The sequence below is a fragment of the Myotis myotis genome, unplaced genomic scaffold, assembly GCF_014108235.1.
Source record: "Myotis myotis isolate mMyoMyo1 unplaced genomic scaffold, mMyoMyo1.p scaffold_m19_p_18, whole genome shotgun sequence".
NCBI classification, from domain to species: domain Eukaryota; kingdom Metazoa; phylum Chordata; class Mammalia; order Chiroptera; family Vespertilionidae; genus Myotis; species Myotis myotis.
The window spans coordinates 38,283,769-38,568,358 of record NW_023416322.1 but is presented as its reverse complement, the minus strand read 5'-3'; the positions used below and the strand labels follow the sequence as shown (position 1 = coordinate 38,568,358).

General features: G+C 43.6%; 10 protein-coding genes, 1 non-coding gene and 2 pseudogenes across 59 annotated transcripts; 8 read left to right on the top strand and 5 right to left on the bottom strand.

The window, feature by feature from the left end:
- The first annotated feature begins 12,409 nt into the window (after positions 1-12,409).
- FAM102B (family with sequence similarity 102 member B) lies at positions 12,410-47,503 on the top strand. The gene is made up of 11 exons (XM_036344355.1): positions 12,410-12,719; positions 29,355-29,475; positions 32,389-32,418; positions 35,251-35,367; positions 35,681-35,727; positions 40,011-40,114; positions 40,517-40,612; positions 41,133-41,322; positions 41,414-41,541; positions 42,429-42,498; positions 42,819-47,503. The coding sequence occupies exons 1-11, from the start codon at positions 12,583-12,585 to the stop codon at positions 42,859-42,861; spliced, it is 1,083 nt and encodes a 360-aa protein (XP_036200248.1). The 5' UTR covers positions 12,410-12,582; the 3' UTR covers positions 42,862-47,503.
- A 2,550-nt stretch (positions 47,504-50,053) lies between these two features.
- On the bottom strand, positions 50,054-56,952 carry HENMT1 (HEN methyltransferase 1). 4 transcript variants are annotated; one of them, XM_036344352.1, is made up of 8 exons: positions 56,884-56,952; positions 55,432-55,523; positions 54,287-54,412; positions 53,763-53,875; positions 52,996-53,130; positions 52,503-52,682; positions 51,733-51,910; positions 50,056-50,731 (listed from the first exon to the last, which is right to left on the bottom strand). In XM_036344352.1, exons 2-8 carry the CDS (start codon positions 55,453-55,455, stop codon positions 50,327-50,329), a joined length of 1,161 nt encoding a protein of 386 aa, XP_036200245.1. In that variant the 5' UTR covers positions 55,456-55,523; positions 56,884-56,952; the 3' UTR covers positions 50,056-50,326. The 4 variants fall into 4 exon arrangements, with proteins under 4 accessions (XP_036200244.1, XP_036200245.1, XP_036200247.1 ...); XM_036344354.1 differs by having other exon boundaries at positions 54,287-54,338; positions 56,884-56,909; XM_036344353.1 differs by lacking the exon at positions 56,884-56,952 and having other exon boundaries at positions 55,432-56,063.
- Positions 56,953-65,208: 8,256 nt separating this feature from the next.
- Positions 65,209-75,059, top strand: PRPF38B (pre-mRNA processing factor 38B). The gene is made up of 6 exons (XM_036344350.1): positions 65,209-65,772; positions 68,505-68,573; positions 68,882-69,033; positions 69,113-69,173; positions 71,694-71,917; positions 72,457-75,059. Exons 1-6 carry the CDS (start codon positions 65,497-65,499, stop codon positions 73,310-73,312), a joined length of 1,638 nt encoding a protein of 545 aa, XP_036200243.1. The 5' UTR covers positions 65,209-65,496; the 3' UTR covers positions 73,313-75,059.
- Positions 70,359-70,485, bottom strand: LOC118673834. The gene has a single exon (XR_004973500.1).
- Positions 75,060-78,696: 3,637 nt separating the features above from the next.
- Positions 78,697-104,730, top strand: FNDC7 (fibronectin type III domain containing 7). 14 transcript variants are annotated; one of them, XM_036342390.1, is made up of 13 exons: positions 78,698-81,057; positions 81,564-81,582; positions 87,047-87,391; positions 88,100-88,360; positions 89,531-89,788; positions 92,799-93,053; positions 94,495-94,752; positions 95,511-95,765; positions 97,173-97,427; positions 98,872-99,132; positions 101,273-101,302; positions 103,600-103,667; positions 103,755-104,730. In XM_036342390.1, the coding sequence occupies exons 1-12, from the start codon at positions 80,995-80,997 to the stop codon at positions 103,629-103,631; spliced, it is 2,292 nt and encodes a 763-aa protein (XP_036198283.1). In that variant the 5' UTR covers positions 78,698-80,994; the 3' UTR covers positions 103,632-103,667; positions 103,755-104,730. The 14 variants fall into 14 exon arrangements, 9 of the variants coding, with proteins under 9 accessions (XP_036198288.1, XP_036198290.1, XP_036198286.1 ...); XM_036342391.1 differs by having other exon boundaries at positions 78,699-81,057; positions 87,047-87,301; XR_004973193.1 differs by lacking the exon at positions 98,872-99,132 and having other exon boundaries at positions 78,697-81,057; positions 95,489-95,765.
- A 1,620-nt stretch (positions 104,731-106,350) lies between these two features.
- Positions 106,351-136,441, top strand: STXBP3 (syntaxin binding protein 3). Of its 4 annotated transcripts, none has more exons than XR_004973195.1 (19): positions 106,351-106,504; positions 110,154-110,203; positions 111,070-111,151; positions 113,145-113,221; positions 114,853-114,931; positions 116,264-116,364; positions 117,768-117,922; positions 121,221-121,311; positions 124,056-124,180; positions 127,110-127,205; positions 127,338-127,395; positions 127,493-127,558; positions 128,746-128,826; positions 129,687-129,825; positions 130,092-130,198; positions 130,985-131,077; positions 132,700-132,785; positions 132,903-134,470; positions 134,778-134,917. XR_004973195.1 is itself a non-coding variant. In XM_036342398.1 (19 exons), exons 1-19 carry the CDS (start codon positions 106,456-106,458, stop codon positions 135,810-135,812), a joined length of 1,779 nt encoding a protein of 592 aa, XP_036198291.1. In that variant the 5' UTR covers positions 106,351-106,455; the 3' UTR covers positions 135,813-136,441. The 4 variants fall into 4 exon arrangements, 3 of the variants coding, with proteins under 3 accessions (XP_036198291.1, XP_036198293.1, XP_036198292.1); XM_036342398.1 differs by lacking the exon at positions 132,903-134,470 and adding an exon at positions 135,718-136,441 and having other exon boundaries at positions 134,778-134,926; XM_036342399.1 differs by lacking the exons at positions 106,351-106,504; positions 132,903-134,470 and adding exons at positions 108,023-108,361; positions 135,718-136,441 and having other exon boundaries at positions 134,778-134,926.
- A 1,199-nt stretch (positions 136,442-137,640) lies between these two features.
- Positions 137,641-169,784, top strand: LOC118673282 (oligosaccharyltransferase complex subunit OSTC-like). Of its 9 annotated transcripts, none has more exons than XM_036343894.1 (7): positions 137,641-138,783; positions 140,010-140,264; positions 155,249-155,355; positions 158,398-158,484; positions 165,184-165,365; positions 165,463-165,671; positions 167,867-169,784. In XM_036343894.1, exon 7 carries the CDS (start codon positions 169,168-169,170, stop codon positions 169,615-169,617), a length of 450 nt encoding a protein of 149 aa, XP_036199787.1. In that variant the 5' UTR covers positions 137,641-138,783; positions 140,010-140,264; positions 155,249-155,355; positions 158,398-158,484; positions 165,184-165,365; positions 165,463-165,671; positions 167,867-169,167; the 3' UTR covers positions 169,618-169,784. The 9 variants fall into 9 exon arrangements, with proteins under 9 accessions (XP_036199787.1, XP_036199786.1, XP_036199780.1 ...); XM_036343893.1 differs by having other exon boundaries at positions 167,382-169,784; XM_036343887.1 differs by having other exon boundaries at positions 166,749-169,784.
- On the bottom strand, positions 141,684-164,860 carry AKNAD1 (AKNA domain containing 1). Its single transcript, XM_036343938.1, has 13 exons — positions 163,843-164,860; positions 162,832-162,876; positions 162,418-162,457; positions 162,113-162,258; positions 161,955-162,017; positions 157,158-157,285; positions 154,356-154,529; positions 153,782-153,784; positions 148,421-148,515; positions 144,687-145,007; positions 143,732-143,813; positions 142,785-142,914; positions 141,684-142,054 (listed from the first exon to the last, which is right to left on the bottom strand). The coding sequence occupies exons 1-13, from the start codon at positions 164,812-164,814 to the stop codon at positions 141,908-141,910; spliced, it is 2,346 nt and encodes a 781-aa protein (XP_036199831.1). The 5' UTR covers positions 164,815-164,860; the 3' UTR covers positions 141,684-141,907.
- A 1,084-nt stretch (positions 169,785-170,868) lies between the features above and the next one.
- Positions 170,869-170,963, top strand: LOC118673857 (annotated as a pseudogene).
- A 4,277-nt stretch (positions 170,964-175,240) lies between these two features.
- GPSM2 (G protein signaling modulator 2) lies at positions 175,241-211,815 on the top strand. Of its 8 annotated transcripts, none has more exons than XM_036343877.1 (16): positions 175,241-175,380; positions 185,476-185,774; positions 190,359-190,561; positions 191,506-191,727; positions 192,095-192,230; positions 192,536-192,678; positions 195,328-195,451; positions 195,556-195,671; positions 197,007-197,162; positions 197,991-198,099; positions 199,403-199,532; positions 202,407-202,477; positions 203,909-204,085; positions 204,669-204,846; positions 205,651-205,865; positions 211,042-211,815. In XM_036343877.1, exons 4-16 carry the CDS (start codon positions 191,507-191,509, stop codon positions 211,267-211,269), a joined length of 2,004 nt encoding a protein of 667 aa, XP_036199770.1. In that variant the 5' UTR covers positions 175,241-175,380; positions 185,476-185,774; positions 190,359-190,561; position 191,506; the 3' UTR covers positions 211,270-211,815. The 8 variants fall into 8 exon arrangements, with proteins under 8 accessions (XP_036199770.1, XP_036199769.1, XP_036199768.1 ...); XM_036343876.1 differs by having other exon boundaries at positions 189,765-190,561; XM_036343875.1 differs by lacking the exon at positions 190,359-190,561 and having other exon boundaries at positions 204,687-204,846.
- A 979-nt stretch (positions 211,816-212,794) lies between these two features.
- CLCC1 (chloride channel CLIC like 1) lies at positions 212,795-237,933 on the bottom strand. 5 transcript variants are annotated; one of them, XR_004973343.1, is made up of 12 exons: positions 237,781-237,933; positions 227,887-228,027; positions 227,425-227,508; positions 224,985-225,092; positions 223,918-224,139; positions 223,316-223,456; positions 222,192-222,285; positions 219,654-219,787; positions 219,066-219,212; positions 216,556-216,888; positions 214,189-215,174; positions 212,795-213,100 (listed from the first exon to the last, which is right to left on the bottom strand). XR_004973343.1 is itself a non-coding variant. In XM_036343883.1 (12 exons), the coding sequence occupies exons 3-12, from the start codon at positions 228,013-228,015 to the stop codon at positions 214,908-214,910; spliced, it is 1,659 nt and encodes a 552-aa protein (XP_036199776.1). In that variant the 5' UTR covers positions 228,016-228,027; positions 237,223-237,341; positions 237,781-237,922; the 3' UTR covers positions 212,795-214,907. The 5 variants fall into 5 exon arrangements, 4 of the variants coding, with proteins under 4 accessions (XP_036199776.1, XP_036199775.1, XP_036199778.1 ...); XM_036343883.1 differs by adding an exon at positions 237,223-237,341 and having other exon boundaries at positions 212,795-215,174; positions 237,781-237,922; XM_036343882.1 differs by having other exon boundaries at positions 212,795-215,174.
- Positions 237,934-240,951: 3,018 nt separating this feature from the next.
- WDR47 (WD repeat domain 47) lies at positions 240,952-276,843 on the bottom strand. 11 transcript variants are annotated; one of them, XM_036343209.1, is made up of 15 exons: positions 276,607-276,837; positions 265,779-265,945; positions 263,124-263,207; positions 262,475-262,559; positions 260,307-261,109; positions 258,714-258,840; positions 257,295-257,473; positions 253,992-254,252; positions 251,202-251,277; positions 249,325-249,482; positions 248,576-248,745; positions 247,637-247,813; positions 246,671-246,802; positions 243,852-244,070; positions 240,952-242,294 (listed from the first exon to the last, which is right to left on the bottom strand). In XM_036343209.1, exons 2-15 carry the CDS (start codon positions 265,934-265,936, stop codon positions 242,152-242,154), a joined length of 2,772 nt encoding a protein of 923 aa, XP_036199102.1. In that variant the 5' UTR covers positions 265,937-265,945; positions 276,607-276,837; the 3' UTR covers positions 240,952-242,151. The 11 variants fall into 11 exon arrangements, with proteins under 11 accessions (XP_036199102.1, XP_036199103.1, XP_036199104.1 ...); XM_036343210.1 differs by having other exon boundaries at positions 258,714-258,837; positions 276,607-276,836; XM_036343211.1 differs by having other exon boundaries at positions 247,637-247,807; positions 276,607-276,835.
- Positions 276,844-278,670: 1,827 nt separating this feature from the next.
- LOC118673853 lies at positions 278,671-278,775 on the top strand (annotated as a pseudogene).
- Positions 278,776-284,590: the final 5,815 nt, after the last annotated feature.

The window sequence follows — 284,590 nt, the reverse complement described above, 5'->3', positions numbered from 1 at the left end:
CTTTACTTTGCAGCATTTGTCACAAGTTATATAATTGTGTACTTACTGGTTTGTGGCCGTATGGCCAGAGACTGCTTAACTGTTTCCCAAAGCATTTCTATTTTCCTCTGAGCATGCATTTGGACTACATTTCCCAGCCTTCCTTGCAGTGAGGTGCTGCCATGTGACTCAATTCTAGCAAATGGAAGGTAGGCCAAAAAGACTACTTCCAGGCAGAAAACCTTCCAAGTCTGACTCTATTACAATCATGCACCTTGTTTGGGAAAGAAACCCTGATGTGTAGGGTTCTGCCACTTACTGATTGTGTAACCGTGAGAGCTTTGCTTAATCTCTGAGTGCCTCAGTTTCTTCATCTGTAAAGTGGAAAAATAATCTCTACCTCATCAAATAATGAGGTTTAAATAAGTGAATACATGAAAGTGCTTAGAATAGAACACTGCCTAGTACATAGTAAGTGTTCAATAAATGCTGACACTATTGCTGTTATTATGGAGTAACAGTAATAATATCAGCAAATATATGGAATAGCAGAAACACAGATTTACATATATATGGAATAAGAGAAATATAGATTTATAAGGTAGAGAAAACACATTTTTCACATTATAAAAGAATTTTAAAATGCATAATCAATAAACATGCACTAGGATTAACAAAGCAGGGCTAGACTACATGAGAAGTGAGAAGTAGCAGGGAAATTTAGTATTAAAAACATCTGCCAATTACAGATCAACCAGAAACATAAGTAAAGGAATTCTGAAAATATAACATAGCCATTCAGATTTAATCAACAATTAAAAATCAGTTTGTATACAACTTTTCAGGAACAGGTTACAGTGTCAGTTAAAGCATATCTGTGTTGTTTAATACAAATGCGCCTCTAATCAGCAAAGACAGGCAGGAACCCTTTCCTCCTGCCCTACCCCTTCTATACCACATGACCCTACATCCCCCTTTCTTAACAACTTCTCTGTGGAAAGCAGCAGTATCACTCTTGCTTTAGCCCAGGCTTATCATAAAGTACAAGGCCAATACACTTGCCTCCCCGCCCCCCAAGAAAGGTTTCCACAAATGTAGATGCTTAATTATCTAAGGCATATGTTAAGAAAAATAAGGCCAAAAATTAAAGCAAAACACTGGTTGAATTTGATAAAATTTGCTTTAAAATCAGTTGTTTGCAACAACCAAAAAAGCAGTTGTTTGTGCCTTCATCTCAGTTTCCTTTCCTACATGTCATTGAAAAAAAATTATTTTTATATCCCACATTAGCACGCTGGTTTTTTGCTTCATAGTAAAACAATCAGGGTGAGATTTCGCCTCAATCTCCTTTGGCCAAACTGATTGCCAAGCTTGTAGCAGTATTCTTGTTCCCACAAAAGAACCTCCCATCTTTTCTTAGCTAGTAGGTTGAAGCGAGCCAAAGAAAGGAAATGATACTGTGTGTCTTGGCATACCTTAAGTCTTGGTCCTCCTCTCCCTTAAAAAAAAAAAAAAAAAAAAGCTTTTTATAAAGATAGCTCTGAAGATTTAAAGTGAGTAAAGTTAAATATGGCACTCAGCATAGCAGACTAAATAGGCCTACTGCATATTCCAACTGCAATTCTTTTCAGATTGAAAATAAACACCACAGATGTGGAGGAAAGTACTGCTTCGAACACTTTGTGTTATAAATGGACTCACTTTTCATAACAGATCTCACCTATCATCAGTTTGGACTGAATTTTTAGAAGATTTTTTAAGCTTTCTTTGAGAGCATCAGTAATTTCTAACAATTGTTAAACCCTTATTTTTTATATTAACCAATTCTCCTGAAACTTGAATATTCCTTTTTAGAAAGGTTGTATAAATAAAAATTAGTCTTGCCAACTGGGAAATTATATTTGCATTAGTTGTGATAATGACAGAAAATGTCTAGGGCTTTTTATTTGAAATATATTAACCCCATCAGATTTCAGCTAGAAAGCCCCTTAGTTGAGTGTTCAAAGAACATATAAGCTAAATGCTTAAATCAAGTCCATCCATGGATGGGCACTTCTTCTTGTTATTGTTAAAGATAAATATCTTGTGTGCTATTTTAAGAATCTCCTGAGTTATAGATTTGAATGCAGAAAAAAAAATTAATCTATATACCTCAAACACTGGGCTGACCAAGAAGGTCAGGTGAAGGTGACAAGAAGCATTTCTCCATCTCATCAGCCTGAGAACGTATCGCTACTAAAATAATGAAGCAACACTGCAGACACGTAACCTGGGCACTCATTATCACAGCATAGGGTTCAATATGTCTTGCAGGGCACCGAACATTCTCACTGGCATCAGTCACAGTGAATCGAATGTATGTATTTCCAGAATATAGTGTGAATTTATTTCTTCCTTACAAGGGCATATTTTCTGAATCAGTCCTGATCTGTTTCTTCTCCTGCATCCCCTAAATTTTCTGGATGTACCTGCATCCTCTCTGTCATACAGATTTAGAAAATTTAAGTCGTTTTTTTACTTCTTCCCCTTATTCCATCACTGTGTGCAGTCCCTTGCCTGGGCCTGTTTCAGAGCCTCATCACCTATTGTCTGCACAGCTGGAATAACTGACCTTTGAACTGGCCCCTCGGTAGCCTCTTCCTAGCCCGATCTATCTTAAATACTCCCATCGGGCTATTGTTCCTAATGTAGAGCTCTGATTTTTCATTCCCTGGCTCAAATGCCCCACACCCTACAAAATAAAATCTCGACTGCCCAGTCTGGCACTGAAAACCAGGCTCTGGCCACATTCAGTTTCTAACCTGGTTTTCCTCTACTCTTTACAGCTATTGTTTCCTGTGTTTCAACCTAGACTTTTTGCTTCTCCTCCCTGACTTTATGCTTTCCTGCCTCTCCACTTTGGCTCAGTTCGGAAATGGTTTTTCCTTCCTTCTCTGCATTTGCAGATCCTGTGCTTCCTTGAGGCTCAAGGTCTAGCTCAATGCCACATCCTCCACAGCACCTTCTCTTAAGTTCTCATCTGGAATTAATTGTTCCTTCCTCTGAAGTACTCTGGTAGTTATGGAAATGTCACTTTCTCAACTCTCTTCTGTTTTACTTTCCCTACCCTCAGCTCCTTGAGAAGATCCAACTCTTATTTGCTTTTGTATCCTCTAATTATACACTTGCATACTGGCCAACTAAATAAATAATAGTTGAAGAAATACATATGTCGCCCTGGCCGGTGTGGCTCAGTTGGTTGAGCATCATCCCATGCACCAAAAGGTCACCAGTTCCATTCCTGGTCAGGGCACAGGCCCAGGTTTCGGGTTCGATCCCTGGTAGGGAGCGTGCAGGAGGATAACCGTTCAGTGTTTCTCTCTCACATCAATGTCTCCCTCTCTCACTCCCTCCCTACCTCTCCCTTCCTCTCTCTCTAAAATCAATAAGAACATATTTTTTAAATACATATGTTTATATCCAATAAATAAGAGGCATTTAAGACAAATAAGAGTTAAAGAAGCCATGATCTCATGCATAGAAAAATACTGACTTGATACCATAGTCAGACACCAGTAAGCAAGAAAAAAAGAGCATTGAAAGGGGAATATATATTTATATCTAGCTAACAATATAGAATAATCTTTTCTATGAAATAGCTCCTCAAAGCTATTTATTCTAATATATTCGAATGCAGAACTTACAGGTAGTTTTTTCATTTGGTCTTTTAATGGGTAGTTTTAAGTTGACAAACATGCCTAAACCCTTCATTTCCACTTTCTTTATTATTATTAGTCAATGCTGCTGACTTGGCTTCCATACACTTTTTTTCATCATATACTTTTGAAATCATCTTTAAACCATCATCAAATTCATTTTTTTCATACAGCAAAGTGCTTGGTACCTAAACACTCACTAAATATTGAATGGATGAACCTGCAAAATCAGAGTGCTGATAGTACTTGTCAGCTACTACCTCTGAGTGATAACACTGTGCTCAGCCATCAAGCCGACCATGAGCTGGACAGGAAACAGGTGCTTAGTAAACATTTGCCGAGTTCCATTCACATAGTTCTAGAGCTGGAGAGGACCTTAGAGATGGATGATTCACCTCCCGGTGATACTCTCTCCTCTATGCGCACGTGCTTTTTGCATTTATTGAAGTGCATGGATTATCAAATATCTATTTAGCTTTTCTCCTTGTTAACTCCTTGAAAGCAAAGATATTGTGATGACCCACCTTTCCCACACAGCCTGATGCTTGGCAGGTTACAGGCATTCAGGAGCCTCCTGAGAGGAGAGAGTGAGAGTGAGGAATGCTTGCTGCCCAATATGGTAGCCATTGGCCACATGCGACTATTTAAATTAATTAAAATTTAAAGTTCACTTCATCTGTTGCACCAACCACATCTCACTTGTGCAGTAACAACATGTGGCTACCATATTGAGCAGAACAGAGAACATTTCCGTTATTACAGAAAGTTCTATTGGGCGGTGCTGGTCGGGACTGTTTTTCTCAAGTTGTCACTTGCTCAAAATCAAACCATCAGAAGCAGAACTGGGACGCAAACCTGGAACCCCTAAATCAATGTCCATTGTTGTTAAGCCATAACTCTGATTCATTTCAGAATTCCAGCTGTTTGTAGCCCTTAGAGCTCGTGATGTTATGGGAGGCACCGTCTGTGTCTCATGACTGCCACAGAAGCTACCTTATTTTTGTATTGTAATCGGTCAACTTGCTTATTTTACAAAGGAAAAATATAACAGATTTTAAAATGTACCCAAAAGTTTTATACCTCTGGCGTAAAAGGAGAAAATGGTGCTCACTTTAAGAATGCTCTCCAGGTGCCTAGCTAAACAAAGCATCATAGTGTTCTGGTCTTGTGCCCATTTAGTGAGCACGTGCACCGGAGAGGGGCTGGTTTGGTGGTTGCTCTTTGGTTCGGTTTCTTTAAAACACTTCTCTGTGGTTTACTAACTTGTAAAAATTATTTGGATCTAAATCGACAGATCAGTTTTGGGATTCAGGGTTGGTTTGCTTTGAGTTTTTTTAAAATATATTTTTATTGATTTCAGAGAGGAAGGGAGAGGGAGAGAGATAGAAACAGCAATGATGAGAGAGAATCATTGATTGGCTGCTTCCTGCACTGTGGATTGAGACTACAACCTGGGCATGTGCCTGACTGGGAATCAAACCATGACCTCCTGGTTTATACTAGTAGGTTGATGCTCAACCACTGAGCATTGTCAACCGGGCTGGTTTGAGGTTTTTAAAAGATTTCCTCAGCTTTTTTTGAGAGCATCAGTAATTTCTAAGATGCTCAAAGAGAAAGAGCTTTCTTTCCTACAACTTCCACAATGCATTTGTTTATGAAAGTTGTATTTAGTGTTCTCTGGAGAGAGAAATCTAGTGCTGCCTGATGGGAATAGTTATGGAGAGGTGAGGAAGTGAGCATTCCCAGTGGTACCCTAACATTAGGTCCCAGGAGGCAAGGAGAGGAAGGACCAGATGGGCCTTGAAGTGTCCCCCAGATGCTTTCAGTCTCGGGTACTTGGCTATCACATTTGCTAAAGAAAGAGCCCTTTGTAACCCACTCTAGCTATGTCCCGACTGGAATGAAGTTGCTGAATAAACACTGTAATTTCTGATAGAAGAGCATACAGTTTAGTGTTTGTTTTTGAGAAGCACAAAGGCAATGTACTGTCTTTCCATATAAATTTGAAAAAAGGTAACCAGAACTAGTGATGAGGGAGATCACGTTTTAAAATTAAAGGAGGCACATTAGACAGTAATCTGGTTCCTTCCTTGAAAGCCTTTATTCTTCCATCAGGCAACTAAATGTCAGTCCTTAGGTATTAGAAACATCCTGATTTAACCGCAGGACCAAAGAAAGGGGGTGTGTCTTTACGGCCATATTTCCTTTATGTGAAATTCAAAAGCTTTTGCTTGGCTGGGAATGTTATGATTGAAACTCCTATGTCATTCTCCTATAATCATTCTGCAGTGGATCTAGTCTAGTTTGCTTTTAGGCAACAGAATATATGCTCTTCCCAACAAGCCAGTATAGCAGTGTTTCTCAAAAATGAATAATGTCTAGAAAAAAAAATGTCATGGACCTCCGATGTTAGCTTCTCTCAGGAACCCTCTCGTCCATTGTCCTCTGTGGCCACTGGCTCTGCCCTCTGCAGTTTGCCCTCTAAGCCCACAATGAAGTGGGTGTCGGGAAGCATGGCTGCTTTGTGGACAGTAAAGCTTTTAATACAGGCTGGTGATTTCTTTAGCATTCCACTCCCTCAAAAATGGAAAGACCTCTGATCTGTTTGCATCTAGTCAGTTTCATATGCCAGAAACATTAAAGTTTTTTCCTAGAGATAATTCTCAATCCTAATTTATTTCGTTGCTTTTTCACGCCTCTACTTCTCAATTTAAAGGGCCATCAGACTTAAGTGGGAAGGCTACACCCTAAATCTCATCTCTAATCTCTGAGTTTTAATGGGCCGTGTTGCTCAAAAGCTTTTCCAATCTCATTTTCAATACTTTGCCGTATAAAGCAGCCAGTTTTTCCAATCCCTTGAGGCTCCAAATTCCTGTACTCTCTATATTCCTTTTTATTTATGCATGCAAACCTGCTTATTATTGCATGAGCTCACCTCATTTTTCTAATATCTTGCTAAATGCAGCTAGTAAGCATAACCCACTAACGTTCCATTTTCCAAACTCTTCGAGAGCTGTGGGCTCTGTAGGCACTTACTGGCCTTCTGATTAGCACAGGCAACTCTTTTACCAAATGTCTTGCCACGAGTTTCCATTTTCCAGCTGCTAATAATGGTTCTTTGCTGTCTACTGCCTGCCTGAGTAGCTTTAGATTTTTACGACAGTGCCCTGCTTCTGTAACAGTTTCTGTATTGAGGTAATGCTAGCTGTTGTGACAAACGCACAAAGGTCACAGAGTTTGTTTCTTGCTCAGATGACAGTTCCGTGTAAGTGTCCCTGGTCAGGGGTGGAGGAGCGAGGGAGTCACTCTAGCCCTCAGTCTCCAAGAACCCAGGCTCAGAGCCTCTGTCATTTTCAACATGTAACTTCTAATACGTCCCTGGACATCAAATTCCAACCATGAGGTGCCAGAGTAGAGGGAGGCGATTGCTGTTAACTAAAGTGATGATGGCAGCCATTTCACAGTCCACACCTCTATCAAATCATTATGTTGTACACGTTGGACTAATACAATGTTATATGTCAAATATCTATAATAATAAAAGCATAATGTGCTAATTAGATCCTACATCCTTCCGGATGAAGCCGGGGCTGCGAGGGAAGCCCGGGTCCTGGGTGCCAGAGGGAAGCCGGTGCCGGCAGCCAGGGGAAGGAAGGCCTACTTTTGCACGAATTTTGTGCATTGGGCCTCTAGTATCTCAATAAAAGGGGGGCGGGGCCAGTTTACTGCTGGTGTTGGCAGCTCTCCGCGTGCTGACTCAGTGATCCGGGCTGCTTCCTTCTTGTGGCTCCTACATCTTAACCCAGGGTTTCCTCCGTGACTGTGTGGCATGGAAGAGGAAGTCCAGGGAACTGCTCAGAGGCTTTCACTGTCTCCTGGAAGTGACACATTCCTTCTCACGTGTCATTGGCCCCACCTAACCACAAGGGATGCAGAAATGTAAGCTCCCCTATGCCCTGGAAGTAGAGGAGGACCAGATATTAGTTAGCACCCGTCATGTTTGCCACGAGTGATGTGACCTTGAATTCAGCAGTCAGACTTCCACTCCTCCAGCCCTCCCAAGGCTTCCAGAAGTGATGAGTTGCCTGGCTGAAATCCCTTTGTGTTTTGAAATAGCTAGTGGTTTCGGGTTCCTCTGGTGAACGCTGCCCGTGTCAGGTGTGTGCTGGTAGTTCTCTAGCCCCTCAGCTCCATCCACCACCTCCATCCACTCTCCGCTCCTCTGAGCCCCAGGAGGTCATCCTCTACCAACTGCATCTTCCAGGTTCCATTGCCCTCTGGCTTCGGTTGGTTTTGGATAATGGGAGATACCACCAGTCTGTGGGTCCTTTACCTTGCCCTGTAAAGAGTCCTTTCATTCAGCTTTCTTATTTTAACACTTTGAGTACGATGTCTGTTTCTTGCCTAGACCTCTACTCATACAACAAGGTGTTTAATAATAAAAAAGAATGAGTCAAAAAGAGGACGAGACTCTTCCTACCTCCAGTTTTACTGCAGCTTGAGACCTTTATAAAATGCAAATCTGGCCCTGGCCCAGTGGCTCAGTGGAGTGGAGAGTCATCCCGTACACCAAAAGGTTGTGGCTTCAATTCCTGATCAGGGCACATACCCAGGTTGCAGGTTCGATCCCAGGTGGGGAGGCAACCATCTCACATCAGTGTTTCTCTTTCTTTCCCTTCCTCTCTGTCTAAAATCAATAAAAACATATCCTCCGGTGAGGATTAAAAAAAGAAAGCAAATCTGAATATATGATTCCTCTGTTCTAAGACTTCAGTGGCTCCCTATAAACCCCCCCCCCGCCCCCCCGCAAGCACCACACCCCATTCTAAGTTGCAGCCAGACTAAACTACTTTCAGTTCCTCCTGCAACATGGTCTCTCTTCCCCTGAGCCTTTGCACAGGCAGTAGCTTCTTCCTGGAAACCGCTCCCCACCCCCACTCTCATCACTCAGACAGCAGCTCAGATGTCACCCACCCAGAAAGTTCCACAACCTACTTTCCTAGCTAGATGTCAATATACGCTCCCACAGCAGCCCCCGTTTACCATCACTGAGACAGAATTCTGGGTTACATGGACCGCAACTGCCTGCCAGCTCCTCTCCAATCGGCTCCCGTATCCTACAGGCACCGTATCTCCTATCTCCAGGACGTGTAAGGTGCTTGGCCCTAGCAGGCTCTCGGTGAATCTGGGAGAGGTAGTTCCTGAATGTTACTGAAAAGGCTCCAGCCCACCGCCTCCAGCTACTGTCCTCTCTCTTTTCATTCAATAACAAAAATCGGAAAAAAATAATTTTTAGTCATGCACTCCTCATTACTACCCTCCATTTACTTCCCAGACCATTTTACTCTGACTTTGCCACCACCTCTTATGGAGACTTCTCCTGCCAAGTTTATCGGTGACCTATGAGATCTTCAATTTAACAGCTTCTTTCCCATTGTGAGATAGAAAACGATTTTCCCTCTACCCATCTAAATTCTTCTGGCTGATCTAATAATCAAATTAACGCAAGAGAGTAACAGGAGAAAATAACGAAATTTATTACGTATATACAGACAGGGATCCACAGAATACGGGACCTGAGAACATAAAGGGCAGTTAGGCACAGATGCTGTTCTGGACTAACGGGAGGGAGGCAGCGGTCTGGGGCTTCAGAGGGAAGGTAGGTGAGAAAGAGCAAACCTTTGGTAAAGAAATTCCTGCTGGGCCACCAGAGACCAGGAGACACAGAAGATGCTGGGTTCCTCCCTTTCTGTCACACTTAGTTTAAGAGAAGGTGATAAGCTTACTTCCTTTAAACTAGGCTTTTCTGTCTGAATGCCTTTAGGCCAGCAGTTCTCAACCTGTGGGTCGCGACCCCTTTGGAGGTCGAACGACCCTTTCACAGGGATCACCTAAGACCATTGGAAAATATATATAATTACATATTGTTTTTGTGATTAATCACTATGCTTTAATTATGTTCAATTTGTAACAATGAAAATACATCCTGCATATTAGATATTTACATTACGATTCATAACAATAGCAAAATTACAGTTATGAAGTAGCAACGAAAATAATTTTATGATTGGGGGTCACCACAACATGAGGAACTATATTAAAGGGTCGCGGCATTAGGAAGGTTGAGAACCACTACTTTAGGCAGTTAAGGGGGAGGGTCAAAGGTTCTTTCTGAGTCTTTTGTTTCTTAAAAAATAACCAGCTTAAAATAATCAATATCCCAAGTGACATAATTTGGGGTGGCAAACTCTGCTTCCACTCACAGTCCAAATCCTCCAGAATTTCTCTGCAGCACTTTCTGGAAACTTCTTCTTCTGTTCTCCACGGATCATGAAAAGTTCCCTCCCTCCCTCTTTTTTTTTTCTTTCTTTCTTTCTCTACATTTCTATCTGTCTATCTCTCTTTCCCTCCCTCTGATCTGTTTGCACATCTATGTTATCCTCCATTCATTTATAAACACCCCCACTCCTGTGTCTTGTTCATTTAGTGCCTGGCACATAGTAGGTCTTAGTAACTATGAACATTAAATGATTAAAACTCTTGGCTTCCAGGCCATCTTCCTTAATCTCTTTCTCACAAGCTCCTCTTCCTCCGTCTACCCCTTAAAGTTCTTCAGAGTACCTCATTTTCATCCACCTTTGGGGCTTCAGCCAACAGGAAATACTCTAATTCCCAAATGCATATTTTCAGTCTTAACCTTTCACCTGACCTAAGGCTGCCCTTCTCTCCCCATTGTCTCTCAGACAGTTCAAGTGCTCATTATCTCCTCCATTCCCAACCTGCCCTCCAGCTTCCAAAGCTCATTCAATGGAATTCACAACCATCTAGATGTCCAAGTTACAAACCTCAGTGTCCCCTTAACTCTTCCCACTGCCTTTCCCCTTGTCCTGCGGGGCAACCAGCTTTACCCACTACCAACCCCTACCCCCAAATCCTAACTCTGCCCCTGGGTTCTTCTATTTCTTCCACATGGAACACCCTTTCCCTTTGTGCCAAATCCCGGTGATTCTTTGAAATTCAGAAAATGGTTCACTTAAATTAATCATTTCATCCTCTGAGTTCTAGACAAATTGCTTCATTTTGAAGAAGCCCACCCTGATGGGAGGTTTTGTTTTCTAATGACTGATTTACATAAGGCTCCCTCACTAGATAGTACAGTTCTTGAGGGCTGGCTTTTGTTGTTTTGTTTCTTTATCTTTGGGTCTAGCCAGTGATTGACATTTTATATTATTTAAAAAATCTATATGATAAAAGCCTAAGCAACCATTAGGGTCCAAGGACCAGAAGGGCTGGTGGCTATGATGCACACTGACCACCAGGGGCAGACACTCAACACAGGAGCTGCCCCCTGGTGGTCAGTGCGCTCCCACAGGGAGAGAGGCAGCTCAGCCAGAAGCTGGGCTCAGGGCTGGCAAGTGCAGCTGCAGTGACAGGAGCCTCTCCCGCCTCCACACAGCCAGCCAAGCGGTAAGGAGCCAGCAGGTGGGTGGTAAGGAGCGAGGGGTCCCAAACTGCAAGAGGGCACAGGCCAGACTGAGGAACCTCCCACCCCCCAGTGCACAAATCTCATGCACTGGGCTTCTAGTATTTTTATATAGTCCACCTGGTGGCTCAGTTGGTTGCAGTGTCCTCCCCTACACCAAAAAGGGTGAGGGTTTGATTCCCAGTTGAGGCACATACCTAGGTTGTGGTTGATCCCTGATGGGGGTGGGCAGACAGAAGGTGGCCTATCAGAGTCTCTCTCTTCCCCCCTCTCTCTTTTCCTCTCTCTCTAAAAGTCAATAAATGCATCCTCAGGTGAGGACTAACAAATATATTTTTTATATGAACGAATGCATTAATAAATTATTGACCTGGGAAAGAGAACCTTTTCAATTAGACTCTTTCAGAGATTACTAACGGGAATCTTTGACTTAAAAGGACAGTCATAACTCCTTTTGAAAACGAACATGTAACCAAGCAGGCAACATACGCTGAAAAATACACGTACCTGCCTATAGACGGCAGGGAATTGCTGTGCATCTAGGGGGCCTTTTTGTTTTTAGGCTTTTTAGTTCTCGGTGTGCACAGCCACATCTGAAAAGAGAATCTATTATTTTTAACCCCTTCAGATTTCCAGTACAAACCAGAGAACGGCCTGGAGCAGGCCGGCGCCTGGGCGGGTAGGCCCCAGCACAGTTGCATGCTTTTGCCTGCCCCTCCCTTGTCCTCACTTTGTGTAGAAGGCTCCTGAATTGAGGACCTACGGCGAATTTTAGTTTTGGGGTTTCGATTGGGTGGAAACAACGTCCTGGAGATTCTGATGGGTCCTGCTCGCCCGAGACTCCATCCCGAGGGGAAATCCCCGCCAGAGGAGCGGGCGGGCGGGAGGCGGAGCAACGTTGCAAGAAAGGCCGGCAGGGAGGGGAGCGGGAGCTCCTTTCGGGTGGGGTTCGCCTGTTTTGACCCCCGGGGCGACGTGACGCCCTAACTGCCATCGCGGCTCGTTTCCCGGCGGAGCGCCGCCCGCCCCCCATTTCCTCGCTCGGCCCCCCGCTTCCGCCGGGAGCTGCGCCGCTCGCCGCCGCCGCTGGGGGCGCCCGGGGCCCGAGGAGCGGCGGTTCCCGGAGCGTCGCCTCCCGGGTCTCAGACGGGCGGCGGCGGCGGCGAGCAGCGCACCGACACGGCGCCCACCGCCCCGGCGACCCGCGGCGCGCCCCGGCCCGGACTGCGGCCCGAGGCGGCGGCCGCGGCCCCGGCCCCGCTCCCCGCCATCCCGCGGCGCCCGCTCGCCGCGCCCCCGCGCGCCGCTCGCCGCCTCGGTCATGGGGCCGCGCGGGCCTGGGGTCCGGCCGAGCTGACGCGCTGGCGGCCCGCGCGCCCCCTGGGGCCGCCCCCGCCCCCCGCCCGCCGGCGCCTGGCGCTCAGGATGATGAAGAAGAAGAAGTTCAAGTTTAAGGTGGACTTCGAGCTCGACGAGCTCTCCTCCGTGCCCTTCGTCAACGGCGTCCTCTTCTGCAAGATGCGGCTGCTGGACGGCGGCAGCTTCAGCGCCGAGTCCCCCAGGTAGGCGCCCGCGGAGCCCCGGAGGCCCGCACCCCGGCCCGGCCTCCCCCGAGCGCGGCGGCCTCGGGAGCGCCTCTCCGGGGACCGTCCTGCCCGCGGCTGCCGGGCATCGCTCTGCAGAGCCCGCCGGGCTCCCCCGGGCTCCCGAGCCCAGGTGCTCCCGGGGTCCGCTCCGTTCTCTAGGGAGGCGAGCGCTGGCCGAGGAAGAGGATGCTCTGGTCTCTCTCTCTCTCTCCTTTTTATTGATTTCAGAGAGGAAGGGAGAGGGAGAGAGAGAACCACTGATCGGCTGCCTCCTGCACGACCCCACCCGGGATCGATCCCACAGCCCGGGCTTGTGCCCTTGAACGGGATTGAACCTGGGACCCGGCGCTCTATCCACTGAGCCAAACCGGCTCGGGCTGGTTTCTGTTAAGACGTTCCCATGTTTGCGAAACGCAGCGTGGAACTTGGGCTGCTGTTGAAACTCACAGAAATGACCCCGAGTGCTTGGGCTCTGAGAGCGGCGGCGCCGACCGCAGCCTGTGCTGAGCCTGACTCCTCCCCGGGGCTTCCCGGCCCCGGAGCCCAGGGCCGGGCCGGGCCGGTCGCGCCGCGCTGGGGGCAGGTGCTCTCCCCGGGCGGCGGGCGCAGTCTGTGCTCCAGCTCTGCGCTGCCGGCCCCTGAAGGACCACCCCCTCCAAGTGGCCACCAGGGCCCCCGGGGTGAGGACCCAGAGCCCGGGGCCAGGGCCCAGACCCGCCCCCGCTGTGGAAGGAACCCCCGCGCCTCGGGGACAGGCGTTGGCAGCTGCAGAAGCAAGTCAGGAGTCGCTCTTGAGTAATTTCAGGGCTACTCGTACGTTAACAGGTTTACCCTAAGCTAGTGTTCCTGGAGGAAACAGAACATGTACAGCATTTAAAAAACCAACTTTTAAGTTCCTGCGATCAAGGAAGAAAGGTTAATAATTAATGCTTCTTTTGCCTAAATTTACTGTTCATAGACTTTATTTTTACCCTAAAAATACGCTGCTTCCCTCTTATTTGCCATCCTATTAATAACATAAAGGACATCATGTCAATAGGTTGTGGAATTGGGGCCAGAAAATTGTCTGCCGTGGCAATAGTGAAGCCTTCGGCAGCCAGAAATTGTAATGCGTCGCTGGCCGAAGCCAAAGATGAAGCACTGTTGATTCTCAGAATTAAATCATGGTCAGCCCTGGCTGGTTTGGCTCGGTGGATAGAGCAGGCGGCCTGTGGGCTGAAGGGCCCCGGGTTCGATTCCAGTCAAGGGCACATGCGTGGGTTGTGGGCTCCATCCCCAGGAGGGGGCATGCAGGAGACAGCCGACTCTCTCATCATTGATGTTTCTATCTCTCTCTACCTCTCCCTTCCTCTCTGAAATCAACTTAAAAACAAATAAAAACCATGGTCAGCTGAGGGTAGTTTTTAAAATTAAACTGTTCTGACAAATCTGTGGCTATTCAGCTCAATAATTATACTGCAGTCATCTTTAACACAGGTGAGAGAACAGTGTGACTTAGAATGGTGCGGCAAATGTTGTGTCAGCTGTGAAGGTGTTGAAAAGCCAAGTCAATTCTTGAATGTCCTGTAGGTGCAAGTGATAGTCTTCCCCGGCACCTTACCCTGTTTTGCTGCAGCCACCTGTGCTTCTGGCTTTTAGACAGGCCTTCTGGGCCAGTGGGGACACCTGGTGGTCAGGGTCCTTCCCTACCACCTCCTTCCTCCCGCAGGTTATTGATTTGGCTTGCTTCTCTCACATCAGTTATTCTGATGTAGGTAATCATATATAGTCTGGGCCCTTTAAATATGCTATCTTATTTCATTCTCACAGCAAGCCCATGATCTAGGGCAGTGATGGCGAACCTATGACACACGTGTCAGAGGTGACACGCGAACTCATTTTTTTGGTTGATTTTTCTTTGTTAAATGGCATTTAAATATATCAAATAAATATCAAAAATATAAGTCTTTGTTTTACTATGGTTGCAAATATCAAAAAATTTCTTTATGTGACACGGCACCAGAGTTAAGGTAGGGTTTTTCAAAATGCTGACACGCCGAGCTCAAAAGGTTCGCCATCACTGATCTAGGGGTTCCCATTTTGTGGATGAATAAACAGGCTCAGAAAGCATAAATAACTTTCCCAAGGTCCCCACACCTGGTAAGTGAAATGCCAAGATTCTGATACTAATCTCAAACAGATTTGTGCCGGGTAAAGGAGAAAACTGTGTGCTCTGCTGAGTTGGGAGGTTCCTAATGGTCTGAACAAGCCAGGGGTATAATTTGATTTGTAATTTGCATGTGTTGGAAAGGGAAAAGGTGAGGGAGGATCTGGGTTCAACTGAACCCCTTCCTCTTTCAACTGAAATTTTGACTTTAACCAAAGTCAGAAAGGTTAAGAATAGTGCTCTGTATAACCAACCAAACAAACAAAAAACCCCGTTTAGTTTGGAGGGAAATGATCCATGATAAGGAGCCTGTGCCTTCTGAGGTAGAGGTGGTTGGGGGAAAGCTAAGAGCGAAGGTTTGGAATTAGGTGGATGTTCGCCTAAAACCTAGCTCTGCCGTGGGAGACCTGGGTGGTTACTTAGTCTCCCGAAGCTCCCATTTGTAAACTAGAAACCACCACTGGCGGGAAGGGCTTATTGGGAGGGTTTTGTAAGATCACTTACCTAAAGCAGCCCCTGGTGCACTGGCACCCAGTTAACACTCACAGAGAACACCGGCAGCTTGGCCCAGAGGGTTTGTTTCCAGAATCTAGATGTTCCACTTACTTCCCTTATCCTGCCAACTATGAAAGTTTAGGTTTGAATAGTGTACCTCGTTTTACAAGGAAAAAAGAAAACCCAAAATACCGAAAGGATGTGCATGATTTAAGAATTGCATAATTTTCATCCCTAGGTGCCAGTCTAGGTAGTGCATCGGTAATTAAATGCTATATTTTAATTTTTTAAAATCACTTTCTTTGTCTCTTATAAATCAAATATAGTTCACAACTGTCATATTTCTCCCATATATAGAAGATGAACTACATTGCAGGCCCAAAACCACTTTCCTTAGAAAAGGCTGCTTGCACTGTTTTTGCAGGCACCTGAGAACATGAATGGACAGCAGTTCCTACACTGATTTAGTGTTAAACCTCAGAGTGGCTCGCTTTGCCTAGACTGCACAGTGATTTGCTCTGAATACTTCCTTGGGGTCCGGAATTTTGAGTTGTGCTAGGCAGAGGGTGCCTTTGTGAATAGCCCTAAAAAAAAAAAAAAAAAAAAAAGCGTTAGGCGCCATGTCTCTAACAAGCTTCCTTGGGAGAGCGCATGTGTCACAATTGGATGCTGGAGAGATTGTGTTCCGGTGACTCCGCTGGGAGAGGACTCTCAGAAGCTGGCACTTGGTTTCTCAGGACTTTACCCCATGTGCCGATTCTGCTTGATTCCTTTTATTGTAGCAAATCTTAGACATGAGTCTGACTGTATGCTGAATCCTAGGAGTCTTCCTGCTGGATCACTGAACCTGGGAGTGGTCTTGGAACCCTGAATGCATGAGCCTACATAAAAAAGTAATTTATTTTGTCAGAGAAAAACCTTAGAGGTTCCTAGGAAATTATAAATATACTAGAGGCCCAGTGCACCAATTCATGCACAGGTGGGGTCCCTCGACCTGGCCAGCGATCGGGGACCGATTGGGGCCAATCAGGGCTGGCAGGGGGGAGGAGGAGAGGGACTGCGGGAGGTTGGCTCGCTGTGGGATGTTGGCTGCGGGAGTGCACTCACCACCAGGGGGCAGCTCCTGCGTTGAGTGTCTGCTCCCCTGGTGGTCAGTGCGTGTCATAGCGACCAGTCATTTGGTCGCTTAGACTTTTATATATATAGATTTGTGCAAAAGCTCAAGATGCTGCTTACCCATTTTTCACCTAATATTGCTGATTTATCCAGTTTCTAGCATCTGTCAGGGGCTGTGAGAAGTACAGCAAATATAAAGGTCCGTAAGGAATTACCTCTATTTGATTAATTTGGATCATAGGTGACGGGTAATTGTTGACAACAGGAGACAGAAGGATTTAGTGCCAGATCAATGGATCGGACAATATGTGAGTGTTGAAATTCTGAAGCTAAAGAGTTTATTTACAACAGTAATGGTTACTGAAAACCTACCAGCCTTTCTGGGGAGCATGCTGGGAGGATGAATTTCCACTGACGGGGGCAGCTGGAGCTAGTCACCAATGGGAGTTGGTCAGCCTGCTTGCAGAGTTCCCATTGAATAGAGCAGAAGACAAAGACTTAGAATGTCATTGTACAGTTTACTTTCCCCTGCTCGTAGATAAGAGTTCATCTAAGATCCTTGTAGTAAACTGTAATGTGATTATGTTATCAGTGGAAAATGTGCCTCGTCTTTCCCTGTTGCTAGTGGGAGTGGGGTTCTTGGGGTGCCACTGGAATGAGCATTTCCGGAGTCCCCCATGGGAGGGTGAGTTATGGTAGAAAGTTTTATTTTTTGTGGAGTTAAATCCCTGGGTTTCTAAAGTCCCATTTCCCTTAGTCCAGTCATAGAATTATAGCTGGGGTTTCAGTATGGCTAGAAGCAAAGCCAGTGTCTAGAGCAGCGGTTCTCAACCTGTGGGTCGCGACCCCTTTGGGGGTCAAACGACCCTTTCATAGGGGTCGCCTAAGACCATCGGAAAACACATATATAATTACATGTTGTTTTTGTGATTAACCACTATGTTTTAATTATGTCCAATTTGTAACAATGACATTGGGGGTCACCACAACATGAGGAGCTGTATTAAAGGGTGGCGGCATTAGGAAGGTTGAGAACCGCTGGTCTAGAGTTTCCTTACCATGTTGGAGCCGGGCCCAGTGCAGCATCACTGTCCCGTAGTCCACTGCCTGTGGGTCCGCATGGCTGTGTGGGGCGAATGCAGGGAAGCAGGAGCAAAGAACCCACAAGCCCAGAGTCCCAGGAGTCCCAAAAGAGCCACGAGCACAAGAGTGAACCTTTGTTTGGGGGTTATGTGTCCCACAACGTCTGCCCTTGCCGCGGCCACGCCCATTCTGGCCAACATCTCTGTCCCAGGTGTGATTGACAGGCAGCACCTTCCAGGTTACCCCAACTTTACTTCTCTTCCCTTTGTCCAGTCCCCTTCCCACAATGTTTTACAGGGAACAGCCTACAATGTCTGGCTTTCCCTTTGCTCCTTTCCTGTTATTAATAGCTAGTTGATTACAGCAGTGTCCATCATAGCAGTACTTAAGCTGGCTGGTGTGCTGATGTTCTTTGGATTCGAATGGGGCTGGATTAAAATGGGGGGAAAAATTAGGAGTCTTTTAAAATAACCCAGGCAGGAGCTAATAAGAACCTGTACTGGAGGTCTCTCTGCAAGTGGCTGGTGAAATGATAATGCCGTGACCAATGGCTTGATGACATGACAGTCACAAAGTCCAGAAGCATCTTGGCTTTCTTTTGCTTCGTTGAGGGACTGTAATATATTGGGGAGGAGATGAGGCGGTGAGTTATGTATTTAACATGCTATGTGGAGGTGACAGCCTGGTGAGAATAGTTACTGTGTATTAAGATTGTGGTCTGTTGTAAGTAAGCCTGCTTCCTGAACTTTCCCTCTAGAATTCCCTTACACCGTCTTGCCCTTTTATTTACTTATTTATTTTTAATTTATTTTTCAATGACAGTTGGCATACAATATTATATCAGTGTCCTGTTTTGCCTTCTTAAACATATTAGTGAAAGTTAATTTTAGAAGGATCCAGTGTCTCCTGGGAAGGTATTCCAGGGAAGAGGTTAGAAAAAATATAAAGACTACAAGGGATTAATTATTATTATTATTATTATTATTATTATTATTTTTGCAGAGAGGAAGGGAGAAGGAGAGGAGTAGAGAGTTAGAAACATCAATGAGAGAGAAACATCGATTCAGCTGCTTCCTGCACACTCCCTACTGGGGATGTGCCCGCAACCAAGGTACATGCCCTTGACCGGAATCGAACCTGGGACCCTTCTGTCCTCAGGCCGACGCTCTATCCACTGAGCCAAACCGGTCAGGGCAAGGGATTAATTTTAATAAATGTTGCTAAAGTAATCAGATTTTACCATAGTTAATAAAACATTCAGAAAACTCCCTAGCTGGTTTGGTGCAGTGGATGGAGCGTTGGCTTGTAGACCAAAGGGTCCCAGGTTTGATTCTGGTCAAGGGCACATACCTTGCTTGCAGGCTTCTCCACAACCCAGGTCCTGGTTGGGCTCATGTGAGGGGCAACCAATTGATGTGTTTCTCTCACATCAGTGTTTCTGTCTTTCCCTCACTTTCCACTCTCCCTAAAAATCAGTGGAAAAATATCCTTGGGCGAGGCTTAACAACAAGAAAAACATTCAGAAAACACATTCTTCAATTGTAGTAAACTGAAGGCAAATTATTGCCTAATGAAAAGCTTTGGAGAACTTTCAAAGACAGAATGTTACATTATTAAATCTTTTCAAAGCGCTCTTTCTTTGTAAAAGTGTTCAATGCATTTTTAGGTTTATTAAGACTGTTAGAACAGGTTTAATTTCTGGTCTGCTGTCATAAAAGGAATAATAAGAAAAATTTCCTGAATTTTGGGGTCTTCCCAAGTTTGCCTTATGTTGTCCATCTTATTTGGTGCCCGAAATTGAATACTCTTCTAGACTCACGTGGACTTGTGCAAAAACCCATGGGAATCCAGGGAGTGTCCGGGAAACAGATGAGCACATCTGTGTATCGGCTCTTCTACTTTATAAACAAGCCGAAGGGATTTCTTTCTTGTCTTTGGCCAGAGAATGTGCTCATGTTCTCAAGATTTTAGTTCACTGCACATCGTGTACTTCCTTTTAATAACCTGTCTCCTTATTGCAAGAGCAATATAGATTCATGTAGGAAACTTAGAAAATATGAAAGCAAAACGAAAAGGACAAAAATTGCATAGAAATGAACCAACTAGAGATAATCACGATTATTAATATTTTGGTATATAACCTAGGAGTCTTTATTGATCCATATACAGTATATATATATATATATATATATATATATATATATGCACACACACACACACACACTTACACACACACACCACATACTTTTTTTTCAAAAACCAAAATGGGATCGTACTGTATTTGCATGTTTGTTTCACAAACACGCTACAGTGAGCATCCTTATAGCCAAGTTTTATGCACATCCGTTATTATTTTACACCACTAGACAAGTCACGAGACCTGGCCCCTTTAGATTTCCCCTGAGGTTATTGTATGTGAAAAATAAGAAAAACAGTACTCACAGGCATCGACTTTTTTTTCAAGGTGTGACTTTCCAATAATAAGTCCTCAAAACTCAGGCTCCATCCCTGGATAACTACTTTGTAAAAATTATAGTCATGCCATTTTACACCAGTAAGTTTTTATGCCACTAAACCTTGCACAGTAGGCAGTTTATAAATATTTCTTGAAAGCATGCAGATATTGGGAGAAAAGATCTATTGTAGCTTTGCTAAGGGTGATAAATACACAGAGATCCCAAAATTAAATATATGGGAATCATATGAGGAAGTATATACTGTTCTGTGTACACTTGTAATTCTTTATAAGATTATCAGTGAAAGTTAATTTTAGAAGAATCCAATTTACAATTCTTTATAAGCTGTGTACATAGAACTGTATACACTTCCCCGTGTTCAATTTGGGGTGTCGGCCTTTGAGGGGTATTATCAGATAGAGATCCAGGGCATTGCATTCAGATTCTGGGGAATCCTGAATTATGTCAATAATAGGGTCTAAGGTGAGTCTCAAGAGAGAAGATGGTGGTTTTTTAAATACTAAAAAATGAGCTTATATTATCTATATTTTACATTCCTAATTTCATTTAATTCTTACAAAATCTCTTTTATAGAGATGTTACCTCCTATTGGGTTAGGATATATGCCACATGCTATAACATATGTTATTAAAAATCAGTAAGTGGCTTAAATGAGATAGGAGTTTTTTTCTCTCTCGAAGTGCAAGCTGATGCGGGGCTGTGCTCCGTCAAGTAGTCAGGGGCCGACTCTTGTCCCGTGGCTCTGTCATGCCAGGGTGCTTATTGTTCTCATCTGCAGGAACTCACCCACATCTGAATTCCAGCCTCTGGCAAGGAGGAGAGGGGAAGGGGAAGTCCCTTTGCTCACAGTTCATTGACCTGAACGCAAGCACAAGGCCACATCCACCCCAAGAAAGGCTGAGAAGTGTAGTCTATGCTGGGTGTCCATGTGCTCAGAGAAAGATTCAGTGACAGTAAAGAGAAGGGGAGGACAGATTTCAGGGGACACTCAGCCTCTGCCACGCCTCTCTTTTATCTGTTTATTTTTTAAAATATATTTTTTTATTGATTTCAGAGGGGAAGGGGGAGAGAGAGAGAGAGAGAGAGAGAGAGAAACATCAATGATGAGAGAGAATCATTGATTGGCTGCCTCCTGCACGCCCCACACTGGGGATCGAACCCGCAACCCGGGCGTGTGCTCCGACTGGAATTGAACCATGATTTCCTGGTTCAGAGGCTGATGTTCAATCACTGAGCCACGCTAACTGGGCCACACCTCTTTTTTAGAGATGAGAAAGTCGATCCCCAGAAAAGCAACATAACTTGTTTAAGGTCACACATCCAGATGTGCCCCGTAAGGAGGGGATAGGCTGCTGGGGAAGATGTTAAAGAAGGCGTGCTCTGTTCAGCATAGCGTTAGATGTAACAGGCAGAGCACCCGGAGAGTGTGCAGGATCACACTGAGAGGCTCCCTCCGTGCCTTGTCCATTTGTCAGGAATGGTCTCCTGCATGAGAAGGAGGGGCAACTTAGATGACTCGTCAGGCCTTCACGTTTTATTTCCTAATACTGCTCTTCCTGACCCTCCGGTGTCAGCCAAGACCGGTCAGCTTCTACCAGCCGAATGTGTGTGCATGTCTGTCTGCTTGGCCCTCCCTCCTTTTCCTGCCTCTTGACCATTCTCTTAGTCGATTCCAACCCCAGCATGCTCATGCGTCTTCCTCAGGCAGTGCTCCTGGGTCTGAGATGGGAGAGAACGGGTGGTGGGGTCAATTCAGGCTTAGAATTTAGTTTGTAGGGGGAGAGGCCAAAGAGACAAGGGAATGAAGCGTTGATGAGAAAGGGATTTAAGGAGTCAGTCCGGGAGAAACCAGGCCAGGAAGATAAAGTGGGAAAATAGAGAATGGTTGGGAGAGGAAGGAATCTCCCACGTGAAAGGTGTGTGTGCCAGCCTTGATGGGGTAGGACATGTGCTCAGAGAGTGGATGTTAGGGCTTGAGAGTCTTCGGGAGCAGCCGAGAGCTGCCAAGCCCAGTGTGGGTGTTCCTGGAGGTGGGAAGAGAGCGGAGGACAAAGAACTCCGAGTCTAGGGCGTTAGGTTACGTGCAGTGTGATTGCAGGTGTTGGGGCGAAGGGAGAGGGAGATGGAAGAACAGGGACTTCCGGGTGACCTTAACTCGGAGAGGAAGAGTGTGCCGGAGCCAGAGATCCGGTGCTCAAGCCTTTGCTTTTGGTGTCAAAGAAAAACAGCGTGACCAAAACTGACATCAAGTTGCAGGGGAGGTGTATGGTTTCAGTGCTTACATTCAAGCCTTGAGTCCAAGTTGCGTTAGCCTTTGTGTGTGGCGTAAGCTGGAGGCCCAGGCCAGGTTTATGTCTTTGCATGTGGCTGTCCAGTGGTGACCTTGAGAGGGTTGTTTTCAGGAGGAAGAGCAGGTTTCAAATGGTTAGGGAGTGAGCAGCATTGAGTGATTGTCCTCAATTTGGGAAGTTTGTTCATGAAAAGAAGGAGCAAAGTAGCCCTGGCTGGTTTGGCTTCAGTGGCTAGAGCAGTGGACCAAGGGGTCCCGGGTTCGATTCTGGTCAAGGGTACATGCCTTGGTTACAGGATCCTCCCCAGCCCTGGCCCTGGTCGGGTCTCGTGGGGTGGCAGCCAATCGATGTGTTTCTCTCACATCGATGTTCTTCTCTGTCTTTCCCTCTCTCTTCCACTCTCCCTAACAATCAATAGAAAATATCCTCAGGAGAGGATTAACCAATAATAAAAATAAAAAGAAGGGGCAAAGTAGAACTAGGTAAAAGCGGGGAAGCAGGACAAACAACAGCAGTTTGACTTCATGTATTATTTTTCGGATAGAGACTTGGACATGACTGTAGGGTGGGGTGAAGGAATAGTGTCAGATAAAATAGGGATGTGAATATAAAACAGACACATGCCTGAAGGTCTACCTTTCTGTCGTCTTACGGAGAAAAAACATTCTGTTCCGTCTGGAACCTGCTTACGGTTTTAGAAGAAATTCCTCAGGCTTTTCCTAATCCAGTGGTGTTGCCAAGCATGTGGCTTAGAAACCAGCTCCCACCCACGGCGCATTTCATCCCCGCGAGACCAGGAACTGCCCATAGTATTGATTGTGGACTTGACGTGTTTGCTTCGTTTCGCTTTAGTGAGTCATCAGTCGCATAGCATTCAAATGAACTCACTTAGCGGCGTTTTCTTCCTCGTCAGAACTTTATCGTTTCCTGTTCCAGACGGCAGCCCCATTTCAGCAGCGATTTCTGGGAATTCTCTGGTGCCAATGGCTAAATACGAAGCTGTTCGCATTTTCTCCCCGGTGGCTCCCTTTGGAGGCCGGTTCAGGATCTGCCAAGGTAGTGTGTTTCTAAAGGTGTCACCTCTGGGTACCGTCCTGGACGTGAGGGTCTTCCCACTTCGGTCACTCCCGAGGGAATGGCTTCCTGAAAGCTCAGATGAGTATCTCACTGGGACCGCCCCGTAGTCATCACTGCTTCTTCCGTGTTCGTTTCCGAAATAACAGCCCCAGGAAGGGAGCAGGAAAAGACTGTTCGTAATCCTTGCAAAAGAAGGGAATTGGTTCCAAAATTTTGCTCGTAGACCACATTAGTAGAGAACCTGATAGAAGCAACCACAAATTACCTTTATAATTTCTTGTTTATTTTTTGTTAATCCTCACCTGAGGATATTTTCCCCATTGTTTTTCAGAGGGAATGGAAGGGAGGGAGGGGGAGAGAGAGAGAGACATTGATGTAAGAGAGACACATCAACTGGTTGAATCCCGCAGGCTCCCCGACCAGGGGCAGGGAAGGAACCCACAAGCCAGGTAAGTGCCCTTAACTGGGAATTGAACCCACAACCCTTTGGTGCGTGAGCCAACACTTAATGGTTTAGCCACATCAGCCAGGGCTACCTTTATAATTTCTATCAATGTATCTGTATTAAAGGAAAAATAAAGTCAATCGTTAAGTTAGTAATACAGATACTGTACATTTGCAGTTATATACAGTTGAGAACGGTAAACTCTCTCATCACAACAATGAAGTGTAAGACTTCCCGGAGCACCAGGAACTCAGTCATTAATAACTGCAGGGTTGCCATTTCCTAATTTCAGAAACTGGAAATTGGTGCCAGCTGGTCGTAAAAGGGAACCTGAGAGCTCCTTTGCCAAGGTAGCCCATAGAAAACCAGCACACAGAACTATCGCGAGGCTATTTTCAATATCTGCTGCCTTGTCTGACTGCCTCCTCTGCTCCCACCGGTTTCCTCCCCTGTGAGGGAGGGCATCAGACATGTCGAGCTGTGCATTGGTGATGCACACACCTGAAGGCCACACCGACTGCTCCAGGTCAGCACAGCGCCCCGCAGACCTGCGCCCCTCAGCACACGCCCCAGCGTGGCGGGTGCTCAGTGCGGCCCTGAAATCCAGCCCCGGTGAACTCACGCTTTCACCGCTGCGCACACCCCTTCCAGGCTGTTCCTGGACCTGCCTTCACAGCAGACTGTGGTGCTGAGCCTTTGGCTTTAATTCACTTCCTTTGCATGCTTTTTCCTCATGGTCCTGTCATTACAATTACTTTAAGGATAATAACCGAGACAGCCTGACTAGAGCCTTCACCAGGCAGCGAGTAATAAGTATTCTCGTGCTCTTTTGTTTTTTTGTGTTTTCTTTCTCTCGTACTATTTTGTCGGGTTCCACTCATTTCACTCCCCATCTCAGGAATGTGAGCATTCTGCAGTCCTCCCTCCTTATCTGTGTCTCCAAATAGGTCTTGGCAGCCTGGCCGTGTCCCCTGTACAGGACCCGTCCTCCGATCCCACAGAGTCAGCCCCCTTCCAGTGACTGCCCCGGGCAAATACCAGAGGAGGAGTGCCCCAGAGCACACAGCGAAACCGCGTGCCAGCCCCTTTCTCTTTCTCTCTGTGTCCTTCAGTTACAAGGCAACTCCAGGTATACGTAGGAAATGACCCAGGCCTGGGCCCGTGTAGCTCAGTGGTTAGAGGGTCGGTCCACGCACCAAAGGGCTGCGGGTCCCATTCCCAGTCAAGGGCAGCTACTGGGTTGCAGGTTCCATCCCTGGCCCCAGTTGGGGCTCATGTGGGGGGCAACCGAGCAATGTGCCTCTCTTACGTCGATGCTTCTCTCTCTCTCCCGCCCCCTCCCTCCCTTTCGCTCTCTAAAAATTAATGGAAAAAATACCCGTGGGTGCGGATTAACAAACAGATGAAAGAAAGAAAATGTCCCAGGATTTTATGGGAACAAGGGAATTATTATGCCCCATGACTCAGGAAATGTATCATAGAAAAAGCTTTGGGGAGAAGTGTTGATTCATAGCACCCTGTCGGTTTACACAGTGCTTTAAATATTTCATTTTCCAACGACCCTTTGAAGTAAGTTTTTCTACCATTTTATAGATTCAGCAACATATGTTTACCAATTCGTAGCCGACTACAAAACATTTCATAAAAGCCTAGCTGGTCTGGCTCAGTGGATAGAGCGTCATCCTGCAGACTGAAGAGTCCCGGGTTGCCCGCTTGATCCCCAGTGGGGGCCGTGTAAGAGGCAGCTGATCCATGATTCTCTCTCATCATGGATGTTTCTCTCTCCCTCCTTCTCTAAAAATCAATAAAAATATTTTTTTAAAACAACAAAAAAAGCGATGTAGGCAGTGAACAGTGGTCTGTTGACAAACTTGCCCATGTTCGAGCCTGTCTTTCCTCCAGAGGAGCCCCATCTCCGGTCCAGGCCAGGGCCCACCTGTCGTCTGCATGCCTTCCCCGCTGACATTCTCGGGGAGGGTCCCCTCGGGCGCCTGCATGCACACCCTGCCAGAGCTGGGGCTTTTTCTCTTCACGGTTCCTTCCTGGCAGCACTAAAGCATGTTAAAATGAGATCCTCCCTCCACCGCCATCCTCACTTTCTCCCTTTATTATTAAAATGTTTGAAAACAACGGTCTGTGTTCCCAGTCTCCACTTCCCATAGTTACCTGCCTGCCACCCCCACCTTTTCACGGAAATGGCACTTGCCACCGTTACCAGTGACCGCCTGGTCCCATCTTTTCTTCCTTTATCTTACCTGACCTCCCTGCCGCATTCCAGGTTGTTGAGCAATTCCTCTCTGCAGGCTTTTCCCTGGTTTGGTTTCCATGGTAACATGAACTCCTTGCTTCTCTCTCTGTTGCTGTGGGTCTCCTGTGCCTGCCTCTTTTCCACTCGTGCACCTCCAGGTGTTCGACTCGGCCCTCCTCCCTCCCTGCTCGCTCACATCTCCCTGAATGGCCCCGTCCATCCCCACGGCCTCCACGCACATGCTGAGGGCTTCCGCTTGTGTCTGCAGCCCCGCCCTTTGAGCTCTAGGTCTCTGTGTATCCTGATGAGCGCCTCTCAGGCTCCTCAGCCGGAAAGCGTCCAACACCGGGCTGTTTCCCCCACTGCCACCACCAGCAGAATGCATGCAGGAGAGAAACGCTGCCTGGGTCCAGATGTTCCCATTGACTGATACCCGCTCACCCGGTTCCTCCAGCCAAAAGCGCCTCTGGGGTGTGAGACCCATTTATCCTTAGTGCTGTCATTAAGAGCCTCGCTGTTTAGATCTGATTTATCCTTAGAGTCTTAGAATATTTGGTCTTGCCTCCTTTCCTGAAGGTTTGTTTTCTCAGGAATTTATATCTTCCATAAAATAAATGAATGAGGAAGCAAATTCTGTGCTTGTAAATGTAACCATTATTTCTCCCTGGAGGACAGATGTAAGTGGACTTAGAACTGCTTAGGTCCTTGATAATAACAACTGCTAACATTTACTGTGGAGACCCACTGTAAGCCAGGCGCTGTTCCAGACGCCAGGTATAATAATTCACTTGACTTTCCGAAATCCCCACGAGCGTAGGTGCTGTCACCTTCCCCGTCTCACAGAGGAGGAAGCGGAAGTTCAGAGAGGTTAGGGAACGTGTGCAGTGGACAGCTGCCGCGTAGCGGAGGCACGATTTGAACCCAAACGACTGGCTCCGGATACAAGCTCTTAACCTCCGGCAGTAATGTTGTCTGGCAGAACAGCTTGCATTCCTCATAGCAGTGTTTTTTATCATCATTTCTGAAAAGTTAAAAATAGGCAACAGACTGATGAATCTCAGAGAGAAGGCCAACCCTTCCCCCCAGAAGAGATTGACCAAAGAACTTATATGCATATATGCATAACCATGGACACAGACAATAGTGCGGTGAAGGTCTGGGGAGGGGTTAGGGGTGAGGTGGAGGGAGTCAATGGAGGGAAAAAGGGGGACATCTGGAATACTTTCAACAATAAAGATACATTTAAAAAATACTTCAAATTACCAAGACATGGCATAATTTTAGATATATGCCTCTCGTATACATATGCAAGTTATTCTTATTCTACCAAGTATTGCAGTTTGCTAATACAGTAACTAAGTCGTCACAAAAATAGATCCATAATTTTTATTTTATTTTATATTACTTTTATTTTCTAAAGACCTTTTAGATTTTCCTTTGCTCCTTTGAAGCATAAACAATAACCATAGCAACATTTTGCTTCTTTTAATTCCTCTGCTTATGTATTTCACAATCCACATCTTTGTCATTTTATCTTAGAAATACTTAGCTTTCCACAATATCAACACAAATCATATTCTGTTGCTTTGTTTCTTGAAAGTGGTTAAGCAACCGTATAAAGCTCATAGGAAATTGATGACTCATGTAACGGAAAGCATTTACTAATGTGACTTTTGTCTCAGTTGCCAAGAAGTCTGAGTTTGTTTCCATGGTAACCCATCAGTATGACAAATTGTCAAGAACTAACTGCCACTTTTTTTTGTTTGTGTGTGTATTTTGGACAGCTTTCTAATAGCTGTGTGTGTGTGTGTGTGTGTGTGTGTGTGTGTTAAAGATTTTTATCACAAAAAGGCACAGAAAAATTTATTTATTTAGAGATACTGTTTAATATTCCGAAGCTATTGTTTTGATTTTACAAAATCTAGAAGATTATTTAAGTTAACATGTCTATTTCTACTTAAGTTCCTGTTAATGAAGGCCATCATCAACAAAATTCACTTACAGTATTGGTTAATTTGAAATACATTGTGTGTAATTACAGGAGAATCTGCCACAAACAAGGCAGGGAAAAGGAAATTAGGACGTCCTAAGGAATGAGGACTTAGGGAATGATGGGGAAGCCAATTCAGCCGGGTCTTGCCAGCCCTCCCTGGGTGACCATGTTCTAGGATGGGGAGTGGCAGACACTGAGGAATTCAAGGAATCCAGGCCGCCCAGGTCATCGCTCACATGGGACACTAGGCCTTCACCTGCAGGCTGAGTTGGGAAAGATTCTTAGAGGAGGTAATGACTAAACTAAAGGAGTTAAAGCTAAACTGGTGGTCCTAGCCAGTTTGGCTCAGTGGATAGAGCATCGGCCTACAGACCGAAGGGTTCTGGGTTCAATTTCGGTCAAGGGCAGGTACCTAGGTTGGTCAGGGCGCGTGCAGGAGGCAACCAATCAATGAGTTTCTCTCACGTCAATGTTTTTCTCTGTCTTTTCCTCTCTCTTCCACTCTCTCTAAAAATCAATGGGAAAATATCCTCAGGTGAGGATTTAAAAAAAAAAAGCTAAACTGGTAAATAAGGGAAGTGGAACGGAAGAGAAAACATTATGAACAAAGGTATACAAATGAGAAATAGTGTGACAGAAATGATCTGTTGAGGGACTGAACCACCAGATGAGACAGGAAGGGTGGAGAGATGAGACTAAAGATGGGCAGGGGCTTGGACCAGATCCTCTCAGATATGGGGAAGCGGTGAAGGATTTTAGACGGGAAGGCATCCTCCGGTAGCAGCGAGGAAGGTAGATTTGAGCGAGGACCATTTAGGAGGCTGTTGCCGTGTGTCAGAGAGGATCTGTGAGGACTGGCTTCGGGTGGTGGTCAGACACAGGAAAGGGGTTCACTCAGGAAGAGTTGTGAAGTAGCGGAGGCAAGACGTGGTAGCTGGGCCTGGGCCTCAGTGGCCCGGGCATGACACTGATTCCTTGCATGTTGAATGAATGAATAGTGGAGCTCCAACTTAGAGATTGAATTGATAAGTGAACTCACCTTCAGTGTCTGTGGATAACTAAGACCTTCAAAGATTTTTCGGATCCCATTGTTAGGAATTTGTCTGCTTCATGGCTGTTTCCAAATACTGGCATTTAACATCGCGCTTTTGCATTGCAGACTTGGGTGGCAGAGTGTGTGTGCCTTTTTGTCATGCCATCGATAATAGTTCATTAACTGGTTCTTCTTTTTCCCCCTCAGGGAGGTGGTGCAAGCGAACTGTGTTCACTGGAGGAAGAAGTTCTCATTTATGTGCAAAATGAGCGCCAGCGCCGCCACGGGCATCCTGGATCCCTGCATCTACAGGGTGTCTGTGCGCAAGGTATAAAAATAGCCGTCTCGTCTCCCCTTTCAGGAACCATAATTAGCCCCCTACGTGCTGACGCACTTTATTTAGCTCTGCTTTGTCCGTAGAGCTGTTACATGCCATTTCCCTTCACACTTGCAGCAGAAATTCAAATCACTGTGAAAACCAGGGTGAAGAATCTGAAGTTATAAATTTACATATTATTCAAGAAACTTACCTCACTCTCGAAATACATCTAAGTATTAACCTTATTTGTATTATTCAGGGAGCTGTGTATGTCTACCTCCTGCTATGCATTTACTTCTTCTTTGTTAGGCATTGTTTTAGGGACTTGACATATGATGTCTAATAACAACCCCAACAGTGGGTGGTATTTTTTCCAGTTTCAGGAAAACGCAGGCTCAGAGAGGTGGTTACTTGCCCAAATTCACATAGCTCTGAGCATCCAAGTATTTCTTCAAGTCATCATGCGCAGAAGTTACCAAGCATACCAAGAGGCATGGCGGCATGACCAGAACTCAACAGGAAAAAATAGGGAGAGGGCTCGCAGGGCAGAGGCCATGCTCTGTCCCTCTCCTTCCCAGGAAAACAGGCAGAAAACACGGGTGCATAGGGCAGAGAATGAAAGGGCTCATTTTACAGCCAAAACCCTAAAGAACTGATTTGTTAACTCAGTTAAAGCTTGATGTTCAATTAATGAACATTCAACAATAAAAATCTACATAATAAAAGCCTAAGCGACCGTTAGCGCAGAAGGACCAGAACAACCAGTTGCAGTGATGCGCACTGACCACCAGGGGGCAGATGCTTAACGCAAGAGCTGCCCCCTGGTGGTCACTGCGCTCCCACAGGGGGAGTGCCTCTCAGCCAGAAGCCAGGCTCATGGCTGGTGAGTGCAACGGCCGTGGCGGGAGCCTCTCCTGCCTCTGCAGCAGCACTAAGGAGCCGCGAGCCAAGTGATAAGGAGCAAGTGGGCGGGCAGTAAGGAGCGAGGGATCCTGGATTACAAGAGGGGGATTGGGCCTAAGCCGGCAGTTGGACATCCTCTGAGGGGTCCCGGACTGTGAGAGGGTGCAGGCCGAGTGGAGACACACAGCCCCAATTGTACAAATTTCATGCACTGGACCTCTAGTAAATAAATAAAAGGAAAAAGATAGTAAAAAGAGACCCATGGAAGATATCGGTATGGGAAGATCAGAGATAAACTTTTACAATAAACATAATGAGTGAACAATATGGGGAATTCCACTAGAGGACTAGACACTATAAAAAATAAATCAAATTCTAGAACTAAAAAATACAATAATTAAAATGTAAAACTAAATAAATGAAGATAAACCTAAGCAGGTATATTTAACAGCAGGTTTACCTTAACAGAAGAGAGCTTTGGGAAACTGGAAAATGAGACGTGAGAAAATATCCAGGGTAAATCACAGAGAGAAAAAAGGTGGGATACACAGAAAAGAATGTGGGACTTGGACAGCAGTGGAGGGGCTAACATATGTGTAATTGGCACCCTGAAGGGAGAGGAGAGGGGTTGTGGCTGAGAATCCTCCCACCTGATGAAGAATATCAAGTCCCAGATTCAGAAGTCCTGTAAACCCCATTTAGGATAACAAGTCTGGCATGTTTAAATGACAGTGGTTGTCTCTGGGATGGGGGTTTTGACTCTTATTAACTACAGTCTTTGTACAATGGTTAATATGCTCAACTAAGTAAGTAAGAAATTTAACCTTTCTTTGGTGATTAATGTTCTTGCAATGTGTCTGGGACCTTTTTGGCAATTTCTTCAGCAAATAGATCAAATATTAGCTTGTTTTCTCACCATTTGTTGCTTTCAGATTTAAGTTCTAAATAAAAATTCTGGAGAGGAGCATCTAAATAGTTAGATTTAAGATCATCAGAATTATGCCCTAACTGGTTTGGCTCAATGGATAGAGCATCAGCCTGTGGACTGAAGGGTCCCAGGTTCGATTCCAGTCAAGGGCATGTACCTTGGTTGCAGGCACATCCCCACTGTGGAGTGTGCAGGAGGCAGCTGATTGATGTTTCTCTCTTATCAATGTTTCTAACTCTCTATCCCTCTCCCTTCCTCTCTGTAAAAAAATCAATAAAATATATATTTTAAAAAAAAAGATCATCAGAATTATACTATCTACTAGTGGCCGGGTGCACAGATTTGTGCACATTGAAAGGAAATTAGAAGAAAGATTTGTGCGATAATTATGTTACTGCAAAAAAATTACATGTCAAAATAGTATATATAATATAGTATTATAAAAGTAAAACATATATATAATATAGTATTATAAAAGTAAAACATGTGTGCGATTGATGCCAATGATAGCATTATATGTATCACGCATGCACAAGTCAACTTTATTTTTAAATTGCTAGTGTGTGTCATATGTACCAGTTGGTCAGATGGTCGATGAATAAATTGAGATGTGGTTCATGTTGAATGTCAACAAAAACAACCAAATTCATGATTGACAATGACCGATGGAAACACATGTGTGCAATTGGCGCCAGCGAGAGCTTTATATGTATTGTGCATGAGCGAGTCAACGTTTGTTTTTAAATTGCCAGTGCACATCATATGTACCGGCCAGTCAGCATGATCAGTCACTTAGCCTTTTACATATAGACTAGAGGCCCGATGCATGAAATTTGTGCAAGAGTAGGCCTTGCTTCCCCTGGCTACCGGCACTGGCTTCCCTCTGGCCACCAGCAGGCACCTGGGACCTGGGCTTTGTATGGAAGGTCGTCTGGAAGGACGTCCAGTCTAATTAGCATATGCTTTTATTATTATAGATTACATATAGATATTTGCCAGTATGTAAATGTCTACTGCAGAATTATTTGACATATATTTTATTTTAAATCTTTAATCATATGATACTTAATCGTGTTTTCTATGTTTGGCAGGAATTAAAAGGTGGAAAAGCTTATGCAAAGGTGAGTGAATGGTCTTTAACTCTTTTGGAGTGTGTAATTTATAAACTTAAAAATTAAATAGAGTGCTCTTCTAATTGCCGTTCAAATGGGCTGTTTTTAAATGAAGCAACTTGGAGATTGGACAGTTGGCTTCAACAATACATTATAGGCACATTCTTTCTAAATGCTGATTATGGGATGTTCTTCTTAAGTTTCAATGTCATTTCCAGACTAGAAGATGATCTCTGGTTTGCATTAAGTAATTACTTTCCCCAGGAAGTATTCCCAGGCCCCCCTCCCCCCAGCAGAGTAGGACCCCTCCTCTGTGTCCTCTTCCCCTCTGTATAGATATGATCTCTACTGTCCTTTATTCTTTTATTACCTGTATGGAATTACTGAAGAATGTGTTCGCCTTTTTGCTGAATAGAAGGAACTGGTGCCAGAAACCCTGGGTAGCGATACTCCTCTTTTACTTCCAGTCTCTGTGATGGTATCTCCATCAGTCAGTCGTCTGAGCCAAGAACCAGGCACTAGTCCCAGCCGTCACATCTGCCTAACTCCCTAAAACTAGTTGGTTGCAATGTCAGGTAGGATGCTCTTTGCTATAAATAACGGAAAAACTCCTCGCCTACAGATGGCCAAGGACTGAGGGGCCAAAGACAGTCAACATGGACAACGTTTTCAAGGAGCTTTGTAATAAAACGGGAGCAGAAAAACAGTTCAATAGACAGAGACTCAGGGTGAGGGTTGGGTTACTTTTGTTCATTAAGGCGGAGAAGATCCAGCATGTTTGTGTGCTGGTGGTAATGACCCCGTAGAAAAGGCAGAGTGCAAGACAGGGCCAAGTTCCTGGAGCCATGAACTTGAGTCTGCGCACAGCCAGCTCCCATCCCATAAGTGGGAAGGCAGACATGCAGGCACAGATGCAGGCAGGTGAGTGGATATGGCTAGAGATAAGAGCTGATGAAAGTCAAGTGCTCCTTTTTTTAATACATTTTTATTGATTTCAGAGAGGAAGGGAGAGAAAGAGAGAAACATCAATGATGAGAATCATTGATTGGCTGCCTCCTGCGCGCCCCCTACTGGGATTGAGCCCACAACCTGAGCATGTGCCCTTGACAGGAATGGAACCTGGGACCCTTCAGTCTGCAGGCCAATGCTCTTTCCCTGAGCAAAACTGGCTAGGGCAAGTCAAGTGCTCTTTTGATTGCTCTTCTCTTCTGAGTGAAGTAAGAAGAAAGGCATTAGCACTGAGTATAAATGTGAAGGAGGCGTTGGAGGTTTAAAGAGAAAAGATAAGGTCTGAAATAGGGCGTGTGGGTGATGTGTGATCAGATAGCCATAGGGGGCCCCAGGTGTTCCCTTGGATGTGGCTTCTCTCTCCTCAATGATGTTTCTGTCTCTCCCTCCCGCTCCCTTCCTTTCTGAAATCAATTAAAAAATTTTAAAAATAAAAAATGAATCAACCAATGAATGCATCAATAAGTAGAACAACAAATCAGTATTTTTCCTCTCTCAAAAATTAATTAAAATTTTTTAATTAAAAAACACACAGTATAATGGGGTTGACTTGTACCACTTGGAAACAAAAGATAGGGTTGAGCACATCAGAGGAAAGAGTAGAGGGCACTCTGGTAGCTGCAGAAAATGGGGAACAAGCCTGGGTAGCGATAAGGAGGAGGAACAGGTTTGAGCTGCACTTCTGGCAGCAGCCGCGAGCATTGGTGTGGGGCCAGGCTTTGGGGAAGGGAGGAAGGAGGGTTTTTAAAGAAAGATTCAGCTCAAGAGTGATCAGCAAGGCAAGGTTATGGAAGGGGCTGGAGGAGAGGGGCGTGTGACACACACATCATTCTAGTTCCTGCGTGGCAAGTGTGACTGTAATAACCTGCAACTGCCTGCAGCCCCCAGGCGTTAACTGGGAGCTGAGCCAGAATGGGAACAGGGAGGAGGAAGTCTGGTCAGTGTGTGAATGTATATGCAGATGATCTTGGGCCTGCTAGCATTTCCCTTAGTGCAAGTACTCCTGCTCCTCACAGTGATTCTAGTTGCTTAGTATGCATCCTTTATTTTTACTTCAACAGTTACATAGTTTATATTTAGCAGATCAGATATATTTAGCAGATCAAATCCGTGATTTCAGAGATTGCATTGCTTAAGATAAGAGGACAGCCCTGGCTGGTGTGGCTCAGTTGGTTAAGCATCAAAAGGTTGCTGGTTCCATTCCATGTCAGGGGTCAGGGCACATGCCTGGTTGCAGGCTCAGTCCCTGGTAGAGGGGCGTGCAAGAGGCAGCCAATCTATGTTTCACTTTCACATCGATATTTCTCCGCTTGCGCTCTCTCCCTCTCCCTCTCTCTCTGGAAATCAATAACAAGTCTTAAAAAAAAAAGATAAGAGAACAGTAGGTAATAAATTTTTTACCAAAAGTGAGCCAAATTTAAAGACAAATTAGGCTTTCAAACCGGTTTGGCTCAGTGGATAGAGCGTTGACCTGCAGACTGAAGGGTCCCGGGTTCGATTCCGGTCAAAGGCATGTACCTTGGTTGCGGGCACATCCCCAGTAGGGGGTGTGCAGGAGGCAGCTGGTCTATGTTTCTCTCTCATTGATGTTTCTGACCCTCTATCCCTCTCTCTTCCTCTCTGTAAAAAATCAAAATATATTAAAAAAATAAAAATAATAAAATAAAGACAAATTAGGCAAATAATAGAACAGTTATTGATAAGATGGCAAAAACTGCAAATGACTGAAGTTTGAAATTACTTGTCTAGAGCATGGGTTGGATGTTTATTTTAAGGAGAAGGTGATAGAAGCCTAGCAGATATTCTATTAATATACTTTTTTTCTTTTCATAGCTGGGCTTTGCAGATCTCAACCTGGCGGAGTTTGCTGGATCAGGAAATACCACTCGTCGCTGTTTACTGGAAGGCTACAATACCAAAAATACAAGACAGGATAACTCCATCCTTAAAGTAAGCCCGGGTCAGGATTTACATGTCAGCACAGGAGGTTCTCCGCCTTTAACTAAGAGGGGACATACTAGCAAGGGCAAGGAGGGGCTCAGTACTGAGATCGCAAGCTGAGCACACCCCCAAAATACTCAGCAGCCCTCCAGAGAAAGCGGCACTGTAATGGGGGATGTAATCCAACTCGGCCATTGTTCTGTTCAGTCCTCCTTGAGTGGCGAGCACGGGCGGCCGCTGTGGCCGGTGCGTGCCTTCGCAGAACGCGGCTCCTCGGAGGAGGAGTCCTGTTATAACCAGTCTCTCTCCTGCTTATGTGTAGGTTTTCATCAGTATGCAGCTGATGTCTGGTGACCCATGTTTTAAAACGTAAGTCGGTGCGCAGTAAATGCGTTATTTCTCTGAAAGTATCACAGTCATTTATTTGTTTCAAGTTTTCCATTCATGTTTCAGAGTGCTTACAGGCTAATCCCAGTGAAGGGCTAGTTTCTCTCCTGGTGGCTGACCTGACCCTCATAGAAGTTACTATTACCTATTACCCAACCAGCTCGCCACACCCTGAATTGTTTCAGCTCTTGTCATCTTCAGGTTTGGGGTGAAATTACATAAATGAGGCCTCTGGGGACTCATTCATGTCTTCAGCAAATACCTAGCAAGTGCCTTACCACGTAGTAGGCCCTGTTCTAGACATGACAAAGAGCAGGCAAAAATAGACCAGGTCCCTGACACCTCGGAGCTTGTCTTCTGACACAAACAGCAAACTAACAAGTGCATACATGATGTAAAGACGGCAGTGAGTGCTTGGAGAAACCAGAGCAGGTAGGAGGACCCCGGCAGGAGGGGTTTCCCTTTTACATGGAGTGGGCAGGGCTGTCCTCCCGGGTAAAGATGAAACGGGAGGCAGAGAACATGGTGCAGGTGCAGATATTGGAGAAGTGGAAGCATGTCGGAGTTATTTTCCAACTGCTCCTGGTTTCCCTGGTTCGATTCCCATCAGGGCACATGCCTGGGGTTGCGGGCTCGATCCCCACTGTGGGGTGTGCAGGAGGCAGCCAATCGGTGATTCTCTCATCATTGATGTTTCTCTCACTCCCTCTCCCTTCCTCTCTGAACTCAATATATATACATGTATACTTTTTTTAACTGCTCCTGGTTTCTTAGTGAGCTAGGAAGTCAGGAGATCACTGGAAAGCAAGGATATGAAACACAGAGCAGGGGGTTTGGGGAAAGAGGACAAGATGTATAAAAGGCTCTTCAGAGCGAGGGCGAGTGAACCAGCTGGGAGAAAGTGGGGATTGCCTGTCAGTGATGTGAAGACACTTAATAATTAAACCTGAAAGTTAATTAATCGTTATTTAAATATCTGAGAGAAATGTATTTAGAAAAGTAAACATTAATTACTACCCTATGCATCATTCTCGTTTTTAATAGCAGCATCTATATAGCTTTCTCCTTACAAACTGTTCTGTAAGGACGAAAACATACTTTCACACAAATCAAGTATTGATTAAAACTGCATTTTCTTCTCACTTAGCCTTCCTGTGCTGTCTTCTCTCAGACCATAATTTCCTGGCTTTTATCTTGATTTCCTGTTCTCTTGGGACTAAACCATTTTCACTGTACTATATTTGGTTTGTTGGGTCAAAAAAGTGGCAGCAGAACTTAGTAGTAAGAAAATGAATTAATCATTTCTTCTTATGAACTTTTTACGAATAGTCTTACTGGCCCTTTTTCTGCCATTTCCTCTCCCTGCTTGTGAAACTCATACTGAAAAGCTAAAAAATAGATCACCTTATGTCTTGTATTATCTCCACAAATATAATTCTGGCAATCTCGAGTTGATACTTATAGAGACTTATATAATTTATTAGAATAAACAGGCATTATCACAAGATATGTAAAAATATTTGTTTTCTCTTTTCTTCGAATATGTGAAATTGTCATTTTAGAGGTCATTTTTTACATGCTTTTAACATTACTATGAAACGAAAACAAAACAAGCCCTTGCTGTAGCCAGATTGGCTCAGTGGATAGAGTGTTGGCTTGTGGACTGAAGGGTCAGGTTCAATTCCGGGCAAGGGTATATACCTCAGTTGCAGGCTCAACCCCTGGCCCTGGGCTGGGTGCATGCAGAGGCAGCCAATTGATGTGTCTCTCTCACACCGATGTTTCTCTCTCTGCCTCTCCCTCTCCCTTCCACTCTCTCTAAAAACAAAAATCAATGGAAAAATATCCTCTGGTGAGAACTAACAACAACAACAACAAAAAAGCCAAACAAACAAAAAAAACAAGCCCATCTCTTTTGTTCTGTGATTGAGCCATATTAAAAGTTTCTGATAAGCCCTAACCGGTTTGGCTCAGTGGATAGAGCGTCAGCCTGTGGACTGAAGGGTCCTAGGTTCGATTCCGATCAAGGACAAGTACCTTGGTTGCGGGCACATCCCCAGTAGGGAGTGTGCAGGAGGCAGCTGATCAATGTTTCTCTCTCATCTATGTTTCTAATTCTCTATCCCTCTCCCCTCCTCTCTGTAAAAAATCAATAAAATATATTTTTTTAAAAGTTTCTGATAAGAGATACAAAACATTTCAGAACAGAGGGTAATAGAGTAGAAGCTGGAGGATGACAGGCATCGGGGATTAGTTATCCAACATGACTGAGTCGTCTAGAGTGCTGCGCCGCCAAGGCCCAGCTAAGATTTTAGATTCTTCGTTGCCTTAATACCAATCCCCGTGCGGATGAGTTCCCTCCCTAATGCTTCGTGGCCCCAGTATTAGAGCGGCTGGTGCAGTGGCTGAAATTACCAGGTCGGGTTCTTCTAGTTTGTTAAGACTGCAGATCGAGGGGTGCCAAACCGAAGGTATTGCTGAAAGCCTGTGGCTCTGAAGTCAGGCCTCACGCAGGGCAGGAAAGAGTGGAGCCCGAGGGAGGCTGGTAGAGAGGGAAGAGGAGGCCTCGGGCTTGGAGTGCCGCAGGGTTGGGGAGCAGGTCTGCGAGGTGGAAGACTGGAGACACTGTAATCAGGCCGTCTGAGAAAGGAAAACCAAAGGAACTGGCATGAGAAAGATAAGCATGTAGACGTAAGGCCTGAGTCACCATCAATGATTCATGACTGTAGACTCCATTCTTCGGAAGGGTAGTTCTTTTATTTATTGATTTCCGAGAAAGAGAGAGAGAGAGAGAAACATCAATGATGAGAGAGAATCATAGATTGGCTGTCTCCTGCACACCCGCTACTGAGGATGAGCCTGCAACCCGGGCATGTGTCCTTGACCGGGATCGAACCTTCAGTCCAAAGGCTGATGCTCTGAGCCAAGGCAGCCAGGGCAGAAGGGTATTTCTTTTACATCAGTTTTTCTTACAGAAAATTGAATGCAGATTTTTTTCACCAGCTATTTTACATTGCAGCAGGTCCTCAAATAACATTGTTTTGTTACAACATCAGTGAGATAATACTGTAGGAACTTAACTCTTGTTTATATCAATTGGCCTATGGTAAAATTGGTCTTGTTTCCCTTAAAGTCACAGAAACTATCAACAATGTTAAGTGAGGCCTTACTGTATTAAAAATACAGCTCTTGGCCCGGCCGGTGTTGCTCAGTGGTTGAGCATCGACCCATGCACCAAGAGGTCGCTGGTTCGATCCAGATCAGAGCACATGCCCAGGTTGCAGGCTTGATCCCCAGTGCGGGGTGTGCAGGAGGCAGCCGATCAATGTTTCTCTCACATTGATGTTTCTCTCTCTCTCTCCTTCTCCCTTCCTCTCTAAAAAATCAATAAAAAGCATATTAAAAAAAAAAAAAGAGTTAGTGGAGCCAGCAAGAGAGCGGAGGCAAAAGGCAGGAGGCAGAGGTATCCCCTCCAGTCATCTCCCAGATGCTTTCCTGCCTCACCCGCGATTCCATTTGACAGATGTAGCACCTTCCACTCAGTAGTGCTGGGGCCTGGCCGGCGTGGCTCAGCGGTTGAGCATCCACCTAGGAACCAGGAGGTCACGGTTAGATTCCGGTCAGGGCACTTGCCCGGGTTGTGGGCTTGATCCCCAGTGTGGGGCGTGCAGGAGGCAGCTGATCAATGGTTTTTTCTCTCTCATCATTGATGTTTCTATCCCTCTCTCCATCTCCCTTCCTCTCTGAAATCATTAAATATATTTTTTTAAAAAATAGTGCTGGGGATGCACAGACAGAGCCCTTCTCTTTTCTGGACTCCCTTTCTGGTCTCACTGTTGTTGATTTTTTAATATATTTTTACTGATTTCAGAGAGGAAGAGAGAGGGAGAGATAGAAACGTCAATGATGAGAGAAAATCATTGATCAGCTGCCTCCTACCCACCCCTTCCTGGGGAAGGAGCCTGCAACCCAGTCATGGGCCCTGTCCGGGAATCAAACTGTGACCTCCTGGTTCATAGGTTGACACTCAACCACTGAGCCACGTGGCCGGACTGGTCTCACGTTTTTGTTGTGCAGAAGAACCTCTCCCTCCCCCCATGAATTTTATTCAGGTCTTGAGGATGCTCAGACATTACTGGTGATTTTTATTATTTTTACCCTCAAAGAAGTAATATTACAGGCACCTGCCTGAGGCTGGTTACTGACCACACAACCAGTCTCTCACCGTAAACCAAGTTCTGATCCTTAACAATGCTTATTTTCAGGCCTCCTTCTACGTCCATGTCCATACCGATCGCCGGTGAATCTGAATCTCTGGAGGAAGATAGAAAAGGAGGAGAAACTCTCAAAGTCCACCTTGGAATCGCAGGTACGGCTGTGCCCTTCCCTGGGTTTCAATTGGTGAGATTTGCATAATCCCTCACACATTGACAAGTCTGTGGGTATGTGACTTGGCCCATTTTATGGGAAATACTAAACAATAAAAACTGAAAGTTGTATTTAAGGTAGAGTTCTGTTAAGTCTTATGAAAAATACCATAGTTTTTACCAAAAAAAAAAAAAATACCATAGTTCTTCAGTAAACTAAGGTATTACGTTTCATTTTCTTGCAATAGGGTTGTTTACATTGCACTGATTTCAAGGAATCTTTCACTCTGCAGTTTGCTTTTCTTGATCATGAACTTGGCAGTTTATAAAACCGGCAGATTAGAATGCAGTTGACCGTTGACTTGTGAGCAGTGACAGGAGCATGCTGTTATGACATATTGCAGATCTCTCAGCAAAGAGCGCCTCTGTTCCAGATGTGCTTGGAGCCTGTGGACATTCGAGAACGTCGAGCCATGCGAGCCAGCAGTCAAAAGTATCAGGTAGAGCTGGACGTGAAGTTCCTCAGGCCTTCATTGCTCTAAAGCAGGAGTGGGGAACCTTTCTCCTGCCAAGGGCCACTTGGATACTTAACTTTTTAAAATATATTATTACTGATTTCAGAGAGGAAGACAAAGGGAGAGAGAGATAGAGACAGCAATGGTGAGAGAGAATCGCTGATTGGCTGCCTCCTGCACGCTCCCCACTGGGGATCGAGCCCTGATCTTGGTTCGTAGGTTGATGCTCACCCACTGAGCCACATATTTATATCATTCTTGGACCATCCAGAATTATCAACTGAAAAATTAGCCTGCTGTATTTGGTCAGACATTTAATTAACTCACCCCTGATGCCTTGGCAGGGCCAGTCCAAATGCTTTCTTGAACCTTATATGGCCCACGGGCCAGATGTTCCCCACCCCGCTATAAAGGTACCAGAAGTGGCTGCGGTGCGGGAGGAGAGGGTTGGTCGCACAGTGTCTGGTGTGGGCGTCATATCCTGAGCAAGCTTCTCTGACCACAGGGTACAGCTCGTGCCACTCCCGGTCATCCAGTCTCTCTGAGCTCTGCCACAGGAGAAACACCTCTGTGGGAAGCACATCGACGGGCGTGGAAAGTATTCTAGAGCCATGTGATGAAATTGAGCAGAAAGTAGCTGAGCCAAATCTTGATGCAGCTGATAGAGAAGACTCGGCTTCAGAGACACTCAGCAGGTACCCTTCGGGCTCAGCTCCATGGAGCCGGGGGTTGGGGGGGTTTACAACACAATATAAAGCAGGGCATTTTTAAACATTATTTCCAAAGGTGCCCAGTGAAACAAGATTCTGTAGAATTTCAGCTGAAGCGAGTTGATGACACCAGAGTGGACGCCGACGACATTGTGGAGAAAATACTACAAAGCCAAGACTTCAGCCTGGACTCCAGTGCGGAAGGTGCGTGGTGGCCGTCAGGTGCCTGTGGCTGTGTGCCAGCCCGGCCGGCGTAGCCCAGTCAACCATCTGTGCACATTGGTGAAATATACTTTATGCCCATAGAAATCTGAAGATAACCTTGTAGCTCATTTGTTTCTAAGAATAGACATTAAATTTGGTAAACAAGCTTTTTAAAAATTTTTTTAAAATATTTTTATTGATTTCAGAGAGGAAGGGAGAGAGAAATAGAAACATCAGTGATGAGAGAGAATCATTGATCAGCTGCCTCCTGCACACCCACCACTGGGGATCAAGCCCGCAACACGGGCATGTGCCCTGACCAGTAATAGAACCATGACCTCCTGGTTCATAGGTCAAGGCTCAACCACAGAGCCACACTGGCCGGGCAAGAACGGACTTTTAAAAGCTCAATTTTAAAGAAAGCTTTTACTGTATTTTTTAATTATGCATCAATGTCTACCATGTTTATATACCTTGTGATGGATATTTACATCTGCTTTGTCATAACTGGACATAGTGCTTCAAGGCACTATTGCAATGTGGAAGGTTGGGTGGTAAACTGATAATGTACAAGCCACTAGGTTGAAAGCAGTTTAGCGCAGGCGTGGTTTCCTTGTATGACTGGTTGTGAAGAGAAATCATTAAGCCTCTCATGGGAATTCGTCGGACGAGCTGTCTTCTTTATTCAGCTTTAAGGAAAATAGCTTTAGGAAAGTTGAGGAGAAATAACTATTAGGATAGGTCTTCAAGGGTCTGTTTTAAAATATGTCTATAGCTTTTTAAAGTTTTTAATTTATTTAATAAAACGGAAATGTAAAGTTTGGGTTTATGGCAACGTGAATGTTACTGGACAATACTAACTGCCCACAACGCTGCTGTCCCTGCAGAGGAAGGACTGCGGCTGTTCGTGGGTCCTGGAGGGAGGACGACCTTCGGCAGCCACCATCCTCCCAGCAGGTAAGGAGCCACCCAGGGCTTTGCCAAGTAAAGAGAACACTGGCCTCGTCCTTCAAATGTCCCAGAGCAGCAGATGAAGGTTACGCAGGCTAAGGAACACTAATCTAAGCAGTTAGCATGAGGATCGGACTGGGCCCCTCCAGTGTCTTCATTACAGACAGTGAATGTTCAAGTATTTTCTATCGGTGGTGCCTTTAAACCCTGTGGCAATCAGATCAAGTGGAAAATGCCTAACACACCACTCTCTTCAGGGCCGAGGTTAACTGGAACGATTTCAAACACTGCCGCTCAGAGTTTTGACCTTTTTCCCTACTGTTTAGAGTGGTGTCCGGAGCCTACGAACAAGTCGTGATCAAACGCTAGACGCTCAGCTGGCGAGTGGCAGCTTCCCTGTGGGTGTGAGATGCGGGCAGCTGGGCTGTCAGGCGCTTTCTTGGGAGAAGGTGAAGCTGTTTGAAAAAGGAGGCGTGTCCATGTGCCCCAAGGAAAGCCAGCACACACACAGGGACCATCGGACGGTAGTGTCGGGGCCCGCGTGTCCGTGTGTGTGGAAGTCCACGCTCCCGTGGTCACTGCCCGAGATCATGCAAAGACTGCTTTTTCTTTCAAAACCCCCTGGTGGGGAAACAGCACTGTACACCTGGGTCTAGTTAGTGTTGAAGCATAAAACCTACGACCGAGGTGCACAACAGATTCTAATTACTTAACTTTATGTTTGAGAGACAATACATGAGATAAAGACCCTATAAATTCTGTCAAAATAGTTACAATTCCTGCTAAGGGAATCTTGCACATATTATACTACCTAGAGTATTGTACTAAGTTTAACTCATTTTGATACAATTGGTATAAAAAAGTGTGGGTGTTCATGCTTTGGGGAAAAGTTATACTACAATTGGAACCTTACAGTAAAATGCTTAATGTAAACGTATCAGTCATAAGTCGAGTAACAAGTGTATTTGAGTCTGAGCTACGTGAATGGGTGTAATGCCGTTACTAGGCAGTGTGTGTTGTTACTTGTTAGTATTAGATGCTGCAGAACCCCTAGCACTGTGCCAGACCCAAGGGAAGCTTCGTGTTCCATGTTAGGCTGCCGTGCCCGTGCGCACCCTGACAGACAAGCTGTTTTACGCACTGAACAATGGCTGTTGGTTTCAGGAGTCAGAGTTTAGAGCATCTGGAGGAAAGTTGTGATATGATGAGAAACAGAGCAGCCTTCCTCTGTAAGTTCCCACATCTCTGAAATTGAAAATTATTCCAAGGAGGGAGTGGGCAAGACAGGGGACAGCTGTTGACATGGACCTGTGGTCTTCTATCTCAGCCCTCCCCCACCAGATACTGTGCTTTCTTCTCACTGCCTCAGAAATTGGTTGTTTTGAGGCAAGATTAGACTAGAACATACATCAAACAGAGCATTTAAAGTAAGAATAGCTGGCCCAGCCGGCATGGCTCAGTGGTTGAGCGTCGACCTTTGAACCAGGAGGTCACGGTTCAATTGCCCCTTCGGGCACATGCCCAGGTTACAGGCTCGATCCCGGGAGGAGCTGATCGATGATTCTCATCATTGATGTTTCTCTCCCCCACTCCCTTCCTCTCTGAAATCAATAAAACTATATTTTTAAAAAATAAAGTAAGACTTTCTGGAGCTGGCTTAGCTCAGCAGTTCCTTTGAATCACTTGCCAACCACTCCTGCTTGCGAGGGTGGTTTGAGACCCGCGGGTCCCCTCCAGCCCTTTAAATTAAATAAAAGACAAATAAAATAAGAATATCTGATCTGGATCCAGGTTAACAGCATAGACCTGGAGAGTTTTTTCTGGTTTTATGTGACAGTTTCTGTGTGGAAAGACCTTAATTTTCTCATCTTCACCCTAGGATATTTTTCCATTGATTTTTAGAGAGAGTGGAAGGAAGGGGAGAGACAAAGAAACATTGATGTGAGAGAAACATCGATTGGTTGCCTCCTGCACACACCCAGACCAGGGGATTGAGCCTGCAACTGAGATATGCGCCCTTGACGGGAATCGAACCTGGGACCCTTCAGTCCAAGGGCTGATGCTCTATCCACTGGCCCAAACCAGCCAGGACTAGATCTTAATTTTCTTGGAATCATCCAGTTGAAAAAAACGTAGATTCTATACAACTAGAAATTCCCACTCTTTACTTTCAAAACCATGTCCAAGTAACATATGTTAGAATTCCTTTGGTCTGTGTATTTTCATGTTGGCAAAATAGAGGGGGGGGTATTTTTAAGAAAATATTATTTTAATATTCAAATTGAGAGGTTGGAGAACTTGAAATAGTTCATGTTAGGGCTTTTGTGTGGTTTTTAATATTTCAAGGACTGGGTATTCCAAACGAATCCAAAACTACTTTTACAAATAGATTCTGAGATTTTAAAGCAATGACACCCAGATAGGGTTTTTTTCTGAGTCATTAAACTTTCTAAGATTTGAAGAAAGAAAAAAAAATGACCTGAAGATTTAAGTGCAGCCAAGGAAAATGTTACCTCGAGTGGTAAAGACTTGTCTATGACTAAACAAATGAATCATCCCCTTGTTGTATATTACAGAGAAGAATCGAAAGTTTTCAATAGAGATATGAAGATATTGTTTAGAGAGATATTTATTGTGACATTTTAAAAACCTATTTTTCTATTTTCAAAATATTATTCCTAAGCTATATTTTTGGTTGGCGCTTCTGCAAATGGCTTTGCAGTTGTGAAATGCTAACAACTAGACCGTAGGCCAGGTCCCGTGAGGACATCCTCCCGCTGTGCCGAAGGTGCTGTGATTCGGACACCAGTCCTGTTACTCATCCTTGGCTGCCTTGTCCAAGACCTTTATGCGAGATGGGCTCTCGGTATTTGAAAATGACACAGAATTCTTTTCTAAAAACAAAATGTGAATTTTGAAGACCATAAAAATCATGCCTATATAAATTTAGCAGCCACCAGATAACATCTTGATTTCTGTATGAGTCAACATAACAAACATCTTAATACACAGAAACATAGGAAGAAGAGAGATGGCAGTGTCCTTCGTCGTCAGTGAAGTCTGCGTCCGTTTTATTCTGTTTTGTGCCCCATCAGCACACTTTGCAACAACCACATTTCATTACAGTCCCCAAAAATATGTTAGAGTTTGCCTACGTGTCTGCCCTACTTCCAAATTCTTCTTCCTTCAAGCCTGTAAATCTGCTTCTTCAATATTAAGTCTACTTTTGGTTTTGTTTTGAGTTTAGAAAATCGAATTTGAAAAAGTAGATCTTAATACATTGACTTCTAAATATTAGACTCAAATTTCAAGTCCTCTAGTCTTGGAGAATTTGTACAACTGTAACATTTCCTAACCCAGTGCTAGAGAAAAAAATGAATGGTATTTTAAAGTGACATATTTCTGATAAGAGTCTTAAATACCTTGTTTGGGGGAATTACAGAAGAAGCAGGTCAGGAGCCCACTTCCTGTGACTTGTGCTGGTGACGGAGACCAGAGAGGATGAAGGGCAGCCAAGGACAGAGAAGGCCCGGAGCCATCCGCTCACCCTGTGCGGTGGCGTTGAAGGCTCTGTATACAAGCACCGAACATGATTAGTTTTTATAATCTGACAAAGTCTTGACCAAGATTCTTTAAGTATCTACTGGCCTCCAGTCAAAACATATTCAGGTAGCAATGAGATTCAATACCTGGAAAACATCCAGACATAATTTTAGACTTTAAGAATTCCACGCTAACGACCACTTTGCAAGCTCAGGCTGACAGTATTGTTCAACGCTTCACTGAAGAACTACTCTGAAGAGTTAGGCTTCCAGGACACATAATAACGCTCCCAAGAGACTGGGCTCACGTGATGGGGTTGATTTTATTTTGGCAGGTCTTTAACTGGGGCAGTTCAGAAACTGTACTTGGTCAGTTCTCCTAGATGATACGCCGTGTGACTATAATCAGGTACTGTAGCTGGAACTGCGTCATGTCACTCGTTATATGTTGGCTTAGGTACTGTGCATAATTGTAAGAGTTGAGATGTTGAAGAACATGAAATCCAAAAACATAAAGGATGAAATATGCCTGTATGAACCCTGTTTTAAGACTGCTCTGGAAATAAGGCCTTATTATTCTTATGACTTTTCATAAGATAATATGCAGGGTGGGGCAAAAGTAGGTTTACAGTTCATATGGAAAATACAATAATTAACAAATAATAGGTATTCTAATTCCTCCCACTCTCCCATTCAATAAAAGGTTTTAAATTGTAAAAAATAATAATAATAATACAAGAAGAAACTGTGTTTAGAGTACTTACAATTGTAAGCCTACTTTTGCCCTACCCTGTCTACACTGTACAGTGGGGCCTTGACTTACGAGTTTAATTCGTTTTGAGACGAGCTCATTAAGGAGCTCATTAACTCAAATTACTCTATCAACTCAATGCAAAAAATGGTCCGAGAGACAGCTGGTATCTCAAAAAACTCGTGAGTCGGGACACTCGTAAGTCAAGGCCCCTCTGTATTTTAAACGGCTGTGTAGGTGGTTTCTAGCTCCTCCTCCGCACAGCTGGCAGGTTTCATAATTTACGCAGGCTGCGTGCTCTGCATCTACAAATGTGTATGTCCATCTCTTCATGATAGTCTTTGACCAAATCCCATCACAGGAAGACATTTTGGGTGCATTCAGTTTGATTTTTTTAAAAAAATACATCTTATGTTGGGGATTTACCTTCGTTTTGTGCATTTGTTTGTTCTTGTGCAAGCTGATACAGTGTAAGTAGTCATGTCAATGTTTATGCAAAAATGTTAATTGAAGTGATTCCATTAGTATTGTGTTCTAATACTTGGAGAATGACCTTCATTTTTATACATTTCTTTGTTTTAACTGCACAACTATAAATCCAGGAAATGTACCCCCCCTTTTTTTTTTACAAAAACTAATTTTTTATTGTAAAGTATTTGTAATACTGTAAAGGTGAATCCTATACAAGTTCAATAAAAATCATATCTTAAAGTTTAAATTTTCAGTTAAAGATTCTGTCACTTGCCAAGGTCAAAAAACAGTCGTGAAAGGACCAGTGTATAACTTTTCCCTGGGGGTTTCCCCTCAAAAGACACTTGGAATCCCGAGGCAGCTCCTGCAGCCCCAGCCATGAGCCTGCAACAAGAGACCTGCCTCTGAATCCAAACGCCCTTCAGAACCTATTGTCTTTCTTTTTCTTTTTAAAGTTTGTATTGATTTTAGAGACAAAGGAAGGGAGAGGGAGAGAGAGAGAAACATTGATGAGCTCCCAGGCCCAGCTTTCTTATTATGACTCAGCACTTAGTGCCTTTCTCTCTCTTCCTCCCCCATTCTCTCCCCTTTCCCCTTAATTTACCTCTTCCTCTCTGTGCATCATACACCTGGTAGCAGCACATACTAGTATATGGAAATGAAATCTTTCCATGTGATAGGAAATCTCTGGTGGAGTCAGTTCATCCGACATTACACAAGATGCAGAAGAGAAAAGGCCTTAATTTAGACATTCCCTGAGTTGGGATCTCTATTCCAGATGACCCAGGCTCTAAGGAAATGCCAGACCTTCCTGTTGGAGTTAGCTCAGACCCCATTCCTATGCAGTTACAACTCCGGCAGGTCGAGCTGTCTCCTGAACCATTTCTCGAAGAAAGTGACTTCACTACTAGACCTTCAAATCATTTCAGCAGCGCTTTCCTGTGTGGCGAAAGCTTCAAGCCTCCTTAGGAACTTGGCAGACTAAGTTTTGGGGTGTTTTTTTGTTTTGTTTTTGTTTTGTTGTTGTTTTGCATCTTGTATCAGGAGTCCTCAAAGCAAAAGAATGCATTTACTTTAAGTGGGAAAGTGTGCCACCTTCTGGTATTGAGCTTCAGTGACTCAGTTTAAGCATACCTCTCCCATGTGATCCTGTGCCTGCCCTTCTTTCCCCATATTCCATGTTATGATCAAAGGAAGTGGTTTTTTTTAATACATTTCCATCAACCTCAGAGAGAGAGAGAGAGAGGAAGGGAGAGAGAGACAGAAGCATCAATGATGAGAATCACTGATCTGATGCCTCCCCCACACCCCCGCTGAGGATCAAGCCTGCAACCCTGACCAGGAATCAAACTGTGACCTCCTGGTTTATGGGTTGATGCTCAACCACTGAGCCAGCACCAGCTGGGCCAAAGGAAAATCTTTCCAGCACTAATTTTAAGTAATTTTTAAAATATATATTTTATTGATTTTTTACAGAGAGGAAGGGAGAGGGATGGTTAGAAACATCGATGGGAGAGAAACATCGATCAGCTGCCTCCTGAACACCCCCTACTGGGGATGTGCCTGCAACCAAGGTACATGCCCTTGACCAGAATCGAACCTGGGACCCTCCAGTCTGCAGTCCGACGCTCTATCCACTGAGCCAAACCGGTCAGGGCTAGTTTTAAGTAATTTGAAATACTTTGAAGTCATTTTTCATACTTTGCTTAAATAGGGTAAAAGTGTCTCCCTTTAGTATGGGATTGATGAAAGATTCTGTCAATTCACTTTCATGAGGATTCCTACTGGAAAGGTCTGGGTGATCAGTATAAATGAAGAGACGGAGGGACAAGGCTGGACAGAGACACAGCAGTGGAAAGTCTGTCTATTCTGGGAAAGCAATGAAGCCGAGTCCAGGCTGAGGTGCGGGAGTCGGGAGCAATGCAGTGTTTCTGGGAAAGACGATGAACTGATCAGAGCCAGGCTCCCAGCGGACAGATGGGATGGAGAGGGGAGAGATGAATGTAGCCATGCAGGCAAAGAGTATGTACTATAAGGCAGGGCACTGAGCTCATTTTCAAGGTAAGTGTATAACTGGCGTGCCACTAGCTTTGAAGACGACTTGCCAAGTGAAATTCCCATTGTATACACTTACGGCTTCGCCATTCTACCAGCTTGGTGGATCTCAGCAATATGTGTCCCCTATTTGGGGATGTCCCCAAAGGCATGCACGTATCCGAGATAAACCATGTTAGCCGTAGCATTGAAACCACTCTTTCCCCCCATTACATGAAGCAGTGCTTCTCTCTCCTCCATGACTATCTCCACTCCAGTTCCAGCCAGCAAGCTGCCGAAGAGGGCGTTCGAAACCCACAGACAGTGTTCACGTCACAAAGCTCCCCTTTCCTCCTGTCACCTGCACTCCTGTGTTGTATGATGTTTTAGGCCAGCGGTTCTCAACCTGTGGGTCGCCAACCTGTGGGTCGAGACCCCTTTGGGGGTCGAACAACCCTTTCACAGGGGTTGCCTAAGACCATCGGAAAACACATATATAATTACATATTGTTTTTGTGATGAATCACTATGCTTTAAGTTCAACTAATAACAATGAAAATACATCCTGCGTATCAGATATTTACATGACGATTCATAACAGTAACAAAATTACAGTTATGAAGTAGCAACGAAAATAATTTTATGGTTGGGGGTCACCACAACATGAGGAACTGTATTAAAGGGTCGCGGCGTTAGGAAGGTTGAGAACCACTGTTTTAGGCTAAGTATGAGAGATCAGAATTTAGCCCCAAGGAAGTAGCGAATCCTAGAGAGACTTTAAAGCTACCCTTACCCCCTGGGAAAAAGTTGTAAACGCTCAATTTTCTTTAACATTCTTTAATGCCAACAGCAACAAAAACCAAGCATATCAGGAACTCTCTACAAACACTCCCAAACAAAACAAGCGTATTAAAAAACAACAACAACAACAACGTGTCAAGTAATCTCAAAACTAAGTTACTTGAATAATGGCTACAGGAGAGCGTCCTCGGCGAGCTCTCCCTTGGCTGAGACCCCGACTCTCAGGACGGGCGGCTCACGGACTCGCGTCGCGCAGGTCGACCTTCACGGCGGACCCGTCCCTGCTCAGCCTCACCGTGTCGGCGATGAGCGCTCGCATCGTGTCCACGCTGTCACACAGGCGGTTCACCTTGGGATAAGCGAGCAGCCTTTCCAGCGGGACGTACAGCTTATTCCCAAAGCGGAACGGTTCGGGAGACTTCTCGATTTTGCGTTTCTCAAGTTCTGTGAAGACTGGTCCAGAGAAGGTGACGAGCCCGGTGTCGCTGACCTGGTGGCCGTTCCCATCGCCGCGCTGTAGGATCCTCAGGCTGGAGACGTATCTATGCCTCATGCTTTGGACTTGCCGAGACACCTCATTTGCTAATGCGAGTTTGCGGACTTCCTTTTGCTGTAAACTCGGATATGAAACGGAATAAACCTGAAGCCGGGAGGAAAAAACCACTTAGGATATAGGAAAATGTTCCAGACCATGAGTAGTAACTTCCTACCACATGAGGAACTAACTCTATGGCCCTAGCCGGTTTGGCTCAGTGGATAGAACATCAGCCTGTGGACCGAAGGGTCCCGGGTTCGATTCCACTCAAGGACACATACCCCGGTTGTAGGCTCCTCCCTGGCCCGAGCCCTGGTCGGGGCTTGTGCAGGAGGCAACCAATCGATGTGTTTCTCTCGCATCGATGTTTCTCTCTGTCTTTCCCTCTCCCTAAAAAATCAATGGGAAAATATCCTTGGGCGAGAATGAAAAAAAAAAAAAAGAATAACTGTATAGTATGTGCAAATGTCAAACCCTACTAACTGTACATACTGACACATGGGGTCAAAAGGAAAAGTGTTGCTAATTAAAGAGGGAGATGTGTTTGTTCTTCCCCATACCTCCGAAACCAAAGGGTCTGAGGCACTTGGAGGCTCAGTTCCAAATCAGTTTCTGAGCCCCGCAGTGAAATGCCTGCTGGCTGTCCTCTTCCTGCCAAGAACCCTGACGCATTCCACAGGGAGGCCGCTGGCCCAACAGCTCAAAAGACCACTCATCTCAAAGCTCTGACCGCGGTGGGGATGTAGGCTTCTCCCAGGGTCACCCTCAGAATCAGGCCACCACTCCTCTCTGCTGCGGGCACTCTTGATAGGGAACTGTTCACCATCGAGGTACATGTGGTTCTTGTCCCGACAGCTGCCCCACAAAGAACACTCACAATCTACACGGCCGGTGTGGCTCAATGATTGAGCATTGACCTATGAACCAGGAGGTCATGGTTCAATTCCCGGTCAGGGCACATGCCTGGGTTGCAGGCTTGGTCCCCAGTGGGGAATGTGCAGGAGACAGCCAATCAGTGATTCTCTCTCATCATTGATGTTTCTATCTCTCTCCCTTCCCTTCCTCTCTGAAATCAATAACAAATAAATTTAAAAAAGAACACTCACAATCTTATAAACGTGCTGACCACACTGCTCTGCCACGCACGATTCCGTGGCCGGCGCTCCGACTTTCCGGAAGACCCCTATCTGGGTACAGTAGCCAACATGCCCAGCTCCTTCCGGTGGCTCCCCCACGCCAGTAAACTCCACGGAGTAATTGTAGAAGCCTGCCACCCCTAAGGCCCTGGAATCAAAACAAGGAGAGAGATCGTTTTTTTCTAAACTCGGAACTACTGTTACATAGACAGCAATTCCCGGTAGAACAGAACGCGAACAATGCAAGGAACCAAAAGACCACTGAGCTGCAGGTTCTTACACATCACACTATGCCACAGTGTGGGGTCTGCTTACGTCTCTGGGGGCCATTCAGGCAGTGACCGCGAGGGTAATGAACCACAGGAACACGGAGACAAGGAATGTTGTGGGACAGAGCAGAGGAATGGACCAGGACACCACAAAGGCTATAATCCCAACTCCTATTTGGGTGTGGAATTGTGCCAAGAACCCGTGGAGCCCCTGGGAGATGCCCCTGGGCCAGGGCATCACTCTCAGTGCCACACCTTCCCTCGATTCCGTTTCCTGACGCCTCACACCTGGAGGGCACACACCTTTCCCACACCCGCCTGAGACGTGAGAGAGAGAACGAACTTCCCACTGGCTGGGCTCATGTGCTCTGCGGAAGCAAACCACGTCAGTCAGGTGTCCGTCAAGGTTTGCTCCCCAGGATTTTTAACGCCCGTGGGGGTCCCAAGAAACCAAGACACCTTTGCACTCACCAGGTCTGAAACTGCTTCCTGTTCCACTCAAATTTGTGATCTGAATCTCTCAAGGTCACTGCCGGGAACAGGGGGTTGAAGTCCGAGTTGGGCGTGCTGATGACAACCATGGCTGGAGACAGGTACCCAAACACGACTTCGGGAAACCTGGCCAGGTCCTCAGAATCCAAATGTTCTATTCTGAAAGGGTCAGCGGGGACAGATCGAGTCAGATCGAGCTTCACTTGCACGATTTCCCTAACTGACTTCGCAAAACAAGGTCTGTCTCTACGTTGATGTGTCCCCCCTTGGAAGATGTAACAGTGACCCTGAAACGGCCTCGTCCTTCCCTTCGCCCACCCCGGATGAGACAGGGTGGTAACAGGCCAGTCCCAACCGACAAGCAATTTTCTTTACAAATAAAAATCCAGATTACATTTAGGGAACAAAGTTTACGAAGACTAACCCAGTGACATTTTTCTAATGATACAGAAGGAATGCGTTTAATACTTACAACTCGATACACGTGACTAAGTCAAATCCAAGCAAACGAGAATCTCTCTCCACAGCAGAGCCGTGGTACAAGATGATCGACAGATTCAGGTCCCGGGGGCTTAGGTACTCCCCCGAGAATGGAGACAGTCTACACCTGCAAAAGCGTGATTGTAGAAGTCAGCGCATTTGAGCACAACTGTTTAGAGTTATCCCAACTACAGACATGAGAGTAACTTCCTTTCGTGGAGGGAGTAACTGACCAATCAGAACAAGGTACTGAATATTTGACATTGCTCCCATTTTTAATATTTTTGGTCTCCCGGCTCACTGGATCAGTGATTTTCAGCTTCTTGACCTTTATAAGAAACACCCTTTTGAAACAATCCGTGGAAATCCAATATATACAGGATATTGGAGAGCTGCTCGGCTTCAAACTAGAGATGGCCGCCTGGGGCTCTGCCGTTACCATGGCGTCCAGCATCAACCTAATTAGATTCTTGCCCTTTGAAAACTGAGTCTGCAATGCGCTGACGATTATAATTACTTAATTGAGACTCTTCTTTCTACATTGGTAGGAAACAGGTATTCACAGCGTACACAGCTCATTAGCGTGAGGGCATAGTCATTATTCAGAGAGCCTGAGGCTCTCTCGGTGTATAATGTACAACGCATTTTAACATGTAACACAGTGTAAATTTTGCATAAAATCGGCCCTTCCTCTAAGCATATGTAATAGTGCCACTGGTTTTAGATCAATGCACAACTCCTCCAGAAACTAGGCATTACCTTTGCGATCCTATTTTATCTTTATTGATATCTACTCCAACAATCAGTTCCAGGCAACTGTGCGATTTAATCATCTGTATGAGGGAAGCATTGCCACACCCCAAGTCTGCCACCTGCAGATGAGACCAATGTTATTTCAAAGACGTTTATAGCCAGAGAAGTCAAGGATGACCAAAGACCTTCTTTACAGGGAGTGGGCATCGGAAGTGAAACCATAATAAAACATCGTGTGGAAGGATCTCTTTGGCAGAAAAGAAGTACATGAGAGGAAATTAATCTCGAGACATGATAAGCCTGGGGGGTGCGGGAAATAAGTCCTGTTTAACCTCACATGTTAACCAAGCGCTCGTTCATTCCACTTCGCTCCTCCAGCTCCTCCAAGCTTAGTTTTCCCTCTCTAACCCTTCCCCTCCTTGTGAGAGTATTTCCGAACAGTCTCTGGTTACTTACTAACCAAGGCTCCTGCATTTAACAAAACGTCTTATAAGAGAGTTTTAATGAAATGTTTGGAAACCAAGACCTACCTTCTTGGGTTTGTGCTGATTCACTAGGTCGTTAACGAAGCTGTAACGCTGTCTGTATAGCGGAGGGGAAAAATTAATCACCTTCTTGACGGGAAGATCAACATGACCACCCACCACACCGTGGCCCTGAAAGTTTACAAACAAAAAGTGTTTTAAGTCACACATGACTTCGGGGATTCGGTAAGAAAAAAACAGCTTTATTTCCCCCAATTAATTGGCAGAACCGAATGGCCCGTCAACCATCTCTGTTTTCACTACAGCCATTAGGTGGCCTTGCATTTCCTCCACAGTCCATCTAAGTCTCCTCCCTTATTAAGAACCTGGCTTTATATTTTCTATTGCTCAGAGTCAGCTGAATGGAAAATTGCTTATGAATGCATTTGATAAAACAGTTATAAGCCTCCTGGCCACAAGGGATCTTTCGTGAACTTCCAACGCCTGGAGTCCAGGCAGGCAGGAGGCTGGAAACTGTTCATGATTGACAGTCTCTCGCTGACCAACCTGAAGTCAGGCTCCTCTTTGACTAGACCCGGACCTAGACCCTGTCGAGCCCAGTGTTAGCAAGATTCCTAAGCATCCTCTACCCTTATGATGTGATCAAACTCAGCCTCTGATTAAGTTCTTCATTTTCCATCCTGGATCTCTGATCACCACGGCCTGCCCTCAGCCAGAATCTTAAATCTGTAAATCATTTAGCAAGAATCCCAAACCCTTGATGTCTCCTCTCTTTTCCATCCACTGACCCCTGCCTCTCACTCTGCTCAGAGGCTGTAAGTCCATTAGTCTTTGTTGTATATGGAGTTGAGCCCAGTCTCTCCCCGCACTGCAATGCGCTTGCTGCAATAGTCCTAATAATGGTGCCAGAACGGGTCTTTAACAGGACCCGTTAGGAAAAAGGAATTATGATTAAGCCTTAACAGCTATGCCTGCTCCTAAATACTACCAGCGTTATAAAGAAATGCAGTCCAAAAGGCACTTCTGTCCAAGAGAAATAAAATACAAGCCAAACATGCAACTTTCTTATAGCCTATTTTTTAAAAACGTTTTTAAAGCGGAATCGTAATATTTTATTAACGCAATATACCTAAAGTTGCCAGAATAACTCTTGAGAGTCATAAAAGCAGGTTAGGGAAGGCAGCAGTTACCTCTTTGTTGTTGCTCTGTTCCATTTTGTGTCTCTAAGTTTCCTTGAAACAAAAATGTAGATGTATCCTTCCAGGAATCAGCAACAACTGGGCTGTAAATTAAAAATTATCAGTTATAGGGGACGGGAAGTGATAAAAAAAATAAATAAATCAGTTATAAAAAGAAGTGGGGTGAAATAGCTCCCTAGATCAGTAGGAAAGGGAGAAAGTGGTCTTTCTCCGTTCTCTTTCCGTGTTACCATTTAATCCACACAATTTATTCAGTACGTTTTATTTCAGACAACAGCCAGCAGCTCAGAAACCTAAGTAATATGCCAAACGCAGCTAAATGCAGCCCAGGGTACCACTAAGGTGCCATTCTTTCCTTTGACTGTTCTTTTACTTGGATACAAACTAAACAATCCGAGCAGTCTGACATTTCATTAAAGCCCTCAGTCTCATTCAAATCGCTTGCAAGAACCCTTTCACACACAGTCCAAATGAAACTTCCAGGGGGAGAAAAGTGTCCCACGTAATAAGCTATGGATGCTCCAACATCTATCCAATAATTCACCATGAACTTGAAGTTAAATTCTGGTTCTGATTGCACGCCTGTCTCTCTCAGCTACAGCGTGGGCTAAATTGTAGGCAGGTGGCCGATGGGCTGACTCACAGGTGGAGGTGGTGTGCTATGGGGGTGGGAGGGGGGGAGGGCAGTTTTCTGCTAACACCACGAGGATGTCTGGCCCAATGAGCGGGATTTGACAGTCATCCTTGCTACAGGTGTGATTTCCATGGAGGAGAGTTTTAAGGAAATGAAAACATTTGAAAAATGGTCTGGGTTTTTTTTTTTTTCTTTCTGCTTTTTCCCCTATTTCTTGCTGTACTTGAGCCTCTCAGGCGGTCCTTGGCCTTTTGTGTTTTCAGGCTAACTTGGTGAATCCTGCTGATGGATCCTAAAAAGGTGGGTTGCATCTGGCTCACACTGGTCCAGTTTGTCACGGGTCTCAAAACCCTGATTACACATCCATTAAGAACCACCCAGATATTGAAATCACCATGACCAAGGTCCAGGCACTGATCTTGGGGAGTATTTCATTCTGTTGCCCAGGGCGGACGGAGGCTTGACCATAGCACTTTCTAAAATCTCAACCAGTCCAGGTGGAGAACACCTGATACAGTGGACAATCTTCCTTGTTATAAACTTTCATACGAAGGGACATGTCTGTTCTCTTGGTACCAAGGACCTAGAATCTAGGACCTTAGCTGATATCGGGGCAGGTTAGGTGAAATGGAGAGGTACTTGTTTGGGGTTCACCAGTGTCACTTTTTAGTATCCTGGCGGGAAAAAATAAAATAAAATGTAGGCAACATGTCAATGGCCTAACTTTCCGGGTTATTCTCTAACTCGAAGCCCGAAACCCTCCAGCTGCCCAGCCTCACAGTCCGGGGCAGGAGCCGGCGCCGTCTTACCTGCGACTCAGACGCGCAACCAGCCGGCAGAGCTCGGAGCTGCCGACCGGCCGAGAGCGCGGCGCCGCCCCTTCCCCCCGGCCCCGCCCCGCCCCGCCCGCCGCGCACGCGCAGTCTCGCCGCGTGACGTTCCCGCGCGGCCGCGCCGGCAGCGGCGGCTCTTGGGCGGTGCGCGCCCTCGTCCCCCGCGCGGCGCCCGCCCCCCGCCGCCCCCTCCGCGCTCCGAGGCGTCGGTTTTGTGTCCTAACGGCCGCACTGGCGCAGGGCCCGCAGCCATTTCCAGCCGCGACTGTTGGACGGGGCGGCGCGTCCGCGGGCCGCGAGCTGTGTGTTGGGTGCGCGGCGCTCCCCGCGCGCGGCCAAAGCTGCAAACGGCCCCGGAGCCCGAGGGGTCCGAGGCAGCCGCCACTCGGGTCCCCGGCACAGCCCACGGGGGCCTTCGGGGTACCCGGGCTGGATGAAGTTGCTGCAACACCGCTGAACTCAGAAAAGCGGGCAGCCCCCAAACTGCAGCGGGCACCTTCTGCGTGTTGGGGCGCAACTATCTGGTCTCCTCTCCCCCTGCAGAGATGCCGCTTGACACTTTACCCATCAGTTACTGCCGTCCTGTCTGTCGGTGATGGAAGAGTGTAAGGAGGGCAAGAGGAGAAGCCACGATGCCGCCTTTGGGGGTGGGGCATGTTTTTAGTCCTATTTTATTTTTTTAATCTGTTTATTGATAAGGGAGAGGGAGAGAGAGAAACATCAATGGTGACAGAGATGCCTCCTGCACGCCCCCCACTGGGGATGGAGCCTGCAACCCCGGCATGTGCCCTGACCAGGAATCAAAGGGTGACCTCCTGGTTCATAGGTGGATGCCCAACCACTGAGCCCCCCTGGGCCGGGCTGATTAGTCCTGTTTTAAAAGAAAAAGCGCCCTTGGCGGGGCTGCTCAGTTGGGTAGAGAACGTCGTATAGATACACCAAGGTTTCAGGTTCAATGCCGATCCCTGGTCAGGGCACATACAAGAAGCAACCAATGAATAAGTGGAACAGCAAATCGATGTTTTCCTTTCTACCTCCCTTCTCTTTCTCTCTCTCTCAATAAAAGGAATGACATTGACATCCTACAATATGGATGAACCTTGAAGACATTATGCTGAATGAAATAAGCCAGACACAAAAAGGCAAATATTGTGTGGGAGTGAGGTGGTAGGGAAAATAATTTTCAGTAGCTCACTTTTGTGGACATGAGATGCTAGTCCTGTTCATTGTCTTGGAGGTTTTGTTACCTACCTGAAAACTGGACTGGAGCCTGGCGGGGGGAGCTGGAAGAGGGTATAGGGGAGATAGCTGGTGAGGGAGGGAGACTTGACTTGGGTGATGAACACACTATACCAGGGGTCCTCAAACTTTTTAAATGGGGGGCCAGTTCACTGTCCCTCAGACCGTTGAAGGGCCGGACTATAGTTTAAAAAAAAACTATGAAAAAAAAAAAAAACTATGAACAAATTCCTATGCACACTGCACATATCTTATTTTGAAGTAAAAAAACGGGAACAAATACAATATTTGTATTTGCATGTGGCCCGCGGGCCGTAGTTTGAGGACCCCTGCCCTATACAGTGACCAGATGATGTGCTGTGGAATTGTGCACCTGAAACCTGTATAATTTCATCACCCCAAAAATCAATAATAAGGACAAAATTGGACTGGATCCTGAAGTCTAGTTCTCTCCAATATCTAACATTTTTTTAAAATGTATTTTTATTGATTTCGGAGAGGAAGGGGGAGGGGGAGAGAGATGGAAACATCAATGATGAGAGAGTCATTAACCCTTTGCAGTCGTATTAAATTTGGACATGGGTGTCATACTGGTCGGAATTAATTTCCATCGAAAGAGCAGTGATACATAACATGCAAGATTATGAAGGATAAACAAGATTTATTAATTCTTTTCTGGAACTACGTCACTACTAGTAGAATCACTACAAACGTTATCACTTTCTACGTCAGAGTCAGTATTCAAGGTGCCCAAATAAAACTCTTCATCGTTACTTTCAGATTCGCAGTACACTTCTTTCGGTAACTTTCTTTTTGCCATTTTGGAGTATTATTTTGAAATATCTTAACAAGCGAGAATGCCTAATTAGAGTTAAACGTAATTTGTAAAGCTTTATTTGAAATTCTGTAAAGTATCTCCGAAGCTTATCGATTTCTTCGCTCTCAACAGGTGACTGACTCGCCACGGTGTTTTGCATGGCGAGTGTGGAACGACCGCGTTTGTTTATATTGAGTTTCGATATCTCCGATTTGTCAGAGCAGTGTTTTGGTTCGTGACAAGGTCGCTTAGACACTTACGAGCTTTCAGAGAAATTATGAACTGATACATGAATGAATAGAGTTAAGATTCGTACGGTTCCTTGCTGTGGTGGCTGAGAGCAGACATACGACCGGAACGGTAAAAAAGCTTTGGTGGCTGAGAGTAGACAAAGGATCGCAAAGGGTTAATTGACTACCCTCCTGCACACCCCACACTGGGGCCTGAGCCCTCAATCTGGGCATGTGCCCTGACCTGGAATCCAACCAGTGACCTCCTGGTGCATGGGATGGCGCTCAACCAACTGAACTATACTGGCTGGGCCACAGTTGAAAATTGTTAAAGAAAAAGTTTTCAAGTTAACAGGTGATCTCCACAGGATTCCTGAATCTAGAGAGTTTTTGCCTTACCTGCTAGTTGGCTTGTCTATGAACTTGAATTCTCATATCCAGTTTTCTCTCCAAATGTGCCTATTTCATCATTCTCCCTGTCTCTCATCATTGATGTTTCTATCTCTCCCTCTCCCTTTCTCGCTGAAATCAATAAAAATGCATTTAAGAGGCTGAAAGTCATCCTTGGCTCTATCCTTGACCACACTTGGACATTAACACCTTGACCTCTTCAAGCTGTCAGTTGCATCTGTTCCTTCCTATAGCCAATGCCTTAGCTTACCCTTTGTCATCTCATTTCTTCATTATACCTATTCTTACCTCCCTCCACCAGATTCTAAGTCCCACCGAGATACAGACCATGTTATACATTCTCAGAATGAGTTTCAAGTCAAACTGACCTTACATCCTGATTTGACTATTCCTCTCTAAACTTTGGAAATTTACCCTAAGTGTTGATTCATTCCGTTGAAAATGAGAAATAAGGTAACGCACTCTCAGGAAGTATGTATCATGTACCTCTTGTGGATCGAGTACTGGTTTGAGTGAAAAAAGACAGATAAAGGCCCTTCTATGATTCTAGTCCAGCAAGCGTGTCAGCCAGGCAATAAGTGAACAAAGGTTATCCTATGTACTATCTTGAGCCTGATGCTCAAAGTAGGATGAAATATTCAGAGAGCTTGGGAGAAAGCAATTGTATTTTGCATATAAAAGGAATCACTATAACCCTGCCCACGTAGCTCAGTTGGTTAGAGCATCGTACTAATAATGTTCAACCCAAGGTTGCAAATTTGATCCCTGGTCAGGGCACATACAAGAATCAACCAAGGAGTTCATAAATAGGTGAAACAACAGTCCGAGCCGTTTTGGCTCAGGGGATAGAGCATCGGCCCTCACACTGAAGGGTCCCGGGGTTTGATTCTGGTCAAGGACAGAATCAATCCTGGCCCTGGTTGGGGGGCATGCAGGAGGCAGCCAATCACTGTGTCTCTCTCACTTCAATGTTTCTCTCTCTCTGTCTCTCCCTGTCCCATTCTCTCTCAAAATCAATGGAGAAATATCCTCGGGTGAGGATTAACAACAACAACAAAAAGTGGAACAACAAACTGACATTTCTCTCTCAGCTCTATATCTCAATCTGTATTTCTATCTCCCTTCTTCTCTAAAATCAATAAGAATTAAAAATAATAAGAGGAATGAATGTAAACAGTTTGTGGCCAGAGGAAAATTGTGCCTGATTAAGATACACAAATTCTTTGACACTCCTTTTGAGACACGGGGTCTGTGTTTCTTCATCTTTTGAATCTGGGTGGGTTCTGTGATTTCACCAATGAAGTGCCAGTTTCAGGCCCAAGTGTTAAGAGACTGGCCGTTTCTACTTCCTGTCTCTCGGAACACCTACTCCTGGAATCTGGAGGCTAGGCTGCCAGCCCCACGCATAGGCCCACGTGGAGAGAAGCCAAGTGCACCCCACCCCACCCCAGGCTGCCAGCACCAACTGGTCTTCCAGCCACGTGAGTGAGCCGTCTTGGAAATGAATCCTCCAGACTCAGTGGAGCACTTTAGCTAACAGCCCGAGGGCCACTGGAGCCACGGCCCCCACACCCAGAGCTGAGAGTGGCTGAGAAGTCCCTCCTCGGTAGCGTTCTTTTGCTGATGACTGACTGGTGTGGGTATATAAAAACCAGCTCCCTTGCCTTACATTTGGAACAGCAATGGGTATGGAGTTCCCCCATTGTATCAGGCTAAAGCCATTATCCACAGGACTTGATACGAAATTCTGACCCAAATTTTTTTATATATATTTTTATTGATTTCAGAGAGGTAGGGAGATAGATGGAAACATCAATGATGAGAATCACTAACAGGCTGCCTCCTGCACACCCCACACTAGGAGTAGAGCCTGCAACCCGGGCATGTGCCTTTGACCTGGAATCGAACTGTGACCTCCTGGTTCATAGGTTGATGCTCAACCATCAAGCCACACCAGCTGGGCCGTGACCTCATAATTTAATCTATCACGTCCCTCTAATACAGCGGTTCTCAACCTGTGGGTCGCGACCCCTTTGGGGGTCGAACGACTCTTTCACAGGGGTAGCTTAAGCCCATCGGAAAACACATATATAATTACATAGGTTTTGTGATTAATCACTATGCTTTAATTATGTTCAATTTGTAATAATGAGATTGGAGGTCACCACAACATGAGGAACTGTATGAAAGGGTCGTGGCGTTAGGAAGGTTGGGAACCACTGCTCTCATAGAACTTCTGTAAGAACCCTAAGCCTAAGCACTGAGGTTCACAGAGCTCCAGGTTTGTTGTTGTTTTTACATCTTCACCGAGGATATGCTTATTGATTTTAGGGAGACAGGAAGGGAAAGAAACATCAGTGGAGGGAGGAGCATTAACTGGCTGCCTCCCATATGCACATGGACTGGGGACTGGACCCGCAACCTTTTGATGTACAGGATGACGCTCCAACCAACCCAACCAACCGGTGGGGAATTTGCATCTTTTATAATAAAGGATATCCTTTATACTATTCCTTGTGCTAATAAGTGAAGTGTTGTCCTGAGTTCTGTGAGCTGTGATAGCAAATTATTTAGCCTGATGAGGGGGGTCACAGGAACCCCCGATTTGTATCCAAGTAGGACAGAAGTACGGGTAACCTGGGGACCCACCTCTTACGATTGAGTGTATTCTTATGGGTAGTCTGAGCCCTTAACATGTGCAGTCTACTAACTCCAAGTTGTTCATGTCGGTATGGAATTAAATGATAGGACACACCCAGGTGGTGTCCGAGGAGTTGGTATGGGGAAAGAAGCCCTCACACATTTGTTGTCAAGTGTTGTGAGTAGAGAAAGTTTTCTTTTAAATATTTAGTACCTGCCAAGTGTCAGTCATTGTGCCTAGTACTGGGAATGATTAGCTGAAAGGTAGCCAGCGGTTCTCAACCTGTGGGTCGCGAACAATGAAACTACATCCTGCATATCAGATATTTACGCTTCATAAAAGTAGCAAAATTACAGTTATGAAGTAGCAACAAAAATAATTTTATGGTTGGGGGTCACCACAACATGAGGAACTGTATTAAAGGGTCGCGGCATTCGGAAGGTTGAGAACCTAGAGCCTCCCTGTGGTGGCCCCAGATGTCAAATAAGCAGACAACTACAGTATATGCAAGCTAGTATGCAAATTGTATGGCTTACTGGATTTCCCTAGCATCCTTGAAACAAATTTAAGTACTGTAGTAGTAACAGTTACCCAAACACATTACCTGTTCTTTCATGCCTCAGAGCCTTTGCCCAAGCTACCTCTAACTAGACCAGTGGTTCTCAACCTTCTGGCCCTTTAAATACAGTTCCTCATGTTGTGAGCCAACCATAAAATTATTTTCGTTGCTACTTCATAACTGTCATGTTGCTACTGTTATGAATCGTCATGTAAATATCTGATATGCAGGATGGTCTTAGGCAACCCCTGTGAAAGGGTCGTTCGACCGCCAGAGGGGTCGCGACCCACTGGTTGAGAACTGCTGAACTAGACTATCCTTTCCCCTTTGCCTAGTAACTCCAAATAAATCTTAAATTTCAACTCATACCTTTGCAATCATAACCAAGGAAGCAGGAGTAGCTTTATCCAATACCCTTGATTATTCTGAACAACTTACCAATCGGGTCGGATTTTTAGTACTTGGTACTTTATACAATGGCTTCTTAAGTTACTCTAGATTCATGGTGGTTTTGAACAATAAAATGTTCAGAACACTAGAACACTTAATGTGTTATTTTAGTGACACATGGCAATTATTTTAATTATTTACTCATTTATTCAATCATGAACACCGACTACATCACTGTTGGCTAGGCTTTTGTTTTTAAGAAAATTGATGGAAAGTCAAAGCAATTTAAAAAAATATTTTATGGACTTTAAAGAGAGGGGAAGGGACAGGGGGAAAGAGAGAAACATCAATGTGAGAGCCCGAAACCGGAATCAAATCAGCAACCTTTTGGTGCCGGGGGCAATGCCCAACCAACTGAGCCACACTGGCCAGGGCTCAAAGCAATTTTTAAGAGAAACAATGAAGTTGGAAGATATAACCTACCTAATTTCAAAACTTGTTATAATGCTACAATAATCCAGATAGTTTGATATTGGTGAAAAGATAAATATAAAGATCAATGGGACAAAATGGAGTCCAGAAATAAACCCATACGTAGTGGGTCAAGTGATTTTAAAAAACCTTTTAAAAAATATTGATTTTAGAGAAAGGGAGAAACATTTGTCCCACTTATTTATGCATTCATTGCTCGATTCTTGTATGTGCCCTGACCAGGGATAGAACCCACAATCTCAGGGTATCTGGACAAAGTTCTAACTAACTGAGCTAAACGGCCAGGGCCTAAGTCTAGGTATTTAGCCAAGAGAAACAAAAACATGTCGGAATAAAGACTAATACACAAATGTTCATAGCAGCTATCACTTGTAATAGCCCACAATTAGAAACGAAAATGACCATCAATACATGATTGGATACACAACTTGTGGTAAAACCATACAATGTAATACTGCTCAGTAATACAAACAAATACCACATAACCAGCTTATACAATCAATAAGAATGAACTTCAAAATTATGCTGAGTCAAAGCAGCCAGGCAAAAGAGAACACAGTGTATGATTTCATTTAAAACTCCAGGCTGAAGCTTCAGTGGCCTGATTCCTATCCAGCCACGACTCCCCTCTAAGCACATTTTCCTGGCTCTTGCCAACTGGGATGTGGGCTCTCGTACAAGCCTCGATCTACCCAACTTGTTTCCATGTTCAGCCTCCTCTCTGCCTATCAGACTGCCCAGTCCATTACCACCTGCCTTCACTCCCAAACACATGCGCCTTCTCTAGGTTGACAAGTAGCTTTTGAGAGAAGACAGGTTCTGACTCATTTTCACACTTTCCCCCCACCTCCTCCCGCCCTCTCTGGCCCCTTTTCGGTGCCTCGCCCAACGTTTACCACTCATTCTGCCTCCAAAGAACGTTAAGAACTCGGGGAGAAAGGACCGAAAACGCACCTAACAGAATGCCTGGCGCATCTACTGGGCCCTCCAAATATGGTAGCTCTTTCCATGCTTAGCCCGGCCAGATGTTATCTCGATCTTACAGTTTCATAAATTTAGGTGCAAGCAAGACCTCTGCTCGGACGGTACCGCCCGAGGGAGGACAAAAAGGCCTTGCATCGTAATGGCATGGAGGCGTGAGGGCCACCATCCCTTCCAGGGAATCTTAAAACTGTGACCTCGGGAGGCTCCACATACTCCGCAGGATTTAGGGGCGACTTTGCAAGCACAGAGTCATGCGAGCGCTCTCGGTGCCGGTTCCGAGAGCGGAGGCCGGGACCCCCCCCGTCCCAACACTACAACATCCGAACCGGACCCGCAACGCCGCCCCCGGGCTGGCTGCCCAATTCCCAGAGGAAACGTGAGAGTCGGGAACAGGAGGCGCCCGCAGCGACTGGAGCGCGCAGCGAATGCGCGGCGGAAGCCGGAAGAGGCCTGGCCCGCCCACCCCACCCGGGCGCCTCTGATTGGCTGCCGGCGAAGCTTGGAACTCTGGGGCCTGTGGCGTCACATCCGCCGATCCGCCATCTTGTTCCCAGGGGCAGTTGGCGGAAGAGATCGTGCTCCCCGGCCGCCGGCTCGTCTTCCGCCGGGAGTTCTCGCGGCTCGCGGCTCGGCGTCTGCTCTCGACGACCCGGAGCCCATTTATCGGCGTCCTCGTCGCCGTCCCGTCACCCGGCCGGGGCACAGCGAGGCGGCCCCCTCTCCAGACGGCGTTCCATGGAGTAGGGTCCCGGACCGTTGTCCCGAAGAGCGAGCGAGCTTGGCCCCCCCCCCCCCCTTGTCCCTCCCTCCTTCCTTCCGCCGCAACATGGCTAACAACAGCCCCGCGCTGACGGGCAACTCGCAGCCGCAGCACCAGGCGGCCGCGGCCGCGGCCCAGCAGCAGCCGCCGTGCGGCGGCGGCGGGGCCACCAAGCCGGCGGTGTCGGGCAAGCAGGGCAACGTGCTGCCGCTGTGGGGCAACGAGAAGACGATGAACCTCAACCCCATGATCTTGACCAACATCCTGTCGTCGCCTTACTTCAAAGTGCAGCTCTACGAGCTCAAGACCTACCACGAGGTGGTGGACGAGATCTACTTCAAGGTACGCAGCGCCTAGGCCCGGGCCGGGGCTGAGTTCGGAGAAGGGCGGGCGGACGGACGGACGGACGGAGGAAACGGGCGGAGGCGGCCCCCGAGGTCTGAAGATGTGGGGGTCGGAGGAGGGCATGGAGGCGGGGGGAACCGGTGGTTAGGAGTCGGCCAGGGAGGGGTCAGACGGGGGCCGCCCTCATTTCCTTTTCGGATGTTTCGGGCCGGGAGAGGCCGCCGCTGTTGACCTCGCGCCCCCCTCCACTCCCCGCGCCTCCTGCCCACCCCTGGGGGGAGCTGGACGAGACGGGGGGGGGGGAGAGAGCAGGAAACAGTAACGGACGCCTCTCCGGTTCGCAGCTTTAAAACTATTCCTTTTGATGGTGGATCTGCTCGGCGCCAACTTGTTGGTGCTTCTCCCGCTCACCCCGAGCCAAGGGCGGGTATTGACTTCAGTGTTGGCCTCGTGTTGTTGGTATTGACTGTCCAGACAGGGAAATGGCCGGGGCGGGGGGAGGACGGAAGGCCTGGAAGTGTTGCCAGCAGGAAGGCAGGCGGGAGTGGTCCCGGCTCCCAGTGCGTTGGGCTCGTTAGCGGTCTCTGGGCCCTGGGCTTCTGCGGCAGGGTCGGTGCTGGCTTGGCTGTGCTGGGGAGCTCGCCTGGCGCCGCCTCACTGCACTCTTGTCTCAGTTCTTGTTTCGTTAGCAGGATTGACTCAGTCTTGCAGCGAGGCTCGGAGCAGCCCAGGGTCGCAGGTAGAGGTATGCACTATTAATCATGCTCAATCGCCATAAATGCATTTCCCTGGGTTAAATGGACGGCTAATTAGATTATTTTGGCCATTGGTTTTGGTCTTTTCTTTACCAACTTAGATAGGCTTTCTCCACGTACCTGAAAATGATGTAGCTTAAAAATAAAAAAAAATCTTCCGGGCCTCCTAAGGTTATATTTTAAAGAGTATTTGTAATAGCCTTGACAATCTTTCAGTATTTTCGCTAGAGCATCTAATATAATGCAATCTGTTTTGTCTGTTTTGACTCTTAAAACATTTGACAAACCACAGGAAGTATTTTCTGTGAGCTGAACGTATCTGTAGAGGTGTTAATAAAAGTTAAAATTTTAATTCGCTGTTCTGTCCACCTTTTTTCCATTTAAGTGATTAGGTTATTGAAGGCTTCTTTTTAATCATTTGCTTTCGATAGAAAAATCATCTTGAGAATACACTTCAACTGTGGGTATAAAAAGTGCCCTGGAATTTTGATATCCTTTTGCAAGAGTATTGTAATACTATCAACTAGGTTTTTTAGGGTTTTTTTTTAAAGGTAAGGTCTTTTTCAGCATGGATACAGTGTGGTGAATATTCAACCCTTAGCTTTATTTACTAGTAAACTTCAAACTGTTGAAAATTGGGTTCCTGCTCTTCTTGTGGCAGGTTCTGTTTAATGTCAGACAAGTGTAATGTGATAGAAAAAGAGCTTGTTTTCAAATACTGTGTTTTGAAACACGTCAAGATTCTACTAGTAGTTATTTAAATTCAGTTATAAAACTAAAGCCCCACACTTTCTTATCAAGACCTTAGATCAAATGATCATGGAAATGTGTAGGCTTACAATTTTGTAAGTCTGTTTTGTATTGCCTCCATACTTTGGCTAGCCTTTAAGGAATTGAAGCATCTTTTATGCCACAACCTGGGGGAAGGAAATGAAACAGTAAAGGGCGGGAGCCAGCTGAGCAAAATAGTGTAATCCTTCACATTTACATGCCTGCTCTTCTGTCAGAAGCCACTGAGAGGCTAAAATGTAATTAACGTTGGTGGAAATAGTTTTAGAAATACATTGTGAAAGAACAGGGTTTTCTTTTGCCTTTAAGAAACAGTAGGTCTTACCTTCCTAAAGGGCCTTCTTGAGTTCTATCTTTTGTAGAGCTACTAATCTTTCTTTGCTATCTTTTAGGTAAAATATGTGGTTTTTATAGGGTGCCCACCTTAGCAAAGATGATACTGAATCTTTGGGTGTACTTAGTGTAATGACTAATCACATTTATTCAATGGAATTGGTTCACATAATTAGGTTGAAAATAAATTATACACTGACCAGCAAGAATGTTTTCTGTAGGTGTGGCTGTAATTTTATCTTTAATTAGGAATGAATGTAATGTCTGATCATGTTTTAAAAACAAACAAAATTCCAAAATTTTGCATCAGAAATAATTTCTGTTACTGTTCTAGCATGCTTTCTTCAAGTCATTTTTCTTTATTTGAATATCACCATAAAGTTGAACTATTAAGGGTATTTTAAAGATTTTTTGAAACAAATACTTAATCATTAATACTTTTTGCTTTAAGTAGGTATTTATATCCATTTTAAAATGAGAATTTTCATTTTTTTAAGCAATTCATAAGAAAGCTATAAAGTTGGTGTGTCAAATATCTTCTACAAATATATGAGACTGGAAATGTTTGGCTCCACATGCACCAGCTCTCTACAGAGCTAATGGGATTTCTACTCTGTAAAGCTGTGGTTTTGTTAAACCCTGGTAGCTTATTGATGCTCTCTGTTATTATCAAAGCAGTTTTTTAAAGTTGGTTTATGTGCTTAACGTGTAAACAAAATAGGTACATCATGTCAAAATACCCAATTCCAGACTTTTGGAAGAGCTGCTCTTATCGAATTGGGTTTATTTTAATCATACATGTAAAAAATTTGAAGTATGAATGTTTGTTGTGTTCCTCTTTTCTATTTTCAGGTCACACATGTTGAACCATGGGAGAAAGGAAGTAGGAAGACAGCGGGCCAAACAGGGATGTGCGGAGGGGTAAGTAGAAGTACGTGCATTTTTCAGTTTTTCTGTGCCTTAGAACTAGGTTTATACTTATGTCAGTTACAAGCTCAAATGATAATTAGCAAATCTTAGAAGTTTGGGTTTTTTTGTTTTGTTTATTTTTTTAATCTAAATTCAAGTGTCCTATGAATGGAATTAGAAGTTATTTTTTTTAATCCTCCATTCTTAGTTCTGGATTATATCTTGTTAATAATACCTATCAGGATTAATCAATTGGTGTTAAGTAATTCCATTAATTATTTTACTCCTTTTTTTTTTTTTTTTAACTCTTTCCCTAAAAGGTTCGAGGTGTTGGAACAGGAGGAATTGTTTCTACAGCTTTTTGCCTGTTATACAAATTATTTACTCTGAAGTTAACTCGCAAGCAAGTGATGGGTCTCATAACCCACACAGACTCTCCGTATATTAGAGCCCTCGGATTTATGTACATAAGGTAATCATGTATTTATCTACATTTTCGTAAGTATCTCATTTTAATTCACATGAGCCTAATCTATCTTTTGTAATTCTAGGTACACACAGCCCCCTACAGATCTATGGGATTGGTTTGAGTCCTTCCTTGATGACGAAGAGGTATGTCAACAAGGGTAATAATTAGTTTCTTTTTCTGATTATACTATCATGTTTTTAATCTTTTATTTATTGGAGGTTTAATGCCTTCCGGAATTTTCTGTGGTTAAATTTATCTCACTCAAATACTTTAGGAATTAATGTCCTTTTACTAAGACTTGGCTTTTTATATATATTAGGTTAATTTTTCTTAACTTTTATTCATTTTTAAGTTTAAATGTTCTTTGATAATTATTAAGACTTTTCTCTTTCTAATTATGTTTCTGGTATTGATCTTGACTTGTATAGTCGATAGTGATTTTTTAAGGTGGACCATGCTCAAGATTAAAGTGATAAGACATGCTCGTAGAATACTAATCATAGCTTTTCTCCCCTGAAACTTTTTAGTTCTTACCTTCTAACTTCCAAATATTAATGTTCCCGCTTGCATAGAAGCACAGAAGTGAAAAGCTGGGTGAAACTTACGTAGGCCAAGAGTTAAGAATTAAGATGACTTGTTCAAGGTGACCAAAATATTTCAGTTCTAGCTTTCTCTCTCCTGTTATATATACTATACATACTTACAAAGCTAGTAACCTTTTTTTAAAATTATTTCAGGTTTTGTTTTCATTATAAATCTAGTTTACCATTCAAGCTTAACAAGACTGAGCTTCTTAAATATGAAAAGAGTTACTTTGGGAAACTTTGTCAGATTTAAATCATAAATGTTTTATTAATAGGCTTACATAGTGAAGCCTAAGAGCTCAAAGCAGACTTAACAGAGCTTTATTGTCCACATATCTACCCTTACCACTGGTTTATGTTTTAGTAGTCCTTTTTATTTTATTTGATTATTAGTGTATATATTTTTTTTAGATTATTTTTTTTATTGTTTTATTGCTTAAAGTATTACAAAGAGTATTACATATGTCTCCTTTTTCCCCCCGCCCTTGAAAATCCCCTGGCCTCCCCTACCCCCCAGTGTCTTATGTCCATTGGTTATGCTTATATGCATGCATACAAGTCCTTCGGTTGATCTCTTAACCCCCTGCCCCCCAACCCTCCCCAGCCTTCCCGCTGCAGTTTGACAATCTGTTTGAGGCAGCTCTGCCTCTGTATCTATTTTTGTTCATAAGTTTATAATGGTCTTTATTATCCATGAATGAGTGAAATCATGTGGTATTTTTCCTTCAAGTATATATTTTTTTAATTGTCCTCGTGCCTTTAAGATCCAGCCTATACTCAGGAAAGCCCTCCTAAACTGAGAGGGAGGTTGCTGTGTGTCCTGCCAGACTTTCCTGTTACAGCTGAGCAGAGAGCGCATAGGCCAAGACAAGTTAGTGGTCCTGTTATTACGGGTTAGCTAAAGAATTTGTTGAATTAAAGGATAGGTGTAATAGAAATCTTTCTAGTGTTGTTATACACACCTAAAAAATTCTCTCATATAAACATGGCAAAATTTTGTCTGCATTTTTTGGGGGCCTGTTTACGGGGTGGTTCAGTATCTCAGAAGAAGCAAAAGGTGTGTGTTAGGTGATAAACTACAATCTTTAAACTATTTTTCTTTTTAGATGAGATTTTTTTTAGGCTGAAACACTATATATTTAAAAAGCATGTGCCTTTTAATAATTGGTATTATATTAGGTATGTTTCTGAATTCTTCTTTGTAATCTGTTTTTTTATTATGTTTACAAATCTGAGGATCTCTATTTAAGCTAACTTATTGTTTTCTTCCTTAGATATCTGCAGCGATTATATTTGGAAATACTGTATATCTGAACACTTAAATGTGTGTGAGTGCAAGCAGTTTTACCTGTAGCTCTTGTTTTCCTGTTTAGATAACAAATCTCACTTTCCTTGTGTGCTTGCACTATAGGTTTGGGACTGACAATAGCTGACTAACATGTCCTGAGCTGTGAGAGGGCATAGCAAGAAGGCCTTCATGCGGTAATGACCCTTTTCAGAGACAATGGTCATCATGGATTATGCGTTTCCAATTATTTGTTCATTTATTTATTTTCTACATGACTAAATTAGAAACCTCACTGCTTCATGGCAGTTGGTTTGCTATTGCTTCCAGTTTTACTAGGGCTTCATTTTATATCAGGGCTGTCGAAAGATAGTCTTTCTTTAGACAGGAACTGTCTGAATAGTTCATATGTAGCTAGGTCACAGCACTAGGAATGATGTGTGCAAACATTTCCACAGAAGCAATGTATACTTAGAAGGTATGTGGAATGCAAATTTAAGTTGATTGTTCCACATAGCTAAGTAATGTAAGGGACTGTTTCATGTTCTTACTGAGCTCCGTTCTCTCTATGCCCAGGAGGCTGCAGGTTTTGTTCGTACCTGCATGCACACACTAATAAGCCCGAGTATTTCTCTATCATTCATTACCAGAATAGAAGGGTACACATTGAAATTGTCCTGTTAGAATTTTTTTTTTGTATTTGAGATTCCAAAGATGGAAATTTTTTAATAGTATTTATGAACATGTTGAAATAATTTTTTTTGACGGCTAGGGTATCTTTTGTGTTTCTGTAGGACCTAGATGTGAAGGCTGGCGGAGGCTGTGTAATGACCATTGGGGAAATGCTGCGGTCTTTTCTCACAAAACTGGAGTGGTTTTCTACCTTGTTTCCAAGAATTCCAGTTCCAGTTCAGAAGAATATCGATCAGCAGATTAAAACCCGGCCGAGGAAAATCAAGAAAGATGGGAAGGAGGGCGCTGAGGAAATAGACAGACATGTTGAACGAAGGCGTTCAAGGTAATTAACTCTTGAATTAAGCTTATTTTAAAAACATGGTTTATACAAGGTCCTTGAAACCAGTGGCAAGTTTTGTTTATAGTGTTCATTTTATGAGTTTGTCACTTTTCCTCCCGAAAGGTCATTTTCTGCCTTTAATGCCATCTGCAGCAAAATCATGTATCTGTAAATGTGAACAAGCAAGTTTTTTGCTTTAATCATTCTTTTTTAAAAAAAAATAATACTGATTTTTTACAGAGAGGAAGGGAGAAGGATAGAGAGAAACATCGATGAGAGAGAAACATCTGTCAGCTGCCTCCTGCACACCCCCTACTGGGGATGTGCCGACAACCAAGGTACATGCTCTTGACCGGAATCGAACCTGGGACCCTTGAGTCCGCAGCTGACGCTCTATCCACTGAGCCAGACTGGTTAGGGCTAATCATTCTTGGTATGTTCATGTAAGCTAGGGATTTAAATTAATAACACTGGTGTAAATTAAATTTTTTATAATGTTTAATTCAGATTTTTTTCTCTCCTCCCTCTTTCTTAAATATTAGGTCTCCAAGGAGATCACTAAGCCCACGGAGGTCCCCAAGAAGATCAAGAAGTCGAAGCCATCATCGGGAGGGCCATGGGTGTTCTAGTTTTGATCGAGAATTAGAAAGAGAGAAAGAACGCCAGCGTCTAGAGCGTGAAGCCAAAGAAAGAGAGAAAGAAAGGCGAAGATCCCGGAGTATTGATCGGGGCTTAGATCGCAGGCATAGCAGGAGTAGGGAAAGACATAGAAGTCGTAGTCGGAGTCGTGATAGGAAAGGAGACAGAAGGGACAGGGATCGGGAAAGAGAAAAAGAAAATGAGAGGGGTAGAAGGCGTGATCGTGACTATGACAAGGAAAGAGGTAATGACCGAGAAAAGGAGCGAGAGAGATCAAGAGAACGGTCCAAGGAGCGGAGAAGTAGGGGCGAGGTGGAAGAAAAAAAGCATAAAGACGACAAAGATGATAGGCGGCACAGGGATGACAAAAAAGATTCCAAAAAAGAGAAAAAACACAGTAGAAGCAGAAGCAGAGAAAGGAAGCATAGAAGTAGGAGTAGAAGTAGGAATGCAGGGAAACGGAGTAGAAGCAGGAGCAAGGAGAAATCCAGTAAGCACAAGAGCGAAAGCAAGGAGAAGTCAAATAAACGAAGTCGGAGTGGCAGTCAAGGAAGAACTGACAGTGCTGAAAAAAGAAAACGAGAGCGGAGCCCCAGCAAAGATAAATCTAGAAAGCGTAGCGGCAGCAAAGAACGTGCCCACAAACGCGATCACAGTGATAGCAAGGACCAGTCTGACCAACACGATCAGCGAAGGAGCCAAAGCGCAGAACCAGAGAGCCAAGAAAAACCACAAAAAAACAAAGACGAGACTGTGTGAACATGCTTTGTGAAAGTGGATCACATTGAATCCTATAAATCTTTGATTAAATCTGCTTTTTCCCCTCCCGAGTTGAGATTGTTGCGGTAGTGCGTACTCTTCAAGCTCCCGTAGGCTGCATTTTCATTTCCTCTTTTGTGTAGGGAAGTGCCTTTGTAATCCCATTTATTGCATTGATGTTTTCACCCAATTGTTGAGTTTGGTACATGATGCACAGATTGTTCTTGCATTTTTACTGTTTAGTTTTTGAAATGTACAGTCTGTACATATGTCCTGAAAATGTTTTACTTTCTTTGGCATGGTTGCCATGTTGGTTAAATTTGTATAAGGCAATAAACTGCCACTAATTCTATTTTTGTTTGTAGGTGTGGGATTATGGTTTGTGTACTGAAGTTTAGCATGGCTGTGCTTTTCGTAATAGAATGCTAAAGACTTTGACAATGGATCTTGGATGTTTGTTATAGGAAAATGCTTTCGATGTACATGAAGGCAGCAGTTGTAGGATTAACATTCTTGTCCACTGTATATTACCTTGGAAGACTCTTGTTAATATGTTATACTTAATATTCTCCACAGTAACTTTAGAGAGAATTTATGAGTAGTTTCTGATACAGAGGTTTAAATTAGGCTGTGATGTGATCAAAAGTCCTTTTAGCATTCTACCTCAAAGGGACACTGTTAGTATGCCTAAAATTTATTCACGTAGTTTTTTTAATTGAAAAAATACATGACATGTATCTTTTTTTAATTTCTCAGATTTTAAAGTACTATATTAAAGGGAAAAAAATGTCGAAAGCCCAGCATTCTTGCAGCAACCCTATACTAACATGAAATTGGGAGAGGGTGGGGCAGATGAGTAGAGAACTAGATTCAAGCCTCAAGCTTCCAAAGCATTTTTATAAATGGAAAATACTTAAATTATAAAACAGCTTGATATAGTGTCCTTTTTTTAAAATTCAAAACTTTTTTATTGATAATGAAGATTGCTGTTTGAGTTTTTAAACTTAATGTAGAGCAGAGAAGTATTAAAAGTAATGCTATGCTGCATTATTTAAGATTATTGGCAAATTATTTGATAGATTGTTCTTATGACTTGTATTCTGATTACAGAGAAGGATCATGAGTGTGGAATAAATACTGGATTAAATCCTTTTTCCTGGGTGTTGACTTTTCCCCAATGTGTTGATATCTTTTAAAAAGTATTTTTGTGGAAATGGGTGAAATGTTGGTAGAGTCACACTGTGGAGAGGTATATTTCAGTGAATTTGAAGCGTGTAGACTAGAATTGGACATAGGTCAGTACTCTGTAATCCTTACTAGAGTTCTTAATGGCAGTTCCCTTTGTTCAAGGGTGTTGTATTACTGGATTGTTCTTTGGATTGGGTGATTACTCAGTTTCATATCAAAGGTGCTTATCGAGGTACTTTGTACTTGGATTACATAATTGGACTTAAAAGAATTTTTATAAGTTGACTCATTTAATTTTTTTTTAGAGCAGAGAAACAAGCTCAAAGTGATTTGTTCAGTCAGTGCCAGGACTAACATGAGTGTTCCTGAAATCATATCATATTAACATTTATTTGATCTCACCTTTTATTGGCCAACTGATGGGCACTCAGAAGTCACCTGGCAAAATTGTTAAATGGAGCAAACAAGTATATTTGAAGAGCCAGCCCTTTATATGTGGGCTTAACATTTGTACCTACCTAACTCCAGAAAAATCTCATTAAATGAAGAAATTTCTCTATGAAAATGCTATGCCTTTTTTTTTTTTTTGAAGAGAAGATTATCATCTTAAATTGAGATCGAGTTGACACGACACAGAAATTAGAAGACTACTCTTGAGTAATGAAAAGCAGTAGATAATTCACATGGAAAATATTTTGGGTGTACCCAAATTAAAGGTGCTACTCCTTGGAATATAGTTCTACCTGAAATGTTAATTCAGTGGTGTATTTTAAGTAATATGTGAAAAGGATTTACTTCAAATGGAGGTGAAAATTTCTATCAAGCTGCATTTGATTTCCTGTGACATTTAAAGTTAAGTTTGCTTTTGAGGAACATTTTGATAGAACATGCCATAATACTAGTTAATGTCGAATATATTCAGGATTAATTCTTCCGACACAAGAAAACTTGGAAAGTTTTTGATAGAGTTTAATATAACTAGCAGCCTCCATCCAGTTTTCTCAACTTACTGAAATGGTTTCATACTTATCATACTTTTCATCTGTTTTCTAATGTTCAGTTTATAATTAAATAATATGCATGGGCTAGTTGAGTATCAATCTTGAGATTTTAATAGAAAATGTCCATATAAATGCTCAACTAATCTTAGTTAAATTTAGTTACTTAATTCTTAACCTTTGAGTTATGGGTCCCTTTTTAGGAATCTAATGAAAGCTACAGATCATGTCTAGAAAAATAAAAGGGCTCGCCCTGGCTGGACAGCTCAGTTGGTTAGGGTGTTGTCCTGATAGGCCACAGTTGGGGTTTGATCCCTGGTCAGGGACATACAAGCAGCAACCAATGAATGCATGAGATGAAGCAGCAAATCAAAACTATGTAAAATAAAAGGGCTCAAATTTGCACAGAATTTCAGAAGGACTAAACTTGGGCTTTTATGCTATTTACTTACTGATTTTTACCAACCTGTAATTAGGCGTCCATTAGTTAGGAATGAATAGCAAGTTACTGGGAGAACTGCAAGACAACAAAAGTTTGGGTTTGGGGGCGGGGGGTGGTGAGAGGAGTTAAAAAATGAAATTAGAACAAAAAGGTAATAGTATTCACTTATTTCCCTTCTGCAAAAGAGTTTCCTTGGTGAATATAAGTAGTTTATTTGAACATTGAGATGAGGCCCAGTTTGTAAGTTTTGTTGAACTGATTCCAATGTGTGATCTTGATTATACTCTGACCAGTTCCCTGGTTACATTGGCCAATTGATGAGCTTAAACTTGGTTTAGGTCCTAATCTGATTCGGTCGTAACTTCTGAATTCCTCCTTGAATGACTGACCCAATTACAGGACTTCTTTAGTGGAGCTGATTTTATGGGGAAGGAAACATTTCTCCCCGGCAGTTTTGGCCTCTGAAATCCCTCCATTCCATTCTAAGGGCCACCAGCTCTTTGACTTCTGAAGAGGTGTTTTTCATTTTAGGATCACTGTCAACATTTGTTACTGTGGGAACATGACAGCATGAATACAATCAACTGAAAAAAATACCAGCATCATAGCTGACTTCAAACCCATTGTTCTGTTCCTCCACTTTGATAGTCGAGATTACATATCTGTGACATAATCATGATCCGTAATGTAATGCACCGGCGAAGTGCTCAGGTTGGTGGGGGTGTGGGGCCCGATGTCTTAGCCTATTGCAAACATGAGTTCTACCTGTTCAAGGTAAACCGCTGGCCTCGGTTCCCAAGTCCACCTTCATTACTCTACATTGTGCTGCTGGAGCCAAGCCCTTACTATTTCTCTTGCCTGCTGGCACAGTACCACACTGGTCAGTAGAGGATGCAGAAGCAAACCGCTGCCCGGTTCTGGTGAGGCTTTCTAATTCTGAAGTGCATAGGACCTTGGCCCGTCCAGTGCCCCCTCACAGGAGGCTGTTTCCCAGCAAGTTTCTGGTGCTTCCTAGTAAGTTCAATGGCACCCCTGTGGGTGGCCTCCTAAGGAGTTTTGTTGACACCCCTTCCTCTCTAGCCCCACACTCCAGCACCTCAGTAAAGAGTGGGTCACCGCCACGCCCTCTCCAACAAAGTCTGCATGGGAGTCTCACAAGGGAATCTCTTCCAAAGTTGTTCCTCGTCGGGTCCTCGACCTAGAGGTGGTGGCTGCTCCTGTAGCCACTATTCCTGTATTCTAAGGTGCCGGAGGCCGGTCCATCCTTGTTGCTTGACACAGTCGCTGCAGGGAAGAAACATCTGCACAGCATATGTTTCAAGGGACCTGGCATATACAGCATACTGTTCTTAATATGTTTGCTCCCCCTTTTTTAACGCTATGTGTTATAACCAGAACCACCTCCCTTAGGTTGTTTCCCCACGTGGGGATTTTTCCCTGGAGTTAGGGATTAACAGGACTAAGGAAGAGAATAAATCAGTAAAACCTCCTAGTTTTACAGAAATACCATGTACTACTTATGAAGAACTTGGACTAAGACTGTTGGCAATAAATTTGGGACTTGTTGGGCCCACATCTCCAGGGGTCTGCCCACCAGGGAAAGCACCAAAGCCTATACCCCTGGAGACCCACTGACACAGGGCAGTCCCAGGGAAGGCAAGCAGGGGGCTGGGAGGACATGACCTTTACTGGGTAGGATAATCTCCTTCAGTCACTTCCTTGTAGCCTATCAGTAGAGCAGTAGAATAGTGACCTTGGAATAGCCCTTATAATGGAACACAGAGATTAACCTAGACAAGGTTAAAATCAACAGAACTAGATAGAGACAGGATTTTTGGCAAAGGTCAGATAAGAAACTATGGAAATGAAACAAGAACTGTAGAAGGTTACCCAAAGCATACCATGATGTAATTATAGAGGCATGCTTATAGGATCAAATAGTATAAATACAGATGTAACAGGACAATAAAAAGAGAACCTGGCTATGCTGATCAACTGAACACTGTCTCCATGTCATTCCTTCTTCACCAACTCCGTCCACACCTTTGGGAAACCCTGGACCTGCTGGGGCAGGACCCCAACACTTAGGCATTCTCTTTACCCTTAGTAATTAATCCCCTGTTACTGATTAGTAATTCTTTACATCAAAGTTTCCCTGTTCCAATTACTGTTTTCTGTCTCCTGACTGGCCCCTGGCTGTTACAGTGGATTAAGATGCCAGTCACAAGGGTGCCCCTCCATAGGCTGGTTGATAACCCCTTCTGTAGTTTAGTATAAAGGGCTCAACCAGACAGGTTGAGAATGATGTAAGCGAATCAGACTGGCTCCTAGAATTTTGCCTGACAACTAAGTACAAATTGTCCAGTCCTCAAAAGAATGGGCAAGACTTGGATAGTTGACATTTGAGGATGCCCATTCTCTCTTCATTTTGTTTTTTCTTTTTATCATGGTCTGTGTTTCTCTTTGGAATCCACAAGTCTAACTGGATTCTTTTATTGTAGTCGTCAGGGATTCCTGATCAGGGAAGGTCTTCCTGACATTTTCTTGACAATTCACTCTTATCTATCTGTGCTCAGCACCGGTAAGGAAATGTCATCTACTTGGCTGGACTTGGAAAAGAAGTGGAAAAACACATTTTATTTATTTATTTATTTATTTATTTTTTACAGAGAGGAAGGGAGAGAGAGAGAGAGTTAGAAACATCGATGAGAGAGAAACATCGATCAGCTGCCTCCTGCACATCTCCCACTGGGGATATGCCCGCAACCCAGGTACACGCCCTTGACCGGAATCGAACCTGGGACCTTTCAGTCTGCAGGCCGACGCTCTATCCACTGAGCCAAACCAGTTTCGGCGAAAAACAAATTTTAGATACAATTGTTTTTCCTTGCTGGGATGGTCTGTCCAAGGGCAGAGGTCCCGTCTGGGTGTGGTGGGAGAACGGAGTGTGAATTAGGGCCACCATCTATCTCCTAGTGTCCAGTCTTCCTGTACAGTCAGCCTTACCCCATGTTCCTTCTACATCGCTAAACAACTCTATTCCCCCTACAGTGGCTACTTTAAATCTTTGCTAGTTTCTTAGCTCATTCTCACTTCACATACTGAGACTATCAGGGAAAAAGTCCCTCAACTTGCTGCCTTCTCTCTGCTATGATAGCTGGAGCTTTATCTTGGACAAATAAGAAAGGGCAGATGCCTGGCCATTGTGGCTCAGTGGTTGAGCATTGACCTATGACCTGGGGGTCATGGTTCAATTCCCAGTCAAGCGCACATGCCTTGTTGCAGGCTTGATCCCTAGTAGGCGGTATGCAGGAGGCAGCCAGCAGATCAATGATTCTCTCATCTTTAATGTTTCTATCTCTCCCTCTCCCTTCCTCTCTGAAATAAAACAATAATTTTTTTTAAAAAAAAGGCAGACTAGGAGATTGGAAAGGAGCCTGGGTCTTTGAGGACTCCTTGGAAAAGAGTGGCCTCCACTATTTTATATCAGAAAGAAACTATCCTTTATCCACGGGTTATCTTTGCACCTTTGCTGAAAATCAATTGTCCTTCTATGCGTGGGTCTATTTTTGGACTTTGCTCCATTGATTTATTTATCTTATCTTGATGCCAATTCTTGTCTTTAATCTTGCCTCAATTACTGTAGCTTTAGAAGTCTTCACGCCTGGGAAGGTCAGTCCAGCCCTCTTTACCCCATCTTGGTTGGAAGCAGAGATCAGACTGATGCGCTTAATCCCAGCTCCACCATTTAGTACTTGTGTGATTTCATATAAGTCAGTTAATAATGCTTATTAGTCATGCATGCACTTGTCTATTGTTAGAATTAAATATTATAGTGCTTGGATTAAACGTTAATTATTATTAAGACCGAACTAGGGCCCTATTATGGTGTGGCTCAGTGGGTTGGGTGTCGTCCTGTTCACTGAAAGGTTAGCAGTTTGGTTCAGTCGTACAAGCCCGGGTTACGGACTCAATCCCCTGTAGGGGACACGCAGGAGGCAGCCCATCAATGTTCCGTTCTCACATCGATGTTCCTCTTTCCCCTTCTCTCTTCCTCTCTCTTTCAAAACAAAAATCAATAAAAATATATTTTTTTAAAAAGAGCCTGAACTACGTACGGAAGATGGCTCTGGGAATAAACGGTATTGGAACTGCGGGGTGGAACTGGGGATGGGTAAACTTGCTTCGCTCATAAAGGACCTCCCGCCGTCTTTCCCAGCTCAGGGACATGCTCCCGCCTTTTCATCTTTGTTTATTTTTTGAGATATAAGTGACATGCAACACGGCGTAAGTCTGAGGTGCACACCGTGTTGGTTTGACACATTTACATATTACAATGTGATGACTACAGTAGCATTAGCTAAACACCTCCACATCACCGCATTTCCATTTCTGTGTGGAGACTGGTTAAGATCTGGCCTCTTCCCTTTGAGGTGTGTAAAGCAGTATCATGGATGAACTCACTGCGTTGGATCTCAGGACTTAGTCATCTGCCCCTTGTAAGTTCGTACCCCTCAGCAATACCTCCCTGTGCCCCGGCCCAGCCCCCTGCCCTGTCGTCTTCCATAGTGAAGTTTGGCAGCAAATTGCCCTGGACAGCAGGCTGATCCCTTCCTACAGGGACAAGAACAATAACCCAGGTGAAAAGGGATAAATAAAACCAGCCAGGAGCCCCACATTGAAAAGGATCATCCCGCTATCTCAACAATTTTCTGCGCAGCTTTGTAACATTTTTATGTAGAAACAAATGTTTTTTTAAAAAGAAAAGGAGAGCATTCTCCGTGTTCCCTTCAAACCCAGGTCACAGCAGCTTTTCGGCTGGCTTGGCCTGGCTTTCTTCAACTCTCTCTTTTTTTCAGGCTTTGCAGTACCTGTCCCTGCCGGTCTCCAGGCCCCCAGTTACAGGTCAGCTCCACACCGAAGGGGAGGAGCTACTGGCCAGGTTCTGTTCCCAGCATCAGGGCCCCACATCCCAGGGACCTACAGTGCCTCCTGGGGACCAAAGAGGACCCCATCTCTCCGTCGTGTGCCCTGTGAGTGCCGTGTCCAACACCATGGATGGCGGGCCCAAGAAAGGTTTGGCTTTGATTGGATTCAGTCTTCTCTGCCTTAAAATGGTGAGTTGATCATTCTGACCTTCTTGCAACTATTTTGGGGGAGGCAGGGGGAAGACATTCATTACCTGTCTCTTTTAGGGCCCAGGGGGTGAGGAGGAAGAAATCGAAATACCCTTGAACCATACTAAAATTGTGTATGTTTGTATATTTGAAATGTGATGCCATTTACTAGGGAAAGGAAACAAAATTATCATTGTATTTTAAGAACAAAGATTTCTGAAAAATCTGTCAGTAGCGACTGACTTAGTTCAATAGGCAGATTCAGGGAGAAAAATGAAATAGTAATGTGACCCTTCTCCAGCCTCTAAGCGCTATTTAGGATTGCTTTGTGGTGGATTTGAGTGTGCGGAAATGACTTGTGCAAATGAACACTCCGTCTGGAGCGAAAGATTGCTCACGTCATGTGTAAAATGTGATGAATTTATTACCCCTTTGATTGATGTTTTTACATTTCCCCAAATGGCGTTTTTCTTTATGGTTCTAATTTTCCAAACTTTCCTTTTCAGGTTGCTTCAGCAAAAACAGGTACAGTTTCCTAAATTGCAAGCTCCCCCTCCCCATGTTTGATTTGAATTTTCATTGTGCATTCTTGGCTACCCTGAACTGTAAAGGCTCTCCCAGAAAAAAGTATTCAACGTTTTCTGAACATTCACACTGTGAGCGGAGCTGGTAAGACAAATATACGGATCAAACTTAAAAAGTAAGTCCTCCCCCTAGCCAGTTTGGCTCCGTGGATGGAGCATTGGCCTTCAGACTGAAGGGTCCTGGGTTCGATTCCTGTCAAGGGCACATGCCCAGGTTGTGGGCTCGATCCCCAGTAGGGGGTGTGCAGGAAGCAGCTGATCAATGATTATCTCTCATCAATGATGTTTCTATTTCTCTCTCCCTCTTCTTTCCTCTCTGAAATCAATAAAAATATTTTTTAAAAAAAGATAAGTCCTCAAAAAAAATACAAAAGAACAAAGATAAGTCCTCTTAAGATGTTCTTATTGAGTACTAAGTGTTATAGAGCAGTGGTTCTCAACCTTCCTAATGCCGCGGTCCTTTAATACAGTTCCTCATGTTGTGGTGACCGCCAATTTCATTGTTACAAATTGAACATAATTAAAGCATAGTGATTAATCACAAAAACAATATGTAATTATATATGTGTTTTCCGATGGTCTTAGGCGACCCCTGTGAAAGGGTTGTTCGACCCCCAAAGGGGTCGCAACCCACAGGTTGAGAACCGCTGTTATAGTGTCATGTAGTTTGGGTTTTCTCAAACAGAGGTAGCCATCAGTGAAATATTACAAAACCATCATTTCAGTCCAAGAAACAAAATTTCAGTCATAGTGAGGAGTCTAATTTATATAACTTCTTATTTGTCTTCTGAGGAATTAGAGCAGAAACCTAGAAATGTTTTTTAATTAAAATCTTAAGATTCTCCACTTCCCCCCCCCCACTTTAATAAAAAATATTTTATACTTCTAATATTGCATCCTTAAAATATAGACAATGGTACCTTGGAGCTGGAAAAAGGCTTTTAAAGAAAACCCCACTATTTTATTACTTTTTTAAAAAAAATAAATGACTGAAGGCACGGATAAGTTCCCTAAAGGCCTCTTCTAGCTCATACATTCTAGAAACCTAAGTCCCCAGACTGGAAATGTATATTCAGTGGGATTTAGATGATCTGGAGGGATCTTATAACATCGATTATATCACCAGTAAATTCTCACACCAATTCAACATAAGAATAATTTTATCTTATTATTTTAAAAAATACGTTTTTATTGATTTTTAGAGAACAAGGAAAGGAGAGAGATAGAAAGATAGAAACACAGATGAGAGAGAACCATCGATCAGCCGCCAGACTACAACCCAGGCATATGCCATGATCAGGAATTGATCCGGTGACCCCCCTGGTTCATGGGTCAACACTCAACCACTGAGCCACACCAGCCGGGCAAGAACAATTTTATTATTTTATCTATACCCCACTAAAGGAAGTATAAATAAGGCAGTTTCAAATTTGATATTAGACATATGGCTGAGCCATAAAATGCATGCATCTACCATAGGTTTTTAAAAATCATTTTATGCTTGATTCTTATTCACTCATTCTTGAATCGATCAGAAAGTTATGAGAAGGACTGAGTAGCCACATACAGAGTGATTGTGTTATAATTGCTTTGAGTGGACAAAATGTAGCGCTGCTGTCTCTTGGAGGCCCCAGGACGCACTCACGGAGCCCCGGAAGGAGGCACTTTTTAGAGTCCCTCACTATTAGGGGGGCCGGCTGAGATCCGATGGTGGCTGGCGTCCATTGACTCGCCCTGGCTGTTTCACAGATGGGCGTGTGTTCGGGATTGTGCAGGAGGTTTCCTTCGGATGTATGTCTTTTGATGCTCCTCGGGCTCTGGCGTCAGCTGTTTGTGATCTGTGTCTTGGCGCCGGGGCCATGCGGGCTCATGTAGACCCTGAGCTGGGAGAATGCAGATGCTGTGCATCCGGGGCCTCGCTCCTGACTCATGGGAATGGCTGACAAACGCTTTCTCTCCCATCAACGCGCCAGTGGGCCAAGCACAGAACCGAGACAGAGGGAAGGGCTGCTGATGTGTGGAACCTGCCCCCCACGCAGGCTGCTCTTCTCCTTAGGGGACAGGACAGAGGTGTTGATCTTTTGTTGCTGTGCCTGTTCAGATCCTGCCCTACCACCAAGTGAAAAATGGGCACAACAGGCAACCTGTCTCTCCAAGAGCCTGTGTCGGCCCCAGACTCCCCAGAATCTCGCTTTCCCTGACACCCCTCCCCGGCACTGCCATGCCGACTGGCTTTTCCAAACCAGAACTCGCTCACCCTGTTACACACACACACACACACACACACACACACACACACACGCACACACATGCACACACATGCACACACACACACACATGCACACACACAAGCCCTTCCTACCTTGCAAAGTCCCCTTACATACACCCTTTCCCTTCATCTTTATAGCAGTCATGAGATGTGGGTATTTAAATATGTAGATATTATTAACATTCCACATTCTCCAGAGAGAATACGGAGACTAGAAAAGGTGAAATGACTCGTACATGTTCACAAGCAAAAGTAAATGGCTCAGCCCTGGACGGCGTTCCCAGTGGTTAGAGCATCGGCCCGAGCACCGAAGGGTCTCACATTCGAGTCCCTGTCAAAGGCATGGACCTGGGCTGTGGTTCACTCCCCATCCCTGATCAGGATGCGTGCAGGAGGCAAGCAGTCAATGGGTCTCTCTCACATCAACGTTTCTGTCTCCCACCCCCTCCCCTTCCTCCCTTCCACTCTCTCTCTCTGAAAACCAATGGATGAAATATCCTCATGTGCGGATTTAAAGAAAAAGAAAGTAAAAAGCTCCAGCCCAGAGTTCCCAAATCCAAACCTCTGCTGTTCCCCACCACCCGGCCCTGAGCTCCGCGGCTGAAACCCGCTTCCCGTAGGACTCCTGGGTAGTACGCCAACCCCAGCTCAGTTCAGCAAGTTTTGTGTAGGCTTCAGGCCCCTTGACAGGCCTGCAGGGAGTTCGTCTGTGACCTACTAGTTGTTTATATTCCTCTCCACCCTCTCCCCATGACTCTCAGGCCTCCTGTGTCTGAGTGGCTAACTTGGTTGCCATTTTCCCAGGAAGTTATTCCATCCCAGTGAGCAAGTCTGGCTGACGTAGAAGATAAACTATGGGGACAAAGGAAACAGAAGGAGCTGAGAGACACCACAAATGCAGAGGAAAGATAGCAGATAACACAGGACCAATAGCAGGAAAGGGATGCGGGTGTGGGAGCGATGAAAGGATGAGACCCTCTTTGAAATCTCAGAGCGCAGGTGGGAGAGGGGGAGCGGGTGGGAAGAGATCAACCAAAGACCTTGTATGCATATATGCATAACCCATGGGCACAGACTCTAGGATGGTGAGGGCCTGGGCAGGGGGTGGAGGTGGGCTAGAAGAGGTCAATGGGGAAAAAAGGGGGCATATGTAATACTTTCAACAATAAAGATTTAAAAACCCCTGGCTGGTTTGGCTCGGTGGATAGAGCATCAGCCGGTGGACTGAAGGGTCCCAGGTTTGATTCCAGCCAAGGGCACATGCCTGGGTTGTGCACTTGATCCCCAGTAGACAACGTGCAGGAGGCAGCCAATCCATGGTTCTCTCTCATCATTGATGTTTCTATCTCTCTCTCCCTTTCCCTTCCTCTCTGAAATCAATAAAAATATATTTAAAAGAAAAAAGAAGAAAGAAAGAAAGAAAGAAAGAAAGAAAGAAAGAAAGAAAGAAAGAAAGAAAGAAAGAGGAAGTCCCTGCTGGGACTTTCTATGCTGCAGGAGAGGCAGGGGTGGGGTGGGGTAGGGGAGTGGGGGGTGGGGGGAAGGAACGGGGACATGGCGCTTCCTGCAGAGGCAGCTTCTGCTGGCAAATGGCTGGGATGGGCAGGCAACTCCCCCTCTCCCCCCTCCCCCCCACCCCAGGGCATAAAGAACCATCATCATTTCCCCGCGATGGCAGAGGGGACAGTCCTGGGTGACGTTCAAGGAATGCCTGGCCCGCGCACAGTGCGGACTTTGTTCATCCTTGCAGCATGGCTGTTTCTGAGACGCTGCCAAGGCCAGCTCTCTGGGCTATTGGTGCAGAAGGAGAGGGTGTCTGTGCCATGCACACGGGGGCTTGGCAGGTGGGGGCTGCCGGGGGAGGGGGTGACACTGGCAAGTCACCCATTGGGTCTGTGTCTACTCTTCCTCCTCTTTGCCCTATAGTTTCGTTCTGCCTTTTCATTTGGAGTTTGGCATGTTGTGATTTTACCCAGCAAATATTTGCTCCACGTTACACGGAAAAGGCCAGGTGCCTGTTTCAAGCTAGCTATTTTTATTTGACCTTTCCTTCCACTTGGATCAACATCCGGGGCATTTTTGTGCCTGTGGGATTTTTGCAAAAGTAGCAAATCTGATGACCATGCTGTGCCTCCCACCCCGTGTTGAAAGTCTAGGAATGCCTTGTATGAGCTTGTGGCATGAACAGTCATAGCTCCCTGGCAACCCATGGCCAGGCCTAGGGGAGGAGGGACCAGAGCAGCCTGAGGCAGATATTTTGATAGAGAAAGGGTGAACAAAGTTGATTTTTATTTTATATAAAACAATCTGAAAATGGTCCCATTCTAATAATATGAAAGAAATACGATGGCGTGGTTATACAACAAAACTCAATTCTCCCTGCTTCCTCTATTAGATTACATGCATGAATGGAGACTCAGCCACGGCAAGGTGGAGAGGGAGGTGGACTCTCGCTGCCCTCAGTGGAGAGTAGTCATGGGGCTGGGGGTGGAGATAGTGGCAAAGCAGGCTGGGAAATTACCAGGATGCCAAACTAGAGTAGAATCTTCTGGAATAAAGCCCCTCAAAGCCCCTCTCCCTCCTCTCAAGATCTTTCATCATTCCCTACTCTTATTTCACTCTTAAAAATACAGAAGGTGCAAATTATCCCAGAGGCAAGTGGGGGAAAACCTCTTTGAAATCTCATTCCTGAATGGAAGGTTTGAGCTTTCTGGCTCTCTTTTGGAAAGTAGATTTCCCTTTCTTTTTCTCTGTTTCTTCTTTTTTTAAAAAATATTTTTATTGCTTTCAGAGAGGCAGGGAGAGGAAGAGAGAGAGAGAGATAGAAATATTAATGATGAGAGATAATCATTGATCCGTTGCCTCTTGCATACCTCACACTGAGGATCGAGCCCGAAACCAGGACATGTGCCCTGACCAGGAATTGAACCGTGACCTCCTGGTTCGTAGGTTGATGCTCAACCACTGAGCCACGCGGGCCCGACTGTTTCTTCTTCTTCTTTTCAATCTGGAAAGTCAGGCCAGAGTCTGTGTCTGAAGGATGATGCAAAAATGGTGTAGTTTGCCAAGTAAAATGATGAAGGAAGTCGTTCTTATAGGTGTCCTAGCTAATGGTCAACTTCAAAATCTCTTTCAGCTCCTGAAATACCCACTATTGACCAGGCATACTCAAAAATCAGCAACAGTATCACCGTGGAATGGGCTACCGTGCCAGGCGCCACCAGTTACCTCCTCACGGCCAAAGATGGGGACACCGTCATTGAAACCACAGTGGCCAATTCCCCGGGCACTGTGTCGGGCCTGAAGGCTGCCACCTTGTACCAAATCACCGTCAGCTCCATCAGTGCTGCTGGGCGGAGCCAGGCGTCACCTCCCACGCAGGCAAAGACAGGTAGCTGGACGCCCAGCCTCCTCCGAGCCACCGCTGGTGACCTGGACAGTTACACTGACGCTGCAATGGCACCATGCGGTTCTGTGTTGCGTGAGTCCCTATGATTCAGGGCCCAGAAGTCAAAGCCACCAATGACGTCCTTTGGGAATGTGGTTATCTGTGGAGAAGGTGGCATTTAAACTCCAGATGCTTTGGGAAATAAGCTTTCCTGGGCATCTTGAAAAGCATCCCTGCTTGTAAATCTCTGAAAAAGGGATTTCTATTTTTAACCCGTTATCCATCAAGACCGGGCAGAACAAAGGGCCCAGAAGGGCGGCTGCTGCACTTTGCCTTACTCAGAATAAAAGCGTCTGTGGAGTTTGTCATCAGCACAACTTAAATAGATTTGATAAATTTGTGCCCAGGCGTATTTCTGACAGGTTGTCGGGGTAGTAAAATGGAATGAACCACTATTTACCCCACGGACTTATGTGATGATTACAGGGATGTCTTATTTAATTTCTCACCATCCTCCAGCTTAAAGTAATGCCTAATATTAGAATTTCTCTGTTCCCCATTCCTGGGATGAACTATTTGTAATGAACACACATTTAAATAGCAATTCTTGTGTTTTTATTTAAATGGCAAGTCTTTTTTTTAATAGCAATTCTTCATGAAACTCTGCCTTGAATCTTTTTTTGCAAAGCAAGTCATTATTTCCTAACATGGCTAACCCACCTCAGACTACTTCCTCCTAAATCAGAATTGTTCCTCCACCAAACCTCTGTAATGCAAACACACGCGTTTTTGCCTTTGTAGTGCTGGCCGCACCGGTTCTAGAAGTGAGCTCTCCAAGTTCAGACTCTATCCTCGTGCAGTGGGAAGCCGTATATATGGCCACCGGGTTCTCTGTGTCCATCATGCAAGCCAATGGTTTGGGTAGAATATGGAAGGAGAATACCACAAACACCACCTTGACATTCACCAGTTTAGACGCTGGGACGCTGTACACCATCAAGGCCTATGCGTGGAATGCCAACGGGACCCCTGGGGATGACTCCACCTGCAACCAGAGAACGAGTAAGACTTCCCCGCTCACTTGCCTCAAGCTCCTTTGTGGTTAAGGAGAGGGGCTGTGCCTGTGTTGAGTGATGAGCACAGAGCAGCTGGCAGCAGCTATTCGAATGTATGATGTTTATTTATAGTTTCCTGCCTGTCCCCCTGGGCATTTTAAATGCTTACTACATGAACAAAGAAATGCTCATTTCAGAGCAGATGTAACTAGTTAAGATGACGTCATGGGGTAGGCCCTAATCCAGTATGACTCATGTCCTTATAAAAAGAGGGAAATTTGGACCCAGACATACACATGCAGGGAGAATGCCATATGAACCCCAGGGCCAGTGTCTACAAGCCAAGGAGAAAGGCCTGGAAGGCAGCCTTTTTCGCAGCCCCTGCCAACACCTTCATTTCAGACTTCTAGTGGCCAGGACTGGGAGACAATACATCTCTGTTGTTTAAGCCACTTTTTATTTATTTTTTTAAAATATATATATTTTATTGATTTATTTTTTAGAAAGGGAGAGAGAGATAGAAACATCAATGATGAGAAAGAATCATTGATTGGCTGCCTCTTGCACCCCCCTACTGGGGATCGAGCCCGCAACCCAGGCAGTGCCCTTGGCTGGAATCGAACCTGGGACCCTTCAGTGTGCAGGCGATGCTCTATCCATTGAGCCAAACCAGCTAGGGCTTTAAGCCACTTTTTAAAAAAATATATATTTTTATTGATTTCCTGTAGGAAGGAGGGGGAGAGAGATAGAAATATCAATGATGAGAAAGAATCTTTGATCAGCTACCTCCTGCACGCCCCACACTGGGGATCGAGCCTGAAACCTGGGCCTGTGCCCTGACTGGGAATCGAACTGGGACTTCCTGGTTCATAGATCGATGCTCAACCACTGAGCCACACCGGCTGGCTGTTCAAGCCACTTGGTTACAGCAGCCCCAGCAAAGTCAGGCTAAATCCAAAGTCTCTAAAACTGAAAGCACGGGGACATGAACCAAGAGAAAGGCTTTGGGAAACCAGTCCCCCCTAGCACATGGCTCTCCCTGCTCCCCAGCCTGGTGTAGACGCCCCTCCTGCCACTCTCTGGCCCCCCGCCCTCCTATCTGAGCACTTGTTAGGCCAAACCTTACTCAGGTTCTTGCGGCTACTGCCGAAATCTGAACTGTTTCTCCAAAATGCAGGTCCCCGGGCTCCCGCCGACATTCAAGTCTCTTTTGACAGCGGGGCTCTGGCCGCGTCGGTTTCCTGGGCCCCCACGGAAGGAGCCTCCAACTACACTGCGCTGGCTCGGAGCGACTCCTCCCAGCTGAGCTGCAGCACGGCCTCCAGCGGCTGCACCATCTCCTCCCTCCGCTGCGGGACCGAGTACCTGATCTCCGTGTCGGCCAGCAACGATGCCGGGTCCAGCAGGTTGGCTTCGGCGGGGACCCTGAAAACCAGTACGTAACCGCCCTGGCCGGTTTGGCTCAATAGTTAGAGCGTCAGCCCACAGACCAAAGGGTCTCAGGTTCGATTCCGGTCAAGGGCATGACCTGGGTTGCAGGCCCCATCCCGGTCCAGGTTGGGGCATGTGCAGGAGGCAACCAATCAATGTGTCTTTTTCACATCAATGTTTTTTTCTCTCTCTTTCTCTCTCTCTCTCCCTCTCCTCCCTCCCTGTCTTCCACTCTCTCTAAAAATCAATGGAAAAATATCCTTGGGTGAGGATTAACCAAAAAAAACCCAAAAAAACCGATAGGTAACCAAGAGCGAGGTCACCGTGGGGCTGGCGAGCTAACGTGACGGCCATGCCGACACAGGTGCGTGAACAGGAGAGCCTGGTCCAAAGGAAAGCCTTGAGTTGGACGTGCCGATGCGGTTGAGTAACGTGGACAGCGAAACCAGACACTGGGCATTAGGAGAAGCGCGTCTTTGAAAAGCGGAGGCCGGGCTCCGAGCCCAGATCTTCCCTTGCTTGGTTCCTCTCCCACCTGTCAGGCCGCACGGTTCCTAAGACCCAGGGTGAGTCGAGCTCAGTTCGGACCTTGCAGCACAGATGGTGGCCTCTTCCTGGCATCGCCTTTCACAGACCCAGGCCTGGGGGTGCTCGTTTTTAAGATAAAGAAGGGCTGTCCGTCGTTCTGGATAGGTGTCTAGCTATCTTACCATTTCCATTCTTATCAAAGGCGTCAGGCATGCAGATGCGGAGGTTTGCTCCTCTGTTGAGAAATGCTACGTGTTTGGTGAAGACCTACGATGTCCCAGGCATTCTAAGTGCATCGTTTTATTTAATTCTCAACGAGGCAGGTTCTGTTATCTCCTTTTTAGATAAGAAAATGGAAGCTCAGAGACGTTAAATAATTTTTCCAAGGTCTCAGTGATGGAACATCAGTTTGCGTGATTTGACTTCTCTAAGCCAAAGAAACTGTAGCTAACTGCAAGGATGTCCACTTTACCCCAAATTCAGAATTATGTCTTTCTAAATGTAAAAGGGTTTTTTTGGAGGGGGGAGAGGGTAAGAGATCAACCAAAGGACTTGTATGCATGCATATAAGCATAACCAATGGATACAGACAAGGTGGGGGGAGAACATGTGCTGGGGGGTGGGAGTGGCCAGGGAGAGGTCAATAGGGGAAAAAGGAGACATATGTGCTACTATATGTAATACTTTAAACAATAAAATAATTAAAAGAAAAAAAGGTTTTTGAGCAGGGAGGAAGAGAGCCGCCACCAAGCCGGCACACCCTTCAGATCATAAATAAAATAATAATTAAATTATGTTAAATAAAATCATAACTATGTTAAAGTCGCTGATCATAAGTTGGTGACTTGGCTTCTCTTTGAACAACTCCAATTCAATGTGGATGGCACATTGGAAATGATTAGCAGAAGCTGGGAGAGGGAGAGACCGGAAATACACTTTCACTTTCTTTTGCCCAAAATGACTAAGGCCAAGGGAAAGGGAGAGGCTCCCGCTGTATGTCCTCTAGGCCTTGGAGAAAACACAGAGTTGTTCCTTTGGCCACATACATGTGAATCTACAGGAAAGGTGATTGGCAGACGTATCAAGGGGATGGGCACTGTTCAGGAAGGAACGCCCACAAATGCCACCAGGATCCACTGGCAGAGTCTGCAGTATCAGCCGGCACGCAGGAGGCATTGTTGTAAACAAACAAGTTAAGGGCAAGATTCTCGCCAAGAGAATAAAGGTATGCATTGAGCATATTGAACACGCGAAGAGCCGAGATAGCTTCCTGAAAGGTGTACAGGAAAATGATCAGAAAAAGAAGGAAGCCAAAGGGAAAGGCTCCTCCTGCCAGAGAAACTGTGGGAACCAATGGAAAGGGGCCTGAGCTGCTGGAACCCCTCCCTGTGAATTCATGGCATGATGAGTGGAAAATAATAATCATCATAAGAGACCTCTGTCCTGATAAAAATGTTTCTCTTAATTAAGTAGAAGTGTGGTGTCCCCTCCCCCCAAAATATTTAAATAAAATTTTGTGTCCTAAAAAAGAAAAAAGAAAGAAATACACTTTACAAAGCCCTGCAGTTCTGAGTTAGTCATTTAATGCCCGTGAGAACCAGCCAGTGTTTTCCATCCTGGCTGCACGGTAACAGCATCCGGAGAGCTTTTATAAAGTCCAGAACCCAGGCCCCACTGAAGACCAGTGAAGTCGAGTTGCTGGGAATGGAGACTGGATATGAGTAGTTTGTAAAAGCTCCCCAGTCGGCTCTAACATGCTCCAGGGTAAGTGCCATTGACACAGCCCCCCACAGTCATCAGTCCAGGAGGCACTACTGTAGTTTGTATGCAACAGTACATGATCATGGAACGGCCTTGACTTACTAATAAGAGAACTATATTTAGAAAGTTCTACGTGTTTCCTGAGGCTGAGAATTGTGTAGTATATTTTGGGAAGATTTCTATTAGAGATGACTAAAGTTTTAAAAGCTTAGCCCAGCCAGCCAATGCCGCTCAATGGTTGAGCATCGACCCCTAAACCAAGAAGTCACGGTTTGATTCCTGGTCAGGGCACATGCCCAGGGTTTCGGGCTCAATCCCCAGTAGAGGGCATGCAGCAGGCAGCTGATCAATGATTCTCTCTCATCATTGATGTTTCTCTCTCTCTCTCCCTCTCTCATCCTCTCTCTGAAATCAAAAGTATTTTTAAAAAACAAAATTTTGAAAGCTTAGAGCTTGAAAGAATGAACTTCAGTTGAATTCATTCCTTCAGAGGACTTCATTCTGTGCTGATCCTGGCATTGCCTTAACGCAGAAACAGCATTGAACAATCCGTGACTGTTTCCAACACAGTACGGGGCGAGAGAAATTTCAGGGCATGTGAGAATGTCTGGTTGGCTTGCACATGCTGTTTGATGTATTCCTTGTTCACAGCATCCGGTATCTGGGACAATTGCAAAGACACAAAGTAAACCTCTCACAACTGTTTATTGTTCATCATTTCCTAGTTGCTTGTGCACCTGGAAGAGTGACGATCCAAGAAGACCCCCCTGGCCACCTGTCTGTGTCTTGGTCCAACGTGGACCTGGGTGATTACTACGTGGCCTTTGTGAAGAGTGATGACGGCTTGGAAGTTCACTGCAACACATCCCTCCCCCAGTGCGACTTCCCCTCTGAATGTGGCTTCACTTACTTCATTAGCGTCTTTGCCTATAACAAGGCGGGGCAGAGCCCTTTGGGCGATGTGTTCAATTACACCACAGGTAAGTCGCACCTGAGGCTGGTAAAGGGGGATCCGAGTCCACTACACGGGGTAGTAAAATGGATCACCGGTTACATAGCCCCCCTGGGGGCTACTCTAGGGCCAAGAAGGCAAAGTGGATTTCTCCTTTCACATTCTTTCCAGGCTAGGAAGTTTTGGCTCCCTGGACCAAAGCTTCACCAGAATGCAAGGGTTTGGTGTGAAAAGAGGGGAAAGAATATAGTTGTCCAACCCCGCTCTGAAAAATGGACCCCTCCGCCCAGGTGTTCAGCTCTTGTGCTAGGTGTCCAAGGGGATGCAACCCTAATGTCTCAGGAATTCCTTCCTTCCCCCGAAACCAGGAAACAGATGCAAAGATGGTACCTGGTGTGGAGGGCTTTGCAGAGGGACGCCTGGGTTCAGGCCCTAAGTTGAGTACCAACTTATTTGTAAACTGGGGACAATGATGTCTACCTTGCTGGTTCCTCTGTATCCCCCACTTCCAAATGGGAAGATGAATATGAAAAGGTCTTTGCATGTGACAAGGCACAATGCAAGCATTTTTATTAGCATCGTTATTACTGTCACTAATGAACCTCCTCCACTAGGCTTGGATCTCCTATGGAACAGGGATGATGTTCTATTTATCTCTTCATCCTCAATGCTTGTCATAGTGTGATTGGCTCGATATGGGAGATGCTCAATTTTTGAAGGATGAATGGAGTGACTTAAAACCAGTCAACTATATTTGCAGATAAGAATACTACAATATCATTATGTAGAAAGCAATGCTAGCTGGATTGTAGTACATGTTACCAGGGTGAGGGGATCAAGTCATCGCTGCCTTGGAATTTAGAGAAAGAGGCCTCCAGAGTGTGGGAGCGTCTTCCAGAGGGAGTGACCTTGAACTGGATCTTTAAGGACAGGTGGCAGGCGGGAGGGGCAAGAGCATTCCAGAGACACTCCAAGCTGAGTTAGACACGGGTCAGAATTTGTCCGTGAGTTAGTGTAGGGTCTCTTGTAAAACCTGCTCATCGGCTGCTGCCGCCTGCCCTCCTCCGCCCCCAGCTTATCTGTTTCAGAGCCTGGAGAGGCCGATAGGATGGACCAGCTGGACAGAGTCTGGTTTGTCGGACAGAAGAGGGGAATGGCATTCCAGCAGAGGGTCGGCGGTCTTGGAGGCACAGGGAAATGAGAGCCCGTGTGTGGTGGGGCGTCGAGGAGCCTGGGAGGCAGGGGGCCCAGGGAGGTGCAGCTGAACAGCAGACTGGGTACAGCTCCTAATGAACTTGAATGTCAGGCTTAGAGGGTTCATCCTCCATGTAGCAGGTCTTAGGCCCCGTTCGGAGCTGGAAGGTCTAGGAGAGTCTTGCAATAATTGAGGGCAGTGACAGGGTCCTGCACGGGGAGGTCAGGGTCTGCTCCTGTGCTGACCTCCACCCCCTCTCCGTGTCTGCTCCCAGCTCCCTGTTGTCCTAGCGACATTAACCCCGTGTTGGTGTCCAGCGACCGAGTGGAGATGGTCTGGTCGCCCGTCCGGGGTGCCGAACTTTATGAAACCAGGGCTGCTGATGGGTTCAACGTGGTGGAGTGCAACGACACGGCCCCCGCGTGTACCCTCTCTGCCCTGGAGTGCGACACCAAGTACAACATCACAGTGTATTCCTTCAGCGAAGCCCGGGGCAGCAATACCTCCTGTAATTCCCGATTTATCACCACGGGTAAGATCCACTAAGCTTCCACTCCCTGACCCCACCCGCCCCAGCTGTGTGCCCCAGGGTGGGCCTGCAGCAAGAACCACAGGCAGGCAAACTCCCACTCCCGCCCCTGCTCCTGTGGGGCCATTGGGGCTCCTCTTACTCAGGGGAGGCTGAGAGAGGGTGGAAGAGGGGAATTGGGGGAAAAGAAAACGAAAGAGGAGACCCTGGGGATGGTGGAAGGTTTTGCCTGTCAGCCATTCACTTCCCCTACCTTTGGGGGTCCTGCCTGTATTCCCACCATGAAGGTTCAGACCACACATTTTTGTCTCAATTACTTTTTTTAAACTAGGCTTTTATCGATTACAGAGAGGAAGTGAGAGGGAGAGAGAGAGAGAAACATCATCGATCAGCTGCCTCCTGCATGCCCTCTGCTGGGGATCAAGCCCACAACCTGGGCATGACTGGGAATCGAACCCTGACCTCCTGGCTCATGTGTCAACGCTCAACCACTGAGCCACACCAGCCAAGCTCAATTACTTTTGCTTTTGGAGTCCAAAATGTAGCATTTCCCAGTTAGTCGGATGCTCTAGGAACCCCAAAACATCTGTCCATGGCGCCAGGGTTTCCACACAAAGACTATGAATGTGGCCTGCACGCGGGGGGTGGCTGGAAGGGACACTGATCTCACTGGGGGGAGAAAGTCAGTTTTAGAGCAAATGGCACAGGGAGGGGATGTTTTTGACTCTCACTGTTTCAGTGAATAACCTGAACTGTCTCAGCTCCTTGCAGTCCCGAAATACAAAGCATTTCGAAGGATGCCTTCTCCGCGATCCAAGTGTACTGGAGATCCCGGAACCAGGGCGCCACCTACACCGTGACGGCGCGGGGAGAAGAGGGGCTGTATCGGTGCAGCAGCTCGGGCCAGGCCTGTGCCCTGGGCGGCCTGCCCTGCGGCTCCCTGTTCTCCGTCACCGCAGTGGCCGAGACGCAGGCGGGACGGAGCCTGCCCAGCTACAGTGTCCCCCTGGAGACAGGTACGTGGCCGCCACCAGCCTGCACCCGGCATCCGGTGGGGTCCTGAGGAACTGTTTGAAGACAGGAACTATTTCACTTGACCTACTCGATGTGGGATAGAGACACATGAAACTCAGAGGCCTTTCCAAGAGCCCCAGTCTTGCCCTGGCGGGGTAGCTCAGTTGGTTGGAGCGTCGTCCCAATATGCCAAGGTTGTGGGTTCAATCCCCCGTCAGGGCCCAGACAGGAATCAATCAGTGAATGCATAGATAAGTGGGTTAACAAGCTCATGTCTCTCTCTCTCTCTCTCTCTCTCTCTCTCTCTCTCTCTCTCTCTCTCTGTCTTTCTTCCTTTCTCTCTCTCGCTCTCTAATTAATTAAAAAAGCCCCAGTCTTATAAAGCTTTCACCATTTGAACACAGGCTCTATAAAAGCATCAGAGTCTCTAATACACTCATGCATTGACATCAAAGGGGGATACGCTGACTACAAGAACATTTATTTGAAGTCCTATTCCCCCGTGACACAGTCTACCAAAACAACTAACACGTGACCAAGTGAGCTGGGTTATTTACCTCTTTGGCTCAGCCCTTTTGAGTCTTTGTCTAAAGAATGCTTTCTGAGATTGCGTTTTCTAACATGGTAAAGGTGGGGAATGGCTTCCTTGAGTGGTTGTGAATATTAATTAATTCTGCAAAGCTCTCCACATGGTACCTGCTGCACAGTACTAGTAAGAGCTGGAGGAGAGGAAGCTGTTATTGCTTGTTAGTGTTGTGTGTGAGCAAAATTTAGCAAGTTACTTAAAGCCTTGGACATTATTTTCTCTTACATACAACGACCGATGGCACTTTGGATTATAAAAAGTTGAAACGTAAAAAGCTGTGGAATAGAGACAATGCCAAGTACACAGGGACGATTCCAGACATTTCTATATTCTATATAATGGGTCCCTAAAAAATTGAGACTTGGCTGTGGTATTCTTAGGTTGTTAGGAATATTTCAAGCTTTTATATCCGTTATAGCCTATGAAATGCATGATAAATGAAAAATACATTTAATTACAAATGCTCTGAAATGTTATATTGGGAGGAGGTGTGTAGGCAGCTGCTGCTGTGAAATTTGCAACTGGAATTGTTAAAGCTGGGAGACAACGAAGCGTTTTCTTATTCTGAAAAAAAAATGGGGGGCACCTCGTCTTACCCACAGCCAGTTAATGCATCGTGTTCTTGGGGAAAGCACCCACTATATATATTCAGTTGATGTTAAATGATGAGTCAGAGGACATGAGATTTTGCTTGACAAAAGGAAATCTTCATGACATTGAAGGTTTGAGGAATGTAGGCTATTGAACAAAACACAGGCTGAACACCATTCTTGGTCATTTTTCACAAATAATGACCGTTCTATTCTCTTTTTCCTCATGTAAGTGCCCTGCTGTCCAGCCGGCCTGATGGTGACTCAGGTCACCCAATCAGTGGTCAACGTGAGCTGGACTGTTGGAACTGGGGCCCTCACCTACGTGACTGTCCTGGCGTCCCACACTGGACAGTCTCAGTGTCACACCCATCAAAACCACTGCCTCCTGGGATGCGTCACATGTGGCGTCAATTACACGGTGGCCTTAAAAGCAATCAGCGCCACCGGGCTGACTGCAGACTGCGCCTACCAACGCTACGCCTCTAGTAAGTGGATCCTCAACCCAGCTCTACTGCACCCATAAGGGCCTTGGCTATCCATCTTAAGTCCAGGCGTAAGGCCTTCCTTCTCACATAGAAAGATGCCGTTTCTCCTGGGAAAGAGCTCCATGACCAGCTAATGGTATCTGCCGCAGGGCCTGGGACAGGAGAGTTGAAATATAATTTTGCCAGCCCAGGGGTTGGAGAACAAGTCTGCAGCTAGGGGTCTAATGACATGGCTTCGTATAAGCTGTGCTGCCTTATCTTCCCTGGTTCTGTTTCCGCATTGGGAAGAGGAATGGGAATAATCAGAACAAGAAAGCATATGTAACGGGCTACAAATACGTAAGGTGGTTTATACCGTCTTCTGGCCCGTTACTTTTCCTTAGATTTGCTGCCTAAGTTCTCACCCTGATATCTACTTCTGGGAATATGGCCCTTTGCTTAGCGTCACACTCCTACCCCCAAAAATATTTTTTAAAGAATAAATCCAGCCCAGCCAGTGTGGCTCGGTGGTTAAGTATCAGCCTATGAACCAAGAAGTCACCGTTTGATTCCCCGTCAGGGCATATGCCTGGGTTGCGGACTCGATCCCCAGTGGGGGGCATGCAGGAGGCAGCTGATCAATGATTCTCTCACATCATTAATGTTTCTATCTCTCTCTCCCTCTCCCATCCTCTGAAATCAATAAAAATATTTTTTTAAAAAGAAGAAGAAATCCAATGAGCCTGATTATCTATAACTGAATTTTTCTTATTATTATACAACAACATCTTTATTTCAGTTACCGAGGAATCCACCCTTTGGTGCCCTGCTTGACACCCGATGTGTGATCCGCTCAAGGCATTTGGAAAAGAGAAAAAAAAGTGCCTCATTGGCTAGCCCGGGTGAAGTGTGACCCGCAGAGCTGGTCACAGAGCTGGTGACCTGCCTGTGGTGTGAGCGGCTGCTCCCCTGGCATCGCTGCGTTCAGCACAATAGGTCTTTTCAGTTAGAGTGGACGGCAGCCAGTGATATTGAAATCCAACCCCACGAAAAGCATCTGAAACTGGGGCAGTAGGAAGGCTCTTGACGAGGAGTCTGTGCCTTTGCCTCATAACTTTTGACTCATCTACACCATGTATCGGCCAGAGGTGACTTTTGGACTCACCATCGCTCCCTCTTAAAAATCCACGCCCCTGGTGATGGAAAAAAGAAAAGAAAAAAAATACACACACATGGATTTCTCCCCTTTTCTTTTTTACAGTTTAGTGCATTTACTTAACTTGTTTTTACACATGGGTTTCTAACCACGTGGCCCACCGTGGGGAGAACTGAGCACCTCTTCAAACCTTGCGCTCAGCACATACCCCTTAGCATAAGTTACTGGTGTTGTTTCCCCAGAGCAGTGAAGGCCATGTCTGTGCGACGGGGGAATAAGCGGTCTGTGTGTGTCTTTGTTGTCCTTCAGGTGCCTGCTGCCCGCTGGGCGTGAAGCTGTACAGGCTGGGCCCTCACGGCATCCGGGTGGACTGGCGAGCCGCCAGGGGCTCCGCCACCTACAGCGCCGACCTCTATGGCTCCAAAGGCATTTTCACCTGCTCCCCAAGCGCCGGCCTCAGTTTCTGTGACGTCACGGAGATTCCCTGCGGGGACGTGTACACCGTGATGGTCTCACCGGTGGCTGAGACAGGACTGAAGCTCACCTTCTGTCCAAAAAAAATATACTCAGGTAGAGCAAGTGATGAGTCTACTTAAAACGAACCCGCCACACAATCTGTGAATGGAGACTCAGGGCCACTCACACTTACCTGTGGGAAAGAAGGTCAAAGAGGGGACGATGCCCTGGCCGGTGTGGCTCAGTTGGTTGAGCATCGACCCATGAACCAGGAGGTCACGGTTTCGATTCCCCAGGTCAGGAGACCTACCCGGGTTGCGGGCTCGATCCCCAGTGTGGGGCATGCAGGAGGCAGCTGATTGATGTTTCTCTCTCTTTCTCTCTCTCCCTTCCTCTCTCTGTAAAATACATTTAAAAACATAATTAAAAAGAGGGTGTGACATTTCCACGTCCTGCAGGCAGATTCTGGCACCTGGGGACCCCCGGCTTCTTGGGAATTGTGATGGCTCATTATTATTTGATCTGGAGACGCTCCATCTCCCTTCCTCCTCTCTCCTTCAGGAAAAGGACCGGATGTTCGCTGCTTAAATAGTAGAGACGATTTTTAAATGAGTTTCTGCTTTCAGATTTTTAACAGTCTTAAGAGGGCACAATAGACACCCTGGAACGTTGGACATGAAGACACTTTAACTTTTACTTGTACAGATTCAGTCTGGTGACTGAGGAAGAGTTGGGGGATCCGGAAAAGAAAAAAAAACGAATTCATAAATCCTAAGCTGGGCTTGGCAGGATGTGATCACAATCAAAACAGTCAGCAAGTGCCATCTCACAGTTCCCTGCCCTGTGTTCCAGCCCCTCCCTCCCGCTACCGTGCCCAGGCCCACTCATATATCTTTCATAAACTTCTAAATAAAAGAAAAGAGATGAGGCAGCCTTCGAACACAGGAAGAGGAGTCAATATTGGCTCAGAGATCTTCGCTGAGAAGCGGAATCTGAAAGGTCCAATTCCGTGGAGGTGACAAGAAGGTTCGGAGGGCTCCGGGGATGGAGCCCGGCCAGTCACTCTGCGGGGGTGTCCCCCTGTCCTTGGCTGTCATGCTCCGATTCCCTATTTTTTCATTATCTTGTCCACAGGACGTGCTGGCCCAAAGCACGTCCCTCTGGGAAGTGACAGGATTAGTTTGCTGGGGTGGGGATGCACTCTGAGGAAATAGAGCTTCCAGCTCATAACAGGATTTCATGATCTCTGCATAGTGTTTTACAGTCTGTCAAGCGTTTTATTTTTTTGTTAATCCTCACCGGAGGATATTTTTCCATTAATTTTTGAGAGAGTGGAAGGGTAAGGGAGAGACAGACAGAGAGAACCAAGGCTGTGAGAAGGCACATCGATGGCTGCCTCCTAGACATGCCCCGGCTGGGGCTGGGACCGAGCCTGCAACTGAGGTACGTGCCCTTGACCAGAACTGAAACCGGGACCTTCAGTCCTCTGGCTGATGCTCTCTCCACTGAACCAAACTGGCTAGGGCTCTACCAAGTGTTTTAAAATGTATCGAGTGTTTTCACATTCAATATCTCACTGAATGCTCTTTCCCTGGTAAAAACCATGCCTGGGGGACATTTTTTGGTGGTGTTTTAGAGATTTTTGTGTTGTTTTTTCCTTTTTCAGTAATGATGATGTGTTACTCTGATAATTAGGACAATATTATAAATTATAATAATGACTAATAGTTATTGACTATGTGTTGCAACTACTATAAGGGATTAGATGTATTAATTGATTTTTATAATAACCCTATGAAGTTGGCATTCTTCTTACCCCTTATAGGTAAACTGAGGCACAGAGTAGTGAAGTGACTTGCCCGAGGTCAGATTGCTAGTAGTTATCTCCTTCTCCCGTCACCCAAATTGGTTCTCATTTGTTCTTTTTTAAAAATATATATTTTTATTGATTTCAGAGAGGAAGGGAGAGGGAGAGAGAGATAGAAACATCAATGATAAGAATCATTGATCAGCTGCCTCCTATATGCCCCCTTCCCCCGCCCCACTGGGGATCTAGCCCACAACCCAGGCATGTGCCTAGACTGGGAATTGAACTCTGACCTCCTGGTTCACAGATTGATGTTCAACCACTGAGCCACGCCCACTGGGCTCTCATTCATTCTTTGGTTTACTTTCCCTTTATTCTTTCTTAAGTTGTATCACCTTAAACATATCAAAAAGTATATTTGAAATGCCGTGTTTTTATTTATTGCAGTCACCTGCTCTGGAAGTACACTTGGAATGGGTAAGTCATTTTTCTCGTGGATGAAATGGAAGGGGACTTCCTTGTTGCATTTTAGGGCGACAATGAAGTCAGGATCAAAGCTGACTCTTCAATTAATCAGGAAGACAAATGCTAGGGTGCCTGCTTCCGGTTTGTGTGGATGGATATGCCCGGGGAGGGAAAGGGGTGCTGAGAGGGAGACTGGGGTAAGATAACGCTCACTGCCTCCTTGGATGTGCTCTGGGCTGACCCCGTCGAGGCTATTCTGGGCCCCCCATGGAGGCCACCATTGGGCCAAGCCACGGAGATGACCACACCGCGCCGTGTGTGCCAACCCAGTCAGTGGCATGTGCTGCTTCAGGAGAAATGCTTGCCATGTTCTTTTAGGGGCGGCTTGGTTTGGGGCCTTGGGACCCCTGTCCCCAAGGAGTAATATAAACCCAGACTGCAGACAGGACTTTCGTGCACGTACACATATGCCCAGTCAGACATGGCTGACTTCGGAGCATGTGAGTGGCAATGAGGCCTTCCCACCAGCAAGCCCCACCTGCCTGCCCCCGGTCTGGGCCAGCTTCCCATCCGACACTTGTCCACGGGCAGGGATCAGGGCTGAGTCTCTCCCCATCACCTGTTCTCTGCTTCCGCTCCCAGCCCAGTGCTCCTCTGAGCTCAGCAGGACACCCGTGGGTCTGAAACAAGCCCAATCCCGATGAATGTTTAAAGGGTTTCTGTTTCCAGTGGCTGCAAGGAAACAGGCCTAACTTATTAAAAGCCAACTGTGAAAAACTTGTAAATTATTAAAAAACGACTTTTAAAGAACTCCCATGGTACGAATGACCTAGTCTTCAGGGAAATGTATAGGGTCCTAGGTCTGCATTCTTGGAAACTATTTCCATTATTACACTTTGTTTTGTTGTTGTTAATCCTCACTTGAGGATTTTTCCATTGTTTTTTTAAAGAAAGTGGAAGGGAGGGAAGCGGGGAGAGAGAGACAGAGAGAAAGCGAGAGACAGACATACATACACACACATCAATGTGAGAGAGAAACATCGATCGGTTGCCTCCCATACATGCCCCTGACCGGTAAAGGAACTCCCAAACTAGGTCTGTGTCCTGACCTGGAATCGAAACTGCAGCCTTTTGGTGTATGGGATGATGCTCCAATCAACTGAGCCACCAGGCCAGGGCTCAACAGCATAAATAGATCTTTTTAAAAAGACAGAGCTGGGTTCAAATCCTGCCCCTATCACTTGCCCTTAGGCAAGTTGCTTCAGTGCTCTCTCAGCCTAGGTTTCCTCATCTGAAAACTGGAATAAATCATCACCGTATAAGATGTTGTGAGGATGAAATGAGATTGTAAATAGTTGGACCTAAGACCCATAGCAAGTACTGAATAAATGGTAGTTACGATTAACTCAGGGTCAGCTTAAGCTCCTGTCACACTCTGTTATGTGTCATTTAACGTGCGACTTCTAAGGTATTTGCATTTTAACTGTGGTCCTCATGATACTTTTGTCGGTTCTCCAACTGTGGTCCCAGGGCCAACAGCATGAGCAGCATCTGGGACCTTCTTAGAGGTGCAGTTTCCAGGTTCCACCATAGACCTACTGAACCGGAATTTCTGAGAGTGGGGCCCAGCAAGCTCTGTGTTAAGGAGCCTGCCGAGTGACTCTAAGGCACGCTCAGGTTTGAGAACTAAGGTCTAATTCAAGGAGGCTGCTCTGATGCTGGAAATGTGATGCGGGTTGGAGGGAGAGGCAGACCATCCATCGAGGAGACAGGCTTTAACCCGAGGCAGACTGCGGCCCCGTGCCTGCCATCACTCTGTGCCTCTGTCTTCTTCAGCGCCCTGCTGTTTCAGTGTGTCCTACACATTCCAGGGAACTCTGGGGGGCGGGGGGGGGGGGGGGGGCGCGTTTCCTCTTCACAATTCCCTGGGCAATTGGTTTACGTGTTCTCTACACAATGTTCTCCCTGAGCCATTGAAACTGTGGGGCTCCCTGAGCACAGAGCAGGTGGCCTGGAGTCCTGGAGTGGAGAGGAAGGTCCTTCCCTCTGGGTTTGCAGTCTGAGCTCAGAGAAGCTCTTCTCTGGGAGCGTGCATCTCAGGAAGCAGGACCCAGACCCCCTGGTTAGTTACACTCTGCTAGTCCCTAGTCGGTTTCTTTTCCCTTTGAACGGTTCCTCCTCCCTGTGAAGTAGCATTTCAGATCAAAACACTAATCTAACTCTCAGAGACGGCTGAGGGCTTTTTAATGTAAGCAGATGTCTGCCTGTGTCACGCACCGTGTGGCTTCTCCCCTCCCTGTCGCTCTCAGTGATTTATAGAGGGAAGAGAAATGCAGAGTGACCGAGCGAGGCGCAATGGCAGCGGAGGCTTGACCCAGTGAGTAATTGGAATCGACATGGTGTGGTTCAAAAGCAAAGTGTTTTGTCTTTGTCTTTCAAAGTTCTCCCCTCTTATGTTTTGCAGGGTTGTCTCAAACGTTAGTGTGACTAGAGATGGACAAGCTCCATTAGCCTACACAATGCATCTAGCACAGGACTAGCTCTTTAGAAGAACAACTCTGACTCCGGAAGGCGAGGTCAGGATCCCGGCCGGTGTGGCTCAGTGGTTGAGCGTCAACCTACGAACCAGGAGGTCACGGTTCCATTCCCTGTCAGGGCACATGCCCGGGCTGCAGGCTCGATCCCCAGTAGGGGGCGTACAGAGGTGGCTGATCAATGATTCTCATCATTGATGTTTCTCTCTCTCTCCCTTCCTCTTTGAAATCAATATATTAAAAAAAGAAAAGAAAAGAAAAGATGTGCTGCGGAGAGGACCAGGGAGAGATAAACCCAGCAAGTCCTCCGGAAGGCTGCCAGCGTGAGCCGTGCCCTGGGCAAGCCCTAGACACATGAAAGGTCTGCTTAGGAGATTCTTTCTGAGATTTCACATCCAGACATGCCACAGCCGCAGCCCATCTGTTCCATCGACACCAGCCCTGGCCATGTAGCCCTTTAACCATTCAAGGGCTGGAAAGGTTCACTCCCAGAGAAGGCGACATCAGGCCACATACAGAGACTCCGCTCATCCCTAAGCAAACCACCTGGACTTCGGGACTTCGGGCCGGCAGCACTGCCAGGCCCACCTGTCCTGCGAGCGGCTTGCAGGGCAGGCCAAGCCACAGCGTCGGGCTGTGGGACCTCTGCTGGAGCGCCTGGGAGAGCGGAGTTGTTGGCCAGTTGCTGGAAGGATCGCAGCCATGCGTGTGAGTGTGCAAACACTTCGGATGGAGAGACGGCTGGGGCAGGGCCTCAAACTGTGGCAGACTGACATACGTGTACCTTTTGGGGGAAGGACCATCAATCTTGTTGGCTGTATCCCCCTCTCACACTGTAACCGTTTTTTCCATCTCTGGAGAGGAAAGGCAATGATTATATGTAATATAAAGCTGTTGTACCTGGAATAATGTGTGTTCTTTGAATGCTAGTAGCTGTCATATAAAATAGTACTATAGTAACACACACACAACTAAAGTGGCCACACAGAGAAGAGGGCTGGGCTTAGTTCACGTTTGTTCCAGTGAATGAATGGGACTGGCACAGGTGCGTCCACATCACTTGGGGAACTCATTAGTTAACACACATTCCCGGGTACCACCCCTGGTGACTCTAACTCAATAGATCTGGGACTAGGCCTGAGAATCTGTATTCGTGACAAACTCACCAAGTGATTCTGACATGTGGCCAAGTTTGGGGATCTTAAAAGGCTTGCCTTCGCCAGCACTTCCTTGAGGCAAATTTCAGTGGTGGGAGACTGAGAAGTGTTCAAAAATAACTGAGGCTTAGCATAAAGTGACGCCACTTTGGGCGGTTTGTGTTGTTTTTAACAATGCCATATGCTGGGCTTGAACCCGTATTATGGCTGATTCTATATTTCATTTCCCTCTTCTCTCCTGAAGAGCAAAAACTGCAGGTTATCTGACAGACTGCTCTATTTGTAACTTTCTGTTTAACTCGAGCCTGGTGTTTTTCCCACTCCACCACTGGCTGTGCATCCCCACTAAGTGACTTAACTTCAGTAAGCCTCAGTTTCCTTGGTAAGGGATGCTTTGAAGGTCAATGAGCTAATCTACTTACCACGGGTGCCTGGCATATAGTAAGCCCTCAGTAAACATTAACTATCATTATTAGCAGTAGTAACAACTTCCACTTCCCTATGTGACCAACCTGAATGAAGGCAACTGGTTCTTTGCAAATCTCTGTAGGGAAGCCTACTTTCTGCCAGTGTGTGCGATGGTGAGTTGGGCCGCTCAGCAAGCAAACTGATCTAATTCATGATCGATTGCTTTGAATTTCAAGTCTCAAAAGAACCCTCTCAGGAAACAGACCTCTGCCTAAACAGACCTAGGCCCTAAACTTTCTAAGTCTGAGCTCAGAGGATCTCCTCTGGGAATCAGCTTTCAACAGTAATTCCTTTCTTTGGGATCCTAAAGCATTGATAGCCTCTCCCATACAATTTGGCACATGAATTTATGTTTAGCAAATAATCATTGTTTTATTGGTTCATTTATGTATAGCATCATCATTAAAGCATTTGCTTTTGAAACCAACTTTTGACTACTTTCAGCATTCCAGGAATTGAGCTCTGTAATTTGTAAGTTCTTCAGGAGTGGGTTTAGTTCCGGGCACACTGGAGGTACACCTCATACTTCTACACCATTATTCTGTCCTTGAAAATGGCATAAAATCAACTTTTGGAGGTGGGTACATTTTCCGTTCGGTTGTTGAAGTGGCTACTGAGTGAAGTCTATTACGAGTCGTTTCGCGAAGGGAAGAATTCTTTTGGAAAGCGAAGAATCCCCCCTTCTACTTGTCTAGCACCCACGAATTCGAAAATCTCTTAGGTGCCGTCAGCTGACAATCTGTCGGCACGTTTTGTTTTGCTTCTGACGTCACGCGAGGTTGACGTGACCCCGCCTCCCGCTAGGGGGCGCGCGACTGCCCGCGGAGCTTCCACCCGCACTGCGCAGACTCCGTCCAGGGGTGGGCGGGGCTTCCGTGCGGACGACGTGACGTCACCGGCGGGCGCGGCCGGTGGGGGGCGTGGCCACCGGAGCGCCCCAAATCCCCGCTGAAGTAGGTGGCGAGCCAGCGGGAGGCGGCGGTCGCTCCTCCGCAGCGACGGGAAGATGGCGCCGCCGGAGACGGAACGGGGGCTGAAGAGCGTCGTGTGGCAGAGTGAGTGCGCAGGGGCCGGGGCCGAGAGAGGCGGCCTGGCCTCCCGCCCCGGACCGGCTTCCTCTGGGGGAGCGGCCGCGGGCACTTGTTGCTTCGAAACGCCCGTCCCTGTCAGGACCTCTTCCTCCTTCCCTGCCCGGCTCTGCTGCTTGGCAGCGCCGGGAGGGCGGGAGCGGGAGGCGGCCTTCCTGCTCGCGTCGGGCGCCCCCTCGTCCCTGCCGGCGCCGCCCGCAGCCCCGCGCGGGGGGAGCGCCCCGGCCCGGCGTGTCCTCCCCGCGCGCCCCCACCTCCCGGCGGCCGCTCCAGGCGGTGCTGTCCCCGCCGAGACAGTCCGAGCCCCGTCTCCCGCCCCGCCCTCGCCTGCGTCACGGTGTCCCTACCGGGAGGGGTTCGCCGCCGTAGTTTTCAGGGTCCTTTAGACACAAACACACGCACCGCCCTAGCACAGCCCATCCCTCGGCCCCGGAGGCGCCCACTGGGTCCGCAGTGGCGGGGCCATGGGGAGGACGGGCTCCCCGGCTCTGCACTGGACCACTCCCCGGCCCCGGAAGGTGCCATCCCCAGGACTGTCACCGCAGCCTCCCCACTGGGCTGGGGGGCGGGGACCGCAGGCGGGAAGACCCCCGTGCTCGGCGTGGCCGGGTGCAGAGCCGGGGCCCGCCTGGGAAGGAGGCGCACGGAGCACGGAGGACTGGGTTCTAGTCCTGGGCCTCCGCGAGCTCCCCGTGTGCCACGGCAGCTCCACACCAGTGCCCGGCCTTGTGCTTCCCATCCCAGGTAGTAAAAACAAGCGTATAACGAGAAAGGAGAAGAAAAAAAAAGTTACCAAAACATCTTTTCAGAAATTGGATCATTGTCAGGTTGCATTTTGTTTTTTTTTTCAAGATGTACGAGGCTGGCCTTGAAGATGTGGTAATGTCTTAAGATTGCAAGGGCAGTTAAATATATTTATATGACACAGGGTGATGAGTTGTGTTGCATAAGTAACTTCCAAGCTATAGGATGGCCCTTAGCATCAGCATTTTTTAAAAAGGAAAAAAAAAAAAGGTTAATGATAGTCATTTCAGCCTTGATAGCATGGAAAGGGGGCAAGAGAGGGAGCGTGTAGAGGTAACAGTCCCATCTAGTGCTGTTAGCATGAGGTGGGCCCCGGGGTGTCCGATGGAGTGTAAGATAAAGAAGGCAGGAGACTGATGGGAGGAAAGAGGGATAATAGTTTAAAAATCATTTGGGATTTTAAAAAATATATATTTTTATTGATTTCACAAAGGAAGGGAGAGGCAGAGAGAGATAGAAACATCAATGATGAGAGACAATCATTGATCGCTGCCTCCTGCACGCCCCCACACTGGGGATCGAGTCTGCAGCCCAGGCATGTGCCCTGACCGGAAATTGAACCCGGGAGCCTTCAGTCCAAAGGCTGATGTTCTATCCACTGAGCCAAACTGGGTAGGGCCCTTAGGATCTTTTTTAAAAAATGTGTTTTTATTGATTTTAGATAGAGAAACATTGATGTGAGAGAGAAACATCCACCTGTTGCTTCCTGTACCCGACCCAGGATTGAACCTGCAACCTGGGCATGTGCCCTCACCTGATGTTTGAACCGGCGACCTTTCAGTGCACGGGAGGACACTCAACCAAGTGATCCAGACTGGCCAGGGCAGTTCTTAGAGTCTTGGTGTAAATAGAAACATAACCGGAAATTCAAGATGATGTTCATTCAACATTTAGGGAGGGGAGAGAGAGAGAGAGAGAGAGAGAGAAAGGGAGATAGAGAGAGAGAGAAGGGGATGCCTGTGAGGTCTTTTAGTAAAAGGTGACAGGGTCTGAAGAAATGATGAAAGAATCTCCTTAGAGGTAGGAGAATCATACATTTGACGGGGAAAAGGTTTTGCTAGTTTGAAGATAGTACAGTTAGGTATAGAAAGCTAAATAGCCTTTAGTTTACCCACAAACTGGGAGAAGGGAACAAGGTTTTGAACAATTACTCTGTGCCAGGCACTCTTATATTAAAACTTAATAAATTTTAATCTCTGATTCACAGCTGTTATCATAGCTGCACTATACGAAATAGTCAAAAGTCAAAACAACCCAAATGTCCATAGAAAAATAACATGTGATATGTTCACACAATGGAATATCATTAGGTAATAAAAAGGGCGGGGGGGGGGGAGAAAGAGAGAGAGAAACATCAGTGTGAAAGAGAAACATCAATCGATTATTTCCATAAGTGTCCCAACTGGGATCGAACCTGATTTTGGGGTCCTCTGGCTCTCAGACGGCCAGAGGACCCCATACGCAGAAACTGTTCTCGGCAGGGGTGGGTACTCCAACCCACTGAGCAACACCAGCCAGGGCTATACAGGGATTTTTTAAAAATATATTTTATTGATTTTTTACAGAGAGGAAGGGAGAGGGAGAGAGCCAGAAACATCGATGAGAGAGAAACATCGATCAGCTGCCTCCTGCACACTTCCCACTGGGGATGTGCCCAAAACCAAGGTACATGCCCTTGACCGGAATTGAACCTGGGACCTTTCAGTCCGCAGGCCGATGCTCTATCCACTGAGCCAAACCGGTCAGGGCTATACAGAGATTTTTGACTCCATGAAGGTGGTGCCCCTAACTCCCTGAGTTGTTCAAAAGTCAACTGTATATCGTATGCAAATTATGTCAATAAAGCTACTTAAAAAACAAACAAACCTGATACAGCTATTATAGAAGTAGTTTTCACACCCTGTATTAGTTTTGAAAACCATTGCAAGGAACATATTAATAACTAGAGGCCCTTTGCTTGAAATTGGTGTAAGAGTAGGTCTTCGCAGCCGTGGCTGCGTGGATCCCTCCCTCGAAGCCTCGATCCTGCGCCTGCAGCCCTGGCTTTGTCTGGTCTAATTAGCATATTATGATTTTATTATTATAGAGTATTATAAATCAAGACTGAATATTTGTATCATAATGTGATACATGTTCTTAAAAATTGTAATCAATAGTAAATAGGAAGAAAAAACTTAGCCAGTTTTTTTTAAAATTCTCCTTTTTTTAATTTATTAATTTTTTTGTTAATCCTGACCTGAGGAGATTTTTCCATTTGATTTTTAGAGGGAGTAGAAGGGAGGGGGAGAGACAAAGAGAGAAACATCAATGTGAGAGAGACATATAGATTGGTTGCCTCCTGCATGTGCCCTGACCTGCAACCAGGTATGTGCCCTTGGACTGGAATGGAACTGGCTAGGGCCACCGACCCAGTTTTGATTGTCAGATGTAATGTAGCAATGGGCTAGTTAGGGATTTTCCTATGGGTTTTTTTTTTGTTTTCATTTTGTTTGGGATTTAAGTAAATAGGGAAAAACAAATTAGATAACACTTTCAGAAATATTTTCCAGATGTTTATGTACTTAAATGTATTAGCCTTTTTTATTCTCTTATTCTCAAAAGTTTAAAAATGTAGTTTCAATGTTACCATATAGGTTAGGTGTTAAAGATAACTGCATTTTTACATAGAGTTTAACAAGTGTATATGCTTTCTGTGTAGCTTAGCAGAATTTCATACTGGATATTTTCCCAGCCATCTTGGACTTTTTGAATAGTTATCCTATTATTATATTTTTAACTGTTGGTTAAGATTCCTACATTTTTCCCCCCTCAGAAATAAAAGCAGCAGTGTTTGATGACTGCAAGAAAGAAGACGAATGGAAGGTAGAATTTGCATATTTATTTGCCCTTATATCGACCTTCAATATATTGTCCTTACTAAACTTCCATCACCTATAGAGTCTGGAACCACTTTGTTCAAATCTTAGTTTCACCTAATAGCTGTGGCTTCTTGGGCAAATTACTTGATCTCTCCATGCCCCTGTTTCCTTGTCTATAAAATGGGGATGGTAGTACCTCATAGAGTAGTTGTTAATATTAAAATGAATTAATCCATGTAAAATGCTTAGAACAGTGCCTGGAACAATTATTCTTCAAGTGGCATTTTATAATTTTAGGAAAACTTGTTAAACATAACATACATTTAAATTGAACGTTCTCTGCTTCAGAGTGGAAAATTTTCATTTGCTCACTTGTATATAATACTATACAATATATACTTATATACAAGTATTATATACTTGTATATAATACTATATATAAAGAAACAGTCTCTAGGTCAGTGATGGCGAACCTTTTGAGCTCGGCGTGTCAGCATTTTGAAAAAACCTAACTTAACTCTGGTGCCTTGTCACATATAGAAATTTTTTGATACTATTTGCAACCGTAGTAAAACAAAGACATATTTTTTATATTTATTTTATATATTTAAATGCCATTTAACAAAGAAAAATCAACCAAAAAAATGAGTTCACGTGTTACCTCTGACACGCGTGTCCTAGGTTCGCCATCACTGCTCTAGGTCATGCTTGTCAAAAGATGAGTTGAGATCATTTTGCCTACTGTCCTCATTTTAATTTCATGTTGTAAAAGGATTATAAGTTTGAATATGTTTAACGGATTAAATTATTTTGTGTGAATTTTTAGCAATAAAATGCTTATACTATGTTTTCATTTATATTCAATTTAAGATAATGCTTTTAGATGAATTTACCACTAAGCTTTTGGCATCGTGTTGCAAAATGACAGATCTTCTAGCAGAGGGTATAACTGGTAAGTATTACCAATACTCATCATGAAAACATTTTTATTGTGATTGGGAAAGTTTGAAGTATTGATAAATTTTAGTTAGTAATTGTGTTTCTAAGGGGGTTATGGTTTTGTTTTTAATAACTGTAGCCTTAATAATTACACTGGACATTCTTTTCTCTGTGAGTCTTTAGAATAACCTCTGTAAGTCAGGTCTTTTTTTTTCCTCTCAGCTGAGACATATATTTAAGTGCTTCTAGCCAAGACAAAGTCAGTTGCCCTGTTGAGTGAGTTCTCAAAATTTTCTTTTAAATCCTCATCCCAGGATGTATTTATTGATTTTAGAGAGAGGAACGGAGAGAGAGAAAAGGGGAAACAAACAAGCAATCATCAGTGTGGGAGAGAATCATTGATCGGTTGCATCCCGCAGGTGTTCCAATTTGGGATCGAACCGGTCACCTTTTGGTGTATGAAGCAATGATCCAACCAACTGAGCCACACTGGCCAGGGCAATAATATTTACTTTTTGATATTTATATATAAAATAATCTTTTATTGTTGGTTACATATTCAGTTTGCAATCTTTACTACCTTCAGTGGAAAAAGCTCTAAACTGGAAATCAGAAGATGAAAGCCTTGATTTCTCTATTGTTGGATAAGTATAATATGGATAAGCCACTTAAGTTTTTTAAGTTCCCAGAGGATATTCTGATGTGCAATTAGAGTGAGAACCATTTGGTAATAAGTGTGAAAATACTATGAAACTACAGAACCATTTTGCACTATAAGGAGGTTTTACTGAATTTTTGTAGATATTACTGTTTCTTACTGTTTGTTCAGCATCGATAGCAGAGGCCTGATGCACAAAATTTATGCAAGGGTAGGCCTTCCTTCCCCTGGCTGCTTGCACTGGCTTCCCTCCGGCTACTGGCTGGCACCCGGGCTTCCCCCTCGATTGATCACCCCGCAGGCCAGTGGCCTGGGCCTCCCTCTGCGGGGCGATCGTGGGGCGATGGCGGCCCCCGCTTCCCCCACCAATGGCATCGCACCAGCCTTGGCTGGCCTGGCAGCAGTGCGTGTCATAGCGTGGTCGTCTGGGTGGTCATTCCGCTGTTTGGTTGATTTGCATATTAGCTTTTATTATTATAGATATTTTTCAATGAAAGGAAAGTGGCCAAGTAAGTTTGGGAAATAACATTAAACAAAGCTAAATAAGTTTCTTTAGGACTTTTTGGAGTTTTTTATATGCCGCCGGGTACAGGTACAGTATTCAGTTTTCTAAACTTATTTGGCCACAGAAAGCTTTTGTTGAAGAGCATTTTGTAAGACTGTATACCATGGAGCACATTCCTATGGACTGTCCTCCAGAGTTCCCTAGGTTTACTGTGTTTTTTTGTTTTTGTTTCTATACTTTATAATACTAATGTATGGTTTTAAAAGAATAAGAGTTAATTTGGGAATTATTTAAAGGATGTATAGAACTATAGTTAAAAACTGGGGCTCTGGAGTTGGACAGGTCTGCGTGGGAATTCTGTCTGTTTGCCTTTCTGTCTGTGTCACTTGGACAAGTTACCTCAGTTTCTTCATTTGTAAAATACTTATACGGTTGTTGTGACGTTATCAGATAGTTCATGTAAAGTGCTTAGTCTGGTATCGGTATCATACTCGCTATTATTATAGTAGAGTATTTTAAAAAATAAACACATATTTTAATTTTTAATGCATTTTCTTGGTTTCTTCATGGCTTGTTGATTGCTTATGCTGGTAGATCTAACTATGAAATAGCTGCTTTATCTTTTTATTCTCATGATGAGCACTTAGCCCAGAGTTTAACCTTAGGGAAAACACATTTTAAGACTTCTATACTTTATCAAATGAAGACAAAGAAAAGGTTAAACCCAAGATATGTAAATCTGTTTCTCTATTATTATACGTAAGAAGTACAATAAAGTTTATTTTTAAAATGTTTTGAATGTATAAATATTTGGTTATAAAAAATGACTTTCTTTTTTGTTAGTTGTGGAGAATATTTATAAGATTCGGGAGCCTGTCAGACAGATGAAAGCTCTTTATTTTATCTCTCCAACATCAAAGGTGAGTATTTTGAATCTTTAAAAAGTATGTTCTTTAATATTTTCACTGTTGACATGATTTTCTCATAGAAAAATCAAGGTAATAAAATACCCTTTATTAGAAAAATAGTGACACAAACTGGTTTACTTAGGGGAAAGTATTTGTTAGAAGATTGTTTTATTTGCACTCTTCTCACTAAGAATATGTAAGTGAAAAAATTCCTATCTCCCCCATGAAATATGAAAGCAGAATTTAATTGTATAAATTATTAGAGTTTCTTTGAATTACTTGTTACTTTTACAGTTCCTATTCAGCCATAATTGTTAAGAGGATGGAAATGTACTTAAAAGAAATAGTCTTGGATTAATCAATTTATCTTAGTAACTTCTCTACAGACATGATATATGTATGTATGTGTGTGTGTGTGTAATTTTTTTTTATGTTAAAGGAATTTCTTTGGTTTGTAATTCAGCAACCACCCATCTAAGTGGGTGAAGCTGCTAGGGAGAGGAAGTTCAATAAGAATAAAGAAAATGTGCATCTAGCAAAATGTAGCTGCTTGGAGAGAAGGCTGACAATTTGAACAGAGAAGTAGTATACAGAATGAGATTCTAGTTAGCACATAAAAAGCTTTCTGAAGCTCAAGAATATAGGATTTTTCAAATAGTTAATTGAAGAAGAGGATAATTACTATTGAAATTTGAATAATAGCCTAGAACAGTGGTCGGCAAACTGCGGTTCGAGAGCCACATGCGGCTCTTTGGCTCCTTGAGTGTGGCTCTTCCACAAAATACCACGTGCGGGCGTGCATGTACAGTGCGATTGAAACTTTGTGGCCCATGCGCAGAAGTCGGTATTTTGTGGAAGAGCCACACTCAAGGGGCCAAAGAGCCGCATGTGGCTTGCGAGCCACAGTTTGCCGACCACTGGCCTAGAAGATCAGAATGGACTATTTCAAAGCAAAAATAAAAGTCCTGGAAATAATGGGGGAAAGCGACTTGGAGGATAGATCCATGAGATCTATCAGAAATATGGATTTAGGAGTTCCGGAAGGAGAAAACGGGATAGAGGAAGGAGAGAATATTAAATCTCTGTTATTTTTTACTTTCAGACCACTGTATCTTTAAAGCTAGCAGTGTTAAGTCAGATTCCACCACACCGTATTACTTCCTATTCCTCCTTCTTGCAGTCATCTACCCCCTTCTGGGTTTTCATTCTAGTCTCTTGACAGTTTCAGCTTCTAGCTCACTGTCCTCTCTTCAGCACTTCTCCAGTGGTGGTCTCAGAGGTTTCAGTATCTGTGTGGCTAATACTTCGAGTGCGTTCGCTGACTTTCAGTTCCTTCATCTATTGTTTTCAGTGGTCTTGTCTTCTGTGTTGCTGCAGCTTCCCAGCCACGTGATCAATCATTCCTAGATCTTCTCCTCGCCAAATAGCCTCTGTTCGTACATATCACCTTGATCTTAGTAGGTTTCTAGCTGCCACTGGTTAAACAACATAGCATCTTACAAAATAAGCTTATAAATTAAACTTCTACACAGTTAAGGTTTTATTTTATCATCAAAATAAAATAATCTCAGTTATCTCAAAAGCTAGTATACTTAAATTAGTATTTAATAAAATACATATTGACATCTAACTTTTTTTTTAAGTCTGTAGACTGTTTTTTACGTGACTTTCCAAGTAAGTCGGAGAGTAAATATAAAGCGGCATACATATACTTCACTGACTGTAAGTAGCTTTGTAAAAGTCATTGCTTCATTATTTAAAATCCTTATACATGCCAATGCTAGTGACTTTCTACTTATTCTAATTAGGTTACAAAAAATAAAAAGCTTATGATCATATATATCCTAATTCATGATAAAGCAATAGAAAATTAAAGGAAATCATCCCAAACTAGTTTCAAAAGAATCATTTTTGCTGGTATACAGAGGTGGAGGGCTGGTGGAGAGGCCATCCCGCAAATTATGTGCTGACCACAAGAAGAATTCTTTTTTAAACTGAAGTTTCAATTGGGGATTTGATTATATAATAAGAAATAAGACCCTTTGGGAGGGCATTAGAGAAATTTCCCCTGTTTGGCAAGTAGTAAGGGAGAAAATCAATCACATTTCTCTTACTATGTCATATGTTCAGATAGAAAGCCCCTAAACGAAAGAATACAGAGAAGTCCAGAGACACATCTTATTCTGCTTTATGTTATTACATAATTACATTGCAAACTAAAAATGTCATTGATCTAAGTTAGGTCTTGGTCTCTGCTATTATTTTAAGTAGTATATTATTATTCCTGTTAATTATTATTTATGTCATGCCTACTAGTAGTTTGCATTTTTTAAAAAAGTTATTCCATAAGTATTTGTCACTTAGGTAGCCTTATACAGAAATTCATGTCTATGAAATTTGATAAATTTTAATGAATGTGAAGCCTCTTTTAACTTAAGGAATCTTGAGGCTAAACAACTCTGTTTAAAAGCCACTCCATGTTAGTAGCCAATGGCTGATATTCTAACCTAGATTTAATGGAACTGTAAACAGGTAGGTTAAAAAGGGGAAGAAAAAAAATGGGCTCTAAGGTCCAGAACTTACTAGTTTAGAATTTCCTGACATCAGAGAAGTTCTTTTAATTAAAGAAGAATTAACAGTTTGTGTGGTATGGTTACACCTAGTGGTCAACTTAGAAAAGTAGTGCAAACTCTTAAGAAGTTCTGAAAATCCTAGAAAATTTTGTTAAGTCATGAGTTAAGATTTTATTTTCCTTCCTGACAGTTTTAGTTTGCTGTGTTAGCAGCTATCTAAGGAAATATGTTTTAGGTTATGGTGGACATGAATGGTGAAAACAGAATTTCTGGAAAGTCCCTCTTGACTAGAGTACATCTGCTCTGTAAAGTGAAGAACAATATTTATGTATTATTTCTGTTCTCATGATAAATTACATTATAAAAGTCAGTAATTTATATGTAAAATAAATGTTCCTAGGTGTTAGAATGATTTATCCAAAAGAGAAAAAATTTAGATGGAGTTATATGCTTTGATTTTTTTTTCTTTTTTTCCTCTCAGTTTGCCCTGATAGTCTCTTTAACAAAATTAAGTCTTCTTGTTCCAAGTCAATAAGAAGATGTAAAGAAATAAATATTTCCTTCATTCCACTTGAATCTCAGGTACTTTCTGTTTTTTGTGGTTTTGTTTTTTTTAATTTTAGTTCATAATAGATTTTAAAATTTTGTTTTATGAGCTTATTTGTTAATAAGGTTTATTTTACTTATATACCTTATATATTTGTAATGTTTTACTTACTAGTTATTTGCTGAATTTTGAATAGTCCACAAATAAACATTTCCCATGATGAAGGGAAGAATATGAGTGCTTTATTAGACTATAACATTAATAATGAAAGTGGAGCTTAAATTTCACATCTGCCACTAGGTCCTGTGTATGTCAAGTTTTATAGCACGGATTATGGGATCAAATGATTTTGAGTACAACCTTTATTAGATGGCTGAGCAGCACAGACACAAGGTTCAGCTACAGCTGAATCTCAGTCCATGTTCAGGCAGCTGCTGGTTGTGATGGCTTAGGTGCAGAGGAATGAATGATTGTGTGAAAGGAAATGCAAGGAAGTTGATTCATAATTCATCAGTTAACCTACAGTGGTTTTACATACCTACTTTTACACTCAATTCATTATCTCAGGCCAGGAGGGATCACAGTTGTTTTTAAAAAAATAAAAATTAGTTTAGTGAGGAACTCTCAACCCTAGTTAGAGAGCTTCTTCTTTCATATTCTCCAAATAACACAATAATAGTAAATCTCTAATCCTATTCTTTGCACATAAGTAATGCTTTTGTTAGTTGAATAAATATGTCTGTAAGGTCAGAGTATATATGATAAGACCAATGGCACATTGTTATGTCTTATTAGGAAGTATATCTCTATTTTAAGGACATGAAGAATATAAGCTAAAGATATATATCAACTTGGAAAATTTCTAGGTTATTCTCTAGAAGATTTTTAGTGTATGCAAATTTACAGACCAATTTTGGCTTTGTTGTATTTCTTTGTGCTAGGTATTAGATCTTTTTCAAAATTAACTTTAGAGAGAGAAGAGGGGAGAGAGAGATAAAAAACATCATTGATAGGCTGCCTCCTATGCGCCCCTTACCGGGAATTGAACTCAGTGACCTCTTTCTGCATGGGTTGACACTAAACCACTGAGCCACATCGGCTGGCCCAGTTATTAGATTTTTATTTTAGTTTGACTACCTCAGATTCCTTCAGCTGTTGCACAGGTAATGAAAAGCAAACAGTACTATCTGTTTATGAAACAAGAACTGAAGGAAAGAGGTAGACTAAGCAGGAAAGGAGAGTGAGAAAGGAAAGGGTGAAATCCAAATGACAGAGAAAATGAGATTTGATTAAGGTAAAGACACAGTTGTTTCAGAAAACAGCATGGTTAGTGCAAGTATTTTTTTTAATGGCCCAAATAATAGCTGCATTTTTCTTGATATATTTTTATAAATCAAGGCTCCACATTGACAGTGTAACTTTTTTTGGCCTCACTTAGGTATACACTCTTGATGTACCAGATGCATTCTATTACTGTTACAGTCCAGATCCTAGTAATGCAAATGGAAAAGATGCTGTAATGGAAGCTATGGCTGAGCAGATAGTTACCGTGTGTGCTAGCCTTGATGAAAATCCCGGAGTAAGGTATAAAAGGTAAGGCGCTTAATACTGTCTGTTCATGTTATGTTTTCTATTTGCTCTCCGGTATAGAGGTAAGTAATGTCTGTGCAGGTGGATTAGCAGAATTTTCCTTGTAAGATTGTGCTGTAATTACAGAGGTTTAAATTTCAGAGTAATAATAGCCTCTGTTACTGAATTTCAGTGCTTAAATTTGGTTTGATTTACAAGCATTTTTTTTCATGAGTTTAAGGAATGCTTAGAGGAACTGTCTTTGTTGTCATATAGGAGCTACAGTCTGACATTTATTATTTTATATATTATTTATTATTATTATTATTATTTTTTATTCTCACCCAAGGATATGTTTTTCATTGATTCAGAGGAAGGGAGGGAGAAGGAGAGAGAAACATTGATGTGAGAGAGAAACATCTGTCACTTTCCTCCCATATGTGCCCTGACTGGGAATCGAATCTGTGACCCTTTGGTGCATGGGACAACATTCTAACCAACTGAGCCACACCAGCTAGGACCCAGCAATTATACTTTTAGATGTAATGTATCTCGAGAAACATGTTCATGGTGATATATGTACAAAGATGTTTATTTCAGTATTGTTTGCAATAGGATAGGATAGAATTGAGAATGGTTTAAAAACCCATCTTTAGAGGAATGGGAATGAATGTGTAGCATCCAGTATAATTATTTGATAGACATATATATAGAGAGAACTAAAATGAATAAATTTGATGTATGTGCCAACGTAAATAGGTCTCATATATATAACAGTAAAAACATACCCTGGGTCAGAAACCAAGATGGCGGCATAGGGTAACGCTGGAGATTGCTGCCTCTAACAACCACTTCAAAAAACAACTAAAAGACGGAACGGACATCATCCAGAACCACAGGAAGGCTGGCTGAGTGGAAATTCTACAACTAGGAGGAAAGAGAATATCATACCCAGACTCAGAGGAGGCGCAGTGCTGAAGTGAAATACTAAGGTGCGGAGTGCACTCGGAGCGGGCTGGAGGCGGAGGGCGCGGTTGATGTTTTCAATCAGGAGGGAGTTTCAGACTCTGAGCTCCAGATCCGGGCGAGTCTCTAGGGACCCAGACTCAAACGGGAGAAGCGGGACTGTCTGGCTTCGGTCGGAACTCGAAGGCAGCTTTCTCTCTGAGGTTTGCAGCGGTTGCTGGGACTCTGTGAGGCAGAGCCCCTAGGGATGGAACTGAGAGCAGCCGTAACTGCTCGCTCCAGCCCGCCCTGTAGATCCCCGGGGACCCTCCCCGCCCAAGCCCTATGCAGAGCCATTTGCCGGATAGCCTCAGGCAAACACTAGATTAGCACCATCCTAGAGATCCAGCACAGAAGCTCTCCCACTGCAGACACAGCGGACTCTCATAGCCAGTTAGCCTGGAGGTCAAATCACCCCCGGTATTGCCAACAACAATCAAGGCTTAACTACAACAAGACTGCGCACAAAGACCACTATGGGGTGCACCAAGAAAGCATAAAAAATGCGAAGACAAAGAAACAGGACAAAACTGTCAATGGAGGATATTGAGTTCAGAACCACACTTTTAAGATCTCTTAAAAACTGTCTAGAAGCTGCCGATAAATGTAGTGAGATCCTCAAGAAATCTAATGAGACCCTCGATGTTATGATAAAGAACCAAGTAGAAATTAAGCATACACGGACTGAAATAACGAATACTATACAGACTCCCAACAGCAGACCAGAGGAGCGCAAGAATCAAGGCAAAGATTTGAAATGCGAAGAAGCAAAAAACACCCAACCAGAAAAGCAAAATGAAAAAAGAATCCGAAAATACGAAGATAGTGTAAGGAGCCTCTGGGACAGCTTCAAGCGTACCAACATCAGAATTATAGGGGTGCCAGAAGATGAGAGAGAGCAAGATATTGAAAACCTATTTGAAGAAATCATGACAGAAAACTTCCCCCACCTGGTGAAAGAAATAGACTTACAGGTCCAAGAAGCGCAGAGAACCCCAAACAAAAGGAATCCAAAGAGGACCACACCAAGACACATCATAAAATGCCAAGAGCAAAAGACAAAGAGAGAATCTTAAAAGCAGCAAGAGAAAGAAACTCAGTTACCTACAAGGGAATACCCATACGACTGTCAGCTGATTTCTCAACAGAAACTTTGCAGGCCAGAAGGGAATGGCAAGAAATATTCAAAGTGATGAATACCAAGAACCTACAACCAAGATTACTTTATCCAGCAAAGCTATCATTCAGAACTGAAGGTCAGATAAAGAGCTTCACAGATAAGGAAAAGCTAAAGGAGTTCATCACCACCAAACCAGTATTATATGAAATGCTGAAAGGTATCCTTTAAGAAGAGGAAGAAGAAGAAAAAGGTAAAGATACAAATTATGAACAACAAACATGCAGCTATCAACAAGTGAATCTAAGAATCAAGTGCATAAATAATCTGGTGATCATAATAGAATCAGGGACATAGAAAGGGAATGGACTGACTATTCTTGGGGGGGGGGAAAGGGGTGTGGGAGATGCGGGAAGAGACTGGACAAAAATTGTGCACCTATGGATGAGGACAGTGGGTGGGGAGTGAGGGCGGAGGGTGGGGCAGGAACTGGGAGGAGGGGAGTTATGGGGGGGAAAAAAGAGGAACAAATGTAATAATCTGAAAAATAAAGATTTAATTAAAAAAAAAAACATACCCTGATAAAACATATAGTCCAGCCGGTGTGGCTCAATGGATTGAGCCTCGTCCCATGCTCCAAAAGGTTATCAGTTCGATTCCCAGTCAGGGTATGTGCCCGAGTTGCAGGCTTGATCCCCACTAGGGAGTGTGCAGGGGGCAGCTGATCAATGTTTCTTTCCCTCTCCCTTCCTGTCTCTCAAAAAATCAATAAAAACAGGTCTGCTCCTCCCTGTATTGCAAAAACCCAAAATAAAACATACACGCATATATATAAATAAATAACAGTATTGGCAGGAAGAATACACATCAAATTTATAACAGTGGTTTCCTTGGGAGTGGGGAGGTGGGAGGTAGAGGTAGGGGAGAAGACCAGGAATTGGAAGGGAAATAAAGGGAACTGTAATTTTATTTATAATATTTCCTTTATATTAAAAAATCTAAAGCACATACAATAAGGTTTACATTTATAAAATCCAGGCAAAATTAGTATAACATATTTGATATATTATTATCTAAAGTTTTCCATCTTATAAAATTTATTAAATTAATAAATTGCATGGTTTAATTTTAAAATTCAACTTTATGATATTGTAAAGTATCTTGAAAGAAAGATAAGTGAACATTTTTTTCCATTTCTAGTAAACCTCTAAATAATGCCAGTAAACTTGCCCAACTTGTTGAAAAAAAACTTGAAAATTACTACAAGACTGACGAAAAGAGCCTAATAAAGGTAATGTATATAAGGCAGGTAGTGATTATGCGTAAAGTCTGACTTATTTCTTTATAAACCAATGAAGCTATTGTTTATTTTTCATTATTGATTTGGGAATCGTTAATATAGATGGTAGTAGAAACTGTAATACACAGTGGGGTTTAGTGGGGAAGATATGGGTTTTGCAGTTACTGTGTCCAAATCCTGGTCTGCCATTTAATTAACACATTGTTTGCGGGTAGTTTTTATCACGCGCTAACAGGTGGCGCGGGCCATTTTTGCTAATTTTTTGTGCAAATGGCAACGTTCAGTAAAATTACGATAACTTTAGTTTACATATTTATACGTTACCCGCATTCTACCGCTAGTCTATAAAAAACGTATTAATACATTCCCGCGCTCTACTACCAGTCAACGTAAAACGTATAAGTAAAATGTATAAATATGTTTCCCGCATACAATGTGTTAATAGATATGTCAATTTGGGAAAATTATGTAACTTTTCTATGCCTAAGTTTTCTTATCTACAAATTGGGAATAATGAGATAATACCTATTTTATAAAGGAGTGAGAGGGTTAAATGAGTTAATATATAAAGTTCTTAGAATAAACAGTCAATAAGTACAGTTACTCCTGTTATTACTAGCTCTGTGACCTTGGACAAGATTATTTATTCTGAGTTGTATTTTTATCTGTGAAATGGATAATATAACATATGCCTTGCTTGGTTGGTATGAAGATTAGGTGAGTTAACGTGTTTGGCACATATGGTAGTTTAATGATTGGCAACTGTTACTATCTTATGAAGATAGTATAAAGTAATCAAAGAGTAAGGTCCACACCCAGGGAATACCAGCATTTAGGCGTGGTTGGAAAATGAAGATCCTGACAGGTGGTGCCAGAGGGCAGGGAAGCCATATTACAGTAGCTAAGGAAGAAACTAGATTGTTGAGAAGAGGAGATGGTTAAGGAAACCATCAATTACAATGCTGTGTGATCAGTGGAATGAGAAGGATACAGAGAATGTAATGGGAACATAGGCTGGGGCTCACTCTGATTCTGCTGGAGTTCTGGAAGGCATCCTGGAGGAAGAGGCCCTTGCGCTTCAAGAATGAGTGTAAGTGATAGAAGAGGAATTGTATTGCTTGGATAACAGGCTATTTTGGGCAGAGGTCTAGAGAAAAAGGCAAAATTCACAATCTAACACCTTGGCTAGAATGGAGGGTTTATAGCTTAGACATATTGTTAGTTTAGAAATTTAAAAGTTACTAGTTTTTGCTTTGGAGGTTTAGCGAAAGCTGTTGCTGGTTGTAGTTATGAAGACAATGGCTCAGTACACATAGCATAGTAAGTAATCAGTAAATGTTTATTGAATGAGGGAAGAGATATACAATCAATATATTAGTAAATATCCTTTGTTCCTTCATGATTTCAGTGAAAAAAGGCAAAATCCACAAAAATACATAAATAAACTCATCTTTTCCATTCTTCCTTCCTGAAAACTACACTTTCTTTCAAATGCTTGATACCTTTCTTTCCTTATTCAAGGTCATGATAAAGTGTCACCTCCTTTTTGAAGCCTTTCCTGACTCTTTAGGTCAAGTGAGGCTTCTTCCCACACCCTGCCATAACCCTGAGCCCTGATAGAGCAGCTGTTTTTCCTGTTCATGTTTCTGAAGACTCCGAACGTACATGCATTGCGGGCTCATGCAGTGCCAGGGAGTTCTAAGTGTTACATGGTGTAATTACATTTAATCTTTATAATGATCTTATAAGCAAGGTTCCTATTATATTTTACAGTGAAAATACTGAGATGTTATTAACAAGTTAAGCAATTTACCCAAAGTCATACAGCAAGAAAGTGGTCAAGGCTGGACTCAAAACCAGATCTATCTGATTCCCAGAGGATGTGCTCTTAACCAGTAGACCATAAGGTTTATTTAAATGAGTGAATAGTTAATTAAACACTTTTCAAAGATCTAGCCTATGTAATTTACCTCTGCTGTATGTAAATAAATAGGAAATGTTTGTCTAATGAGTTGTAGGTATCTTACTGCTTTGAATAATCCAAATAATTTATAACTTCTTAAAATAACATATGAAAGATATTGGTATTAATTATTTTTTCCCAGCACTATTCACTGTTTAATGATTAATGCTGCTTGTGAATGAATGAAAGTAAGGCTTTCATTAAGATTTAGCATCTTAGCTGGTATCAGTATTATCTTTTTAAATAGCATGATGGTTAAGAGCACAGGCTGTGGAGTGAATCTGACCTGGGTTTGAATCTCCCTTCTGCCACTTACTAGCTATGTGATTTGGGCAAGTTATTTAAGCCTTTCTGCCCTCATTATCAAATGGAGATGAGAATGCTTGTCCTTTAGGGTTGCTATATAAGAATTAACTAATATATGTACTTCTTACTTAGCAAAGAGCTCAATTAATGGCTACTTTTCATAATTTGTTAGTTTTAGTGCTTACGGAGCTGAACCCCTAAAGAAAATAGACTTAATGCAAGCCAAATGTTATTTTTTAAAAGGAATGTTCACAATATTGAGCATATCCTCAATCTAATTATGAAAACTTTTGGTTTTGTAGTTTGGTTCCTCCCCTACCCCCTACTGTGCCACTCAGCTTTTTCCTTTTTAATAAATAATGACAGAACTTAGGAAAAGTCTGCCTTTGTTTTCTAAGATAGTATAAAAATGTGTTCACACAAAGAAATGGAAGTTTCTTAAGATAATTTTATCTTGTTATTTCAGGGTAAAACTCATTCCCAGCTCATAATAATTGACCGTGGCTTTGATCCTGTGTCCACTGTCCTGCATGAACTGACGTTTCAGGCAATGGCATATGATCTACTGCCGATTGAGAATGATACATACAAGCAAGTATAACTCCAAGGGCATCTATAGGGCATAAACAAACAGGATAAGATATGAGCAATTAATGGTTCTTGTATGCACTAGAAATCTAAAGTCTCTGTAACCTTTTTTATTCAGGGCCTTTATCCTCCTCTTCTCCTATAATCAGAATATATTTAAAATGTCTTAACCTTGTAAGTTAATGGGTAATTTGATGACTTTGAAGCTTTTTTGGTGTATTTGCTTGAGTATAGTAGAAAAAAGTGAAAATTAGTTTTCTGAAATTTTAGGTTTAATTTAGTAATTTTAATAGATTAAAAATATCCAAACACTTATGATAATTATACTTAGTATTTTTTCTTAAATCAAATATTATTAAATTAATTTTGTATTTTTCTTTCTTATATATTTTTTCTTTTTTTTCCCTCTTATACTTTTATTTGCATATTGGTCAAACTCAGGCTTTGTCTATTTGTTTTATTAGATGACATACAGAAATCAATATAGCTATTTTTTCTAATTTAAAAGTAGCTTCAAGCAGTTTATTCAGAATTTTCAAAAGAGATTATTATTACCTCTCATCCTTTAGGTCTCTAACCCTGCATTGCTTAAGAAATTTACAAAAGAATTAAACTGATGAACACTAAAGAATTTGGTTTCAGACTTTAGACATACACTTCAGACATTATGCAGTGTGTAGCACAAAGAGCTCAAGTAATGGGTACTTTTCATAAATTATATTAGCTTTAACCAAGTATTTAAAATACTTATCTTCCTAGGTTTGCTAGCAAGCAAAGCAAGGTTTAATTTTTTTAAGAGTAAGAGAGAGATTTATTTTTAAAAAAATCAATACTTTTTTATGAATGAAAGAAGTCCAAGAGCCCTAACCGGTTTGGCTCAGTGGACAGAGCATCGGCCTGTGGACTGAAAGGTCCCAGGTTTGATTCCGGTCAAGGGCATGTACCTTGGTTGCGGGCATATCCCCAGTGGGGATTGTGCAGGAGGCAGCTTATTGATGTTTCTCTCTCATCGATGTTTTTAACTCTCTATCCCTCTCCCTTTCTCTCTGTAAAAAATCAATAAAATATATTAAAAAAAAAAAAAAGTCCAAGAGTAAGACTAGATGGAGGCATGAATTCCCTGTGGTTTGTGCTGTGTCAGAATTTTTAATGGAAATAGAATACAAAGCAGGAAATGCTAAGTACCTTAATTTTTGTTTATAAATCAAAGGTTAAAGATATTCAGTAACTACAAGTGGCATTTTGATGACAAAAGGGCTGTTATCCTTAGGTGCAGCCTTATAATTAAGCACACTCACTCTGTGGGCATCTGTAATTAAGACCACATAGTTAGATGGCTTTATAGGCGGGACCTGTAATATTTTGGGGCTATGGAAATAATTGTATTCATACAGTAGAAGTCAACATACAGCTCTGTCCACAGTTCAGGGCTGGGAAAGCTCAGTGCTGTTCTTTCTAATCTTGGCTCAGGATAATCCCAGTCCCCAGGATGATTGAATCTCCTCAGCTCCCCATATGGAAGGAGGCTATCAGTATCAAAAGAAGGGAGAAAGTTTGGGGAAGCAGTCAGGAAGCCTATTTTAAGTAATTTCATGAACCCCTTGACTTGCTGCTCACTTTAGTAGAACTCATTAAAGCTATCACAATTTTTTATGACTACATTTGTTTTTCTCTCATTTCCTTACCCATTCTTTTTTTAAAGTTGAATTTATTGTGGTGACATGGTTAATAAAATTATATAGGTTTCAGGCCCTTTCCCATTCTTAAAAGGAGATGATTTTATAGGGTTAGGGAAGAAGAATATACAAACAAATGATACATGTTTGTGAATTTTGTACCAGCTCTGAAACAACTTCAGACATTTCTGTTCTTCACTTAGTGGATGGTTGATAGTTGTGCTAATGGTTATCAGGACATCAAAATTGTGTTTAAGCAATTAGAATAAAAATTATTAGTATACTCAGTCTTGTTCTTTTTTTTAAGTATTTTTATTGATTTTGAGAGAGAGGAATGGAGGGAGAGAGAGAAATATTGATGAGAAAGGGAAATAACAATGGGCTGCCTCCCACACACACCCTACCAGGAATTCGAGTCCACAACCTGGGCATGTGCCCTGACCAGAGAATCAAACTGGCATGAGATGATGCCCAACCAACTGAGCCACACTGAGCCAACCAAGGCACACAGTCGTCTCCTCCTCCTCCTCCTTTTTTTAAATGTATATTTACTGATTTCAGAGAGAAAGGAGAGGGAGGGAGAGAGAGAAACATCAATGATGAGAGAGAATCATTGATTGGCTGCTTCCTGCACACCCCCAACTGGGGATTGAGCCTACAATCTGGGCATGTGCCCTTGACCAGAATTGAACCCAGGATCCTTCAGTCTGCAGCCCAGCGCTCTAGCCACTGAGTCAAACCAGCAAGGGCCACAGTCTTGTTCTTAAAGTTGATTGTAGAACGTTGAATTTTTGTTTTATAGAATACTATTTTGCTAACCTAAAACTCTATAATGACGGCTAACTCTAACATTTGACAGTAAAAATGTCTTAGTAGGATTAACTTCTTGGCTTTTTAAAAATGTGTTTTCATTGATTTCAGAGAGAGGAGAGGAGAGGGAGAGAGAGAGATAAACATCAATGATGAGAGAGAATCATTGATCGGCTGCCTTCTGTATGCCCCTACTGGGGATTGAGCCCACAACCCATGCATGTGCCCTGACTGGGAATCCAATCCTGATCTCCTGGTTCATAGGTTGATTCACAACCACTGGCTTAGTAGCACTTTGATTTTTAATGTAAGGGTGGATACAAAAATAGTGGATATGTACTCTTCAGTTCTTGAACTGTGTCTTAAAATTATTGTGTGCAAAAGATGTTTCTTCAACTTTTCTGGGGGGAAAATAATTAAAAGTTTTTACTTGTGTCTACTTGTAGATATAAAACTGACGGGAAAGAAAAGGAGGCGATCCTTGAAGAAGATGATGACCTCTGGGTCAGAATTCGACACCGGCATATTGCAGTTGTATTAGAGTATGTGAATCTGTTTTAATTTTTATTTCATGTTTTTTGAAGATTAAATACATGAAAGTACAGTTTGTAATCTTAAATGTCTCTGTAAAGAATTACACCTTAGAAATTTAAAGAATTCTCTCAACTTTACAGGGAAATTCCCAAGCTTATGAAGGAAATTTCATCAACAAAAAAAGCAACAGAAGGAAAGGTAAGAATGAGTCTTATTTAACTTTCAAAATGATGAAGTTGTTATATAGAATAACTGAATCATAAGTTTAATTTTAAAATGTTTGGTTTTTTCCTAGACATCACTTAGTGCTCTTGCCCAACTAATGAAAAAGATGCCGCATTTCCGAAAACAGATTACTAAGGTGAGAGTACTGTATGTGAGACCTTATTTATTAATCCACCTAGTTCTGTAGTCAGGGGTAGCAGTGGGTGTCATGGAATACTTGGTGTTAGTTTCCCTGTAAAACCTTATTCTAGTTCTAAGAAATACCCTAAGTAACTAAGCTTTCCAATAGGATTCCCTCTATATATAATCTAGATTTATCCATATCCAGCTTAAACTTCTTTATATCTTTGTCTTGGATAGCCATATAGAGAATGTTTAGCATTTATCAACTTAATAAGAAAATTCAACATTGGTTCAACCGTGATTGTTATTCTACTTGGTTCTTTAAATTAATAGATTTAAGAGTAGTTAAACTATGTGGGCAGATAAACTGCTGTCCCCGTTATTCTTACGAGTTATTATTGGAATAATTTTTACCAATTTTTTATCGTATTGCACCCTAATTAAGAACTAGTAATGTAAATTCAGACTTTTTCTGCTGGACTTTAAGGAGTGGACTTCCCCCCCCCCCACCTTATTTTTTGTTACTCAGAAACCCAACACAAATTCAATCCTTTCATTTTATTTAATTTTTTTCAAATATGTTTTCATTGATTTCAAAAAGGAAGGAAGAGGGAGAGAGTGATAGAAACATCAATGATGATAATCATCCATAGCTTCCTCCTGCACACCCCTTACTGGGTTTCAAGCCCACAACCCTGGCATGTGCCCTGACCAGGAATTGAACTGTGACCTCCTGGTTCATGAGTCGATGCTCAACCACTGAGCCACACCGGCCAGGCCTTTCATTTTATTTCTTGCTGTCCATTGATTGTCCCCTGTAGATCATGTTAATTCTCACTTTTTCCCCCTTTTTTTGAGTTGTTTCCCTTTGGTGTACATGGTACTTCCTTTCCATCCAAACCCATACTTCCCTTCAGGCCAATCTCAAAGTTTAACATTACATACCAAAAAAAAGTGAAATGCTTTGAATCAGTGATTTTCAACCTTTTTCATCTGGAAAAAAAAAAGGTGTAATTTTGATTCATTCACACCAGACGGCTGTTGTTGTGTAGGCTGTTGTCACTTTTTTTATTTGACAATCTAAGGGAAAAGAGGTCAGTGCTCCTGATTAAATAATCAGGTATTGCATGTTGAAACATGCTGCGGCACACCAGTTGAAAATCACTGCTTTAAATTATTGATTTTTTTGTTGTTTTTCAGCAAGTTGTTCATCTTAACATAGCAGAAGATTGCATGAATAAATTCAAGTCTAATATAGAAAAGCTCTGCAAAACTGAACAGGTATGTACAATCAGAAATACCTATGTTCGTAATAGATTTCCTGAGTGATCTTTCTAAGATAAAACCTAACTTTGCTCAATACAGTGTGTCCAGAATCACAGAATCTCTCTTAGAAGGGGACTCACCTAGGTCATATTGAATACGTCATGCCCCACCAATTAACAAGTAGCTATATATGGTATCAGTAGTAAGCAAGCCCCTCCTACTCTGTGATGATGCATTTTTGATTGAATGGGATGATTTGAGTGTTTGGAGCATTGTTCCGGGTAGCATTGTTGGCAGGCCTTTCTCAGGGTGCAGCACTGAACGCAGCATCCTGCAGAGCACTGCACAGGCACATTGACTCTGTTAAGGAGGCTCCTCTGCAGTGCACATCTTAATTCCCACGAGGCACACTTCACGTGCACAGGAGCCGCATGTGGTCATGGCCACCCTGGTCATCGCACAGGTTTATGGTGATGGTTTTCTTTTTCTCTGAATTATTTTTTGACTTTTTGCACTTCCTGCAATCAGAAGTTTGCAAGTGATGCCCACATTTTCCTGTGAAATGTCATCAGTATACCATTACAATTTAGCAAGATTTTGCCCAGCTGGTGTGCTCAGTGGTGAAGCAGCAACCCATGCACCAAGAGGAGCTGGTTCGATTGCTGGTCAGGGCACACGCCGGGATTGCGGGCCCAGTCCCCAGTGGGAGTCCTGCAGGAGGCAGCCGATGGATGGTCTTTCTCATCGATACTTCTGCTTCTCCCTCTTTCTTCTCTCCCTGAAATTAATAAAAACATCTTTTTAAAAAATTTAGCAACATTTTCAACTGAAATGAACTTGGGTTATGGACCACTGACTGTGTCATTTTCAATAAGGACCTGGCGCTGGGAACTGATGCAGAAGGACAGAAGGTGAAGGATTCCATGCGAGTGCTCTTGCCAGTTCTGCTCAGCAAAAACCACGATAATTATGATAAAATACGAGCAATCCTGCTCTATATCTTCAGTAATAATGGTAATGGAGACTTTGTTCATTTTCATAAATATATTAGAGTATCCAGCTCTGAAATCACATTATAATAAGTGGTTTACTAAGAAAATTAAAGGTGGTAGCTGAAGTTGGTTAAGATAAGGAAAGGGAAAAATATGAAATTGGGAGAAGACTGAAGGATATATAATTTAAATGTTTGCTTTTTATTTAAACATTATTATTAGATACCACCTAAAACCTAGAAATGATTGTGGTAGCAATTATATGACTCATATCTTTACTTATCTAAGGAACAACGGAAGAAAATCTGGATAGGCTGATCCAGAATGTAAAGATAGAAAATGAGAGTGATATGATTCGTAACTGGAGTTACCTTGGTGTCCCCATTGTCCCCCCGGTAAGAAATCTTAAATTCTATATGTACTTACATGTATGCATGTGCAGTTGATTGCATCAAATGTTTTCTTATATGGGTATCCATGTAGATAGTTTTCTAAATTTTACTCCAAAGATTTGGTAAGTAAAACATTAACATTTTGGCCGAAACCGGTTTGGCTCAGTGGATAGAGCGTCGGCCTGCGGACTGAGGGGTCCCGGGTTCGATTCCGGTCGGGGGCATGTACCTGGGTTGCGGGCACATCCCCGGTGGGGGATGTGCAGGAGGCGGCTGGTCGATGTTTCTCTCTCATCGATGTTTCTGACTCTCTATCTCTCTCCCTTCCTCTCTGTAAAAAATCAATAAAATATATTTAAAAAAAAAAAAAATTAACATTTTGTTTTCCATATATGAGTAATTTAGACAATTGCACCTTCCTGGTGAATTTATATCTTAGGGTTTCTCTTGTAATTTGCTATTTATGCTTTTCTCTTTATAATTAATTTAAAACAAATTTTGAAAGAACTCTATTTGGAATCTCATTCTTTTCCCATTAAATTCTATAGCCCTTTTGAATAAACGTATTTTCTGGTCCTATTATAAATTTTATCCTTAAAGCAAAAAATACTGTTAAGTTATATGTCCACAACTATTCAGATTATTTGAACAGGCATTTCCAATCTTACTTTTAAGTAGTACAACATAGTATTTGCTGTAAATTAAATGTCTGTGTTAGAAAACTTAATAAAAATACACTAAATAAATTGCTGATTTTTAATCCCCCCCCTCCCCATCTAATTATATTAGTCTCCACAAGGCAAACCATCAAGAAAGGATCGGTCTGCAGAAGAAACTTTCCAACTCTCTCGATGGACACCTTATATCAAAGATATTTTGGAGGTAAAATTCACTAAATTTTACTTATACCTTGAATGGCCTCCTGTAGAGCATTCTTAACTGTCTGTAGTTTATAGGCTAGAATTGTCTGCAGTACTGGGAGGTTCACTGAAGAAGCCTGTATCTGGGGTCAAGGCGGGAGAGGAAACTCTTAAAGATTCTTTCCTTGAAGACCTCAAACAAACACCACTGGTTGCCTCCAAATAAATAAATAAAATCAGCACACACATGCTTTATGGGAAAAACTGCTGCTGTTTTAAATAACTATATGTAACAGATATACAAATAATTTCTTTGAACGAAAGTCCAAACAAAATAACACTTGTATATAACCACTGCTATAAAGTGTTAGACTTCAATATTCTTGGAAATGTATCTGTGATTAAAATGTAAACCTCACTGTGGTTTGCTGTTATATTCAACAGATGGTTTGTGCCTTTTAGTATTGTTCACTTAGAAGATATTCAATTATAGGAAATCAGAAAATAGACTAATAAAAATTGTTTTATGAACTCAGTCAAATCATGACATTGATTCTTCAGTCAAAATTGCTAGTACATAGTTCATTTATTTCAATTTTTCTTTGACTTAAACTGAAATTTCTACTTTCCTTTAGTATCTAATTGGATACAATTTATTACTATGATTTTCCTGTTTTCTTTGACTAGTTTTATGCCACTCACACATGCTTAATCATAATTGAAAAGTTTTAAAAATTTAGACTTTATTTTCTGAAGCATAAGATTTTCCCCCCTTATAACAGGGATATAGAACTAACTAGTTTTTCTTGGCTTGTATTTTCAAAGTAAGAATTGATTTTCTCAAACCCTTTAACAAAGATTTGCATGTTAAACTTAGAAAATCCACTTTTGGCTAAGTGGCAGTGTAAGACCTTCAGGATTTTCCTGAAACTTGGTTTCTTCGCTTCCTGCAGTCTTTTTGAGATATTCTTCGACTACTGATTGTGTCTACTCATTAATACCACATGCTGTAAAGCAGTGGCCCCCAACTTTTTTTGATCATGCACACTTAACCATAAAAAATGTGAACATAAGCTTATAGCATGACTGTTCATTTATAAACTATGTATTACTGTACAAATAAACTATATATACAGTATATCCACATACATAAGTTTATCATAAAATATAACCCTTAAAAAAAAGGAAAAATGTGTAAATGAAAATTTCCCTCCTCCCTTTGTGTTGTGTTGTGTAGCCTGGGCTGGGGGTGCACATCCTGCGGTAGAGCCACTGCTGCGGGGGCAAGGCCTGCACTCCCTGGTAGCTTACGAGGTGTCCGGACTAGGATAGTATTAGAAACCCTAGCACTCCAGACAGAATGGTCCTGAGAGATGCCTGGAATTCTCACCCCAACGTGGGGCCCTCCCAGTAAAGAAATGTAGGCATGCAGTTTAGTAAGTAAGTAAATGATTGCGTTAATTTTTGAAGCAAGTAAGGTTTGCGAGGTCCAAAGAAAGGGCTAACCTTATTATTAAATATCTGTATATCCTTATGATCCTTAATTATAAATACAAATTTTGAGTTTTATGCAAAACAGACAAGTAAATAAAAATATCTTGGAATTTACATTTTCTTGATGGTGTTAATTCTTTTCTTCCCTAGGATGCCATTGATAATAGATTAGATTCAAAGGAATGGCCATATTGTTCCCAGTGCCCAGCAGTGTGGAATGGCTCAGGAGCTGTAAGGTAAAACCTATAAATATTTTGTGTGGGAACCAATAGTGTATCTTGTTTCTGTTCCATCTTTCAAAACTAGCCACGAATTCTTTCCCTTTTCCTGTCACTACCTCGTTGTTCCTTAAGGTGGCAGATGGGAACCATCATCCCAAGGCTGGACAGACTGAGAACATTTTAAAAAGTGTGCTGTGGGCTCCAACATTGCAGGGTCTTAGAGGTCAACTAGAGCATGGATTCCAGAGTGGTAACAAGATGATTGTTGGGTACTTACTTATACCTTAAAAAGGGAGAAATTAAGTTTTATTAATGTACACTAGCACACACATAATTTATAAACTAATATAGTATATTTTTAATAGATGCATAAAATATTTATTTTGATATATTTATTTACTTTTCAAATACAAGTTCAAAATTTTTACCAGTAGGGTACAAAAACAAAAACAGGTGATCCCCATGGTCTAGAGTAGACAGTGCTCTCTAGTGGCACCTTCTGCCGAGAGGGAAAAGTCCTGTAGCCACACTATCCAGCTTGACAGCCACTAGCCACTGGAGCTGCTGAGCATTGTATGTGACCAGTGTGACCGAGGAACTGAAATTTCCATTTTATTTAGTTTTAATAAATTTAAGTAGCTTCATGTGACAAAGTGGCTACTGTATTGGACAGTGCATATCTAAAGCAATCTTGGGGAGAAAATGGTAGAAATAATGGCTACTATCTATTGAGTGTTTTTGTGGTACCAAATTCCATACTTTGTGTGTTCTAAACGTTACTTCATTTAATCTGAAAACAACCCTTACAGTTTAGAGAGCAGTTAAGTAACTTGCTGAAAGTCATAACTGCATTAGAAAGAAGCAGAATCAGAGTTGAAACTCAGGTCTAATTCTTTTTTAAACAGCTTTATTGAAGTATATGTAATTGACGTAATAACTTTGTATATGCCTTTATACATATAAAAACAACTTGATGTTTTGATATGTATACATTGTAAAAAGATTACTACAGATGTACCCATCACTTTACATAACTACTGTTTCTTCTTTTATGTATTTTTTGTGTGTGTGGTAAAAGGATTTAACTTAAGATCTACCCTCTTAGCGAATTTCAAGTATACAATGCAGCTTTGTTTATTCTGGTTTCGCTGCTGTACGTTGGATCTCTAAAACATAGTCATTTTGCACAACTGAAACTTTGTGCCCTTTGACCAACATTGCCTCATTTCCCCCTCCCCTCAGCCCCTGGCAACTAACGTTTTGTTCTCTGCATGTGTAAGTTTGACTGTTTTAGATTCCACGTATAAGTGAGATTATATAGTATTTGTCTTTCTGAGTCCGGCTTATTTCACTTAACCTAATGTCCTCTAGGTCCATTTATATAGTTGCAAATGGCAGAATTCATTTTTTAAGGCTGAGTAATATCCCATTGTATATATACACACCACATTGTTTTTACCCACTTGCTCGTCGACATTTAGGTTGTTTCGTATCTTGGCTGTTGTGAATAATGCTGCTGTGAACATGGGAGTGAAGATGTCTTCAGTACCTCCCACCATCATACTCTACTGACTTTCAGCAAGGGATGTCCCAATACCACATCAGCTCCTGCGAACCCCCCACCCCACCGTATCTTTAAATGCCTATTGTTTCACCGCTACTTCCCTATTTCTTTAACTTCAAGAAGCCAGAGACTTCAGGTATATTACTTCTTCAAGTGAAATAAGTAAGAGAGGGAGTTAGCTCTATTTTATAGGCAAACATGCTGAGCTAGATTATGAGTGATTTATCCAAACTATCAGATCAAAATTAAACTTGAAGTGGGACTTGTCCTGCCTAATTCTTGGTGCCAAGTTCTTTCATACATAGTTACCTGGTAAGTCATTTCCTTAAAATTATGTCACCGGTGCCAAGTCTGAATTTGCTTGAATGAGGCTTTTTGAAAAGTTTATAAGCAGGAAGGCTTTGGGAGTATTTGTAACACGTTAGTGTTTTTTTATTTTTTAGTGCTCGCCAGAAACCCAGAGGTAATTATTTGGAAGACCGAAAAAACGGGTCCACGCTGATTGTTTTTGTTATCGGAGGAATTACGTACTCTGAAATGCGTTGTGCTTACGAAGTTTCTCAGGCACACAAATCCTGTGGAGTTATTATTGGTAAGACTTGTTTGCCTCTCTTCTATTTCTCTAAACAAACTCTAAATGCAAAAATATATATGTAAAACTTTATCTTGTACTTTACATTTAGAACTAAATTGTTGAAAGCTGGACAATTTGTTTTAATCATAGTGTGTTTCATCTGATGTACTAGAGTTTTTCCTGGTTGTCCTTTGGATTATTTTATTTTTAAATATCCTGTTTTTGAAGGAATGAGCTTCAAAATACTACATTCTTTAAATATTATTACATATATCCTTTAAAATGTTATATTCTATATTTTTCTTGTTCTCATCATTAAATAATTTTTGAGACACTTCTACAGAAATATTTTGAGTTATTTTGTGAATGTGGATATGACATTGTTAAAGCCTGTATATGGAATTTAGTTTTAAGAATTTCAGTCAAAGCCACTGATATACAAACTCTCCTGACCCTGGCCTCAGTCCTCAGCACTGCTTAATGGTTCTCTGTGATTGAACAGTGACTGTTCTTGTCACGAAGGTAGAGTAACCTCCAGTTTGGCTCCCCAGTATATCAATATATAGTACAAGGTAGACAAAGTACCAGGAGGGGGCAGTATTTCTGAAGGTTTACTGAGCATGTTCAATGAGGAAGGATTGAAATACTGCGGTATAAGCAGATTTCAGGAAGGTGTCCTATAGGACTTCTGTTAAAATGCTCCAAGTTGTACTAACTTTGCATATTTGAAGGACAGGACAATATGGTTAGTCAAGGAAAATGGATTTAACTGCTGGCCTCTGAAAAAAATTTATCTTTTGTCCTACCAGGTTCTACCCATATTTTAACACCCAAAAAGCTGTTGGATGACATAAAGATGCTGAATAAATCCAAGGATAAAGTCTCCATTATGAAGGATGAATAGTATTTGGGGGTGGGATGGTTCTTATTCTTTCAACTAAACTAGAGCAAGACAGTGTTGCTTTTATGCAGTTTCAACAATGTAAATATTTTATGGAATAATGGTTTTTCAAATATATTTCTTAAAGGACTGCTTATGGTTACATATAATTGGGTTTGACATTTTTAATTTAAACGTTGATATTTTGTTGATGATGAGAAGAAATATTAAAATGCTTTTAAAAGGAAATCTTTTCACCTTTGGAATAGAATATGAGTTGTGGGTAATTTTTTACAGCCACCTGTGTACATACTAATGACTTCTTAAATACTTATCTGTTTTATACTAAAGTATAGTTTTTGGGGAAAGAATGATTTTAAATGAAAAGGTTATAAAATTAAAAACTGTAAATGTGTATATATGATAAAGGATTTTTCTGTACATGAGATTTTTCTTTCAACTAAAATTTATAATTTCCTTTATGTGTAAAATAATTCAGTTGTAAAATTAGAAAGATTTCACAGTATGTACTGTCTTTCTAGATACTTCTAAAGAACACAGTTTTATATCACTTTGAAATCATGTATGTTTAAATTGAAAAACCAAAAGTACTCATGAATATTCTAAGAAAAAATAAATATGTAGTTACAAAATTATCTTTGTTTTGGGTGGGGAGAGGTAGAGGAAGTTAGGAAGTTTAAAAGTTCTAAGCCAAGGAGTTAGAAAGGGAATGCACGTTAATCTTCCTACCAAGGTAACCCATTGACTTTTTAAAAAGTCATGTAATATATGTATAAGGTTGGGTAATACTGTTTCCATGCACTGCTTGACAGCAGGGATATGTTCGGAGAAATGTGGCATTAGGCAATTTTGTCCTTGTGTGGATATCATCCAGTATCTGCTGCACACCTGGCTTGTATGGTGTAGCCTATCGTTCCCAGGCTACAAGCCTGTACAACATGAGATTAAATCAAGCAGAAGAGAAAATGATGCAATCGAGAGACACGCTAAACACAAGACGTACGAGGCTGCTGCTGGCATAACACAACATACTGCTTTACAGCAAACTTTTTAAAAAATGTTTTCATTGGTTTTAGAAAGAGAGGAAGGGAGAGAAAGAGAAACATTGATGGGAGAGAGAAACATCAATCAGTTGCCTCCTGTACCCACCCCAACTGGGGATCAAACCCAAAACCCTGGGTATATGCCCTGACTGGGAATGGAACCAGTGCATGGGATGACTCTCAACCAACTGAGCCACACCAGCCAGGGTAAAATTTTTTATGAATAGAAAAGAAAAAATATACTCTAAAATGACAATAAAAAGTATAAATGCAGCCCAGCCGGTGTGGCTTAGTGGTTGAGCATCAGCCTATGAACCAGGAGGTCATGGTTCAATTCCCAATCAAGGGCACATGCCTGGGTTACGGGCTTGACCCCCAGTAGGGGGTGGCAAGAGGCAGCCAATCAATGATTCTCTCTCATCTTTGATGCTTCTATCTCTCCTTCTCCCTTCCTCTTTGAAATCAATAAAAAATATACTTTTTAAAAAGTATAAATACATAAACCAGCAACAGTTGCTTATTATTATTAAGTATTATATATTATATATAATTACATGTGCTATACTTTTATACAAGTGGCAGTGCAGCAGGTTTGTTTACACCAGTATTACCACAAACATGAGTCATGAATTGTGCTGTGATGTCCTAGGTCCATGGTCAGCAAACCGCGGCTCACGAGCCACATGCGGCTCTTTGGCCCCTTCAGTGTGGCTCTTCCACAAAATACCACATAGGGGCGCGCACGTACAGTGCGATTGAAACTTCGTGGCCCATGCGCAGAAGTCGGTATTTTGTGGAAGAGCCACACTCAAGGGCCAAAGAGCCGCGTGTGGCTCATGAGCCACAGTTTGCTGAGCCGTGGTTTGCTGACCACTGTCCTAGGTGATGGTAATTTTTCAGCTCCAGTATAATCTCATGGGAGCACTGTTGTATATGTGATTCGTTGACTACAACATCATTATGTGGCCCATCACCATATAAGGATATGTCTGCACAAACGGAACATGTGTTAACATATATGAAGTACTGGTGCGGCTGAGCAGCAGACCTGAGCGACGGATGAACGGATTGCTCTGACACGTTCTGTGAAAGAAAGGCTAAGGGACTGTTTTACTTTAGAAGTAAAAAACAGTCCTCTTCAACTGTCCTCTTAGGCTTTTATTATCACAACAGCTTGAACTAAAATTAACCTCTAGATACAATCAGCAGGGTAAGTACCCTTGAGAAAGTATATGCTCCTACAAGGTCGGGTCTTTAAAGACTAACATAGAAATTCTAGCAAAATACCCCTGGGGATCGGGCTCCTTTGGAAAAGTCAAGGTAGGGGCTGCCGCCTTTGGCAAGGTTCCCTCAGAGGCCCCCGACCTTTCAGAGAATCCTCCTTACAGACATTCCAACCAAGTCCCGTGCTTCCCCACAAAGTACGCGTTACACAAAGGGAACGTCTTTATTTTAAACCTGTCCTTTTACCTGGCCTCTTGGTTCTGTCATGTGACGGACCATAATTTCATATATTACTCGTCTTCAGAGTTTTGCTCTTACAAATAATGCTTCATTGCAGACTTCCACAATATTTCTATAACGTAAATTTTTAGCAATGACATAACTGCTCAAAGTATTTAAAATATGATAGATGCACCATTTTTAATTTCTATGTAGATAAATCTATCACTTTTCCTTATTGGTGTCTGAATTTTATGTTGTACATAGAAATACCCTTTGCACCCAAGATTAAGTCTCCCATTGTTTCTTCTAGGACATTTTGATGTATTCATTTTATTTTTTGCAGGTAATTCATCTATCTGGAATTGATTTTAGTGTGAGAATGTATGCTAGATACTATCTCTCAGCTCTTGCCTTTAGATCCCATGCCTCTCCATCCCTTCCCACAGGGCATGAAAGGCTGAAAATGAAGTTTTGCAGACTCAACAGTAAGTGGCACAGAGATTTAGACTAAGACATTGCCCTGGGACAAATGGAACTCCGATGTGATGGCAGCAGTTACTGCCCGTTGAGTCGGTCACTCAGCCCCTCAGTGACCACTTTGCCCTTTTGTACTGATGGGAGATCCTGTGAGGCCTGCACTGCAGGTATATTTTAGGCTTAGCGTTGAAGAGACCCTTCGTTTCCTGAGTCTCTCACTGAACTTGAAGACATAAGAGGTCATCTCACCTAAATTCCTTAGACTTAGCATGTACAGATTCTGATTTCAAGACCCTGAAAAAAAACCTTTTTTGTTCTTGCAGCTAACACATTTATTCACTATCTCTGAAGCATGGTTTTGCTTCCTGTTGAAGTGTGCTTGGTCTGCGAAGTATAGTGGATTCACATTGCTCAGCCATATTCACAAGAACGAAGAAAATATCAGTAGTTCATGACACAAAATTTTTTGGATTCAAGCCCAAAGGCCAAGATCCTGGCAGTTTATGTTGTTAGATGTGATGCCTCTATAACTCAGCTGTGGTGTGGGTGTCTGGTACCCCTTATGACTCCCATCAGGATGCAGGCCGATTTATTTTTTATTTTTTAAATATATTTTTATTGATTTCAGAGAGGGAGAGAGAGAAAAACATCGATGAGAAAGAATCATCAATTGGCTGCCTCCCGCACACCCCCACTGGGGACCAAGCCCGCAACCTGGGCATGTACCCTTGACTGGAATCAAACCCAGGACCCTTCAGTCTGCAGGCCGATGCACTGAGCCAAACCAGCTAGGGCCAGGCCAATTTCTTTTAAAATCAAAGGAGCAAGAAATACCTTCTATAGCGAAGCTTTACTACCAAACACTTGGGTATTAAATATAGATACATATATATTCATATTTAGTATGTATTAGGTATATTTTAAGTAATTATTAACAATAAGATTGAATAGGAATGAATAGTAAAAGGATGCGTTTTCATATATGTCCTCTGTAGTTAAAGTGGATGGCTAGAACTTCTAAAGAGGTGATAGCATTCTACAAGCTGTCCCCTCACCCAGCTGTCTTGGTCCTGGTGCCTCAAGCAGGAAGCAAGCACAGAGGCCTCTCTGCTGTGGAGGGTGCCAAGTGTCTTTACAACACCCCTGCCCCCAGCAGTCCTGAGCCTGTGACTCAGCATTTGGAGATGCAATCACTGTCGCTTAACAAGCTTGTTTTTCTGGTTTATTCCTGCAGCAGGATTGGAAGAGAGGTCTATCAGCATTGGCACAAAGAAGTTGCGTGAGGGAGGCCCCAGCCAAAGCTACAGCATCAGTAAATCTCACATTATCTTTGTCAATCAGAGCCTGTAGCAGCACTTCCGCAGAAGCCTGAAGGCGGTTGCCCTACTTCTGTGCCTCGGGTGAGTCATGGTGCAGTGACTGTTGCTAATGCCCTCAGTCATCAAGGAGATGAGAAATTACATCTAGAATACAGCTACATACAGCAGAGGTGGGTTGTGTTTTTAAATAAAAATGATTTCAGCAGTGAGCTCCTCTAAAGGGTAATGCAAGGGGTCAGGAAGGTCATTGATGGTGCTTTCTACCCGGAGTTCCATGGGCTTGTTCAGTGCCCGTGGACTTGTGAAAACTGGGTGCCAAGTTGTTCCTGTTTACATGTCGCTTTTCCGTGGGAGAGTGACGCATAGGGAGGGAGACTCCACAGGTTTCATCAGATCTCAGAGAGGTTTGAACCCCAGAAAGGTCAAGAAACAATGCGTCGCTTAAGAACACCGTAAGCCAGAGAGTTGTGTGATTTTAAACTTGGGGACAGGGTGGCGATGCTTGGTGCACAAACAGGTTCTCAAGCTGTGATGAGTTTAGGTCTGTGATGAAGCTAGAAGCCCCTGAGCACGTATACAGTTTAAGCCCCATTTTTTTCCTCTTAAAATTCGACCAACAGTCTTGACTCTTCCTCACAGTGCCGCAGCCAAACGTGAACTTGGCCACAAAGTCAGAGGAGTCTTGAGTCTGGCCTCTGCTCGCTCTCTCTCCCCCAAGGCACCAAAACTCATTTCCAAGCCCCAGAGTTAAAAATAACCCCTTCTCCAGCTGGACCAACAGCAGCTGCTGGTCAGCACAGAACCCTCTCTGTGGGAATGGTCCCGCTCTTCCCCTGAGCACAGCCGGGGAGCGGAAAGCCATTTCTTGACTTTGGAGTGAATGGAGGCCTCAGGAAAGAGGGAAGCACACCATTATAATGAAGTGTCTTCACTTTTGTCCCAAATTTCATGAACCTAGAGCTAGGACTGTCATTTTTGTGTATTTCTGGCTTTAAGAGATCTTCACCCAAATGATTTATGAGAATTTTGTAAGAACTACAGAAAGTCAATGTAAAGTCCCTCCACTTCCCCGCAGAGCTCCCGGTTCCTCTTCCTAGAGGCCCACTCGGTGTTTCTGCGTGCTTTCCAGTGGTGTGTGTGCCCTTTGAAGACCGTACACAAAAGATCACACCTGTGCATCATTAGGCAGCGTGCTTCCCCCCTCACACTATCTTGAAGATTAACCCACCTCATTCTTTTCACTGGCTGCAGAGTCTTAACTGTATGACTGACATCTGTGTTTATGAATGGCCACATTGGGTGTTTAGATTAGTTCCAGTTGGGTCTGTTCCCATCTGTGCCGCTTGGCCATCCTCCCTCCCATACCATGGCCTGTTGGGTGAGTCACCTGTGAAGTAAACAGCTAGTGGTGGAATTCCTGCTCGAGGTCAAGTGCGTGTCGAATTTGATAGAATTTGCACCAGTTTGTACTTCCAGCATCAGTGCCTGAGAGTACCTGTCTCCCCCAGCCTCTGATACTGGGTTTTCCAACTTTTTTTTTTTTTTTTTTTGCCATACTAATAACTAAAAGTATGTTTTAATTTCTCTTCTCTTATTATGTGTTAGGAATAACAGATTTATTTTCAAATAAATACTTGTTGATTAGAGTATAAGAATCAGAGGTCCCTTTTTTCTCATTTAAGTACCGTTGTGTTCCCATTTCTTATGGTTTTGGCATTTTCTCTAGAAATTTATCCTAAATTGTGTAATAAGTAAAATAATTTGAGGGGAAGATTAAGTTTTCTTTGCCTTTCTTTTTTTCTCAAATCCCCAGTCACCTTGCATCAAACCAGTATTTCAATCGATTCCTCCATCTCTGTAGTTTGGCGAGATCTTCTGCAATAGTTCTGATCATTTGATCAGTTGTTTCTTTCAAAATGTTTGCTGTCCTCAGGGCATGGTCCAGAGACACGGCTAAACCCTGCGGAGGACAAGTGCGCATATTTTAGTCACACACGTTTGCCACTGTTCCTGTTAACTGAGTTCTGTCATCACACACTGCCAGGTGGAATTGGGAGTGCTCTTTTTTCCACCCGGTCTGTTTCTGTTTTTTCCACCAGGTCTGTTTCTGTTTTTGAGAGTTGGTTTCCTAGGAAACCAGTCGGAGATGGAAGGTATTTTTTAGAGCAAGGGACAGAAAAAGGACTGACACGTGACTGATGAGCATGAATCAGAGGGTGAGGTCAGAAACCTGCTGGGCCCATTCCCTGCTGTTGAGAAAGAGATCTGAGAAAAGGAAAGTTCTTGGGGCCACTGAAGGGGACTGGGGGACATGACCACTGAGAGGGCAGGGATACCACACATGCGTGCACAAGCCTTGGGAAGTGGCCTGGGATTCGAGTTTCTGATTGGAAAAAATATGTGGCTAGCAGCTCTAAGCCCATTGTCGGTGGAACAGTCCTGAGAGCGGCCAGGGGATCCTGTAGCTGAGGCACTGCCCACAAAGTTCCCCTGGGAACCAGTTTAGGAGTAGCACACACCACGTGGCTGCTCAGGCCCTCTGTCTTTAGGTTAGTGCTGCGCACACACTGTTGTTAGCAGAGCATTTTGGGTGCTCCGTACTGTAATAATTTAGAAGCCATCAATTTTGTGGTCAGCAAGACCAAACTTACAAGCTGCAAGGATTCTAGAATGTTTTTCTGAGTCCTCACCTCAGATTTCGTTTCTTCGTCACTGCTAACGTTGCTTAAGGATTGGCCTCCAGAAACCCTGCCAGAGTGGAAATGGGGGGAGGATGTAGCCAGGTCTGAAGTGGAGGTCATGGGAGCCTTAAGGTTTTTTCTGGAAGGCAAAAGCACAGGGATACTCATGGGAAGCGCCACCCTCAGCTCTGGGGTGCAGGGTGCCTGTGTGCTGGTGTGGAGGCCGGCACCCTCTGTGTTGCCGCTGTCACAGTGCCTTGGTGGATGACCGCAGCTGAGCTTCCCACATCAGGGCCTTCCCACATCGGAAGCTCATGTAGACTGGAAGGGTCTCTCTTCCCCCTGTCTCCCTTGCTAGCTCATTCATTTAATCTTTGGAGTTGAGCTTCCCTGAACCCCCATATTAGGTAATAGCACTTGGAGTGACCTCTTCTTGGCACTCACACACAACCTCCTCTTCCCAAAAAGTGAGCTCCCTGAGGGCAGGGCCAGGGTCCGCTCTGTCACTGGTTCAGCAGCTAGCACAGTGCCTGCTGTGGACACGCGGATAACGTGGTGAGTGAACACATGGAAGACTGACGTCCTAGCCAGACTTCAGTTTGAATCCGGCTCTCCTACTCAGGATCTAGAACAGCTGTGGGCAAACTACAGCCCGCGGGCCGGATCTGGCCCGTTTGAAATGAATAAAACTAAAAAAAAAAAAGACCGTACCCTTTTATGTAATGATGTTTACTTTGAATTTATATTAGTTCACACAAACACTCCATCCATGCTTTTGTTCTGGCCCTCCGGTCCAGTTTAAGAACCCATTGTGGCCCTCGAGTCAAACCGTTTGCCCACCCCTGGTCTAGAATCTAGATGATCTTGGGAGGTAAGTTAATGCATTAAGCACATAGTATGCACCCAGCCAGTGGGTAGCCGTTCTTGTCGTCATTACTAATGAGAGTGATACTTACTTTCCTGGTTTGGGCTCTCGCTCATCTTGAGAGGACTTTGAATTTGCTCTCTGGGAACAGATCCAGTTTGGTTTGGAATAAGCTGGAAAATGTTGGTTCTGATTAAATTCAGAGCATCAGAAACGATCCCCAAATCGTGGATATGTGGGTATCATTTTCTGAACTTCTCTGTGAGTGAAACATTTTTTTTTAATATATATTTTATTGATTTTTTACAGAGAGGAAGGGAGAGGGATAGAGAGTTAGAAACATCAATGAGAAACATTGATCAGCTGCCTCCCGCAGACTCCCCACTGGGGATGTGCCTACAACCAAGGTACATGCCCTTGACCAGAATCGAACCCGGGACCCCTGAATCCGCAGGCTGACGCTCTATCCACTGAACCAAACTGGTTAGGGCGTGAGTGAAACATTTGATAAAAATTTAATAAGAAAATTGGGGAACATAGGAATCAACTTTGTATCAAGTATTCTGAAGTCAGAGAATTCAGGAAAGAAATTCCATTTTTAAAAGGAATTATTAGCAGACAAGAGACCAGGAGTCTAGGTTCTCTGGGCGCTAGCCGTGTGACCTGGGCATGTGGTCTAACTTTTCTGGGCTCAACGACTTCATCTGAAGGTGGAGGGGTAATATCTCCCAAGAGGTTGACCCACTTGGACTCCTGAAGTCCTCTCCAACTTAGGGTTCTAAGAGTCAGAAATTAAGTCACTAGGACAATTCTAGAAATTAGAGACTAAACAGAAGATACGTGTATTAAAGTCACCCCTCCTCCGTCCTCTACCTTTCCCTCTTTTTCCTTCCAGGCCTCCTGTCTTACCCTCTGGTCTCTAGGAGCGAGGCTTCACTCCCCTCAGGAGTAGCAGACAGGAGAGGAAGGAGCAGTGTGGGTCTCCCAGGCCTGGGAGGGAGACTGGGTTGTTCACAAAGATGGGATCATGGAGGAGGTGTACTTACAAGGTGGAGAATTCTTATTTCCATTTAAAAAGCGGAACTGGACAAAGGCTCTTCCTTCGCTATGATTTAAGTAATTCTGTCCCGGGGTGTTGTATCTGTAATGAAATTCTAAAAAGGAAAGATTAAAAATAAGACTCATTGCCTGGGAACCACAGCCGTCCCCACTTCTGACCTCTTTGGCGGCTCCCTGGTCGCCCTGACCTTTAAGTGGTTCTTTCCGGCCGCCTCTGGGGCAATTGGGAGTCCTAGTGCCACAGCTCTCGCAGGTGTTCTGCAGCCCAGCGCCGGGAGCAGAAGAGCCGCTGAGTCCTGTATCAGCACCTGAAGAAACCCGTTACACCAAGGAAGTGTGAGTCTCGGTCATAGTCATACAATGTGGTGTGGCGAGCAGAGCTCTAGCCGGGCCAGGTCTGCACTAGACACCACAGTACTTCCCCGCGGTTACCAAGGGGAGTTGGCAGCCCAGGAGTAATATTCGGGGTCCCTTCCTGACAGCGGGGAGGTGTTCTGATACGAGAGCCTCCATTTGCCTAGCACTCGTGGGTGCTTGGTAAAGGCCTGCGGAACAGTGGGCCTGTGAGAATTTGGCCCTCTGAGTTATCAGATGATCTTGCATTTAGTCATTTTTCCAGATTTGCCCCAGTAGATCCACATTCTCTTCTCATCCCCTGCTGTGGGCCAGGAGCTCGTGTTTTGTCACCCAGGCGGTTGGAAAGATGGTTTTCCCCAAGTAAGTTCATAAGCCCAGGTAGGAACTTGAATCAGCTGTGCCCTCGCCAGTGCCACCCGAGGCCAGTGGTGGAGAGCGTGTGTCTGGTGCAGGTCTAGAACCTGCTCGGCAGTGGGATGCTCCAGGGGATGCCACGGGGTGGGAGCCTGGGCCAGGCAGGTGAGCACGGCAGGCTCGGGTGTCCAAGCCACATCTCGGCTCCGGGAGAGAAGAGGCCGGGACACAGCCTCTGCCACTGCTAGCAGCCACTGCATCCATGAGTTCACTTGTCAGGGACTTGGTCTTTCAAAGTGTAAGTCACAAATGGGAGGAGCTCTAGAAAGGACTCTTTTCTTCCCTGAACCTCACTCAGTGCATAGTTATTGAGTGCCTTCTTGATCCTGAACCCAAGGAAATTACAAACAGAGGACAGGGACTTAACCCTGGAAAGGCTGTGTTGCACAGTGAGAGAGCGAGAGATTCAGACAGGCCTGAAGTTGAGGCCTGCCTCTGCCCCTTCGCTGGATGGGTTGACATATGTCCACATATTCTTCGTGTGCGCACACATGCACACGCGCGCGCACAACATTTTATGATAAAGAGTAACAGGGTTGGGTTACTTTGAAGAACATAGGAAGAAAAGTTACTGAGTCTTTTTTTAAAATATATTTTTATTTCAGAGAGAAAGGGAGAGGTAGAGATAGAAACATCAATGATGAGAGAGAATCATTGACTGGCCGCCTCCTGCACCCCCCCCCCCACTGGGGATTAAGCCAGGAACCCAGACATGTGGTCTTGACCAGAATGGAACCTGGGACCCCCCCAGTCCGCAGGCCGATGCTCTATCCACTGAGCCAAACCAGCTAGGGGTCCACATATTCTTTTGTTTTGTTTTCCATATATTCTTTGACATGTTATTCAAGAGGTGGGCTGGATTAGTGACTCGCTTCTAACAGAGAATAAAGCAGTAGTGATGGTGAATAACTTCCAAAATCAGGTCATAAAGGATATTGACATTTCCAGTCTTGTTCTTTCTCGTGGATCCCTTGCTCTGGGGGAGCTGGCTACCATGTCTTAAGTGACACTTTAGCAACCAATGGCCCTATGAGTGACCATCTTGGCAGCAGATTCTCAGCCCCGGTCAAGCCTTCAGATGACATCAGTGCTGGCCAGCACCTTAACTGCAGCCTGGTGAGAGACGCTGAGCCCGAACTACCCAGGAAAGCTGCTCCCAAATCCCTGACCCACAGAAAGGCGCTAGTAAGTGTTGGCTGTTCTGAGTCATTATGTTTTGGGGACCCCTGTTACCCAGCAGTAGGTAACGACATGCCACCTCTTTGACCTGGCAAGTCTCTTAATTTTTCTGAGCCACCATTTCCTTATCTCTAAAGATAATTCCTACCTTACATAGGTGTTGTACAGTTAAATTATATATACTACGTCAACAGTTCTCAAACTTCTGATTTTATAACCCTTCTACACACATAAAATTGAGGGCCCTAGAGAACTTCTGCTGAGGTGGTTTGTCCTGCCGTCTACCATGATATACACCATTTTCTGTACCTGTGGAGGAATGTCCCCCTGCACTGCAGAAGAGCTGTCCTCAACAGTCAGTCAGCTTAAGATGGGTGGGTAGAGAAATATCTATAGATAAACTTAAAATCATTTTTGCTTCAATCACTCAGATCTTTCCAAGACTTAATGGGTAGTCCGAGGCTTAAAAAAGTTGTTTTTAACTGAAGTATCTAAAAAATATTTTACTTATGGTATCATTTAAAATGACAATAATCCATTTCATATTAACAACATCTTTTTAACAAAAGCTAATTTTGAAATGAGAAGAGTGGCGTGCTTTGTGTCTTGGCAAGTATCTGTAGTATCTGGGTTAACAGAAGACAGCAGGGTCCCATAGCTGCATCTCCAGTCTGTTGCAGTATTGGCCTTGCAGCAATATACAGTACAGTTAGAAAGGAGAGGACCTCACGGTCCCGGCAAGGGTCTCAGGGACTCCCAGAGGCCTTCGACCACTTCGAAAAGCTCTACTCTGTTACAGCATCTGGTATATAAGTGTTCAGTGAAACCTATATTTATTATCACAAAATATATCATCTACAGAGAACAAATAGAACTAAATGTGACAGAGCAGTGAGTTGGGAAACGGCTCTTGGCTAACAGGCTGTATGAAGGTAAGCTCTCTGAGCATAATCCTTGTTCGCTCTCTGGCTCCGGTTCGTCATGTGTAAATGGGGTAGATGAGGCTTGGGGGTGATTGTCACACTCAGGAGCTGCCTGAGCAGGCAGGCCCGGCCCCGCCTCTTCCCCACCCAGGGCAAAGCTGCCAGAGGATGTTCTGCTTCCATTCGCATTGAAGAAGGCTCCTAGGACTAAAAACCATTGAATTCCATGCCCTGTGCTTTCTGGGTCTCCTCCCAGCTCTGACTGTCTGTGCTTCTCTGACGCGCACATGGACAAGTGGGCAGCAGATCTCACGCGGCGGGAAACTTATAGGTGTACACGTGGGTCGTGCTGGATGGGGTGACACACCCTTGAGGCCACCCAGGGACCTAGTCTATGCAGTCCTGAGGTGTTGGCCAGAAATAGGTGTGGGCACGTTCACCTACCTGGCTACATCTTTAAATCATTTATTTTTAATTCTTTACATTAAAAAAAAACATGCAACACCACAGCCTAGGCCAGGGGTGGGCAAACTTTTTGAATCGAGGGCCACAATGGGTTCTTAAACTGGACCGGAGGGCCGGAACAAAAGCATGGATGGAGTGTTTGTGTGAACTAATATAAATTCAAAGTAAACATCATTACATAAAAGGGTATGGTCTTTTTTTTTTTTTTAGTTTTATTCATTTCAAACGGGCCGGATCCGGCCCATGGGCCGTAGTTTGCCCACGGCTGGCCTAGGCAGTGCTATTTGGAGTGGCCAATGGCAAGCTGGCGCCCACCATGAGCAGATCCCACAGGGAAGGATCTTGAAGACTGAGTACCCACAGCCCCAGCCCCCTCAACTTACTGAGAAGTGAGTCTGGATGAGGTGCCTTTTCCTGAAGGGCAATGGGAAGCCCTCCACAGCTGGTCCTTCTGTGGCCTTTCTCCAGGGTTTGCTTCCTAAAAAGGTGCATAGACCCCATGAATCATCAGTAGACTTTGAATAGAGATAGTGAGCGTATTGGTAAAGGGGACATGTCGCGTTTCTTATGTCAGCCTGGACGGTACAGCAGGGGCATGTCGTCCCCCCAGGGGTCTCCTCTGCCTGTCTGTGAGCTTCCCCCTGAGAAGTGGTACCCAGTGCAGTTTAGCCTGATAAGGACATAGTTTCCAAACATTAAAAGTGAATCTGTTTGGCCTTAGCTGGTTTGGCTCAGTGGATAAAGCATCAACCAGGACTGAAGGGTCTGGGTTCAATTCCGGTTAAGGGCACATGCCTGGGTTGCGGGCTCAATCCCCAGTAGGGGATGTGCAAGAGGCAGCTGATCAATGATTCTCTCTCATCATTGATGTTTGTCTCTCTCCTTTTCCCTTCCTCTCTGAAATCAATAACTATATTTTTTTAAAAAGAGGAAATATTGTATTTTTTTAAAAAGTGAATCTGTTTGTTCCACAGGGAATACTTATCTAATCATCATACATACACAGTATAGAAATTTAAAGTTTGGAATTATAAAATTTGGAGCTTTTTTCATATGCATGTTTCACAATCAGTTCTTATCGGGGGAAAAAAGCTGTGCTGTATGCCACTATGGGTCACATGGCTTCGACTTTAAAAGTGCAAACAGACTATATCCCAAGAGTCCATAAAGCGGATTTTGTCCCAGGTTTATGGGTCTAGAGCAGTGGTTCTCAACCTTTCTAATGCCGCGACCCTTTAATACAGTTCCTCATGTTGTGGTGACCCCCAATTTCATTGTTACAAATGGAACATAATTAAAGCATAGTGATTAATCACAAAAACAATATGTAATTATATATGTGTTTTCCGATGGTCTTAGGCAACCCCTGTGAAAGGGTCGTTCAACCCCCAAAGGGATCACGACCCACAGGTTGAGAACCACTGGTCTAGAGGCTGGGGGACATCTGAGCTTAATTTTATCAGTACAGGCCACCAGGGGGCATCAGAAAGATGCCCTACAATTGTCATTTACCAGCTGCTTCCTTTGACCTGTTGCTTCAGTCTCCCTCCTTCACAGAAATCCTAACTCCTCCAAAGGAATCCCACTAACATTCTTAAAGCTCTCGCTCACCCCTGGGTACAGTAATAGCCCCTGGGGGAAGATGCTCATTCCTCGTGTGGAGGCACCGTGGCCAAGGGATCCTGGCCCGAGCGGGTGAGGCAGGACTGAGACCGATTCCCAGGGAGGGTATGAGGTGCTGCTTGGCACGAGCGGGCAGGTCTTGCTGTGCCTGTGGGGTTGGAGCTGGGAAGCCAAGCCTTTCCACTCCTCTTGGAAAAACACTCTGTCCTCCTGAGTCACACTTCCTCACACCCCATTTTCTCTCTCCACCCCCTCCGCTGGGGCCTCTGAACATCTGCTCTCCAAAAGTGGGAAACTTGGATCTCACTCAAGTGAGTTCAGTCCCACACGACTTTCTTTTTCTGCCTCTTAAGCGTCTCTGTGCACTGAAATCTTCCTGCCAAATGTAACAGCTCAGGGCAACTCTACTTGAGACGACAGTCTTAGTGGGTTAAATCCAGTCCTGCCCCAGAAACAACACAAAGGGATAAGCATTTGCATGCAGCATCTATGCCATTTACCTGCATGCAAACACACCACCCTGCAAATGCCCTGCAGCATCCTGCCCATCAGCAAGCTTTACAAGGAACACACCCCACCTGAGAGAGCTCTGTCTGCTGAAAGAGCAAAGAGGAGCCCTCTGCTCATTCATTCCTCCGGGACTATTACGGCACTGACCGAGATTGCAGTTTGTAACTCATGTCTGCCTCCTCCCTCCCCAGCAGTAGCTTCACTGTTAGGTCTGATTTTATACTTGGTTGTGCTTTTCTCTCCATCTTGTCCATCAGAGAAAAGTATATTTAGTCTAGAACACTGGTCCCTCTAGGTCTATGCTAGGAATTTGGAAGAGAAACATTTAGTACCTTATGAATGCTTGATGAAAATGTTCTTTAAGCATAAAAAAATTTTTATACTTAATAAAACCTAAAAAACATTCAGAATCTAGGTTTAATTCTAGAAATACAAACAGTGGGCAGGGATGACTGGGGAGTAAGCACATCAGTGCCCCTTGTGTTTAGAGTCAGAGCTGATGACGGACATGGTGGTTTAAAGTCCTGAGCCTCACCAGGTGACACCAGTAGATGTTAGCACACACACCCTGCTGTGTCTCTTCGGGCTCACCAGGTGACACCAGTAGATGTTAGCACACACACCCTGCTGTGTCTCTTCGGGGGAGGGGGAGGCAGAAACTCAATGGAACACTCATGACGAGTGCGGTTCCCGTGGGGAATGCTTTCTTTCAGGAAACCCCAGTCTGTCAGCCTCCTCATCTGCTTCTATTAGTCCATTACGTGCATGTAACAGCAGCTGCCAAACAGCTCTGCCCTCCTTGCTGCTGACCTTCCCAAGGTAATTAGCCAGGCTTTGGCCCCAGTCCATGGAAGCTTTAAACAAATGATACTGAATTCACATGGGCCAACAGCTGCTCCAATGAGCATTTCCAAAACATTACGGGTGTCTACGTAGGGTTTTATATCTGCGTGCACGATGTATAACTTGGAAGATTTCATGCCGAGTGATAGGAGAAATAAGCCCTGAGGTGTGGGATAAGGTTTATTTCTGGTGGGACCCGGGAGCAGAGGGGGAACCCAACAGGGAATTTCCCTCATCCCAGGGGGGTGGTGGTGGGGAGCCGGTGGACAGGGGTGTGTGGCACTATCCCACCTGGCAGTGTTCACAGGAGCCCTCAGGACAGACCCCCCTCCCTGTGCTGTAGCCGAGATTCTCCCCCAGGGGCTCATCGGGATCACCCAGGAGATGTAAACAAGAATTCCTCCCGGGCTCCACCCTGGCAATAGGTGGGGCTGAGGCGTGTGCATGATTTAAACATCTGCCCAGTGACTTTGATGCTGTCCCCAGTGGAGAACCACAGCCACAGGGACTTGTAAATGGGAGGGAGGCTGGGCTGTGTGCCCAGCCCTGAGGTCTGCGGTTCTGTAACTGGGCCAGTGGCTCTGGCAGCTGGTCAGCAAGTTGACGCCCACTCTCACTGGAGGCATTATCCAGGCCCGGCTCCCACCCCCCCTTCCCCCCACACTCCCACCCCCGGCAGCTTAGCAGTCAAAAGCCCTCACCATTCGAGGACCCAGTGGCAGAAGGCACAGCTCCGGCCGGTTATCTCTGCACATTGCTGCCTTCCGGAGGCGGAGGTGTGGCGGGGGTCCTGCACCACAAAGCACACAGATGCAGCTGTGACCCAGGAAGTGACTCACCCCCTGGCTGCTCACATTCATGCACAGCTCTGCCCAGCAAGCAGCCCAGGCTCACTGCTCACCACCGCAGGCGGCTCGGTTCTCACTCCTCCCTCGGTGGGTCTGTGCTGTAGGCCAGGACTTAGAGAAAGAACCTTCAACACAACATACTGTCTTCTTCCCTTCCCCAAGCAGATTTTAAATCTCGTGTACAGACGAGAGGGTATTCTTCCCTTTTTCTTACCCTTTGGTTTCACCAGAGGACGAACAGATGTTAGAAGCTAATTTTAAATCGATCAATCCGACCATCAGTTAGTAGAACTCTGAAAGCTTTTCCAAAGAAATACAATCCACTAAGAATTATAACAAAGTTTAGGGAATTAAACCACCCCTCCCCCCCCCCCCCGCCAAAAAATGGCATTACTGGCCTGAAAGGGCTGACACCATCTAGCCTGTATTTCTTACGGTGGTTTTACCCTTTTCAGGGGTGCGGAACCTTTTTTCTGGATATTTATAACATCATTTGAGGGCCATACAAAATTATCAACTTAAAAATTAGCCTGCTACACTTGGTCAAACATTTAATTAGCTCACCCTAATGCCTCGGCAGGGCCAGACCAAATGATTTCCTGAGCCTTATACAGCCCACGGGCTGGACCTTCCCCACCGTGCTCTAGGGGAACAGAAGAGAAACGCACCTTTCTCACCATGATAAACAGTGCCGGCACAAGCAGCATTGTGCAGATAGCTTTTTCCGTGTTTGAATGACTTCCTTAGGAAGTGTCTGGGTCAAAGGGCACGAACATGTTTGTGTGATGACAGGAACTGGCAAATTGCTTTCCACAACAGTGGGAATTACACAGCCACCAACAATGTGGGCCACTCCATGGCCACACCTTCCACTGCATCAGGAATGATCAGTTGAAAATGTTTTCGTTAATTTAATAAGGGGTGGCACCCTGCGTTCATGAGCGTTTCCTCTGCTATTAAAGGAGATAAGCGTTTCCCAGCTGCTTGCTTATTAGTTGTATTTCCTACTTGCGACTTTTTAGTTCACATCTTTTGCCCATTCGTTTTGGGGAAGGTTTCAGTGTTTCCTTATGATGAAAACAAACATTTGTTGACTGCTCCTGTGCCAGGTGCTTCTCCGGTGGCCTCCTTATTCCTTCCCACCACCCTGGGCCATTGTTCCCATTTTAATGATGAGTAACCTGAGGCTCAGAGAATTTAAGCAACCCGACAGGTCACCCAGAGTAGCAAGTAACACACAGAGCTGGGATTTGTCCCTTTCCCCGTATGCTGTGTTCTTAAGCACAGTCCTGCTCCTTAGAGCACTTTGTGTACTAAAAATCTCAACACTGAACTTGATTTGCGCTTAATATTTTCCCAGTTGTCTGGTCTAACTCTGCAGCTGGGCCTTAAAATGAATGAGATTTTGCCAGGAAGCTAGGTGTTTTGAGGATGTGAACATGCTTCTTTGGAAAGGCTAACATTTATACAGGGTGGGGCAAAAGGTTTACAATGTTCCTTTGGAAATTAAAACAATAATTGATAAAAAATTAATACATAGCCCTAACTGGTTTGGCTCAGTGGATAGAGAGTTGGCCTGCGGACTGAAGGGTCCCAGGTTCGATTCCAGTCAAGGACATGTACCTTGGTTGTGGGCACATCCCCAGTAGGGGGTGTGCTGGAGGCAGCTGATAGATGTTTCTCTCTCATCTATGTTTCTAACTCTCTATCCCTCTCCTTTCCTCTCTGTAAAAATCAATAAAATATATTTTTTTAAAAATTAATACATAATAATACAAGAATAAGCACTGTTTTTCACATACAACTGTAAACCCACTTTTGCCCCACCACTGTGTATAATGCTCAACATGTTGCCCTTGACTCTGACAAAAACCTATTCAACTTTTGAATGTCAGCCACAGGCTGTGTGTCTTCACATACCAACTGAAACCAAAGAATCAAGTTTAAGGCAATTATCTAGAAAATTCAGTTTCTCAGAATTTAGTCTGAAATGTTCCAATAGTTGAGGCTACAAAAAATAAAAAGTGTAGAAAGACAGTGGTGATGGATTGGAATTCCTAATATTGCATCTTTAGACAATCCAAAAGAATTTAGCTTGCGAGAAAGGAAATGCAGATGTGGACTCATGGAAATAGTTCTTGCACTGAGAGTGTCATTCTCATTTGGAAGAGTGAGTACAAAACCATTAAAAAGAAAAATTATTTCTTCCAGGCACGATCCACAGAAATATTACTATCCGTCCTGAAGAAATAGCTCTTCAGCAGTTCATCAGTTTAAACTACATTGTTGCAGCCTAAACTAATAAGAGGTTTTAAAAACCAAAACTTGAAATAGCTTCTAATTTTTACAAGCTGGTTCCATTGAAAATAATATGATTCATGGGACTTTGGGAAGTTAAATTTTATGAAATATTAAAGTAGAATTTTGTAATTCCATGAATGTGTATTCTATAAATGCACAGGAACCAACCGTGTTTCCTGGCATGGAATTGGGCTATAGGTTATGCATTACCTCATCTGAGGGTGGAGAGGATGCGGATAGCAGGCCACCTGGGAGGGTTGGAGAACTCTCGGGAAGAGAGCCAGCTGAAGTGTGTTTGCCTTCATCAACCTTCCCTTCAACATCTTCAAGTAGCATCTCCATCCTGGAGACTTCACCTTCCGCTTTCCTAAATAAACAGAAGGCATCGTGTGGGGCATGCAGTCAACATTCTAACCAGTAACAGCAGGTCTTGACCATGGCATTGATCTATGTTATTAAATGGCCTGTCCTCAGAAAGGACCCATAATGGACACCTGCCCTGATGGGCATCCTGTTTTAGTGTCACTTGAAAGGCCTGGGCTCTGATCCCTATTTTGCTATCCATTGGCTGTGCATCCTCGGGCAAATCACTTAATCTTCCTGTGCTTCCAATGTCTCAAGTTTAACAAAAAAAATGTGTCAAATCTACATGAAGAAAACAAGCTCTTGGACCCAAATACTCACTGCAAAGGTTTTAACTCCTCCCAAACTAATCTGTAAATTCAACACGATCCTGAACAAAATTCTAATGGAATTTTATTAAGGACGTCTGGTGAGCTGATGATAAAGTTTTAATAAGAGAGTGCAAGAATAGCTAAAGAAAGTTTAAACAGGAGGAAACATTTCAGAATATATACTAAACTCCAGTAATTTAAACTGTGTGGTTGACGTAGGAGTAGATACCTAGGTCAGTGGAATGGAACAGACCCGTCCCGTTACCCATGGAGATTTCGTATACGATAACATGGCTTTTTTCCACCATGGGAAGGGCTGGCCTGTTCAGTAAGTGGTGGGACTAAGATCTCAGCATGAAAAACCATATTGATAATCAAATAAGATATGGGGAAATGTGTTCTGCCCTGGCAGGCAGAAGAGAATGAAGAGCGGACAGGAGAGACTGAACATGTGAAGGAAGAGAAACGCTGAAGCAGGCCGCAGGTCGTGGGAAGAGATGGGGCTGGAGAGGCCGCAAAGTGAGTGAAGGAAGAAAGGTGTGTGTGTGTGTGTGTGTGTGTGTGTGTGTGTGTGAGAAAACATGTAGATTCGGAGGCGGAGAAAAGATATTTTTGAGGGAATTTATCTTTTCTGTAAAACCAAAGACGATAATACCAGGGCTTGATGGAGGTAGAATCCCATTTCTTGGCCCCTTGGTTTCGGGTGTTGGTGTGTGTGAAAGATTCAAACAACTTCCAGACAACATTCTAACAAACAAGATGCATTAAATCCAAACAGTTATTTTTGCATCTTACCTTTGAAAGGCAATAATATTAAGGTTTTCATAAGAGTGCAACAGTTGACTTCAACAAGCGATTAGCTGATGAATCTGCAGAATTCTTTCCCTACAGAAAAAGCTATCTGCAATGGCCTTTGGTCTCAGGGCTTAGAAGCTTCTCGACATACCAGCCGCTCCAGGGCATGGGGTTCTGCTCATTGACAGGTTACGCCCATGTGAGAGCAGGAGGACCAGCCTGGGACTGAGCAGCGTCGCTTCCCGAGGTGGTGTCACTGAGTTTACTGAGCTTGCCCGTGTGGAAGCTTCTCCTGTGTATGGGATATAATTGCAGTTGGGACTCTGTTGGTTTATGCTGGGGCCAGGCAGTGTGGGTGTAACTGGGATATAAATAAGGCCTGGATTGCATAACTTTGGTCTTCATGTGCACAGAGGCCTGTCTTTAAAACCCCTGCCAACAGTGGGATTCCTTGGAAAATAAATATCCTTACTCTTTTCGTTCTTAAACAAATAGAGAAAGCATATGGAGATCTTTTTTAAAAAAGGCTTTGGAGGGAAAATATTAAAACCCTATCCTTGCTGTCTAATTAGTTGGTATTGAAATAACAGTAGACAAAGGTTTCATTCATTTTTTTTGAAAAAGTAAAATTGTACTTTGGGGAAAAAAGCCTCAGGATGCAAGTGCTAAAAAATAAACCATTAAACTATTTTGGCATCAAGAATGATTTGTGTTAAAATGCTAGGAATAGAAAGAGCTGACCTTACGAATATTAAGCCCACTGAATGGATTCTTTTAATTCATAGCAGGAAATTATATGGAAACAATCCCAGCCTTGATTCCTGGAATACATCTTAAAGCTATTTGGTTTGGAAAGAGGATTGTGGTGCCATAAAAATGGCCAGTTGGAAACTTCAGTATAAGTATGCATCCAAGATTCTAATGTGGATTTGCTCAGGAATCACTTAAGTTTTAACATTTTCCCTTTATCAGGATTTGTGGGTCCCTCACCCCAACATTAACCAACCTGACAACAATCCTCTCCAGCCCACTGCCCCTTTGAAATGGTCTGTGGATGAGAAAGAAAGGGGGGGATGGGGGGGGAGTGGGACAGGAGAGAAGAACCAGGCAGGAGAAATAAGGGCAAGATGGGGGTGAGGAAGGACAGAGGAGCGTGGAGAGGGAAGGGCCTCTGGGTTAGACTGTGAGCCCTTCTACAGTGTTCTTGTGCTCTTCTGCGTCTCAGAACCAACTCTAATGACATCCACGAAATGCAAGATGGCAGCACATGGTCTCCGCCAGGAGACAGCTGTTCACTCTGGACACGCCATCTGGTCATCACCTAGCACAGGACCTTCCACGTAGCAGGAATTCCTCACTGTCTTTCGCATGTGGTGACACCTACTCATTGGTGGCAGGGGTTTTACTGACCCTAGACCTTTCTGGGCCTTTCGTGGCTCTCAGGCACGAAACCAGCAGCCACATCCGAGTCCCACCTGAAGAGATCTCTTCTCCAACCCTTCCACCACTCACAGTTTAAACCTGACCTTTTGGGGTCATAGTCACTGACAGCTGGGGATTTAGGCTTGTGGACTTGCTGTTCCAAAGTCAGCTGCTCCTCAGCCACAAACTCCTGCTTCAGCAGTTCCAGATGTGCCTGCAGTTTCTGCAGCTCCTGTGGCAGAGAAGGCACTGGCATCATTCACATGTAACCCTGCGCATGGAGTTGTTTCCCCCAAGCCCATGAGGGTGTACCCTACAGTAGTGCAAAACAGCCGTCATCCTTCTCCTGGCCAGTGTTTTGTTTTGGAGTCTGACATCTAAAATCCAGACAGGGGCCTTCTCCACATACCACCCTCCCTCGTAGCACAAAGCTGAAAAGTTCGGTGGTTCTGATTTCTCTCCCAGAACCCACTCGGAGCCTCTTGACGGGGCGTTAATAACCCTGTATATTTGCAGAATGATTTTTAGCTTCTAGAATACATTCTGTTCCTTTTCTTACTTAACTTACTCATCAGTGTTGTAGATGTCGCAAAGTAGATTTATTACCCCGGTTTTATAGAGGAGGAAAGCGGAGCGCTATGGAGTAAGTCTGATGCCACATAGATCTTACAAGAGAACTGAGCTTAGAGGACCTGGCTTTGAGTCTCTGGCATTTAGAGGGTGAGATGAGGAAGGAACAGTTGGGAGTTTAGCCCCAAGCTGGAATGGGTCTTCCAGATGTCACCACGTCACCACATGCAGCCTCGCACAGGTGCCTGTGTAAACCGTGCAGGTCAGGGTCTTGTCTGGAAGTGTAGAGACTTTAGCCCTACAGTCCCAGCCGCTAAACATTCCCTGATCAATGTCTACATCTGGCCCTGGGCTGGATCGGAGTACTTTGCCATGGCTCAGTGGAAGAGGTGAGACTGAAGTCAGGCTTGAAGGGTACTCAGGAGGGCCTGGACCAGGCAGCACTCATGAAAATGGAGGGGAGAGGATGAATCAGAGAGAGATTCCCCAGGGCAAGAAAAGGATCAGGAGTTAAAGGATCAGACCACCAGGGTTCAAGTTCAGACTCTGTCCCCTACTAATTGTATGATTTTAGTGAACTTGAACTCTAAACTTCAATTTTTTCATATTGTGAAAATTAAATGAGCTAATGCTTAGTGTCAGGAGCATAGTACATACTCAATAGTGGGTAGCTATCATTATTACTATTAACAATGGATAAAGAAGTTTGGAAACATTGGCTATTGGGTATAAAAAAAGGCAAGTGTGGTAAATATTTTCCATTTCTCCCCCCAGATCCATCCTCCATCCTTCTCCGTGCCCCACCCAGGAGGCTGACCTTCCATAGACATCAAAAGGAGGGAGGAACTGAAGAAGGATGAGGTAGGGGTCTTTGTTTCCCTGATTTCCTCCTGCAGGTATCATCATGGACCAACTGTGTCTCTACCAAAAGCCACAGAGCTTGTCAGCTACTCCTACAGCTACAGCTACTCTCCTTGGGCCAGAGTATCTGTTCTTCCTCTGTCCCTAACTGTTGTTGAATGATGGCTTATTAAACTCTTCTCGATTATTCCATTGGAGCAGGCCACCTAGTTCCTACTAGGCTGCTGATTCTATAAACCTCACAGTCAATGATCAGGGGTCTAGCTTGGGAGATGGACAGAGTGTGAGAGCCCTGACTAAAATGAGGAATTTGGAAAAGCTAACAACTTTGAATGAAGATGTCAATATCAACAAGTTCTACAGTGTTGGATGAGAGAATTTTCAGTATAGTGAGCCATCCAAGTGAAGATGAAACATTTGGAGATATGGATGGGAAGTTAGGACTAGTTAATGAGGAATTGGTAGCACAAACATGACATTAAAGTCATGAGAAAGAATTTAAAGGAAGGAGAAAAGAGAAGAAAGCACATTATAAATTATAATTTAGGGTCTTGGATTTTGAATCATGTTATATCTCAGAAGAAGATAGGGCATAGTTTTTTAGCCATAAATTTTCCTCATTTAATTCTCATAACAACTCTGAGATGGAAGACATGCTACATGTCTAAGATCATACAACCAATGTGTAGATGGCTGCTCCATTATTGAAATGCTTTCTATATTGTGCTGCTTGTGTCGAGAAGGTTCACTGTAGCCCTGTCTGACCACCTCCTGACACCGAACCAAAGGGGCCTGGACCAAGGCTGACACTGTCAGAAGTCACATCTCCTCTCTCCTCTCCTGTCCTCTCCTCTCCTCTCCTCTCCTCTCCTCTCCTCTCCTCTCCCCTCCCCTTCCCTCCCCTCCCCTCCCCTCCCCTCTCCTCCTCTCCCTTCCCCTTCCGTCCCCTCTCATGTCCCAACACAAATCCCCACATGCCCTTGAACATCAGGAAGAAACGTCCTGAGTTGAGGCCTCAGAAGGCCAGTGTCTTGAACCAGTTCCCCCTCCTTTGCTCGGCCCCTTAAAATTCTGTGTTCTCCCAGTTCCTAAAAGCCTGGGTTTTTGGAGTTTGCCTTTGTCATTCACTCCTTAATTCCCCCAATCTGACTTCCATAGACCCACCACTTTATTGAAACCGAGCTGACCAAGGTCCCTCATGACCTCTGGGTTGCCAAACCCAAGGCACATCATGCATTCCTTCCTTCCTTCCTTGAACATTTGAGGGTGTGGCTCACTCCCTACATCTTAACACTGTCTTTTCTCTTGGCCTCTGCAACTCTGCCCCTTCCAGGTCTGCCTTGACCTTTAGAGTCACTCCTCACAGGTCTCCTTGGGGGACCTTGCTTCTTTCACCTGCCATGGATTGCTGTTTCCCATGATTCTAACCTCGGACTTCATTGCTTATGCTGTGTCTTTGCCTAGGTAACCTCATACACCCCATAGCTTCAACCCACAATATACTCAAGTTTACATTTCTGGCCCAAACAAGTCCTCATTTAGTCCAGATCCATCGTTCTAATTGCCTCCTGGACCTCTCCAACTGGAAATCCTACAGGGAGCTCACAGTGTCACAGACGGAACTGACCTCCTGCCTGCCTCCCACACCCATTCTGAACTGGACCCTCCACTTTTATTCCTGACCTCAATTGTCCAAGCTACCAATCTGAAATTCATCCAAGCCTCCTCCCTCCCTTTACTCACCCCTTTCAATCTGCCCCCGCTTCCTTACCCCTTAGATTTGTCCCTTCTCCTCCTCATTGTCAGCCTTGGTTCAGGTCCTCATAACGTGTTCCCTGGATATGGCTTCCTAGCCAGTCTCCGTCCCTACAGTCTTGCCCCCTTGGTGTTTGCTTTTACTTGATTTTAAGTCCCCCAGGCTGCCCATCACTCAACCTCAGGAGGAAATCCAAGCTCCCAGGTGTGGTTTAAAGGGCTTTAATGATGGAGCTGTTGTCTACCTTTCTCGTCTTGCCCATTCCTCCCTTCGCCACGTGTACCCTGGGCTCCATCTGGTCAGTTGTCGCACCGTGCGGTTCCCCACACGCTCAGCACTTTCCTTCCTGGGCCATGGCACCTGCTGGTTCCTTTTCCTGGACCACCCCTTGCTCCCTACTCTGCCAAGCTTACCTAGATGCCTCCTACAGTACCCAGCTCAGTCACTCCTAGGAAGCCCTCTAAAGTGCCTTGCTCTGACTAACAAGGGTGAGCCTCTTCCCTGCCGCCCTTAGCATCACCTGTAACCTTTCTCAAGCTGTGTGCCACTTGTCTATTTACCCACCTGTCCCTAGGAGACTATCCGCCGCTAGAAAAAGAAATAGTTTCATCATCTCCAAATGCCTGGTAGAGAGTCTGGGACATGGGAAGCACCCAATAAGTGTTTGTTGAATGAATGAATGAGATATTTAATTAGTGTGATGAATGAATGAGTACGGAATGTCTCTTAAGGTTCGGATCCTCCCAGTTTTTGTGCCGTCTGGGCTCTGAAGCACAGCCTGCCTGAGCTTTGCTGGTGCTCTTTACATCAGGGCTTGTGACCATGTCTTGCGGTTGACCCAGTGGCCTAGACTACATCTCCCACTTTGCACATTTCTAGCTCTCACAGTCTCAGCGTATTGCCCCATTGCCAGGCTCCACCCCCACTTCCCGTGACCCAGGCACTGATGAACAAGGCTGTGGTGGTTACAACATAAATGAGTGACTTGATTAAATACAACCAGCAAGGATGTGGAACCCAAAGATTTTGATCTGAAAGCACAGCTTCAGGATCAATTTTAAGTTTTTGAAGTGTTATTATATATTGAGTTGCCAGATCCTGGTAATTCTTATAACCTACACCCCCTGGGACCCATCGACTCTGGATGGGCTTTGTGATCCTTTATAACAGCTGGTGTGCTAGTCTCTTGGACCTGCCCTGGTCTCAGATTTATTATGGGGCAACCGGTGAAGAAAAACAGCAAACAGCCATAAGTAATAGATCCCCTGAGAAAGAGAGAGGGCTGAGCACATAGAGGAATTCTAAGCTCTTTTCACTCCTGTAACACGAAGCCCCAGTCCTCAAATAATCAGTGAGACCTGAGCCTCAGCCCTTTGGGAAGGAGAGTGGGGGATGGGAAGATGGGTGAAGGGAAAGAGGAAATCTCATAAACATTAGCACAATTCTGTACTAGTTTCCATATAACCAGCTTGAAATATGTTATTAAGGACATATTTAATGCTTAATTCAATTTGATTTAGCTTTCTAGGGAGTTATGTATGTATGACCAACGCCAGGCCTCTGGGGGCTGTTCAGCCATGGACACAGGTTACTGCCCTTAACCCCTGGCAGAACGTTTCCACCCGAGCACCTCCACTGCCCCCTGCAGAGAAGGCCCGGTGCTGGGCAGCCCTTGTACTTTCCCGTGTCAGATTCCCCAGGAAAGACTTATTACCAGCCTCTCGTCTTGCTCGTAGCTGGGGGAGTCCTGTGCTAGGCTTCTGGAAAATTCTTGCACCTGCAGTGAAAAAAAATGCAATATTTCATGAGTGGCATGGTATCTTATATTTGAATTTGCTCACTTCTACTGTTCATAATCTTTAAAGGTATTACTTTAGTCTTCAGCTGATCAGTCTGTTCTTTTAGCTTCTGGCACATCTCTCTCCCTTGGGATATCTTCTGGAATATGGAAGAACTCAAGGCAGGGTCTTTCTGAGAGGTTGATGACAGCTTCCAGGGGCGTGTCTCGGATCCTGTTCCTGTAGCAGAGAGAATAAGTTGGGCTACCGTTCATCTCAAGTTCACTGCAGATTTATTAAGTCCTGAAAATGGAAGTTGGTGGCAATCACCACCATTTGCTATTTAAAAATTTTTTCTAAATGTGTATCTAAATGAAAGAGGTTGAAAAACGCTAGTACCTGTGAGATGTTCTTGGTGGCTGTGTGTTGCAGGCTTCATCTGCATAATTAAAGGATAAGAAAGTGTTACTGTTGATAGTGATCAAGGACGCCATTATTCAGAATGGCTGATGGTTCTGGTCCTCCAGGCAGCCCGTGTTGCATCAAGGCTGAATCACCTTCCACACTGATCTGTGGGTGGTCCAGGCAATTACTTATCACCGTAACCCTCAGTTCTCAGCAGGAAAGTGGGGACAGTAACAGAACCTATTCCTGGGGTCCTTATGAGGAGTAAGTGTTAAGTACTTAGACTCAGGCATGTGGTAAGCACTGAGTACACATTAGCTGTTAATACTATCGTGTCTGATGCTATTATATGAAACACGCAAACATTTCTCCTAAAACTAGCCCACAAGTCCCATGAGGCCTTCTCACCAGGTCTGTTGCTCTCACTAACACCGAACTCATGGTAGCCACACCCTAGAGAAGAACATAAAATAGTATGCATTACGTTCCATAACGGGTGTCAAGACAGCGATTTTTACCAGGACACGCCCCTTTCTGCTCACACAGGCGGGACAGGAGTTTACATTCCAGAGTGATTCGCCTTGAGGGGCTGCCCATCACTCACAGCACACAGAGCTCAGAAACAGGCCAGTGCCAGCAGCTAAACCAGTGGATCTCAACCTTCTGGCCCTTTAAATACAGTTCCTCATGTTGTGACCCAACCATAAAATTATTTTCGTTGCTACTTCGTAACTGTCATGTTGCTACTGTTATGAATCATAATTTAAATATCTGATATGCAGGATGGTCTTAGGCGACCCCTGTGAAAGGGTCGTTCGGCCGCCAAAGGGGTCGCGACCCACAGGTTGAGAACCGCTGAAACCGGTTGTGGTCTCACCAGACTGACGATTACGAATGTCTCAGTGACACGATGGGTATGGAACCTATAGAGTCCAGTTCTCCAACCTGAAAGGACTAGAGAAGCCCAGCTAGTGTGGCTCAGTGGTTGAGCATCTACCTATGAACCAGGAGGTCACGGTTCAATTCCAGGTCAGGACACATGCCCGGGTTGCAGGCTCAATCCCCAGACAGGGGCGTGCAGAAGGCAGCCGATCAAAGATTCTCTCTCATCATTGATGTTTCTCTCTCTCTCTCCCTCTCCCTTCCTCTCTGAAATCAATGAAAACATATTTTTTTAAAAAAGATGGGGAAACTCAAATTCCAGGTGGGAGAATTTGGATTTAATTCTATGATGTGTTATTGTTATTCCAGCCCCTGCTTCTTCTCATGAGGCACCCAGTGGTCTTCTGAGAGGTCACAGAACTTGCTCAGAACTGGAACAAGAACCTCAGACCTGGAACAGGTGTCAGTCACCTTCCAGAGACCGGCTGTGGCACAGAGGAGCGGCCTGGGCCTGTTTCTGGAGGCGACTTCTCTTACCTCTGTCTGCTGGGAGGGGTCCCCAGTCTTCCTTTCCTGCTCTTCCTTCTCAGCACAGTCTGGCCTACCCGTGCCTTCTGGAATTTCTTGCCCAAGAGCTAACCCAGCTCTCAGTTCAGGAGAAAAGCTGGCTTGTTTATCTGTTGAAAGCGGTTTATCAATAGTATTATTTTTAGGGATTTTCACTTGGGGAGCAACACTAGAGTGATCAGAGAACTGGTAACAGACTTGGCCATATTTGAACCCAGGGCCTGATCTTGTGTTTTCTGTCTGCAGTTTCTGCCCTTGGCAGCCTTTTTGTTTATTGCTTGGACTCTTGGATTTAGTTAGAAAAGTGGAACTTTGTGGAAGGCTGCCGTCTCCCGCAGCCACTGGCTCTTCTGTCTCAGAGGTGTTTTCTGCTGTCATGGTGGGGCAGCAGCGGGGCTCACTGCCCATGTCATCCTCCCTCAGGGGGTTGAGCTGGTCAGCGAGTTCTGGGGTTGGTTCTTTTGGCCAAAAACTCTTAACATAATGCAAAATAAAACTTTTAACAATGGCTTCATCAAGACTGTCCGCACTGGAGACCTCTGGGAGAGTTTCACAATGACTGCCTTGGCCTTTTAAAAGCTCCTCTTTGGAAAGATGATGCTGTAAAACATCAGAAAGGTCTGACTTTGAACGGCCGCCTTTCTTAGCTGGGATGTGGAGAGTTGGGGGGCAGCGTTGCTCTTCATCAGATTTTTTCTTGGCAGCGTGTTCAGTCGTTTTCCCCAGAGTCATAACCGCGCCTGCATTTCTGCGCGTCCCTTCATGGGCAGCCCCCTCTTGAGGGCCCTCTGCTGTTGGAATCACTCGATCTGAGGCACCCAGGATGTTTTCCGAGGAAAAGTTGTGATTGGCGTGTAGCTTAGTTTGGGAGAAACCCCCATCGTCAGGGAAGCCCTCCCGTTGCTTGGAAGCCTTACGCTCTGAGAAATCAGCCTTGTCCATGGGCAGCCGGGCCTTTGTCCTTGTGCTCGTCCTTGATGTTCTCAGTCATGCCAACAGAGCTCCTGGTTTTCAGTGACTGTCTTCATTGTCTGTCCTGTTCTGTGCGAAAGGAGAGGAGCCTGGTTGTTAAATATATTAGGATAATGTGGGGAAGTGGGCTGTCCCCGTGTCCGAGCCAGAACAGAGTGGGTGCTTCTCACTTAGAACAACTCAGTGATAATCGTGAAGGCAGAAAGCTCAGCAGGCGCTAAACCATTCTGAATGCTACATTAACACAACCAATGGTCATACACAGGAGAAAAAGGGGAGTGGGAAAAATTGTATTCATTAAATCTGGTTAATGACCACATATTTATCAATCTGTCTTAGTCCACACATCACTGACGGGCCTCTCAGTTGTATAACATTAAACGTTGTTTGCTCGGCTAACATACGACCTCCCACCTTCCCTGTCCTGGTTTTGAAAGGATGCCCAGGGCAGAAGGCAGGTACTCTTCACCCATGGGAATAAAGGACAAAGGAAGAAGTGGCATGCAGGAGACATGGTCTTGGTAAGAGCCTTGGAACTATTTTTAAAATCTACTTGTAAATGACTATATTGTTTGATGGTGGAAACTATCACTAACTAATGTGAATTCATTGTCTAAGACATCCAAATGGCCAACAGGTGCATAAAAAGATGCTGAACATCTCTAATCACCAGGGAATTGCAAATCAAAACCACGTTGAGATATGGCCTCACACCTGTGGGATGGATGTCATGGAGAAGAGATAACAAGCGCTGGCGAATGTGGAGAAAAGGGACCTTTGTGCGCGGTTGGTGGGAATGCAAATTGGTTCAGCCGCTATGGAAAACAGTAAGGAGGTTCCTCAAAACATTAAAAATGTGTCTACCATGTAATCCAGCAATGCCACTTCTGGGTATATTCCCAAAGGAAATGGAATCAGGATCTCACAGAGATACCTGCACACCCATGTTTACTCACATTATTCACAATAACCAAGGTGCCCCAAAGATGGATGAATGGATTAAAAAGATGTAACATATTACAATGAAGTATTATTAAGACATGAGAAAGGAGGACATCTGGCATTTGCGACTACATGGGTAGACCTTGAACACATCATGCTAAGTGAAATAAGTCAGAGAAAGACAAAGGCTGTCTGATGTCACTTTTGTGTGGAATCTAAAAAAGCCAAACTCGTAAAAACAGAGTAAAATGGTGGGTACCAGGGGCTGGGGGCAGGGGGCGAAGGAGGGATAGAGTAGATGAGATTTACGGGCACAAACTTACAACAAGTAGTTACCAGTTTAACGACATAAGCCCTAGAGATCTAATGCACAGTGTAGTGAATATCAACAGCAATTATGTATTCAAGCTTTGTAAGAGACTAGAACTTAATTATTCCACTCACCAAAAAGAATAATTATGTAACTTGATAGAAGTGCTAATTATGACTAGGGTGGCAATCATATCGCAATATATGAATGTATTAACTTTAAAATTATACAATGTTATATGTCAAATATATTTCAGTTTTTAAAAATTGTTTTGAGGGGGGAAAGAGTATTTTAAATGCCTACAGAGAAGAGCGAAAGACGAATTCTAGTTTTTCAGGACTTTTAATGACACAGGCAAGCTACAGACCCAAGCGCATCCTCATGCGTCTTTGTATCTTGAGGTGCTAATGGCAGAGCTCCAAGCCCTTCTAACCAGATTCTGGTTCCTAAAATATTATTCCTTTGAAACTGATAGCATTTAACTTTTGTTAGAATTCTTAAGAAAAAGAGACCACGAAGGTGCTCTCCCATTGCATACAGGAAAACAGCTTGTTATTATTGTTATTTTCTTTTTGTTTGCATGCAAAATATCAAAAGTTTTTTCCTGGTAAAGGACAGTCTACATTCTTAGCCTTGTAATGGCCCCTTACAGGTAGCTGGAAAGAACTGGAACATCTTCCCACGAAGCTACCAGGCTCTGTCTTGGACTGCCAACGTTCATTCAAAGAGGTTCTGGTCAGAATCCAACAGAACCCAATTTACTTTCTGAGTTCAGGTGGACACATCTGGGGCCGTGACTGCTTATGCAGCGACTGACCATTATGTGCTCAGCAGTAGCTCACAGACCCCCCTGAGCGTGACCACTGAGCACACAGGCCGGCTCGCCCAGTGGCCCAGCCCTGGGAGATGCTGCAGCTGGGCCCGGCCAGGAATGAACGCAGGTGCTCACCACACTGACCACTGTGCCCTGCGTGGTTCGCTTGATTATGAGTCTGAATTTGGTGCCCAAGTGCTGACTCATCTGCCAGTTTAAGAGAAGGTAACCGTGGCTGCAATGACTGGGAATCTGATGGAATCGATTGAGAATGTCTATAGATGGAAATCCCAAAAATCCTTAGTGCTTAGAGGCCAAAGATGGTCAGTGAATCATTGTCTCTGGCTGGTAGGTGATGTCTGTTCTAGTCACTAAGCCCAATACAAATGTTCTATATTGGAACCTGTTTCCATCTTCAAAGGAAAACCAGGGGGCCGTGGGCCAGTGACAGTCTCTTCCTCTCATCCCCAGTACCCTCTGCTCTGTGCTGCCAGCCTCCAGACAGGCTGTCCATGACCCAAAGGAGAAAGCAGGCATTGTACCCTCCCGCCCTTCCCTGCCTCCCCGCATCCAAGTACCAGCCACCTAACACTCTTAGTCCTGATCCCCCTCTTCTAACGCCAACCCGCTGACTACAATGAAAGCTGGAGCTGACTGGAGGCACTGCACCAACAATCCAAATTCTTCTTCCTCCTGTGTGCGTGGGCCACGAAGGGCGTGAACAGACGACAGCCAGGAGCTTTAAGTGTGTGACCCAGGACGCTTGTCCTGCATACAGCAACCTGCTCCCAACCTGACATCCGGCACCCCCCTCAGTCAACACAGATGGCAGGCCAATGGCAGCAGCCACAGAACTCACCTCCCAGGGGCTCAGGTCGCCCAGAGGGAACCAGTCGCAGGGCCTTGCAACACAGAGGAGCAGTCCTTCAACTCAAAACCATCTTCCTTTTTTTCAGTAGCGGGAGGTGGTCGGCAGTGGAGCAAGAGCACAAAAACTACTGCAGAGTCCAGCGCGTCTGCTGCTCCTGCCTTCCTTCAACTGCAAGAAATCGGCTGTGGGGATACTTAGGGGACTGCTGATGGGATCTGCATGTCATTTATCTTTTAAGAGCATCAAAAACACTTAGTTGGACTGTTTTCATTTTCAGATCCTCCCCCTCTATTCCTAGCTCAAGATTTCTGTTTACCCATGAAAGCAAACAGGAGATGTCTCCGGATCGTGTGCGCGAGGCCACACCCGGAGGCCAGGTGTGGGTGGGTTTTGTGTCCAGTGGATGGTGTTTCTAGATGAACATGTTTTCAAAAGTAACGTGACACGGGCTCCCTGCGCAGTGACTGCATTTGGTGACGCTCCCATAATCCTATCAGCGAACTCTATCTCAGAAATACGGGGCGCCCACCCCGGCAGGGCTGTGACCGGAACCACATGCCAGTCAGGGTGGCGTCAGCCTGTGACTGTTGAGCGGCAGAAGGGAGACACCGTGATGGGCGGCACATGGAGCCTGTGCTCCCCCGAGAGCCGAAAGCCGAGGGCCGAGGATCTATTATTTATCGTCTGTCTCACTGAGGTGGGCCTTCTGGGAGTGTGTGTGAGTTGGTGACCAGCTGTTACAAATTGTTTATCCCCAAACCATTTTACAAGTCAGAACAGAAGAATCTTTGAAACTGTGAGCAAACCAGTATTTGGAGAAGCTTCTTGGTGGTGTGTGACCAGCAGCCTTCGCTTGTTTTTCTTGCCCTTTGAGGGTCAGCGCTGTCTTTTTGGCCAATTTTCCCACTGACTTAACCACATAGTCATCATAAATCTAAGTGATTGTCTCATTTGTATGGAAGCCATGGGCCCTTACTGTGCTTTGGGAACATTTAGAAAACTCTTGCCAATTGATTTTCTTTTCTTTCTTTCATTTTTAATGTAAACACTTTTTACATATCTTTCAAATAAAAATCAATGTTATAAAAATTGCCCATTGATTTTCTAAGAATAATTCTAATGACACATTTTAAAACACTGCTTTAAAGAAATATAATTTTTTTTCTTTTTTTTTTCCCCACCCCCTCCCGTCCTCCAGAAGTATAATTTTTAAAAGGACTTTGTCCCTTCCCTAACTTTCTAGCTTAAGTTTGGCAACCACTGCCTAGAGCGAAGAGGAGCAGAATATTTTAGGAACGTTCTTTCTCCTTTACCTAAAGACTTACCCTTCTGATTTCCGGGTGGCGTGCGGGGCTGCAGAGGAGAGCGGCTCTCTCGACCGCCAGCATGGAGAGTTTGTACCGAGTCCCATTCTTGGTGCTGGAGTGCCCCAACCTGAAGCTGAAGAAGCCGCCCTGGGTGCACGTGCCCTCGGCCATGATGGTGTACGCTCTGGTGGTGGTGTCTTACTTCCTCATCACCGGAGGAATAATTTATGATGTTATTGTTGAACCTCCAAGTGTTTGCTCTATGACTGATGAACACGGGCATCAAAGACCAGTAGCCTTCTTGGCATACAGAGTAAATGGACAATATATTATGGAAGGACTTGCATCCAGCTTCCTGTTTACAATGGGAGCTTTAGGTTTCATAATCCTAGACCGATCCAATGCTCCAAACATTCCAAAACTCAACAGATTTCTTCTTCTATTCATTGGATTCGTCTGTGTCCTATTGAGTTTTTTCATGGCCAGAGTATTCATGAGAATGAAACTGCCGGGCTATCTGATGGGTTAGCGTGCCTTTTGAGAAGAAATCTGTGGATACTGGATTTGTTCCTGTTAATGAAGTTTTGAAGGTGGTACCAAGCCTCTGCTATGAAATATGGAAAAGAATGAAAAGCAGCAGAAAAGAAGCATCTAGTAGGAAACATGGAAACATATTAAAGCTCGGACTAGAATATCTTCTTGGTATCAAAGAGACTAGCTTATACAGTGTTTTTTCCTGCTGACCTACACTGACATACCCATGTTAAGTGGCATTTTCTTCTCGGTTTTTAATTTAAAGAAAATGTACTCCATTTCTACACCTGTAATATTGAATAGAGTAATTATTTTTTACAACCATCTTAACATTATTTTGGAGATGACATTTCTGACTCAGAAATGAATGTAAAATCAGGAAGCAAGATCCCATAAGCTGGGAACTCTGAACAGCTGAGCAGTTTTACCTGTGGTGCTTTGCCTTTAAACAGTGTGTGTACTAGCACATTATTTCAGATGTGTATGTAAGACTGTTTCCTGAACAATAAGGTGTATGAAAGGATCAGGGATAAAGAATTTTTCTAATTAAAAAAAAAAAAAAAGATTTACCCTTCTCTCCCCTGCCTTTCACCCCCAGGCGAAAGGAAGAGCATTGACTTAAAATTATAAAATAAGAAAAATATAAGGAATAAAACGTCAAACATATTATAGATGCCTGATCTATGCTCCTCAAGATGATTTTGAAAAAAGTCTATCCTTGCATTAGGAAGAAACAATCTAGGGGATGCCTTAAGGAATGCCTGTGGTCAGGGGGTGGCCAGTTGGAAAGCGTGGTGAGTAGAAGCAATGAAGTGAATTTATGGACCCTGACATGGTCGCGTGACTCAGTATTCCTAAAAGCTCCACTGTTCTCTGCAGCTCCCCCTCACCCCACCCCGGGCGTGCGAGCAAGTGCCTGGGGGAGGGCTGCACAGGCTTCTTGGAAGGAACCTGAGCTACCCCCTGAGCTAACCGGGAGGTGAGGCGCCTCTAAAGCACTTGCTTTGTTCTTTATGCCTCTGAGGTTGGGGTCCTACCCAAGTCCTGCTGATGAAAGAAAAATATTTTGGGAAGGGTCAGTGACATCCATCTGAGGTGGAGCCTACCACTAAGGCAGAAAGAATTCTAGATGATACAATTTTGATGTGTGTGATCTGCCTGTCAAAAGGTACCTCTGGGCACATTTGCAATCCCATAATTAAGACTGACAACAGCATCATAAAGCAGTGGGTATTTATTATCTTCAATCGCTTCTCGGCCTTTTGGCTAAGATCAAGTGTAGTATCTGTTCTTATCAGTTTAATATTATCTTCAGAGGAGGACATCCCGGACGCATCCTGTCCTAAAGGCACGCAGACTCTTAGAAGTGAGACACGTGGGGGAGTCATGAGCGCCTCACTTCCTTTCCAAGCAACCCGCCCTACTAAGTGATGTTTGGAATGACGGGGTAGGAACAGGTCTCGTTGTGCAACTTCTTTTCCACGTGACCCCACGTGAGTGGGAAGCCCTTGACTGCTGGTACCAGGCAGCCCCCAGACCTGCTGACAGCAGTGATAGTGTCCGCCTGCAGGAGAACACGGGCCGTTTCCCGGCCCAAGCCCTGAACCACTTGCTTCTGTTTTTCATCAGCTTCTTAAACCTCCTTCTTTGTTCCACAGGCCCTAAAGGGTTGCCATGCTCGCCTGCCTTTACCAACTCCGTCCCGGATTGAAGGTGGGGCGTCCGCATCCTGGAACCTTCTCAGTCGGGGATGTTAGTCACCCAGCGTAGGACAGAGTCCCTCACCTGCCAGGCCCCTACCCTCTCTGTTATCCCCTCACCCCAAGCACTTAGTCCTGTTTCCTAGCTAAGTCGTTTGTCTAGACAGCCACCACCAGGAAGTGACAGAGGCACACTTACGGGGAATATACAAACCCACGGTCATTTTTTTCTTAGTTTTTAAACTTTGTTACTGCTTTATGTTTTTCTGCTTATTGTAGAAGATGTGAAAAATAGAGAAAAGTGTAGCATCAGAATGCTTCAGTAGAATTCTTTCTAGTGTTTATTAAACGTTTTGCATAGCTGGGCTTGTAACATATAGTTTTGCAACATGCTTTCAAAAAATGTAATATCAAGAGCATTTCCCATGTTATTAATAACTTTGAAATAAGTACATGTTTTCATAGTTATATCCACTGCATAGCTGTACTGTAATTAATCATTTCCCTAAGACAGTTTTTGTTGACCTGAAAATGCTTTTCTTTCACTCTTTTTTTTTATTGTTTTATTGCTTAAAGTATTACAAAGAGTATTACACATTTCTCCTTTTTTCCCCGCCCTTAACAATCCCCCGGCCTCCCCTACCCCCCAGTGTCTTATGTCCATTGGTTATGCTTATATGTCACTCTTTTTTTTTTTAATATATTTTATTGATTTTTTACAGAGAAGAAGGGAGAGGGATAGAGAGTTAGAAACATCAATGAGAGAAATCGATCAGCTGCCTCCTGCACGCCCCCTACGGGGGATGTGCCCGCAACCAAGTTACATGCCCTTGACCGGAATCGAACCTGGGACCCTTCAGTCCGTAGGCTGACGCTCTATCCATTGAGCCAAACCGGTTCGGCTATATGTCACTCTTGTTTTTGAAATATATTTCCACTGGTTAAATAATCCAATGCTGACAGTCATTTTCTATGATATATCAAAGATATTCTCGCCCTAGCCGGTTTGGCTCGGAGGATAGAGTGTCGGCCTGTGGACTCAAGGGTCCCAGGTTCAATTCCAGTCAAGGGCATGTACCTTGGTTGTGGGCACATCCCCAGTAGGGAGTGTGCAGGAGGCAGCTGATCGATGTTTCTCTCTCATCGATGTTTCTAACTCTCTATCCCTCTCCTTTCCTCTCTGTAAAAATTTAATAAAATACATATTTTTTAAAAAAGATATTCTCCTCTGGTTTACATTTCGCAGTTGCAAAGTCACCTGTCAGCCTGACTGTTGTTCCACCGGGCAGTATATACTTTCTATATCCGCATACATCTTCAGCTAGACTCAATTATTAAGTATTTCTCTCTCTCTTGCTGAACCGTTTGAATGTAAGTTGCAGAATTCATGGTGCTTTCTGAAATATTTAAACATTTTTATATGTTCAGCTTGCCTTTCCTAAAAATAAAGACATTCTCCCATCGAAACATAATTCCGTGTTAGTAAAAAAAAAAACTAACTGATTTCATAATCTCATCTAATATACAGTCTATATTTAAACTTCCCCAAGTGTTTCTTAAAATGACTTTTATGGTTCCCCTCCTCTCTCTCTCCCTCTCTCTCTCTGACTCAGGACTCCATCAAGATTCATCTTTTTTGGTTTGTTTCTTTTCATGACAATAATGTTTACGAAGAGTGAGTCTGGGCTAGTTGTCACGTATTCTGTCTCAAATTCCGAATTTGTTTCAGAGTGTGCTTTTAAAAATATACACAAATGAAGATATTCCCACGCTTAAAATCTTCCATTGGCAACTAGAACATTTAGAAAAGAAAGCCCAAACACGTAACCCTGGCTTGCGAAGGCCTGGGGATTTGGGGTGACCTTACCGCGAATCCTCTCCTCTCCCTCACTTCACTTAAGGCCAGGTTCTCAGCCCCACTGAGCGTGTCCTCACAGGACTTTGCATTAGTCATGCCCTTTGCCTAATGTGCTCTCCCCTGAGCTTTGCTTGGAAGTTGGCTCCTTCTTATACTTCAAATCTCAGTGTGAACCCCATCCTCTCAGAGTGGTCTCTCCTACCTTGACCCTCAGTCACCCACCTTCACATCACCCTACCTTCACTTCTCCTCGTGATACCTCTCACAACCAGATATCTTTCTTGTTATTTTTCTTGAACTCCAGAAGAGCAGGGGCTGGGCTCTGTCTGGCTCATTGCTGTGTTCCCAGCACCCAGAACAGTTCCTGACACGTAGCCGACTCTAAATACTTGCTGGATATTGTAATGAATAAGCTGAAAGTTGAGGGCTGAAAAGAAGCCAGCCATTGAGAGAGGCCGGGGGGAAATATCTAGGCAGAGGGAGCTGCCAGGGAGGAGGCCCTGAGAGAAAGAACCCTGAGGCTCGGTCTGTTAGGGCCTGCGACCTCCTGTGTGTGGAGGGGACAGGGACATGCAGGAGCACAGAGGTGACCAGGACCAGGGGACAGAGTGCCCTGCGGGCCATGGGAGGGAACTGCGATTTTATTTTAAACCAAAGGTGAGGCCGCTACAGTTTTTCAAGTAGGAGATTGACATGATCTGATTTGCACCTTTAAAGACATCACTTAAAAGATAATTCAACTTGAGATGGAGATAACTAATATGAGTGATAGAAAGCCACATGCATTCGCGAGTCATGGTTTACTGGGACATGCTCAACCTGATAGCACTTCCTTCGTGGCTTTCGGATCAGCAGGCAGAGAAGAACTTATGAGTAAGAAGGAATCTTATCTGCCTTTGAGACAGCGCAGTCAGCTCATTCTGTGCCTGATATTTAAGTAGTTGTTGATAATAATAATAGGTACCCTTTATTGAGCAGCCACCCCACGGAAAGAAGATTTATTATTTGTGTTTTGCAGTTGAGGCTAAAGAGGAAAGGTGACGACTTGTTCATGGTCAGCCAGCCAGTAAATGGTAGCTTGATGCCAAAGCTGCTGTTTTAACCTATTTGCCATCAGGCGTTCCTAAAAAGAGAAATGGTGTTTGGATCGGTGGTTCTGACCATATTCAAAGAGACACTGAAACGGGTTTCTTTAACAGATCCTTAAGCAGTAGGAACATTTAAATGTCATTTCGGTGGAGAAATGTATGAGAAATAGATTCTTTGGCCGGAGAAACTGTAAGTCTTGGTATTTTTATGAAGGAGAACAAACAGACCTTTATTAAAAAAAATAACTTGCTCTGGAGAGGAAGTGCATGGGAGGAAGCTCTCCGTCCCGGCGTATTTGGAGCGTGGCGGCCTGTAACCCAGGACAGCTGCCGCCGGGGTCCCGGGAGCCGCGGAGTTTGCTTGTTCAGGACCCGGAGCGCCCCCAGCACTGAGCCGCCTGGTCCCCCCACGGCCCCGTCCCCGCACCGAGCCCCTGTCTTAACCCGCGGAGCCCGCCGGGTGCTCGCCCTCGGGCCTGGGCGAGCCTGGGGCCGGGGGCACTGGCGTGGGGCTCCCATCGTTTAGGGGTCTGGTCCGACCCGCTCTGAGCGCTTCCTGGGCGATGCTTGCCGCTCCGCCCACCCATCCGTGTTGGAAGAAGAAACAGGAAAGCAACTTGGCCTGTGGCCGCGGACAGGTCCCGGAGCGGGAAGGGCCCACTCCCCCGTTTCCCCTCTCCTCCTCTCCTGTCCCCTCTTCTCTCCCCAGTTCGGCTCCGACACGCCAGCCACGCCCCCGCCCGCCCCCGGCCTGCCATTGGCTGGTCCGAAAGACGCGGGGCGTTGTCGGTTTGAATGGGAGCGCCTGGCGCTCGGCGCTCGGCGCAGGCGCAGAGGGAGCGGGAGGGGCGGGCGGCGCTGCGAGACCCCCAGGCGGCGTGAGACCAGCGGGCGGCGAGGGGAGCCCTGGGAGCTCTGGCTCACGTGACCGGCCGGGGGCGGGGCCCGGGGCGGGGGGCGCGCGCCGGCCGGCGGAGCTGCCCTTGTCTGGCCTGGTTCCCGCGGCGCGGCGACCGGCCCGGGGGAGGGGACGCCACCCGTCAGTCGCCCGAGGCGTCCGCTGTTGCAGCGCCGCGTTCTCCGCGCTCTCCCGACTCGCCGGCCCGCGGGAGGTGAGTGGCGAGGGGCGTCTGAGGGCGCCCCGCGGAGGGAGGTGGCCCGGGGTGTGGGTGCGGGCGGCGGGTTCTGGGTCCGGGGCCCGGGGTCCGGGTCCGGGTCGGGACGACCGCCTTTGTTCGGGGCGGACCGCGGGGACCCCGGGACGACAGCCCGCTGCGGTCTTGGAGACTTTAAAGTGCGAGTAAAGCGTGACAGTTGCGCTCGCCGATGTTTTAAGATAAAAAGTGGAACGGGGTGCAGTGCGTTCTCGTCTAGTCCGAGTGTGAGCCCCGGGAATCGCACCGCGGCCGGTTGCCTTCACCTGTAGCCGGGCGGGGGCTCCGCCGGCGGGTGGGTTGTCAGACACCTGCGTCCCCCTTCATCGACGCCACCTGTCGATCCGCCTTGGCGATGGTAATCGCTGCGGAGTGTCGGTCAGCGCGGGCTGTCCTGGCGCGGCCACAGGTGCAGCCGCGTTTTCTTGTTCGATCCGTCTGACCAGGGTCGTTTGAAATCAGCGGGAGAAAACGCGTGAGGACAGACGTGCTGCCTCGGTGCGTAATTTCCCCCGCGGAGAGGCAGGCGGAGGGGGCCCCGGGCTGGAGGAGACGCCGGGAGTGGGGGTCAGCTCGCCCCGAGCCGAGCGCAAGCGGCCGCCGAGAGGAAGGGTTAGGCCGGTAACCGCCGGGGCGCTGCCCCCGATGCTGACGCCCAGGCCTGCTTGTCCCTCTGCGGGAAGCAGCGTGGGTTGATGGTTCAGAGTCGAGTCGGCAACACGCGGGGAAGGTCGCTGCTGGTGGCCCGTGTGTGGAGTGGGGGCCGGGGAGTGGGGACCCGAGTCCCACCTGCGCCTCCACACCCTCCCCGGGCCCCGGCGAGCTCTCCGGCCGTTCACACGCGGACGGGAGCGGATCCAAGTGCAAGTCCTGGGACACTGTGGTCGTGGCGGTTCCCCCTTCAGCGGTTCTCAACCTTCTGGCCCTTTAAATACAGTTCCTCTTGTTGTGACCCGACCATAAAATTATTTTCGTTGCTACTTCATAACTGTCATGTTGCTACTGTTATGAATCGTCATGTCAATATCTGATATGCAGGACGGTCTTAGGCGACCCCTGTGAAAGGGTCGTTCCACCGCCAAAGGGGTCGCGACCCACAGGTTGAGAACCGCTCCAAGCCCTCTTCGGCCAGACCTGCGGTTGTGTTTTCTTCTGTTATTTAATCAGCATTCGGTGCTGCACATGTTATATTGTTACATAAATCTCAGACTTGGTACCAGGCTAATGGCAGCAAAGATAGGATATAGCTTTTTTACAATGGCCTTGTTCTTAAACATAAAGCATTTCTAAGATTTACTGAAAAGATGAAATTTTGTAATTCTCAGGAATTTCAAAATCGAAAACCTGCCACAGATTTAGACTATTCTAAACCTAGTTTAATGGCCGTGTCCTTTTTAAATAACATTAATAGTAAGTAACAGTAACTATTCCGATTATTGCTACTGTACTCGATCGAGTACTTTTATTAAGTACCAGAGCCAGGCCCTGGGTTAGGTGCTTAACATATCCTGTCTCATCACAACACATGTTGCCTGAGTATCATTATGCCCAAACCTCCTTTGAGGGTCCAACCAGCTTAAGGCCTTGAGACGACTAAGTCACTGCTGGGATCGGACCAGGCCTGGCCCCGCACAGGCTGCATTGTCTCTGGATTCCATCTGAGGGACAGAGTCCCGTTTGATGCCTGCAAGTGCTGTGCTTTGTTGTGAACGGGGCAGACATCTTCTATCCTTTTTTTTTTTTTAGAACTGCTTTCTTTTTTTTTTCAATACCTTATACACCACATAAAATTTTCAGTATCCCTTTTAATCATTTTTATGTATGTGCTGCCAAAGCGAGCACTTAATCATCTTTATAAAAAGAGTAAAAAAAATATAAGTTTTTCCTGAGTTATTTACATGAATATGAATGCACTCTTTACTGTGGAGACGAAATATGTTAAAGTATTGTTTTCTCAATATTATAGGATTCTTTGCTGCTTTATAGTTCTTCCCAGGCAAGAAGTGAAAAAAAAAGTTTGTGGGATATCAATTATGTGTAAAGATTTTGCTTCTGGAGTTTTTGCAGTGTCTTTTTAATTATTTTTTGTTTTTATTGATTTCAGGGAAGAAGGGAGAGGGAGAGATATATAAACATCAATGATGAGAGAGAATCATTGATCGGCTGCCTCCTGCACGCCCCCTACTGGGGATCGAGCCAGCAAACCCAGGCATCAGTCTGCAGGCTGATGCTCTACCCACTGAGCCAAACCGGCTAGGGCTTTGCAATGTCTTTGCCTTTCTCCCTGCCCTGCCCTGTATGTTGCTGCCAGGTTATCGTCCTCACACAAATCCAGCTTTGCTATTCCTTTGCTGAAAAAATGATAAGGTTCCCCATTATGTAAATGCAAGGCCAAACATGTGTGTCAGCCACAGACATAGTCAGAGTCCCTCATAATTTGGTACCTTCTCTGACTTCTCTTGCCCTGTGCCTAACCCAAAGGGCTTGTCCTGGGACACATTCTGTGTTCCCTCCTCCTGGCTTTTTTGGAGCCATTTCCTCTATTTTCCTAATAAGGCCTGTCCTCCTTCAAGGTGCAGTACAGATTTTATTTCTTCCAAAAAGCGTTCCTTAGTCCTTTTTTACTCAGAATTAGTCTTCCCATATCACCTCATGATATTACTGAGTTGAATAGAATCATTTTTGCAGAGAAAGGTATAACTTTTGGGAGGAGAAGAGAGTTATATTTTCCTGTGAAAAATTCTAAATTCAAACTCTTTAGGGATCCCATTTAAGCACTTGGGATTTATTTCTGCTTAAAAATGTATTTGAAAGCAGTTTTGCTTTGTTCACGTCCTGTTAAGAGAACTGATTTATTGTCACTTATTAACTTAAGAACAATGCTCAGTTGAAAGGACCACTTTTCTACTTCACTGTTGAGTTGTTCACATATGCATTTAATAATTGATTTAAGCTGATGGCTGACCAGCATGGGTAGTAGTAAGTGGCCGTGGGCCACATGCTCTGGTGACTTGATAACCAATTTTTCTAAAGTTGTGTCCTCCCCATTGTTTACTAATAAGTGTTTCTCTTTTTCTGGTTCGGTCATGTCTTCATAAGACTTTTTAAAATTTTACTTCTTTGAACTTCTATTAATTGCCTCATGTTTGTCTGGTAATTTGTGTGGGCCCTAAAAAGATAAAAACAAAATAAATTTATATTTATAAACAAACAATTACATACAGTACATACAGATCAAAAAGGGTAGGGTTTTTTTTGTGTGTGTTTGTTGTTGTTTTTTTAGAAGTTGGGCTTAGTGTGAATGGCCAATGTTTGTGGATTGCAGACATTTTCTTGTGATCCCCTGTAACCTCAGAAGCCACTTGGGAAGCACTGGACATGTAATTGGCATTGATGAAAGCTTAGAGTGTCTTTTGTTAAAGTTGTCTTTGCGTCTTTTATAACCTTGATATTATAATACTTCTATGTATCCATAGACTTTTGGGTTTATAATAATTAACTAGAAATCTCTTTCCTGCCCAGCCTGCGTGGCTCAGTGGTTGAGTGTTGACCTATAACCCTCTGTTCTAGCTTTAGAATTGGTTGATCCACTGCTTTTACTAAGTGTTTGCCTTTGTCTGTGAGAATTTTCTTCTTTCCTATATATGTTTTAAAATATATTTTTATTGATTTCAAAAAGGAAGAGAGAGAGAAATACCAATGATGAGAGAGAATCATTTATTGGCTGCCTCCTGCACGCCCTCCACTGGGGATGGAGCCCACAACCCCAGCATGTGCCCTGGCTGGGAATCGAACCTCGGCCTCCAAGTTCACAGGATGACACTCAACCACTAAGCTATGCTGGCTGCGCTCCTATATTTTCTTATTCATATTTCTTATCTATTCTTAAAGAAGTTCCTTTAACATTTCTTGTAATACTGGTTTCGTGATGAACTAAACTAGTGATAAACTCCGTTAGCTTCTTATTGTCTGTGATCACAATTGGAAATCTTGTAAGCTCTCTGCTACTGCTTGCCTTTGCCTCTCACATCCCAATGGCACCGCGTCCCTTTTCTCCAGGTGCTCTGAGCCGACGACAGAACCAAGTACCAGCCGTTCTCGGACCTGACCTGACTTTCTTCCGACATAATTTCCCACCTCAGTCATATATTCTGATGTCAGAATATTTCTTGCCTTTAACTGGCTTCTTGTCGCCTCCACACTAAGACCACGTCTGAACTTTCTCCTTGTTGGACTTTGCTTACTACCCCGTGCTTTTTCCTGTGTCTTCTCACATTTCTCTGTGTAAACTTCCTGCTTTTACCTTCCTGCTCTGGATTTTGCACGGGCTGTTCCTTATACTTGTCATCTCGTTTCCACTCTATCTTTCAGATAAAATGTAACTAGAAATAGAAATTTGGGTTCTGCAACAGGCCATATTTTAGTTCATCTAAAAGTAAGTCTATTTATAGATACGTAAGTTGACAGAAATAACCAGTCTGCTAGGGTAGTTACTTGAGTTAATTCAGAAGTGGGTATTTGGGCATCCTACTTTATTTTATTTATTTATTTATTAAAAAATATTTTTATTGATTATTTACAGAGAGAGGTATAGAGAGTTAGAAACATCAATGAGAGAGAAACATAGATCAGCAGCCTCCTGCACACCCCCTACTGGGGATGTGCCTGCAACCAAGGTACATGCCCTTGACCAGAATCGAACCTGGGACCCTTCAGTCTGCAGGTGGATGCTCTATCCACTGAGCCAAACCAGTTAGGGCTTATTTATTTATTTTAAAATATATTTTTATTGAATTGAGAGAGGAGGGGAGAGGAGAGAGAAACATCAATGAGGAGGAGGAATCATTGATTGGCGGCCTCCTGCATGCCCCCTACTGGGGATCGAGCCCGCAACCCAAGCATATGCCCCTGACCAGAATCAAACCTGGGACCCTTCAGTCCACAAGCTGACCCTCTATCCACTGAGCCAAACCAGCCAGAGCCTGAGCATCCTACTTTATTACCCTACTAGAAGCCCGGTGCACGAAATTCGTGCACGGAGTGCGGGGTCTCAACCCAGCCTGCATCTTTTCCAATCTGGGACCCCTCAGGGGATGTCCGATTGCCTCTTTCGATCTGGGACCCCTGGCTCCGAACCGCTCTCCTGCCTGCCTGATTGCCCCCAACCTCTCTGCCTGCCTGCCTGATCGCCCCTAACTGCCTCTGCCTTGCCTGGTACCCGGGACCCAGGATTCCCTCCTCTGGCCAGTCTCAGGCACCTGGGACGTGGGTTTCCCTCCTTCTGGCCAGCTGCAGGCACCCAGGACCCGGGCCGACTTTTCCCGGGCCAGCCGCAGCCGCAGCCACAGGTGACCATGGGCAGGCGGCTTTGCCTGGGCTGCAGCTGCAGCTGCTAGCGCCCAGGACTGCGGGGCGGGCGACTTGTCCCTCTCTTGGGCTGCAGCCTGGCTGGTCCCCATTATTCTCTCACGAGCTCAATTGTGCCTGGCTGGTCCCCATTCTTCTCTCCCCAGTGTTGAGTGTCTGCGCCATTACCACCTGATGGTGTGAGGGAGTGACAACTATTTGCATATTAGCTCTTTATTATATAGGATTCTTACTATGATGTGCATTTGTTACTATAAGCTGTACCCTGAATTCTAATAGAGAAGAACTTCATTTTAAAATAGAGGGTGTCCCTAAAAATGTGTACACACTTGAATAATTATAAAATTCGTGTTTATTAACATACAGTTCATTTTCAAAATGTAAAAGAATCTATTGAAACAAATACTTTTTTTTTTGTCAATGCCTGTTTTTAAACTGGTAGCTGTTCTGGTCCAGGCACTGCTGATAACACAAAGCAATGGGATTGTAAACATCAAGAATCATTTTATTGAGTATTGATTCTTCAATTCATCAACTGTTCCTGGTTTTATACTGTAAACTTTATTTTTTTATGTATCCCCCATAAAAAATGTCCATGGGGCATTTTAGGATAAATTTCCTTTGTTTAAAGCTTAGTCTGGCTTTATTATTTCAAATCAGTTAAACCTGAAAAGGAGTGATAATTTGAGTTCTCAGCTGTTAAAGTGTGTATACATTTTTTGGGGGGGACACCCTGTATATTCTTGATTCTCAATATTTAGCCACACTCATTGAAAAAGAGTTCCTTTATCTGACTTGAAACATTACAACTGAAAGGGATTTGGAGAATTTGAGTATTGTATCTTAGAAGGAATTATTAGGATAAGTTTAAATGAATTTAAATGATCTCACCTAAAGGCAAGAAAAGTCAGTTATATTTTTTTGTCTGATGGGTGTTTCCAGTTTTTAGAAGTATGCACTTAAGTGAAAGAATCTAAACAAAAGTTACAGGCACTTGAGTTGAATCAGAAGTAGTTTAGATAAGTTGAAAGTATTACAAAAGACATAATGTAACTATCTACCGGCCAGCTGTCGGCAAACTATGGCCCGCAGGCTGGATCCGGCCCGTTTGAAATGAATAAAACTAAAAAAAAAAAAAAAAACCGTACCCTTTTATGTAATGATGTTTACTTTGAATTTATATTAGTTCACACAAACACTCCATCCATGCTTTTGTTCCGGCCCTCCGGTCCAGTTTAAGAACCCATTGTGGCCCTCGAGTCAAAAAGTTTGCTCACCCCTGGCTACCCCCTTCTCCCCCATCGCCTAGTTTGCAAATATGTCCTTGTCGTGGAGTAAAGCAGGCCTAGGACTTGTTTACGCAGGTTGTGTACCTTGGACAGTGCCCGGAAGTCCAGTTGGCTGTAGGACAGGAGTCGCCTTTTTGACTCCCTAGTCAGGTAATTACGTGTGAGGCAGTCAGAGTTATGCACTAGTTGATGTTTCTGTATGGTTCTGTCAGTTTCTAGGGTATGGAAAAGATTATTGCTTTCTCTTCATTTCTCCACAGTCAGACAAAAAGACGCTTTGAGCTAACCGTTTTGTTAGCAGCGAGGTTTTGGAGCATTGTTCTTTAAAACCTGGGAGATGCTATTAAGGATATATGTGTTCCTTACAAATTACAGGTTATTAAATCTTAATAGAGGTTGGAGGTTAAACTTGATGGTTTCTTAATATTCTTTCAAAACTCTAATTTCCATTCCATTTCCTGGTCGTGTCATTACATTTTCTTATCCGAATGAACCATTCATAATTTAATATCTGTTGCACATTTTATTAGTATTAAACTGGTAAACGGATAGATATAATAGCTGTAGCACTAAGATATAAAGTATGTGTTAAAGTATGACATGGATTTGTTAACTCCATGCAATGCAGAGGATGAATGAACACATTGTTACTAAATTGGTCAGAGAGTTCTTACAACACAAATCATTGAATCAAGAATTGCTTGTTTGTTCAATGAGTAATTTTAAGATAAGAACTGTTAATTATGGAGATTGTAATGTAAGAGTGATTTTTTTTTTGAGGATACTCTTCTTTTGAGTATAATTAAACCATATTATAAATTGTCCCAGTAAAATGGTGAATAGCATTCTTGTCTTCTTGCTTGTTTTATTTTTAAAATGGTTCTTTATGAAGTCTTTTTTCCTTTAATTTTTATTATTTTTATTTAAAATTCCCATCCCCTTACTCGATCCTCTTTGGTAACCACCACCATCATCATCTCTATGAGTCTGTTTTTGTTTTGCTTATTCATTTATTTATTTATTTTAGATTACACATATAAGTGAGATCATGTGGTATTTGTCTTTCTCTAGTTTATTTCACTTAGCACAATACCCTCTAGGTCCATCCCTGTTGTCCCAAATGGCAACATTTTATTGTTTTTAATGTCTGAATAATATTCCATTGTGGATATATACCACATCTTCTTTATCCATTCATTTATTGATGGATATCTAGGTTCCATATCTTGTCTATTACTAGTGATGCTGCAGGGCACGTAAGGGTATATATATATATACACACATATATATATACACACACACACACACACACACATACATACACATACATATACATACATACACACACATACATATATATTTAAATTAGTGTTTTTTCAGTCTGCAGGCTGACGCTCTATCCACTGAGCCAAACCGGTTAGGGTTTTAAATTAGTGTTTTTTATTTCTTCAGTTAAATACCTAGAAGTAGAATTGTTGGATCATATGGCAGTTCTATTTTTAGTGTTTTTTTTTAATTCATCTTTATTGTTGAAAGTATTACAGATATGCCCTTTTTTACCCATTGACCCCTCCACCTGCTCCGCCCTATTTTTAATTATTTTAGGAATCTCCATCCTGTTTTCCATATGGCTGCACCAGTTTACAATCCCATCAACAGTTTTCCATAGTGGCTCCATCAGTCTGCATTCCCACCAGCAGTGTGCGAGGGCTCCCTTTTCTCCACATCTCCGCCAACACTTGCTGTTTGTTGATTTATTGATGGTAGCCATTCTGACAGGTGTGAGGTGATATCTCATTGCGGTTTTAATTTGCATCTCTCTGCCCCAGCCAGTTTTCTCAGTGGTTAGAGGCGTCACCCGGCAGACTGAAGGGTCTTGGGTTTGATTCTGGTCAAGGGCACATACCTCGGTTGCAGGCTTGATCCCGAGCTCAATTGGGGTGTGTGTGAGAGACAACTAATCAATATGTCTCCCTCATATCAATGTTTCTCTCTGCCTGTCTTCCCCCTCCCTTCCACTCTCTAAAAATCGATGGAAAAAATATCCTTGGATGAGGATTAACAGTAACAAAAATTCTCTCTGATGATTAGTGATGTTGAGCATCTTTTCACATGCCTGTTGGCTTCTGTGTGTCCTCTCTGGAGAAATGTCTATTCTGTTCCTTTGCCCATTTTTAAATCGGGTTGTTTGGTTTTTCTGGTGGTTAAGTTGTATGAGGTTCCTTATCTTTTTGGATGTTAACCCCTTATTGGATGTGTCACTGGCAAATACCTACTCCCTTTCAGAAAGTTGTCCTCTTGTTTTGTTGATGGTTTCCTTTGCTGCGTAAGACCTTTTATTTTGATGCAGCCTCATTGCTCGAGGAGACATTTCCCCCCAAATATCACTCAGAATGATGTCACAGAGTTTACTGCCTCTATGTTTTCTTCTAGGAGTTTCAGGGTTGCGAGTCTTAATTTAAGTCTCTGATCTGTTTTGGGTTTATTCTTGTATATGGTGTAAGAAGCTGGTCCAGTTTTATTCTTTTGCATCGGTCTGGTTTTCCCAGCACCATTTATTGAAGAGACTGTCTTTCCCCGCTGTATATTCTTGCCTCCTTTGTCATAGATTAATTGAGCAGATAGCGTGGGTTTATTTCTGGGCTCTCTGTTCTGTCCCATTGCTCTCAGTGTCCGTTTTGATGCCAGTACCACCTGAGAGGGGAAAGAAATATGATGGATTAGGTTGACGTGCCAGGAGACTTCAAAGGCAGTGATATGTTCTGTGTCTTGGCCCGGGTGGTGGTATAGAAGTGTTCATTGGGTCATCCTACCATACACATAGTTCCTAACTTTCTTTGTACCTACTCAATAGTAATCAAAACATTTTAAAGGCCTTAATGAGTTCAAATACAATATACTTTGAGGGCAAATGAATACAAGTATAGCCTAAATGTCAGCACAAATATCTTCTTTGAAGAAAGAAATTTGCAGAGTTTAGAATCAATTTGTTCAAATACTAGTAATTATTGAATTTTCATTTTACTTGTTAATAGTGGTTTTTAAAAGCTTAAAATATCATACTTTTGTTTTTAGATAATATACATATTCTATACTTGTTTATAAAAGAAAATAGGACATAAAATTGTATTTCAAGCCAGTTTAAAATTGAACTTGAGAGTAGCTCTGAAATAAGCCTCATGTGCACCCTTACTGAGAGGCTCCTGGCAACAACAGTCAGGCTCGGCTCTCTTCTCTCTCTCTCTCTCTCTCTCTCTCTCTCTCTCTCTCTCTCTCTCTCTCTCTCTCCAAGAGGGCGACTGCGCCTTGTGCTGTGTGACTAGGCCCAGCTTGGGATCACTTCAGGTTACTCTCTGAAAACAGGACTTCAAGCAAAGCGTTTGTATTCCTTTTGCAGAAATGTTGCTGAAGTGCTGCTGAAAGGGCCAGAGATGCCAGGATTTGGGGCCCAGTGAACCTTAAGCTGCCTGACACTGACCTCCTTTCACTGTTAATAAAGAAGAAGCAGCAGCTTAGCATGCATTAACGCCAGTCCGTTCCTCTGCTAACCGGACACTTTGTGCAGCACGCCTACCTCGCACAGGACGATTGGCCCAGAGTCAGATAGCTTCCCATTGCGCGCAGCTTGTAGTATGCCTCGATGGAGGAGAGTTTGGTGAGCATGAGGGAAGACCATTCTTTTCATGTTCGTTACAGGTAAGAGCTGCTTTCTTCCTGGGTGGTTTTTCATCCTTATTTAAATATGTATTTAACTCTGATCATTTCAGATTTAACTTTGAAAATATTCAAAATATACCAGCCATAGTTAGTACCTCCTATAAACACCGTTTTCTTTTGTTGTGGTGGTTGTAAGCTTTTATTTCCTTTCTATAGGAAAATGGTGTAGAGACCAATTATATACTATATAGTTTGTTTTCTGTTGTTCTGTGGAAGAGTTTATCAATAGTTACTTTATATTTTTATTTTATTTTTAAAATTTTTTTTTGGTGCCGAAACCCGGGATACTTTATATTTTTATAACTCTTTCTATGATGCAAATATAAAATTGAAAAATATTTCTAAATCTTTGGCAGTAAAAGATGGATTTTGTAACGTGGTCAGCTGAATGACCTCATTTTGTGTTAAATTTTAAATGGTGATCGTTCTAAATGAGCTTTTTTAAAAATGGGAATTAACATTGAAATGTGTGGATACTTTTCTAAACATGATAAGCTAATAGCCAGTTTATATTTAGTGATAAAATATTAATGACATTTCTGTACATTTGGAAACAAAGCAAGAATATCTGCTTCATTATTACTTAACATTTATTCTGGAAGTTCTGGTCATTGCACTAAACTGTAAAATAAACACAAACATAAATATTAGAATGGAAGACATAATTTTTAGTAAGGTGATTAGATACCAATAACTTCTTTATCAAAACTGTTACAAGTTGACCAGCAAGTGTGTCTCAGTGTTTGAGCATCCACCCATGAACCAGGAGGTCACTGTTCGATTCCAGGTCAGGGCACATGCCCAGGTTGCAGGCTCGATCCCCAGGTGGAGACTTGCAGGAGGTGGCTGATCAATGATTCTCTCTGATGATTGATGTTCCTATCCCTCTCTCCCTTCCTCTTTCTGAAATCAGTGAAATTAAAAAAAAACCCAAAAACCAAAAACCCAAAAAACAGAAAAAGAAATGGTTACAAGTTAATGTTAAATAAATACGAGAACATTCAGCAATGGACATTCAAAATCTCTAAGGAGTGAAGGTCTCTGCTGTGTTAACACACGTTTAGGAGGCGGGGTGGGCTGTCCTGGGGCGGATGGCTCACGCTAGGGCGTGGGGCGAGGGAGTTTGTACAGGTAAGGGGAGGGCATCTTTACTAACAATAAAAAAGTTTCAAATAAGAGAAAACAGAAGGTATTCAACATGATTAAAATGTGCTTTTAATACAGGGATTGCCCTCATTCCACTTTTTGGGGCATAGTTCCAGAAACCTCCTCCCGCGCTGTATCCAGTGTGGAGACTTGCCAGTTTACCTCCTGTGTTGCTCAGATTCATGTACCCATCCAGACCCGCTCCCCTCGCCCCCACTGCTGTCGTAGTCCCCCTTCGTCCTTCCTCTAGACCCCCATTCTCATCCTCTTGGAGTCCATCCTTTAAATCCACAGAGCTAATCCCTAGCTGGCTCCTCGTCCCTGCAGGCAGAGCGAGCTTACATGGACCGCGGGTCTTCGTTGTCTGCCTCTGCCTGTCCCTGCACCCCGACTTCCAGGCCTCACCTTGCGCTCTGAGCTCTGTTCCCCGAGTGCGTGGTGCTGCGCCACGCCAACAGCTAAGAGCCGGCTCAGAGATCTCCTCCTGGAAACCGCTTCCCCTCTCTGTGCTCCCGTGCGTCTGTCAGCACCATGTGGCAACACGAAGGTGTCTGCTCACATAAACATGTCGGTGTCCTCCTCCCTGGCCACTCCTTGTTTGGCCACTCGCTCCCTTAGGGCAGCCATGCCTCGCGTGTCCTCCGGCTCAGTTCACTCGATGGAATGTCCATTGAACTTCACTGGACACAACCATCAGGTGGACCTAGTGAGATGCTTATCCGTCTTGCTAAAGGTTCCCAAGAGCAGTGTGCCCCTTCACTCTAATGAATAAAAGCACATCCTCGGGTGCGGGTTTTTTAAATGAAAAATAAGTAAATAAAATTGTTTTCTGAGAATAGTTTGTGGTGACGTGAAGTAGTGGGAAGAGCTGGATTCGGAGACAGATGGATTTCATTTCTCAGCTTTGCCTCTGTATGAGCCTGAGAAGGTCACTTACACTGTCTGACGGTTCCCCTCTGTAATAGCTCAGAGGGTTATTTTGAGAATTGAATTTGATATAATATGTAGTAAAATCACTTTTAAAACGAAGTTACAATCAGAATGTAAATCAAGATGATTTTGCACTGCTTTTCCCTTCTACAAAATAAACTAGATAACTAGATATATGTGGCAAATTAAATGGATGGAAATTGTGGGGCCAAGCCAGGACTGGCCATGGAAAATGAGGGTGCCCAGTGAGCACACACGGGGCGGAGCTGTGGTCTGGAGACGCGACAACCACAGAGACAGAGCACGCCTGACGCTGCAGAGCAGGCTGGCTTTGAGTCTCAAGTCCTGAGTCTGTCTTCTTAAATACTGTGTGAGCCCTTTGCACAGAGAGTCAGACTTGGACATAATCCGCATTAAATCTTCTAAAATGAGGCAGCACCAGTGATCTCACCTCTTTGCTTTCGTTGATGTACTATGAACTCAAGAAACCAAAATTAAGGAGGTAGAGAAAAAACCTAGCATGGAAGGAAAGTTAAAAATAATATTAAAACATTAAAATGGAAAAATGGAAATGTGAGGTTGTGCAGAAAATGAGGACTTATAGCTGTAGTGGTCAGTCAGCAAAAGTGAAAACATTTCCGATTATTTGTGGTTATTAGGCAGGGCGTGGGGAAGAACAAAGGAAACTGTGGGATGGGTTTCAGCGGGGAGTTTTCCTGGTTTGCCTTCTACTCTGGCTGTTTTCTTTGTTTTCAGCCCAACTGGTAAACAAAGGAAGTAATTCTATTCTCTCGCAGAGACCGAGAGGATATGAAATTACTTTCTCTGTTACTAGTTAATGATCTTCTAAAATATTTACAAACCAACCTGCCTTGACTGTTTTGCACTGAGATGTAGTTCATTGAAGTCTTGGAGATTTTGCCAGAATATTGGCTTCTTTCTAGTAAGATACACGAGCCATAACGTGTCTGGGAATGAACCAGAGGCTTGTCTGGGTCTCGCTTTCAGGCGCAGGGACTGAAGTGCCTTCCCGGGGAGCTCACTCCGAGGATCTCAAGGGCAGCCGCACAGCCAGGTGCTGTCGCTGTTCCCAACGGGAATCCTGCAAAACACTTTTTAAAAACGTAGCTCGTATGACACCACTCAGCCCTTAGCCAGGTTGTGTTCACTGCACCGTCGTCTGGACGGGCAGCTCAGTGAAACGCTGTGTACCTTTAAGCTCAGGAGGTCCGTATTTGTGGTGAAGACACTGATCTGAGGAGACGCTTCTCTGTTTTATGTGGACACCGTGACGAGCTTCTAATTTTTCCGTTCTGCCTGGTTCCGCCTTCTCCCTGCCTTCCGGTCAGCAGCCTCCTGGCCCTGAGCTGCTGGTGTGCTGTGTGGGACCCTCCCCCTGAAGTAGGGGCTGTCATCAGTATCCCACTGATTGGCGGCAGGGCCCTCTTTAACCAGTACCCTGCCGATGGCACATTGAGTGGGCTGTGTTTTTTTACATACAGCTTTTTTATTTGCATGCTTGGAGCTATTATGTATACATTTCCTAGCAGTGAAATTGCACTGTGTGAGTGTGTAGTGTCCCTAAAAATGTATACACACTTTAACAGGTGATAACTCAATTTTAAAAAGGAAATGTATTTTAAGAGAAAAATTAATATTTTTTATATGTAAAAATATATTTTCTAATTTTTTCCCTGTGATAATTCTTAGAAATTAGTGGTTTCGGTATTTAGACAAAGACAACTAGTTAAGGCACCTCATCTAGCGAAAGAACCTTTCATAAAAATCACATTTTTACACATTTCTACTTCGCTGACTCACTTCTCGTCACACACAGAATAAATACTATACCAGTAACCTCGTAAACATTAAACAAAACACTTTTTCTTTTAGGAACTCTTTCATTTTCAAAAATATGGTTCCAAAGGGCAGTTTTCACTTGTGAATGACAAAGAGAGACCGTGATTTGAAGTGGCCTAAATGTAGCGTCGTCAGGCTTCTGATGTCACCGACTGCCACGTGCTCTCCCTCGTCCCTCCTGTCTGACTGGCTTATCTGCTGCTGAAGCGAAGTGGTAGCAGAGGGTCCCTTGCGTGGTTGTGCTTAGATCCACGGATGAGGGGGCAACACTCTCCCTGGATCATAAGACAACACATTCCTGCTGGAAAGCTTGAGACCGACCCGTCCCAGGGGGCCACGTGGGCTCTGAGCCAAGGCCGGCTTTGCACCAGAAATGGGCTCGCTGCTCCTGGTCCGGATTTTTATTTTTCCTCAGGTTTTGTGGGTTTTTTTGGTCCAGATTTCCTTCTGGCCTCATTTGTCGCCAGGACCAAGCCCAGCGCCCGGTTAGACTTGCTGAAAGCGAATCCCAGTGGGTTCCATTCAGTGGTTTAGCTCCAAGACGGATGAGCTAAACCAGTCTTCCACAGGGGGACGCTATGCCAGGTGTGGGACATGGGGACTTTATTTGCTCTTCTGTCTCAATAGCTACATGTGTGCGTTAATGTCCATGAGAAAACAAGCGTTAGTGTCACACCAGACTCCGTTCACAGTCCTGCTTCGGATGAGCTAGATTTTTTTAATGACGGTGCCATTGGAAGGACGTTGGCCAAATTACAGAAAGCCATTTAAGGGAATGACAGCTGGAACGCAGACATGGCAGAAGTCTCAGATGTTGGAGAATCACAGTGGTGAGCGACACCTACTCATGTTTAGGATTAGAATCCAAAGTATCATTGCTTTTTCTCCCTGGATGTAGTTAGTTAACTTAATTCTTCTGACTTAAATCCAGTGACAGACTGAGAACTGAATTTCTGTGAATCTTTAAGCCTTGCTTTCTAATGTGTAGCTTCTTGACACTTAGTGCTCTTATGGCGTGTGGCTTTTCCCAAGTACAAGTAAACGTGTGGCGCTGGGAAGGGGAGGAGAGTGAGTGCATGAGGAAGATGGATGGGAGGAGCGGGTGATGGACAGGTGAGTAGGTTACCTGGACACCTGGATCGAGAAGAGGATAATTGTGGGCCTTCACTTTCTCAGGCACCCCATCTTCCTGAGGAAGTCTCTAAGTCTGCCACAACTCTAACGGTTTAGCAGTGGTTCTCAACCTTCTGGCCCTTTAAATACAGTTCCTCATGTTGTGACCCAACCATAAAATTATTTTCGTTGCTACTTCATAACTGTAATGTTGCTACTGTTATAAATCATCATGTAAATATCTGATATGCAGGATGGTCTTAGGCGACCCCTGTGAAAGGGTTGTTCGACGCCAAAGGAGTTGCGACCCACAGGTTGAGAACCGCTGGTTTAGGGAACTCTTAGGTTCTCTCATTGGTAAAGTGGGTTGCTGTGTGTGTTTGTGTGTGTGTGGCGGGGGGGAGGGGAGGGCCATTAAAATGGGCTCCATGTAGAAATAGTTAGCTATTCTATATAAAAGACCTGAGACTCAGACATTGAATAGGCAGGTGACCTCTTACATAAGTAACGGCTTACCGTTTATCAGTCATGCCGGTACTTCAGTTACGGTGGCAGCTGTTCTGAGCAGGGCAGCCACAGTCCACACTTGCATGGCGTATGGAAGGGAAGGCCGTGGGGCCCTGATGTGCTGACGGATGTGGCTGTCTGTGTCATTCTGTAGAATGGAAGCCTCTTGCCTGGAGCTGGCCTTGGAGGGGGAGCGCCTGTGCAAGGCCGGAGACTGCCGCGCGGGGGTGTCCTTCTTTGAAGCCGCAGTTCAGGTGGGAACCGAGGACCTGAAGACCCTCAGTGCTATCTACAGCCAGCTGGGCAACGCCTACTTCTACCTGCACGATTACGCCAAAGCCCTGGAATACCACCATCACGATCTCACTCTTGCAAGGTGATTGGCTTAAGCTTCTCAGTGTCCTCTCTCCCTAAATGGTCACTTTCATGACATTTGTATTCAATTTAAGAGACCAACTGAGTACATTTAGTGAGTTCTAATGAAATAGCATTGCATTTTAAAATGAATCTTTAGGCTGAGTTTAATTAACTGAATGAATAATAGTGAAATGACCCTAGAGTTTAATTAAATGAGTGAAAATTAATTACATTTAAGTACAGAAATGTAAGTTTTAAATTTTTATTCAAAGTAGGTTTCAGGGCTAATGGGTCTTTCTTACATAAGCACATTAGTTGTCCTCTAGGGAAACTGTATCCTGGCCACTTTAGATTTAAGTTCTTTACTTTATTATTATTTTTTTCAGGACGATTGGAGACCAGCTGGGGGAAGCCAAAGCGAGTGGTAATCTGGGCAACACCTTGAAAGTTCTTGGAAATTTTGACGAAGCCGTAGTCTGTTGTCAGCGACACCTCGATATTTCCAGAGAACTTAACGACAAGGTAAAAAAGGGGACATTTTCACTGAATTGGTTTGTGTTTTAATTCTGTTTAATCATTTAATCAAGTTAATACCAAAAGGAAAATACTCATAGAAAACAGAACCACCATACAAATGATCAAGTAGAGGGGACAGTAAACAGTGAGAGGCCCTCCTTCCTGGCGGCCATTGGTGGGTCCTGTGTGGGTGGCCAGCATAACCTTCCTCTGGGCCATGAGGTCCAGGACATTGCAGAGCGTGTGGTAGGCATTACACCACCTGCCTTCCGGGTGCAAAAGGTGAAAGTAACACTGCGCCGTCTCCACAGGTGGGAGAGGCGAGAGCGCTGTACAACCTGGGCAACGTGTACCACGCCAAAGGGAAGAGCTTCAGCTGCCCCGGCGCTCAGGACGCGGGCGACTTCCCCGAGGAGGTGCGCGCTGCTCTGCAGGCCGCCGTGGATCTCTATGAGTGAGTCGTGCTGCCAGCCGGGGGTCTGCTGTGCATTCTATTTTTTTTAATTTTATTTTTTAATTTTTTTTTTATTGCTTAAAGTATTACAAAGAGTATTACATAGGTCTTTTTTTTTTTTTCTCCCCTTGACATTCCCCCGGCCTCCCCTACTCGCCCCCTCACCCCCAGTGTCTTGTGTCCATTGGTTATGCTTATATGCATGCATACAATTCCTTCGGTTGATCTCTTACCTCCCCTTCCCGCCCCCCAACCCTCCCCTGCCTTCTCGCTGTAGTTTGACAGTCTGTTCGATGCTGCTCTGCCTCTGTATCTATTTTTGCTCATCAGTTTATAATGGTCTCTATTATCCATGAATGAGTGAGATCATGTGGTATTTTTCCTTCATTGACTGGCTTATTTCACTTAGCATAATGCTCTCCAGTTCCATCCATGCTGTTGCAAATGGTAAGAGTTCCTTCCTTTTTAGAGCAGCATAGTATTTCATCGTGTAGATGTACCACAGTTTTCTAATCCATTCATCTGCTGATGGGCACTTAGGCTGTTATCAGATCTTAGCTATGGTGAATTGTGCTGCTATGAACATAGGGGTGCATATATCATTTCTGATTGGTGTTTCTTTTTTCTTGGGATACATTCCTAGAAGTGGGATCACTAGGTCAAATGGGAGTTCCATTTTTAACTTTTTGAGGAAACTCCATACTGTCTTCCATAGTGGCTGCACCAGTCTGCATTCCCACCAGCAGTGCACAAGTGTTCCTTTTTCTCCACATCCTCTCCAGCACTTGTTGTTTGTTGATTTGTTGATGATAGCCATTCTGACAGGTGTGAGATGGTACCTCATTGTTGTTTTGATTTGCATTTCTTGGATGATTAGTGACTTTGAGCATGTTTTCATATGTCTCTTGGCTTTCTGAATGTCCTCTTTTGAAAAGTGTCTACTTAGGTCCTTTGCCCATTTTTTGATTGGATTGTTTATCTTCCTTTTGTTAAGTTGTATGAGTTCCCTATAAATGTTGGAGATTAAACCCTAGCGGTGATTACAGTGGCAAATATGTTCTCCCACGCAGTGGGCTTTCTTGTTGTTTTGTTGATGGTTTCTTTTGCTGTGCAGCTTTTTATTTTGATGTAGTCCCATTTGTTTATTTTCTCTTTAGTTTCCAATGCCCCAGGAGCTGTATCAGTGAAGAAACTGCTTCGGCATATGTCTGAGATTTTGCTGCCTGTGGTTTCCTCTAGTATTTTTATGGTTTCCCGTCTTACATTTAAGTCCTTTATCCATTTTGAGTTTATTTTTGTGTATGGTGTAAGTTGGTGGTCTAGTTTCATTTTTTTGCATGTATCCGTCCAATTTTCCCAACACCATTTATTGAAGAGACTGTCTTGACTCTTATTGTATGTTCTTGTCTCCTTTGTCAAATATTGAGCATATTGGTTCGGGTCGATTTCTGGGCTCTCTATTCTATTCCATTGATCTATATGTCTGTTCTTGTGCCAGTACCAGGCAGTTTTGAGAACAGTGGCTTTGTAATACAGCTTGATATCTGGTATTGAGATCCCACCTACTTTGTTCTTCTTTCTCAGGATCGCTGCAGCTATTCGGGGTCTTTTTTTATTCCAGATGAATTTTTGGAGAGTTCGTTCTAGGTCTGTGAAATATGCCGTTGGTATTTTAATGGGAAGTGCGTTGAATTTATAGATTGCTTTGGGTAGTATGGACATTTTAATGATGTTGATTCTATCAATCCAAGAACATGGTATGTTCTTCCATCTGTTTATGTCTTCCTCTAGCTCTTTTTTCAATGTCCTGTAGTTTTCTGAGTAGAGGTTTTTTACCTCTTTAGTTAAGTTTATTCCTAGGTATTTTAATTTTTTTGGTGCAATGGTAAATGGTATGGCTTTTTTAGTCTCTTTCTGTAAGTTCACTATTGGTGTATAGAAATGCCATAGATTTCTTGGCGTTAATTTTGTATCCTGCTACATTGCCAAATTCATTTATTAAGTCTAATAGTTTTTTGATGGAGTCTTTAGGGTTTTTTATGTATAATATCATGTCATCTGCGAATAAGGACAGTTTTACTTCTTCTTTTCCAATTTGGATGCCTTTTATTTGTTCTTCTTGTCTAATTGCAATGGCTAATACTTCCAGTACTATGTCGACAGGAGTGGTGAGAGTGGGTGCTGTGCATTCTTTACCCCAGAGGAAGCTTTAAGGTTTGGCAGAGGTTGAAAAGTTTGGACTAGCAAGTAAAAATAAACCAAATTGTTCTGAAAGGTTACAGAGTTGTATTAGTGTCCCCAGAAAAGCTTCCTTTTGGACTGCAGACCAGCGCCACTTAGTGGCAGAAAAAAGAAGTCTAAGTTACTTTGGGTAAGTTTAGTCTCTTATCAGTAGGATCTCAGAGGACTGCCCGCTTAGGGGTTTCCAGACTGACTGCGTCCTTGACTCTGGGCAGAAACCCACCAGATGGTTTAGTAAAGTGTCCCCAGCCGGTTCCTACAGCCACTCTCCACCACAGACACGCCTTTAAGATGTGGCACGTTGTGGCTGTAAGCTTTTCTAAAAACTGTTTTATGATCAAAAGACTGAGATGTGTAAGTCTAATAAGTAACCCCCCATCCTATCCTTTCACAACTTTCTGCTCTCAGGGAAAACCTGTCGCTGGTGACCGCTCTGGGTGACCGAGCCGCCCAGGGACGTGCCTTTGGAAACCTGGGAAACACGCACTACCTCCTGGGCAACTTCAGAGACGCGGTCATAGCCCACGAGCAGGTCAGTGCAGGCAGAAACCCGGAGCAGCTTCTCCAGCCGTGTCCGCAGGGATGAGACTGTTCCTGACTGTCATGGCTCTGTCTCACCTGAGCTTTCTCTTTCAGCGTCTCCTTATAGCAAAAGAATTTGGGGATAAAGCAGCCGAAAGAAGAGCGTACAGCAACCTTGGAAATGCATATATATTTCTTGGTGAATTTGAAATGGCCTCTGACTACTACAAGTGAGTCTGGTATTTCTGTGTAAGTGTGAGAGGTATGCAGCCTGTCAGTCACCGGAGGCTCAGAACCTGCGCTTGGCTGCACAGTGGCAGTGGGACCCGGGCTTCTAAGCCTCGGGGTCCTCACCTGAAACGAGATACCACACCTGCTTTCGGACCGTGGCGAGGACTGCCTGGAGGACTGTATGAAGGGCTCCCTTAGCATAGGGCCGCACGTGCTCAGTGAGTATGACTGTGCCCGGGGCTTAACGGCAGCACTATGACCCTTTACACGGTTGCTTTTACCTTAAAACTTCTTAAAAGAAACCCTTACCTTGCTTATTAGCACGTGTAATATGTATATTTATATGCATTTTCTCACTGATTTGCAGAGAGGCCAAAAGAAAGCCTGGTAACAAAAATGTGTGCTGTTCCCCACGGTCACTGGGCTTTTCCCACTGCCGCCCCCCTCTGCCGCCTCTGGCCCTCGCTCACCCGACTGGCAGTCCCGGCTCCTCTGTGGCAGGTCTTTCTGATCTGTCCGTGGATGACAGTGTGTGCAGACTGCCTGGCGTGGCCTGCTCTGTGCTTCTGGGGTGTCTGGAGTTTCCCCTAATTAGTGGGGATTAAGGCCCGTACAGACTTTGGCAGAATCCAGTTGCATGAGCCAAAGACACAGTGATTCATTTGTATTTTATTGTTAGAGAATCCAATGTGAGAGAGCTCTGAATATTTTTCATTTTAAAAAAAGGTAAAATTGCTTTAGGTCCATCTAAAAAGCTAGAATGTCATCCCACCTTACTTTAAACATATTAATTAATGGTTAATATTTGTTGGCCGATTAGATATGAAATATGCTTCCAAATAAAATATATCACTCTTTCCAAATAAAATGTATCACCCAGAAAGTCTAGCTGTGGGGCCCACACTCTAACTGCTACACTGGCTTCTCATTGGCAGTTCCATAGGCATTGGGTAGAATTCGGTTAATCTTTAAACACACTAAATATTTTTCATGAGTTTGTGACTAATGGCCTAACTCAGTATTTTAAATTTCAAACAGATGTAAAGGCAACATATGATTGAAAGAGAGGGTATGTGACTGTCCCTTCATTTAAGTTATTGTCACTGCAACAGGGAAGGTTTTCTTACATGTTACCAAGTGTTCACATGCAAAGCACTTGCTCTCGTGTCACTCCTCCTTTATCTGGAAAACTAACAGGACTCTCACCTACCCTAAAAGTCTGGAGTCCTGGAGAAAGTGTAGGATCTTAGGCTCTAAAACAGATTCGCTTGACAGGCAGGTAGAAAAGTGAGTGTTGATGATGATGGTTACGTCAGCGTTAATTTCTTCTCCAGGAAGACATTGCTGTTGGCTCGGCAGCTCAAAGACAGAGCCGTGGAGGCGCAGTCTTGTTACAGCCTGGGGAACACCTACACACTGCTCCAGGACTACGACAAGGCCATCGACTACCACCTGAAGCACTTGGCCATTGCGCAGGAGCTCAAGGACAGGTGAGCGCCCGCCTCGCTACTGCGGTGGCGGTGAAACAGGTGTTTTAGTAACGTGTCTTTTGTTTCCTTTTTAAGGAAGTTCTTGTTTGAGTAACATCCTCTGTACAGTTTTGTTTGAAGGCTCGCATGTGTTAGGGGATTAGCCTGGTCCCAGGGAGCCCTCAACCCAGATCAGTAACTAGGTCAGTCCAACCACTGACAGACGAGTGTGGGATGGGGCGGACTGACGCACGGCCCGTGTGACGGGGACGGCTGCTACCTGATGCCGCTCATTGTCGCCAACAGGAAGGAAGGTCCCTTATGTCCAGTGCCCCCCTTTTTAAGAGAAGCTAGAAGTCCTGAGTTTTAGATGAAGCCTTCTGATTGTTAATGTCGGTGGCTAATTCCTTTTTTTCACTGAATGAACAAACAGCATATATGTGCAGGCCTGTGGTCTGTGCTGTGTATGTTAGGGAAGTAGGTTTCACCTCAGGACAGAGGAGAAACTCTCTTACATTGCCCGAGGCAGCGAATCCTCCACTCTCCACCCGCCCCCCCGCCATGGTTCCCAGGCACGGGCTGCATGATCACTGGGGCTGCAGAGAACATGGGCAAGGGACAGACCCACCCCTGCAACTTGACTGGTTTGTCATACAGTGTGTGTTTAAAAAGGTGTTTTAACACTGGACTGTGGGTATTCTGGCTTGTCTCTAGTATTGAGATGGTAGGTTTTTTATACCAAATACCACGTAAACGCGGAGCACTGTGTGTTCCTCAGTTACTGCTGGGCAGCATGACCACGCTCACCTCCCTCCGGATAACGGCAGGTTTGCTTTGATCATCTCGTAGAATCGGTGAAGGGAGAGCGTGCTGGAGCTTGGGAAATGCGTACACAGCCCTAGGCAACCACGAGCAAGCCATGCACTTTGCTGAAAAGCACCTGGAGATTTCAAGAGAGGTAAGGAGCCGAAAGGCTGGTCTGTGCTGCTGGGAAAGCCCGGCACTGCCGGGATCGCTCTTCTGCGGCCAGTGCCGAATCGATTTTGTTCCCAGCATCTGAGATGCTGATTGGAGGTGTGTTCGCACTGGCCTTGATGTGGAAGGTGAGGCTGGTTTCCAGGGACCAGAATATGCCCACCACGCCCCCAGTTCATGGACCAGCAGTATGTGTGGAGGAGAAGCTTTTAGAATCAAGGACTGGCTCCTGCTACAGTCCTACCATCTGCCTATTTGAGCTTAGAAACCTTTCTGAGCCTCACTTCTGTCATCTATAAAATGGGAATACCTAGCTTGCAAGTCATCATAAGGATGAGATAATATATATAAAGTGGCCCTGGCCAGTGGTCTCAGTGGTTAGAATGTCACCCCAGCACCAAAGGGTCGCAGGTTCAATCCCTGGGCCCCAGTTGGTCGGGGCGAGGGCAGGAGACAACCAATCAATGTGTCTCATATTGCTGTTTCTCTCTGTCTCCACCCCTTCCTCCCTCCCTCCCACTCTCTCTAAAAATCAGTCCTTGAGTAAGGATTTTTTATAAAGTATATGAATGATATATACATATAAGCACACATATATATGCCTAAGATAATGTCTAGTGCTGGCTTAATGTTAGCTACTACTATAGTATGGAAATAAAATATTCTAAGGAAATTTAATTCATATGATGCCAAGTTAATGTGTCACAGAAGAGCCACACTATTATTTAATACTAGAGGCCTGCTGCATGACACTCGTGCACTGTGGGAGGGAATCCCTCAGCCCGGCCTGTGCCCTCTCGCAGTCTGGGAGCCCGAGGGGGATGTCCGTCAGTTGGACATCCTTAGTGCTGCTGCGGCAGCAGGCTCCAGCCACCGCCACCGCCACTGTGCTCACCAGCCATGAGCCTGGCTTCTGGCTGAGCGCCTGTGGGAGCGCACTGATCACCGGGGGCAGCTCCTGCGTTGAGCGTCTTCCCCCTGGTGGTCATTGCATGTCATAGCGACTGGTCATTTCCACCATTTGGTCAATTGGTATATTAGCCTTTTATTATATAGGATGATCACAGATTAAGAGCAATTTAATATTTAGAGACCTAAAGAGCTGATCAAATAAAATTAGCTGTCCTATTGTCAAGTTTTAGAAACTTCCCTTTTCTTCTATAAAAATCCCATTTAATTCATAGTCTCCTAATTCCAATATTAACTGTTTTCAGTCGGTTCACAACATTCTCAGCTAGTCTTCACCGTTCTCTGTCCCTCCTCTAACATTCATGCTGTGGTTGCAGGTCGGGGACAGCAGTGGCGAGCTCACAGCACGGCTGAACCTCTCTGACCTTCAGATGGTTCTCGGGCTGAGCTACAGCACAAACACCTCAGTGATGTCTGAAAACATTGAAATTGATAACAGCTCGCACGGTAAGAAATAGGTCTCCAAAACTCAACTGCATCCTTAAGGTTCACATTTAAATTGGTCATCACATGTTCACCAAATCCAGAGGATATATAACATAGGAAGTTCAACATTTTATTAACACAGGTTAATGACAGTAAAACAAAGATGTGGGAGATTTTTAAAATCTGAAATTTGGTTCTTTATAAAAAGACTAACAGATCTACAGCAAGGTTACTCAAGGAAGAAAAAAAGTGGACATAAACTTCCCACTAACACAATGCCTGGCCCAGATGATTTCACTAGTGAGGTCTACCAGGCACTGAAGAAAATTGATTCCAACCTTCCACAAAATTCTGTAGATCTGTCTTTCTGAGAACAGTATAACCTTGATTTCCAAACTAGACAGAACAATACAAAAAAGGTAAATTACAGGCCAGTCTTCACTCATGAGCGTGGATGCAGAAACTCTAAATGAGTGATCAGTAAACCAGGTCCAGCAGTGAATTTAATGTGGTTTTAAAAAAAATTTTTATTATTGATTTGAGAGAAAGAGAAACATTGATCGGCTGCCTCCTGTAACCCTGTAATCACTTAAGTCAGAAAACTAAATATTAAGGATGTCAGTTCTCCCCAACTGATGTAAATTCGCAAGTTATTTTGGGAAACTTGATGAGGCCACTTTCATTCAATATATATTGGGGGGGGGGGGGGAAGCCTGAGAACTGAAAGCAAAGCATAAAAAACAAGAAATGGGATCATGTCTTGACATCATCCACAGGTACAAGATTTTAGAGCTTCAGTAACTAGAACAGTGTGCTGCAGGCACAGAGACAGACCCGAGGAAGGAAAGATACAACCTATACTCATATGCCTTCATAGATGGAAACTGTTACCTCAAGAAAATGAACCCTTGCTGGATTAAAGATTTAAATATGGAAAACATTTAGAGCAGCAACGAGGCTGCTGGCTGACATTGCTGACTCTGTCAGGCATTGCACTGACCCCTTACAGACAATGAGGAATTACCCCACACAGCCGTGTCTTTATGACTCGAACACCGAGTCAGAGGAACTGCCCGCGGGAGGGCGTGGTCTCCTGAGGCTGTGCTGTGCCGCCTCTGCCTGCAGTGTATCTTCATGATGCCCGAGGGGAGGATGTCTCAGAAAACAAAACCACTAAGGAAAAGGCTGATGATGAAATTAAGAACTTTGTTAAAAGAAACCACAAAGAGGTGAAACACACTGAGGACAAGGCCACACAGTACGATTAAAAGGGATTTGTATTCTCACTGTGTAAGAACGCCTATGAATTAGGACCAAGATAAATAACCCACCTAAAAAATGGGCAAAAGCGATGAACAGAACAAACACAAGCGGCCCAAAGGTGCTCACAGATACTTAACTTCATTGAGTCAGGGAAAACCACAGCGAAGTAATTCTGAAACCTGTGCAGCAGAGGGAAAGATCTGGTAATACCAGTATTGAAACGATACGGGTGATGGAGTCTTATGCAATACTGATCGGAATAGAAATTGGTCTATTTTGAAGAACAACTTGGCAGCGTTGTGGTAAAGTTGAAGGTGTACCAACCTTATGGTTCAGCAATTCTGCTCCAGTTACACAGCCCAGGATCCAACCTGGGAGAGACACTTGCACACTGAGAGAGGTCCAGGAATTTCTGGAGTAGTATCGCTTATAATAACAAAAAATTGGGAGCAACCTAAATATCTGTCTTAGTAAAACAAATCTGTAAATAATTTCCTAGTCTTAAAAAGGCAATGAAAATTAATTAAACCAAATTATACATATCAACTTGGATGAGTCTCACAAATGTAAGGGTGCTCCAAGGAAGTAAGTTAGAGTAGCGGTCGCCAATCGGTAGCCCGTGAGGTCTGAAAGGTTGGCGACCGCTGAGTTAGAAGATGTGTACAGTATGAGACCATTTATATAATGTCTGTAATAAGCTTTATTGCTTAGCTATACACATATTTTAATAAAAGTATGAAAAATTATAGGAAGAGAGAGGGACATTGTTGGGGGAGTTAATGTGTTGGCAACAGTTTATTTTTTAAGTTGGGTAGGTATCATGTTTTCCTTATTTATGCCTTTTAAAATATTGCTTCTCTTTAAAAGATTGAGGTGGAATGAAAGTTTTTTACGTTTAATGATAATTTTGTTGAAGAAATGTTGAACTTTTTAACATACTTTCTGACAGGCAGTAAACCTGTCATCTAATGAAATGGGTAACTGAAGTTATGTAGTGCTTGGCTGTTATTTTTATCCTTATCCCAAAATTGAAGGCCTAAAGCCTTTTCCTTATGTTTTTACTTAAATCCCTCTCCAGTTTGTCTGGGTTTATTTTTAAGACGTTAGATAATACAAAGACAATTATTATAAACGCTTTTTCTAAATTAAGGGTCAATGTTAGTAACCCAAGTTAGTTTCCAAGCAAAATGTAACTTTCTTACATCAAGAGATGTAAGGCCATTGTCTATTGAGAGCGAGGCCATAGTCTATTTCTATAGAAAACTGTTTTTTTAAAAATATATTTTTTATCGATTTCAGAGAGGAAGGGGGAGAGAGATAGAAACATTAATAGAGAGAATCATTGACTGGCTGCTTCCTGCACACCCCCTACTGGGGATCAAGCCTGCACCCTGGGCATGTGCCCTTGGCTGGAATCGAACCTGGGACCCTTCAGTCCGCAGGCTGATGCTCTATCCACTGAGCAAAACTAGCTAAGGCTAGAAAATTATTCTTAAAAGAACATGTTGTAAGATTTCCTACTTCCATATGGGTTTGTGTAACAGACTTTAAATTCAATGACAAATGCCAGAGTGATGCTGAATTTGTAGTGTTAAGGTCTCCCTGGTTTATTTAAATTGCTTTTTTACAAAGGTGCACGCCCCAAGTTTGGACGCCGACACAGTATGGAAAACATGGAACTTATGAAATTAACACCAGACAAGGTGTGTAGTTTTTATATCTTAAATTTCTTAAACTGTTATTAAAAATATTTTAGTAATTTTTAAAAATTTATGTTTTTATTGACTTCAGAGAGGAAGGGAGAGAGAGGAGCATCAATGATTGGCTGCCTGCTGCACATCCCACACAGGGGATCGGCCCACAACTTGGGCATGTGCCCTGACCGGGAATCAAACTGACCTCCTGGTTCATAGATCGATGCTCAACCACTGAGCAACACTAGCTATTTTAGTAACTTTTCATTTAAATAATTTTTTACGTACAGTTGATTCTCATTATTCATGGACTCCATATTTACACAGTTGTCTACTCACTAACATTTGTGACTTCCAACAAACATTCGTGGTGCTTTTCCCCCCCTGTAAGACCTCCTGTTTTTTGGTTGAAGTTCTGTCGGTTTCAGGTGATAACATGAGCTGATGTTGGTATATGTTTCTCCTGTGCATTAAATATTCTGAATGTTGTTCAAAGGTGGTAATGCAAACAAACAGATACAGAGAGCAGACTGAGGGCTGCCAGATGGGAGGGGGTTCGGTGGGCTGGGTGAGAAGGATTTAGAAACTGGCAATTACAAAATAGTGACAGGGCATATAGTCATGTAATAACCATGTATGGTGCCAGGTGGGAACTAGACTTAATGGGGGGATCACTTTGTAAGTTACATACATGTCTAATCACTGTGTTGTACACCTGAAACTAATATAGTATTGTATGTCACCTCTAATAGGGAAATCTATTCAACCATTTTTAAAAAGGTTGTTACCTATGTTTAAACCAGATCATATAAATTTGATTAGACTTTTGCCTATTGAGAATTTAGTAATGGTTATGAAAACAGTACAGCTCTATTGACAAAAAAATGACTGCTGCTGTGTACATTTTAGGTGTTAAATTTTGCAGTTAAACTTTTACATATATCCAGCATTTCTGGGTGTAATATTTAAGTGACTCACACCCAGAATAAAACCCTGGCTCTTTCTCTGACCATTCAAAGTTTATTTTTATGGGATTTCTTATGCTTGGGTTTTTAAAAGCCACCGTGTTGTTTTGATAATGAGAAATCTACAGTATGTATTTGGTACAAGCTATTGAAATAATGAACTATCCTGGCAAGAAGAAATTTGTTAAAAGCTCTAAGCCTCACCCTAGCGGGTGTCTCAGTAGGTTAGAGTGTCGCCTGTACACCAAAAGGTTGCGAGCTCCAGGTCGGTTCGTATGGGAGGCAACCAATCGATGCTTCTCTCCTTCCCTTCCTCTCTAACAAGCATGTCCTCAGGTGAGGATTAAAAAAAACCACACAACAAAAAGGTCTAAGCCTCACCCCCCAATACTGAGTGGATGGCAGGTTAATATTCTAGGAAACCAGAGGTGTTTTCTTCACGCTCTGCTTTACATGTGCGTTTATAATCCTGCAGGTACAGAACTGGAACAGTGAAATTCTTGCGAAACAAAAACCCCTCATTGCCAAACCTTCTGCAAAGCTACTCTTTGTCAACAGATTGAAGGGGAAAAAATACAAAACTAGTACGTCCACTAAGGTTCTCCAAGATGCCAGGAATCCCATTGAGCACCGAGTTCCAAACCCCCAGAGGGTACGTATGTTTAAAATAAGGTTCGGAGTACAGTTCTCCCTTAGCCACGTTTGCTCTCCAAGGTTTGTTACCTGTGATCAACCGCAGTCCAAACTTCAACTGAAAATTCCAGAGTAAATAGAACTCATGTTCTGAGTTTGCACACTGTTCTGAGTGGGGTGATGAGATCTCATGTTGTCCGTCTGTCTGGCCCAGGACGTGAGCCATCTCTGTCCAGTGTCCCCACAGTGTTCACGCTCCCTGCCTGTCAGTCGCTCCGTAGCCGGTTATCGGATCACCTGTGGAGGTATCGCAGTGCTGTGTTCTAGTGGCCCTATTACATCGTGGCTCCAAAGCGCAAGAGGAGCTGGCAATGCAGATGTGGCCGAGGGAGAGGGAAACCGCCTGAGGCGGTGCCTGCCCTGATACTTGCCTGACTCACTCAGGACCTGGAGCAGTGCCCCGAGGCTGAGGTCCCTTACTTTAGCAACTAAAGGACTACAAATGCTTTTCAGTAATGACACTGCCATCACGTAGTACTTCTACAAAGAAAACGCCAATTTTTAATCTTCATCTTGTTCCATTGGTGACCTGGGAGACTTAGCTTTTCTCTCTGTCTCAGAAACTCAGTGCAGACACGATGGGAGAGGAAGGGTTTTTTGACCTCCTGAGCCGATTTCAGAGCAACCGGATGGACGACCAGCGGTGCTGCTTACAAGACAAGACCTGCGGGGCAGCTTCCGGCACAGCTCCGTCCACTCCCCCGCGAGTGAAGCTAAGAAGTGAGTTACCTCTGCTTCTCCCAATCCTCATAGCTCCCTTATTTATTTCTGAGAACTCAGTTCTAATGGGAAGTACAACAGCTGAGCCCAGATACGGGTATTTGTGCAGGTCGAACAAGGCGGGTGTCAGTTCCCGAGTGTACCTGCCTCCCTACTCTTAGGGCAGCAGTTCTAACCTGTGGGTCTCGACCTCTTTGGGGGTCGAACGACCCTTTCACAAGGGTCGCCTAAATACATCCTGCATATCAGATATTTACATTACGATTCATAACAGTAGCAACATTACAGTTATGAAGTAGCAACAAAATTTTATGGTTGGGGGTCACCACAACATGAGGAACGCGGCGTTAGGAAGGTTGAGAACCACTGCCTTAGGGGTTGGGAAGAAAACGACAGTTGTATGTAATACGCAGGTGCTTCCCATCTGGATGAAAAGAAACTTCTGAAACAGGTGACTTCCTCTGCCCTAGAGCAGCGGTTGCCAACCTTTCGGACCTCAAGGACCACTGGTTGCCAACTGCCCGCAGCACTTAACTCTAAGTGTAGTTATTAGCTCGATGGTTCCTATCCAGGTGGACTAAGAACACTGTCCCACTTGTCCTGTCAGACACGTTATGGAAGAGAAACAACTTCACCTTGTAAATCGAGCTCTGCACAAGAGGGAAATGCAGTAACGTTGGCAGCACCCAATGGACGTTAGGGTTCTCCGGATCCCCTCCCCCGTCCACCAGAGACAGAGCCGAGCAGGAAGGAGCTGGGTCTGTAACTAATATGCCTGATGTTTGGGCGGTTTCCTGTTCGTAGCACCATCTGTCTCCGTGGTGTCCCCCAACACGGACGAGTTTCTGGATCTCCTGGCCAGCTCGCAGAGCCGCCGCCTGGACGACCAGAGGGCCAGTGTCAGTAACTTGCCAGGGCTGCGCCTGACCCCAAACAACAACCAGTCTGTCCTGGGCCACCTGGTGACGAGTGACAAGGAGCCTGACGAGGACTTCTTCGACATCCTCGTCAAGTGTCAGGTACGTGCCTGTTCGTGTCACGCTGTGCCTGGCTCTGGCGGGATTAGGATTCTGCAGCGGGGAGGGCTGTTTGGTGAGGTGGCGTGGAGAAAAGACTCAAAGAAATGGGAGAAATGCTCATTGTGCAGTAGCTTTCACATTTTAGCTGTTTCAATAATTACTAACCACTGAGCTTCAGGAAAGAGGAAAATAATGCTTATTTTCACTAAGAGGAGGCATTTTCCTCTGTCTGGCCCCATTTATTCTGGACAGTGCGAGGCATTAGATACGTTTGCATGGGTAAGAGTGTGAGTCGGGCAGCGAGATAAAGGCTGTGGCTGGAGTGTCTGTGTGAGGTGTGGTGGTTTGGGAAGACATTTCTGAAGAGACCGGAATGAGGCAAAGCATCAGCCACATGAAAGATTCCAGAGACGGAAGTCTCGGGGGTGAGTGAGGGGAAGGTGCCGGAGGGTCTGCATGGTCGCCTGGCTGTCCGTGGGAACCAACCTGTCAATTCAGCACAAAGACGGCAGACCAGAGTGGCGGCAGAGATAGATGGCGGGACAGAGAGTCAAGGACGGCTCCAGCCTGTGGGGTGGATGGTGCCATTTAATCAGAGGGGAAGGCAGCGGAGAAACCTGACGGGGTCGAAACAGCAAGAGTTCCTTCACATGTAAATCTAGGGCACCGAACCAGACATTCAGTTAAGAAGGTATTTGGAAATGAAAGTGTGACCCCAACAGAGAAGTGACTTTGGGAGTCAGCAGCAGGTAACGGTACTAAAGCCCTGGAAAGAGATGACACCCGAGCCGCAGAGAAGGAAGCAGAGGACTCGGCGCTGCAAATCCAACTGATAGAGGAATGTCTGCAACCAGCCAGAGCCGGAAGCCCTGAGCGGGTAAAGCCACGCGCAGCAGGGGTTTTGAAGGATGTTCGCCTGTGTCACGTGCTGCTAAAAGCCTTGTAAGATGATGGCTAAGATGATGGTTAGATTTGGCAACAGGGAGATTAGTGATTTTGAAAGGTACTGTTTTAGTGACATGATAGGGACAAAGGATGGAGTGGGTTGGGAACATGGGAGGTAGTAGAGAGGAGGAGGAGTAACTGAAGGAGGCGGAGTGTACACACCCGGGGGTGGGAGCCAGCAGGAATCGTTTCTCAGCAGAGTAAGTAAGAGGGCCATAAGCTGAAAAGAAAGGAAGTGGAGCACAGCTAACACTCTGTGAAACTACAAGCCTGAGTGCAGTGAAAGGGACAGGACTGCCGGCCTGTGCTGAGGACTCACTGGAGTTGAACTATGTCGGGGCTGCTGTGCGTCTTCTCCAGTCACAGCAGCTGAAGGAGAGAGCTTTAACCAAGGTTGGTGTTTTGCCTGGAGAACAGGGTAGAAGGGAGAGAAGCATATTCTAGTGGTTTAGAATCTACGGAGAAGGAAGTGAAATGTGAAAAGAAGCCGTGATCCCAGGGCTCCAAGAAATACTGAAGCCAACACGGACAGTTAAAGGAGAGGGGCATTTCTGCAGCAGTCGTTGGAGACTTCAGTACCCACCCTCTCACTAATGGACGGGACAACCAGTAAACCACCCAGGTCTAGTAGACACATTAGAACACGCTCTTCCCAGGTGCACAGGGACATCCCCCAGGTAGACTGTACGTTAGGTATCATACAAGCATCTTTTCCAACCACAATGGCATGAAGTTAGAAGCAATAACAAGGAAAACTGGACCAATTAGGAAATTAAAGAGAAATCAGAAAACCTAGAGAGAGTGTTCTAAAACTTACAGGAGGCAGGGCTTGGGAAAAACTTACAGCTGTAAATGCTGCTGACATTAAAAGGAAGGAAATAATAAAGATGAGAGCAGAAATATAACAAAAATAGAGAAAAAATCAACAAAACCAAATGCTGATTCTTTGAAAAGGCTGACCTCTAGCTAAAGATGAGGCCTAAACTGCTAAAATCAGAAATGAAAGTGGACATTACATTGCTTCTACAGAAATAAAAATTATAGGATACTATGAATATATGCCAATAAGTTGGATAACCTAGGTGAGATGGTTTTGTGTTTCTAGTTATTTGTCCAAGAAAATAATGAAGAAATGTAAAGTAGAGCCATCATTTCTAAGGAGATTCTATCCGTAATCAAAGACCTGACGCCTGCACAGGTGAATCCTACTGAACATTTAAACTCTTCCAGAAAACTGAAGAGAACCCTTCCTGTGACTTAGGAGTCATTCTGAGGCCAATATATTGCCCTAGTACCAAAGCTAACAGGACCCTACAAACCAATATCCTTTTTAATATAGATTCAGAAATCATCAAAATTCTAGCAAACAGAACTCAGCAGCATATTAAAAGGATTATATACCACAACCAACAGATTTATTCCTGGAATGCACGATTGATTCAATGTATGGAAACTGATCTAATCCTCCACACGAATAAAATGTAAAAATAAATAACACACAATTATCTCAATTGATGAATAAAATCATTTGACAAGATTCAACACATTAAAACATTCAAACTCAGAATATCAGGATACTGCAACACGATAAAAGTCATTTATGAAATACCCACAGTTGTCATCATAATTAGTGGTAGAGGACTGAAAGCTTTTTTTTCCTAACATCAGGAACAAGGCAAGGATGCCCACTTCTAGTCAACATCGAACTGCAAATTCTACCCAGAGCAGTTGGGCAAGAGAAAGGAACAAAAGGCATCCAAATTGGAAAGGAAAAGTAAAATTACCTTTGTTCAGAGATGACAGGTCTTTGTGTAGAAAATCCTAACGATTTCACAACAAAAAACACACGTTAGAACTAAGAAACAAATTCAGCAAAGTAACGGGAGATAAAATCAACACCCAAAAATCAGTTGTGTCTCTATGCTAACAATGAATAGTCCAAAAAGGAAATTAAGAAAATAATTCCACTTACAATAGCATCAAAAAGAATAAAAAGGTGGTAATACACTTGTACAATGTAAACTACAAAATATTTCTGAAATAATGACAAATAAATGTTGGTGTTCATGGGTTGGAAGACTTAATATTGTCAAAAATATTACCACCCAGAGTGATCTAGAGAGTCAATTCAATTCCTACCAAACTTTCAGTGACATTTTTACAGAAATAGAAAAATCTACTATAAAATTAATGTGGAATCTCAAGGGAACATAGACAAGAAAAACAAAGTTGGAGGGCTCACACTTAGTGATTTCAAAATTTACTACAAAGCTAGTGATCAAAACTGCAGTACTGGCATAAAGATAGACATATAGACCAATAGAATAGAGAACCCTCTTTGAAAAAAACGCATGGTTTATTATGTATATATCTATTGATATAGGATATTACATTCCAATTACATGTAAAAATGATCTTTACCTGATATTTAATAGAAAATACTAAAAGGAAATAGTAACAAAATACCAAAAAAAGTGATTTTAAAAATTAAAAAATATATTTAAAAAAAGTAAGTGAAATTTAAAAACACATCACACATGGATTGACTTATCTGATTGTCATGATCTTTGTTTTATGATAAATATTCCAGAGTTGAATGTTCTTTCATTTTGTGTCAACATTAGTTTGGAGTGTGGATGTAAAAGGGGGAGAACCCTCACTTACACGGTCAAATGATTTTGTCAAGGGTGCCAAGAACATTCAATGGTGAAAGAAGTCTTATCAACAAATAAAAAGAAGCTGGGTAAGCATGTGCAAAAGCTGAACACTTACCTAAAACCATATATAAAATTAACTCAAAATGTATCAAACGCCTAAAGGTAAGAGTTAAAACTGTAAAACGTTTAGAAGAAAACTAAGGGGAAAGCCTCACAGGACTGGGTCTGGCAATGATTTCCTGGTCATGACACCAAAGGCACAGGCAACAAAAGGTAAAGCTTCCATACATCCAAGGACACTGTCAACAGGTAAAAAAGCAACCACAGAAAATATCTGCAAGCAACATAACTGAGAAAGGATTAATCCAGAATATTCGGAACTCCAAAAACTCAACCAAAAACCCGATTCAAAAATAAGATTTCTGTGCGGCGTTGGTGGTATAGTGGTGAGCATAGCTGCCTTCCAAAAATAAGATTTCTCCAAAGAAGATACACAAATGGCAGGAAAAGCTGTTTAGCATCCCAGATCATTAGAGAAACACAGATCAAAACACAATGAGATATTGCCTCACACCCTTAGTATGGCAACTACCAAAAAAGCCAGAACACATGCTGGTAAGGATGTGGAGAAACTGGAACCCTTGTGCCCGGCAGGTGAGAGAATGTAAAATGGTGCAGCTGCTGTTGGCAACAGTATGGCAGTTGAAGAAAAAAATATAGAATTACCACATGACCCAACAACCTACTTCAGAATGGACACCTGCAGGAACATGAGCTGCCGACCACAGGCTAATGGACAAAACGTGGTGACAGACAGAATGGAGCATTTTCCCGCGTTAGGGAGGCGATCCTGACACGTGCTGTAAGATGTGTGAACCTTAAAGACATGCTGCGGAACACGCGGTCACACCAGGACAAACACGGTGCGGTTTGCTCATGAGGAACTGAGAGCAGTCACACTCAGAGGCAGAAAGTGCACTGGGGCTGCAGGGGCTGGGAGTTACTGTTTAAAAGGGTTCAAGTTTCTGTTTTGCAGGGTGAAAACCGTTCTGATGGATGGTGTGATGGTTGCACAACATGAGTGAACTTAATGCCACTAAACTGTTCCTATAAATACGGTTAAAATGGTACATTTTATGTTTAGCACATTTTTAAAAAGTTACTGGAGTACGAGAGAGGACGGTTTGGAAAAACGGGCAGTGGCCAGCCCGGGATGCGCGAAATCCCAATTTTAAAGATGGTGCAATTGTTGATGACGACAGTCTGGCCTATGACCGTGGGCGCTGATTGCTGAGGCCTAGGGACTGAGGAGCCTGAGTGTTGGGGGACGTGGAGAGGAGAGGAGGGACCCGGGTGTGCGGCGGGCGGGGCCCTGGGGGAGAATCTGAGGCCCTGGTGAGCCGCGCTGTCCCTGCCCGTTGTGGGAAGATTACAACCTGTGTCTCCATCTCACCAAAGGGACACTTGGTACAAGCCTTTAAAAGAAACTGCTAGGTTTCAGCTGCATTTCCTGGTGAGAGAGACATGCTCTCCTCCTGCACGACTTGGGTGCTAATCGCTCTCCTTGCTTTCAGGGGTCCAGACTAGACGACCAGAGATGTGCGCCTCCCCCCGCTGCCACAAAGGGGCCAACGGTACCAGACGAGGACTTTTTTAGCCTCATTTTACGGTCTCAGGCGAAAAGGATGGATGAACAGAGAGTTCTTTTACAAAGAGATCAAAACAGAGACGCTACACTTGGGCTGAAGGGCTGCTTGCAAAGTGATGCTCTGTTGGATCTTAAAAATTCAGGAAGAAAATAAGCCCCTAGTTACTATGGACGTATGTTTTAAAGTGACCCTGTCCCCTCAGAACGCTGTTCAGGAGCTGCACCTACTTCTCTTTCCTGGAAAGGAGGGGTTGCGGCATGTAACAGCATGCAGGCTGAGGGCGGCGCACACACTCGGCGTGTACGTGCAGCGTGTGCACATGGACACTCACGTGCTTTGTGGACGCGGCCGAGAAGGTGCTTCCCCAGCTTCCGTGATGCTGCCGGGGACTGTCCTCCGGCAGCTCGTTCGTCCTTGGCCTCGGTGCGTCAAGTAGAAAGTTAGACGAACCCCGACGACTCTAGTCCCCTTTCTGAGATCGTATTTTTAAGCGCTCCATTGACAATGGCTTTTTTATACTTAACATATAAAGAGAAAATATGTTGTCTAGAAAAAATTGCTCGACCAATGTGTAGTTATATAAAATAGTCCCATAAAAAATCTAGGTTTCCCCCCTCTAACAAAATCTGTTTTCAATATATTTTTGGGCCAAAGCCATTATAAATGAGACTCTTAAGAAATAAACTTCTTTTAGCTTGTTTTGGGCTCTTTGTTTAATTAAAAAAAAATACCAGCATGTGCACTTACCGACGGGAGGAGTTCTTGAGAAACGCCTCAGGAGGCGAGCACTGCCGACGCGCTTACGCCGACCTGGATGGCGCACGGAGGAGCTGGGCGCGCTATGATGTCAGAATGGCCGTGATGTCACTAGGCGATAGGATTTTCAGCTCCATCATAATCTTATGGGGCCACCGCTGTGTAAGTCGTCTGTTGTGGACCAAATCATCCTTACGTGGCACGTGACCATATACATCCATGTAGGTACAGACATGGATGTATGCATGGTTCAAAATTGTATTTATTGCAAAGTACTGCTGTGAAACTTTTTAGGACCTAAAGTTAAAAAGCAACTATGTGGTCATGTCACAAAAACAGAAAACAGATAAAAACTCGTAAGATTTCAGTCTGAAAGACATAGGTTAGGACCTCACTTGTCATTAAGCCTCTTCCCAGAAGTGGGAAGGTGTTCACAAGGACAAGTAACAACACATCACAGGACACGACGTAAGAAAGGTCAGCAAAACGAGAAAGGACAGAGCAGAGCCTGACCCTGACGCGAAGTGCCAGGTGAACGCCCCCACCCCGAGCACACGGAACGCATTCACCTCTGGGTGCTGCTGGCTGCACAGCCGGGATCCGGGGCTCTTTCTAAAAGTCCTCCAGGTAGTTCTGATCGGCAAACAGTGAGAACTACTCCAAATGGCCACGGTTTAAAAAAATAAAAAAGAAAGTTACACAATCGGAAATTACATTAAGCGTTGGGGGGAGGGGGTGACAACACATTATTCTTGTCAGAAGTTTTAGCAAAAGTACTCAGGTAACCCCTGGATTGTATTATAGTGTACATGTTCTGTACGGGGTATACTGTCCTAGAGTTGCCTCCTTTTAAAAAGTGCACATGAGTTTCATGGGTCTTTATAAGAATATTGAATGAGCAAAGATAGGCATACCAACCGGGTAATATAAAAATAAGTGTTTATTGTGTATATATGGTAGTTCTTAGACCCTGTAAACATTCAACATTATCCCATTTAAAACCTGCTTTTAAAAACGGCCAACACCACTCTGATTCTCCTAAAAGCACGTCCCTCTCAGCCTTCATATTAGTGATCACATTGGCTGGACATCGGCAGGCCTCCCCCTTCTATCACAAACTGGCCTGGGCACGCTCCACCTGCTCTAGTGAGTCTCCCCTGCACTGCCGCCAACAGCAGGCTGGCTGCCTTGCTGGCGGTCCAAGTCGATCTCATCCCCAAATGGCCATCTGTCAGGTAAACACAAAGATGAGCTTTTAGAGGCTGTGGGCAGAGCTGCTGGGACGGCTACAGCAGCGAGGAGGCAGGAGGCACCGGCTCCGCCCGCGCTCTGCTCAGGCGGCCACCTGAGGCCCTCGGTTCCCTTCGACGGACCAGGCTCAGGGCAGCTCCACCCGGAACAGGTCCCCTCAGCCAACAGGTCTCGTTCCACCAAATCTACTCCAAACCGCGGGCACCCGGTCCTTCGTTCACTTGCTACGTACCTAGTGTTCTAAATTTTTATATACAATTCTTTGTGTATTTCTTGGAAAAAATTACCATCTCTCTGAAGAAATACTAAAGATGTCCGCAATATTAAACTAGATTTCATGTAAAAAACATACCAGAAGTACAGCATAGGGAGTAATAATAATATTGCCATGACTACGTACGGTGCCAGGTGGTACTAGAAATATTAGGGGGCCACTTCATAAAGTATATGCTTGTCTAAGCACTATGCTGTACACCTGCAACTAATACAAACATTATTAAATGAAAGCTGTAGGTGGAAAATAAAAAGTTTTAAAAACCATCAGAAAGCAAATGCTTTGAATAAGTCTTTTTTTCTGAAACAAACACCTGAAGGGTACCTTTAAGACTATTCCCGACTGGCATCGTTCTGAGTGAGCAGCTGAACGTAACTTTTAGTGTGAACGTTAAAACAAGGGACTCGTAAATGTATGTGAAATCTGCTTTCTAGCTAGGTACCAACCAGCAAAATACACAAGTTTTTTTTTTCCCAGTTTAAAATGAGGAATAGTTTTAAAACTCAGAATTACTAATTTAAAACGCTGATTTATCACTTGTCTGTCGTTAGGAAAAACGCCTATTCCGTTTTCCCCATGGTATTCTTCTCTATGTGCAACCTCTAAAAATGAGGACTTCTGCGGCCCTGACCACACGGTTTGCTAGGATGTAAGGAAGAAATTGTCACAGCTAACAGTCCGCGCTGCTGGGGTTCTGAGCAGCCAGGCACACGGGCCTCCGAAGTCTGCACCCTTCACCGCGCGGGGGAAACAGCCACTCCGGACCCACTCCCTACCTGAGCTGAGATTACCTCACACGCTGCTACCCAAAGTCCCGCCATCGCCAGTCTGTCTCAGGAGAGTGAAAGGGGTGACGAGAAAACAGTCCCCGCAACAGCTGCGGGTTGAGAGATGCAAGTAGAACGTGAGGCTACAAAGCCACTCTGACGGGTGGGCCGCCTGCAGAGACACGGATGCTGTAGTGCGGGCCACGGCCCAGGAGATGCTGAAGGACACGCAGAGTGGACTTTCCTTAAAAACGGTTTGTGAGTCCCTGGCCCTCTGGGGTGCCTGCACAGCGAACAAATCAGTCTCCTGACTGAGGTAGGTCTTACAGGACTCCCACCAGGCAACACACACCTTGGTTACCGGGCTCCCGTATGTGCCTGTAAACAAGAAAACTTCTTGTTCAATGTCCCTCATTCCCACTGGCTTCCTTAATTATTGGGAATTAGTACTGCCTGCCATACTTGTTCACCTATGAGATCCTGTTCCGCAATTACTACTTCAAAACTTTATGGGATGTATCTTAACATCAAAGAGAATACATAATAAAACAGATAAAAGAAGTTAAATGAACAGAAATACATGTGTTATTCTGATTGCCAGTAAAAATATGAATGCTTAAGTTGGCACATTTTTGGAGTAAATGTCAGAAATCTGTAGTAAACAGTTGTGAAGAGTGTACATTACAAGATTCTTCACAAAAAGATGGCCTCCAAGCTGTGGTGGAGTCAGGGCTCCTCCAGCCTCATGGGCTGCTGGCCGGGTCCCTCCCACCTGCTTCCGGGATGGACGTGCTCGCTGGGTGGGGCGTGCCGCCCTCCTCGGGGCTGCCTTCGTCCTGAGTCCTGAGTGGGGCCTTTCCCGCTGCAGGATCTTCCGCCACCCCTGGCGCCCCCTGGCCAGAGCCGGGCTCAGGACGCTGGCTGCTCTCGGTGCTGCCCTCTGCCTTCCTCCTGGGGTGCGCTTCCTCCCGGGGTGCACTTCCTTCCGGGGCTCCATCAGTCTCTCTGGCCTAGAAAGCACAGAAGTACATCTTGTTTCAACTGTTTCCGTAACGATGTGAAAGGCTGGTAATCATGTCCAACAAGTGTCCATGCAAGTCTGAATTCTAATGCTGGACTGTAATGACACAAATGGTCAGCCTCCAGGAACCACACGGAGGAGCGGGACACGGAGGACACGGTGTGGTCAGGCCTGGGGACCAGGACTGCGAACTCCTGACCTGGTGAGAGTAAGTCATCTGACAAGCATCTGCTGAGCATCTGCTGGGGACACTGCAGGGACAGGCCAGGAAGACCCTGCCCTCACCGGGACTTCCTTTTAGGTTGGGGAGAGAATCGGCAACAAACCAATTAGCAAAGCATCACCCGGAAGGGGGCGGAGGGGGTGGGACTGCTGGTCTGAAAGGGGCTCGGTGAGTAAAGGCGTGAAGAGATGGTGGCTGTGGGGAACGATTCCGGATGGTGACTACCAGGCTCGGAGGCTCTGAGCTCGAGGACAAGTCAGGAGCGCAGCAGGGGGGGGGGGGGGGGGGGTCAGCAGGAAGGGGTGGGCGTGGGCAGATGGCCCTGGGCCACGGTGGCAACTTTGGCTTCCACTCCACGTGAGGTGTGATGGGAAGTCACAGGAGGATTCCCGGGATGAGTGACAGATAGACATTAACTCTTAAAGCTGAAAGGACACCTCTGAGTTTTCCATGCAGATATTTCTGCTTATAAGGCACTGCGTAGGAAGGGAATCTATAACTTCCTCAGCTCTACTGTGTTCGTACTATTTTTCAAAGGTTTACACTTACAACTTAAACTTTGCAAATGACAGTACAAATTCCTGCCTCAAACAAAAATGGAAATGTCGTCCTAGCTGCTTTGGCTCAGTGGATAGAGCGTTGGCCTGCAGACTGAAGGATCCTAGGATCGATTCCGGGTAAAACCCCAGCCCTAGTCGGGCATGTGCAGGAGGCAACCAATCCATGTCTCTCCCCGTCCCTTCCACTCTAAAAATCAATGGAAAAACATCCCTGGGTGAGGATAAACACACACACACAAAAAGGAAATGTCCCTTTAAATGTTCAATAATGGTGGGAAAAAGGCCTCACCATTCTGCAGGTCAAAAGCAGTCACCAGCCAATGATACAGAAGATTGGGAAGGTGAGGTTCCTGATCCCGCCCCCTCTTCCAGCCACGACTCAGCTCCCGCCGGCCCGGCCCTCAGTGAGCCTTCCCTCTCTCCCCGAGGCAGAAGCGTACGGAGCTTGGACTAACCTTGACCAGCGAGGGGGAGATGTGAGTAATGATACCGTCAGTGACAAAACTAACGGTGCAGGTAGGAGTGAAGCGCAGCCTGCAGGCAGCACCGAGGCCCAGAGCAAAGGACAGACAGCAGCCGTGACTTACGCTGGGCGCCGCGGGATGCTCTCGGTCTGCGTCTGGTCTATCAACCGCCCGGAGCACTTCGGGGCTCTTGTGGCCAGTCTGAAATCTCACGTCAACAACTCTCTCTCTCCCAACATCTCTTCCACTCTCATACCGTCTGTCATACGGGCCGTGCTCAATGAGGCCAATGTGGCCCCTAGAACCAAAGTCTGCATCACCTGCTCCACCACGGGGTCTATAGTCAATTTCCTGCTGCTGGCGCTTGTCACCTGGCTGAAGAGCCAGGGGGGGCTCTCGGGCGGGACCGAAGGGTCGCAGCATAAAGACGGACTGTCCGGCACCGTAGCAGAAACTCTAGGAGGAAAAGACATCGCATTTCTGAGCACGTAACGGCTGACGTGCAACACGAGGGGTTTTTCATTCAGGGTGCTAACAGAATTATGTAATTCAACTTGTGGCATTTGCAGACATAACCATGTTCATTGAACTGTTTGTTCTTTTCATTAGAAGTCTCTTCTTTAATACGGGGCCAGAGTAGCCAATAAGAATTGAGAAATCAACTCAGTATTAAGTAGACTTTTCAAGCAGCTAGAGAGTTTGATTGAATTATAACAATGGCAGTTAGGCTAAAGCCTAGAAACTTCCATGGGAAGGTACTGACTGATAACTGCGCACATGCTGTCTGTGTTCACACCCCTCAAATCAGGTAAATGCTGAAAACTGTTCAGTTGTACATCATGTAAACATTCTCCTGTAGGTTAAATTTTTTTTTTTTTTTGCCAATCCAAACGTGGTTTAGCTACAGCTACACCCCCACAGGCTCTGAGTGGCAGGCTGGGGGACACTCTAGGCAGCAGTTCCCCTGGCCCCGGAGCGCGGGGAGGACCCGAGACGCCCCCAGGGGCTCTTCGAAGTCAACACTTCTCCCCACACTCCCTGGGGTGTAAGTGGCGGCTTCTGGCTTCAGCGCCTTCCTTGCTGAAGGCACGGTGGGCTATGTGCTTGTGCAGACCTGCATTTTAAAGTGGCCCCAGCATGTCAGCCCTGCAGGCGTGGCTCAGCTGGTTGGAGCATCATCCCGTGCACCGAAGGGCCTCGGGTTTGATTCTCCAGGCAGGCATGTAGGGAAGGCAACTGATCAATGTTTCTCTCCCCCCACTTTCTCTAAAAAAAAAACCACAATGAAAACATATCTTTGGGCCCCAGCCGGTTTAGCTCAGTGGGTAGAGCGTCGGCACTCAAGGGTCCTGGGTTCGATTCTGTGAAGGGCACCTTGGTTGCAGGTTCCCCGGCCCTGGTCGGGGTGTGTGCAGGAGGCAACCAATCGATGTTTCTGTCTCTCCCTCTCCCTTCCACTCTCTCTAAAAATCAATGGAAAAATATCCTCAGGTGAGGATTAACCAAAAACCCCCACAAATAATAACAATATCCGTGGGTGAGGATTAAAAAAATGTTTTTAAATAGTCTAAAATGTCTCAGTATTTTAAATTTTTGTCTTATTTCTTAATATGTTAAATATCAACAAATAAAATCCCCATAAACAAAGGCTCCTTGTGGTTTTCAATTCTGAAGAGTGCAAGGGCCCTGAAAACAAACATCTGTAAACGAGAGGCCGTTCTGAAGACAGAAGCAGGTAAACAAGAGATGATGGTTTTGCACACAATTTCAGTGTCAGAGACTAAACCGTACAACTGATGTCACCTAACTAAACCTGACCCTGACCCACCGAACCCCGTAATCAGACACCAAAACCAAAGCAGGGACAGCCTCAAAGTGAAAGAGCAGCGGGTGAGTCCAGGAGACACTCCACCCCTTCCCAGGCGCCGAGGGCGTCCAGTTCGCTTCCCGTGACAAGGGCTTTACTGGGTAAAAGCTGGCAGCCAACAGCACAGGAAGCTGAAGACCACGGCGGAGAGAGGAGTCCATTTCTCCCTGATAAACGTCCGCGCCTGAACCGCCCACTGTCAGGGCGCCCACCTCCCGCCCCTTTCTGAGGCTGAGAGCCTGGGCGTGAGCCCTGGCCGGTGGCTCAGTGGTTACAGCAGCGGCCCTCCCTTGGGGGGAAGGGTCTCCAGTTCAATTCCCAGTCAAGAGCATGTACCTCATGGTTGCAGGTCCCATCCCCAGCCCTAGGCAGGGCACGTGCAGGAGGCAACCAATCGATGTATCTCTCTCTCGCTCTCTCTCGCTCTCTCTCTCTCTCTCCCCCTCCTTCCCTCCCTCCCTCCCCACCTCCTCCCTCCCTTTCACTCTCTAAAAAAAGCAATGGAAAAAATATCCTCAGGTGAGGATTAAAAAAACAAAACAATTGACGTTGTGTGCATTGCTTCACCACGTGCAAAGAACCGCCCGAAAGGAAGGTCTTATTTTAAATCACTGCCATGGCAGCTACAATCCCACCTGAGCCCGTGTCCCTGCTGAGAGGCCCACACATGGGCGTATGCACACAGCTGTACCACCCAAAGTCCCCTTTCACACCAGCAAGAGACTTGTTCTGTAACCCGTGACCTGTCGGCAGGCCCTGTACTCACCACGACCGCCAGGGCCATGAGGATGAGCACTGGGATGTGCAGGAGCCCCGGGATCTCCTTCATGAGCGCTCTGAAGAACTCCCCGGTCCCCTTTCCGATGTACTTCAACGGCTCCACCACGAAGTTGGTGAACGTCACTGCCATGGCCTAAAAATGGTAAAAGCAACTTCATTTTTCCCCTCAAACAATTGAGGCACATTGAATGAGCCAAAATGCCCTGGGCACTGAGACTGCAGTTATGTTACATACATTAGAATGCTGTCATATGCTTTAAAAAATGTGAAAAATCACTGTGCAATGGAAGTATATTCTTTCTAGAACAAAGGTTATTAGCAAAAAGACTTAAAAAAAAAAAAAAACTAACAATTTTTGCCCTGGCCAGGTAGCTCACCTGGTTAGAGCACCACCCTAGATACACCAAGGTTGGGGTCCGATCCCCAATCAGGACACACACAAGAATCAACCAGTGAATGCATAAATAAGTACAACAAATTGATGTTTCTCTCGTGCTCCCTCTCAAATCAATAAATAAAAATTAAATTAAAAACACCTACAATTTTTAATATATGCAAGGGTGTTTGGACTTACTTTGTATGTGTCATTGTTACAAGACGTATTCCATACCTTTGTTGGTGGTACCAACAGAACAGGATTGACGAGTAAGAGCTCATAGTACTTTTGGCACGGGTCATCCTTGTAGGTCCAGGAACTTCTAAACCATTCTGTTTGGAGAAAGACAAAACACTCTCATTTAAAAAGAGCTGCATTTCACTCCCGAATAAGACAATGTTTTGGCTTCACCCCTGCCACCACCACCAAACAATTTTAAATTGTTTTACAAAGCAGACTCCCTATGATGCCAATTTAAAAATTTTTTCATCGTATGTCCAAAATGTTTATTTTAAAAACCCATTCAAATTCTACAAATCCTATGCAGGTAACAGATGATGTTACAAAGATTTCTAAAAGGTAACTATCTGAAAACGGGCGCTCCGAGTGAGACTGGACTGTATCGCAGTCCCTGTCCAGGCTGGGCCCTGGACTGGTAGTCATGCCTCCACCAGGGGGGCACACAGCGCCTCCCTGTGTTCCTTCTTACAACTACCTGCGAATCTACAATAATGTCACTAAAAGTCAGTTCTCTCCTCATTTTATAAAATGAAGTAGAACATTAGTTCTCCCAACTCCTCTAAATCAGGTTCACATTACGTACTAGCCTGAGCCAGAAGAGGCATAGGGTTGTCCATGAAGCCACGAAGCAAGGCTGGGTGGGTTTAGTTCCCATAATGTCTTAAGAAACATTAATTTTGGACACCTGATTAAGAATCTGCTGAAATTCTGTTCTGGATTTGTCATCAGGGACTTGCATTTATGTATACAGTATCTTTGAACATTGAACCATTTCTACTGCTAGATATACATAACTAAAGGTAGTCAACATTACTGAAAATATTTATAAAAATCTGTACGAAAAAAAGTAATTTCCCCTAGTTAAAAAAAAAATAGTAAAGCTAAATATAAGATGTCGTAAGTTAATATAAGGATTAAGTCTAAATGGATATTCATTTATATAGAGAGATTCACTTCTTTAATAAACTCATGTTGAGGACCTAGAATGAGCGAGACCTTGTGCGACAGGCAGGCGGGCATGGCATCCTCAGGCGAATGGAGGGAGACAGGCCATACCAGTCAGCGAATATACAGTATCTAGTCCTGCCCTGTGACATCACATGAACACAAAACTCACTGGACGGAAACCTAAGACTTTTTTTTTTTTAAATAGGAATATTTATAAATGCTGCTTATTAGCTTGACTTTATAAATCAAAGTGCTGGCAAGCATTTTTTAATATTTCCTTCATGTTAAGAAAAATGTATATACGTGTTTGTTCAATAACTCTAAAAATCCCCATTTGTCTCCCCCCCCCCCCCCCCCCCGGCCTTCTTCCCTCCCAATCCAAAAAACAAAATAAGGGAAATATAGTGAAAGTATACAGTACTTTAATTAAAATGCATGATATACAGGGCTGGGCAAAAGTAGGTTTATAGTTGCGAGTACACGAAGCAGTTTTTTCTTGTATTATTATTCATTATTGTATTATTTCCTTGTATTACAACTGTTTTTTTCCCAGCCTATATATCAAGGACCGGCAGAGAACGGAAGCCTTGAATATAACTGTGAGAATTAAGTTATGTTTTATCCACAAATATAGTCAATGTGTTCTTTTTATAATTTAGCATATTCTAAATAAATAATCCAAGATGCCATTTTGATACAGTAAACTGTGGACAATGTATATAGTTGCATTTTTATATCTCTATGAGAAAAATGACACCCCAAGATACACCATCCGGTTTATATACATTAGGTACAAAAGTCAGAAACCTGGGTCAATTTTAAGTATTTTTACTGCTTCAAGCTATCAATTTTAAGACAATTTAATTTACTTCTCTTTACCATCCATGCTTGAAAATGATCAGCTATTGCCAAAATAAAGGCCCTTTACTGGAGGGTAGTAAAGAGTAAAGAGAGTCAAATATATGGTGATGGAAGACTTGACTTCAGGTGGTAAACATACAATGCAATCTACAGATGATGTATCACAGAATTGTACACTTGAAATCTATAAAATTTTATTAACCAATGTCACCCCAAAAAGTTAAAAAATAAAGTCATGCCCTAGCTGGTGTGGGTCAGTGGACAGAGCATCAGCCTGCAGACTAAAAGGTTCTGGGTTCAGTTCCAGTCAAGGGCTCATGCCGGGGTTATGGGCTTGATCCCCAGCAGAGGGTGTGCAGGAGGCAGCCGATCAATGATTCTCTCTCATCACTGATGTTTCTAGCTCTCTCTCCCTCTCCCTTCCTCCCTGAAATCAATAAAAATATATTTTAAAAAATACATAAAGTCGTAACAAAGGATCAAAAAATAATTTATAATTAACAAGACTGTCTCTTCTCCTGATTTACCTTTGAAACCTCAGTCTTCCTGCTTGTTCTTCTGATCCTGAAGATTCAGTCCTGGAAACCCTCCTTCTGCTATTTTATCATTTCTTTGTCATTTTTAACATGTTTTCTCATTCCCAAAAATTCTATTCAAAATAAGGCCGCGGGAACCAGCAGCACTTACCCCAGAGGCTGCCAGACCAGTCCATCTTCTCAGCACACACGTTGCTTCGCGGCTCCATCTTGGCGACTTCGGCCTGATGCTGCGCGAAAGCCACCTGACCAACGCCCAGGGAAGCGTGAGCGCTGCTAGCAATGGTTACGCCCCACGCCCCAAACACTGTAGTTCAGACACCAGGTTGTTTAAAAGGTTTAACAGAAAAGATGCACCTCTTGCTTCTAAAGAGAGGCTCTTGAGCTCATGGCAAAGCACAGTGTTAATGCTTCAAGCCCCGATAAAGAACCGAGTACAACTGACTTCTTTCGGAATTAAGATGAGGAAGGAGAACCTTGTCACTAATTTTAAAAAATTAGTTCAAATATGGTTCACACCACACCCCAAAATATCGCTATGCATGTTAGATGCTGCTGCTCAGTTCACGGTAAGATGGGGTTTTGCTTTGGGTGGTTTTCAGTGCAAGTGGCCTATAAACGACAACATATCTTTTATAATTTAAAGCCCCAGGGAAACCAGTGAGATGACCGCATTCAACCAACTTCCTTCCTTTAACTTTAAATAATTACAAGTTCTAGTAACTTAGAGCAAAAGGCTTTAAAAAATCACAATGGTCTAATCTGATGAATTCATTAAAAACGTCAGGCTGTTGGACTCCCCTGCTAGACAGATCTGAAACTGTCCCGTAATGATTAGACCACTGTGCCAGGAGCAGCAGCGCGTCTTAAATCTCCATATGCAGCATGGTCCCGATTTGTTTTAGGTTTAGAGTTAGGTTAGGGTTCAGCCTGATTTCAATTTTGAAAGAGTTAAAACTTAGAAAAAAAGATTGCAAAGTAGTGTCTCAAAATACTGGCAGTGACTATCTCTAGGTGATGGATTATAGGGTGATATTTAAGTTAAATTTCTCTGTACTTATCTTCTTTAAATTCTCTACCTTAAACATACTATTTTATATTCAGGAAATAACCTAACTTTTAAAAACTAATATTTTGATATCATTTCTAGCAAAGAATAAAACATATCCCAAATCACTAAAATAAGCAGGTTATATACTAACTCTACATGGATTATCTCTTCTTTTATCAAGAAATATCATTTAAAAATTTTAAAACTTCCACCTAAATTAATACCTTGTATAAATACATCCAATTCCATCCCAAACTGATGAGGAAACTGATGAGTAAAATACGTCTCAACTGGGTGTACCAACGAACATACGTCCAGAGCTGGGTGGCTACCAGCATCACGATGCAGAGCAGACACAGAAGCACCTCAAACAGAAGGAAGAGACAGCAGAGTCACTGCCGCGCCGTCCTCCCCACCAAACCACAGCATCAACAAAAACTAAAAACTGGACTCAAATGTGCAAAATCGCCCTGGCTGGTTTGCCTCAGTGGATAGTGTCAGCCTGCGAACTGAAGGGTCCTGGGTTCGATTCCTGGTCAGGGCACATGCCGGGTTGTAGGCTCCATCCCGTGTGGGGCGTGCAGGAGGCAGCCGATCAATGACTCTCTCTCATCACTGATGTTTCTAGCTCTCTCTCCCTCTCCCTTCCTCTCTCTGAAATCAATAAAAATATATTTTTTTAAATATGCAAAATCATTTGTACCATTTTGCTGGAAGTTCATCAACACAGTATGAGTGACTTAGTCCAGGTTCTTAACACAGTTATGGTGGAGTTTGAACAGTGGTTTTTTAAAACCTGTTAACCGCGCCCCCTCACCCAGCCTACCATAAACACATCATATGGATCCACGCCAAAGGAATCTTCAAATCGCCACTTCCATCTTTCAAAATCATGAAACTTAAAATTAATTAAAATATCACTTAGTGCATCATCCAGGGCGCCTGGCAGCGAGTCTTCCCCATTGAGAAACTTCTCTATTTCTATCAAGGTCTGTCTCTTAAGGATAATCTCGGCATCGTAGTGCATGTCACCTCTGTTTTCATCAGGCTGAGGTCAATTTGCCAAAAAAAGGAAAACAACAGGAAAGAGAATTTTATTATATTACCTAGTGAAACGTTTCAAGACAAAAGCCAATTTGGAACCAAATATATAGTCAGTTCACAGTACTTCACACAGAGCGTAAGGATAACAACGCCCACCCGTCTGCCTCACGGGCCACATGAAAACCAAAGATAAAACATGTGAAAAACATTTCAGAAAGTGTAAAACTACGCAAACAATGTACATTTTGCTAAAATGCAGTTGCGTCTTGCTACCTGCGGTAGTTATATTCTGTAAAGCCACCTCAAACACTAATGAGCCCGTACTGAGCCACGCTCCTCAGGGACATGCAGGGCTCGGTTCCTGCGCACGGTCTGTGCACAACACCCCATCCATCCTCTAAAGCAGCGCTGGCACACACAGCCTGGGGGAAGCTACTGAAACGCATTTCCTCTCCTCCACAGGCAACGCTCTTGTCATCTGAGCGCGCAGGTGTGGAGGTGGGAGAAAACCAGTCAAGGCCAGGCGGAATTTCCTTAACCCAGTCAGGAGTTTAAGTTTCCAACTGTTTGGTCAAGTTCAAATAGCAAATTTAAAACAACGCCCACCCCCAACTGCATTAAATGGTTGGGCACAGGACTGAGGAAGTAAATCCCCATGAACGAGAAGGAAGGGAGGCGCGGCCCGCACTGCCTTCCACCAAACCTCTGCACGAACAGGTTCTGGTCCCAGGCTCAGCCCGGGATTCTGTTACAGCACAACGGTGCTCCCTCGCTGCTTTACATAACTGGAAATTAATAAATAATGAAGATACCCACTACCTTGATTAGTATCACACCACCAATACTCACAAGTCCAAGCTTCCTGGCTTCAATTAAAATCTTATTTAAGTATCTCCTAAAAACAGGATTATTTTGACTTTCACAGTCTTTCCTCTTTTTCTTTTCACATTCATCAACCTGTAATCATACACCAAAAAATCAACAGTTAGCATCAAGTTTAATGTAAGGGTCAAGTTTCTAACTAGTGGCCCCATCAAAACCAAGGTAAAGCGCTGTTTGTTTGGTTTTTCATGTTTTATTGATTTTTAGAGAGAGAGGCAGGGAGAGAAACATCAATGTGAGATTGGAACACTGAGCAGCTGCCTCCTGCATGACCCCTTTGGGGATCAAGCCTGCAGTCTGGGCATGTGCCCTGCCTGGGAATGGAACTGGCAACCTTTCAGTGCACAGGGCGACACCCAACCATTGCGCCACACCAGCCTGGGCAGGTGCCGCCTACTGTTGTTAAGCTTGCGTTACAAGGTAGAGCTTGCCTGCTGCCTGTGGCTCTCTCTTTGCAAAGGTCAGGCAGACTACAAATGAGGAACACGCGCCCAGCACTTAGCTGTGACCAGCAGTTTTTCTACTGACTTTCAGCTATTTTAAAGCTGAAGATCATAAAGCAAGGGGGCAGTGATGTGGACAAGCAGAGCATCTGGACCAATGTGTCTCTTTGTAATGGCAGACAGTGAGGAGAGAAAGAGAAGAAGTGGGGGGAGGGAAGGATGATAAAGAAACACAGAGAAACAGGATGAAGCCAGAAGGAGGAGACACAGCAAAGAATTTCCTGAATGGGCCTGTTACTTTGGCCTTTTATTAACTTCTCCTGTCAACGACTGACCACCCCCTCTGCACGGACACCTTGGAGGACAGGAACCATGGCTTCGTCATTGTGTCCTCCACGTGGCAGCCCTCAGCACGCACACCTTCACCAGGACAGACGTCCTCTGAACTTAGCTCTACAGACTCTCGGTGGTCAAGTCACCAGTGAGGGCAAGGCATGTCTTACACACGTAAACGTGTTTTTAAAACTGAGTGTGGACCCTGAGCACGGAAAGGGGCCTCAGATGGTGCACAAGGTAACAGTGAGCACAAACTCAGGACAGGACACTTGAGAGAGAAGTCACGTGGCCGCTTCCACTGCCTCCAGGCAAGGTTCGTAAACCTTTAAAACAAGCATGCAAACTCGGGCCTTGGGTTTGACATGCTTGCTTTAAATTTTTAAAAATGTTTCTTTAAGAGAAACAATGTTGTTGTTTTTTTAAAACAAGGAGTAAAGACTCCATTTTACCCATCCCGTTTTTTACAATGTTTAAAACACAGTAAAATGTATATAAAAAGGCAGGTCGGCGTTTGGAGGCAAACTTTATCCACATTTCTCTGCTAGCATTCGGCTCAGAGGGTCACGTCTGCTAAGAACCCCAAGCAGGTGCTTAGCGTCTCAGCGAACAAGTGCTCCCCTCAGCCTGGAAACCCCCTCCCGCCCTCCCACTAGCTCTCCCACACCTCCCCCCCCCCCCCCCCCCCCCCCCAGCTACAACACTCGCCTCTTCTCTTCCACCGGTCGCTTCGCTGTCCCTGCCTCAGTCTGAGCTGTCGGCACCGCGGGCTCTCAGCCACCCCCTCTCCACCCAGGCCCCTCCACTGCCAGCTAGTCGGCCTCACACCAACAGAGTGGTTCCCACAGCACCACCTACGTCCAAACCCCTGAACAACCTTGACTCCCCTCCCTTCCCATGAAGGCTCCCCCAGCCACACAAACAGGAGTGAAGAATGAAGCACCCTTGTATCTGTAGGAGGAGCGCCACGCTTCTAAGCTGGGAACACGCCCATTTCCCCATTTGCTACATTTGTCCTGCGGCTCCTACACTCTAGCACTGTGACAGGTGACAGAGAACCAAGGCTGAATAAAACACATTCTTTGTCCCAAGAAATTTTCAGTCTGGTAAGGAAATGATTATAATATAATGAGATAAATGTCATTACAGGAAAATAAAAGCACTATTTAACAAGACCAGAGTAACTGCTTAAAAAACCAAGGCTAGAGTAAGCAAAGAAAAAACAATACACAGTTGATCCTTGAATAACATGGGTTTGAACTGCTCAGGGGTTAATCAGATTTTTTTTCAATAACTGCATTCTGTACTCTAAATGTATTTTCTCCAGCTGACTGTATGTAAGGGTATAGTATAATGTAACACACAAAGTATGTGTTCATCGACTGTTATGTGATCAGGAAAGCCTCTGATCAACAGTAGGCTATTAATAGTTACGTTTTGGGGGTGTCAGAAGTTATACAAGGATTTTCAAATGTGTAGGGGGGTTAGTGCCCCACCCCCCACTGTTCAGGCGTCAACTGTATATATAAATTGCACAGTACACAGAAACAAAAATGCCAGCAAGCACAGAAAACAGAGAGCAATCTGACATACTATAATATAAAATTCATGAATGAAAAAAAAAATCTAACCTTATGAATTACAGAATCAAGTTTGCTGTAACACCCCGACAATTCATCAGCGTATGACGAGTCAGCACTGACCTCCTTTCTCACCTAAAGCAGAGCAGAGAAAGATTTATTTCTTCATAGTTCACTTGTAAAAAAGTCTGTAAGTAGAGATTAAAATTTTAACTTCTCCATATTATAACTTTTCTTGTTATATTTTTCAACTGTATTGAACCACCAAAAAATGAAGAGTCTCAAATTTATATATCAGCTAAGAATTAAAATCAAATTAGTTTGCTACCTGATGGGCTTTACATTCAAATTCAAAACAGAAATACGCAGGTGGGGTGAGATGATCTTAGACTACGTGTCATGAAGTACCTTGTGTGACTGCCAATCATGGATACACGACCCTCACAGTCCTGAGTAAACCCAACAACTGCAGACTACTTCCACCCAAGGGCCGATGAGGTCTGACACACACACCTGCGATTTCCTCATTGTTCCGGAAGCAGCATCATAGTTGAGCATGTCCGTGGGGTCAATCCAGTCATCATCATGAGCAAAGCCAGCGATCAGCCACAGACATTCACAAAGGAGCAGCGAACACAGCATCCTGCAGGAAGGCTAAACACACGTTTTAATAAATGTGATGAAATATAGTTATTTTTAGAAGAAGTTATAACTATCTACTTCCTTCTAGTGCTAAGATAATGCTTTCTTTCTGAACTGATATATAACAGTAAAATGATGTCCTATAATAAAAGGCTAATATGCAAATTGTCCCCTCGACTGGGAGTTCGACCATGGGGTGGGGCCAACTGCTCACAGCCCCTCCCCACCCCCAAGCAGCACCCTCCCCGGCCTCAATCGATCTGGGCAGGCCGGCCGGACCCCACCCGTGCAAGATTTCGTGCACCAGGCTTCTAGTTCACAAATAAACACACACACACACACACACACACACACACAAACACATTTTCAGAGACAAAAATAGGGATTTTCCATATGATTCTGCAATTCCATTCCTAGGTATGTACCCAGAAGAAATGAAAATATATGTCCACACAAAAACTTGTAAGCAAATATTTATAGCCACATTGGTCACAATAGCCACAAAGTAGAAACAACCAAATGTCCATGGACTGATGAATGGATAAATACAATGTGGCTCTCTCAGACTCTCTGAGAGGCCCAGGGTCCAGGCTGCCGAGGCAGTGTATCTAGACAAGGAATATCATTAGGCCATAAAAAGAAATAATTTTTAAAGGAATAAAGTATTGATACATGCTGCAATATGGATGAATATGTGAAAGAAGCCAGTCACCATAAACCATATATTATATGATTCCATTTACATGGAATATCCAGAATAGGAAAATCTACAGACACAGAAAGAGACTGGTACTTCGGGCTGGGATATAGTAAGGGGCAAAAAGATGGTAGTTAGTGGTATATGGTTTCTTTTTGAGGGCACAGGCCAGGCCAAGGAACCTGACCATTGCACGATCGAGGCCAGGGAAGGAAGCAAGAGGTTGGCCAGCCGGGGAGGGACCACGGAGGGCTCCAGGGCGTGTCCGGCCCATCTCACTCAGTCCCAATTTGCTGGACCCTGCAGCAAGCTAACCTACTGGTCATGGTGTCTAACCTGCCTCCTGGTGGCCAGTGCACATCATAGCAAGCAGTTGAGCAGCCTTAGCATATCATTAGCATATTATACTTTGATTGGTTGAACGGCCAACCAGACACCTAGCATATTAGGCTTTTATTATATAGGATTATTGACTACGTTACCTATGCTGCACTACCTCTTGCTGAATGGCCCCAAACTCAGCACAAGCGGCAACCAGTCTCAAATTGCATTTTAACTCCCGTAAGGTGTCCCCAAGCCTGGCATAAGCTGCAGCTAGGTTGGCCTGAAACGTAACTTCAACTAAGTGGCCACAAGCATGGCACAAGTGGCAGATGGCCTCAGCAAACATTGTGGTGCCAACGAAGGGTCCTGCCGGGAGCCGGTCCATGCTTGCTGTTTCAAGGGACCTGGCATATATGGCATACTGTTCTTAATATGTTTGCTCACCTTCTTGGCACTATGTGTTTTAACCAAGGTCTCTGAGAAAGGTTGTTTCCCCAGGTAGGGATTTTCCCCTGAAGTTAGGGAGGGAATAAAACTTAACTAAGTGCCAGGTGGGTAATTAATCACTTTAACTATGAACAATCATGCTTAAGCTACATAATCTTTACTCCCTGGAATGGAGATAAGAAACGCCCTAACCTTTGGAATAGAGATTGATAGGATTGAATCAACTGGTATAAATACAGATGTAACAAGACAGCAAGGGTCAGAACTTAGAACACAGAACTTAGAACACAGAACTTAGATTGAGAGAACATGGCAAAAGATCCTGGACTGAACCTGACTACAGAAATGGGCAAGAGAACCTGACTAGAACCTGGTGACTGAACCTGGCTGGAGAACCTGGACTGAACCTGGCTGGAGAACCTAGCAAGAGAACATGGACACAGAGGCTCAGTCTGCAGCATAGCCTCCCACAAGCACCCTCACGCCTAGCACACGTGGCAGCCAAGCACAGGTCACACTGTAGCTCCCATGAGGCAGCCCCCAGCTAGGCACAAATGGTGGCTGACCTTGGCCTGCACCAGAGTCCCTCCCAAGAGTGTCCAGAACCCACACACCCAGTGGCTCGCTTCAGACCACAACAGAGCAGCATCCAACCAGCTCTACAAACGACGCACCCAATGAGCGAACTCAGCTGAAATAATGACTACAGTGAAAAAAGAGATAGAGGAAGATATAAACAAATGGAAGAATATACCGGTGCTCATGGATTGGTAGAATCACCATCATTAAAATGTCCATACTACCCAAAGCAATCTATGGATTCAACGCAATCCCCATAAAAATACCAACGGCATATTTCACAGACCTAGAACGAACTCTCCAAAAATTCATCTGGAATAAAAAGACCCCAAATAGCTGCAGCAATCCTGAGAAAGAAGAACAAAGTAGGTGGGATCTCAATACCAGATATCAAGCTGTATTACAAAGCCACTGTCCTCAAAACTGCTTGGTACTGGTACAAAGTCCAATGGAACTGAACAGAGAACCCAGAAATCGACCCAAGCCATTATGCTCAATTAATATTTGACAAAGGAGGCAAGAGCATACAATGAAGTCAAGACAGTCTCTTCAATAAATGGTGTTGGGAAAATTGGATACATGCCAAAAAATGAAACTTGACCACCAACTTACACCATACACAAAAATAAACTCAAAATGGATGAAGGACTTAAACGTAAGATGGGAAACCATAAAAATACTAGAGGAAACCACAGGCAGCAAAATATCAGACATATGTCATAGCAATATCTTTACCGATACAGCTCCTATGGCAATGGAAATTTAAGGAGAAAATAAACAAATTGGACTACATCAAAATAAAAAGCTTCTGCACAGCAAAAACAAACAAAAAACCCCAAGAAAACCCAACATTGCCTCTGATAAGGGTTTAATCTCCAAAATTTACAGGGAACTCATACAACTTAACAGAAGGAAGATAAACAATCCAATCAAAAAATGGGCAAAGGACATAAACAGACAGCTTTCGAAAGAGGACCTACAGAAGGCCAAGAGACATATGAAAACATGCTCAAAGTCACAATCATCTCAGAGATGCAAATCAAAATGACAATGAGGTACCACCTCACAACTGTCAGAATGGCTACCATGAACAAATCAATAAACAGACAAGTGCTGGAGAGGATGTGGAGAAAAAGGAACACTCGTGCACTGCTGGTGGGAATGCAGACTGGTGCAGCCACTATGGAAGACAGTATGGAGTTTCCTCAAAAAATTAAAAATGGAACTCCCATTTGACCCAGTAATCCCACTTCTAGGAATATATCCCAAGAAACCATAAATACCTATTAGAAAGGATATATGCACCCTTATGTTCATAGCAGCACAATTCACCATAGCTAAAATTTGGAAACAGCCTAAGTGCCCATCAGCAGATGAGTGGATTAGAAAACTGTGGTACATCTACACAATGGAATACTACGCTGCTGTAAGAAAGAGAGAACTCTTACCATTTGCAACAGCATGGATGGACCTGGACAGCATTATTCTAAGTGAAATAAGCCAGTGAGAGAAAGATAAATATCACATAATCTCACTCATTTGTGGGATAGAGTGAACAACATAAACCGATGAACAAAAATAGATCCAGAGACAGAGAAGCATCAAACTGACTCAGAGGGAAGGCAGGGGAGGGAGGAGGGTAAAAACCTCGGAGGGAAGGCAGGGGAGAGGGGAGGATATGAGATCAACCAACGGACTTGTATGCATGTATCTAAGCATTACCAATGGACACAGACACTAGGGGGGTGAGGGCATGTGCTTGGGGGGAGGGGGGGGTAGTGGCCAGGGAGAGGTCAATGGAGGATAAAAATAATATTGTAATAGCTATGTATGGGCCCGGGGGGGGGGGGTACTTGAAATATCAGGGGGACCACTCCGTAGGGCAAGCATGTCAACTCAAAGGACAACACGGGCCAAGTAAACGAGGCATGCGGCCCATGGGCCACAAGTTTGACATGCTTGCTGTAGGGCATATGACTGTCTAACCACTATGTTGTGCACCTGAAACTAATACAGAATAATTTTGACTGTGAACTGTAATTGAAGAAAAAAAGATGGAAAATTGTATATGTTTTTCATCACAACAACAATAATAAAAAAGAAATAATGACTGAAAACTTCCCTAACCTGGCAAAGGAAATAGACATACAAGTCCAGAAAGCAGCGTTCCAAACAATATGAATCTAAACAGGCCCAGAGCAAGACATGTCATAATTAAAATGCCAAAGGTTAAAGACAAAGAGAATGCTAAAAGGAACAAGAATAAACAGGTAGTTACATTCATGGTAGCTCTCATTAGACCAGTGGTTCTCAACCTTCCTAATGCTGCAACCCTTTAATACAGTTCATGCTGTGGTGACCCCCAATTTCATTGTTACAAATTGGACATAATTAAAGCATAGTGATTAATCACAAAAACTATGTAATTATATATGTGTTTTCCGATGGTCTTAGGCGACCCTGTGAAAGGGCCATTCGACCCCCAAAGGGGTCGCGACCCACAGGTTGAGAACCACTGCATTAGACTGTCGGTTGATTATTCAATGGGAAATTTGCAGGTCAGAAGGGAGTGGCATGAAATAGTCAAAGTGATGAAAGGCAAAGCTCTACACCCAAGATTACTCAGTAAGGCTATCAATTAGAATCGAAGGAGATATAAAGAGTTTGCCAGCCCTTACTGGTTTGGCTCAGTGGATAGAATGCCAGCCTGTGGACTGAAGGGTCCCCAAGATCGATTCTGGTCAAGGGCACATGCCCAGGTTGTGGGCGCGATCCCCAGTTGGGGTGTGCTGGAGGCAGCCGATCAATGATTCTCTCTCATCATTAATGTTTCTATCTCTCCCTCTCCCTTCCTCTCTGAAATCAATATATTTAAAAAAAAGTTTCCCAGACAAGAAAAATCTAAACCAGTACAATAAATGTTTAAAGGGACTCCCTTAAGTAGAAAATATCAAAATATGAATAAGAGAGTATAGGAAAGAAACACTTAGTAAAAGCAGTGGATCAAACAACTATAAAGCTAGTACAAAGACTAAACGAAAAGGTAGGAAGATAATGTATAAATACAACAATAAATTACAGGATACATACAAACACACAAAGTAACAAATGACAAAAACATAAACGTGGAAAGAGTAAATATTGCAGGGATTTTAGAATGTGTTTGAACTTAAGCGACCGTCAACTTAAAAGACCGCTTGTACACAGGCCTGGCTGGGCAGCTCAGTTGGTTAGAGCATGGTCCTCATGCACCAGGGTTGTGAGCTCAATCCCCGGTCAGGGCACATACAACAATCAACCAATAAATGCATCAATAAGTGGAACAACAAACTGATGTTTCTCTTTCTCTCTCTCTCTCAAATCAATAAATTTTTAAGCCGAAACCGGTTTGGCTCAGTGGATAGAGCGTCGGCCTGCGGACTGAAAGGTCCCAGGTTCGATTCCGGTCAAGGGCATGTACCTGGGTTGCGGGCACATCCCCAGTAGGAGATGTGCAGGAGGCGGCTGATCGATGTTTCTCTCTCATCGATGTTTCTAACTCTCTATCTCTCTCCCCTTCCTCTCTGTAAAAAATCAATAAAAATATATAAAAATAAAATAAATAAATTTTTAAAATTGTTTTAAACAGACTGCTTATAAACATAGCTTGGTATATATAAAGCACATGGTAACCACAAACCAAAATCTACAAAGTATACAACAAATAAAGATAAAGCAAACCAAACATGACACTATACAAAGTCATTAACATACAAGAGAACAAAACAAGAGAATTAAGAGGAAAAAGAGAACCAAAAAACAATTCATAAAATGACAATAACTACATACCTATCAAGAATAATTTTAAATGGATTAAATGCTCCAATCAAAGACATAGGGTGACTGAATGAATAAAAAAACAAGACCCATACATTTGCTGCCTACAACAGACCCACTTTAAATCAAACGACAGATTGAAAGGGATAGTAAAGATATTTCAGCCCAGCTGGTGTAGCTCCGTGGTTGAGTGTGGACCTGTCAACCAGGAGGCAGGTCGATTCCCAGGTTTCAGGCTGAATCCCCAGTAGGGGGCGTGCAGGAGGCAGCTGATCAATGATTCTCATCATTGATGTTTCTACCTCTCCCCTTCCCTTCCTCTGATTAATAAAAACATATTAAAAAGAACAGATATTTTATGCAAATAGAAACAAAACAAAACCTGAGTAGCAATACTTATATCAGACAAACTAGATACACCAAGAGCTACCACAAGAGATGAAGAAGGGTATTTCCTAATGACTGTAAAAAATGAAGCCAACAAGAGGATAAAACTCTTATAAACATCTATACACCCAACACAGGAGCATCTAAATATATACAGTAAATATTGACAGATATAAAGGGAGAGATCAACAGTAATACAGTAATAGAAGGGGACTTTAACAACCTATTGCCGTCAATGCATAGGTCACCCAGAAAAAAACCGACAAGGAAACATGTACATTCTTGCCAAATGCACATACAAAATTTTGCAGGATAGACCATGTCAGGCCACAAAACAAACTTCAATAAATTGACAAAGGTTTTCAAGAAATTGAAAAAGAACAGCTGACAAGAGTTCACATCATTATATGGACCAAGAGGAAGGTAAAATAGCCAGGTAGGAAAGCAGGAGTGTCAGTGTGGAACGAGGTTGGCGATTTGGAAAAACAGCACCATAGCAGGCATCACACTAGTAGAGGTGACTCAGAAGGTTGGCAAGCCCCTGAGTTTTGACCACAGCCCCCACAAAATCATGCTATTGACAACCATGTTCCTTTCTCAATAATGAGCAGATGGAGAGCTTTATCCAGAGCTAGGATGAGCAAAGCAGAAAGGATGAAAGACCAGGAGGTGAGGCCCATTAGTGGAGTCAGCTGCAAATCCCCATGGTCAGTGATTTAAGGCTGGAACTCCTTGAGAAATCTTACCATTGATTTCACACTGACTCCAAACAAAGCTGCATCTACACCTGCTGGGTACCACAGATTCTGATCGAGTCTGCGGTGGCCTGAGATCCTGCATTCCCAAAAGCTCCCAGTGATGGCAGAGATGCTTGCCCACAGACTACGCTCTGAGACGTGTTAAGGGCAAGTAACTAACCATCATGCGTTGGTTTAGCTTAATGGTGGCACCGGTGATCCTACTAATTGTTAATAAGAGTCTCTACCCCCGTTCTTATTTTTTATCATTTCCCATCCCCATTATAATACATATATATATATATATATATAATAGTAGCTAGTCTTTGATGGGCCAAACACAGCTACTTCAATCCTCACAAAAACTCTTGGAGGTAATACTGTTATCTTCATTTTAAAGATTAGGAACACAAGGTGCCCAAGGCCACTCAGCTACTAGATGACAGAACCCAGGCTGGCTCTCCCTAAACTGCTCCCCCAGGGGCAAGATGCTAGTGGCCTTGAGGGGCTATCCAGAGAGGGTGGAAAGGAGACACTGCTGGATCCACACGTCTACACAGCTGGAATTTTCCGAGAGTGGCTTGGGACCTGTGCTACTAGACTGACATCTCCAAGGAGATTGACAGCCACTCGGTGGAAATAGATACAACTCAACAAAAGGAAAACAATCAATCCAATTAAAAATGGGCAAAGGACCTGAATAGACACTTCTCCAAAGAGGACATACAGATGGCCAAGAGACATGAAAAAATGCCCGATGTCACTAATCATCAGAGAGATGCAAATTAAAACTACAATGAGGTATCACCTCACACCTGCCAGAATGGCTACCATCAACAAATCAACGAACAAGTGCAGGCAAGGTTGTGGAGAAAAGGGAACCTAGTGCACTGGTGGTGGGAATGCAGACTGGGGCAGCCATTATGGAAAACAGTATGGAGCTTCCTCAAAAAATTAAAACTGGAACTGCCATATGACCCAGTGATCCCACTTCTAGGAATATATCCTAAGAATCCAGAAACACCAACAATCAGAAAGAATGTCTGCACCCCTATGTTCATAGCAGCATTGTTTACAATAGCTAAGATCTGGAAACAGCCCAAGTGCCCATCAGCGTATGAGTGAATAAAAAAGCTGTGGGCCCAAGCTGGTTTGGCTCAATGGATAGAGCGTCAGCCTGTGGTCTGAAGGGTCCCAGGTTCGATTCCGGTCAGGGGCACATGGCTGGGTTGCAGGCTCGATCCCCAGTAGGATCATTAATGTTTCTATCTCTCTCTCCCTCTCCCTTCCTCTCTGAAATCAATAAAAATATATTTTTTAAAAAAAGGTGTGGTACATTTATACCACGGAATAATATGCAGCTGTAAAAAAGAAGGATCTCTTACCCTTTGAGAGAGCATAGAGGGGCCTGGAGAGTATGCTAAGTGAAATAAGCCAGTCAGAGAAAGACATATCACATGATCTCACTTATATGTGGAATCTAATGAACTGAAGTATAGTAACCTCCATCTTGGGTAAAAACTGCTGTTTAAAATGTTAACCCTGCTATTCTGGCTTCTGTAAACGTTTGCTTGCTTAAATAATAGGGAAGACTAAGACTACTCCCATTCCAGAGAGGCCATAAACTATGTCCCAGACAGAGTTGTCAGTGCTGGCGCCAGGCCTTGAGATATGGTCTCACGGCCCTGTCCCAGCACACAGGACTTTTTCTCAGAAGGTCTTTTTCTCAGAAGGTTGGGAAGTCTCATTCCAAATTTGGAAGACAAAGAGCTGAAAAAAGTATAAATAAGGAAGACTTCCACCATATTGGGCCCCAGAATTTGAGAAGCGATATTTCCTCTGGGCCCTCTAGCGCTAGTGAAATGAAAAAGATTTCAAATAAAGTTGGCTTATTAAGGTGTCTTCTGCTTTACAATATAACAGAACAAAACAAACTGACAAACTAAATAGAGGCAGAGGCATGGACGTTTGCACTGCCCAAGATCACAGACAACAGTGCAGGAGGGGGCCGGGAGCCTGGTGGAGGGGGGCAATGGGAGGCATGTGTTATACTCTCCACAATGAAGGTAAGTTTTACAAATTACGCCAAAATAAAATTTCAATGAAAGAAAAAGTATCAGATCTCGACGAATTTACACGTTTAATGAGAAAGATAAAGCTAATTTGAACAGTAGAGTCAAAGCAGGGCCTCGGCGTTTGGAGCTCAGTGCGGGTGCGCACCTGGTTTCCTGGGCCCGACGGGATGGAGGTGCGGAGCCTAGCAGGCGCCCAGGTGAAGGTGATGGTGATGATGATGCAGCGGGCCGGGTCCACACCATCACCACCGTCACACAGAAAACCTGAAAAACACCAACGGCGCATAAACTTGCCTCTAACTTTTCACAAATGAGATTTGGAGTTTTTCAAAATTCACCACCGCCAAACCCGGGCTCTTCGGGAAATGGTATTTATTCAAACGACGCGTCAAGTTTTCAGAGAGAACCCAAAGCAACAACACCCAACGTCCGTTCGGGTCGGCTTCGCACCCGCTCGCCCCGCGTCCCCAGGCCGCTCTTCGAACCGGGGAACCAACAGCAACCGCGACAAGACAGCCGCCGGGCCGGGAGGTGAGGGGCACGTGGCTCGCCCGTCCCGGGAAACGCGGCGCTGCGAACCCCCCGCAGGCCCGGGCGCGCGCAGCCCCCGCCCCGGCCTCCCCGCCGCCCGCGGGACCCGCCCGGCCCAACCCCGCAGTCCCGGCCGCCAGCCCGCCCGCCGCACGAGCACAGCGACACTCACGTCTGCGGTCGCCGCGGCCGCTCCCGGAAGACAGGTGACCGCCCGGACGGCCGGAGAAGGTGTTCAGCGCCTGCGCGAACCGCCCAGCGCTGCCTTATGTGGATGGTCCTCCTCGACCCGCTCGGCCGGCAGCTGTGCGTCCTTCCCGGGCGCGCCGCTGATTGGCCCGCCGAGGGGGCGGGGCCGGCCCTGTGGGCGGGTTTTCCGCCAGGGGCTTTGGGGGATTTTCACCTGCTGAACGCTCTGCAGATGACAACCTACGAAGCCAAATATATAAAACGGATGAGAAGGGTATTTTTTAATCTTGATTTATTTTATAATTTCTAATAGTGTAACACTTGCCACAAAACCCGGAAATCTATTTTAAGCATATTTTAAATGGACTATGATGAATGAAAAGGATTGTTTTGTTTTTGTCTTTAACTGCTGGCCTTGCAATCTCAGGAAACTCTCCAAAGAAAAAAGGATATGCTTTACACACTAGGAGTTAGTGAGAGATGTGCACAGTTATTGGCAGCAAATTTTAAAGTGTCTTAAATTTTGGTATATAATGTAGTACTTGACCGTGCGTGTTGCTTATTATATTTAAAATTAAAATACACCTGACATAAAATTTACCATCTTAATCACTTTTTCAGTGTATAGTTCATTGTCATTAATTAATTCACATTGGCCCTAACCGGTTTGGCTCAGTGGATAGGGCGTCGGCCTGCGGACTCAAGGGTCCCAGGTTCGATTCCGGTCAAGGGCATGTACCTTGGTTGGGGGCACATCCCCAGTAGGGAGTGTGCAGGAGGCAGCTGATGGTGTTTCTCTCTCATCGATGTTTCTAACTCTCTATCCCTCCCCCTTCCTCTCTGTAAAATATCAATAAAATATATTTTTTAAAAATAATTCACATTGTTGTGCAACCATCCCATCTCCTTCACTTTTTCATCCTGCAAAACTGAAATTCTGGACCCATTATACATCTCACCACTTCCCCCTGGCAACCACCATTCCACTTTGTATCTCTATGAATTTGACTACTGTAGGAACCTCATATAAGTGGAAGCAATAGTGTCCTTTTGTGGCTGGCTTATTTCACGTAGCATAATATTCTCAAGGATCATCCAGGTTGTAATGTGTCAAAATCTTCCGTTTTTACGGCTGAATATTCCATTGTGTTGTATACCAAAGTTTATTTATCCATTTATCTGTTGATGTACTCTTGGGTTGCCTGCACCTTTTGGCTATTTTGAGTAGTGCTGCTATGAACATGAGTGTACAAATATCTCTTCAAGCCCCTGCTTGCAATTCTTTTTGGTATATACCCAGAAGTGGGAATGCTGGATCATATGTAGTTCTATTTTTTAAAAAACGTATTTTATTGATTTTTTACAGAGAGGAAGGGAGAGGGATAGAGAGTTAGAAACATCGATGAGAGAGAAACATCGATCAGCTGCCTCCTGCACACTCCCTCCGAGGGATGTGCCCGCAACCAAGGCACATGCCCTTGACTGGAATCGAACCTGGGACCTTCAGTCCGCAGGCCGACGCTCCATCCACTGAGCCAAACCGGTTCCGGCTGTAGTTCTATTTTTAATATTTTGAGGAACCACCATACTGTCTTCCCCAGTGGCTGCAGCATTTCACATTCTCACCAATAGTGCACAAGAGTTCCAACTGCCCCACATCCTTGCCAACACTTTTTATAGTGGCCATCCTAAAGGATGGGAGATGGTGTCTCATTATTTCATTTGCATTTCCCTAATGATTAGTGGCATTGAGCATCCTTTCATGAGCTTATTATTAGCCATTTGTCTTCTTTAGAGAAATGTCTATTCAAGTCCTTTGTCCATTTTTTAAAGAACATTCTTTTCTTTTTAAGTGTTCTTATTAATTTGAGAGGGGAAGAAAAATAAATTTAAAAAAGACGGGGGGGGGGGAAGGAGAGGGATAGAGAGATAGAAACATCTCTGAGAGAAAATAATCGATCGGATCCATCGTCTCTTGCACCCTCCCCCTCCACACTACAGGCGATGGAGCCTGCAACCCAAGCATGTGCCCTGACCGAGAATGGAACTGGGGACCTCTTGGTTCATGGGTCAACGCTCAACCCCTGAGCCACACCAGCTGGGCCCTTTGCCCATTTTTAATCAGGTTGTTTGGGGAAAGGGGATTGTTATTGAGGTATAGGAATTCTTTATCCTGAATATTAACCCTTTATCAGATAGATGATTTGCAAATATTCTCTCCAATTTCATGCGTTGCCTTTTCACTGTTGATTGCAGCCTTTAGCTCATTACAATTAAAAATAGTTAAACATTTAAAACATAAAATTTGAATCAGACCTCTGAAGCTTTTACCAAGGAGTTAATTTCTGCACTCCTCACTAAGAAGGGTCCAGAGAATGTAGATACTTCAGTTCCCTTATTTTCTCTTTCACATGAACCAAGTCTATTCGCCTCCGTGCAGGAGACAGTGTGAGGCACGGGAAGGACATATGTAACCAAATGTTATTGCAGTAAGGCAACTTCCAGTGCTCATTATCTACTACACTGAAAAATGGGTTCCATAGCCCACATATGGAAGGATCTTAAAGCCTAATCCTTGATAATGATGAATGTGGGATCCAAAATTTTATGAACATTTTTACCATGAAGTTGAGCTGGTCTGTATTAAAAAAAAAAAAAAAAACTGCTAAAAAAAACCCAACCCTGCTATTTTTCCTAGTTTACAATTTAACACTAATGACCTGGTATATCTAAAATGTGTAAAATTAAGCAAGAAAGTAAACTAAAGAAAAGACTGTAGCCTATTTTAGTGGAGTTCCCTTCTGCATGCCTAAGAATTAGCAAAACTGTATATGTACTGAATATCCACAAACTAATTAGATTTTATTTCTTTCTAAGAGCACTCACTTCATTTGTAGTCTTAGAATTTACCCATTTGCCAGGTTTGTATTAACCAACTTTCAGAATATATTCAAGATAGGAAGTCCTCTAGATCTTGAATTAAAGAGGTAGAAGACACAAAACTTAGCAGTCATGAATGGTTAAAAAGTAAATTAGTGAAAGAACTTTAGAAACTTAAGAAATTGATTGCTCATCCCTTGGAACACACTACCTCCAAGTAAACTGGAGAAAATAACCCTCTAAATTGAAAGCCACAGACACTGAGAAGCAGGAATAGTTTTAGGTGTCAAGAGGTCTTTATTGAAATAATAGCACAGTTACACTTCTAATACCCTTTCCACTTGTATACAATAGTTTAAAAATGCTTGCTACATACAGTGCACAGACAGTTCAATCATTAGAACCAACTCAACTGCATTTAAAATAAATAAAATAGCCTATTTAATAATTTAAAGTAAAATTGCTGTACAATATGAAAATAAAGATACGTGTTAGGATCTACATTGCCGTAGAAATAAAATCATTATTCTGCATTACACAAAACAGTGCAAGAAAAAAACCCAAATAAGCTTTTGGAGTGCAAAGTTTAAAATTTCCATCTTTCAGTTATCATGCAGACATAGCATTTCAAGCCATGCTATAGTCTATGGCAAAGTTTTCATTTTTTAGAGGAAAATGCTGGCCAGTAAATTGACTGCACCGTCAAGAGTTGCATCACACCCGCTGCTGCTCTGCCCTACAGTACAGTTTGGAAGGGAGGTATCTTGTTGCATTCAAAAAGTTGAAATTAACAAGTTTCTGAAGCAAACACATTTACCTTTTAAGCATGAAACAAAATAAGGTGACAAAATAGTAGTTATATCCCTGGATTAAGAAAAAAGAAAAGGCCTCTACCACATAATGATCTAAGAAGCAGTTTCCCTCCATCTTTAAATTCAAGAATGATCCTCAGTGAAAACAACCATGTAACTTTCAAGAGACATAAAATTCTGACCTCTAGCTGGCAAGTGATACAATTATCATGGGATTGTGAGAAAAACAAAATACCTTCTGAACACCTATGTTATCTGTGTAGAACTTGGTTGCATTACATGTAATAATAAGCTTGAAGTGCAGTTCCATCTCGTGTGTATATAAAACTGTTATTTCGGCAAAGACCAAGGACTGCTTTAATACTAAGCCGTAAACACATCGTCCACCTTGACCGGAGTGCACACTGACAACACAGAGCTCTTCCGCAGACTTTGGCAACAAGACGACACACAGCAGGTCACAGCAGCACGAGCTCACGTGGAAGACCGAAAGCACTGCAGAATACACGCCCACAGCTCCTACCAAAGGGGTACAAGGTCAAAGGGCCTCCTCATGCTAAGCCACTTTCCTGGTCAGTCTACGTTCTTCAAATCTGGAATTGTCACCATCAGTAGTCTTCAGTCCCCGCGCTTTCACGGCCCAGACAGGCACTGGGCATGCTCTATCCACGGTAAGTCCAGAGGGTGACAGTTCTGTCTGCGGAGGATGACAGGAAGGACAGGTCCTGGGTGTGCCATCTGCACTGAATCACCTTATCCTTGTGCTCCCCCACCACCATGATGGGAAGCTGTTTAGTGAGGTCTCCTACATTAAAAAAGAGAAGAGATACTGACTTACAATATAAAATAAGTCTATGTTTAGATTTCACAGACTTCCTGTTACTTTAGGACTAATGACAGTATAAAATGACAGTATATTATTAATACAATATATTGAAAAACTTAAACAGAGCTAGATTACTGGGCATGTCATTGTTAGTTGTATTTGGTAACATGCACACAGCTGCCACTGGCTCCTGGAAACTCAAGGTCACTTCCTCCTGATGGTGCTACCACATCTCGGTCTCCTCTCTGCTTCCCTTCTCTTCCTCATTTAAAGTTTGGTAAATCTCAGGTGTCAGCCTTCAGGTTTCTTGTTCCCTTTATCCCTCACTTCCTAGGAAATTTCATCTAGTGTCCTGGTACCATGACCATTAATATGAGTCACATATATTTCATCTCTAACCTTGACTTCTCACCTGAGCTCCAGACTAGTATCCAAATAGCTATTCAACATTTCACTCTGTTGCCTGACAGTCATCTTAAACTTAACCTGTTTAAAGCAAACTCTTTATTTTCTTGCCTAAACCTGTTCCTGCCTTACATGTCTTGACCCCCACCTCAATTAATGGCACCATCTTGTTGCTCATGCCAAAAACTTAGGGATCAGCACCGATTCCTTTTCCCCTCACTTTGCAAACTTAATCCAAATAAATTAAAGTATATCCCAAATTGTCACTTCTTGCCACCTCCGACTCTACCACCCTAGTCCAAGCCACCATCATATCTCACCTGAATGGTTCCAATAGGCTCCTCACTGATATTTATACTTATGATCCTTCTTCCTACAGGACTCAAAATTATCTTTTAAAAATGTAATTTAGATCATATCACTCGCCGTTTTAAGTCTTCCACAGGATTCCATTATGTTTTTTTAAAAATGCCTATAAAACCCACCTTATGTCTTCCCCCCTCTCCCCCTTGGTTCCCCAGCCACAATGGCTTCTTGCAGTGTCACGGACATGCCAAACTCGTCCTGCCTCCACAAGCGGCACTCGCTGTGGTCTTCCCTCGGGCCCTGGCATGGCTTGTTCCTTCTCATCATTCAGGTCTCTCCACAAATGGCACTTCCCTGGGGAGACCCACTCCATCCCACCAAAACTAACGCTCCCTACACCCCAGTCTCTCTTCTCCCTGGCTAATGTTTTAATAGCACTCACCAATACCCCAAATTACATCATTTGAGTTACTTTTTACTGATGTCTAAAATGTGAGCGCCATCAAAAGGAAGTTACATGTCTTACTCACCTCTCTGTCCCTAGTTGGTACACAGATTTGCTTAATAAATGTTTAACAATAAAACTACATTCTGAAGACATAATTACACAGATTACACACTAAGTTTTTAAAAATAGAACAAAGAGTACATAAATTTAATAATTCGCTATAATTCATCTCAATACAATACCAGTAATTTGCTCAGTAAATACTATAAAACTAAAATCTGAAAATGTTTTTGGGTCAATCCCACCAGATTAACAAAAGAGAGATCCCAAATAGAACAGGAGAGACTATAGAAAGGAAAACGGTCCATCTGCATCACCTTGTAGGTCTGTCACCTTGATTTTCATATCGTAGGATCCTGTTAGCAAGTAGTGAGCTCCGGGAGAGAATCGAACAGAGCGCACATCGCTGGAATGAGGGTGATAACTTTGTACCATCCTTCCTCCTCTGATGTCGTACAACATGCAGCTAGAATCTTCTTGTCCTGTGGCTAAGAGACGGCCACTGGGATCTACAGCTACAGATGCCACTGCACTGCCTGGATGACGGGAGGAATGGAAGGTTCAGTGTGGAAAAATCAATAGAGCTAAACTCCAACAACTAATTATGTTCACTGAGCCACACACTAAAAATGTAATGCAGCTTGCCACACTGCTCAGTTATTGAAAAATACAAATTAACAGTCAGACAATAAACAACTGTGTCCTTTTTAGGGGCAAGGTATGAAGCCAGATTCTGTGAGCAATGAGACAGTCCATCCTCTTGTCATCTGGGAGAGCCCCTGGGACAGCACTGCCTACAGTGCAGTAGGTGAGCCACTTTTCCTAATGCTGGGAAAGTGTCCAGAAATAGTCCCGTCCCAGCTTACAGTCTAGGTGGAAGAACAAGAAATTAAATAACAAAATACGTTTTAGGGCACAGTGAGAAAATGTCTCTAAGCAACACATGACTAACGGCCAACAGGCAGGAGCCTAGCTCTAGACCAGGCATCTCCAATGGGCAACAATGCTCCAAGGGGGTGCAGAATGATTCTCAGGATGAAAAAGCACGAAGCATCAGCAATGGCTTATAGCCTTCAAAGCTCAGCCCCACCCAATGGAACCCCATTCCTTAGCATTTAATTTCTCTTGTTAGGAAGAATATTAATTTAGTTTTTCTCCTTAGCAGGGGAAATTAAGGTTGAAGAACACTGCTCTAGACCAAAGTGGCCTGAAAAGGCTTCACAGAAAAAGGCATATAAGTTAGATCTTGAAGAATAATAAACGGTATAAGAGAGACAGAGAGAGGCAGGCAGGGAGGGAGGGAGAGAGGGAGAGAAGGAGAGAGAGATGGGGGAGAGAATGTGTGCTTAAATGGATTATACACATGCAATTAAAAATATCCATTGCTTAAAATTTCTGTTTTGTTAATCCTCACCCAAGGAAATTTTTCCATTGATTTTTAGAGAAAGTGGAAGGGAGAGGGAGAGAGACAGAGAGAAAGAAGCATCGATGTGAGAGACACATCAATTGGTTGCCTTCCACAACCAAGATATGTGCCCTTGACTGGAATCGAACCCGTAACCTTTCAGTCCTAGGGCTGATGCTGTATTCACTGAGCCAAACCATCTAGGGTCATTGTTTGAAATTTTGATAGCGAAGTGAAGAGAGCTATTATGGCCATGAAGAATTAATAAGAAAAGCTTTATAGAGAAAGTACAAACATGATTAAGGGTAGGAAGCTCATTTGGGCCTAAGTGACTTGGCTTAACAAGTTAACATAAAAGGAGCTTGAAGCTGAGACATAACAGGCAGGTTAGTACAGACCATCGAGCATCGCAAACGTCAAAGCTCAGGGTGTGAACTGTTCCTGTGCACAGTGAGTCGTCATGCAGGTCTCTAAGGAAAGAAAGCAGGACTTTGGGAAGAGTAACCTATGTGAATGTGCATCAAATTAAAACAGACAGGCTGTAGAAGGGAGGGCACTGGAAGACAAGATATAATAGAGTAACAGGTGAATAAGGGCCTGCATGAGGAAAGACAGACTTCGGAAAATATATGAATAAAGAATCCACAGACTTGGCAATTAACTGACTGGATGGGGGAAAAAAAAAGGAGTGAAAATGAGTCCTAGATCCAATCTAGTTGCATGAGGAAATAAGGGAAGTAATATCCAAAAACAGGGAAAATGGGAACAAGAGCTGATTTGCAGGGGAAACACAATGAGTTTAGTTTTTATGCTGCCAAAAGAATCCAGGCTCATTTATTCAACAGAGTAATTACATCACTACTCCTTTGGACCATGTATTCGGGTAGGTGCTAAATCTACTCAGGGAACTACAACAGATATAATTGTTGCCGCTGTGAAACTTAAAATCTATTGGAGGAGACTAGCAATAAACAAATATGTAATTTTAAATAGTGTTAAGAGCTGTGAAGGGAATCAATGGAGATCAGTGATAGAAAATAACGATGAAGTCCCAAGAAGGCCTCTCTGGCAAGGTGTCACTGAAGCTAAGACCTACAGAGGAGAAGGCTCTGACGGTGAGAAGACACGTGGAAGAACATGTCAGGCCCAGGAAACAGCAGGTGAATTCCCTGCAGGAAGGAGTAGTGGCACAGTCAGGCACCGAAAGGAAAGGTGCGCGTGATGGAGCTAAAACTAGAAGGGCCCACGGTGCTGGGCCAGCAGGGTCTCGCAGGCACGGTAACCTGAGAGCGATGAGGGGCCGTGAAGTGCTGTGAGGAAGGTGTGATGTGCTCTGGCTGCCGTGTGGACCAGGCTGGAGGGGCACACGTGCAAATGCAGAGCAGAGTAAGGCAGCTCTTGCAGCAGAGAAGTTGAGGATGGTGGTTTATCCGTTGCTCTTGAGGGAGGGAGCAAAAAAAGTATCTGACAACATGTGAGTAATGGTTTTCAAAGTCTTAGAAGAAATAAAGTTAAAGCATACTTAAAATCCAAAAGTAAAATTATAAACCATTATTACACTAATCTAAACTCTTATTTCAGACCACATAGAAAACAGGATATATTTTTTTGAAAGTCTTCATTTGTTCCTATTCCTTTTTTAACATACATATTGCAGAGGAGAGAAAGTACACAAGTGCAATGTATAGTTTCTGTCTCATAGAAATTCATATAAATTCCAGAAAAACCTACCAGTTCCGTGTAATGTTGTGCCAACAACACGAACACAGCTTGGTACTCGAAGATCCCAGAATCTAACAGTCTTATCTTGGGAACCAGATGCAATCATCCAGCCACTCCAGGTGTAAAGTGCTAAAATATGTCCTATGAAAGATCATATACTCAGTTATACTGTGGAACAGTACTTTTCTATAACACATTCAGAGCTAAGTACTCCTTATTACTGGGCACGTGATGGTCTGCTTAATCAAATATACAATGTGGTAGAGAGTTTCCATATATATTAAAACTCAGTAAAATGCACATCAAAACCATATTGAATAAGCTTAATCCTTCTTGGTTATTCACTATCTTAGGATATCATAATCAGTACTACAAAAATATTTTCATCTGGGCCTGGCCAGGCAGCTTGCGCAGTTGGTGAGAGCATCGTCCTGCTGCACCAAGGCTGTGGGTTCAGTCCTTGGCAGGACACGTGCAGGATCAACCAATGAATACATAAGTGGGACAAGTCAATATTTCTCTCTCTCTCTCCCTTCTTCTCTCTCTTTTTAGAAAATATATGTATTTGTATTTGAAATTACGGCAAGTTTTCCAGAGGAAGTACAGGATTGTGGGGTTAGATCTAACCAGCTCTGGAAGAGACAGACCCGGCGTCCTATTTCAGTTCCGCACATTTAGCTGTAAGATTGGGCCAGTCATTTGCCTTTTCATGTCTAAGGCAGAGATAAAACTTCCTGCCTCATAAGATTGTTGTGAAGGTTAAATGAAGGAATTATGTGTACAAGTAAAGAATTTAACACCCAGGGAACTATCAGCTATCATTACTATGTGCACAATTGAACTTTTTGAAAGGAAAATGTCCTGTCTTGGAGAAATCTGTTCTGATGAAATATCCCCATTAATGAAATGCAGGGGGAAGTGGGGAAACATGGGTTGAACAAAAGAAAAGGAGCGTCTGAGACGGATATCACATACCGGTATGTCCGCTCAGAGCATGCAGGCCCTGTCCTCTTTGACAATCGGTTGTGTAAATGTTACAATCCCCTGCTCCAGCACTTATCAAAATAGCTCCGCCACTTTCCGGGCCTTCCATAAATGCCAAGTCTCTAATTGTCCCATCATGCATACTAAATTCCAGATCTGGTCCTGAAACAGCAATAAGAATTAAAACAAAAAGATGCTGCTCAACTTACTGTGACAATTTGAGATTACTAAACTGCCTTCGGACTGACCAAGAATAAGGGCAGAGCGGTATGGTTTATATTTGCACTTAGGGATTGATATTATAATCAATTTCACTTTACTGAGCAAAGAACTTCAAGAAATCCAAATATTGGTTCAGCCCTGGCTGGAGTTGCCTAGTGGTTTGCGCATGTCCTGAGCACCGAAAAGTTACTGGTTAAATTTCCGGTTCAAGGCACATGGCCAGGTTGCCGGCTCAATCCGTGGTGCTGAAGGCAGCTGATCAATGATTCTCTCTCATCACTGATGTTTCTATCTCACTCTCCCTCCCCCTTCATCTCTGAAATCAATAAAAATATATTTTTTAAAAATTTTAATAAAATAAAACAGCTATATGGAGAGTTACCGTCTTAATTTTTATTCCAAAGAAAATGAAAGAGAAGACAGATGCTCTCTGGAAAATGTACATTAATACAATTCTGGTAGTGATTTAAAAGTTACTTTTCTGATAACAATAATTTTCTAGGGATTAGACATCACCTGGCCACCTGTAAGAACTTACTAAAAAAAATAATTCCAGATGAATGCAGCCAAGCAATTAGAATGTAAAAAAAATCATAAGGCTATATTCTTAGATTTTATTAGAGACAGTAGAGAGATACAGGAGAGCTACAACATGGGCAAAAGATAAAAATACACTGGAGAGCTACTGCTCCCATACTTGGGCCCTACCTGTTGCATTACAAGTCTCTGCATTGAAGGGCAACACTTTGACGTATTTGTCGTTTGATCCTGTTGCTAATAACTGTCCACAAGGACTCCAGGCCACACAGTAAATGGATCCTTTATGATGTTTATTCCTTTTAAAACGTACCACTGGCTGCTTAGGGATGTCATGTGCACTAAAAAAAAATTTAAGAAAGATATTTCAATTTCTTGCTTGCTAAAATTCATGAGTATGAAGTTCTATATTACTGTTGTTCTTGAGGGAGGGAGCACAAAAAGTATCTAACAACACGTTAATAACAATTTTCAAAGTCTTAGAAGAAATAAAGTTAAAGCATATTTAAAATTCAAAAGTAAAATTATAAACCATTATTATACTACTGTAAACTCTTATTTCAGATCACATAGAAAACAGTGGATAGAGCGTCAATCTGCAGACGGAAGGATTCTGGGCTGGATTCCAGTCAAGAGCACATGCCCGGGTAGCAGCTCGATCTCCAGTAGGGGGCGTGCAGGAGGCAGCTGACCAATGATTCTCTCTCATCACTGATATTTCTATCTCTCGCTACGTCTCCCTTCCTCTTTGAAATCAATAAAAGTATATTTTTTTAAAAAGAAAATAAAAATTAAAACTTAATAAAAGGAAAGGAAATAAAAATTAAACACTACGGAATGACAATTCTGCAAAAGGGATCAATGTAGCTAAAATAAAAATTGAACCAAGACTGGCAGTACAGCCAGCCGTCTGTCCGTACCTCGGGTCAATGACCTCTGGATAGGCACATACTCGCAGAGTTTTTGAATTTGAACCAACAGCATACAGACCACCACCTGGGTGGAAAGCCACTGCTCTAACAGCCTGTGTGTCCTCCAGGGTATTAATGCAAACAAACTGCTTTTTTGATTTGTCGTCCTATGGAAAGAATGAAAAAGAAAGTCATCCTATGAAAAAAATGAGTTTGAAAGAATTCGTCTTTATCCCAGTTTCAATTCATTTCAACTATATTGTTCACTTTATGTTCAATATCTACAATCATGCATTCTTTTAAATGGCAAATCCAATTAACCCCAATTTTTCCATTTTTTGCTACTCATTGCTAAACTAAGCTCAGATAGTTTATAGAAATTCAAGTTTTTCTTCACTTACTATGACAAAATATAACAATAAATATTCCCATATTAAGTTGCCTTTAACTGTCAAGGAAAAAATATAGCACACATACAAAATAACAGAACACTATTTGTGTTTTTAAAAGCAGAATATAAAGAACTATTCTTAAATGCACCTAGGGTAAAAAACAAAATAAGTTTGCCATTACCTCCAGCAATGAATACATTAATATTTCAAACTGAAATTGTAAAAAAAACTTTCTTAAAATTACAAAAATGATTTTAATCAGAACATTTTATTTGAGCCTCGTTTTTATTTCAAACTGTCAGCCTATCTGCCCACAGCCTGTTCTAAGGAAGCAAGTTGAAGCAGTTCTGCATACAGGCTTTGTGAACTCCAGCTATTGGTGGCATTTGAAGCACCCTGCTACCCTGACCAGTGATGACCGGACCTGGAACAGGGACTTAGAGGCTGAGTGTGGTCAACAAATCCAGCCTAATCCTGTCTTTGTGAAGTATGAATACCAAGTACACACACAAAGGCAAATCACTTCAGCTCTGTTGCATCAAGCTCTGGGACCCACAGTGACTGTATCAATGAGAGACTATGCCACTCTCTACCCAAACTTTTATGTATTCATGCAATAATAGAGGCTAAGCCTGATATGTCACATGCTTGTCTTATGTAATTGAATGAATCCTTATATTAGTCATGAATTTATTTGACTAAAAATGCTACAATTTCTATTAATCCATATACAAGAAATGTGACTGTTTGCCAAACGAATAGCATGGGCATATAAGACAAAAAGGGAGGGGAATGACTGATTAAATGGCCTATGTACATTAATATAATTACTACTATTTGCTTATAGCAGAAATGGCAGAGCCATAAATTTTATTTTCTCTTTTCTAGTGTGTTTTAAACTTTTTAGATTTGTTGCCATTTTGAAAATAGAGTTCAACTGAAAATCTACATTTCTAGCTTTTCTTGAAAACCAAAAGGACAGAAAACACTAGGCAAGCATAAATCTTTGTGCAAGGGACAAATATTCCTATGTGCTTGTCACAAAAACAACCGATTTTATTCATTTTTGTTAGCTGTTTGGTCCCATTAGCACCTGAAATCATGATTTTGTCTATGGGGTTAAAATGTGAACTATAGAAAACAAGATAGAGTGAAGCTGTATACTGGTTAGGGAAGGATGTCTGGTTCCAAAGCAAAAAACATGCATTGATGAGAAGCCCCAGGGCAACATAAATAGTATCTAAATAAATTAACCATAGGGTTCAGAGAGTAGTGCACAGCTCACTATTGGCCACTAATATAAATACTCTCAAATGTGCTTTCTGAGGCAACCTTTTCACTTAGCCCAGTGGAAGCTCAACTACCTTGAGATAAATCCTAGCATTAGCAATAATAATTATTTCTAATAATGGTCCATTCTTTGAATTGAGAATTCCTTACCAAACTTTGCAAGTATATATAAAAACAATGAAACCTCCTTCCCCTAAGTCTTACCTCTTCCCCTCTTGATCTTGACAGATTCCCTGAAGAATCTCCAGGAGGAGGCTTGATGACCAAATGTTCTGATGAGCTGTGTGAGTAGAAATTCAAATAAAGTTTACTCTGAACATCAAAACAGAAACTTAACTAAATATCTGTCCATTCGATCTCTAATATTTATTTTTTTGGCAAATGAACCTCACTGTCCCCAAAGTTACTCTCAGGAGCTATTTATTAAGTGGCTCTGGACTCACTAACAGCAAGCATAGTCGTAAGGAGGGAGTGAGAGCCATTTTGGAAAGGGGATTAAGTCAAAGTTCACAAATTTTATTGTGAAATGTCAAGGACCTTCCCCCTGATTAGTTCCAGAATCCTGGTTGCTATGATTAAATCCTACCCCAGGCAGGAACTTAAATTGCTCTTTATGAAAATTATCTGGCCCAAGAGGAATGACTAACAGAAACTGACAATTGAGGTTCCCACGATAAAACAATGTTTCCACTCAATCATTTCCTTGTGAGGTCAACAGGTAGACAGATCCATTCATATATGTAGATCTTCCTCCCAATCAGCATTTTTTAATGCCTCACTTTTTACAGATAGTCAAGGTTTCCCAAACACTTGAAAAAAAAAGCCTCCTACATAAAATCCAGAGACTAAAACAAACAGAAAAAGGAATGTATAAGAAAAGAGGCAATTCAGGAAACAAATGCTTCAAAGCTATAATTAAAATCCTTGGAGATATAAGAGTAAATAAGGCCCTAACTGGTTTGGCTCAGTGGATAGAGTGGTGGCCTGCAAACTGAAGGGTCCCAGGTTCGATTCCAGTCAAGGGCATGTACCTTGGTTGCGGGCACATCCCCAGTGGGGGGTGTGCAGGAGGCAGCTGATTGATGTTTTTCTCTCATCGATGTTTCTAGCTCTCTATCCCTCTCCCTTCCTCTCTGTAAAAAAATCAATAAAATATATATTTTTTAAAAAAAGAGTAAATAAGAATCCAGGAAACAAGGAAAAGATCTAAAAAACAATTTAAGAAAAATTAGAGAATAAGAAAGAGCTTAGAAAATAAAAATATGGTAGCAGGAAAAAAAAAAAAAATCCAGGGTGGAAAAATCAGCAGGCCTCATACCAAGGATCAGGTCAAAATGGCATCAGACTTCTTGACAAGAACACAGAAATGTAGCAATGCCTTTGAAACTCTGAGGAATGATTTCCATCCTAGAATTCTATACTCAGCTATGCTAACAAATCAAATGTGAACTATGTTCACATTCCAGGTCTTAAAAACTTCACTTCTGATGAAACTCTTTTCATGAAACTACATGAGATCCTGAAAATGGGGATCCAATAGAAAGAAGAGGCAAAGGAAATTCCCAGGAGGATAATGAAGGGAAGTCCCAGGATTCTCTAGGACTGAATACAATGGCCTAGAAACAAGGAACATAAAATCAAGCAGCAGTGATCCTAGAGGGATGTCTCAAAGGGGGGAAATGAGAAGGAGGAAGTACCTGATCGTTTTCACTGTGGTAAGAGAGGTTTTATAATTTTACAGTCCTGTCAAAGCATCTGCAGATGGGTTAATGACAGGTACTAAGAAAACTAGCACGTGCACACATACACATGCACACCAAAAACGAGGCACTTACTGTCCCATGGAAAACAAAGAGTAGTATGAAAAGGAAATGTAATCCATTATACTACATGACCCAATTGTAAATAACATTTACCACGTTAACGCTGAATACCAATTTAAACAAAAATGGATATATATTGGAAAGAAGCAGACAAAATGAATGTGTTGTGAGTGAGGAGTATAGTAGCTAAATCTAATTGGCAGGAAATCGGTGGATAATAAAAATATCACAGAAGCATGTTATTCAGAAATTTTGATATACAGCAAAAGAAACCGCTGCCTGGGTTGAAAATGGGCAGCCTACCGGAAATAGAAATCATGGACAAAGATGAGTAAATGGGATTTTCTTTTATATTATATGAAATGTGCTATTTGTCTTTTTAAACCATGTATGTATATTACTTTGATAAAAATTAAATTTTAAAATTTGAGTTCTACTTTTGGGGATACACAAGTATAACAGGAACTATAATAAAGAAGCATACATTCGATAAACTTATGCTCTAGTATAAAACCAGTTTTTTATACTAAATATATAAACATCCAAATGCAAAAGCAAGTTATGCATTTTCAAATGAACCACTCTAAAGTGTTTAATGTTAAGAATAAATGAAGAAAAGTTTCCTTAACTTTTCCCAATGCATAAATTAAAACTTGTTTACTTATGACAACAAGACAAAAGACTCTCCCTGACTAGTGAAAACACAGATATGCAAGAAGTCTTCAGCTGTGAAGGGGCCAGAGCTACAAGACCATCTCGGACAATCATTCCACCAAGTTATAAAACACCTTTGTGCCTTTGAGGTCTGTGAATCAGATTATTTGTTGAAAGATACCAATGGCAAAAATAAATAAATAAAAGAAAGAAAGAAAAGAAATATCAGGGAGAAGATAAAGGCTAAAACTATCATCTCTGAGTAAGATGGCTTACAAAAATATAGAACTGTCCTGGTGTGATAAGAAAGAAATAAAAGAAAAACAGGGGAATATAGTCTCTTAAGAGACATTTAGTAGAAGAGAATATATAAATGAAGGCAGATTAGAAAAAAATTTGGCACTAAGTAAATGAGCTCCAAAAACTGTTATTGTAAGGCTTCAAAAAGAAGTTTGAATTTCTATACTTCCATTAATAGAAATTAATATTTCCAGATTTTACAAAGTAAAGCACTTACACTTGGTTTCCACAAGAAGAGGATTCCTCAGGAAAAGGTATGTGATTTGTGGATCCCGGATTACGAGGAGTGCTCGTGTAAATATTTGAAGCATCGTGTGTCAATCTCTGGCTAGAATCTTGGGGTGGTGTAGAAAAACTAATGATAGAAGAATTATTAGATCCACTGCCTTTGCTCCCATTACATTGCTGGTTGAGTGTGGACACCTCATTACCAAGGCTATCCATTCCAATATTTAATTCACCAAGCTTTTGAATGGACCTATAAGATAAAAAAAGTAAGTATATTAAAATATAAACTAAATAACATTCCTAACATAGAAGATGAAAAGTTTGAGAAGGTAAATAAAACATGCACATATAATAAATAACCTCTGGCAAGTTTAGTACCAAAAAGTTATCATCTTCAGCTGAAGACATAACCAAGATACTGAAAGAAGACCCACACTTTTCTACAGTACGTCACTTTAAAGGAGATAGGCGTGATGGGTATCACTGACTTCTTAAAAGCACCTTTTGCCATAAAAACAGGAAAAAAAATCTGTTTCTTCTCTGTTATAACTTTGGTTTAATTCTCAATTTTAAACTAAATTTCACAAAGAAGTCAATAAAAATATCACCACTTCTAAAATTTATCACCAATAAAACACAACAAACCATTTCATTTCATCTGTCTAGTAATCTCAGGTCAACTAGGAAATAAATGACTAGAGCAGGCCATGATGGGACAAAGTCAAGTGCCAACGCTATTTGTCACACACTCATTCATTCTACAAAGTCTATTTGCTAGACTTTGATCCAGGTACCAGGGGGCAAAACAAGTCAGCCTCAGGGTTTTTATTGCATCCCAAGTCTCTACATTAGGAAAACCTGACTCCTTATGTTGGACTCAGAGACCGTGAGGGCACAAAAAGGGAGCTGCCAGGCTTTCTTAAGATTTAGACCCACAACTGGCCCAGCACCCTTTTCTCCAGCCTAGTTTCACTATGAGAGAGGCCTGCACAAGGGGTGATTCACTGTATTTTCTAACATTACTGTGCGTGTGTGTGCGTGTATGTGTAAGGCTTTAACAAGACTTTAAAAGAGCAGTTTAATAATATAGGAACTGGTAGCCATTACTAAATATTTATCAGTTAAAAAATTTAAGTAGGCAGCATTTCCCAAATATTCTGTGAAACTAGTCCTATGAAATGCGCCCCATTAAAAAAAGAGTCTGGGGTCAAACAAATGTAGGAAGTGCTAAGTATAAAGAGCTGGCAATGCCAACATCATTTTGAGGCTCTGAAAGTGGAGAGAACAGCTTGGCCATGTGGCTCCGTGTGCTGGAGCAGTCCTGTACAACGAAAGGTTGCTGGTTTGATTCCTGGCAGGGGCACACACAGGAGCCGATCAATGAATCTCTCTCACATTGAGGTTTCCCTCTCTCTCTCCCTTCCTCTCTTTCTAAAACTCAATAAAAACATATCCTTGGATGAGGATTTAAAAAATAAAAATTTAAGTGGAAAGGATTGGGGAGGAGCAGAATATGCCTATAGTAAGTGCCAAGTCAGTGGTGCCAATTATTAGTATTAATAGAAACAAAATATCAAAAGGTATAAAGCAATGATAGAGTACTGTTAATAAAAATCCTATCATGCTTTGGCTGATTTTTTTCATTAAGATCTATTATATAACATAACTCTCTTTCTTTTTCTAAACCTCTTGGAAGGAAGAAGCAAAATTTAAATATGAAAACTAAATTCTGTTGCCAGAATGATTTGGAAGAATAAAACATTAAGAGGAAAATGCATATTTTAATTTGTAGATTCTATCTATATTCGGTTTGTCCTTGGTGTTAGACAGGTACTTTAAATCCCAGTACAGGCTCAGATATATAAAAGTAAGGACCCACAAAAAAACTGAATGAAAGTATTACATTAAAGGATTAGAAAACAGAGTAGGTAAGAAAAGGTTAAGAGAATTTATGTAAAGCTAATTTACAAAAGCTTAGGATAAACATCATTCATACTTATAATAGAACTGGTTATCCTATGGATTGTTTTTAACATACCATTTAATGTAATTTTAAATTTTTACCTCTAAAGAAATTGAGAATAGCTTTTAAACAATAAATATATTCTATACTACATCTAAATTACAAGAAATAATTTTCATTATATTTATAATTGTCTTTAAAGGAAGGAAAGGCCATTTTGAATAGTTTGTTTTTCTAAGGAAGTACATTCCCACCACTATTGGGATCACCTTGCCGCTTCATCTTCAGACAATCGAAATATCTGCTTTCACTGAAAACGAAATGGTCTGGAAGTCAAATTGCAAGCATAATTTTTATGAATATGAAAAAGACATCCAAGAATCAGAAGTGGCAATTCATCAAATTAGAACAATTCTGAGAGCCACTGACTTGATCAGAGGTGATAAGAAAACAATCCTCAGATTGAATTTTGGAGGCCTACTTAGACTCTAGGTTACCATTATAAACATTCCTTGTGTGAAGGTTTGAAAACAGGATCAATTTCAGGCTTGCTGACTTGCACAAACCTCAGAGTGTCAAGCAGATAACTTCCAACATTATTGAGCCAAGGAAAGAACTGGCAGTCACCACTGTACCGCCTAATCACAATCCTGATGATAGCCAACAATTATGGCACACTTACTATTTGCCGGGAATTAGTCTAAGTAAGTGGATATACATTAACTCATTTAACCTGCCAACAACCCTCGATCATTTAAATATACATACTCTGGTTTATTCATTTTAAAACATGTTTTATATGTATCTCCTATAATTAAAAATAATAAAAGTTCATAATCTTGGCAGAAATTATAAGAATCATTTTAAAACACTGAATTAAAAAGAATCTGTATGTATAAGCACTCAAAATAACAGCTCACACTTCATATAGTGCTTACTGTATATGACGGTACTGTTCTAACATATGTGAACGCATTTAATCTTCATGGCAACCTGTGAAGTAGTGAGAACACAAGCAAGAAGAAGCTAAGTGACTCCCCTCGGTCCTCAGCTCCCCGGGATCCGCCTGGCAGTCTGCTTCCAGCCTGTCTGCTGAACCACACACTCTGCGGCTCTGGCTGCTTAGATGCGAAAGGACTTTAAAGGGAAGGGCTCAACTAGATGAGTCCTCAGAATGATGTGTCTGAGGATATGTAACTCCACATTACTTGAAACATGTAAAAAAAAACCTTAAAATTTCAAACCCTACATGGAAAATAACACTTATTGCATGTTTCTAGTAGCTTTTAAATAATTCCTCATGCTTAAAAAAATGACTGAAAGACCAACCTATTAAGGAACTGCTCGGTGAGGTTCTGCTGCTGGTCAGGCCCATCCTCCTGATGGACACCTCCTTCAAGCAGCATCTGCTGGTATATCTGTCGCTGTTGCTCCTTCTGTTCTAAATGCTGTTGATAGCGTAATCTTTGCCTGTAATATTCTTGAAATTGTTCTGTTGAGTCTCGAAGCTTAAAATTTTAGAAAAATATATTTGAGAAGACTGTGATTGAATATGTTCCTACTCAAGAGAAACTTCTACAAATGCTGAATAAAATATACAGTTATCTATATTTAACAATTAGAAAATACTAAATATATTGCACTTTGAAAAATAGCATCCATGAGTCTTAATAGTCAAGTAGATTGGTCAATTGCTTTTTTTCCACAGCAAGAGACTGGCCAAAATGAATGGTCATCCTGGATCCTTAACTAACCCAAGATAAAAATACAAATTGTAGTAGTCACAAAGGGAACGTGGTTAGAGAATATGAATGTAGATAAAGACTAATAAGAATCTATCTACATTACTTGAAAAAAAATAGTTACTGAGGGATTGCATTAATATTTAATAAACACAATATTAACCTTGTCCAACACACTTAATTTAAGCAAGTAAATTGTTTAATAAGTTACTCTAGAGAGAAACTTATAAAATTTCCCTCAAAAACAATACTTTAGTTCAGGTTTCATATGGGATAAATGGGTGTTCAACTTAGCAGTCTCAGCATTTCTACTTCACTCCTCTAAAAGAACTGCATAGCACTCAAACTCACAGGACTTAAATATTTACTGAATGCCAATATTGGCACTATTGTATGTTTTGGTATTCTAATTTCCCTTGTGATTTCTTCTTTGACCCACTGGTTAAGAGTATTATTGCATTTTGACAAATTTGTGAATTTTCCAATTTTCCTTCTGTTATTAATTTCTAGTTTCATTCCATTGTGGTCAGAGAAGATATTTTGCATGATTCCAATCTTTTAAAATTTACTGAGCTTTGTTTTGGGTCCTATCATACAGTTTATCCTGAAGAACACTACATGTGCCCTTGAGAAGAAAGTGTATTCTGCTATTGTTGGGGTGTTTTATAGTTGTCTGTTACGTCTAGACGGTTTATACTGTTGTTAAAGTCTTCTATATCCTTATTGATCATTTGTTTAGGTGTTTTATCCATTACTGTAAATGGGGTATTAAGTCTCCAAATATTACTGCATAACTATCTATTTCTCCCTTCATATATTTTGGGGTTCTATTGTTTGGTACAAATATGCATTTGTATTTTCAATAGTACTTTTTCTACTTCACTCGAAATACTATTACTTCTTACAAAAAGAGTCACTCTAAAGCAGCGGTCACCAACCTTTCGGACCTCACGGACCACCGGTTGGTGACGGCCGCGCTAAAGGACACTGGGGTAGTAAGTATTACCTCATTCTTTTCTTGCCTATCTGGTCCTGGATTCTGTGCTCCATTTGCAGGCTCTTTTTCTGAAACTGAACTCTGGCCCAGGATTTCACTGTTGATAGGTCGCTGTGCCTCCACAGGTGTATCACTTCTTCCAGAAAGGTGCAAGAAAACAAAAGGGAAGAGGTGGGGATGAAGGAAGATATATTTCAGTTAGAGAGATTTTAATTTAAAATAATTAACAGCCCAGCTGGCATGGCTCAGTGGTTGAGCGTCAGAGCTCTGAACCAGGAGATCATGGTTCAACTTCCGGTCAGGGCACATGTCTGGGTTGCAGGCTCGATCCTCAGTGTGGGGTATGCACGGGGCAGTCAATCAATGATTCTCTCTCATCATTGATGTTTCTATCTCTCTCTCTCTCTCTCTCTCTCTCTCCCTTCCTCTCTGAAATCAATAAAAATATATTTAAAATAAAATAAAACAATTAACATTTAGCATTTGATATGTCAGACATACCAAAATACAGGGTTCAGGAAAGCAGAGCTAGCTAGTCATCTTCACAAAGGCATCACTAGTTAGGAGCCTTGTACTCAGAAGTACCTAAACATACATACACACATGCACCGAGAGGAGGAAGTAGAGAGACCTGGGAAGAGTTTTTAGCTACTAGGCTTTAAACTGGAAATGACCATAAGACGAATAGAACTTGTAAGAGTTGTTAACTGTCCAGAGAGAGAATCAAATGACCTTCATAAAGTAACATCTGACTTAATTTTGAAATTTATACACTACTTCCATAGGTATTATGTCATTTAACTTTCATAATAACCTGTGAAATAGGTTAGAACTCCATTTCACAGATTTAAAAACGAAGTGCTTTTCCTAAAATTGCACAGCTAGTAAATAAAGCTCGGACTTGAGTCCAGGTCTTCACACTCCCAGTCCAACGCTGGCCCATGCCTAAAGATTGTTGTTGTTGTTGTTTTTGTGGGGGCGGGGGGACGACATTTAATTTTGAGACTATTATTTTGAATAGCAAAAGCTTACATATTTCAACTTATTTTTCTTCCTTTTTGTTTTGAGTTTTGTGTTCAAGTGAAAAAATATCCTTCAAAATACTACACACTCCTTTATAGACCTTTCTTTCCTGTTTATCTTCTTGTTCACTATAGTAACTCAATCATTGTATCCCGGATGTAGCATGGTGTTAGCATGTAGTAGACACTCGAATATTTTTAAATGAATACTGACATCAAACATGTAGGAGTCTCTTCATGTGGCATCTTTAACATAATTGAGCTTCCCAATATTGTTTTACTTACACCTCAAATATTTTTTAAAACAAGGTAAACTTTTTCCAAAGTAAATGTTTATACTTTATCCACAGCACAGTAGCTCTCCTACAGCATGTTATGATCACTAGTCAAGGCACATACAAGAATCAACCAACGAATGCATAAATAAGGGGAACAACAAATCTCTCTCTCTCTCCCCCCGCTAAATCAATAAAAAAAAAAAAAATTTTTAAGGAAAACACATCCACCCACACCCACACCCAACCATTAGATTATCTCAGACTTGTGGAAATTTCCTAATTTTTTATGAGCAAAATCTTACCGTTCAGGGGATTCCTCATAAATACTGTGACATTCTGTATTCTCAAGCATGAGACTTCTACTGAGGTTTTGTACCCCTGGATAATGGAAGTTAGCAAAGGAGTGTGACATTGGAGAAGTTTTGTTCCCAAGGTCTGAGATTCTCTTATCGTGACTGGTCAGTCCACAAGTGAGGCCATCTAAAGCAGGATTCAGAGAGCGGGTCATATAGGCATCAGCTGATTGAGGCCTTCTCATTGGAGATGATGGATAGGGAGAAAGTTTGCTGATAAGAGGAGTCAAAAGATCAGCGTATGCAGCTTTTGTGGGTTTCAGGAGTTTATCAACATGAATATTAAGCATTTTCTGTTCAAAAGCACAAGAAAAGACAGACGAGGGGAGATTCTGAAGCCATGACAATAAACTCAGATCCAAATCGTCACAACCATTGCCACATAAGAGGTCGATGCCAAGAAGTACTTCACTTTCTGTGATTTCTTCTCCGGTTGCTTTACTTTGACAAAATTCTACACAGCACTCATAAAGTAGGCCTTTCATTACAAGCTGAAATAAACGATTATTACTTGCTTTAAAACCTGCCTCACTTAGCTTCCTATCAGCAGGAATGAATTCTGCAACCATGACACAAGCTTCTTCGAAACAGTGAACTCGTGCCGTGCTGGGATTCCAGTCCTTAAATTCAGCGTGATTGGTCAGACGAGGCAAAGTCAAAAGCAAACAGAGCTTGCTATAGTCATCTTTAGAAGGGCAGTACTCTTCCAGGGCATGCAAACATTGCACGGCTTCTTGCATGGTAAATTCCAGCTGTAAGAAAACATACGGTATCACTATAAAGAGACGTCAGGTATGCAAGCAATGAGAGTGTTCCATTCAAATACAAAGATACTTCACATACTGTCGTAAGCTATTCAACTGCAAAAGGATAACCTCTAGTGTCACAGAATACACTTATGATTTTTAGGATATTTAACAACTTTCAAAGCAGAAACCAAAATATTTTTCACTACTAAAATAAAAAGATTAAATTATTTTGATTAATTAGCACATTAAGCTTTTATCTATAAAGACAGTGTTGTAATTCAGGCTTGACTATTACTTTCAAATGTATAATTTTGAGGGTAATAATTGAGTTTTCTAAAAATGAAAACTAAAGCATACCAATATTCAATTGTCTATATAACTTGCTGTCACTCCAGCTTACCCAAAAAGCAAAAGAGTCATTCTCAAACTTCCTTAGGAAAATTTATATGGGGAAAGAAAGAGAATCAAGAGAAGGAACATCGGACAGTCCATTTGCTATAAGAACCATGCAGAGACAGAACAAAAGGAGGTTTGGCTGAGAGACAAATTACAATAATTTGTATAGTAAATATGATATTACTCATACGCTGTTGTTTATTTTTATCCATAAGCTCTTAATGATGTAAGGAACCTTACAGCTTACGTACTCCAGCTTTTACATCTTACATGTAGGAAAAGTTAGGATGCATATTTAATCAAAGTAATTCAATTAGTGGCAAAGACAATAAAAATTAGGGCTGTGACTTACAATCCAGTGTTCTTTCACTTTTACTAGTAAACATCATTATCTGGCAAACAAGTCTCTATTATATATGAAAGTCCTCACTGTAATTTCTTTATGGTTTATTTCAATGAAAACTTACTGGCACTTAAGAAAAGTTTCACTGGTTTTAGATGTAACCATAACTAATATTAAAACTTGAATAGTAATTCTCTAATCAAAAAGAATTTAGTATCATTGAATTTATATTGTCATAAAGATAACCATTTTATCAAAAAACCATTTCTGCATCAAAGGAAATATGAGCAGACAGAAAGAAGAGGCAAACACATCCACTCTGCGACGAGAGAAGTACTGCTATCAAGTCATCAAGTCACACCTCTATTGCTGCCTAAACCACCTCAGCAGGACGGGAGCACGTTCTCGCCCCCCAGCCAGCCATTCAGTTACCATCTCTGCCAGCGTCACGGGGCGAATGTAGACTCACTACAGGCAGAAAGTACTACCACTGCCCAGGAGCAGAGCTTATCCGATCGTGGCTCAAAAACACCTCAAAACTCATGACACTAATCTTTCGTTTTAGTGAATAAAAAGCACGATGACTGAAACAAGACTAGGGCGCAAACCTTCAGGAATAAAAATCTTACATGCTGGGGCTCATCTTCTGATGACATTGCATTGTTAACACATAAAGCTTCTAAAAACTTCTGCTTCAGGATAATGTAACGGAACCTACGGAAAAGAAAGTATGAAGCATTAAAATGATTAAAAAGCTGAATTACAGCAATGTCAAAGACTGGAAATGGAACTCAAGTTCCTGAAGCTGTTAAAACAAGGTAAGTGTGTCTTAAAGAAGTAATTATTTATTTTAAAAAAGAACTTTAAAAAAAAATTAACTTTACAATGTCTCATAAATCAAATGTAATTGTAAGTTACTATAAGTACCTTTGCTTTCAGGAAATCCTTAAAATATGTTATGAAGCTTATCACACTGAAGCCATAATAAAAATAATTTCAGTAGCAAGTAGTCACAATTTAATACTAGAAGGAAGGATTTCTATTTCCAAAATTAATTCTAAACAAAAATCAAGTTTCTATGGAAGATGTCAAATGTAACCTAATATAAAATCAAAATTCAATAGGGGGTGTGCAGGAGGCAGCCCATCAATGTTTCTCTCTCATCGATGTTTTTCTCCCTCACGCTCCCTTCCTCTCTAAAAAATATCAATAAGCACATTAAAAAATAGCAAGTTATGAAACATTAATTTAAAAAAAAACCTTCAGATGAAATCTTACCTTTTTTTGTCAAATTTTTCCATACATTCTAGAGGCTGAATGAACTGAAGAACTTCATCCCATTGACCATCAAGGATTAGCTGCCTATATAAAGGGGAAATCCATGTATTTATCAAATCTGGGTTACACTGATTAAAAGCAGAATAGATGACAAGATAGCATTAAAGCTTCAGTCTGAAGTCTGTAATGAGATGAACTTTTTACTTGGTTCCTCAACCACCATAATAAAAATGTTTTTCACAACTGATTTGTAACAACATATGCTATACGAGAAGCATTTGTGAATCTACAACCACTCCTCATTCTAACATATGTGTTTTTTTCATTACTCTCTATTACTTACGGGCTAGTGTGTGGTTAAGTCTCAGTGTTTCTCAACTGGGGACAATTTGGCAATGTCTGGAGATGTTTTTGGTTGTCACAACTGGGGTGCTACTGACATCTACTGGGTATAGTCAGAGATGCTGCTAAATATCCTACAATGCATAGGACGCCCTCACCCCAAGCACATACACAACAAAGGATTATCTTGCACAAAATGTTGATAGTGCAGAGGTTGAAAAATCCTGCTCTAAATTGTGAATCATCTTTGAGGCATTTAGTACTAAAGTCTACAGTCTGAGAATGAAACAGGAAGGAGTAAGATCAGGTTTTATCCTACTTTAGGTCCTATGGGAACTTTTAAGTTACAAGGCATTCCTATTGCCACTCTTCCTTTATAACAGCAATTTCCCTCCTTTTGGATATTTTGAACAGTAAGATTTAAAAAAGAAGGGATGGCAGGAGGAGCTACACAGGATTGCCAACTTTCGATTCTGCAAAGAAGGAATATTAAAAAAAGCAATCGCAATATAAATATATAATCATTTTATAAAGGGGCATTTTAATATTTAAAAATGTAGGCAAGCCCAGCCGGTGTGGCTCAGTGGCTGAGCATCAACCTATGAAACAGGAGGTCACAGGTTCGATTCCAGTTCAGGGCACATGCCCGGGTTGTGGGCTTCATCCCAGTAAGGAACATGCAGCAGGCAACTGATCAATGATTCTCTATAATATTAATGTTTTTATCTCTCTCCCTCTCCTTTCCTCTCTGAAGTCAATAAAAATATAAAACTTTTAAGAAAAAAATTATTTATAAATAAGTAAATAAATGTAGGAAGGAGGCTATTTCAAAGGCTAGCCCTTTAAGATGAATATATTTTGTTTAATGAAAAACTTACTATTCTGTAATTCCATGCATTTTTCCTCAGACCAGCAAAACTTCTTCACAAACCAACAGATTTCAAGGGGGTATTTGAGAGCCACTGCTAAATGGAAAGACAAGGCCAGACTGCCTGAGGATTGGTTCCTAACATATTGTGGACTAAGCTCCCCAGGGTGGGGCGTGCAGGAGGCAGCCAATCAGTGATTCTCTCTCATCATTGATGTTTCTCTCTCTCTCTTCCTCCCTCCGTCCCCCCCTCCCTCTACCCTCCTCCTCCTCTCTGCACTCAATTAAAAAAAACTTTTTTTAAAGTTCCTTTTCTATGAACTAGGACCACTTCATTTCTTAAGGCTTCCTAAGTCATAAAATGCCACATGTCCAAGAATCTGTACAACTTGTCAAGGATATTTGGTATTTTTATCACGTAAGCATAAAATACATTTCTGTCCAGAAATTTGGGCTTTTCTTTTTCTGTCCAATTCAAGTTAGGATATATTTAGCTTTCCATTTTGGCAAACGTTAATTCCCTTTTGCTCTGCAATTCCATTTCCAAGAATCTTGTTCTAATCCAAGATACAGAAAAAAAGGTGCTCAGTAGAGCATTTATTTAAGAAAACTTGAAAACAATTTATTGTCTAAAAATAGAGGAACCATTAGGAAATTAATAAAATTTGAAAAGTTTTAAGGTGTAAATTTACAATTACATACAGAATCCTTATGATGTTAATGGATAAAGCAGGATACTAAACTATAAATGCAATATAATTGCTGGGGTTTTTTTCTTAATTGCTGTTATTTTTTAATATGCAAGAAAATTGTTAGTAGAGCATCTAGATCAGGGGTCCTCAAACTACGGCCCGCGGACCACATGCAAATACAAACATTGTATTTGTTCCCGTTTTGGTTTCTTACTTCAAAATAAGATATGTGCAGTGTGCATAGGAATTTGTTCATAGTTTTTTTTTAAACTATAGTTCGACCCTCCAACGGTCTGAGGGACAGTGAACTGGCCCCCTGTTTAAAAAGTTTGAGGACCACTGATCTAGATGGTAGGGTGATTTTTCTTCCTTCTTTTTCTATATTTTCTATAATGAATATGTTTATATAATGAGAATGTTTTATTTCTATGTCTAAAAAATGATATTTCAGAAATATTTTCTCTTTTTGGAGTTCCTGCTTCCTTACTCAAATATTTTTTTAACACTGCCACAACCACAACGTAGCTGTAACTCCCGTTTTTTTAATGGACCTCTAGATCTTGCTACTGAAACCATTCTACAGAAAACATTGTTTGGTAAATGTTCCAATATAAACACAAACATTTTTTTAAAAATTATACTTACATAGCCGTTTCATGACTATAAAGAACTATCTGTGTTATACATATTACCTTATTGATACTTAACATTGCTTTAAAGGAGCCACACACCTCACAGCTAATGAATTCATACCTCAGGAAAAGCATATCATCTGAAAACAGGCCATTTATGACTCCACTTTCCTTCTCAAGAGCCAACATACTAATGTGAAGCTTCTTTGAATTCAAAAAGTCTAACATTAGCTTAATGATTTCGACCTCTTTTACATTCACTGTTTCTTCAGCCGTCATGTTGGTAGCCTAAATATTAAACAGAACAAAACAAAAATTAATCCTATTGCTTTATGTCCAAGTGTTACTGTCTGGAGAGTACACATAACAGGTTTCTTGGAAATATTTAGTTCAGATATTTTAAAGTGGAAATTGTAATACTTATCAAAACCAAGTCATTCTTTCAGGTGTAACAAAGGTATGGCAATGATTTTTTAAGTCCTTATCTTTGAGAGATACACTTTGGAATCGTTACAGATTAACTGATATAAAGTCTGTGATTTGCTTCAAAATAATACAAGAAGAAGGGAGTGGGAGGAGATAAAGATGAAGCAAGAATAATCATGACTATTGAAGCAGGGTAATGGGTAATGGAGGTTCATTTGCTATGGTCTGAATGTTTGTATCTCCCAAAATTCATATGTTGAAATCCTAACCCCCAAAGTGATGGTTTTAGGAGGTGGGGCCTAAGGGAGATTATTAGGTCATGAGGTCAGGGATCTCATGACTGGGATTAGGGCCCTATAAGAGACCCCAGAAATCTGGCTCAACCCTTCCACCTTATGAGGATGCAATGAGAAGTCAACAGTCAGCAAGCAGGAAGAGGGCCCTCATCAGAACCTGACCATACTTACCTTGAACTTTTAGTCTCCAAAACTGTGAGAAATAAATTTTCACTATTTATAAGCCACCAATCAATGGTTTTCTGTTATAGCAACCCAGGTGGACTAGGACAATATTATTCTTTCTATTCTTATACATGTTGAAAATTTGCCATAATAAAAAATACTTTAGCCGAAACCAGTTTGGCTCAGTGGATAGAGCATCAGCCTGCGGACTCAAGGGTCCCAGGTTCGATTCCGGTCAAGGGCATGTACCTTGGTTGCGGGCACATACCCAGTAGGGAGTGTGCAGGAGGCAGCTGATCAATGTTTCTAACTCTCTATCCTTCTCCCTTTCTCTCTGTAAAAAATCAATAAAATATATTTTAAAAAAAAAGTTACTAATAAACAAACCATGTTTAGCTATGTCATAAATACCTTGTCCTAGGTATTCATACTCATTCCATAAGCATTTATTGGCTTTTCTGTGATAGGCCCTATCCTGTACTCAGAAGACACTGGCCCTATCCTTAAGAAAGTTATAGTCCAGCAGCAACATGTAAAATATTGCACCCTGTATTTTAGAACCAAACAAAACAAGGCTTGTTAAAATATACAACTTTAAGTTATATTGGTACTATCAACCTAAACAATGATATTTTAACTCTCTAAAATCCCTTCTAGCCCTAGCTGGTTTGGCTCGGTGGATAGAGCATCGGCCTGCAGACTAAAGGGTCCCAGGTTCGATTCCGGTGAAAGGCACGTGCCCAGGTTGCAGGCTCAATCCCCAGTGGGGGGGCATGCAGGAGGTAGCCAATCAATGATTCTCTCTCATCATTGATGTTTCTATCTCTTCCTCTTCCTTCCTCTCTGAAATCAATAAAAATATTTTTAAAATTAATTAATTAAAATCCCTTCTAACTCTTATTACCTACTAGAGGCCCAGTGCACGAATTCGTGCACCAGTGGAGTCCCTCGGCCTGGCCTGCAGGATTGGGCCTAAACCGGCTCTCCGACATCCCCCAAGGGGGTCCCAGATTGTGAGAGGGTGCAGGCCAGGCTGAGGGACCCCACTGGTGCTGGGGAGGGACACGGGAGGTTGGCCAGCTGGGGAGGGACTGTGGGAGGGCTCCAGGGCATGTCCGGCTCATCTCACTCCAATCGGCCGGATCTCAGCAGCAAGCTAACCTAAAGGTTGGAGTGTCTGCCTCCTGGTGGTCAGTGCACATCATAGCGAGCAGTTGAGCAGCCTTAGCATATCATTAGCATATTACTCTTTGATTGGTTGAACGGACAACCAGACACTTAGCATATTAGGCTTTTATTATATAGGATATAAGTTTATAGTGATACAACTGAGCACATTGGTCATGAATTCATAAAGATTTAGAACTAGGACGAATTCTGAAGATCATTAGGTCAAAATTCTCATTTTACATATGAGTTCACACAAGTTAAATGGTCCGAGTTGTTACAGTTTTCAAATGTTAAGGCTCAGAGCAATACAAACAACCACTTGAAGAAGATAGCTACAAAGAAACATCCGGTGAAACAGACTGTAAGCACATCTTTCTCACAGGACCAACTAACTTTCAGCAAGCTCACAGAAATACAAACACATATATGTATGAACAAGGTTATTTTTTTCAATTTGTTTACTATTTTTTCAATTTATTTCTTCATAATGTGAAGTGCAAATTCCTAGTAGACCAGAATGCTCACATCAGATGATGCTCTCCTACACAGAGAAGGTGGTAGGGTAAACAAGGGACAGTGCCTGGGAAGATAGTTATATGACTCAAATATTTAATGATGTCAGACTATGCTAATCTCACACAGCCACCTCCACAATAAAGACATGCCTGCTTCGGGAAACAGACCAATCCCAACTAACTCTCCCAGCAGCCAGCCACCTGATTCCTCATGCTTTGGGTTTCCCTTTGCTGTCTTCTGGGCTTACCCTCCTGCTCATAGACTTTATCCAAAAGACAGTAAATTTAATGATATTTCCACTCGCTGAATTCTAATCATATTTCAGAACTGTCTCCCTGGGGTTACTCCTAGAGCACAACGATTAGCAATTTGAGCATTCCCCAAACCTTCAGATAATTTTTCCTAGCAAAGGAATGACTTTCACTAATTAAACTCTCATAAAAAAATCATACCTCCCCACTGCATCTCTAAGTTCTTAAAGGGCACTATGTACCAACAATATAACTTCGTGCAGAATTGAGACTACAATTTTCTGATATTGTTCAATACACACAATGATATTTAACATTTTATAGGCTACATATTATTCAATATTCCGTCTAAATATGAGGTAACTCTGGAGCTACTATGAATTTATAGCAATACTCATATTTTAAATCATAACTACAAGTTTAATGCTGCCATCATTTTAGTCAATAAAACCTAAAAGAAATTCATTCTTACAAATACATATTTTACATTGAGTCTACATTTAAATTTTGAATAGATGCAGAAAACATATCCTAGTTAACCTAGAATTGGTCAGGGTTTTTAAAAATTAATTTTAAAAGACAAGTTTTAATTTAATACTCTGAAATTCCCAATAGAGATGTATTATATTTTAATCACTCAATCCATAATTTTAATTCTTATAAACTTCACTGTTGCTGTATACAATATTAAAACATAGGCATGTGCTTGATGACTATATCTCAGAATTATTCTTTTCTAACCACCCTGTTACTGAAACATTTGAGTGGCTCCAAAATCCTAGCTATATGATTTAGAAATTAGATACTACACACACACACACTCACACACACACAGTAGTCCCTCCTTATCTGCAGGGGATACGTTCCAAGACCCTGAGGGGATGCCTGAAATCATGGATAATACTGAACTCTATATGTACTATGTTTTTTCCTATACATACAGACCTTTTCACTTAAAGGAAGCACATTACGGCTCCTCTTTGGCATATCTAAATTGCCAGCAGCACCACTCTTGTGCTGTGGGGCCATTATTAAGTAAAATAAGGATTACCTGAACACAAGCACTGTGATACTGCAACAGTCAATCTGATAACCAAAACAGCTAATAAGTAGCCAGCGCATACAGTGAGTGTGGATAAAGGATGACTCGTGTCGGGGCGGGATGTAGCGGGACTGTGCAAGATTTCATCATGCTACTCAGAATAGTGCACAATTTAACACTTATGAATGACTTAGTTCAAAATTTTCCATTTAATATTTTCAGACTGTGGTTGACTGCAGGTAACTGAAACCATGGATAAGGGGGACTATTGTACATATTTTTAAAATAACATTTAATTCATAAACACTTTTAATCTCCTTAAACTATTAATCATTACAAAACCAGAATTTTTCTCTAATTCAAAGGAAAAGAACTCAAGAATAGCCCTAGCCAGTTTGGATAAAGCATCAGCCTGTGGATTGAAGGCTCCCAGGTTCAATTCCGGTCAAGGGCATATGCCTGGGTTGCGGGCTCAGTCTCCAGTAAAGGACGTGCAGGAGGCAGCTGATCAATGATTCTCTCTCATCATTGATGTTTCTCTCTCTCTCCCTCTCCCTACCGCTCTGAAATAAATAAAAAAATATTTTTAAAAAAAGAACTCAATAATAAATGCTTCTTCCTGCCTCCTCAGGGAAGCTATAAATCAGTCAGAATTAAGTAGCTTAGGAACAACTAAAATTATCTTTTAAAGTGAGATGGATAGCCAGCTGGCATGGCTCAGTGGTTGAGCAGCTACCTATGAACCAGGAGGTCATGGGTGATTCCTGGTCAGGGCATATGCTGGGTTTGTGGGCTCGATCCCCAGTGTGGGGGCGTGCAGTAGGCAGTCGATCAAAGATTCTCTCTCATCATTGATGTTTCAATCTCTCCCTCTCCCTTCCTCTCTGAAATCAGTAAAAATATATTAAAAATAAATAAAAATGAGATGTATATAGTACAAAATGTTAGTTATATTAACTTAAAATATAAAAAAATCAATGAAGAAGTGTCTAAAGAAAAGTACAGAGTAGATTTCTAAAAGCCATTTTAAAAAACAGAGCTCTGGCCCTTCAATCTAACTACGATTTAGCCAAAGTCAGCTCTGACAGCATCTTAGGTAGACCTGCCAGCTATGGTACACATGAACAATGACTCACCACTCAGAACTTATGTAGGGCCAAAACTATAGTGTATTCCACTAAAAATCCAAAGTAAAATGGGGGAAACTTAGAATGTTTCGGTATTTCCATATTAAATGACAGATTTGTCTGTAAAAATATACCACAAAAACATTTTCCTTTAAGGAATACATTTTTACTTACATCCAATACCTGAACTGGGTAAGGTAAGGAAACAAGAATTTGTTTATTTGTTAATTTAAATTTCTTATTGTTTAAAGTATTACACACGTCTTTTTCTCCCATTGACCTCTCTCCAGCTGCTCCCACCCAAGAGTTTTCTTTACTAATAAGCACATCTTGCCCTGACCGGTGTGGCTCAGTTGGTTGTCTCGTGCACTGAAAAGTCGCCAGTTCGATTCTTGGTCAGGGCACATACCCAGGTTCTGGGTTTGATCCCCGATCAGGGTATGGCGGGGGGGCGGGGGCGGATGGTTGATCTGAATAATAATAATAATAATAAGCACATCTGAAAACCAGCTGGAAGGTAGTTAATATTTCAGTACTTAAATAACAATTAATATCCACAGACACTAAATTTCATATGGACTCTCTATGTGTATTCACATTGATTCTTACCTTAGTGAAACAAGATTAGAAGAATGTATTAAGGAGGCAGAAATAAAATTATTTTTAGAAATCTGAGATTAAAGATAAAACGTTAACAATAAGAAAAAAAGATATACTGACAATAGAAATATACCAACTTCTATGTACATTTCTAAACATAAATATGGAAAAAGTTTTATAAAAAAACTAGAGGCCTGTTGCACGAAAAGATTCATGCAATAGGCCTTCCCTTCCCCTGGCTGCTGGCACCGGTTTTCCTCCGGCACCCAGGACCCAGGCCTTTGCTCCAGCCAGAGCCGCCTTCAGTCTTCACTGCTCCGGTCGAGCCACGTTCAGTCTTCGCTCCATAGCTTTGGGTCTACATATGCAAATTAACCACCATCTTTGTTGGTGGTTAATTTGCATATCTCGCTGATTAGCCAGTGGGAGGTATGGTCAATTCCCATGTTTGTCTATTATTAGATTGGATATCAGTGGTAGCTTTCTAACCAATTATAAATAGATATGATTTAAATGTTCCTTTGCGATGAGATTACTTACTTATAATACACATTAAAAAGGAAGAAAAACATACAAAACTAAGAATCATTCTGAAGTATAAGATTAAAGAAATTGGGGTACAGCCACTATAAACTTTGTAGTCAAGAAAAAAGTGCTTAAGAAAGGCTCCATTAATCCACAACTTCATTCTACACAATAAAAAGCACTCCCTTTTAATTTCCAACTATTACAGGATGCCTAATACTGAACTATGGTGCTTTACAATTCCAGTTTGCAGGTAAAAATGTGAATAAGTAAATGAAGTCCCATGAAGCCACCGAAGGAAAAAAAATATCAAATCACAACATAGGACTACTTCACCTTTTCCTTTAAAAAATGAAAAAAGAAAGAAATCTGCTAGCTATCCTCTTAACAAAATAGCACTTCAAAAACTTACATTGCTGCCAGGTCATTTATTTATTTATTTATTTTTAAATATATTTTATTGATTTTTTACAGAGAGGAAGAGGGAGAGATAGAGAATTAGAAACATCGATGAGAGAGAAACATCCATCAGCTGCCTCCTGCACACTCCCTACTGGGGATGTGCCCGCAACCCAGGTACATGCCCTTGACCGGAATCGAACCTGGGACCTTTCAGTCCGCAGGCTGATGCTCTATCCACTGAGCCAAACTGGTTTCAGCAGCTGCCAGGTCATTTAAGTGTAAATGTCCAACAGCCTAAAAGGAACAGGCCCCATCAGCTGGGAAGGAGACCATCCCCGGACAGTCTTCAGGTGAGACCACAGCCCCTGTGGCAGCTTGACTACAACCCATGAGACCTTAAATCAGAGGCACCCCGCTGGTCTGTGCCCAGATTCCAGACCCTCAGAAACAGTGGTATTTGTTGTTTTAAGCCACTAATTTTAGGGAAAATTTGTTACACAACAATAGAGAATACGGAACTCCATTTTTTTCCACAAGTAAGAATGTATTTTTTTTCTAATATCGAACTGAAATCTACTTGTGACTTTCATCTAGTTATGTCTACAGAGTCAGCATAATACAAGTTTGTTATGTTAAAAACGTACACATATTTAAATCTGACAATAATCCTGTTTATTCCCCTACTTCCTTCAACCATATTTCAATAGCTTTCATGTCTGCCACCATTCCGGTCATTCTCCTCTTAACATTTGTTAATCTCCCTCTTAAAACACCTTGCCCTGACTGGTTTGGCTCAGTGGATAGAGCGTCAGCCTATGGACTGAAGGGTCCCGGGTTCGATTCCAGTCAAAGGCATGTACCTTGGTTGCTGGCACATCCTCAGCAGTGGGTGGGTGTGCAGGAGGCAGCTGATCGATGTTTCTCTCTCATCGATGTTTCTAACTCTCTATCCCTCTCCCTTCCTCTCTGTAAAAAATCAATAAAAATATATTTTTAAAAAAGCACCTCAAATTGAACACAATATACCAGGTGCGGTCTGGTCAGCCACAGTATACAGTGAAACTAACACTTCCCATAATGTAGGCACTATACAATGAACACAACTAAACAACAAAAATACAAAGAGTACCATTAAAGAATTACAAATGAAATGTAATGGTCTCCTGCTAAGAATGGGTTTGAAGGATTGTTAGTATCCTGAGATGCAGAGATGGGAAGGGAAAGGGTACTAACATTTATTGTGCATCTGCTATGTCAGGCCCTGTGCTAAGTACTCCCCTATATTATCTATGTAATTCTTGCAATTCTATCATTTCATTTTACAGATGATCACACTAATGCTCAGAAACATTAGGTACTTGTCTAAGGACACACAGCGGAAAGTACAGCAGCAAGAATGGACCAACAGGGTCTATCTGATTATAATCTTGTGACCTTTCCAGTACAACATTGTGACATTTGCAGGGGTAAAAACAAGAAGACAGAGGGGTGGGAACGAGCGGGGAGAGGTCAATGGGGGAAAAGGATTCATATGTGATACTTTAAACAATAAAGAATTAAAACAAAATAAAAACAAGAAGAAGAAGACATAATTAGGATTCAAGAAATCTTGAGCCTAATGTCAAAGTTTTAGAAATTGGAATTCAACTTCCTTCCTGTGCTATGTAGTGATTAACCATTCATTGGCTGAGTAAGTCTAAAGCAATGCTTCTTAAATTGTTCTCCATAAGGGCTGAAGAAACTGAACACATCTTCAGAGACCCCTTAAGCATGAAAATTTTTTGAAGCCTTTGAACTTTACCTTAGAAATTAGTGAGAAATTATCCATATTATCTTTTTGTTTTAACATAAAAACAATATATTTTGCCCAGCCAGAGTGGCTTTGGTTGAGCATTATCCTGTGCGCCAAAGGGTTGCCAGATTGATCCCAGATCTGTTTCTTTCTCACATCAATGTCCCCCTCCTCTTCCTCTCTCTACACGTCCTTGGGTAAGAATTTTAAAAATATGTTATGGCAATAATGCTGTTACTTAAAAAAAAAAAAAAACAACAACAACAATATATTGTATCCAAGTCTTCAAGTGAAATTGATGACAACTCCGTCAAGTATGTGCCATGTTACCTGGCCACGGATTTATCATACTCATACACATAACAGCTTGTCTCTAACACTGCAAATACTCCTGTTTGAAAAGCATAGGTCAAGCAGGACAAAGTAAACCATTTCTCTATAAATCAAGAACCAATGACCCACACGGAGGATTGTTTAATACCAAATGAAACTCAAGTCACAGATATTTGCCACAGCCTTATTTGCTAAATATGAGAACCTCCTACTGAAAGCAGGAACGCATCCCTGACCCACATGTAGGGAGGAAACACCCTTTCCTCCATGTCAGCACAGTAATCCAGGACCTCTGCGGGGAGTACAACTGCACCTCCACAGTTCCCAGGAGCCTGATAAGGCCACTGTGAGAAAGAAGGCCCTGGACCTGGAAATGCTAAACAGATCAAGCAGAGAACTGTTACGATCCTTGCCAATGCGCCACCCTATGAGAAGGTCATCGTAGGGGCCTTCCATTTTTCCAGAGTGCGTTCAAATACATTATTTTGTTCAACTTCAGAGCCTATTTCCAGACTAAAACACTAGCAGGTATTATCCCCATTTTACAGATCTAGAAATCAGAGCCAACAGGAGGGTAAGTAGCTCTTCCAAGATTGTAATCAGCAGCAGAGGGAAACTTAAATCCTGGCTGTCTGACTTCCAGCTTACTGATCTACTAAGGAAACCTGCATCTTTTCATACTTATTTTGGAGTGTTTCTCAAACTGCAGCGTATATCAAGCTGTCCACTCAGTAAGCAGCTGATAAATTCCATTTCAAAAACAAGAGGCTGAACACAATGATGTGAGTGGAACACAGGGTAATACCCCTGTTCTCTATGATACATTCCTATTACTGGCTTTAAAAAAAAAGGGGGGGGGGAGACAGAACAGGGAAGGTGGAGGATGGGAGATAAACAGTTTAAAACCCCTTCACACGAAAATTACATAATTAGTATACCTAAAACTGATATGACATGGTATGTCAACTGTAATTGAAAAAAATTTAAAAATCACATATAATGGTATCTAAATTCAAGGTGTTCTTTTAAAGCTAACAGTATACTGTTCTGCGTAATTTCTTGTCTTTTCCATCCCTGTATATTTTTCTTTTCTGTGTGGAAGCAATCTACCCCCTAAAGCCTACGGTTCATTACAGCTTCCTTCTAAATAAGGCCTCGAGAATATGCCATATAAAGGAAAATGGGCCCTTAGGCATTGCTTCTCTCTAGTAAAATTTCAATGCAAACACATGCCAACACTGGAGACAAAAAAAAAAAAATCTACTTGGATTTACCGTGAAAAAAATTTTCTAGCGCATTAAGAACTACATGTTCATGTCTGTGCCATGAACTTCTTGAAGTATTCTATGAAGTCTACAACAAAGGGAGGGAAGTGTTAGGATCACAACCTATGAATCTGGGTGGAACAAAGGCTTCTCCTTCATTATGCAGGGAAGCAAGTTGCCAAAAAAAAAAAAAAAAAAGCTCGGCTCAGACTGCACGCGGGGTTGGTAGGCGAGTCTGGGTTCAGAGAATTAAAAAATCAGATGCTGGTCAAACGCCGCCGCTGCCGGCCCCCGCCGCCGGCCCTTCGGCCAAGGCCTGGCCCCAGAGCCGCAGCCCCAGCCCCTCTCTCCAATACAGGGAACCAGATGAGCCCCGAGAGCCAGCGTGACAGCCCCCCGCCCAGGCTCCACCCCGTCCCCAATTCAGTCGCCGCCTTTCCTCCGACCCGCGTCCAGATCCCCAAAGGCCGCTCCCTTTGACTACCGATGTGAGGACGGCCAAACCCGGCCTCGCGGAGCTGCCCTCGCCCCCAGATCCCCAGCTCCCCAGCCCCGCAGCTCCCCCTCCTCCCGGCCAAGGCGTGCCCACTTCTCCCGGGCTCGGCGAAGGGACGGCGAAGGGGCGAGGAAGGAAGAGTCCGCGCCGTCTGCCGCGCTCCCGCCTCTCGGCAGCAGCGAGGTGGGCACGACCCCGGCGGCCGCTCGGTGCTCAGGGCCGGCAGAGCCAGGGCGCGGGCGTCTGTGCCCCCGGAGCCGGGCTGGCAGCGAGGCAAAGGTGTGTTCCGGAGTGGCGGCCTGGCATCGGCCCCGCCGTTCCCAGGTCCTCATCCCGCGGCGCGGGGGGCCTCTCCCGCGACCCATCCCACCCGGTCAGCACCCAGCCCACTCTAGACGCCCCCCGCCCCCGCCCGCGAGCGCCGCCCTGGGGGTCGCCAGGCTCCCAGCCCCGGCAGGTGGTGACAGGTGGCGACGGGTGACCATGGCAACGCGAGGTGTGCGGCGCGGCCCGAGCCTGCCTCCGCCTCCTGGAATCACTCACCTGGGGGCGAGCCCGGGGAGGCGGCGGCGGCGAGAGCGGCGGGGTGGCCGGCGGCCGGGGCCCGAAGCGGCCGGCTCCGGGTGGGGCGGGAACGCAAGGGCGGCGGTCTCGGCTTGGCGTCGGTCCTCCCTCCGCCGCGCGTCAGCGCATCAGTCCGTCAGTCCGTCCTTCCTCCCGCGGCCCCTCCCAGCGCGGCGGCCCTCAGCCCAGCCTCCCGCAGTCTGCGGTTGTCAAACGGTGCCGAGCCCGTCCCGACGCCGCCAGCCAATCGCCGCGCTTCCCCGAGGCGCCGCAGGACCCCGCCGCGCGGGGCGGCCAGGCAGGTGCCTGCGCGGAAAGGAGACTCGGGGCAGGACCCTCTGAGCCTGGCGAGGGGAGGACCCGCCTGGAACGACGGGCTCCGGGCCGGCGCTCCGTGGACTGGCTGGACCCCGAGGAAGGGCGGGAGTGGCGATGGCGGAAGACCCGCAGCCCCGACGCAGACCCCTGGCCGCCCGCGAGCGTGGGTCCCGAAATAGCGCGCCAGGGTTGTCGTTCCCCAATGGAGTCCTCTGCGCATTAGAATGGACTCTTAATATGCCTCCTGGATAAATTATGAATGCAGGTGAATGAAGTAAACCTGGCCTCCTCCTGTTTTTCCAAGTCCCATCCGTCCTGAAAGTGCCAGCAGCTTATTCGCCCCTTTTTGATTTTGTGGTAACCTGCCTTGAAGGGGTAGTTTTTATTACCCCTTTGGGTGTAAGGTCCTGCGCAGCAAAACCTTACCACTTCCCACCCCTTCGGTGCAGTATGAGGGCACCCATTACCCAAACCTCGCTGCATCTGGGAGATCATCATCAGGACCAATCCAGAAGCGAAGCATGCAGGATTGATTCGTCTCAAGAATGAACTTTTATCGATAAGAACTCTTAGTTTCTCTTCTTCAAAACACTCTGGGTATTGCCTAGTTGTGTTCCCGGTTTGCAAACTCTAAGGCCCTTGAATGTCTATCATTTATTTCTAGCTAGAGCCTTCTGATTCATTTACACTCGGTGTATAACTGGTATTCCACAAACAGGCATGATGCTCAAATGAACTGAATTAAGCATTCAGGGGGGTAAAACCATGTAGAACTAAGGAAGAATGCAGTGACACAAGCCTGTGATAGCCAAGAGTGACCTTGGGCCTCCCAAAGTGGGGGCAATGTGGTAAAAGAGACTAGTAAGAATAAGCATCAAATTGGCCCTGGCTGGGCAGCTCAGTTAATTAGAGCATCACCCAGATAATGCAAAGATTGCAGGTTCAATTCCCAGCCAGGGCATGCCAGAATCAACCAATGAATGCATAAATAAGTGGAACAACAAGCTGATGTTTCTTTCCCTGGCTCTTTCAAAACAATTTTTTTTTTAAGTAAAAATAAACATCAAAAACATTTCTGGAAAGGCAGAATTTGATCCAATTCAAAAAGAAGTGCTAGCTTGACGAAAAGGTTTTAAGAAAAATATTTACAACCCTGGTCTGTGTTTCGGTTCGATCCCCAGCCTGGTCAGGGGAGTGTGTGTGAGGCAACCAATTGATGTGTCTCTCCCACATTGATCTCTCTCTCTCTCTCTCTCTCTCTCTCTCTCTCTCTCTCTCTCTCTCTCTCCTTCTCCCCCTCCCTATCTCCCTTCCACTCTCTAAAAATCAATGGCAAAAAATATCCTCAGGTGAGGATTAACAAAAAAAGAAAGAAAGTTATTTCCAAATTCAAGGAAAACAATTACAAGCACAAAAGCTGAATTGTAAAATTTCCATTGTCTAGTCCTGATGAACTCCTGGAAGAAAATCTTCATTAAGAACCCTCTCAATGATAAGTCACCAACAAATAAACACAACTTCATGTTGCCTCGGGGGCTGATGTCTACAAAACAAAACAAAAACTGCATAATGTTTATATTGAAGAAGTGGGCAGATATGATATATCCTGGAAATAGTTTGTCAATCACTCAGCCAGTATATTTCACCTGAAAATCCACTTCTCAGTCTTGAGTCTCAAATAGTAATAGTTGCAAGATGCAGACCCTTTTAAATATTTACACATTCATCGCTTCTCGGCCTTTTGGCTAAGATCAAGTGTAGTATCTGTTCTTATCAGTCTAAATATTTACACATTCAATTGAATTTAGAGTTAGAAATCAGGGACAATCTGACAAACATTCGACCACCTATTAGGGTTGGAGTGCTATAAAAAAGAAAGAATCTGACGTATAGCACCACATTGGTTTTGGCATTCATTAAGCACAAAATGAAGTGTTTGCCTATGTTCTCATGTAAACCTCACAATCTCCCTTCAAATGCCTGTTAATTATTCCCATTTAGAAATTAAGGGGAAAAACTTACCCAAAGTCTATCAGCTGACATGTAGCAGAGCCAAGGTTCTAACCATTCTGACTCTTAAAATCTTTCCACTCTCCTTCACTCTGCAACAACTGGAAATATTAGCTTCAAGAAAATGGACTTTATTCTGACAAATAGAGGGACTAAAAAAGGTCTTATATCCCTCATATTCTATAGCATAGTATCATCTGCATCTCAACTTTCAATAAATAGCCATCAGAGTTGTTAGAAGCAAATACATAACCATTATATTTCCAGAAAAGGGCGATGGGAGGAGGAAAGAAATGAGGCACTGAAATACAAGACGTCTAGTACATCTTATCACTTGTACTCTGACAAATGCATTGATTGTATATTTGCTTCCTAGTGTAACATCAAGTGTTACCCGACAACCTTAATAGCTGTTAGCCTAAGGTATCAGCTTTCCTTCTATACTCGGCCACGCTGGTTGAGATTAGATCTGCTTGTCTTTCACTCTAGTTGCTGCAAAGCAGCGAATTGTTCAGAAAGGACAAGGCTTTCTCAGATGAATGACTGTCCTTAGATCCCGGGGTACTGCCTCAATCACTCACCAAATATTCGAGGGCCTACTCTGGCTCAGGAACTAGGTTAGGCATCATTTGAAAATGCAGGTCCTGACGTGGCAGAATGACTCATGGTGCCTTGTGACAGAAATGCCTACAGGCTAAGGTGGACCCCCTTTAAATATGATTCTCAAACCTCACTTCTAAAAAGGGGAACAGACGTTTTTGGTTTTCCCCACATAGTAGAAAGGAGTCTGAGGACAAGCCTAAGCTAGGAAATCTTGCCTCAAGCTGTCCAGGGGAAGTTCAGCGGGGGTAAGGGAACTTGCTTTAAAAGCTCTACTCTCATCGTTAGAATGCACACTCATGAATACACACAGCAAAGAGCTGTATGCGTCCCAGCCAGCAGTGCCCGGTTCTGGGAGAACAAAGTACCTCCACTGGGGCTTCTTCAAGCAGGTTCAAGGACCCTAGAGGCAGAATTCAACTCTATCAGAGCGCCTGTCTAGACAGACCCCTAAACAAAAGCTTACACTATATGTGAATGGGCAAACTCCATAAAGAAAAAGAGGCGGCCCGGCTGGTGTGGCTCAGTGGTTGAGCATTGACCTATGAACCAGGAGTTCACAGTTCGATTCCTGGTCAGGGCACATTGCCGGGCTTGATCCCCAGTGGGGGGGCATGTAGGAGGCAGCCAATCGATGATTCTTTCTCATCATTGATGTTTCTCTCTCTCTCCCTTCCTCTCTGTAATCAATAAAAATATATTTTAAAAAAGAAAAATAGGCCTTCTCTCTCCAGGGTGCAGACCTGTGCCATTCCCCTTCCCCTGCAGGCACGTATCCCCTAACCTGTAAGGGCCTCCTGTGACTTGCAACCAGGGGAGCAATGGGCAGTGGCAGCTCGTCCCGGGCTCACCCCGGAACCTGTCTCCAAGGCCCCCTTTTCTCTGCCCAGTGAGCCTCAGCGGCCCACCTCGGCTCTTCGGTTGCTTCTATGCCCTTCCTTGGTTCCCTCTCCTAAGTATATTTTTTGCTGTACTCAATAATTCTTGCTTCCTTTTCTACACACACACAAAGGAAAAGTACATTCTTGTTTTTTCCTTTATTTTCTTATTAAGATAAAAAATAAAAAAGTTTTTTAAGTTCTTGGTTTTAGGCACAATGCTCAGTGTTGTCGGCTCTCAGGAGCAACGCTAAGGCTTCCTTAAAGAACTTGGCAATAAAATTGTCCTTTTTGAATTACCTCTGAGATCAACATTTCAATAAATTAGAGTAGAAATATGCAATCACCTTAAGGCCTACAAACAGACGGTGCTTGGGTGGGTGTTGTCAGTGGAAGCGAAAACTCGAGCCCAATTCCCAGCGTCAGTCACGAGGCCATCTTGAAGGTAGGTCCCCGGGCCCTGAGAGCCATTATTCCTGTTTCTGTTTTAACTTTACCCTTCTCTTATTAACTCCCCTCATTTTGATCCACCTTCATAATGATGTTCCAGTTTCCCATATGGCTCTGCCTAGAGAAGGGAAGACTTTGCTGGCCACCGTTGAAGTTTTCCATCTGTAAATTGGCATCCGTTTTCCCCATACCCTGGTGTGGTGACCTTGGTTTCGGAGATCCACCCCGAGAGATGCTGATGAAATCGGTTTCTGAGCCTGCAATCCTGAGAATCATCTGGACTAAACAATACATTCTCCCAAGTCATGCCACCTCCTGAGGCCTCTTGGGAAGCAGCCAAGTGACTCTCCAGACAACGCCTCTCTCCATTGATGAGAGGCCAAGGGAACTACCTCCCCTTTTTAAAAATTTCTACACTCAGAATTTTATTACCGTTTTTACTTAAGAAGACCAGTTTAAATACAGTCAAACCAACAATTTCAAGTGAATCATTGCTGTGTATTAGACATTCTGCTTGAGCATCTAACAAACATGCTCTCTAAAAATAAATTTAAAAACGGTATGACTTTCTTAAAGATAGAACTGCACTGAAAACAAAGTGGGGGAGGGGAGCTATTATGGATTTAAAAATATTTAAACATACCAACCAAATTCGGTGACACCTTGTTTAGAGCCTTTTGCAAACAAACTGTGTTAGGCAGAATCACAGTGCCACCCCCCCACCCCCTCCCCGACCCCCGGACCTGCGTATTACCTTACATTGAGGTCTTTGCTAGTGTGATTAAGTTAAAGGGCCTTGACATGGGAGATTAGCCTGTTATAATCACCTGGATCCTTAAAAGCAGAGATCCTTTCCCCGCTTGGGTCAGAGGGAAATATGACCACGGAAGAAGGGTCAGAGAGATGCAACAGGGCTCTAAAGAGGAGAGTGGACCATGAGCCAAGGAACGCTGCCTCTAGAACAGTGGTTCTCAACCTTCCTAATGCCATGACCCTTTAATACAGTTCCTCATTTTGTGGTGACCCCCAACCATGAAATTATTTTCGTTGCTATTTCATAACTGTAATTTTGCTACTGTTATGAATCCTCATGTAAATATCTGATATGCAGGATGTATTTTCATTGTTACAAATTGAACATAATGAAAGCATTGTGATTAATCACAAAAACAATAGATAATTATATATGTGTTTTCCGATGGTCTTAGGCAACCCCTGTGAAAGGGTCTTTCGATCCCCAAAGGGGTCGCGACCCACAGGTTGAGAACCGCTAATCTAGAAGGTGGAAGAGGCAAACAAGCAGATTCCTCCCTAAAACATCTAGAAAAGAACGGGCCCCTGCTGGCCCCTTCATTGTAGCCCAGTGAGGCCCATGTCAGACTTCCAACCTAGAAAACTGGTAAGATAACGATTTTGTTCTAAGTCACTAAATTGCAGTAACTTGTTACCGCAGCAATAAATACTAACACACAAACTCAAAAAGATACTCAAGAGATTTTTTTTTTTAAAACCAGGGTTGGTTATTAGATGGAATATTAAGGAATTAATGTTAATTTTTGTTAGGGTATAATAGTATTTGGACTTCCTTTTAAACTCTTGTGAGATTTCCATACTGAAGTATTCCATACATGATATGCTTCAGTATCTGAAATTTGCTTTAAAATACTGCCCTTCTCACCTCAAAAAATAGTAGGAGAATAGGTAAGATGTTAAATTAGCAAAAGGTTAATTGTCGAAGGTGGGGCTCATGATATTATCCTCTTACTGTGTACATTTGAGATTTTCCGTAGTAGGTTAAAAAAAAGTGAACTAACCTAGGAGAAACCACCGTGTGATAATGAAAATGTTATATAGCAACACTGTTCAGTGCAGTAGCCACTCGCCATGGGTCTATTGAGCACCTGAAATATAGCTAGTGCAATAAAATACTTTTAATGTTATTTGTTTTAATTAGCTACATAGCTCGATGTAGCTAGTGCAGCCATGGGCAAACTACGGCCCGCGGGCCGGCCCATGGGCCGGCCCGTTTGAAATGAATAAAACTAAAAAAAAAAAAAGATCGTACCCTTTTATGTAATGATGTTTACTTTGAATTTATATTAGTTCACACAAACACTCCATCCATGCTTTTGTTCCGGCCCTCCGGTCCAGTTTAAGAACCCACTGTGGCCCTCGAGTCAAAAAGTTTGCCCACCCCTGATGGCTACCCTATTACCCAGTGCAGCTCTAGATACTGGAAGAGAGCCATAAATATCCACATTCAGTTAATAAGTCAGCTCATGAACCAAGTCAGTGCTCATCTGTTATTTTTGTCTGCCCAGCCTCTTTCCTCTTCCTGCTAATAGCAGTGCCCAGCTTCCACCCCCACTCAAGCCCTTCTTTGCCAGAGGTGGGGCTTGAGATCCAGGCTATAGTACAACTTCTTCCTGGCCACAGTGGTTGGTCCAAGAATGACCAGAGCCATGGCAACCGTGCTCCTCACTTGGAACTCTCTGCAGTAGGAGGGAAGCCGCTCCCCCAATTAGGAGTTATATGGATGGAACCCTAGAGCTACTTGCCGTCATGCTCCCTGACACACTGAGGTTCCTGAGAGAGGAAAGCCAAATGTGGATAAAGATGAACAGTCTGGATTCTCAAGTTCTTCTTTCCCTTGTTTCAGGTAGATAAGCCAATAAGTTGTTTTGTTTATGCTATTTTTTAGTTAAGTTCTATCACTCGCAACCTAAAAGTCTTAAGATAAATTCCCATAAAAATACTTCTTAGCTGGTATGGTTCAATTGGTAGGGCATCAACCTGTGCACTGAAAGGTTGCGGGTTCGATTCTCAGTCAGGGCACATGCTAGGGCTGCAGGCTCCATCCCCAGTAGGGTGAGGTGTGCAGGAGGCAGCTGATCGATGTTCCACTCTCAAATAGATGTTTCTCTCTCTCTCAAAAAACAAAAACAAAGAAACTTCTTATATGCTGGGGTCATTAGCAAAATAGTAAGACTAATGACACTATCGAGGCTGAATTGTCTCCCCCAGATTTTGTATGTTGAAGCCCTAACACCCCCTAAAAAGCCCTGACAAGTATCTGACTATACTGGAGAGAGGGCCTTTAAGGAGGTGGTTAAGGTTAAATATGGTCATCAGGTTGAATCCTGATGTTACAGAGTGCTGCCCTTTTAAGAAGAGGAAGGGACAACAGAGCTCTCAGCCATGTGAGGACACTGAGAAGGCAGCTATCTGCAATCCAGGAAGTGCTCACCGGACCTGACCATGCTGGCACCATGCTCTGGGACGTGCAGCCTCCAGAACCGTGAGAAAAGGAATCTGTTGTTTAAGCCGCCCAGTCTATGACATTTGCTAAGGCAGCGAGCAGACTAACACGGGCACCCAGTACAACCGCCCAGGGGCCGGTTCCTACCAGTTCCTTCTTCAGGGTGAAGTGGACCGACTAGAAAAAATTGTGGTATAATAATGTCTTATTATTCTGCTCCCATTCTTTTTTTTTTTTTAATGTATTTTTATTGATTTCAGAGAGGAAGGGAGAGGAAGAGACAGAAACATCAATGATGAGAATTACCGACCAGCTCTCCTGCACGCCCCCAACTGGGGATTGAGCCTGAAACCCGGGCATGTGCCCCTGACCAGAATCGAACCCAGGACCCTTCAGTTTACAGGCCGACGCTCTATCCACTGAGCCAAACTGGCCAGGGCTCTGCTCC

Excerpts from the sequence above, each read along its gene's own strand:
- FAM102B (XM_036344355.1), top strand. The coding sequence starts at position 12,583 with ATGATGAAGAAGAAGAAGTTCAAGTTTAAGGTGGACTTCGAGCTCGAC. Across the intron at positions 12,720-29,354 it reads TTCAGCGCCGAGTCCCCCAG|GGAGGTGGTGCAAGCGAACT; the intron begins GTAGGCGCCCGC and ends TTTCCCCCTCAG. Across the intron at positions 41,542-42,428 it reads CCTGGACTCCAGTGCGGAAG|AGGAAGGACTGCGGCTGTTC; the intron begins GTGCGTGGTGGC and ends CTGTCCCTGCAG.
- WDR47 (XM_036343209.1), bottom strand. The coding sequence starts at position 265,936 with ATGACGGCTGAAGAAACAGTGAATGTAAAAGAGGTCGAAATCATTAAG. Across the intron at positions 262,560-263,123 it reads GAAAAATTTGACAAAAAAAG|GTTCCGTTACATTATCCTGA; the intron begins GTAAGATTTCAT and ends TCTTTTCCGTAG. Across the intron at positions 242,295-243,851 it reads CAAGGTGACAGACCTACAAG|GAGACCTCACTAAACAGCTT; the intron begins GTGATGCAGATG and ends TTTTTAATGTAG.
- GPSM2 (XM_036343874.1), top strand. The coding sequence starts at position 185,719 with ATGGAGGAGAGTTTGGTGAGCATGAGGGAAGACCATTCTTTTCATGTT. Across the intron at positions 195,452-195,555 it reads CGGTCATAGCCCACGAGCAG|CGTCTCCTTATAGCAAAAGA; the intron begins GTCAGTGCAGGC and ends TTTCTCTTTCAG. Across the intron at positions 204,086-204,668 it reads GAGTTCCAAACCCCCAGAGG|CTTTTCTCTCTGTCTCAGAA; the intron begins GTACGTATGTTT and ends TGGGAGACTTAG.
- STXBP3 (XM_036342398.1), top strand. The coding sequence starts at position 106,456 with ATGGCGCCGCCGGAGACGGAACGGGGGCTGAAGAGCGTCGTGTGGCAG. Across the intron at positions 113,222-114,852 it reads TTATCTCTCCAACATCAAAG|TCTGTAGACTGTTTTTTACG; the intron begins GTGAGTATTTTG and ends TTTTTTTTTAAG. Across the intron at positions 127,396-127,492 it reads AAAAAGCAACAGAAGGAAAG|ACATCACTTAGTGCTCTTGC; the intron begins GTAAGAATGAGT and ends GTTTTTTCCTAG.
- PRPF38B (XM_036344350.1), top strand. The coding sequence starts at position 65,497 with ATGGCTAACAACAGCCCCGCGCTGACGGGCAACTCGCAGCCGCAGCAC. Across the intron at positions 68,574-68,881 it reads AAACAGGGATGTGCGGAGGG|GTTCGAGGTGTTGGAACAGG; the intron begins GTAAGTAGAAGT and ends TTTCCCTAAAAG. Across the intron at positions 71,918-72,456 it reads GTTGAACGAAGGCGTTCAAG|GTCTCCAAGGAGATCACTAA; the intron begins GTAATTAACTCT and ends CTTAAATATTAG.
- CLCC1 (XM_036343882.1), bottom strand. The coding sequence starts at position 228,015 with ATGCTGTGTTCGCTGCTCCTTTGTGAATGTCTGTGGCTGATCGCTGGC. Across the intron at positions 222,286-223,315 it reads ATTGGATGTATTTATACAAG|GTGGCTTTCGCGCAGCATCA; the intron begins GTATTAATTTAG and ends GGCGTTGGTCAG. Across the intron at positions 215,175-216,555 it reads AGCATCCCGCGGCGCCCAGC|GCCAGAGAGACTGATGGAGC; the intron begins GTAAGTCACGGC and ends TGTGCTTTCTAG.
- HENMT1 (XM_036344351.1), bottom strand. The coding sequence starts at position 54,451 with ATGTGTGACTTAAAACACTTTTTGTTTGTAAACTTTCAGGGCCACGGT. Across the intron at positions 53,131-53,762 it reads GATAAAATAGGATCGCAAAG|GTGTAGACTGTCTCCATTCT; the intron begins GTAATGCCTAGT and ends ACGCTTTTGCAG. Across the intron at positions 50,732-51,732 it reads GTCAGCACGTTTATAAGATT|GTTTATTCCGTTTCATATCC; the intron begins GTGAGTGTTCTT and ends TCCCGGCTTCAG.
- AKNAD1 (XM_036343938.1), bottom strand. The coding sequence starts at position 164,814 with ATGGACAAGGCTGATTTCTCAGAGCGTAAGGCTTCCAAGCAACGGGAG. Across the intron at positions 162,877-163,842 it reads ACCCCTCCCAGCAGACAGAG|GGTGTGGCTACCATGAGTTC; the intron begins GTAAGAGAAGTC and ends GTTCTTCTCTAG. Across the intron at positions 145,008-148,420 it reads TCATCCAGACTCACTTCTCA|GTGCTGATACAGGACTCAGC; the intron begins GTAAGTTGAGGG and ends GGGTTTCTTCAG.
- FNDC7 (XM_036342388.1), top strand. The coding sequence starts at position 80,995 with ATGGATGGCGGGCCCAAGAAAGGTTTGGCTTTGATTGGATTCAGTCTT. Across the intron at positions 87,392-88,099 it reads ACCATGCGGTTCTGTGTTGC|TGCTGGCCGCACCGGTTCTA; the intron begins GTGAGTCCCTAT and ends TTGCCTTTGTAG. Across the intron at positions 88,361-89,530 it reads CACCTGCAACCAGAGAACGA|GTCCCCGGGCTCCCGCCGAC; the intron begins GTAAGACTTCCC and ends TCCAAAATGCAG.
- LOC118673282 (XM_036343889.1), top strand. The coding sequence starts at position 169,168 with ATGGAGAGTTTGTACCGAGTCCCATTCTTGGTGCTGGAGTGCCCCAAC.